Source organism: Pristiophorus japonicus, chromosome 4, assembly GCF_044704955.1.
Source record: "Pristiophorus japonicus isolate sPriJap1 chromosome 4, sPriJap1.hap1, whole genome shotgun sequence".
NCBI classification, from domain to species: Eukaryota; Metazoa; Chordata; class Chondrichthyes; family Pristiophoridae; genus Pristiophorus; species Pristiophorus japonicus.
The window spans coordinates 44,727,672-45,016,029 of NC_091980.1; the positions used below are offsets into that span (position 1 = coordinate 44,727,672).

At 44.8% G+C, this 288,358-nt stretch overlaps 1 protein-coding gene across 4 annotated transcripts; it reads right to left on the bottom strand.

Annotated features, from left to right (window-relative positions):
• Positions 1-51,452: 51,452 nt before the first annotated feature.
• On the bottom strand, positions 51,453-213,358 carry LOC139262042 (gamma-aminobutyric acid receptor subunit gamma-2-like). Of its 4 annotated transcripts, none has more exons than XM_070877203.1 (10): positions 213,185-213,358; positions 212,717-212,934; positions 208,401-208,549; positions 208,203-208,270; positions 187,173-187,393; positions 183,446-183,528; positions 179,095-179,232; positions 88,977-89,129; positions 76,156-76,361; positions 51,453-53,156 (listed from the first exon to the last, which is right to left on the bottom strand). In XM_070877203.1, the coding sequence occupies exons 2-10, from the start codon at positions 212,833-212,835 to the stop codon at positions 52,881-52,883; spliced, it is 1,413 nt and encodes a 470-aa protein (XP_070733304.1). In that variant the 5' UTR covers positions 212,836-212,934; positions 213,185-213,358; the 3' UTR covers positions 51,453-52,880. The 4 variants fall into 4 exon arrangements, with proteins under 4 accessions (XP_070733304.1, XP_070733303.1, XP_070733305.1 ...); XM_070877202.1 differs by having other exon boundaries at positions 212,717-212,937; XM_070877204.1 differs by lacking the exon at positions 213,185-213,358 and having other exon boundaries at positions 212,717-212,948.
• Positions 213,359-288,358: the final 75,000 nt, after the last annotated feature.

The window sequence follows — 288,358 nt, forward strand, 5'->3', positions numbered from 1 at the left end:
TCAGGGATCATATCTGTTAAGCTGAGGCGGGTGTTCAATGGCCATTGAATCAGCTGTTGAGTTGACAGCATCAACTGTAGAGTAAAAACTCCCATCTTACGGAGATATCTTCCCTCAACCACAAGTGCTTCCTTACTGCATTACCACAACAGATTCACTATGCTGCAAGTCTTTACACATGTCTCCACTCAGTCTGACCTCGTTACGTCTCTCATCATTGACAGATCACTTCTGTCATCTCTATTTAACCTACCATCTATTCCATTTGCATGGGTGCCCTTTATACTCTCTCACCTTGGTCCTCAAAATTGTACCATGATCATCCTCAATACCAGCAGCACCAGGCACACCAGCAGCACCAAAAACAACATCAAACTTCTCCGCAATCATCTGATGCTGCACAGGACACAGGGCATCAGCACCTGACCACATTACTGCGTGGGAGGCCAGGAATGGCCTCACCATGGCCAAATTTACTTCACTTGATGTACACCCTGGCTGCCACATGATGTGCTAACACCACCTCATACCAACACCATAAAGCATCCCTACAATGCCCAAGCCATTCCACTCACACTCATCAGCATTGCGTGGGGTACCATTATGTCTCATCATTCACTGCAACTCACGATGCCACTTCTAAATGTGCACGCAAATCTGTCCAAACACACACACAGTGTTGAAAATAAAGGCTTCAATGTTTGACACCACATTAACAAAAACTTTACATGAACGTTACATAAAACACCTAAGACGCCTACCCTTCTGTGTTGTTAGTTGGTATGATAGCACTAGGATGAGGGTGAGTGTGAGGGGTGGCTAATGAGATGGGGATGTGATAATGTAAATAGAGAGGATTGGATGTAAGTGAAGGTAAGTTGGTGTGGGTAAGGATGTGCAGTAGTTGGGTAGGGAAGGCAGAGTGATGGGGATGTGATGAGAGGTGCTGCAGGATGAGGTTGAATGTGACTTCGTACTAACATTTCATGATCTACTGAGGTCATTGAAATGTTTGTGCCACAGCACCCAGGTTCTCCTGACCACATCCCTGCTTGTGCCCTCCTGTGCAATGTGCAACCAGGCTGTGTTGACTTCCTGGGGAGGTCTCTTCCACCCATGGGAAGGGAATGGGACCTCCCTGCATGCTGTGATTCCCTCGATAAGCATATGGTGGGTGTCCTGGGAGAGCCTGAGTACAGCCCTGCAGCTCTGTGCAGTGATTGTCAGCATTTAAAGCACCTCAATGCTGTGGAACACTGACAGCATAAATATCAAAATAAATATGCGCTTGGTCCCTTGAACGAAACTGGCTGACGACATGTCAGCAAATTATGTCAACAGACCCGCTTTCTCTAATTAGCCGGGAATCGTGCTGGGCAGGCTTAACAAGCCCAGTTAACGTAAATTCATTTCAGATAGCGGGTTGGGACCCACAACCGACATCGCCCACCATGGACCCGCCAAGGTCAGCAAAATTGCAGCCCCCTTCTTTTATTTTATGGTTTCTAGACCCTGCTCATTATAATTATTTTGCTGTCCTTTATGTGGCTTTCTGTAAAATATTAGGCTTCCTTCATGACTAGATCTCTGACCATATTGGTAACTTTACTTGCTTGTTTAATTTTTGTTCCTCCAATATGAGTTTCCACTTATTTGAGGTTGAGTGTTTAATTTTCCACCTTCCATTTCAAGGGAAGGCTTTGTCCTGATTTCACTCACCTTTATTTAGGGTTCAAGTTTTTCCTTTCTTACTCCAACTGACTCCATAGGTCCATCTCTTCTATTCTCTTTGGAGAATGCAGAGGGTAAATGTCATTCTAATTATTTTGTTTTCTTTTCCAATGAGTTCACCGTGACTTTCAAATCCCAGCATTCTAATTGGTAATTTTCTACCTTTGTCCTGGCTTCCTTTTCTTTTTCTTTTAACCCTCATTGCATCCCTGTTCTAGTTTATATTACCATACAGGTCTCAGTTTCCTTTAGACAGTTTTTCATTTTCAAACCTTAAAGATTAGGGCGGGAATCCTGGTTCTATCCTTTATTTTGTCACCATTACTTCAACCAGTGAGTATCATTATCATAGGGGAGCAACCTTCGCTCTGATCATATTTGTACACGGAATTTAAAGCATCTCCTTCAGCTACTGTTATTGATGGCTGAGGTGCCAATTCAGTCAAATCAGTTAGATTATTTCTTTTAAAAGTCACACAATGCCTGAAATGCTAAACAACAGTTCCTCATCCTGGAAATTGTGGAGAACCAATGGTTTAATGAGAGTGAGGAACTTAATGTAGTTAATGTTAGTACAGAAAAGGTACTGGAGAAATTAATGGGATTAAAAGCTGACATCCCCTGGATCGGAAGGCCTAGGGTTCTAAAAGAGGTGGCTGCAGCGATAATGGATGCATTAGGTTTGATCTTCCAGAAGTCCCTTGATTCTAGAACAGTCCCCATGGATTGGAAGGTAGAAAATGTAACCCTGCTGTTCAAGAAAGGAGAGAGAGTGAAAAAGGGGAACTACAGGCCAGTTAGCCCAACATTAATCATTGGGGAAAATGCTAGAATCTATTAATAAGGATGTGGTAACAGGGTACTTAGAAAATCACAATATTATAAGGCAATGTCAAGACGGATTTATGAAAGGAAATCGTGTTTGACAAATCTATTGGAGTTTTTTGAGGGTGTAACTAGCAGACTAGATAAGGTGAAACCAGTGGATGTAGTACATTTGGATTTTCAGAAGGCATTCAATAAGGTGCCACAAGATTATGGCTCATGGGATTGGGGGTAATATATTAGCATGGATTGAGGATTGGTTAATGGACAGACAACAGAGAGTAGGAATAAACAGATCATTTTCGGGATGGCGGGCTGTAACTAGTGGAGTGCTGCAAGGATCAGTGCTTGGGCCTCAGCTGTTCACAATCTTTATCAATGATTAGGGACCGAGTGTAATATATCCAAGTTTTCTGATGATACAAAGCAAGGTGGGAAACTAAGTTGTGAGGGGGACACGAAGAGATTGCAAAGGGACCTAGACTGGTTTAGTTATTGTGCAAGAAGATGGCAGACTGAGTATAATGTGGAAAAGTGTGAAATTATCCACTTTGGTAGGAAGAATGGAAAAGCAGATTTTTTTTAAAGATGAGGAACTAGTAAATGTTGGTATTCAAAGAGATTTGTATGTCCTTGTACATGAATCACAGAAAATTAGCATGCAGGTACAGGAAGGCAAATGGTATGTTAACCTTTATTGCAAGGGAGGTTGGAGTATAAGAGTAAGAAAGTCTTGCTGTAATTATATAGGGCTTTGATGAGACCGTACCTGGAGTACTGTGTACAGTTTTGGTCTCCTTACTTAAGGAAGGATATACTTGCCTTAGAGGGGATGCAACGAAGGTTCACTAGTTGATTCCTGGGATGAGAGGCTGTTATATGAGGAGAGATCAAGTAGAAAGGGAATATATCTTCAGGAGTTTAGAAGAATGAGAGGTGATCTCATTGAAAGATAAAATTCTTAGAATGCTTGACAGGACAGATGCTTAGAGGCTGTTTCCCCAGGCTGCTGTGTCTAGAACTAGGGGTCATAGTCTCAGGATAAAAGGTCGACCATTTAGGACTGAGATGAGGAGAGATTTCTTCACTCAGAGTGTTGTGAATTTTTGGAATATTCTACACCAGAAGGCTGTGGAAGCTCAGTCTATTAAAATATTCAAGACTTAAATTGATATGATGTAAAGTTGTCGGGGGCACTGCGCGGTGGATCAGCGATTTTTCAAGGTGAATTTGGGTCAGAATGTTCTGGAGGTGCAGAAGAGTGGTGGTGCGCGCTTTGATGACGCGCTAGCGGCAGTCGGCAGCAGCGGGGCAGAAGTGGAGACAGGCTGAAAATTCCCCGAGATGAATTTGGGTCGGGGTGGCCCATCGACTGCAATGTGGCGGCCACTCGATTCCATCGCATGGCCGCCACAAAACAACGTTAATGTTCCTTACTTGGAACCTGAATTTTGGCTCCCTATTCTTTTCAAAGTGAGAGTGAAGTAATTTGCGGCCCCTACGGGCACGTACGCGGTGCGCATGCACCTGTGGGGGCTGCACAAGTTCCGGGTTTAGGAAAGCAATAAAACCTGGAACTTGAGATCTCTGAAGAAGGTAGGGGACAGAAAATAGCACAGGGGTGGGCGTCGCACTGCCAAAGGGCCATGAAAAGATCGACACCAGAAAATACCTGGAGGGGAAAACGGTGTGTGTATTGGAGTGGGGCAGTGAGAAGCAGTTGTGTTCCAATACAGCTACAACACTGGAATCTACCCAAGTGGAAAATTGCCCAGGTATGTGCTGCCCACGAAAAGCAAGTTAAATCCAATTGGGCCAACTACCGCCCCATCAACCTACTCTCAATCACCGTCAAAGTGACGGAAGATGTTGCAACAGTGCTATCAAGCATCACTTACTCACCAAAACCTGTGAACCGATGGCCAGTTTAGGTTTCGCCAAGACCACTCAGCTCCAGACCTCATTACAGCCTTGGTCAAAACATGATCAAAAGGGCTGAAATCCAGGAGTGAAGTGAGAATGATTACCCTTGACATCAAGGCAGCAGTTGACTGAGTGTGGCATGAAGGAGCCCTAGTAAAATTGAAGTAAATGGGGATCAGGGGGAAAACTCTTCACTGGCTGGAGTCATATCTAGCACAAAGGAAGATGGTTCTGGTTGTTGGAGGCCAATCATCTCAGCCCCAGGACATTGCTGCGGGAGTTCCTCAGGTCAGTGTCCTCGGCCCAACCATCTTTAGCTGCTTCATCAGTGATCTTCTGTCCATCATAAGGTCAGAAGTGGGGATCTTCGCTGATGATTGTACTGTGTTAAGTTCCATTCGCAATTCCGCAGATAAGGAAGCAGGCCGAACCCACATGCAGCAAGCCCTGGACAACATTCAGGCTTTGGCTGATAAGTGACAAGTAACATTTGTGCCACACAAGTGCAAGGCACTGACCATGTCCAACAAGAGAGAGTCTAACCACCTCCCCTTAACATTCAATGGCATTACCTTTGTTGAATCCTCCACCATCAACATCCTGAGGTCACCATTGACCAGAAACTTAACTGGACCAGCCACATAAATACTGTGGCTAAAAGATCAGGTCAGAGGCTCAGTATTCTGCAGTGAGTGACTCACTTTCTGACTCCCCAAAACATTTCGACCACCTACACATCACAAGTCAGGAGTGTGATGGAATAATCCCTACTTACCTGGATGGATCCAGCTCCAACAACATTCAACAAGCTTGACAGCTTCCAAGACAAAGCAGTCCACTTGATTAGCACCCCGTCCACCATCTTAAACATTCACTCCCTCCACCACCAGCGCAAAGTTGCTGCAGTGTGTACCATCTGCAAGATGCACTGCAGCAAAACTCACTAAGGGCTTGTTCGACAGCATTCTATACCTGCGATTCTACCACCTAGAAGGACAATGGCAGCAGAGCCATGAAAACACCAGCACCTCCAAATTCCCCTCCAAGTCACATAACATCCTGACTTGGAAATATATCACCGTTCCTTTATCATTACTGGGTCAAAATCCTTGAACTTCCGACCGAACAGCACTGTGTGAGTACCTTCACCACACAGACTGCAGCGGTTCAAGAAGGCAGCTCACCACCACCTTCTCAAGAGCAATTAGGGATGGGCAATAAATGCTGGCCCTGCCAGCAACGCCCACATCCCATGAATGAATAAAAAAACATTTCATAGAGTCATGGAGTTTTACAGCACGGAAGGAAGCCATTTCAGCCCATCATGTCCATGTCGGTCGACAAAGAGCTATCCAACCTAATCCTACTTTCCAGCTCTTGGTCCATAGCCTTGTAGGTTACGGTACTTTAAGTGCACATCCAAGTATGTTTTGAATGTGGTGAGGGTTTCTGCCTCTACTACCCTTTCAGGCAGTGAGTTCCAGACACCCACCACCCTCTGGGTGAAAAAAATTCCACCCTACTCCCCTCTAAACCTCCTAACAATGACTTTAAATCTATTCCCCCTGGTTGTTGACCCCTCTGCTTAGGGAAATAGGTCCTTCCTATCCTCTCATTTTATACACATAATAAGGTCTCCCCTCAGCCTCCTCTGTTCCAAAGAAAACAAACTCAGCTCATCCAAACTTTCACCATAGCTAAAATTCTCCAGTCCAGGCAACATCCTTGTAAATTTCCTCTGTACCCTCTACCCTCTGTAGTGCAATCACATCTTTCCTGTAATGGGGCAACCAGAATTGCAAGCAGTACTCTAGTGGCCTATATAGTTCAAGCATAGCCTCCCTGCTCTCGTATTCTCATCATATTAGGCAGTCCCTCGAAACCAGGATGACTTGCTTCCACGCCAAATAGGGATGAGTTCACAGGTATTTCAATGAAGGACCTAATATTCCAGGTCCCGAACTACATCTTAAATTGTGGAAGATGCCTGTGCATGGATTTTTTTAATGTGTGGTGACCGTTGCACCCCAGCCACCACACAGGCTTGACAGAGCTAGGTCTTGGCAAGGATTAACTAAGACAACTGGAGACCAGCTCTGCTGCAGACCTAATGCGCACCCATATCACAGTGTGGGCTGGCCCGTGCTGCCCCTGGGCCCTCGCCTCTTCTGGGCCCGGATCTCGGCTAATAAAGGCAAGTATTCTATATGCCTTCTTAACCACTTTATCTACCTGGTCTGCTACCTTCAGGGATCTGTGGACATGTACTCCAAGGTCCGTTTGTCCCTCTACACTTCTCAGTGTCCTACCATTTAATGTGTATTCTCTTGCCTTGCTAGCCCTCCCTAAATGCATTACCTCACACTTCTCCAAATGTAATTCCATTTGCCACTGTTCTGCCCACTTGACCAGTTCGTTGATATCTTCCTGCGGTATACAGCTTTCTTCTTCATTATCAACTACACAGCCAATTTTAGTATCAACTGCAAACTTTTTAATCATACCTCCTACATTCAAGTCTAAATCATTGGTATATACCAGAAAAAGCACGGGACCTAGTACTGAGCCCTGCGGAACCCCACTGGAAACAGCCTTCCAGTCATAAAAACACCCATCAATCATTACCCTTTATTCCTGCCTCTGAGCCGATTTTGGATCCAACTTGCCACTTTGCCCTGGATCCCATGGGCATGATCAGTCTGCCATTAAAAAAAAGGTTCCTGCTTAAAGGGGCATTGCAGCACTGGAGGAAGGAGGAAATCTGGGAACGAGAATGACAACCAGATCAAAGAAAGAAGCAGGAAAACATCAAAGGTTTGGACCTATATACCTTTGTAATGGAGATAAAGAGCAGGAGGGACGAAATGTTTGGGGTCCAAGAATGTTGTGCACACTTTGTGCCTGTAGCAGTGAGTGTCACCTCCTTGAACCCCACAACTCATTTGCAGGAAGAAGTTTAATGACATCATCAGAGCCCCCTTCCTTGCAGTCTCTTTGTGTGGCATTCCTTCATTGTGCCAGAGGAGTCAGAGATGATAGTGGGAAAAGAGGCTCTATAGAAGTCTAAAGCATGCAAACTCAGATTCCTGAAGTCTTGCTCTAAAATGGATGAGCATTATATTCAGATACAGGTACTAAGGACCATCTTAGATGATCAGAGACAGATGGCAGGAGTCACGGTGAGGGTGTAATGCCATCCTCAGTGCCAATATCCGAGAAAGATTTCACATAATGCAGTGCTGCTTGAAATGGGTGGTGGCACCATGAATATCTGCATCCATCCTCATGACAGCGAGGGCTCCAGACCAATCAGTGCATACATAGTGAATGCTTTGATCATTGACTTTCAGGCCTTAGAGGATTATTTGAGTACAATAGTGGAAATCAGCTTCCAAGAACAGTAATTTACTTGTACTTCTTTCAATTTAGTATACTATATTCGCTGTTCACGATGTTATCTCCTCTACATTGGGAAGACCAAACGCAGATTGGGTGACCGCTTTGCAGAACACCTTCATTCTGTCCGGAAGCGTGACCCAAGCTTCCAGTCGCCTATCACTTTAATTCTCTCCCACTCCCACTCTGACCTCTCCGCCCTCGGCCTCCTACACTGTTCCAATGAGGCTCAATGCAAGCTCGAGGAACAGCACCTCATCTTTTGTTTAGGCACTTTACAGCCTTCTGGTCAATTTTGCTGCCCGCATAAACAGCGACCTGCCTCTGGGACGACGACTGCCACCCGCAGCTCACTGGTAATAAGAAAATTAAGACCAATTTGGCACAGCCCTGCATGGCCTCATTAGGTAGATGCAGAGTGCGTTGCACCGGGATTGTGCCTGAATCAAGCGCATTCAATTTCTAGCCCAATGTTTCAAACACTACTGTAGCTTACTGGCTGCCTTCACTTTTCTCTTATATTGCCTTGTTCCTAATCTCCTTTCCTTTCTATCTTTATTTTAACAACTGTTTCCTAATATAACCTATTCTAGTTTTTGTACACTGTTTTTCTTAAATTACTTATCGCATTTCTCATGCCATCTGGGCTCCAACAGTCTTTTTGGAGGCGGTTTGGAGGAAGATTGGAAACTTTGGCCTTTATTTTTCTTTAAAAACAGCTCCAAAGTCTGTTTTTTCAGCTGTTCATGTGCCATAACTCCCAGACTGGCACACATCTTAGGCATAATCAGGTGAATCTTTAGTTTTAAACTGCCAAACAGACACCGCAATATATCATTGGCATTGGTAGTGTGAAGTTACTTATTCAAAGTGCAAGAAAGGTTGCTATCGGGCAAAAATTTTAATTTTATATATTCTATGCTGGCAATTACAAATCACACAGATGTAACATAGTTCTATATTACTTAGAATAATGGGTAGCCTGGATTGATTAGAAGTCAGTCATGCAATGGTATTATCGTAATAGAAAATTTTGAATTAAATGATTTGTCACCGGCAGTCCCATCAGTTCCACATTAAATTGGGAGTAATAATTGTCATGTATGTAACCTTTATGTAACAACACTGCAATACTGTATATACGTAAAAAATGCACACCTTGACTACAGGGGGTGAACTTGTGGGAGACACTCCTCACCTGGTCATCCAGGTATATAAAGGGAGTTCCCACGCAGAGTTATCACTGCTTGGTCCTGTGAATAAAGGTTCAGGTCATGGAGTGACCTTGTCCATAGAATGTGCCTCGTGTGGATCTGTGGTATTGTGTAAGGACTTAACATTGGCGACGAGAAACGGGAATCAATGACCCATGAGAATGGCCATCGGCAGCACAGATGAACAGTACTGTGTTGGTGAGGACTGGGACGATTTCATTGAGAGGCTCCAGCAGAGTTTTGTCACGAAGGACTGGCTGGGAGACACAGCGGCCAACAAGTGAAGGGCTCATCTGCTGACCAGCTGTGGACCTAAGACTTACGCGCTCATGAAAGACCTGCTAGCACCCGAGAAGCCGGCGGAGAAAACCTTTGAAGAGCTCAGCAAACTAATCGGTGAGCACCTCAAACCGGCGAGCAGCACACACATGGCCCGACACAGATTCTATACCCACCGACGTCGGGAAGGACAGAGCACACCGGATTTCGTTGCGGACCTCCGGCGCTTGGCCATCCTCTGTAAGTTCACAGATGCCTGCAGGGGGGAGATGCTAAGGGATTTCTTTATTGAGGGCATCGGTCATGCTGGGATTTTCAGAAAGCTAATTGAGACCAAGGACTTGACCTTGGAAGCGGCGGCGTTGATGGCTCAGACTTTTATGGCGGGGGAGGAGGAAACCTAGATAATATACGCGCGCAATTCTGCCTCCAATGTGGCGATGGATCAGGGAATCAATATCATAAATAAGACACACAACCCTGCAGGCAGGCAAGGGCAGTTCGACACACCCAAGGCAGCAATAGACCTAAGAGTAAGTTTCCAACAGAGGCAATGGCAGGCTGAACGGACATTTAAGCCCCCCCAGTAGACAATGCAGCCCGGGATGGGGCCATTGACAGCCACTAACAGAGCGCTCAAGAGCAGTCAAAGGGACAATCAGCGAGGAATGCCTTGTAACAGCTCTTTTGTTCACAACAATGGGAATCTCAGTTCATGCTGGAGGTGTGGGGGCAGACATGCTGTCAGGACTTGCAGGTTTCAACAGTTCGCCTGCAGAAATTGTAACCTCAGTGGCCATTTAGCCAGAATATGCAGAAAGCCTGTAACCAGGCTAATATACGAGGCGGATGAACCAGATGAAGGGTCTGCGAGGCAGGATGACGCTTGGGGCAAATCAATGGACGCTGAGTTCAGCGGGTTCATGTGGCAAACATTCACAGCTCATATACCAAAACGCCACCCATGATAATGAAAGTCCTATTAAACGGCATCCCTGTACGCATGGAGCTGGACACGGGGGCCAGCCAGTCACTCATGAGTGTTCAACAATTCGAAAAGCTGTGGCCACTCAAAACCAGCAGACCCAAACTAGAACGCATTGAGACACAATTACAGATGTACACCAAAGGAATCATTCCAGTGCTAGGCAGTGCAGTGTTGGTGGTCACACACAATGGAACGGTGAACCGGCTGCCGCTCTGGATTGTCCCGGGCAATGGTCCCACACTGTTGGGAAGGAGCTGGTTAGCTGAGGTGAACTGGAAATGGGGGGATGTGCACGCCATGTCATCTGTGGAGCAAAGTTCATGCTCACAGTCTTACAGCAATTTGAGTCATGATTTCAACCTGGCATCAGGACGTTCAAAGGTACCAAAGTAATGATACACATCACCCCGGACACCAGACCAGTGCACCACAAAGCCAGAGCTGTGCCGTATGTGATGCGGGAAAAAATTTAAAGCGAGTTGGATCGGTTGCTGAGAGAGGGCAGCATCTCGCCCATTGAATTCAGCGACTGGGCGAGCCCCATCGTTCCCGTCCTAAAAGCGGATGGCCCGGTCAGGATCTGTGGCGACTACAAGGCCACTATCAACCGGGTGTCCCGACAAGACCAATACCTGCTCCCGACAGCGGAGGACCTTTTTGCCACACTGGCAGGCGGCAAGCTGTTCACCAAGTTGGACCTCACTTCAGCCTACATGACCCAAGAACTGGCCGACGAATCTAAACTACTGACCACCATCACCACGCACAAGGGACTGTTTGTTTGCAACAGGTGTCCATTTGGCATTCGATCAGCGGCCGCGATTTTTCAAGGAAACATGGAAAGCCTGCTCAAATCCATTCCCAGAACAATCATATTTTAGGGCGACATCCTCATCACCGGTCATGACACCGAGGAACACCTCCACAACCTGGAGGAGGTGCTATGCTGACTGGACCGGGTAGGCCTGCGACTCAAGAAGTCTAAATGTGTGTTTTTGGCTCCTGAGGTTGAGTTCCTGGGCAGGAGGATTGCTGCAGATGGGATTCAGCCTACCGAATCCAAAACGGAGACAATTCGACGAGCACCCAGGCCCTGCAACACATCAGAGTTGCGTTCATTTCTGGGACTCTTGAACTATTTCAGGAACTTTCTGCCGAACTTAAGCACATTATTGGAGCCGCTACACGTACTCCTGCATAAGAGTTGCAAATGGTTTTGGGGGGACTGTCAGGAACGGGCTTTCAATCGGGCGCAGAACCTACTTTGTTCAAATAAGTTGTTGACCCTGTACAACCCCCGTAAGTTCTGACGTGTGGTGCATCGTCCTATGGGGCTGGGTGCGTGTTGCAGCAGGGTAATTCTGAGGGTTAACCACAACCTGTGGCTTATGCCTTCAGGTCACTCTCTCAAGCTGAACGGGGATATGGGATGGTTGAGAAGGAAGCACTCGCATATGCCTATGGAGTGAAAAAGATGCATCAGTACCTTTTTGGCAGGAGGTTCGAATTAGAAACGGACCACAAGCCGTTAACATCCCTGTTGTCAGACAGCAAGGCTGTCAATGCCAATGCATCAGCTCGCATACAGCGATCGGCTCTCACGCTGGCTGCGTATGACTGCACCATCCGGCACCGGCCAGGCACTGAAAATTGCGCTCACGCGCTCAGCAGGCTTCCACTGGCCACCACTGAGGGGGCAGCGGAGCAAAGCGCTGAGATGGTCATGGCTGTCGATGCCTTTGACAGCGCAGGCTCCTCCATCATAGCCTGCTAGATCAAAATCTGGACCAACAGAAATCCCCTCCTATGCTTGATTAAGAAATGTGTCCTGACTGGGGATTGGGCGCCCACACATGGAGCATGTCCTGAGGAGGTCAAACCGTTTCACAGACGGATGGATGAGCTCTCCATCCAAGCCAACTGCCTACTATGGGACAGCCGGGTAGTCATGCCCCAGAGGGGCAGGAAAGCATTCATCAGGGAACTCCACAGCGAGCACCCAGGCATCGTGCTGATGAAGGCCATTGCCCGGTCACAAGTGTGGTGGCCGGGAATTGATTCAGACCTGGAACACTGTGTTCACAGGTGCATGACATGCGCCCAGCTAGGTAATGTCCCCAGGGAGGCCCTGCTCAGCCCGTGGCCCTGGCCCACCAGGCCATGGTCACGTATTCATGGAGACTACGCGGGCCCGTTCATGGGAAAAATGTTTCTTATTGTGGTTGATGCGTACTCGAAATGGATCGAGTGCATCATTTTAAATTTGTGCACGACAGGCTAATGGGACTCAAGATAGACAAGTCCCCTGGTCCTGATGAAATGCATCCCAGGGTATTAAAAGAGATGGCGGAAGTTACAGCAGATGTATTCGTTATAATCTCCCAAAATTCCCTGGACTCTGGGGAGGTACCAGCGGATTGGAAAGCAGCTAATGTAACACCTCTATTTAAAAAAGGAGGCAGACAAAAGTCAGGTAACTATAGGCTGGTTAGTTTAACATCTGTGGGGAAAATGCTTGAAGCTATCATTAAGGAAGAAATAGCGAGACATCTAGATAGGAATAATGCAATCATGCACACGCAACATGGATTTATGAAGGGGAAATCATGTTTAACTAATTTACTGGAATTCTTTGAGGATATAACGAGCATAGAGGTGGATAGAGGTGTACCGGTGGATGTGGTGTATTTAGATTTCCAAAAGGCATTCGATAAGGTGCCACACAAAAGGTTACTGCAGAAGATAAAGGTACGCGGAGTCAGAGGAAATGTATTAGCATGGATAGAGAATTGGCTGGCTAACAGAAAGCAGAGAGTCGGATTAAATGGATCCTTTTCGGGTTGGAAATCGGTGGTAAGTGGTGTGCCATAGGGATCGGTGCTGGGACCACATCTGTTTACAATATGCATAGATGACCTGGAAGAGGGGACAGAATGTAGTGTAACAAAATTTGCAGATGACACAAAGATTAGTGGGAAAGCGGGTTGTGTAGAGGACACAGAGAGGCTGCAAAGAGATTTGGATAGATTAAGCGAATATGCTAAGGTTTGGCAGATGGAATACAATGTCGGAAAATGTGAGGTCATCCACCTTTGAAAAAAAACCGTAAAAGGCAATATTATTTGAATGGGGAGAAATTACAACATGCTGCGGTGCAGAGAGACCTGGGGGTCCTTGTGCATGAAACTCTTTTAGATCCAAAAAGTTAGTTTGCAGGTGCAGCAGGTAATCAGGAAGGCGAATGCAATGTTGGCCTTCATTGCGAGAGGGATGGATACAAAAGCAGGGAGGTCCTGCTGCAACTGTACAGGGTATTGGTGAGGCCGCACCTGGAGTACTGCGTGCAGTTTTGGTCACCTTACTTAAGGAAGGATATACTAGCTTTAGAAAGGGTACAGAGATGATTCACTAGGCTGATTCCGGAAATGAGGGGGTTACTTTATGATGATAGATTGAGTAGACTGGATCTTTACTCGTTGAAGGATGAGGGGTGATCTTACAGAAACATTTAAAATAATGAAAGGGATAGACAAGATAGAGGCAGAGAGGTTGTTTCCACTGGTCGGGGAGACAAGAAATAGGGGGCACAGCCTCAAAATACGGGGGAGCCAATTTAAAACCAAGCTGAGAAAGAATTTCTTCTCCCAGAGGGTTGTGAATCTGTGGAATTCTCTGCCCAAGGAAGCAGTTGAGGCTAGCTCATTGAATGTATTCAAATCAGAGATAGATAGATTTTTAACCAATAAGGGAATTAAGGGTTATGGGGAGCGGGCGGGTAAGTGGAGCTGAGTCCACGGCCAGATCAGCCATGATCTTGTTGAATGGCGGAGCAGGCTCGAGGGGCTAGATGGCCTACTCCTGTTCCTAATTCTTATGTTCTTCTGTTCTTATCCACCACTGTGGAGAGTCTGCGCGCAGTCTTTGCGACCCACGGCTTGCCGGACATACTTGTTAGCGATAATGGCCCATGTTTCACAAGCTACGAATTCCGAGAGTTCATGTCGTGTAATGGCATTAACTGTGTCAGGACAGCACCGTTCAAGCCGGCCTCCAATGGCCAGACGGAACGTGCGGCCCAAATCATAAAACAAGGCATTCCCCAGATTCAAGGACCCTCCCTTCAATGCCGCCTATCACACCTCCTGCTGGCCTAAAGGTCCCGACCGCACTCGCTCACGGGGGTCCCGCCCGCGGAGCTGCACATGAAACAAACACTCTAAACTCGGCTGTCCCTCATTTATCCAGTCCTGTCCGACATTGTTGAGGGCAAGCACCAGTCCCAAAATGAGTACCATGACCGAAATTTAAGAGGGAGATGTATAGAAATCGATGACCCCATATTTGTTCTCAATCACGCTTTGGGGCCCAAATGGCTCGAGGGTATTGTCATCGACAAAGAGGGGAATAGGGTCATAGTGGTTAAACTTAACAATGGGCAGATATGCCGCAAGCATCTGGACCAAGTAAAAAAAAGGTTCAGCATGGACATTGAGGAACCTGAGGAAGATCATGGGATATCCATGATGGAATCATCATTGGGGGTAGTGTGCTGACGTGGATTGAGAACTGGTTGGCAGACAGGAAGCAAAGAGTAGGAGTAAATGGGTACTTTTCAGAATGGCAGGCAGTGACTAGTGGGGTACTGCAAGATTCTGAGTTGGGGCCCCAGCTGTTTACATTGTACATTAATGATTTGGACGAGGGGATTAAATGTAGTATCTGCAAATTTGCGGATGACACTAAGTTGGGTGGAAGTGTGAGCTGTGAGGAGGATGCTATGAGGCTGCAGAGTGACTTGGATAGGTTAGGTGAGTGGGCAAATGCATGGCGGATGAATTATAATGTCGATTAAATGTGAGGTTATCCACTTTAGTGGTAAAAACAGAGAGACAGACTATTATCTGAATGATGACAGATTAGGAAAATGGGAGATGCAACGAGACCTGGACCTGGGTGTCATGGTACATCAGTCATTGAAGGTTGGCATTCAGGTACAGCAGGCGGTTAAGAAAGCAAATGGCATGTTGGCCTTCATAGCGAGGGGATTTGAGTACAGGGGCAGGGAAGTGTTGCTCCAGTTGTACATGGCGAGAAAGCAGGAATGGGGTACTGAAGTTGCATGTTCAGACATGAACTCATTGAATGGTGGTGCAGGCTCGATGGGGCCGAATGACCTACTCCTGTACCTATTTTCTATGTTTCTATGGGCCCAAGTTTCCACATGATTTGCACCTGATTTTTAGGAGCAACTGGTGGAGAATGGACTATCTTAGAAATCGCAATTCTCCACATTTTTTTTTCTGCAGTTCTAGTCAGGTAGAACAGTTCTACTTTGGAACAGAATTTTTTCTTCAAAAGGGGGCATGTCCGGCCACTGACGCCTGATTTGAAAGTTTCCACAGTGAAAACGTACTCCAAACTAAAGTCGAATGGAGCAAGTGAAGATTTTTGTAGAAGTGAAAAAACCTGTTCTACACATTAAAAAATCAGGCGCAGGTTACAAATTAGGCGTCCAGAACGAGGTGGGGGGGGAAGGGAAGTCATTAAATTCTATAATAAATCCTTATTTATACTTATACAAATACTATACAAATAAATCCGACCGGAATAAACATTTATAAGCAAAGAAAAGATTAAATAAACCATCTTCCTACCTGTGTGAAAGTGCTTCAGGCAGGCCTTTCGGGACCGAAGGCTGAACGGGCCGGCCCGAGACTTCGGGCAGGGCCCGTCCCCAGCACCAGATTTACGGGTAGGTGGCGTTGGGTCGGGTCGGGTCGGGTCGGGTCGGGGAAGTTCGGTTCGGTTCGGTTCGGGGGGGGGAGGAAGAGAGAGGGCGGGGAGGGAGAGAGAGGGGGGTGGAGGGAGGGAGAGGGGAGGGAGGGAGGGAGAGGGGAAGGAGGGAGGGAGGGAGAGGGGAGGGAGGGAGGTCAGGTCGGATCCAGTCCGGGAGCAGGAGTCGGGTCGGGTCGGGTCGGGTCGGGGGTCGGGTCGGGTGGGGTCGGGGGGCGGGAGCGCGGGTCGGGTCGGGTCCAGTCGGGGGGGCGGGGAGCGGGAACAGGAGTGCGGGTCGGGTCGGGTCGGGTCCAGTCGGGGGGGCGGGGAGCGGGAACAGGAGCGCGGGTCGGGTCGGGTCCAGTCGGGGGGGCGGGGAACGGGAACAGGAGCGCGGGTCGGGTCAGGTCCAGTCGGGGGGGGGGCGGAGCGGGAACAGGAGCTCGGGTCGGGTCGGGTCCAGTCAGGGAGGCGGGTAGCGGGAACAGGAGCGCGGGTCGGGTCAGGTCCAGTCGGGGGGGCGGGGAGCGGGAACAGGAGCGCGGGTCGGGTCGGGTCCAGTCGGGGGGGGGGGCGGAGTGGGAACAGGAGTGCAGGTCGGGTCGGGTCGGGTCCAGTCAGGGAGGCGGGTAGCGGGAACAGGAGCGCGGGTCGGGTCGGGTCCAGTCGGGGGGTCGGGGAGCGGGAACAGGAGCGCGGGTCGGGTCCAGTCGGGGAGGTGGGGAGCGGGAACAGGAGCGCGGGTCGGGTCGGGTCCAGTCGGGGGGAGGGGGGGGCAGGAGCGGGTGTCGGGTCTGGTCCGGAGGCGGGGTGGGTGCGGGGAGTGGGTGTCGGGTCTGGTCGGGGGGGGGGGTGGGGGAAGCAGGAGCTGGCCGTGGGAGGTGCAGGCTTATTCACGCAGCCCCAGTGAGGCCGTGAGGCCAAGGCTAGGGGCTGCGTGCTTCGTGCCCCTCCCACACAGCTACTGCACTTGCGCGCCCACTGTAGCGCGCATGTGCAGAGGTCCCGGCACTGTTTTCAGCACAGGGACCTGGCTCCGCCCCCCTACAGCTCGTGCTGCGCCGCGCCAAGGGCCAGAGGACCTGCAGGGAGGTGGAGAATACGGAGGATTTTTTTAGGCGCACTTTGTGGCGCGACAAACGGGCGTCCAGGTCGGGACTGCGCCGTTCTAGGCACGTGTGGAAACTTGGGCTCTATGTTTCTATGTAATTTTTGGACTAGATTTTTTTTATTTTATTGAAGTAGTGGCTTGCAGCAATACATGTTAAAAGCTTGTTAAGTATGCAGGGACTTCTGCTGGATGCTTGCAAGGCCTCTGATGGTAAAGGAAGGCTTCTGAGAAGACAGAAAATGCTGCAAATACTCAATAGGTCAGGCAACATCCGTAGGGCAAGAAACAGAGTTCACATGACATGTCAAGATGTTGTCTGACCTGCTGAGTATTTCCAGAATTTCATGCTTTTATTTCGGCTTTACAAGATCTGCTCAAAGAGGAAAGAGGAAGATGCTGAAGAGAAAGAAGCAGAAGAGGAGGAAGCAGAAGCATGTAACCCAGAGAACCCTTTTCTGGCTGAGATATCCATGATGGAATCATCCACCTGCACTACCAGTGACCACAACCCCAATTCCCCTTTCAACATTTGCCCACATCTTCCCTCCGTTACTGACCACCATAATGTCCTCTTGGTCACAATGTCGAAATAAAAGCCACCACAAAGCAAATTTTCGAATCCAACTTTATACACCTATCCATCCAAGATGTCATCAAGCAATCAACTCAGCTCCCTTATGCATTCCCTTAGTGAATGTCTTGCGTGTGCCTTTGGAAATTCTGCTGTTGTTGCGCAGTGCTACCCCAATGGCTGCAGCATTACTGGTGGAAGGCTACTGACATTCAGTCGGGGATACTGCAGATGGCCTTGCAGGACGACCTCGAAGAGCTGGTGGCTGGGAATGTCAAATAGAGTAATGGGCTCCTCCTCCTATTCTCCCTCCTCCTCCACCCCTCCCTCCACCTCCTCCCCCTCACCCCACTCCCACTAGCTGGGCAGTCTGCATTTCTTGGGTGTGTGAAATGAGGAAAGCAAAAGGGTGGAGTTGTGATGAGGGGAGGGCGGGAAAGCAAGAGGCATATGTGAGATGGAGGCTAACATATGAGGATACCAGCATCTTGTATCCTTTCAGTCCCATTACTAGCTAAGGGCCCAGCTATGCCCTTGCCAAGAATGGCCTGCACCGTCTCCTCTAAGGGGGTGAGGTGAAGGTAGGAATGGGAAGTGTGCCTCATGATTGGTACAGACTGTTGGTAGGTGAGTGACGGGGATGATTGCGGCGGGGGGATGGGTGGGAGTCATGCATTGAGAAGTGTGTGAGGCTAATGATGCAATAGGTAGGAGATGGATTTTGAAGATGTATTCACTGACCTTGACCGCTGGTTTGTGGTCAAGAAGCTTCTTTGGACATTGGAGCCAAAGGTTGGGGGTGACACTGCTGGCTGAAAACTGCATATTTTTACATCAGTTTTATTTTTATCATTTCAGAAGGCATTGCCCTTTTAATCAAACAATAGTGTTTTCCCTTTTTAAGGTCCCATAATGCGTTGCAAAATCACAGCCTCGCTTTTATAGACTGCGAAGCTGCAATGCTGCTTGTGGACGCCACATAGGCAATTTTCTTTAGGTAGCTGCTCTGATTTAATTTGAAACATGGAACACAACTATGCACATGTACAAGGGTATGGTAGTATAGTGGGTTTGCTAAGGGATTAGGAATCCAGAGACCTTGAAAAATGATCTGGAGATATGAGTTCAAATCCGACCACTGCAGCTGAGGAATTTAAATTAAAAGCTAGTGTCAGTATCTGGTAGCTCCATGATGACAGATTGTTGTAAAAACCCATCTGGTTCACTAATGTCTTTTAGGGAAGGAAATCTGCCGTCCTTACCCAGTCTGCCCTCTCTGTGACTTCAGATCCACAACAATGTGGTTGATTCTTTACTGCCCTCTGAAATGGCAGTTCACAACCACGTTCAAAAAGCGATGGACAATAAATGGTGGCCTTCTCAATAAAGCCCACATCCTGTGTATTGTGTTCCTAACACAGATGAGACTGCACACAGGGAGGTTAAAGTGCATGCTTTACAGATACACAACATCACTCCCCCGCAAAGTCAAAGTGAAAACTATTTACAAGGTGAGGTGGTCTAAGCCTTTCTTTCCCTGCTGGACCGCCTCGGTACAAATGTCTGTTCTGGTGTGTTGGCTGTGCCCTCACTGGGCTGCCGTGTTGTTGGCCCTGCAGGGCTGCTCGGTGAGCCTAGCCTCGCTGGGCTGTTGGTCGTGATGGGTTCAATTTCCTGGTCCGGGGTGGTGTCATGGATCCTTTGGGTGTGTGTTGTAGGCTCGAAAAGGGTGGTGTCTGCTGTGGGTTGTTCAGGGCAGTCTGTGAACTGCAGCTTCATTTGCTCCAGGTGCTTTCTGCAAATCTGTCCATTGTCTACTTTGATGACAAACACCCTACTCCCTTTTTTAGCTATCACCATGCCCACGATCCACATGGGACCATGTCCATAGTTTGGCGAATACACAGGGTCATTCAGATCAATTTCCCGTGACACAATGGCGCGACCATTGTTTACATTTTGTTGCTGCTGCCTGCTCTCCACCTGATCATGCAGGTTGGGGTGAACCAGCGAGAGTGTGGTTTTAAGTGTCCTTTTCATGACTAGCTCAGCCGGGGGCAACCCTGTGAGCCAGTGGGGTCTCGTCTGGTAGCTGAGCAGTACTCGGGACAGGCGGGTTTGGAGTGAGCCTTCTGTGACTTGGTTGAGGCTCTGTGAGATTATTTGTACTGCCCGCTCTGCCTGCCCATTGGAGGCTGGTTTAAACGGGGCCGAGGTGACATGTCTGATCCCATTGCGAGTCATGAATTCTTTAAATTCGACACTGGTGAAACATGGCCCGTTGTCACTGACCGGTATGTCAGGCAGGCCATGGGTGGCAAACATGGCCCTCAGGCTTTCAATGGTGGCGGTGGTGGTGCTTCCCGACATTATATCACATTCAATCCATTTTGAAAAAGCATCCACCACCACCAGGAACATTTCACGGAGAAATGGGCCCGCATAGTCAACATGGATCCTCGACCATGGTCTGGAGGGCCAGGACCACAAACTTAGTGATGCCTCTCTGGGCGCGTTGCTCAACTGAGCACACACGCTGCATTGCTGTACACAGGACTCTAAGTCAGAGTCACTACCGGGCCACCACACTTGAGATCTGGCTCTCACTTTCATCATTACTATACCCGGGTGCATGCTGTGGAGATAGAAACATAGAAACATAGAAAATAGGTGCAGGAATAGGCCATTCGGATCTTCGAGCCTGTACCGCCTTTCAATGAGTTCATGGCTGAACATGCAACTTCCGTACCCCATTCCTGCTTTCTCGCCATGCCCCTTGATCCCCCGAGTAGTGAGGACGACATCTAACTCCTTTTTGAATATATTTAGTGAATTGGCCTCAACAACTTTCTGTGGTAGAGAGTTCCACAGGTTCACCACTCTCTGGGTAAAGAAGTTTCTCCTCATCTTGATCCTAAATGGCTTACCCCTTATCCTTAGACTGTGACCCCTGGTTCTGGACTTCCCCAACATTGGGAACATTCTTCCTGCATCTAACCTGTCTAAACCCGTCAGAATTTTAAATGTTTCTATGAGATCCCCTCTCATTCTTCTGAACTCCAGTGAATACAAGCCCAGTTGATCCAGTCTTTCTTGATATGTCAGTCCCGCCATCCCTGGAATCAGTCTGGTGAACCTTCGCTGCACTCCCTCAATAGCAAGAATATCCTTCCTCAAGTTAGGAGACCAAAACTGTACACAATACTCCAGGTGTGGCCTCACCAAGACCTTGTACAACTGTAGTAACACCTCCCTGCCCCTCTACTCAAATCCCCTCGCTATGAAGGCCAACATGCCATTTGCTTTCTTAACCGCCTGCTGTACCTGCATGCCAACCTTCAATGACTGATGTACCATGATACCCAGGTCTCGTTGCACCTCCCCTTTTCCTAATCTGTCACCATTCAGATAATAGTCTGTCTCTCTGTTTTTACAACCAAAGTGGATAACCTCACATTTATCCACATTATACTTCATCTACCATGCATTTGCACACTCATCTAACCTATCCAAGTCAATCTGCAGACAATAGCATCTTCCTCGCAGCTCACACTGCCACCCAACTTAGTGTCATCCGCAAATTTGGAGATACTACATTTAATCCCCTAATCTAAATCATTAATGTACAATGTAAAACAGCTGGGGCCCCAGCACAGAACATAGCGGGACCCCACAAGTCACTGCCTGCCATTCTGAAAAGTCCCCATTTACTCCTACTCTTTGCTTCCTGTCTGACAACCAGTTCTCAATCCACGTCAGCACACTACCCCCAATCCCATGTGCTTTAACTTTGCACATTAATCTCTTGTGTGGGACCTTGTCGAAAGCCTTCTGAAAGTCCAAATATACCACATCAACTGGTACTCCTTTGTCCACTTTATTGGAAACATCCTCAAAAAATTCCAGAAGATTTGTCAAGCATGATCTCCCTTTCACAAATCCATGCTGACTTGGACCTATCATGTCACCATTTTCCAAATGCGCTGCTATGACATCCTTAATAATTGATTCCATCATTTTACCCACTACCGATGTCAGGCTGACCGGTCTATAATTCCCTGTTTTCTCTCTCCCTCCTTTTTTAAAAAGTGGGGTTACATTGGCTACCCTTCACTCCATAGGAACTGATCCAGAGTCTATGGAATGTTAGAAAATGACTGTCAATGCATCCGCTATTTCCAAGGCCACCTCCTTAAGTACTCTGGGTTACAGACCATCAGGCCCTGAGAATTTATCGGCCTTCAATCCCATCAATTTTCCCAACACAATTTCCCAACTAATAAGGATTTCCCTCAGTTCCTCCTTCTTACTAGACCCTCTGACCCCTTTTATATCCGGAAGGTTGTTTGTTTCCTCCTTTGTGAATACCGAACCAAAGTACTTGTTCAATTGGTCTGCCATTTCTTTGTTCCCAGTTATGACTTCCCCTGATTCTGACTGCAGGGGACGTATGTTTGTCTTTACTAACCTTTTTCTCTTTACATATCTATAGAAGCTTTTGCAGTCCATTTTAATGTTCCCTGCAAGCTTACTCTCGTACTCTATTTTCCCTGCCCTAATCAAACCCTTTGTCCTCCTCTGCTGAGTTCTAAATATCTCCCAGTCCTCAGATACGCTGCTATTTCTGGCCAATTTGTAATCCACTTCCTTGCCTTTAATACGATCCCTGGTTTCCCTTGATAGCCATAGTTCAGCCACCTTCCCTTTTATATTTTTACGCCAGACAGGGATGTACAATTGTTGTAGTTCATCCATGCGGTCTCTAAATGTCTGCCATTCCCCATCCACAGTCAACCCCTGAAGTATTATTCGCCAATCTATCCTAGCCAATTCACGCCTCATACCTTCAAAGTTCTTTAAGTTCTGGACCATGGTCTCTGAATTAACTGTTTCATTCTCCATCCTAATGTAGAATTCCACCACATTATGGTCACTCTTTCCCAAGGGGCCTCGCACAGCGAGATTGCTAATTAATCCTCTCTCATTACACAACACCCAGTCAATGATGGTCTCAACCCCCTCGTTGGTTCCTCGACATATTGGTCTAGAAAACCATCCCTTATGCACTCCATGAAATCCTCCTCCACCGTCTTGCTTCCAGTTTGGTTAGCCCAATCTATATGCATAATAAAGTCACCCATGATAACTGCTGCACCTTTATTGCATGCACCCCTAATTTCCTGTTTGATGCCCTGCCCAACATCACTACTACTGTTTGGAGGTCTGTACACAACTCCCACTAGCATTTTCTGCCCTTTGGTATTCCGTAGCTCCACCCATACCGATTCCACAGCATCCAAGATAATGTCTTTCCATACAATTGCATTAATTTCCTCTTTAACCAGCAATGCCACCCCGCCTCCTTTTCCTTTCTGTCTATCCTTCCTCAATGTTGAATACCCTTGGGTGTTGAGTTCCCAGCCTTGGTCACCCTGGAGCCATGTCTCCGTGATGCCAACCACATCTTATCTGTTAACTGCTCTCTGCACAGTTAATTTGACCAGCTTATTCCGAATACTCTTCGCATTGAGGCACAGAGCCTTCAGGCTTGACTTTTTAACACATTTTGACCCTTTAGAATTTTGCTGCGAAGTGGCCCTTCTTGGTTTTTGCCTTGGGTTTCTCTGCCCTCCACTTTTACTCATCTTCTTTCTGTCTTTTGCTTCTGTCTCCATTTTGTTTCCCTCTGTCTCCCCGCGTTGTTTCCCATTCCCCTGCCATATTAGTTTAACTCCTCCCCAACAGCACTAGCAAACACTCCTCCTCGGACATTGGTTCCGGTCCTGCCTCGGTGCACACCATCCGGTTTGTACTGGTCCCACCCCCCCCCCAGAACCAGTTCCAATGCCCCAGATCCGAGATGAACGTCTCCCTGCCCTTTTTGGGTAGCACTACACAGTTACGCCACAACAGGCAGTCTGCCTGAATGGACAGCTCGTCCTTTCACTGCTGGAACGGCTCGATTAGCTCTTGCATTTCAATGGGGATGCTGGCCCAGCTCCCATGCAGTACAGAGTTTTTTACTCAGGACAGCTGAGGATCTTGGCTGGTCCAAGTCCTAATCTGGCGGGCCGTGACAGGTGATTATCATTTTCAAAAACTTCCATGACCATCAACAAGCCTGCAGGCTGCGCCACAATCAAAAAGTTTGCAGACTGCGCCATTTCCACTCCCGTGGTGGGCCATGGTAGCCAACTGAGAGCATCCGCACAGTTCTCGGTGCCTGGCCTGTGGCGGATGGTATAGTTATGCGCTGATAGCGTGAGTGCCCACCTTTGTATGCAGGCTGAGGCATTAGTATTTATCCCCTTGTTTTCAGCAAACAGGGATTTGAGGGGCTTGTGATCGGTTTCCAGCTCAAATTTGAGACTAAACAGGTACTGATGCATTTTCTTTACCCCGAACACACATGCTAATGCCTTTTTCTCAATCATACTGTAGGCCATCTCAGTTTTAGACAAGCTCCTGGAGGCATAGGCGGCAGGTTGCAACTTCCCCGCAACGTTAGCTTGTTGTAATACACACCCGACTCCGTATGCTAGCACAAGTCTTTTACATGGGTTATAAATACAAGCAGCTTGTTGGAGCATAAAATGTTTCTGGCTTTCTCAAAAGCAATTACTTGTTTTTTTTCCCCATACCCAGTTCTCACCTTTACGCAATAACACATGTAGGGGCTCTAAGAGGGTGCTTAACCCCGGTAGGAAGTTACCAAAATAGTAGAGGAGTCCCAGGAATGACCGCAGCTCGGTGACGTTCTGTGGCCTGGGCGCGTTCCTGATAGCCTCTGTCTTGGCATCTGTGGGCCGAATGCTGTCCGCCGTGATCTTTCTCCCCATAAACTCCACTTCTGTTGCCATGAAGATGCATTTCGACCTCTTCAGCCGCAGCCCTACGTGATCCAGTCACTGGAGGACCTCCTCCAGGTTTTGTATGTGCTCAACGGTGTCCCGACCCGTAACCAATATATCGTCCTGAAAAACCACCGTGTGTGGTACCGACTTGAGTAGGCTCTCCATGTATCTCTGGAAGATCGCTGCAGTCGACCGAATTCCAAAAGGGGCATCTGTTGCAGATGAACAGTCCCTTGTGCGTGTTGATGCAGGTGAGCCCCTTCAAAGACTCCTCCAGCTCCTGTGTCATGTAGGCCGAAGTCAGGTCGAGCTTGGTGAATGTCTTGCCTCCTGCCAGCATCGCAAATAGGTTGTCTGCCTTAGATAGCGGGTATTGGTCCTGTAGCGAGAAACGATTAATGGTTACTTTATAATCGCCGCAAATCCTGACCGTGCCATCACTTTTGAGCACTGGAACAATCGGGCTGGTCCAGTCGCTTAATTCCACTGGGGAGATGATGCCCTCGCGTTGCAGTTTGTCCAGCTCGATTTCGACTCTCTCCCTCATCATGTGAGGTACCGCTTGCACCTTGTGGTGAATGGGTCGTGCCTCTGGGACCAAATGAATCTGCACCTTCGCCCCGGAAAAGTTTGCAATGCCTGGCTCAAAAAGGGAAGAAAATTTGTTAAGAACCTGGGTACATGAGGCCTCATCGACATGTGATAGAGTTCGGATGTCATCCCAGTTCCAGCGGATTTTGCCCAGCCAGCTCCTTCCAAGCAGTGTGGGGCCATTGCCTGGGATAATCCAGAGCAGCAGTTCATGCACCGTGCCCTCGTAGGTGACCTTGACCGTGGCGCTGCCCAGGACAGCGATAAGCTCTTTGGTGTACGTTCTCAGTTTCGTGTGGATGGGGCTCATGGCTGGTCTAAGTGCCTTGTTGCACCACAGTCTCTCAAACATCTTTTTACTCAAGATGGATTGGCTAGCGCCAGTGTCCAGTTCCATGGCTACAAGTAAGCCATTCAATTTTACATTTAGCATTATAGGTGGACATTTCATCGAAAATGTGTGCATCCCGTGTACTTCAGCATTTGCCTCCTCTCTCTGAGGCTTGAAATTGCTTTGATCCACTATGGACAGATCTTCCTCTGCCATGTGGTGGTTCGCAGGTTTTGCAGAGCTTGCAGCTTGTCTGCAAGCTCGTTGGAGGTGCCCCAATGTTCCACAGCTCTTGCAAACGTACCCTTTGAAGCAGCATGTATAGGCTGAATGGAAGCCTCCACAACGCCAATAAGGTGTGAATTGCCTTGCATTCATCTTTTGTTGTGGACTCTGAGTCATCTGGGTCACCTGAGGCCTGCTGGCAGTTGCAGACTCGTGGTTTCTGCCCTGTACATTTCTGCTCGTAAACACCGTTCCAGTTAATTTATGACCATTGCTAGCACTTGTGTGCTAAGAGATTTGTTTGGTGTTATCACTGGTGGACATAAACGCCTGTGCTATCGCAATGGCCTTGTTGAGGGTCGGTGTCTCTACAGTCAAAAGTTTTCGTAGGTATGTCTCGTGGTCAATGCCCAGTACAAAAAGGTCTCTGAGCATCTGCTCCAGGTAGCCATCAAACTCACATTGTCCTGCAAGTCACCTTAGCTCGCCGATGTAGCTCGCCACTTCCTGACCTTCAGATCGCTGGCACGTGTAGAACCGATATCTCGCCATCAGCACGTTCTCCCTTGGGTTAAGATGCTCCCGAACCAGTGTACACAGTTCCTTATACAACTTATTTGTGGGTTTCACCGGAGCCAGAAGATTCTTCATGAGATTGTAGGTTGGTGCCCCGCAGACTGTGAGGAGGACCGCTCTCCTTTTTGCAGCGCTTCCTTCTCCGTCCAGCTCGTTGGCTACAAAGTACTGGTCTAGCCGTTCGACATAGGCTTCCCAGTCCTCAACCTCCGAGAACTTCTCCAGGATGCCCACCATTTGCTGCATCTTTGTATTGGATTCGTATTCTCATCGCCAGTTATTGTGTTCCTAACAGATACACAACACTGTGAAAGAATAAAAACAAATGTAAGTGCAGGTGTGCTATGTATCGTGCATTACTTTGCTTCATGTGCTAATGGTGTTCTGAGTATCAGAGGAAATCAAAGGGCCAATTTGAGCTGTATAATCTGGCTGAGGCAAGTGAGGAACTATTGCTCAATAATATCATAAATCTTAAGAGTAATACTTGGGTATTTTATAAGTATTATCTGAACAATGAATACAGTGAGTGAATGTTTTGAGGAGGTAACAAGGAGGGTCGATGAGGGTAGTTCATTTGATGTAGTGCATATGGATTTTAGCATGGCATTTGATAAGATCCCACAAGGCAGACTGGTCACAAAAGTAAATGCCCAAGGGATCCAGGACAAAGTAGCAAGTTGGATCCAAAATTGGCTTAGAGGTAAAAAGAAAAGAGTAATGATTGATGGGAATTTTTGTGATTGGAGGGCTATTTCCAGTGGGGTTCTGCAGGGTTTAGCACTAGGTCCCTTGCTATTTGTTGTATTTATCAATGATTTAGACTTGAATGTCATCATAGGCAGTCCCTTGGAATCAAGAAAGACTTGCTTCCACTCTTCACATGAGTTCTCAGGTGGCTGTACAGTTCAATATGAGAACCACAGTCTCTGTCACAGGTGGGGCAGATAGTCGTTGAGGGGAGGGGTGGGTGGGACTGTTTTGCTGCACGCTCTTTCTGCTGCCTGCGCTTGATTTCTGCACGCTCTTGCCGACGAGACTCAAGGTGCTCCGCACCCTCCCGGATGCGTTTCCTCCACTTAGAGCGGTCTTTGGCTCGGGTCTCCCAGGCATTAGTGGAGATGTTGCACTTTATCAGGGAGACTTTGAGGGTGTCATTGTAACATTTCCGCTGCCCACCTTTGGCTCATTTGCCGTGAAGGAGTTCCGAGTCGAGCACTTGATTTGGGAGTCTCGTACCTGGCATGCGAACTATGTGGCCTGCCCAGAGGAGCTGATCAAGTGAGATCAGTGCTTCGGTGCTGGGGATGTTGGCCTGCCCAAGGATGCTAAAGTTGGTGCATCTGTCCTCCCAAGGGATTTGTAGGATCTTGCAGAGACATCGTTGGTGGTATTTCTCCAGCGTCTTGAGGTGACTACTGAACATGGTCCACTTTTCTGAGCCATACAGGAGGGTGGAAATTATTACAGCCCTGTAGACCATGAGCTTGGTGGCAATCTTGAGGGCCTGGTCTTCAAACACTCTTTTCCTCAGGCAGCCGAAGATTGCACTGGCGCGCTGGAGGCAGTGTTGGATCTCGTCATCAATGCCTACTCTTGTTGATAGAAGGCTCCCCGAGATATGGGAAGTGGTCCACGTTGTCCAGGGCTGCGCCCTGGATCTTGATGACTGGGGGACAGTGCTGTGCGGTAAAGACAGGCTGGTGGAGGACCTTTGTCTTCCTGATGTTGAGCATAAGGCCCATGCTTTCATCTGCCTCAGTAAATACGTCAACTATGTCCTGGAGTTCAGCCTCTGTATGTGCGCAGACGCAGGTGTCATCCGCGTACTGTAGCTCGACGACAGAGGTTGGGTAAGTCTTGAACCTGGCTTGGAGACGGCGAAGGTTGAACAGGTTTCCACTGGTTCTGTAGTTTAGTTCCAGTCCAACGGGGAGCTTGTTGACTGTGAGGTGCTTTTATACTCCATCCCCTTTCCGATAAAGGCCAAGATTCCATTGGCCTTCCTGATCACTTACTGTACCTGCATATTATCCTTTTGTTTCATGCACAAGTACCCCCAGGTGCCGCTGCAGCACTTTGCAATCTTTCTACATTTAAAGAGATATTTCACAACTCTCAAGAAAAATATATCCCAGTAAGGAGGAAAAGGTGCAAGAGAAAAGAAAGCCATCCATGGCTAACTAAAGAAATAAAGGACAATGTCTGATTAAAAACAAGGGGAAACAAAGTGGGCCAAAACTAGTGGGAGGACAGAAGATTGGGAAGCTTTTAAAAGCCAGCAAAGAATGACTAAAAAAATGATTAAGAAAGGGAACTCGCACAAAATATAAAAACAGATAGTAAGAGTTTCTATAGGTATACAAAAAGAAAAAGAGTGGCTAAAGTAAATGTTGGTCTCTTCGAGGATCGAGACCGGGGAATTAGTAATGGGGAACATGGAGATGGCAGAAACTCTAAAGTATTTTGTATCAGTTTTTACGGTAGAGGACACTAACAATATTCCAACAATGGATAGTCAAGGAGCTATAGCGGGGGAGGAACTTAACACAATCACAATCACTAAGGACATGGTGCTCATTAAGATAATGGGACTAAAGGCAGATAAATCCCCTGGACCTGATGGCTTGCATCCTAGGGTCTTAAGAGAAGTAGCAGCAGGGATTGTAGATGCATTGGTTGTAATTTATCAAAATTCCCTGGATTCTGGGCAGGTCCCAGCAGATTGGAAAACTGCAAATGTAATGCCCCTATTTAAAAAAGGAGGCAGACAAAAAGCAGGAAACTATAGACTAGTTAGCCTAACATCTGGGAAAATTAAAGAAGCAGTAATAGGACATTTGGAAAAGCAAAATTTGGTCAGGCAAAGTCAACATGGATTTATGAAGGGGAAGTCATGTTTGACAAATTTGCTGGAATTCTTTGGCGATGTAACGAACAGGGTGGATAAAGGGGAACAAGTGGATGTGGTGTATTTAGACATCCAGAAGGCATTTGACAAGGTGCCACATAAAAGGTAATTGCACAAGATAAAAGTTCACGGGGTTGGGGGTAATATATTAGCATGGATAGAGGATTGGCTGACAAACAGAAAACACAGAGTCGGGATAAATGGTTCATTCTCTGGTTGGCAATCAATAACGAGTGGGGTGCCACAGGGATCAGTGCTGGGACCCCAACTATTTACAATCTATATTAACAACTTGGAAGAGGGAATTGAGTGTAACGTAGCCAAGTTTGTTGATGATACAAAGATGGGAGGAAGGGTAATGTGTGAGGAGGACATAAAAAGGCTGCAGGAGGACATAGACAGGCTAGGTGAGTGGGCAAAAATTTGACAGATGGAGAATAATGGTGGAAAATGTGAGTTCATGCACTTTGGCAGAAAAAAATCGAAGAGCAAGTTATTATTTAAATGGAGAAAGATTGCAAAGTGCTGCAGTATAGCAGGACCTGGGGCACTTTTGCATGAAACACAAAAGGATAATATGCAGATACAACAAGTGATCAGGAAGGCCGATGAAATCTTGGCTTTTATTGCAAAGGGGATGGAGTATAAAAGCAGGGAAGTCTTGTTACAGCTGTACAAGATATTGGTGAGGCCACACCTGGAATACTGCATGCAGTTTTGGTTTCCATATTTACGAAAGGATATACTTGCTGTGGAGGCAGTTCAGAGAAGGTTCACTAGGTTGATCCCAGAGATGAGTTTTGAGGAAAGGTTGAGTAGGTTGGGCCTCTACTCATTGGAATTCAGAAGAATGAGAGGTGATCTTATCGAAACGTATAAGATTATGAGGGGTCTTGTCAAGATGGATGCAGAGAGGATGTTTCCACTGGTGGGGGAGACTAGAACTAGAAGGCATGATCTTAAAATAAGGGGCCGCCCAATTAGAACTGAGATGAGGGAGAAATTTCTTCTCTCAGAGGGTTGTGAATCTGTGGAATTCGCTGCCTCAGAGAGCTGTGGAAGCTGGGACATTAAATAAATTTAAGACAGAAATAGACAGTTTTCTTAAACGATAAGGGGATAAGGGTTTATGGGGAGCGGGAAGGGAAGTGGAGCTGAATCCATGATTAGATCAGCCATGATCTCATTGAATGGCGGAGCGGGCTCAAGGGGCCTTTTGGCCTACTCCTGCTCCTATTTCTTATGTTCTTATGTAAATAATAACTTGCTCTTTGATTGGTGTGAGGTTTAAAGGGGATTTGAGGGGAATTTTTTCTCCCAGAGGGTGGTGGGGATCTGGAACTCACTGCCTGAAAGTTTGGTAGAGGCAGAAACCTTCACCACATTTAAAAATTACTTGGATATGCACTTGAAGTGCCGTAACCTATAAGGCTACGGATCAAGAGCTGGAAAGTGGGATTCGGCTGGATAGCTCTTTGTTGGCCGGCGCGGATACGATGGGCCAAAATGGCCACCTTCCTTGATGTAAATTTCTATGATTCTATGATTCTATGACAGCACTGGTATTATTACTATTAGGTTTCATTATAAACTGCTTTAATTTTATGTAGGATTTTATTCTGGTTTCATTTCATCTTTATATGGCATCAACTGTCACTACAGATGTTGATTATTGGTGTGGTGTATACCCCTAATGTGTGTTGAAATTCACAATGTAGCATCATCAGTTGCTATTATTTCCAATTGAAATTCAATCTGCTGCTGATCACCTCTATGTCCAGTTTTGATACATTGAGAATAATAGATACCATTCAGCAATAACAAGGCAGTAATCTCACTCAGAGGTTGCAATGATCCATTATATCACAGGAACATTATTGATCTCTAAGATAATATTGCAAACTTGAAATCATTCCTAAATATCCAATATAATTTATCATTTATATGCCAACTTTGTGGTGGCAGTCTTATTCCATATCCAGTCTGCTTTAAAACTCAGCTTGGCTCAGATGATAGCGCTATTTTGTTGGATTCAGAAGGTCCAATAATTAAGCAAATAATCTAAGCTGATACGTCAGTGCAGTACTGGGGGAGCACTACATTGTTGGAGGTACTGTTTTTCAGATGAAAAATGAAACTGAGGCCTTTTCTGTCTCAAAGGAAGGAAATGCTTCTGGTGTTTTGTCCAATATTCTTCCCTCATCACCAGAAATGTTGGATCATTCATCTCATTTGCAGTTTATCAAACTCCACTTTGAAAAGTTATTAATTCTTTGGAACATCTTGAGGAAGTGGTAAGCCACTATATAAATGCAAGTTCTTTCTCATCATTACTATTTTTTCTATTGCTGGACGTCTTAGCAGATGTCAACTATCAGGAAGTAATGGAGTAACACATTGGAGCAACAAAGCACAGTGCCACAGAATGGTAGGAGATGGGATGATTCCCCACTCCTGAAGTCTCTAAGCTCATAATCTGAGAGGGCGGGAGTTAACAAAAAACGGGCCTTTCTACTGAAGAAAATTGGGCATGTAGGAAGATGAATTGTCTAAGAACACTCTCTGATACTTCCTAGCAACCATTCAGAATAGCAGTGGTGGAAGACTAGGAATAGGTTAATCACATACCCTCTGAGTTACACATGCAGCTTGAAGTTGAGCTCTTTGAACAATAGTGTATAGATGCTTAGGGCCCGAAAATCAGTACCGCTGGAAAGCTGGTGAGGCCCCCACCTTTTTCTGGCCATTCGCGCCAAAATCTTTTTGTGGCTGGGCCACCCCATATTCAGCTCCAAAAGTGAACAAATGGGTTCCAGCGCTAATGAATCTTTCCAAAGTGGATTTTTATCACCACTGAGAAATTCAGCATGCAGGTAAGGGTTTCTAATGAGCCAGCTGAGGCCAGGGTTTGCAGCAAGGCCCTGTGGGTGGAAGGAGGTTGAAAGGAATAAGGAAGGAGTTTGGAAGGATGGCTAGTGTAAGAGGTGCAAGGAGAGCCAACAGTTTCACTGATATGGAGCTGGAGACATTGATGGATGGTGTGAAGGAGAGAAGAAGAATACTGTTTCCTGACATGGGGAGACCTGGCAGACCGCCAGTACATAATGCATGCAGGCAGATTGCAGGGGAGGTGTCAGGCACCTCCATATATGTGAGGACGCATCCTCCCAAGAGGGTGCTGGACAGTCTATACCCGGCCCTTCCAGGGTGGCGATGGGTTGACGCCTCCTAGCTCTGGGGTGACGGGGATCCTCCTCCTCCTTAGGTGGTACTGCTGGCTCAACCTCCAGAGGCTGTACCATCATGATGGCCAGGTTGTGCAGAGTGCAGCAGACCATGACGATTATGGAGACACATTGGAGAGAGTATTGCAAGGTGCCACCAGAGTGGTCCAGACATCGGAATCTCTGTTTAAGGATGCCTATACACTGCTCGATGATTCTCCTGCATGCCTCCCTGCTTCCGACCAGATGTATCAGGTGTTGCACTCCCAACACTCCTCCCATCCTCAGGGTGAACCCTGCCAAGCAGGTCTCTGCAGCCCATAGGCCACTAAAGAGTCAGACCTGAAAGTTGTGCAAAAGTATGTGTAAGCCTCTGAGCAGCACTCAGCAGGTTGAATGGAGCCAAAACAATTAATAAAACTATTAAAAGATAAATACAGTGGATGGTGTAATCTGAAATAAAAACACTAATAATTAATAAAACTATTTCTCGACCAAAGGGCCCCAATTGCGCCAACACTCCAGCGGTGTTGCGTTTGAGCACCGCATTGAAAATCTCGTGGGGCACCGCTGAGAAAAGTCTCACCTTTTTGCAGCTGAAAATCCCTGTCTTTGCCGCTTTTCAGTGGCCCGCCCGCTGCAAAGCTCAGCACTGGAAAGTTACCTTTACAGTGGTTTCACCCCGCCGTTTCCAGCGAAAGTGAGCACCGCTCAAATTCCCCCCAAGCTGACTATGGTTCGGGAAGGGAAAATCATCTGACCACGGCGGTTTTTTTGATCAGCCGCCCAAACCCCGCGGTTGCCGTCTCTGGACGGTGAATTTCGGCCCCTTAATGTGTTAATGTTTTCATATGAAATCCATTTTTCTGTTATTTTAAAAGACACATTTAACCAGTTTATTTGTTAATAGCAAAGAAATGTAATATGACCAATAAGCCTCATTCCATGCAATGGTGAGTATAACAAAGGCATAAAACATAGCATATGTCTGGAGGAGACCAGCAAGAGGGAAAAATAGAAAAATAGATAAAGAGCAAAAAACTTGTAAATATATAGGGGATGAAATTCCACAGTGCTGAAAAAAGGACGCGGGCACCGCAATGCGTGATATGCATGCGCTTGTTCAAGGAGTGCAGGCAGCACGTCATCTTTGTGCTGCCTGCTAATTATAACGATTGCTGCACTGAAAGTGCTGCTGACAGGATGTGTGCTAAGCAGGGGGCCAAAGTTTGCAATGTTTGAGCAAGGCGAGCTGCAGTTAAAGCTAGCCTGCACCTCTTAAAGGCAGTCTGCACCTCCAAACGGTAAGCTGTCTTCTGCTGATGAAAAATGGTAAAAGTGCTTCAGCACGAGCACAAATGGTTCAACAGGCCAGGAAAAGGGCACCCAGGGTCTCGGACCATGTGCAGGGTGTCAACACTGGAAGAGAGGTCCTCTACCCTCAGGATGGGCAGGAGGCCCTCCAGAAAATAGGATATGGGACCAGATCGCCGAGGCGGTCATTGTGCTTAACTGGCTCCAGTGCCCAAAGAAGTTTCATGATCTCACACCACTGGTTAAAGTATGTGAATGCATCTTCAAAAGCTGTCTCCTACCAACTGTACCATTAGCCTCACACACTGCTCAATGCCTGACCCTCGCCCCCACAATCACTCACCGACCAACGCTATCTACCAAACACAAGGCACACCTCACATTCCTATCTTCACCTCAACCCCTTGGAAGAGATGGTGCTGGTCTTTCTTGGCCAGTGGCAAGACTGAAAGGATACAAGATGCCTGCATCCTCATATGTTATCTTCCTTCTTACATTCCACTTCTCCCTCATCCCACAACATCTTCTGATTTACAAGCTGCACATGGTGTAAACATAGAAACATACAAACATAGAAAATTGGTGCAGAAGTAGGCCATTCGGCCCTTCGATCCTGCACCGCCATTCAATGAGATCATGGCTGATCATTCCCACAGTACCCCTTTCCTGCTTTCTCTCCAGACCCCTTGATCCCCTTAGCTGTAAAGGCCATATATAACTCCCTCTTGAATATATCCAATGAACTGGCATCAACAACTCTCTGCGGCAGGGAATTCCATAGGTTAACAACTCTGAGTGAAGACCTTTCTCCTCATCTCAGTCCTAAATGGCCTTCCCCTTATCCTACGACTGTGTCCCCTAGTTCTGGACTTCCCTAACATCGGGAACATTCTTCTCACACCTAACCTGTCCAGTCCCGTCAGAATCTTATACGTTTCTATGAGATCCCCTCTCATCCTTCTAAACTCCAGTGAATAAAGGCCCAGTTGATCCAGTCTCTCCTCATATGACAGTCCGGCCATCCCTGGAATCAGTCTGGTGAACCTTCGCTGCACTCCCTCAATAGCAAGAACGTCCTTCCTCAGATTAGGAGACCAAAACTAAACACAATATTCCAGGTGAGGCCTCACTAAGGCCCTGTACAACTGCTCCTATACTCAAATCCCCTAGCTATGAAGGCCAACATACCATTTGCCTTCTTCACTGCCTGCTGTACCTGCATGCCCACTTTCAGTGACGAATGAACCATGACACCCAGGTCTGGTTGCACATCCCCTTTTCCTAATCTGCCGCCATTTAGATAATATTCTGCCTTCGTGTTTTTGCCCCCAAAATGGATAACCTCACATTTATCCACATTATACTGTATCTGCCATGCATTTTCCCACTCACCTAACCTGTCCAAGTCACCCTGCAGCCTCTTAGCGTCCTCTTCACAGCTCACACCGCCACCCAGTTTAGTGTCATCCGCAAACTTGGAGATATTACACTCAATTCCTTCATCTAAATCATTAATGTATAGTGCAAAGAGCTGGGGTCCCAGCACTGAGCCTTGCGGCACTCCACTAGTCACTGCCTGCCATTCTGAAAAGGACCCGTTTATCCCGACTCTCTGCTTCCTGTCTGCCAACCAGTTCTCTATCCACGTCAGTACATTAACCCCAATACCATGCGCTTTGATTTTGCACACCAATCTCTTGTGCGGGACCCTGTCAAAAGTCTTTTGAAAGTCCAAATACACCACATTTACTGGTTCTCCCTTGTCCACTCTGCTAGTTACATCCTAAAAAAATTCCAGAAGATTCATCAAGCATGATTTCCCTTTCATAAATCCATGCTGACTTGGTCCGATCCTGTCACTGCTTTCCAAATGCGCTGCTATTTCATCCTTAATGATTGATTCCAATATTTTCCCCACTACTGATGTCAGGCTAACCGGTCTATAATTACCCGTTTTCTCTCTCCCTCCTTTTTTAAAAAGTGGTGTTATATTAGCTACCCTCCTGTCCATAGGAACTGATCCAGAGTCGATAGACTGTTGGAAAATGATCACCAATGCATCCACTATTTCTAGGGCCACTTCCTTAAGTACGGTGGGATGCAGACTATCAGGCCCCGGGTATTTATCGGCCTTCAATCCCATCAATTTCCCGAACACAATTTCCCGCTTAATAAGGATATCCTTCAGTTCCTCCTTCTCATGAGACCCACGGTCCCCTAGTACTTCCGGAAGGTTATTTGTGTCTTCCTTCGTGAAGACCGAACCAAAGTATTTGTTCAATTGGTCTGCCATTTCTTTGTTCCCCATTATAAATTCACCTGAATCCGACTGCAAGGGACCTACGTTTGTCTTCACTAATCTTTTTCTCTTCACATATTTATAGAAGCTTTTGCAGTCAGTTTTTATGTTCCCTGCAAGCTCCCCCTCTTAATTAAACCCTTAGACCTCCTCTGTTGAATTCTAAATTTCTCCCAGTCCTCAGGTTTGTTGCTTTTTCTAGCCAATTTATATGCCTCTTGCTTGGCTTTAACACTGTCATGTATTCAACCAGCAATTTAACCCATGTATAATCTGACCGAAGTTGTACACTGTGAGAACAATGACCACTAGGTGGTGAACTTGTGGGAGACACTCCTAACCTGGACCTTCAGATATAAAAGGGGAAGCTCCACCCACTTCCTGCACTTGAGTGCTAAGGAATAAAGGACAGGTCACAGACTGACCTTCTCTCAAGCATGGGCCTCATGTGCATTTATACTGCATAGTAAGGGCGTAATAATGGCGACAAGAAACTGGGATTTAAACCACGTGAGCATGGCCACTAGCAGAACAGACGAGAGGTACTGTGTTAAGGAATGGTTGGGACAGAGATTCAACATTGTTAAAGCAGCACACAGTTTTCCAGGCAGACAAGGGCATCGGGCATGCCCCAACATGTAGTCAAACCCAGAGGGGGAGTCGACAGAGACAATGGCAAGCTGAACAGCGATTCACGCCATTGCAAGGGACAATGCGGCCAGTAATGGGGCCATCAATACCTGTTAATGGTGCACTCAAGGACAATCACAGGGGCAGTCAGGGACGATTGACTGGCAAGGGACCTTTTGTTTCCAGCAGCAGCTCATGTTGGGGGTGTGGAGGCACACACTCAGCCGGAGTTTGCAGAGATGAGCAAAATACCTGCAGAAATTGCAGAAATGAACGCTGGGGGAAATCGCTGGAAGCTGAAGTTCAGCGAGTTCATGTGGAGCACATATACAGTTCATACACCCGGACGCCACCGATAATGATGAAAGTGCTTCTCAATGGCATCCCAGTATCAATGGAGCTAGACACAGGGGCCAGCCAGTCCCTGATGGGTATCAAACAGTTCGAAAAGTTGTGGGTGTCCAAGGCCAGGAGGCCAAAATTATCGGCGATTGACGCACAGCTACGGACATGCACAAAGGAGATCATTCCGGTGCTAGGCAGCGCCATGGTAGTCATGACCCACAAAGATTCGAAGAACAGGTTGCCACTCTGGGTTGTCCCGGGGGACCGTCCCGCACTACTGAGGAGGAGTTGGCTTGCTGTCATGAACTGGAAATGGGGCGATGTCAATGCAATTTCCTCTGTGGAGCGAGTATCATGCTCACAGATCCTAGACAAATTTGACTCATTATTTCAACCCGGCATTGGCACTTTCATGGGGGCCAAGGTAGTGATTCACATAAACCCGGACGCCAGGCCAGTACACCACAAGGCCAGGGCGGTGCCGTACGTGATGCGGGAAAAGATAGAAGGCGAATTGGACCGCCTGCTGAGGGAAGGCATCATCTCGCCAGTCGAATCCAGTGACTGGGCGAGCCCGATTGTGCCGGTGCTCAAGGCGGATGGGTTGGTCAGGATATGTGGTGATTACAAGGCCACCATCAATCAGGTGTCACGCCAAGACCAGTACCTGCTACCGAGAGCGGAGGACCTCTTTGCAACGCTATCCGGTGGCAAACTTTTTTCAAAATTGGACCTGACCTCAGCTTACATGACCCAGGAGCTGGCGAGTGAGTTGAAGAAGCTGACCACCATCACGACACACAAGGGGTTGTATGAGTACAACAGATGTCCGTTCGGGATTTGCTCGGCCGCCGCGATCTTCCAACGAAATATGGAAAGCCTCCTGAAGTCGATTCCAGGGACGGTGGTTTTTCAGGATGACTTCCTCATCACAGGTTACGATACTGAAGAACACTTCCACAACCTGGAGGACGTGCTACGCAGACTGGACCGGGTAGGGCTGCGACTGAAAAAGGCGAAGTGCATCTTCCTAGCTCCAGAGGTAGAATTCCTGGGGATGAGGGTAGCAGCAGACAGGATCAGCCCTACTGCGTCCAAGACGGAAGCGATCCAGAGAGCACCCAGTACCCATAACATGTCAGAGCTGCGTTCGTTCCTGGGGCTCCTGAACTATTTTGGTAACTTTCTTCCCAAATTGAGCACGCTGCTAGAGCCGCTACACGTGCTCCTACGCAAAGGTCGCGAATGGTTGTGGGGGGACAGCCAGGAAAGGGCTTTTAATAGAGCACGCAATTTGTTATCTTCCAACAATCTGTTAACGCTATATGACCCATGTAAGAAACTTGTGTTAACGTGCGATGCATCCTATGGTGTCGGGTGTGTTTTGCAGCATGTCAATGCCAAGGGTCAGTTACAGCCGGTAGCTTGTGCCTCCAGAAATCTGTCCCAGGCAGAAAGGGGCTACGGGATGGTAGAAAAGGTGGTGCTCACATGTCTATATGCGGTAAAGAAAATGCACCAGTACCTGTTTGGCAGGAAATATGAGCTGGAAACAGATCACAAACCCCTAACGTCCCTTTTGGCCGACAACAAGGCCATATATGCAAACGCATCGGCCCGCATACAGAGGTGGGCACTCACGTTAGCCGCCTATGACTACACAATTTGGCAAAGACCGGGCGCCGAAAACTGCGTCGATGCACTCAGTAGGCTCCCACTAGCCACCACTGAGGGGACTACCGAGCATGCTGCTGAGATGGTCATGGCTGTTGAAGCTTTCGGAAGCGAAGGCTCACCCGTGACAGCCCGTCAGATTAATGCCTGGACAAATAGAGACCCGCTATTGTCTCTAGTTAAGAAATGTGTCCTGAATGGGGACTGGGCAGCCACGGACAGGGCATGCCCTGAGAAATTTAAACCATTTCACAGACGCAGGGATGAACTCTCAATTCAGGCCGATTGCCTATTTGGGGAAATCGCGTAGTCATGCCCCAGATGGGCAGAGAGGTGTTCATCAGAGAACTCCACAAGGAGCACCCGGGCATTGTCATAATGAAGGCAATTGCCAGGTCACACGTTTGGTGGCCAGGGATAGACGCAGATCTGGAACTTTGTGTTTGCATGTGCAACACGTATGCCCAGCTGGGCAATGCGCCCAGGGAAGCCCCCCTTAGCCCCTGGCCATGGCCCGCCAAGCCTTGGTCACGCATCCATGTGGACTACGCAAATCCTTTCATGGGAAAAATGTTTTTGGTTGTAGTAGACGCCTACTCCAAATGGATCGAGTGTCACATTTTAAATTCAAACACATTCTCTGCCACGGTAGAAAGTCTACGTGCAATGTTCGCCGCCCACAGTCTACCGGACATCTTGGTCAGTGACAATGGCCCGTGCTTCACAAGCACTGAATTCCAGGACTTCATGGCAGGCAATGGAATTAACAATGTCAGAAGGGCACTGTTCAAGCCGGCCTCAAACGGCCAGGCAGAATGAGCAGTGCAGATAATCAAACAGGGAATGCTCGGAATCCAAGGGGGTTCCCTACAAAGCTGCTTATTATGCTTCCTGTTGGCCTACAGATCCCAACCACACTCGCTCACAGGGGTTCCACCCGCAGAGCTGCTAATGAAAAGGACGCTCAAAACCCGGTTATCCCTTATACACTCCTCCATGAAAGAAATTGTCAAGAGCAAGCGCCAGTCACAATATGAGTACCATGACAGGAATGCGAGGGCGCAATGTAGTGATGTAAATGACCCTGTTTTGTCCTCAACTACGCTGCAGGGCCCAAATGGCTCGCCGACACTGTGATTGCCAAAGAGGGAAATAGAATTCTGGTAGTTAAACTTACCAATGGACAAATCTGCCGCAAATATGTGGTTCAAACAAAAAGAAGGTTCAGCAACCCCATAGAAGAAGCAGAGGAAGAACACAATATAGAGTTCACTCCTCCACAGGTGACCAAACACAGGGACCAAAGGGAGGAGAGCCCAGTCACAGTGGACAGTCCGGACAGGCCTGAGGCACCGCAAACAGCAGACACTCAGGCCAGCGCCCAACAACCGGAGCCCCAACTCAGGCGCTCAACAAGAGAGCGTAAACCACCAGAGAGACTCAACCTGTGATCCCAATAAGACATTGGCGGGGGGAGGTGATGTCATGTATTCAACCAGCAATGTAACCCATGTATAATCTGACCTAAGTTGTACACTGTGAGAACAGTGACCACAAGGTGGTGAACTTGTGGGAGACACTCCCAACCTGGACCTTCAGATATAAAAGGGGAGGCTCCACCCACTTCCTGCACTTGAGTGCTAAGGAATAAAGGACAGGTCACAGACTGACCTTCTCTCAAGCATGGAATCGCAGGATAGCACAGATGAATATGTGGCTTGAGCAGTGGTGCAGCAGGGAGGGATTCAAATTCATGGGGCATTGGAACAGGTTCTGGGGGAGGTGGGACCAGTACAAACCGGATGGTCTGCACTTGGGCAGGAACGGAACCAATGTCCTAGGGGGAGTGTTTGCTAGTGCTGTTGGTGAGGAGTTAAACTAATATGGCAGGGGGATGGGAACCAATACAGGGAGACAGATGGAAACAAAAAGGAGACAAAAACAAAGGACAGAAAAGAGATGAGTAAAAGTGGAGGGCAGAAAAACCAAAGGCAAGAAACAAAAAGGGCCGCTGAATATAAAAGGGCTGCAGGAGGGGTAAAAACTAAAAATCATGGTTTAAAAACTAGGATGAAAACACTCTACCTAAATGCACGCAGCATTAGAAATAAAGTAAATGAGTTGACGGCACAAATCATTACAAATGGGTATGATTTGGTGGCCATTACAGAGACATGGTTGCAAGGTGGCCAGGACTGGGAATTAAATGTACAGGGGTATCTGACGATTCGGAAAGATAGGCAGGAAGGGAAGGGAGGTGGGGTAGCTCTGTTAATAAGGGATGATATCAGGGCAGTTGTGTGGGATGATATTGGCTCCAATGAACAAAATGTTGAATCATTGTGGGTGGAGATTAGAGATAGTAAGGGGAAAAAGTCACTGGTCAGCATAGTTTATAGGCCCCCAAATAATAACTTCATGGTGGGGAGGGCAATAATCAAGGGAATAATGGAGGCATGTGAAAAAGGAACGGCAGTAGTTATGGGGGATTTTAACCTACATATCGATTGGTCAAATCAAATCGCAGGGGGTAGCCTGGAGGAGGAATTCATAGAATGCATACGGGATTGTTTCTTAGAACACTATTTAACAGAGCCTACAAGGGAGCAAGCCATTTTGGATCTGGTCCTGTGTAACGAGACAGGAAAAATAAACAATCTCCTCGTAAAAGATCCTCTCGGAATGAGTGATCACAATATAGTTGAATTTGTAATACAGATTGAGGATGAGGAAGTTATTTCAGAAACGAAGGGGACGACAGTGGGATGAGGGCAGAGTTGGCTAAAGTAGACTGGAAACAAGGACTAAACGGTGGCACAATTGAGGAACAGTGGAGGAATTTTAAGGAGCTCTTTCATAATGCGCAACAAAAATATATTCCAGTGAAAAAGAAGGGCGGCAAGAGAAGAGATAACCAGCCGTGGATAACCAAGGAAATAAAGGAAAGTATCAAATCAAAGACCAATGTGTATAAGGTGGCCAAGGTTAGTGGGGAAACTAGAGGATTGGGAAGATTTTAAGCAACAGCAAAGAATGACTAAAAAAGCAATAAAGAAAGGGAAGATAGATTACGAAGGTAAACTTGCGCAAAACATAAAAACAGATAGTAAAAGCTTTTACAGATATATAAAACGGAAAAGAGTGACTAAAGTAAATGTTGGTCCCTTAGAAGATGAAAAGGGGGATTTAATAATGGGAAATGTGGAAATGGCTGAGACCTTAAACAATTATTTTGCTTCCGTCTTCACAGTGGAAGACAGAAAAACCATGCCAAAAATTGCTGGTCATAGGAATGTGGGAAGGGAGGACCTTGAGATGATCACTATCACTAGGGAGGTAGTGCTGGACAGACTAATGGGACTGAAGGTAGACAAGTCCCCTGGTCCTGATGAAATGCATCCCAGGGTATTAAAAGAGATGGCGGAAGTTATAGCAGATGCATTTGTTATAATCTACCAAAATTCTCTGGACTCTGGGGAGGTACCAGCGGATTGGAGAGCAGCTAATGTAACACCTCTGTTTAAAAAAGGGGGCAGGCAAAAGGCAGGTAACTATAGGCCGGTTAGTTTAACATCTGTAGTGGGGAAAATGCTTGAAACTATTATTAAGGAAGAAATAGCGGGACATCTGGATAGGAATAGTGCAATTAAGCAGACGCAGCATGGATTCATGAAAGGGAAATCATGTTTAACTAATTTACTGGAATTCTTTGAGGATATAACGAGCATGGTGGATAGAGGTGTACCGATGGATGTGGTGTATTTAGATTTCCAAAAGGCATTCGATAAGGTGCCACACAAAAGGTTACTGCAGAAGATAGAGGTATGCGGAGTCAGAGGAAATGTATTAGCATGGATAGAGAATTGGCTGGCGAACAGAAAGCAGAGAGTCGGGATAAATGGGTCCTTTTCCGGTTGGAAATCAGTGGTTAGTGGTGTGCCACAGGGATCAGTGCTGGGACCACAACTGTTTACAATATACATAGATGACCTAGAGGAGGGGACAGAGTGTAGTGCAACAAAATTTGCAGATGACACTAAGATTAGTGGGAAAGCGGGTTGTGTAGAGGACTCAGAGAGGCTGCAAGGAGATTTAGATAGGTTAAGCGAATGGGCTAAGGTTTGGCAGATGGAATACAATGTCGGAAAGTGTGAGGTCATCCACCTTGGGAAAAAAAACAGTAAAAGGGAATATTATTTGAATGGGGAGAAATTACAACATGCTGTGGTGCAGAGGGACCTGGGGGTCCTTGTGCATGAATCCCAAAAGGTTAGTTTGCACGTGCAGCAGGTAATCAGGAAGGCAAATGGAATGTTGGCCTTCATTGCGAAAGGGATGGAGTACAAAAGCAGGGAGGTGTTGCTGCAACTGTATAAGGTATTGGTAAGGCCGCACCTGGAGTACTGCGTGCAGTTTTGGTCACCTTACTTAAGGAAGGATATACTAGCTTTGGAAGGGGTACAGAGACGATTCACTAGGCTGATTCGAGAAATGAGGGGGTTACCTTATGATGATAGATTGAGTAGACTGGGTCTTTACTCCTTGGAGTTCAGAAGGATGAGGGGTGATCTTATAGAAACATTTAAAATCATGAAAGGGATAGACAAGATAGAGGCAGAGAGGTTGTTTCCATTGGTGGGGGAGACTAGAACTAGGGGGCACAGCCTCAAAATACGGAGGAGCCAATTTAAAACCGAGTTGAGAAAGAATTTCTTCTCCCAGAGGGTTGTGAATCTGTGGAATTCTCTGCCCAAGGAAGCAGTTGAGGCTGGCTCATTGAATGTTTTCAAGTCAAAGATAGATAGATTTTTAAGCAATAAGGGAATTAAGGGTTACGGGGAGAGGGCGGGTAAGTGGAGCTGAGTCCACAACCAGATCAGCCATGATCTTATTGAATGGCGGATCAGGCTCGAGGGGCTAGATGGCCTATTCCTGTTCCTAATTCTTATGTTCTTATGTTCTTATGGGCCTTGTGTGCATTTATACTGTATAGTAAGGACATATCAAACACTATCCTTAATTTCCCTTGTTCGCCATGGTTGAGCCACCTTCCCCATTTTATTTTTACTCCAGACAGGGATGTACAATTGCTGAAGTTCATCCATGTGATCTTAAATGTTTGCCATTGCTTATCCACATTCAATCCTTTAAGTATCCTTTGCCAGTCTATTCTAGCCAATTGATGTCTCATACCGTCGAAGTTATCTTTCCTTAAGTTCAGGACCCTAGTTTCCAAATTAACTGTGTCACTCTCCATCTTAATAAAGAATTCTACCATATTATGGTCACTCTTCCCCAAGGGGCCTCGCTCAACAAGATTGCTAATTAGTTCCTTCTCATTACACATCACCCAGTCTAGGATGGCCAGCTCACTAGCTGATTCCTCGACATATTGATCTAGAAAACCATCCCTAATACACTCTCGGAAATCCTCCTCCACTGCATTGCTACCAGTTTGGTTAGCCCATTCAATATGCATACACATCTTGCTTTACCCCCCTCTCCTACCCTTGTGCTTTCCTCATTTCAGACAGCCAAGAAATCCAGCCTGCCCAGCCATTGGGTCAACAAGATGAGAGAGAGAAGAATGAAGAAGAAGAAACACCATCACTCAAATTCACACCCTCAGCCACCAGCTCCTCAAGGTTGTCCTTCAAAGTCATCTGCAGTGTCCCACACTGAAAGTCAGCAGCTTTACAACATCCATGCTGATGCCACTGTGGTAACACTGCGTAATTCTGTCGGGACTGGACAGGTTCGATGCAGGAAGAATATTCCCGATGTTGGGGAAGTCCAGAATCAGGGAACACAGTCTACAGATAAGGGGTAAGCCATTTAGGACTCAGATGAGGAGAAACTTCTTCACTCAGAGAATTGTTAACCTGTGGAATTCTCTACCGCAGAGAGTTGTTGATGCCAGTTCATTGGATATATTCGAGATGGAGTTAGATATGGTCCTTATGGATAAAGGGATCAAGTGGTATGGAGAGAAAGCAGGAAAGGGGTACTGAGGTGAATGATCAGCCATGATCTTATTGAATGATGGTGCAGGCTCAAAGAGCCGAATGGCCTACTCCTGCACCTATTTTCTATGTTTCTATGTAAGAGCATTTGGATAGGCAAAGATTCACTAAGGAAAGCACAAGGGTAATTAGTTGATTTTTTAATGTAATATTGGATGCATATATGGATAAAGTTGGATTGAAAAGTTTGCCTTGTGGTGGATTTTATTTCAGCATTGTAGCCGAGGTTGCTGGGATGGTCAGTAACAGAGGGAAGGTAAGGGGTGGAAGAAATGTTGAAAGGGGAGTTAGGGTTGTGTTCACTGGTACCGCAGGCGGATGGTTTGATCCCAGATATCCCAGCCAGAAAGGGCTGTCTGCTTCCTCCTCTTCTGCTTCTTTCACTTCCTCCTCTTCTATCTGCGAGCTGCTTGTCCCCTTTGCTGCCTCTGCTCCATCTCTATATCATGCTACAACCTAAGGGAAACTGAAACTAAAACCCCCAAGATTGGGAGTGCGTGGTGTCTCAGAGGCCTTCCTTTAAAAGCCAAAGCTTTGCAAACGTCCAAGTACTGAACAGAATTGAGAATCCCACAAGGAAGAACAGATTTGCATTCATATAGCATCTTTTCTAACCTCAGGAATTTCCAAAGTGCCTCCCAGCACTGTTTTAATGGTGTAGGTTGATAGATAAATTTTTGTTAGCAGGAGTGTTCTCCCAAAATTTTTTTTGGGGAAACACTCCTGCTCTTCTTCAAATAGTGCGATGGAGCCTCAGTTCAACATCTCATCTGAAAGACGACACCTCCCAAAATGCAGCAATCCCTTAAGTAATGTATTGAAGAAATACACTGAGCAAAGCTTTGCTGCTGATATATCTTGCTATCTTTAAGATGGTTTTATAATCTTGGAGCTATAATTTCTCAGCAAAACAATATATTTTTTTAAATGGGCGCATCTGGCAGACCAGAACCAATGTAGCTAGTCACTTTTATTAGAAATATAGCCTCCTTAAGAAAAAAGGTTTTCAATTAAATTCAACAGCATTAGATGAATTAAGAATCAATATACCATATTTTATTTTTCTTAAAAAAACATAATTTGAAAAATTGATTAATATAGGGATTATAACATTTGACAACTTATCGTTCGTGGAAACTCATCTGTAAATATTGTTCTTTGTATTCTACTCGTATCACGGATATTATGGCACTCATCCAAATGACCATTGCCCCTGAAGAGCCATTTACATAATATATAGCGCTGTTCCAGCATTGGCAGCTGGAACCAAAAACACATTATACATTACTACAAAAATCCATTAGAATGCCTACCAGAATAACCAATGGGGGAATTCTCTAAATATGACAAGGTTGGCATTTTATTTAATCTTGTGCACTAATGGGCAATAGTTCACTGACAATAAATTGCATTGTTCCAGATAATAATATATAAGAAGATTTAAACTTGGTAGATTTAATGAAACGCATTATAGACTGCCAAGATTCTAATGGTACTTTTGAGTAATCTTGCTCAAGCTAGCTGACAGCTTGGAATGCTAGTTCTGGATAGCTCGCTCTATCACAATTTGTATTCTGGAAGACCACGTGCAAAGCATGCCTCACCTTTTTTGCATTCCAGTGCAATTGATAAGCTGTCGAACAATGCCACATGAAGGTGATGTTGATTAGTATCAACTCCAATATCGAGAGTGTTTTTATCCCCCAAGTTTTATTCCCATTTCTCACTTACTCTCCTAAAGGTATTGGCTTATGCTACGGCATCACCGATGGGCACCAGCAGATTGCCAATACCTAGACCAAGTGACAATATGCGAGCAAGTTGTTAAGTGTCATCAAATTGCTCACATGAGCAACGGAGAATCACAGCCAATCCCAAGCTATCTTCATTCAATGTTTGGACTTGCATGCTTTCCTATGCGGATAATTTGGATATCAATCAGAAATTATTCTACAGTCCAGCTCAGAAACACAGAAACCAACTGTCGTGCCCCACTCCCCCACTGACACTTCTGGTTTTGGATGGGATGGAGTGTATATGTTGTGATACGCAAGGTATCGCAATTGTGTGGGACAGGCTCGATGGTATGTCCCACACAGGTCTTTACCTGTCCATCATTGTTTGTATGTTTGTAAGCTAAGGATCACATTTAGTCATTTTCAAGTCTGCAGGGCTCAATATCACACTATGTAGTGCATTAACCAAACCAGTTACTGGGGATCTCTTTTAATATCTAGTAGAAGTATTGAGAAAAAAGTATATATAATTTTTTTCACGATGACATTGGGTCATAACTTGCAGACAGCAGCGAAGCGAGTGCGCTCGCCGCTGACCTCAAAGAAAGCTGTCCACAAAGATCTTGCGATCTCTGTGGCAAGAATTTTATCTTTGGCGTTGTGCAATTGATTGTAGCATTGTGTAATGGGAATCCCCAGTGTAGAGCTGCAGTGAAGTCATCAAGCTGTCTAAGCAGCCAATCACATTGAAGAATTCTCACACACGGCAAACCGGGAAATAAAATAGCACTGATTATCTGCAATTTTAAAGAATATTACAGAGTGAAATACAAATTGGGACATACCAATGAGGATAAGGTAGAAGCTGAAATATCATGAACAGACTTGAATTAAAGCAAAAATTGTAATTATTATCATAATGGAGAAATTTGACACTGCACAAATATAAAAATTAGTTTTTCAGGGCCAGAACAGTTGTTTAGCATTCAATACACTGTTAAAACCCCAGTTACACCTATTCCAACAAGGCTTAACATTTAACGGGGTATTTAACAGCGATATTAGTGTGGAAAAGCTTAGATTTTCATCACTTCCACTGATTTCACTAATTTCACGGATTGCCAGCTATTGGTGGGGAGTTGGGGGAGGAGTGGGGGGGCGGGTGGGTTCCATGGTGCAGCCTGTATCCGAGCAGTGAATGACTGACCACAACTTCAGGGTTTCTTGCATTTAGATGCACATGTGCTAAATGCTGAAGTTACGATCAGTTTCAGAGGGGCAATGATCGCAAAAGCTGACAGTTCACCATCATTAGCGAGCATAAAATCTAGACCATCATGTACAAGCCACGCATGATTTGCAGTATTTCTCCTCCCTTCGGCCTCCAGTATTGGCCTCATGCACTGGGATTCCCTTGCTAAACTGCTCCGCCTCTCAAACTCAATCTCCTCCTTTAAGGCACTCCTTAGAAACCACCTCTTTGACCAAGGTTTTTGTCACCTGCCCTAATATCTTCTTCTTTGGCTTGGTGTCCATTTTTTTGGATTACATCTCTAGTAAGTGCTTTAGAACATTTATTTACATAAATGTAAGTTGTTGTGTTGTCTTGTGTAAATAAAGAAATTATATTTCTTGAAGATAATTCTCTTCAAAATATGTGTTTCTATTGAGCACATGAAAGCAGACATGAAAGCAGTAAGCCTCTGTTGATCCAAGTCATGACAACCACAAATAGGTAGTGACCAAAGTGCTGTTGTTAATTGAAAAATTAATTCAGAAAGAGAGACTCCAGTCATTCCATTCGACTCTGGTAAGTTGCTTAATCACACAAAGCCAGGCAACTGCATAAATAATCTACCCCTACATATGAATTAATGTGAAAAGTTCAGAGTACGATCATAGAATGGTTACAAAATGGAAGAAAGCCATTCGGCCCGTCGAGCCCATGCCAGCTCTCTGCAAGAGCACCTCAGCTAGTCCCACTCTCCTGTCCATTCCCCATAGCCCTGCAAATTATTTTTCTTTCAGGTACTTATCTAACTCTCTTTTGAAAGCTGTGATTGAGTCTGCCTCCACCACCCTTTCAGGCAGTGCATTCCAGATCCTAACCACTCTCTGCGTAAATTTTTTTATCTTAGAAACATAGAAACATAGAAAATAGGTGCAGGAGCAGGCCATTCAGCCCTTCTAGCCTGCACCGCCAGTCAATGAGTTCATGGCTGAACATGAAACTTCAGTACCCCCTTCCTGCTTTCTCGCCATAACCCTTGATCCCCCGAGTAGTAAGGACTTCATCTAACTCCCTTTTGAATATATTTAGTGAATTGGCCTCAACTACTTTCTGTGGTAGAGAATTCCACAGGTTCACCACTCTCTGGGTGAAGAAGTTTCTCCTCATCTCGGTCCTAAATGGCTTACCCCTTATCCTCAGACTGTGACCCCTGGTTCTGGACTTCCCCAACATTGGGAACATTCTTCCTGCATCTAACCTGTCTAAACCCGTCAGAATTTTAAACATTTCTATGAGGTCCTATCTCATCCTGCTGAACTCCAGTGAATACAAGCCCAGTTGATCCAGTCTTTCTTGATAGGTCAGTCCCGCCATCCCGGGAATCAGTCTGGTGAATCTTCGCTGCACTCCCTCAATAGCAAGAATGTCCTTCCTCAAGTTAGGAGACCAAAACTGTACACAATACTCCAGGTGTGGCCTCACCAAGGCCCTGTACAACTGTAGCAACACCTCCCTGCCCCTGTATTCAAATCCCCTCGCTATGAAGGCCAACATGCCATTTGCTTTCTTAACCGCCTGCTGTACCTGCATGCTAACCTTCAATGACTGATGTACAATGACACCCAGGTCTCGTTGCACCTTCCCTTTTCCTAATCTGTCACCATTCAGATAATAGTCTGTCTCTCTGTTTTTACCACCAAAGTGGATAACCTCACATTTATCCACATTATACTTCATCTGCCATGCATTTGCCCACTCACCTAACCTATCCAAGTCACTCTGCAGCCTAATAGCATCCTCCTCGCAGCTCACACTGCCACCCAACTTAGTGTCATCCGCAAATTTGGAGATACTGCATTTAATCCCCTCGTCTAAATCATTAATGTACAATGTAAACAGCTGGGGCCCCAGCACAGAACCTTGCGGCACCCCACTAGTTGCCTTTGGTTATTTTGTCGCTCACCTTAAATCAGTGTCCTCTGGGTCTCAGCCCTTCTGCCAATGGGAACAGTTTCTCACTATCTACTCTGTCCAGAGTCCTCATGATTTTGAACACCCCCATCAAATCTCCTCTCAATCTTCTCTGTCCTAAGGAGAACAACTCCAGCTTTCCAGTCTATCCACGTAACTGAAGTCCCTCGGCTCTGGAATCATTGTCGTAAATCTTTTCTGCACCCTCTCTAAGGCCTTTACATCCTTCCTAAAGTGCGGTGTCCATAATTGGACACAATACTCCAATTGAGGCCGAACCAGTGCTTTAAACAGGTTCATCATAATTTCCACACTTTTATACTCTATGCCGCCATTCAACCGTTCACTACTACTCGCTGTTTCCTGTCACTTAGCCCATTTCGTAGCCATGCTGCCATTGTCCCTTTTATTCCACGGGCTTCAACTTTACTGGCAAGCCGATTATGTGGCACCTTTGTCAAACACTTTTTGGAAATCCATGTACACCACGTCAAGTGCATTGCCCTCATCAACTGCAACCCTCTCTGTTACCTCATCAACAAACTCAATCAAGTTTGTTAAACACAATTTGCCTTTAACTAATCAGTGCTGGCTTTTCTTAATTAATCCACAGTCCAAGGGCCTGTTAATTTTGTCCCTGATTATTGTTTCTAAAAGCTTTCCCACTACCGAGGTTAAACTAACTGGCCTGTAATAGCTGGGTTTATCTTTACAGCATTTTTCGAACAAGGGTGTAACATTTGTAATTCTCCAATCCTCTGGCACCACCCCCATTTCTAAGGAGGATCGGAAGATTATGGCCAGTACCTCTGCAATTTCTTCCTTCACTTCCCTCAGTGTCCAAGGATACATCCCATCCGATCCTGGTGACTTATCTACTTTAAGTACAGCCAGCCTTTCTAGTACCTCATCTTTATCAATTTTTATCTCCTCTATGGCCTCCTTCACTATGTCTCTGGCAGCATCTTCTTCCTTGGTGAAGACAGATGCAAAGTACTCATTTAATACTTCAGCCATACCCTCTGTCTCCATGCGTAGGTCTCCTTTTTGGTCCCTAATTGGCCCCACCCCTCCTCTTACTACCCGTTTACTATTTATTGCCTATAGAAGACTTTTGGATCACCTTTTATGTTACCTGCCATTCTATTCTCATACCATGTCTTTGCCTCTCTTATTTTTGTTTTCACTTCCCCTCTGAACTTTCTGTATTTAGCCTGATTCTCAGATTGCAAAAATTGTATTTTATGAGCCCTTTTATTGTAGGTTTCTTATGTAAAAGATTACCCCACATTTGCCCCTTTCTGCATTTGGAATTTTTCATTTCTCAGTAACAATCCCACAATTTGGGATCAATGCTGCCTTTGATGTTTAGATCATTGTGCCGTTCAAAAGTGTGGTGCGACTGTTGACCATTGAGTTCCCCAGATGCCTGGTATTAAGCCAGTAGTTAAGTTGAAGGTGATAAATGCCCATCTGTCTCAAAGCAAAATGATACAAACTTTTACTTAATTGCATAACCCTGACAAGCACATTGCCTTGGTATGTGTTAATATTAAAATATTAATGAGCTATAAACTGAATCACTGGTCAGCAATGAGTGTCTGTCATTGAAAGCATCCGCATTCCAGCACAATCAATGATATTCATGTTGCAGTGGATATGTATAAGTGAACAGTCTGTCACTACTGGATCAGTCTATTCCTGTATTTTATTAGTATCACCAAGTATGAGGCTGCTACAGCTGTTTAATTACAGATATTGTATAAAACTTTACATGAAACTGTCAAGATGTGCATCAATATCGTAATAGTGCAACATGCGAGTGTCATGTGTGCAAAGAATTTGGAAACCATGAGGTCAGATCTCAAGCAGTCTCAAAACAGGAAGTACATCTGTGATCCTTTCATTGGCACTATGGTACCAATACTGGTACATACAACACCTGTGCTTTGACAGATATTTGCAACTTTTGCTGAAACATATTACATTTCAACATGTGGCTGCTGTTGCCCACATAGCAAGGTTTTTCAATCTCAAGCGATGAATATGGGAAGATGGTAAATACAGACCAGGCACCTCCTCATGATGAAGAACAGTAAAGATCAGGTTACGTCCTCCATCCTAGGATTCTTTGACCAACTTTGTCTCCGAGCACCTAGTTACAGTACAGAACTGATAGTGGCCTGGGAGTTACCAGCCTGTCCTCTTGTCTGGCTAATGGTGTGTAGTACCCAGGAGGCACCAATGAGAGGGAAAGTTACATCATTATCACAAACTCATGATAATCAGCCTTCTTATCAACCTGCTCTTATTAGTGGTCCTTCTTATTAGGGTTACAGCCCCTCAACTGGCTAAAATCGCTAATTTTACTTAAAATGCGGACAGTCTCTATTGTAGCAGAAGGCTTTATAACGAGAGAAAAAAAAGCATTGGAAATATACACCCGATCTGTCAGCATCTGAAGATTTATTGCGATGTAGGGGTTTTGCTCCTTTCCTTTTTCAGTTCTGATGAAGGATAAACGCATCATTTCTCTAGAGACACTAATAGACATGCTGAGTATTTCAGCATTTTCTGTTTTAACTTTAAAACTTGCTTCACTGTATTTCACGCTTTTTTAGAATTTGATTTGGTTTTAAATAATATAGTTTACTAATAGTAGCTTCCCAAATCATAGCAAAGAATACACTAGGACAGTGGAAAAAAATCATAGATAGATGAGCTTGTTTAGGATTTTTTCATTTCTTTGTCCCCTACATCAGGAAAGCATAGTGCTGAGCAACGTTCCAAAGCTATAGGTATCCATTAACCTGACACCAGTGCAAATCTAACTCCAAAAGTGCTTTTCTGGCCACTTTTTGTGCCAAGAAAGCTGATAAGTAACTGAGTTTGGCTTGCCACACAATTCATTTATAATACAGTCCTCCAGAGACACAGAAAAAAATGTTTTTTTAAAAAAGTCTTCATAGCATTTTTGTTCCAGAAATATAAACATGCACTGAATTTTCAATCACCAATCTGTGTAAGACATACTTAAAAATTTACAACTTTTTCCCCCCCTTAACTGTTTTTACACATGGTCTTAATGAATGACCAGCAGGTAAGGCCTATGTTTCTGCCTGCTCTTCCTGTTTACAGATAAAGGTAGCCTACCCAGTAGACCAAGTTAAACAAACCAAAGGCTGTGGGGAAGAAGATACGGGCATACGAGTCAATTTTGGTGACACGAATGTGTAGCCTCCCCTGCCTCCACGCTCCCGTACGGCACTCATCGAAACAGCAGAAGAAACTGGTGCAGTCCTTGCCATCCAGACACTCATATCCATATTCTTCATCTCGCTCTTGCAGGTGAGAGGCATTATTCATCTGGACAGCAGCTGATCTAGGGCGGATATCAACAGTAGGCGCCTATAATCGTTTCAAGAGAAAAAAAACTTCAGTTAGCCATTGAGAGAAAGAAAATGTACAATCAAAAAAAGAATTGTGCATCTCGGTGCTCTTCTAAGGTAGAGAATGTCATTGCTAAAGAAGGTGGCACTTGGCATTCTTACATCATGTGTAGTTTAGGTTAGACATGGGATAAAACTTCCTCTATTGTACCCAGCAATGCATCCTGACCCCAGACTTTCAAGAAAACACCTCACTGCACCTTGTGTGTGATTTATGTCAAATTAATGCACAAATATGGGATACTTTGCAAAGCTAAGCTGTGTACACATATCCACTAGGAACCAGATTTCACTTTGTGCCCTTACAGACAGGATGTTCATCCTTCCGGTCTGGGCATACTGAGGGAATGGTGTATTATTGGAGGGATCAGGTGCTGTCTTTTCAATGATAAGCTCTCTGGACTAAATGCAATTGTTAAATATTGTTACTTGATAAACCTGTGATGATTACATCCCGTGATTAGACAGCAAATTTTTAGTTGTACAAACTCCTTCCAAATGCTTTCACTAGCCCCCCAACCCCCAAGCTGGCATACACATTCTTATGGCTATCTGTACGCAGCCCCTCTGCCATGTGGGTGTCTGAATTTTAAGTTTAAAAATTGTACTTTTTTCTTATACCACACTACTGTAAAAATAGTGCATACAGGAATGTAGTGCAATCATGCTAAGAGTCATACATGAACTTTGCAAATCAAAAGTTATACGTTTTTAACCATTTATATGAGGTTGGTAACTGCAATATTTTGAATCGTACATTCAAAATAGGACAGGATCAGAGGGCATTTTTGTTCATAGGCTGAAAATGGGCCTGAAAATTGTAAACCCAATTAATGTGAAATCATAGACCGAGTTTATTGCAGATTTGCTTGAACAATAAGTTAGATTAGAAAAAGAGATCAATTAGCTTTCAATGTTTGGCCTGTTAAAGATAAAAAATATTGCATTATGCAGAAAAAAAGTCACATGTATCATTTAGTCTATGGATACTCAGTTTAATAACCCTCACCTAGTAGTTGGTGAAGATGGCAGGTAGAGGTTTACGCAGCATTCTTGACATGTTTCCGCCTTCCACTCTCATAACCTACTTGAAATCTGGCTCGGGAAGGCTGTTTGTTCCAGAGAAGAAGGGGTCTAATTTAAATGGCGAAGTCATATCCTAATGATGTCATCGGGACTAGCATGCCATTTTAACGGCGTGCCGACTAATAGCCACACAATCTCGGACTTGCCAACTATATCAGGAGATGGAGGGTGTGGTGGTGGGGTTGGGGGGGGAGAGGGGGAGTATATATCATGCTAATAGTCCTCAAAGTCACCACAGCCATGGCATTTTAAGCAACTGGCTCCTTTCAGTCTGCAAAAGTGGACATCAGTTGCATCTCCCAGTCTGCAGTTCATAGCTGCATTAAGCAGGTGATCGATGCCCTCTTTGCCAGGGCCAAGCAGTTCATCACTTTCCTCACTGACTTCAACAGGAAAAAGCACTTGCTTTTGCAGCGGTACCTGGCTTTCCTTGTGTGCAGTGTGTGATTGACTGTACACTAAAGTCAATGGAAATGAAAATGTAGCAGTGTGTAAAATGGGCTGCCCATTCACTGTCACCTATTTTGCCGCACTTAATTAACCCCCGCCCCATATGTCCCAATGATTTTGGACCATAGGACTGTGCAATAATAATGTACAGTACAAGAACTATTCATCACAATGCATGTAACAGTGAGGAGGAAGTTGCTCCCACATTTATACCAGCCCTAAAGCATTTAATTTGTGTGTGTGTTAGTTTAGAGTAGGCAGATTTTGGTATAAGAGAGATGATTCTGCAATCCTGTGCACCTAGTGGGGAAGGAATGCTTGCAGGAGCGTAGGTTTGCAATAGGGTGGTAACATAGCCTTGATTCTCCCACCTAATCTACTTATGAACACAACTTCCTGCTGGCAGTGAATCACCTTGAATAAGCCTTATTAAGAATCTTAAATAACATGCAATTACTATTGAAATAAAATACATAAGCTCTGACCCTTTCCAAGTGGGTTTCAATGACACTTTGCAGTAATACTGGAATTTCATACAAATGTATTCATCATATTAGTTATATATAGATATACATTAGTCGTGTTTGACTAACTTAATTGAATTTTTCGAGGAGGTAACCAGGAGGGTCGATGAAGGCAAAGCGTATGATGTAGTGTATATGGATTGTAGCAAAGCTTTTGATAAGGTCCCAATTGGCACACTGGTCATAAAAGTAAAAGCCCATGGGATCCAGGGCAAAGTGGCGAGTTGGATCCAAAATTGGCTCAGAGGCAGGAAGCAAAGGGTAATGGTTGATGGGTGTTTTTGTGACTGGAAGGATGTTTACAGTGGGGTTCCGCAGGGCTCAGTGCTAGGTCCCTTGCTTTTTGTGATATACAGCAATGATCTGGACTTAAATATAGGGGGTATGATTAAGAAGTTTGTAGATGATACTAAAATAGGCTGTGTGGTTGATAATGAAGAAGAGAGCTGCGGACTGCAGGAAGATATCAATCAACTGGTCAGGTGGGCAGAACAGTGGCAAATGGAATTTAATCCAGAGAAGTGTGAGGTAATACATTTGGGGAGGGCTAACAAGTAAAGGAAATATACATTAAATGGTAGGAGACTGATAAGTGTAGAGGAACAAAGGGACCTTGGAGTGCATATCCACAGATCCCTGATAGATAAGATGGTGAAGAAGGCATATGAAATACTTGCCTTTATTAGCCGAGGCATAGAATACAAGAGCAGGGGGGTTATGCTTGAACTGTATAAAACACTGTTTATGCCACAGCTGTAGTACTGCGTGCAGTTCTAGTCACCGCATTACAGGAAGAATGTGATTGCACTGGAGAGGGTACAGAGGAGATTTACGAAGATGTTGCCGGGAGTGGAGAATCTAAGCTATGAGGACAGATTAGATAGGCTGGATTTGTTTTCATTGGAACAGTGGAGGCTAAGAGAAGACTACATTGAAGTGTATAAAATTATGAGGGGTCTAGATATAGTGGATAGAAAGGGCCTATTTCACTTAACAGAGGAGTCAACAATCAGGGGGCATAAATTTAAAGTAATTGGTGGAAGGTTTAGAGGGGATTTGAGGGGAAATTGCTTCATGCAGAGGGTTGTGCGGGTCTGGAACTCACTGCCTGAAAGGGTGGTAGAGGCAGAAACCCTCACTACATTTAAAAAGTACTTGGATGTGCACCTGACATACCATAACCTGTAGGGACCTAGAGCTGGAAAGTGGGAATAGGCTGGATAACCTCTTGTCAGCCGGCATGGACACAATGGGCTGAAATGGCCTCCTTCTGTGCTGTAAACTTCTATGATTCCATTCTATATCACACAACCCAAGTAAAAAGCATTTTCTATGCCAATAAATGTCCTTTCAGCAAAGTTTTTAACTATAAAAAGGATCACTTGTTTCAAACATTATTAATAATCAGATAAAAGCTGAAGATATCAGATTATTTCTATCTAAAGTTACAATTGAGTGCAATTAGTAATAGGAGATCAACTAAGATGATAAAAGATGATAATTTCCATTATCCATAGGAAGTGTAAGTGTTCAAGCTGTTTTGGGAGTGGTAGATTGATCTGACCTGATTGATAGTTGTGGTCAGAGATTCCGGCCAATCAGTTAGAAAAAGCAAATCCATTGCGGGGATAGACCAAGTGGAGAAATATTCAATAGAAAGAGAAGATCCAGAATGTTTATTTTCAGGAATGCTCATTACCCCAAGTCCACTCACTGAACTAAGATTAGTGGCCAGTATTTTACATATATTTCAAGACAATTTGCATTTAATTATTCTAAGTTGTTTCGGAGATTCTCCCAAGGATTAAGATCTGTACAAAAAGGATACTATTCTCTTTCTTTACTGTGGATTAAGAAGCTAGAAATAATTTCCTTTATTCGTTTCCCCTGCCTTATAACCACTTCCTTTGGCCATGAAGACCATTACTTTAATACAGTTTTACCAAGTATTATTCATTTTATATGCTTGTCCAAGAGCTGATGAGCAGGAGATAAGTGTTCTTAAAGCAAGCAGTCAAAGGTGATGTATTGTTTTTGTACCTTTATTACAGATAGAGTTCCTATCTGCTAAGGTGAAGGCACAACATAATACAGCACGAAGCCATTTAAAAGATGGCACTTGCATCTGCTTCCATGAGTCACCCCCTCAAACTGTCCAGGCCCAACAATTTCACAATAGCTTCTTCTTCCAAACATTTTTGCACTTTAATCTCCTAAACATTAATAGACAGGTTTCTATGACATCTCCTATCAGGTTTGAAAGGTGCTCGATGGGGTATTGACTCTCACTAGGTAAGACTGGAACCAAGCAAGGACAATCTCCCTGAACTGGACAATGGAGGAGAAGCTTTATCGGAGGATAGTGTTGGCAAATGTGTTGAAGACTGTAGTGAGGATAAGGAAGGATAAGTCACATGGTTCATATTGAGACAGTGATAAGATGCTCTACAAATTCATATTTTCTCCTTTTAGGAAACGGAAAGTTGCTGCCTGAACTAAAAACAACGGCCCTTCTAATCGTCACCTGCTAGAAATTAGCAAGAGTTTTTTGTCAATAAAATATGACTTTCAATCGGCCCTTTTTGAATTAGTGATGACTTCAATTTTTATAGCAGGTCAATAAGTTTATTTCCTGCTTGTTAAGCTGCTAAACTGTGGCAATCACACGTCTATTGTGTAAGGTTCTCTAAACTTCACAATGAGTAACTGTCCTAGGGCGACTTAGAGGAAATGTGTTCATACGTCCTTTGCTATTTGTGACCAATTCTTATGATCAAAGACCCTAACAGATAAAATCTGGCCACAGAATCCATTCAAAACACTAAACTTTCAAAATCTTAATATTCACTTCTGATTATTTGGCCTCTAGCTTTTTTGTTTGTTTGTCTAATCAGAATGTAAGAAGTAACTTCAACTTCCTGGGACGAATTTCAATAGAGCATTCAGGCAGTAAAGGTGGCCAAAATGGGGTCTTAAGCTGAACGGCGGTTTAGCTCGCATTTAGCGCAGGATACTGTTATGTATGTCGACCATGTATACTAACTGTATAGCCATATAAGGTGTGCCACCAGAGGGCACTGCGGTGGAAGACCTGAGGGTCACCTGTATAGGTGTGCAGGGCCCAATATAAAAGGCTGCCCAACATGCTTGTGCCTCATTCTGGAGTTACAATAAATAGGACTAAGATCACAACAGCTCAAGTACAATACTAGACCTCGTGGAGTCATTCATAAGAGTATTAAAGACATAACAACTGGCGACAAGATTACGAACTTTCACGCAAAACTGAGTAACGTTGGTGCATTAGAAAAGTTCTCAGAGGGTGGAGATTGGGAAGTTTTTATGGAGCGGCTCGACCAATATTTCATAGCAAACGACCTGGTAGGTGATGATCCGGCCACGCTGGCAGATAAGCGCAGAGCTATCCTGTTGACCAGTTGTGGGCCCGCAGTCTATGGCGTCGTCAGTGATTTGCTTGCACCAGAGAAAACAACGACCAAGTCATACGAGTAGCTGAAAGTGCTAATTCGGGACCAACTCAAACTGAAGAAGAGCATCCTCACGGCCAGGCATCGATTTTATACACACTGCCGCCCTGAGGGCCAGGAAATCGCGAAGTACGCTGCCGACCTCAGGAGGCTGGTAGGAACGTGTGAATTCGGCGCATCCCTCACCGATGTGTTGTGCGACATCTTTGTAATTGGCATTGGTCATGAGGCCCTTCTTCATAGGCTACTGTCTGCCGAAACCACGTCACTCTGTAGAAGGCCATCAGCATCAGCCAGGCATTCATGACCTCAAGCTGCAGCTCCACGCAGATGATGACTCACTCTCAGGACTCAAACCCAGCAAGTTTAAATAGAATGGCGCCTTTCACCGGCAGAACTGTTGAATGTGAATCTGCCCAGGGCAGAGCATACAGGCCCCTGAGTCCTTTAACTTGAGACCGCCGAGGAGTGAAAGTGTAAGTCGAGTAGCACCATGCTAGCGTTGCGGAGGTAATCACATGGCTCATCAGTGTCGGTTCTGAGACTATGTGTGCAAAGGCTGCAGCACAAAGAACTACCTCCAGTGAATGTGCAAAAGAGCTGTGACTCACCACGTGGAAGAGGAGTCACCAGATGGTTGTAAATCCAGCGCAGATTACGAGGAGATGGCTGGAGAGGCAGCTCAGTCCCAGGATGAAGTATATGGAGTATATATCAGCACCACAGATTGTCCTCCAGTGATAAAGGAAGTCGAGATAAATGGCATTCCAGTCTTCATGGAAGTGGACACGGGGGCGAGTCAGTCAGTAATGAGCCAGGAAGCCTTGAGAGACTATGAAACAATCAAGCTGAACGACCTAAGCTGGTTCCGGTTCAAGCAAAGCTGCGCATCTACATGAAGGAACTGCTATCAGTTGTTGGTAGTGCGGATGTAAGAGTATCCCATTATGGCGAGGTGCATAATTTACCATTATGGATTGTTTCAGGTGATGGACCAAAGTTAATTGGAAGAAGATGGATGGGGAAGATTCATTGGAACTGGGAAGACTTCATCCCTCCAGCGATCGATGTCCCCCATGCTCAGAGGCAGAGCTTCGGTTGGACCAGGCACCGGAGAGCAGATTCGCGCAGCCCCTGAGGCACAGACCGCTCATCACGACTGCGTGACGATGATCCGGCCGAGACGACCCGAACGCACCTTCCCGGTTTCAGTGGCAGGACTCCTGTGGAAAGAAGATCGTGCAGTCGACACCATGGATAGGGAAAAGATGGTGTCCAAACCACGAGATGCCGCGCTACTGGAGCAACGACATGTGGTTCCACGCAAGGAAGACGATTGGGGTAAAAGTAGTAAGGTCATTCTAAAGGAGGCCAGCAACCCGCCATTTTTGAATGAACTGCTTGAAATTGGTAACCAATGTAAAAGTCCAGCTGTAACGAGCAAAATGTTGTTGAGCGATGTCGGGTGCAAATTGCAATCAGCCAATGTAGCGGACGAACACCTAACAGTCGTATACAGATCAAGCGGGCTACCCAATGCTGTAGCCAGCATCCCCGGGACCAGAACGATGTATCATAAAGTGTCCCCACAGCTGACAGAAGTAGACAAGCTGCAGAGTAAACGAATCCCGGAGAGCAGAGGCACCGGTAGCGATACCCTGCCTCAGATTGGTTTAACATTGCAGGCACCCGATGGCATGAACCGCCACAGGTCAGAAACAGTGAACTGTGCCTATGCTTGCAGTCGGCTACTGTCGCCCACCACCCGGGTGGAAAAGGTGCAGCCCACAAACAGACTCGCCACCACGGCAATGCCCAAGAGCGAAGGGTCACCCGCAACGGCTCCTCCGAACGGGACCTGGACCAGCCAGGATCCCAAACTAGAGAGTGCTCACAACAGTGCTCGCAAGGAAAGCGAGTCAGCATTCCCCTGTGAACTGCTAGACAAGACGAGGCAGCCCCACCGTCGCTTAGACAAAACGCTCACATGCTCAGACCGCTTCCCAGGGAGCTGCAGCAACACTGTGCAAACGAAAAGGACAGGGAGGTCACAGACACATCAGCTGCCTTTGGGCCTGGACGACACTAGGAGTAACGGCAAGAGCCCTGAGCTCCGGCAACTCGAGCAAAATGAGCTCACCTCGCCTACAGACCCACTAGCATGGGGCGCTGTGCTACCACCAGACAACCCGGATCTCATCCGGCCGTGCTGGAACTAGACTGTCCTTGTGTACCTGTACTGATATACCTGTACTGATCATGTAAATGTACCACACAAAAAGAAACGCAACTGTACTAAGATGTAAATGTAAACCCATGTGATGAATTTGAATGCAACTTGCCAGTAACGGGCCATTAGCATGATCTCTGTGTGTGGGGGGTAGAATGGAGTAGACATGGACTCACAACCAGAAACCACTGGGACCTCCGCTAGCAACAAATCTCACTACCAACCCACCCAAACTAGAAGCAACCCTCCAATGGTCAACCAGGAAGAGCAAAGCCCAGGTCACCGTCAATGTATGAGTCAATTTGTATTAAAGACTTGGGGGGAAGTGATGTCATGGTATGTAGACCATGTGTACTAACTGTATAATCACATAAGGTGTGCCACCAGAGGGCACTGGGTTGGGAGACCTGAGGGTCACCTGCATAGGTGTACAGGGCCCAGTATAAAAGGCTGCCCACCATGCTTGTGCCTCACTCTGGAGTTACAATAAATGGGACAAAGGTCACAACAGCTCAAATACAATACTAGATCTCATGGAGTCATTCATAAGAGTTTTAAAGACATAACAGACACCATCTTGGTAAAGGAGTTGAAGCTTGTGCTATGAATGGTAGCCTGGAGGCTCGTTAAGGGCTAACTGCCACTTAAAATGCCTGCTAGCACTCAGTAAAGAGGCTGCCCGGCATTTTGGTGGCTATGGCTTGTCCTAACGACCTTTTCAAGTGGCACTTAAAAGAATACTCACAATTTCATGTACACTTGCTGCTGGAGCTGTGAAGAGGACCTCTGAAACAGATCGGGATACTTTCTGGGACACTTTGTTAAGACTTCACCAATACTCTAGCAACATTTATATCAGAAATTCTTTGAGGACTTCACCTAAAAAGAGTAAGTGCTGTTCTACTACACCTTATAGGCATCACCAGGAGAAAGGGAGTGCTGGGTCACGGGTATCTTGCTCGAGGTCTCGCTTAATCTGGATGAGGATTGCGGGGAGGACATGAGGCTAGGCAGAGCAGCACCAGCTGCTGCAGGAAATAGGGACAGGAGAGCCAGACGACAATTGAATCCCCCATGGGTACAGGACATCCTCTTCCTCTGGACCTCCTCCACCAAGACCTCCAGCGCCGTATCCGAGAACCTGTGTGCCCTCTCACTCAGTCCCTGAGCTATCCTGCAAAGTGCTGCTGTGTTCCAGCCAGAGCACTCCACACCATCAGTGGAAGTGGGTGCAAGGATCCCACCGACACTGCTTCACGGACATTGTGTTTAATCAGCACTTGAGTGCTAAACCTGCAGATGTCTGGTTTAGCATTTCCAGGCAAGTTCAATTTATGGTAATCAGCAATTAGGACCAAAATTGTATGCTAAATCCAGACTTTCAAACAGGCGTGTCTTATTCGCACAGCACTCATTTAGCATCTATTTTCACCCTTTGGCTAAAATAAGCCCCCATGTCTCTTGCTCACAAAAAAGATGGTATGATTTCAGTAAAAACTTAGGGGTAGATTTTTGATTGGCCACCAAGGCTTAAAAATGGCACTAAAGATCAGTCTCCTGTTACAGAAACTGGACAATTTCCTTTGTGGAGATGGAAATCAGCCAGTTTCGATAATAGGCTGCCGATTCACAATGCCAGTTTTATGCTCATGTGGCAATTTAAAAATCTACTCTATAGATTTTCTTCTTGATATAAATGGAATGAAAATCGGATGGATTATATAAAGGGTGAGTGATCTGTTCCATCAAATTACCGGGGTGAAGGCAAAAATCTACTTCATTATATTCTAAGAGATCGTCAATTGCTCCTTCCATAACCTTTAGAAGAGGTGCATCATAGAAATTTGTTAATGTGTCATGTCTTTCAAAATCCAAGGCCTTGGCATAATGGTACAAATAAAAGACTGAGATTGTGAACTTGATTGTTTCTGTGAAGTGAATGAATTAATTGATGTGATTAAATTATTGAAAGTACAAAGAGAGATTAACTACCTTTAAAAATTAGAAATGATGGAATGATAAAAGTCAGTCGGCCCACCGAGAAATATGAAATTAAAGAGGAAAAATCCTTTAAATGGCTGTTATTGGCTTATAGTGGCCTAGAAATCCCAGTTTCTCCTTCCCACAGGCATTCAACTGGATTCTGGAAAAAAGCGCACCCTACCTGAAGCTACTGCACCTACGAGATATCCCGATCCGGAGGCCACTCCTGACTGTGTGTTGCACATCGGGACGTATGCAAGCCTGGAGCTGCAGTCACATGGCTCTGGGCAGCCAATCAGGTATATAATATTCCCATTCATAGTAACAGGAGTTTCGTAAGTCCAAAACTCCTATTACTATGAATGAGAAACATCCCCAAACACCGAAACACTACATAAAACATTAAAAACACACGTCACATAAATACACTATACAAATTAAAGTTGATGAAAATGTTTTAGAAAAAAAAATATTTGGCTATTTTAAAAAAAAGTTTTGATTATGATTTAAAATAAAATGACCTGAGTGGGCAGGGTTTTTAACATAAATTTTTATTTTAAAATTGTATTTTAATATGTTTTTGATATGTTTTTAAACTCTTTCGCTGGTAAAAGTAGTCTATGCACCTGCTTTCACCAGGCGCATGAGTTTTAAGGACATTTGCAGTGCAAGAGATGGGCAAGTAGCCCAATCTCTGCCATGGGGATGTCCTCGCTTCCGATATGCGGGAGATCTGTCAAGCCAGAAACTTGACAGATCGCAAAAGCTGATTTTCAGCATGCACATTGCACGCTGAAAACCGGCTTTTCCGATGTCTTCCCGGGTCCGTAGAAACTCCGTACGGACCCGGGGAGGTTGCAATTTCTGGGCCCATAATTTTTTTTAAATTATTTAATTTAATAAATGGGAGCAAATATATCCCCGAGCCCTCTTCCCGACAGACTCTTTACAATTGTTTCATGATGGACCATCACTAATTTATTTAATTTGCTGACTGAGGCAAACAACAGTGATAGAATTTCCTAATTGACGAAATTCTGCCAATTCTCTGATTCCTGAAAGCAATAAATTGTAGGCTTTCGAACTAATATTCAACCCTAATCCACTGCATTCCACAAATGCCAATCTTATGGTTAGAATGGGACTGTCATAATATTACATAGGCATCTGAAACTTTATGATTATATTTATCACTATAATCTTGAATCTAATTCATAATAATTTTCCCCGCTTCTTTATAGAAGAGCTAATTGACTTATTACCCAGTTATAATATGAGTCTATTCCATATACTTTATGATTGCAGACATTGGATTGTATCTCTGATGCAAATAGCTTTATTCCTTAAAAAATATGATGAATGATCCTTCAAGTTTCACTGTTAATATGAAGTGAAATTACAATGGAAATGTTAGTCTGTTCTATCACATGCTTACCGAACAGGGTCACAAGAAATGATGCCTGCCACTTTGCCTGACTAATGACTACATTGGATTTCCAGTGGTCAAAATATTTGATATATTTAAATTCTTTCAGGCAAGTTCCTAGCCCATATGTGGGCTGATGCTAGAAGCTAGGAGCTCACCAGAGGATGGGTGGGTATTTTCAAATCAGCAGCCCTTTAAGAGACGCTGATGGATGCAAAAGGAAATGGACACTTAAATGTAAGTGGCTGCATATAGGGACAACAATTTTGTTAACTTTTAAAAGGCTGTCAATATTTGGAATATACATTCTGACCTTTCCAAAGGCTGGTTGTAGCAACAAGTAAAAAAAACCTGGCTAACAAAACTCAGTAGCTGGCTAACCATCCAAATTGATTTTGCCTGCCCAAATTCTACTGGCAGAAATCAACCTTAGAATTTCTTCATAATTTCACTATAGCTGTTAAAAAATAAAACATTCCAAAAATTGAAGTACACCATGCTCAACATAGAGAATATATTAGATTCATTTTTTTATTATTTTGCTGCTCCACTTTAGAACAATTTTCAAAGAATATTTTAATTTGAAATGAAATGTACTGAGACAGGCTTGAAAACTGTAGTCATTATGTCTTCCTATTTTACATAATTCTAATTATTTGATTAAAAATGATTCTCAAGCTCATTATTTTGTTCTTAGGCTAGTTTAATTGCTCATACCTACCAGCTAAAGGCAAAATGGAAACAATTGCAACATTATGTGAAAATTGCAGAATTAAGATGGCGTGGCACATCCTTATTAAACTATTATCGTTGCATTGATATGCATGTAGAGCTATTTCAATTAAAAAGCACATGATGGTTGCGATTTAAATGGGGAGTTGCCCCCATAAAATCCATCTGTTATTCATCCTTCACGGATCCTTTGCCTTAAAAGGCAGCCTATCTGAAGTTTAATTTTGTATACTTTTTATCCCATCTTTCCATTTCCAATATCCCTGTCCATTGAGTCATAAAGAATGAAAACCTAGCTATTAGTTATTAATGACATTGTTAAATCTGGATGTTGGTGCCAGTCCTGCTGCACAGCTGAACTGCAGGATGCATAAAAGGCTCAATGGTAGGTTAGAGGGCAAACCTAGCTGTCCTGTCTAAAGCTATTGCTATTGCAAGCTATTCCTATATGACAACAGTGACTACACGCCAAAAGTACTTCACTGGCTGGCTCATTATGAGTGCTGTTTTTGAGTATATAAATACAGCTATTTCAAAGTATTTACAGTACAGAAACAGAATTCAGCCCAACAGGTCCATGCCGGTGTTTATGCTCCACACGAGCCGAAATGGCACAGACATGGACACACAGAGATACTAGTATGTATAGTGTACATCTTTAACTGCTCGTTAATTTGTTTGGCCCTTCTCTTTCCACAGTGTTGAGAAACAGGACAAAATTTGTGCCAAAGACATATTTTCCTGTATCTAGTTTATATCTTCTTCAAAGTGCAACTTTTTTTTCCAGTTCACTGAGTGCACACTTTTAAAACTGTGTTGCACATTTAGGTACCCAGAAATGGCTAGTTTTAATTGAGAGTTAGCTATCGGACCAAATGACCTATCACTTTCATATAATGGGGATTACTTGACGTCAAGAGATAATGTACGAGTGGCAAGAATATGGAATGGTTGGTCTTAAGGAATATGGATGTATATTGTAGCACCGTTCTTATAATTTCCTTTCTGTGGATGAAAGCTTTTATATGATCTCAATAGTATTGGCCCAGAAATCCCAGCCTCCCCGGGTCCGTACGGAGTGTGTACGGACCCGGGAATGCATTGCAAAAGCCGGTTTTCAGCGCACAATGTACATGTGCTGAAAACCGGCTTTTCCGATCTGTCAAATTTCTGGCTTGATAGATCCTCCATATCTCGGGAGCAAGGACATTTGCAAGGGCAAGATTGTGATATTTACCCATATCTTGCCCAGCGGATGTCCTGAAAACTCTTGCACCTGATAAAAACAGGCGCATAGCCTACTTTTACAGGTGTAAGAGTTTTAAAACACACAAGAAATAATAAAATAAAATTTAAAAAACAAATTTTATTGTTAAAAACCCTCCCCACTATGGTAAGTTTATTTTAAATCATTGTTTAAAAAACTTTAAGAAATCGGGAAAAAAAATATATTTTTTAAATAAGACATAAATAACATTAATTTAAATTAATGTTAAATATGTGGATTTTTTTCTTTTTTTTAGTGTTTTGTGTGTTTGGGTGGTTTTCTCAATCATAATAATGGGAATTCAAACTTACGGTGTTCCCGTTATTATGAATAAGAAAATACTTTACCTGGATTGGCTGCCCAGAGCGATGTGACTGCAGCTCCAGCTCTGCAGATGTCCTGACGTGCACGCGCTCCTATCCGCAGTGAGTGGAGGCCTCAGGACCGGATTGCTAATGGGCGCAGTAAGTTCTGGTAAGTGCACATCTTTCTTCCTTTTTTTAGCTGATTGCCCGCGGAAAGCAGCCGTCCGGGATTTCTAGGCCAATAATTCAGAATTCTGAAACTAGAATTCCATTTTTATCTCAACCCAACTGGCGGGAACAGGTCAGATGAATCATAGAATCATAGAAATTTACAGCACAGAAGGAGGCCAATTTGGCCAATCGTGCCCGTGCCGGCCGACCATGAGCTATCCAGCCTAATCGCACTTTCCAGCTCTTGGTATGTAGCCCTGTAGGTTATGACACTTTAAGTGCACATTCAAATATTTTTTAAATGTGCCGAGGGTTTCTGCCTCTACCACCCTTTCAGGCAGTGAGTTCCAAACCCCCAGCATCTTCTGGGTGAAGAAATTTTGCCTCATATCTCCTCGAAACCACCCCGCAATTACTTCAAATTTATGTCCCCAGGTTGTTGACCCCTCTGGCAAGGGAAACAGGTCATAGAAACAAAGAAACATAGAAAATAGGTGCAGGAGTAGGCCATTCGAGCCTGCACCACCATTCAATAAGATCACGGCTGATCATTCCCTCAGTACCCCTTTCCTGCTTTCTCTCCATACCCCTTGATTACTTTAGCCGTAAGGGCCACAACTAACTCCCTCTTGAATATATCCAATGAACTGGCATCAATAACTCTCTGCGGTAGGGAATTCCACAGGTTAACAACTCTCTGAGTGAAGAAGTTTCTCCTCATCTCAGTCCTAAATAGCCTACCCCTTATTCTAAGACTGTGTCCCCTGGTTCTGGACTTCCTCATCATCGGGAACATTCTTCCCACAGCTAATCTGTCCAGTCCCATCTGAATCTTATACGTTGCTATGAGATCCCCTCTCATCCTTCTAAACTCCAGTGTATAAAGGCACAGTTGATCCAGTCTTTCCTCATATGTCAGTCCCGCCATCCTGGGAATCAGTCTGTTGAACCTTCGCTGCGTTCCCTCCATAGCAAGAACGTTCTTCCTCAGATTAGAAGACCAAAACTGAACACAATATTCCAGGTGAGGCCTCACCAAGGCCCTGTACAACTGCAGTAAGACCTGCCTGCTCCTATACTCAGATCTCCTAGCTATGAAGGCCAACATACCATTTGTCTTCTTCACCGCCTGCTGTATCTCCATGCCAACTTTCAATGACTGATGAACCATGACAGGGCCGTTTCATCTCCCCCTTTCCTAAAGTGCCGCCATTCAGAAAATATTCTGCCTTCATGTTTTTGCCCCCAAAGTGGATAACCTCACATTTATCCACATTATACTGCATCTGCCATGCATTGGCCCACTCACCTAACCTGTCCAAGTCACCCTGCAGCCTTTTAGTGTCCTCCTCACAGCTCACACCATCACTCAGTTTAGTGTCATCTGCAAACTTGGAGATATTACACTCAATTCCTTCATCTAAATCATTAATGTATATTGTAAATAGCTGGGGTACCAGCACTGAGCCCTGCGGCACTCCACTAGTCACTGCCTATCATTCTGAAAAGGACCCGTTTATCCAGACTCTCTGCTTCCTGCCTGCCAATCAGTTCTCTATCCATGTCATACATTACCCCCAATACCATGTGCTTTGATTTTGCACACCAATCTCTTGTGTGGGAGCTTGTCAAAAGCCTTTTGAAAGTCCAAATACACCACATCCACTGGTTCTCCTTTGTCCACTCTACTAGTTACATCCTGAAAAAATTCTAGAAGATTTGTCAAACATGATTTCTCTTTCATAAATCCATGCTGATTTGGACCGATCCTGTCACTGCTTTCCAAATGCGCTGCTATTTCATCTTTAATAATTGATTCCAACATTTTCCCCACTACTGATGTCAGGCTAACCGGTCTATAATTTTCTGTCTCCCTCCTTTTTTAAACAGTGGTGTTACATTAGCTACCCTCCAGTCCATAGGAACTGATCCAGAGTCGATAGACTGTTGGAAAATGATCATCAATGCATCCACTATTTCTATGGCCACTTCCTTAAGTACACTGGGATGCAGACTATCAGGCCCCGGAGAGTTATCGGCCTTCAATCCCATCAATTTCCCTAACACAATTTCCCCCTTTATAAGGATATCCTTCAGTTTCTCCTTCTCACTAGACCCTCGGTCCCCTAGTATTTCCGGAAGGTTATTTGTGTCTTCCTTCGTGAAAACAAAACCAAAGTATTTGATTAACTGGTCCGCCATTTCTTTGTTCCCCATTATAAATTCACTTGAATCTGATGGCAAGGGACCTACGTTTGTTTTCACTAATCTTTTTCTCTTCACCTATCTATAGAAGCTTTTGCAGTCAGTTTTTATGTTCTCAGCAAGCTTCCTCTCATACTCTATTTTCCCCCTCTTAATTAAACTCTTTGTCCTCCTCTGCTGTATTACAAAATTCACCCAGTCCTCAGGTTTCCAGCTTTTTCTGACCAATTTATATGCCTCTTCCTTGGATTTAACACTATCCTTAATTTCCCTTGTTAGCCACAGTTAAGCCACCTTTCCCATTTTATTTTTACTCCAGACAGGGATGTACAATTGTTGAAGTTCATCCAAGTGATCTTTAAATGTTTGCATTTGCCTATCCACCATCAACCCTTTAAGTATCACTCGCCAGTCTATTCTAGCCAATTCACGTCTCATTCCATCGAAGTTACCTTTCCCCAAGTTCAGGACCGTAATCTCTGAATTAACTGTGTCACTCTCCATCTTAATAAAGAATTCTACCATATTATGGTCACTCTTCCCCAAGGGGCCTCGCACAACAAGACTGTTAATTAGTCCTTTCTCATTACACATCACCCAGTCTAGGATGGCCAGCCCTCTAGTTGGTTCCTCGACATATTGGTCTAGAAAACCATCCCTAATACCTCCAGGAAATCCTCCTCCACCGCATTGCTACCAGTTTGGTTAGCCCAGTCAATATGTAGATTAAAGTCGCCCATGACAACTGCTGTACCAAATTGCACGCATCCCTAATTTCTTATTTGATGCTGTCCCCATCCTCATTACTACTGTTTGGTGGTCTGTACACAACTCCCACTAGCGTTTTCTGCCCTTTGGTATTCCGTAGCTCCACCCATACAGATTCCACATCATCCAAGCTAATGTCCTTCCTTACTATTGCATTAATTTCCTCTTTAACCAGCAACGCCATCCCACCTCCTTTTCCTTTCTGTCTATCCTTCCAAAATGTTGAATACCCCTAAATGTTGAGTTCCAGCCTTGGTCACCCTGGAGCTATGTCTCCATGATGCCAATTACATCATATCCGTTAACTACTATCTGTGCAGTTAATTCGTCCACCTTATTCTGAATACTCCTCGCATTGAGGCACAGAGCCTTCAGGCTTGACTTTTTAACACCCTTTGCCCCTTTAGGATTTTGCTGTAATGTGGTCCTTTTTGCTTTTTGCCTTGGGTTTCTCTGCCCTCCACTTTTACTTTTCTTCTTTCTATCTTTTGTTTCTGTCCCCATTCTACTTCCCTCTGTCTCCCTGCATAGGTTCCCATCCCCCTGCCATATTAGTTTAACCCCTCCCCAACAGCACTAGCAAACACTCTCCCGAGGACATTGGTTCCGGTCCTGCCCAGGTGCAGACTGTCCGGTTTGTACTGGTCCCACCTCCCCCAGAACCAGTTCCAATGTCCCAGGAATTTGAATCCCTCCCTTCTGCACCACTCCTCAAGCCACGAATTCATCTGAGCTATCCTGCGATTCCTACTCTAACTAGCATGTGGTACTGGTAGCAATCCTGAGATTACTACTTTTGAGGTCCTACTTTTTAATTCAGCTCCTAGCTCCCTAAATTCGTCTTGTCGGACCTCATCCCATTTTTTACCAATATCGTTGGTACCTATATGCACCACGACAACTGGCTGTATCCCCTCCCACTTCAAAATTTCCTGCACCCGCTCCAAGACATCCTTGACCCTTGCACCAGGAAGGCAACATACCATCCTGGAGTCTCGGTTGCGGCCGCAGAAACGTTTATCTATTCCCCTTACAATAGAATCCCCTATCACTATAGCTCTCCCACTCTTTTTCCTGCCCTCCTGTGCAGCAGAGCCACCCACGGTGTCATGGACTTGGCTGCCGCTGCTCTCCCCTGATGAGTCATCCCCCTCAACAGGACCCAAAGCGGTGTATCTGTTTCACAGGGTGATGACCGCAGGGGACCCCAGTACTACCTTCCTTCCACTGCTCTTCCTGTTGGTCACCCATCCCCTATCTGGCTGTGTAATCTTTACCTGCCGTAAGACCAACTCACTAAACGTGTTATTCAGCACGTTTAGTGAGTATCTCAGCATCGTGGATGTTCCAGAGTGAATGCGGTCTGTCAGGAGCTGCAGCCGGATACACTTCCCGCATATGTAGTCGTCCCTGACTTCCCACGTAGTACAGGAGGAGCATAACATGTGTCCAAGCTCTCCTGCCATGACTTAACCCTTAGATTAACTTAATTTGGCAATAATAATGCTAAAGGTTACTTACGGATAAAGAAAAGAAAAAGAAAACACGACTAACCAATCACCAGCCAATCACTTACCCCCTTGGCTGCGATGTCACCTTTTGATTTCTTTCTACTTCTTTTTTGCCTTCCTATCCATTCTATCCAGGCCCCTCATAATTTTATACACCTCAATCAGGTCTCCCCTCAGTCTCCTCTGTTCAAAAGAAAACAGACCCAGCATCTCCAATCTTTACTCATAGCCAATATTCTCCAATCCAAGCAACATTCTTGTAAATCTCCTCTGCACCCTTTCCAATCACATCTTTCCTGTAATGTGGTGACCAGAACTGTACACAGTACTCCAGCTGTGGAATAACCAGTTTTTTATACAGTTCAAGCATATCTTCCCTGCTCTTGTATTCCATGCCTCAACTAATAAAGGCAAGTATTTCATATGCCTTCTTAACCATTTTATCCACCTGGCCTGCTACTTTCAGGGGTATGTGGACATGCACTCCAAGGTCCCTTTGTTCCTCTACACTTTTCAGTGCCATACCATTTAATGTATATTCCCTTACCATGTTAGAACTCCGCAAATGCATTCACTCACACTTATCCAGTTGCTACTGCTCTGCCCACCTGACCAATTGATTGATTTCTTTGTGCAGTCCGCAGCTTTCTTCTTCATTATGTACCACACAGCCTATTTCAGTGCTATCTGCAAACTTCTTAATCATATCCCCAACATTCAAGTCCTGGTCATTGATATATAGCACAAAAGCAGAGGACCCAGGACTGAGCCCTGCAGAACCCCACTGGATACAGCCTTCCAGTTACAAAAACACCCATCAACCATTAGACTTTGCTTTCTGCCTCTGAGCCAACTTTGGATCCAACTTGCCACTTTGCCCTGGATCCCATGGACTATTACTTTCATGACCAGTCTGCCATGTGGGACCTTACCAAAAGTTTTGCTAAAATCCATATACACTACATCATACGCACTGCCCTTTCGAAAAATTCAATCAAGTTAGTCAGAAAAGTCCTTTCCTTAACAAATCCATGCGGATTATCTTTGATTCATCCATCTTTCCAAATGAAGATTTATCCTGTCCCTCAGGATTTTTTCCAATAATTTCTCCACCACTGAGATTAGGCTGACTGGCCTGTAATTACTCAGTCAATCCATTTCTCCTTTTTAAAACAATGGTACGACATTAGCAGTTCTCCAGTCATCTGGCACCTCACCTGTAGCCAGAGAGGGATGGAAAATAATGGTCAGAGCCTCTGCTATTTCTTCTTTTGCTTCTCTTAACAGCCTGGGATACATTTCATCTAGGTCTGGGGAGTTATCCACTTTCAAAGCTGCTAAGCCCCTTAATATTTCCACTCGCACTATGATTATCTTGTCTAATATTTCACACTCCTCCTCCCTCATTGCAAAGTTTGCATCGGCCCTCTCTTTTGTAAAAACAGATGCAAAGTATTCATTAAGAATCATACCCACATCTTCTGCCTCCATACACAGATTTCCTTTATGGTCTCTAATAGGCCCCATTCTTTCTCTAGTTATCCTCTTGCTCTTAATGTATTTATAAAACATCTTTGGGGTTTCCCTGATTTTACTTGCCAACATTCTTTTATGTTCTCTCTTTGCTTTCCTGATATCTTTTTTAATTGTGCCCCTGCACCTTTTATACTCCACCATTTCTGCAGTATTGAGTTCTCGGTATCTGTCATATCATTCCCTTTTTTTTATCTTAGCCTGTATGTCCCTTGACATCCAGGAGGCTGTAGATTTTTTTAGCCCCATCCATTTTTTCTTTAAGGGAACATACTTGCTCTGTACCCTCAGGATCTCCTCCTTGAATGCCTCCCACTGCTCTGACACTGATTTACCATCAAGTAACCGTTTCCAGTCCACTTTGGCCAAATCCCATCTCTGCTCAACAAAATTGACTTTACCCCAATTGAAAACATTTTTTCCTGGTCCACCTTTGTCCTTGTTCATAACTACCATAAATCTTACTGAATTCTGATCACTGGCACCAAAATGCTCTCCCACTGTTACCCCTTCCATCTGCCCCTCTTAATTCCCCAAAACCAAGTCCAAAACTGCCCCCTGCCTTGTTGGGCTTGTTATATACTGGCTAAAGTAGTTCTCCTGAATGCATTTTAAGAATTCCGCACCCTCTGTACTATTTACAATACTTTTTTCCCAGTTAATATTTGGGTAGTTGAAATCCCCCACTATTATAGCTCTATAGTTTTTGCACTTTGCAACAATTTGCCCACATATTTGTTCTTCTATCTCCCTTTGACTGTTTGGGTATCTATAATACACTCCTAGTAGTGTGATCGCCCCTTTTTTTTACTTCAATTCAACCCATATGGCCTAATTTAATGTCCTCTCTAACATATCATCCCTTCTCACAGCTATAATTGTTTCTTTAATTAATACTGCAATGCCCCCCTCCTTTTTTTTACTCCCCTCTCTATTCTGTCTGAAAACCCTGTAACCAGGAATGTTGAGCTGCCATACCTGCCCTTCTTTCAGCCATGTCTCAGTCATAGCAATAATATCGTACTCCCAAGTGTCAATCCGTGCTCTCAGCTCATCTGCCTTATTCCCTATACTCTTTGCATTGAAGTATATACCATTTAGTGTTGCCAAACTATCCTGTTGTCTATTTTCCAACCCTTGTTTCTTCTGTCTTCCAGATTAATTTTCTACTTTTCTATTGCTCAATTCCAGCTTTGCCTTTCTCCCCACTGAATCTATTCTCCGGTTCCCATCCCCCTGCCAAGCTAGTTTAAACCCTTCCCAACAGCACTAGAAAACCCTCCAGTGAGGTACTGGTCCCGGCTCTGTGGAGGTGCAACCTGTCCAGCTTGTACAGGTCCCACCTCTCCAGAAACAGTCCCAATGCCTCAGGAATCTAAAGCCCTCCTGCCTGCACCATCTCTCCAGCCACTCATTCATCTTCTCCAGCCTCCTATTTCTGTACTCACTATCACGTGACACCGGCAATAATCCGGAGATTACTACCTTTGCACTTGAAATCAGGGAAATCAACTTATCGCCCCGTTCCTGCCAGAAACTCACCAACCATAATTTTGACACTGCAGCGGAGTGAGGTTGGAAATGCATCTATTGGAAGGAGATGGTTGCCTCATGAATACATTCAAACAGGGGTTCAATCAGGTCATACAGACTCTGACATGATTTTAACTGGCGGATCAGAAGTCGTGTCCAGCATTCATAGTGCCAACCATTGAGTAAAACTTTGCGGCAGGGAGAGGATGAGAAAGTGGTAGAGAGAGGACTTTCAGTTGTGGTGATAGACACCAAACCACAAACACAGAGAGATGTGAAAAACACACGCAGGATTACAGAGAAGAACGAAGTCACATTTATGTAGCACATTCCATGTTCAGACATTACCAGATGGCTGTGCTTGGGTTTTTGAACATGTTGAACATGTGAACATGGGCAATACCAGTTTTGGTCAGTCTGTCCTGTTCTGTTATCTAGTAACTGTGCACAGTATAGGGACACATCAGAAGCAGAAAGAGGGGAAACTAATCAAATAGCCTCCAAATATATTGTCACCCTCCCACCCTCCTCAAAGGTGAAGGTGTGTTTTCCTTGTGATATTAACAACATCAACTCATCGGTGACTACTTTGACAGAAATAGACTATATCTCTGACAAAAAAAGACATACATTCAAACAATAAATATTGTTATAGAAATAAGCATACATTCTAAAATTAAATAAATACATTTATTTTTATTGTAAAAATAAACATGAAGTACCTTTGACGAAAACATCCGAAGAAGCTTTTTTTAAAAACAAAACAGAATAAAAATATTTAATGAAAGCTTAAAGGGACATATCACAAACATAATGCAAATTAAATCTTGAATTACAGTAGAAGGAAGTGCAGACCCAACTCAAAAGAATCAACAAGTAGTAAGAAACTTATTGTGGAACAGGCAACATCGATCCAACCAGAATAACCTGGTGCATTCATTGATGGGCTGCATTGTTGGCATTTGGAATTGAAGACTTGGTTTTGAAAAGGACAGTTCCATAAAATGCATCTGATTATTCATATTATGGATAAGTAATTTCCCTTATTTTTTATTTTTGGTTATAATAAATAAATAATTAATACAAATAAATAAAGCAACTGTTTCCTGTAAAAGTTGTTTAGAATGCATTAATAAAAAGTATGTTGGTATGATTTACACAGCATTATCTGGTTACAATGATCAGCCAACAGGTGCATCAGTTAAATCTCATGTCAAAGACTGTAACAGTGGTTAAGGTCGAACAGTAGGATTGGTAGATATACAATTATGAAGCAGAATGGAATGTGATGGCAGCACATTTGAACATTGCATGCTTCACATTTTGTCATGGTGACACAAAGTTAGATCACTAACATGCCTCAGAAAAGAGATGAACCATTCATTTAATCAAATGAGCAGATTTGGTCAAATGGACAGCATCTTCATTCTAAATGGAAAAAAAAAGGCTCCTGAAGCACAAAATGTGCCATATTTATGCTCAAAAGAAATACCCATCCCAAAAATATGGTATTTGAGATTGTAAATTGACATACTTGTGCACATCTACCTATTTTATTTAAATAGTCAAAAATAAAAAGGCCCTATTATAATCTTTGAAGGAATCAGTGCTACAGCAAAAAGCCATGACAAAGCTTTTGAAGAAATGCTTTCATACCAACACTTATAGTGTGAATATTCTTATCATGTTTATAAATTCAAACATCAATAATTGTGTCTAAGAATATTATTATGGTAAGGTACATACTCGATTCTTCTTCTTCTTGTCTTTGTCTTTACTGGGCTTTCTGTTACTGACAAAATAATGCAAGGTCCCATATTCAATCAGAGCAGCAAACACAAAGATAAAGCAGACAGACACAAAGAGGTCCATTGCGGTCACATAGGAAACCTTGGGAAGAGATTTGCGAGCGATCGTGCTCAGTGTGGTCATAGTCAGGACGGTTGTGATGCCTGTAACGAAAGTAAGACCGTAAACAAAGAAATGTGATCAAATTCCTTATTCATGACTTGTATTCATGAACTGTAACTCGCTCCAGAACAATAGATAATGAAAGGTTCCACGCATTTTCGCATTTTATCTTTGCCTTAACATTACATTGATTCTAAACAAATGACACTTTCATGAAGGAATTTTATGGAACTTAAATATACCTCTGCATTTTTTTTAGAAAGGCACATCATCGACCAAATCATTGACATTGTGTAAGAGAATGGTCCCTCCTAAAACTATATCACAAAATGATGTCCTCTAAGAGCCTTGGATGTTGGTCAGATGTGACATAAGTAATAACCAAAAAACAATTGTCTTACTTAAGATAAATGGGGAGAGAAATTGGGCTGTGTAGCACAGATGAAGGGTAAAGTGCAGATGAACTCATCGGAAACAAGCAGCAATGAGACAGTTTTGCACTTCCTTTGCAGGTCCGGATGGCGACGCTGCCGATCCTCATCCTGGTCCTCCTCCTGCATCTCCTCCTGTGCCTCATCCTCCTGCACCTCATCCTCCCCCTCCTCCTGTGCGCCATGCTCCTGCACCTCCTCCTCCTGGTCCTCCTCCTCAAGTGGTACTGGTGCCTCGTCCTCCAGTGGTTGTGCCGTCATGATTGCCACATTGTGAAGCATGCAGCAGATGACCACGAATAGGGAGATCCGCTCAGGCGAGTACTGCAACATTCCTCCTGAGCGATCCAGACAATGGAACCTCTGCTTAAGGATTCCGATACTCTGCTCAATTATGCACCTGGTGGCTGAATGAGAGTCATTGTAGGCTTGCTGCGCAGAAGTCCTGGGGTGGTGAAGGGGAGTCAACAGCCAAGTGCACAGTGGGTAGCCCTTCTCTCCAAGGAGCCAGCTGCAATCTTGGTTTGGCCCAGCAAACACACCGGGCACACCGGTGTGGTGCAGGATGAAAGCATCGTGTCTGCTGGCAGTATACCGGGCATCAACTGCCATGATCTTGTGGTGGTGGTCGCACACCAGCTGGACATTGAGGGAGTGGAATCCCTTGCGGTTTCTGAACATATCAGGATTGTTCTGCGGCGTCCTCAATGTGACGTGTGTGCAGTTTAGCGCCCTGAACCTGGGGAAACCCGCAATCCTCACAAATCCGGTCTGCCGCTCCAACTGCTTCTCCATGCTCATCGGGAAGGATATATAGTCCCTCCTCCTCATATAGAGAGCATCTGGTACCTGTCAGATGGAGCTATGTGCAGCGAACTGCGAAATGTTCAAGAGGTCTGCTGTTGCAGCTTGGAAAGATCCAGTTGGATAGAAATTAAGTGCTATAGTGACCTTGGATGAGACAGTTAGAGCTGTCCTCAACCTTGTTTGAGGCTGCAGGTCTGGCAGCAGGTGAGTGCACAGCTCCATCACAATGCCCTTGTGCAATCAAAGTCTCCAGAGACACTGGTCATCCATCAGGTCCATGTATGAGAACTGCTGTCTGTAGACCCTTTAATGATAGGGCTTTCTGCCCCCACATGGCATCTTCCTCTGACAGCTGCCTCATTGCCTTCTCCCTCCTGCTCTTGTTGGTCATCACCCTCTGCAGCCTGCTGCTGGCAAGCACCTGCCGCCTGTGCAAGCTGCCTCCTGTCCATCTCGCCCACTATGTGGTGCGTAGGGTCTGCGTACCTGACCCTCCTCCTGACGACAGGTCCTTCCTGGGCCACTTCTCTGGGTTCAGGTCTGTCACCATCTCCATGGTCTTCTGCATGTTCCTCAGCCATGTGTGCTGCATCCCTTGCCCGCTGCCTCTCCAGCCGTTGAAGATGGCGCCACCTTCTCATGTGTACCTCCCTGCCGCGCACAATGTGCAGGAGGCATTCCGCTGCCAGCACTGACCCCATTTAGTTCTCCTCCAGAAGCAGAGCCTCTAGAATGACGGCTCTCTGTTGTCCAGATTGAAGAGCCTAATCCACTATCACTCAATCCCGCTGTGAGTAAGGCAACTGGCAAAGTTTGGAAAAGTCCACAAAAATATCGGCCACAAGAATGCTACTACACGCAACACGCCTTTAAAGGCTTCTGTCGGTCTTGATCAAGCACTGTGTACCGACCCAAAAACCTGTCTTGGCACCAACAAGTGGCCAGAAGACTTTTGATGTGAAATGATGTTCCGGGTTGGGTCTATGGCGGCGCACGCTCTGATCACGTTGTAAACGACACATCTGCAGGGTGGAAGTGGGGTGAGCGGGGCGGATCTCCACATCACAGCAAAAGCCCATGAGGGCAATTCCGCACTCGCCGGCCATTTCACACCGCCCCCTGGCCGCCACTTTCAGATGACCAAAGGCCTTCTCGAAAGGAGCAATTTTGGCCTCATGGAGATTAAAATGAAACAGAAAAAGGAGGCTGATGACAAACGTAAGGTTGATAGTACAGTAGAGAACCAAAATGAATACAGAAAATAGAAGAGCTCTAAAAAGGAAATAAAAAGGGCAAAGAGAGAGTATGAGAATAGATTCGAGGCTAGCATAAAAGGGAACAAAAACACATATAGCAAAAGGCTAGTCAAAGGATGGGGCCAATTAGGACCAAAAAGGAGATATTTGTGTGGAGGCAGAGGGTATAGCTGAGGTAATAAATGAGCACTATGCATCTCTCTTCACTAGAGAAGTGGAGGCTGCCAATATAGCAGTAAAGGAGGAGGCAATAGCAATATTGAATAGGTTAAAAATAAATAAAGAGGAGGTACTTAAAAGGTTAGCAATACTCAAAGTTAAAAAGTCACCCGGTCTGGATGAGTTGTGTCAAAGGTTATTGAGGGAAGTAAGGCTGGAAATCACAGAGGCTCTGGCCACAATCTTGCAATCCTCCTTAGATATGGGAGTGGTGCCAGAGAACTGAAGAATTACAAATCTAACACCCCTGTTCAAAAAGGGGCAAGGGATAAACTTGGTAACTAAAGGCCAGTCAACCTAACATCATTGGTGGGAAAAACTTTAGAGACAATAATCCAGGGCAAAATTAATTGGCACTTGAAAAAGTATGAGCCAATAAATGAAAGGCAGCATGGAGTTTTAAAGGCAAATTGTGTTTGACCAACTTGGTTGAGTTTGTTTGATGAAGTAATAAGAACATAAGAACATAAGAAATAGGAGCAGGAGTAGGCCATATGGCCTCTTGAGCCTGCTCTGCCATTTAATACGATCATGGCTGATCTGATCATGGACTCAGGTCCACTTCCCTGCCCGCTCCTCATGGAGCGGGTTTGATACGGGTAGTTCAGTTGATGTGTATTTGGATTTTTAAAAGGCGTTTGACAAAGTACCATATAATAGACTTATAAGAAAAATTAAAGTCCTTGGGATTAAAGGGACAGTGGCAGTATGGTTACAAAATTGTCTGAGGGACAGAAAGCAGAGAGTCGTGGTTAATTTTTGCTTTTCAGACTGAAGAGAATAATGCAGAGGTGTTTCCCAGGGGTTAGTATTAAGGCCACTACTCTGTTTCATATATATTAATGACCTGGACTTGGGTATACAGTGCATAATTTAAAAGTTTGTAGATGATATGAAACTCCAAAATGTAGTAAATAATGAGGAGGATATAACAAACTTGAGGAGGGCATAGACAGATTAAATGGGCAGATTAAATTTAATGCCGAGAAGTATGAAGTGATACATTTTGTTTGGAAGAATAAGGAGATGTAATGTAATATAAATGGTATATTATAAAGACGGTGCAGAAACAGAGAGTCCTGGGGGATCTGTACACAAGTCTTTGAAGTTGGCAGAACAAGTTGAGAAGGTCATTAAAAAAGTATTTGGAATCCCTGGCTTTATTAATAGAGGCAAGGGGGCCGAAATTGGCCTCATCTGCACCTTCCGTGAGAAGTTCCGGGTGGGGGGGTGATAACGGTACACGCAAATCAGTGTTCGCCCGGGCGTTGTGTGGGCGCTACCAGGCACCGTCCCGCTCCTGCCGGTAGCGCCCCCTCGGATCTTTGCTGAGTGCACCACCTCGTTACCACCCCCGTCCGCCCACATATATTTGGCCTCTCCCCCTCAGGTACCACCTGGCACTGACAACAAGAGCTTCAGCTGTCGAGTTGCAGCTGGGAGGTGGCTGGATAAGTGTTATTTAAAGGCGTCATGTTGTCCAAAACTTTTCTGTCGGCCATTATAATTTCCAGTTTGCTCACTGATAGGCAGAGTGCCTGTTGTAAGGATTGTAGCGGGTTTCACCTCGAGGACTGTTCTGGATATTAAACATTGCTTTGTTTAATTAAGGGCAAATTTGATTCTTCAACATTTATCTCGTTTAGGGGACTGTGTTGGCACTCGACCTCCTGCTGTGACGTCACCATCACAGGTTTCTTAGGCAGAGACAAATGCGGGGACAACGGCAGAGAGAAAGAGAGGTAGCAATACAAAGAAATACACCAGGAGAAGGAGATCCAATACAAGGAGAAAAAGAGAGAGGGAGAAAGACAAAGAGGGAGAGAGGGAGAAAGGCACAGAGAGAAGGAGAAAGACAAGTAGAAAGGCAAAGAGAGAGAGAAGGAGAAAGATAGGTCCAAGGACAGCAAGATGTGGCTGGAGGGAGAAGGCGCAACAGGGCTGGCAACAGGAGACCTTACCTTCCCAGAATATTCCGGCAGCAGTTCTCCTACATCAATTTCACTGAGGAGCAGTATATTCGAAAACTGCACTTCAGCAAAGACATGGTCACAGAGCTCTGCCACCTCCTGCAACCAGACCTCGAGCCTCAGACCAAGGTGAGGACGGTTCTCTCAGTGGCAGTCAAGGTCACCATTGCCCTCAATTTCTACACCAATGGAACCTTCCAGTGTGCAAGAGGAGACATCTCCAACATCTCTCAGTTTGCCGTCCATTGCTCCATCAGCGAGGTCACAGATGGTCTCTACAGAAGGAGAAGGGACTATATTTCCTTCCCCATGACCAGAGAGAAGCAGCACGAGCCTGCATGTGGATTCATCAGGATAGCAGGCTTTCCCATGGCGCAGGGTGCTATTGACTGCATCCATGTTATTTTGAGGGCACCGCATCACAATCCTGAGATCTTCCATAACTGCAAAGTCTACCACTCACTGAATGTTCAGTTGGTGTGCGACCAAACACGTCGCATCCACACCATCAATCCTGGAAGCAGCCATGATGCCTTCATCCTGCGCCAGCTCTCTTCCAGCTGGCTGCTCGGAGACAAGAACTATCCGCTCTCCACCTGGCTCATGACTTCCCTCCGTTACCCCACCACTCCTACCCAGCTCTCATGCAATGAGAGCCATGGCGCCACCAGGAACATTATTGAGCAACCAGGCATAGCCACACCACTTCAGGAGGAGGAGAAGGACCACGAGTAGCACTAGGAGGAGCAAGAGGAGGAGCAACAGCAGGAGAACAAGGAGCAGCAGGAGCGGCATCCATGATGGAGGAGGCACCGACTCCATCGCGATCCTGCAAGAGAGGTCCACCACTGTCACTTCAAAGCTCGTTTCAACTGATTTCTATCCCACTTCCCGGTTCTTCTGACCGTCCCCATCACCACATCAATTTGCCTTTCCATACCGCAGCCCCAAAACTGAGAGACAACAGCAAACAATAAACAGTTCAATCAACATTTATAGAATAACAATAACATGTATAAATGTGTATTTATTCATCACCCTTGTGCATTTCCTCATATCCCCTCTTTTGTTGACCTATTCTAATACTCCTCCGCAGTGTGTCCCCTGTGGCTGCAGCATGGCTGGTGGAAGGCTGCTGTGTGTCAGGGCCTGAGACTACAGATGGCCTTGCAGGACACCATCGACCACCTCTGGGTCTGGAACGCTAGGCTGTAGAGTGCACCACCTCAGGCTAAGCGGCACCTGGTGCACTACTAATCTAACCTCTAAGTGACAGAATCTGAGATAGTGCCTGCGGGTGAGAGAAGCAGTGATGCAGTGCTTTGCTCCTCCTCCCCCTCTTCATCCTCATCCCCTTCTTCTTCTCCCTCGTGGCTCAGTGGGGGGTGGGGGTGGAGGGGGAGCAGGGGGGCTCAGGGACAGGCTGGTCTTCTGCTGCTCGGTTATCTAAAAGCATAAATGGCACAAGAGTCACGTTAAGATGAGGGCAGGGGGGCAGGAATGGAGCAAGGAAGTTTGAAGAGCTGGAAAGTGATAAAGCCATCTGGTTTAACGGGAAAGTGGGATGAGAAGAGGGGATAAAGATACCAATGTTACCCCCAGCGGGCTCGACGTCTCCGCTGGCCACGGCGCCCACCACCTGCGGGCCAATGAGCCACAGCACTCGTTCTTCCAAGTCAATCAGCTGCCAGTTCAGCTTCTCCTCCCGTCCGTTGCTGCTCCTTCTGTTATGTGCTATCTTTCCCTGCAAAAGAAAGGAACCTGTGTGAGTAAGAGTCCAGCTATGTATGTGGAAGATACGCCTGCTGTTGTTGAATAACTGTGAATGTAGGCAAGGCGCGAAATGGGGATGTGACTGTGAGTAGGTACAGATGCTAAGTGGTTGCCTGTTGGGTTAAGTGCTGGTTTGCAGAGTGTGCGCAGACAGAGGCTCAGAGGCTGGTATGTAAGAGTTGTGCAAATATATACTCATCTTGACCACCCGACTGAGGTCATTGAAATTCTTCTGGCACTGTGTTGGGCTCCAGCTCTCAGTGAAATTCAGCAATGAAGAAAATGACCAGGTGCCACCTGAAACAACATCCCTTTTAAGAACTGGAATGAGCAGGAGGCTGATTATTGCTGAATGAAATTCACATGAAATTGGGTACAGCTCTGGTAATAGTGGTGTAGCAGCACCCCGCTGAGGTCATTAGTGCCTCAGATATCACCTCCCTTCATTTCTGAGGCGAAAATACTCAATTTTCCACAATTTTTCAGCCCATCTCGCCGGACACTATCCTTCCAAACAGTTAAAAATTAGCGCGTTGCCAAATTTCACCCCCACAGTGTACAAAGCAAGGAAGTTATGCTGAATGTTTATCAAATACTGGTTAGGCCACGGGTGCAGTATTGTGTACAATTCTGGGCACCACACTTTAGAAAGGATGTCCAGACCTGAGAGAAGGTGCAGAAGAAGTTTGCCAGAATTATACCAGGGATAGGGGAGTTCAGTTAGGTGGAGAGACTGGAGAAGCTGGTGTTCTCCTTAGAACAGAGATGGTTAAGATGAGATTTGATAGAGGTGTTCAAAATCATGAACGGTTTTGATGACAGTAAATAAGGAGAACCTGGGACCGAAGTTGGACGGCTACCGTGGGGTTTGGGTGGCTGATTGAAAAAATTGATCAGCCGCCGCGGTCAGGTGAGCTTCCCTGTCCAAGTCATATTCAGCTCGGGGTCGGAGCGGAGGGGGGATTTGAGCGGTGGGCACTTCTGCCAGAAACGACGGGGTGAAGCCGCAGTAAAGGAAGGTTTTCAGTGGTGACCTCAGCAGTGTGCGGGCCACTGAAAAGAGGATAGAACAGCAAAATTCAGGCATAAAAAGGTAGGATTTTTCCCAGCAGTGCCCCCGCTAGCTTTTCCAGTCAGTGCACAAATGCGACACCAATTAGAGTTTTACTGCGATCTGGTCCGTTTGGTAGGGAAATAATTTTATTAATTATTAGTGTTTTTAGTTCAGATTCCAGCATGCGCAGTATTTAACTTTTGATATAGTTTTATTAATTGTTTTGGCACCATTCAACCTGCCGAGTGCTGCTCAGAGACTTGCACATTCTTTTGTACAACTTTCAGGTTTGACTCTTCAGTGGCGACTTGTGGGCTGCAGACATCTGCTTAGCAGGGTTCACCCTGAGGATGGGAGGAATGTTGGGAGGGCAACACTTGGTACACCTGATCAGAGTCAGGGCGGCACACAGGAGATGGCGCTCCATCAGCACCGTGCAGACAGGCATCGGGCAAGGGAGGCAGCAGCCATGTTTCATTCATTTTGCGTTCGACCAGTGTTCCCGCCGTCTTCACCGGCTTGAATCAGGATTGCGGTTGGCTGCTTGGTGACGAGGGATATCCCCTGTCCACTTGACCGCTCCCTCCACTGCGCAAACCCCAGGACAGCACCAGAGCATGCATACAATGAAGCTCATTGTGCCATCAGGTGCAGCACTGAGCAGTGCATAGGCATCCTTAAACAGAGGTTCCGGTGCCTTGCAGTACTCTCCTCAATGGGTCTCTATAATTGTCGTGGTCTGCTGCATGATACACAACCTGGCCATGATGAGGGGACAGCCGCTGAAGGTATCACCTGAGGAGGAGGAGGAGGAAGGAGGAAGGAGGAGGATCCCCGTCACCCCAGAGCTAGGAGGCGTCGACCCATCGCCACCCTGGAAGGGCCGGGTGCAGACTGCCCAGCACCCTCCTGGGAGGGTGCATCTTCACATATATGGAGGTACCTGACACCTCCCCTGTAATCTCCCTTCATGCATTATGTACTGCCTGTCTGCCAACGTCGCCCCATGTCAGGAAACAGTATTCTTCTTCTGTCCTCCACACCGTCCATCAGTGTCTCCAGCTCCATATCAGTGATCTGTTGAGGAGAGTGGCTCTCCTTGCACCTCTTACATCAGCCATCCTTCCAAGCTCCTTCCCCCCTTGGGGCCTTGCTGCAAACCCGGGTCTTTAAAAAGGCTAGGAAGCAGCTGGCTCATTAGAAACCCTTATCTGCATGCTGAATTTCTCAGTGGTCATAACATTCAAATTAAGACAGCCACATCGCTGAAAAATCCACTTTGGAAGGGTTCATTAGCGCTGGAACCCATTTTTTCACTTTTGGCACTGAATATGGAGTGGCCCAGCCATGAAAATATTTTAGCGTTAATGGCCCCAAAAAGGTGGGGCAGCACCAGCTTTCCAGTGGCACTGAATTTCGGGCCCACTGTTTTCAGTGGCAGAAGGATGGTACCAAAGGTACAGATTTAAGATGATAGGCAAAAGAACTAGAGGTGACATGAGGATTTAAAAAAAAAATGGAGCGAGTTGTTTTGATCTGGAATACACTGTCCGATCGAGTGGTGGAATCAGATTCAACAGTAATTTTCAAATGGGAATTGGATAAATACTTGAAGGGAAAAAATGTACAGGGCTCTGGGGACAGAGGTGGGGAGTGAGACTAATTGGACAGCTCTTTCAAAGAGCCAGCACAGGCACGATGGACTGAATGGCCTCCTTCTGTGCTGTATTATTCTATAATTCTATGAAATCTTTCCTTTTAATAAACTGTCCTCACTAATGTGAAATATTATTTTCAAACGTTTTGCATTAAGTGCTGTCTAAAGAAGATTAATTATATACCTATTGTACTGGATGTTTGCTCGTTTTTTTGGCAGTTAAATATATTACCCAATAACCAATTCTTCCCTGGCAATTGTTCACTTTTCAAATGAAGTGCCCATGCCCTCATTAGATCCTGCAACACTAAAACTAAAATATTTTACTACTTACTGCGGTCAATTCATAGTGCAAATGGATACATTTTAAGTCTCTGCTTGTAATGATGACTCAAGTGAGCTCTTTCAAAAAGACAGCTTTGACTTATATTTACTCCACTGTTTTAAGTGGCAAGAGATGAGCTTAAATGTCTGTCAAACATTTGCCAGCATAGGGAGATGTAACTACCCATTAGGACCTCACTTTAAAAGCTACAAATCTGTCTGGAATAGGTCCAAAAGGATAAAACTGAAATCAGATTGTATTAACTTGAGTCTGTACATCACATAAACTATATTTCCTTTTCAGCTCTTATATAAAGGATATATTCGGGTACTCCCATTCATGGTATTCTGGATCTGACATTCATGACATGAGCACAGCTGACCAACTACACATGGTAACAAAGTCCTGAGTGTGTTATGACATTCATTCTGTTCAGTGGATAAATATTAGATCCAGAGGGACTTTAATCATTCTCACTGCTTTCTAAAACACATTTATGTCCTGGAAGTTATGTTTTAAATTGTGGAGAGTTGTGTCTAGTGGAGGTCAGAAGTACTTCTCTGATGCCACACAGAATGGTGAGGCTGGGCTTAAATGTTGGGCTGGATTGATTAGTGGGGACTATCAGTCAGTTTTCAATAACCCCGTGGTTGCATAGAGGTATACAGTTTCAGCCTTGACTCAGTAGTAGCACTCTCGTTTCTGAGGCAGAAGGCATGGGTTCAAGTTCCACTCCCGAGACTTGAGCACATAATCTAGGATTAGGGAGCGCAGCATTGTCAGAGCTGCTGTCCTTCAGCTGTTAAGCCGAGGCCCCGTCTGCCCTCTCAGGTGGCCGTAAAAGATCCCATTGCACTATTCTAAGAAGATCAGAAGAGTTCTCCTGGTGTCCTGGTCAACCACTGCCTAAATTAGATTATCTGGTCATTTATTTTGTTGCTGTTTGTGGGACTTTGCTGGGTGAAATTTGTATAAAAAATCATGAATCTGCAGAAATTGCGAATTATAAAATAAATAATAATTCTATTAAAGAAGTAGCTATACCGACTCAGCAGATGATGATGCAGGAGAAATTCTAGCCACATCAGATATAACTATACAGAGGGCTAAGGTCGTTATGAGGTCAGGACACGAAAAGCAGATCTCCCAGCAGACATGACCAATCTGATAATGGAGGTAGCAAGAAGCCATTGGATAAGAAAATTGACTATAGAAGAACAACAAGACATTTAGAACAGAGATAAGGAAAAAGCTTGCCTCATGAGGATGGGAGGGGGCTGTCAGAGGTGCTCACTTTCCTGTAATTGGACCATGGAATGGGTAAAAATGACTGATACAAGGTATTCACTGGCCCACCAAAATAAGATATAAAAATGGGCAACTGAGAAAGGGAGAAACAGGCAGTTAAGGTGAAGAGCTTCCCCAGGGTGGAATACATGCTCTCTACAGCCTAACACCTTGGTCAAGCTCAACCTCTGCAGTGGATCAATGCTGGTCTAACACAACCACCAGCCTGGGAAACGACCAAACAGAAGAGACCGCTGCCGCAGGCTGTAGGGTTCCAATCTGAGCCCACTGTACTGCCTCAATGTCCGTCTGTTCGTTCTGTTCCGGGGCCGTAGATCATTCTCATAGGTCATGGTTTGTATGCCTACTATATCCATCTTAAACACGTGTTGTATCTGATTATGCTTCTAACTGCTGCTCTTTAGTAAAACGCCTAACAACTCCTAAGACCCTTTGGGTAATCTGTGTGTGACCTGTGATCCAAATCTCACAATTATCTGCTGTGTTTCCTACATTACAATAGTGAATAGATTCAGAAGTACTTAATTGGCTATAAAATGTTCTGGGATGTCCTGAGGATGGGAGAAAAGCATTATATAAATCCAAGTCTTTCCTTCTTTATATGGAAATAAAATAGTGTAGGCAAAAACCATAGCAAACAACCTCTTCAGCATAAGATAAGCAAACAATATATAATTACTCACAATTGAAATAATGCCTAGAATGATGATTTTTGACACGTTAATGTTCCAAGCATTTCATGTTGCTGAAGAATCATGTTTCAGCATGTGATTGATTAGATGTCACAGTTGATTGACAAGAATCAGAACAAATCAGGTAACTGTCACAAGTTAGACTGATGTGGTATGAAATCGGCCTACAGAATTTAATACTGAAAAATACACTTTGTGTTTTTTACAACAACAGATTGTCTTCAGAGGATTCAAATGGTGATCGACAGAGGTCGAATGCATTTTTGGAACTGTTCAGAACTGTCTGTCTAGCTATATTATTTTTATACATTATATGTACATTTTCAATGATGAATTCAGTAACAACTGGGACAGCTGATGGTCTCTACCAGCACTACACGGGCTATAAACAAAAAGAAACTGAATTTAGATTGCAATGTTAAATTGAAATCCTGGATTTCTTTTGATCAATTAGGGATTATGGAGACATTTGAGAGTTTTCTCTTCTGTGGTTAATCATCTACTCATAAAATTCAAATTGTACTAATTGATCAATGGAAAAAATGGGTTTGATTTACTGAAAGGTATTTTCACATGGAATTGTGCTCTGAAAAACACTCCATAAAGTCCACTGTAAATAGAATTAAAGAAAACAAATACTAAGAAATTACTTCAAGACTGTGAGGGAATCTCTGGGTTTCACCTTAAAATTCAGATGCCACTACTAACAAAATGATATGTTAAACTTTTGACTGAAATCTCAAATTATAGAGATTTAAACAGCCATTGCCATTGTCGGATCTCAGGGAGATGCACCAACTTAGGACTGAGTCACTCTAATTACAAACCGATTGCCCATTCCCCAACACATACCCACATCGACACAAACATACCTCCCCACCACACAAAAATATGCAGAGTTTCCATTACCATGTTAGCATATTGGACAAGGAAAGATGTGATAGACTTGACACCTATCATTGTACTTTTCGCAGTGACAACACAAAGGCTAATGTGACCAAACGAATGTGGGAAACAACAGCTGAGGTTAGGACATGATTTTATAAGAATTTTAACTTACCTTTTAAACATATAATTGTTTAAAAAAAATTATTCTAAGGACTAAAGATAGTTATTTTTATGTACATAAAGTTAATAGTTCTAGTGACATAAGCATTTCATTACCTAATGATGTTCTGGCTGGTACTGCATCCTTATTGATCCAAAATGATACCCAGGATAAAACAACAGTCAATGTGCAAGGGATGTAGGTCTGAATGGTGAAGTAGCCCATCCGTCTGCTGAGATCGAAGTACACTGACATTACAACATAATCTCCTGCAGAAAAATGAAAACATAAATTAATCCTCCACTCATGATAAAGCAACATTGGCCTGCATTTTGCGGTCAGTGGCAAATGAACGCTGCTCGCAGTCATTACGCTTACAGCTGTCCACATACTTTTTAGGGACTTTAGCGTGGCAACTTACATAGAAAATAGATGCAGGAGTTGGTCATTCGGCCCTTCGAGCCTGCACCAACATTCAATAAGATCATGGCTGATCATTCCCTCAGTACCCCTTTCCTGCTTTCTCTCCATACCCCTTGATCCCATTAGCCGTAAGGGCCATATCCCTCTTGAATATATCCAATGAACTGGCATCAACAACTCTCTGTGGCAGGGAATTCCACAGGTTAACAACTCTCTGAGTGAAGAAGTTTCTCCTCATCTCAGTCCTAAATGGCCTTCCCCTTATCCTAACACTGTGTCCCCTGATTCTGGACTTCCCCAGCATCGGGAACATTCTTCCCAATCTAACCTGTCCAGTTCCGTCAGAATCTTACATGTTTTTATGAGATCCCCTCTCATCCTTCTAAACTCCAGTGTATAAAGGCCTAGTTGATCCAGTCTCTCCTCATATGTCAGTCCAGCCATCCCTGGAATTAGTCTGGCGAACCTTCGCTGCACCCCCTCAATAGCAAGAATGTCTTTCGTCAGATTAGGAGACCAAAACTGAACACAATATTCCAGGTGAGGCCTCACCAAGGCCCTGTACAACTGCAGTAAGACCTCCCTGCTCCTATACTCAAATCCCCTAGCTACGAAGGCCAACATACCATTTGCCTTCTTCACCGCCTGCTGTATCTGCATGCCAACCTTCAATGACTGATGAACCATGACACCCAGGTCTCGTTGCACCTCCCCTTTTCCTAATCTCCCACCATTCAGATAATATTCTGCCTTCGTGTTTTTGCCCCCAAAATGGATAACCTCACATTTATCCACATTGCACTGCATCTGCCATGCATTTGCCCACTCACTTAACCTGTCCAAGTCACCCTGCAGCCTCTTAGCATCCCCCTCACAGCTCACACCACCACCCAGCTTCGTGTCATCTGCAAACTTGAAGATATTACACTCAATTCCTTCATCTAAATCATTAATGTATATTGTAAAGAGCTGGGGTCCCAGCACTGAGCCCTGTGGCACTCCACTAGTCACTGTCTGCCATTCTGAAAAGGACCCGTTTATCCCGACTCTCTGCTTCTTATCTGCCAATCAGTTCTCTATACACATCAGTACATTACCCTCAATACCATGTGCTTTGATTTTGCACACCAATCTCTTATGTGGGACCTTGTCAAAAGCCTTTTGAAAGTCCAAATCCACCACATCCACTGGTTCTCCCTTGTCCACTCTGCTAGTTACATCCTCAAAAAACTCCAGAAGATTCGTCAAGAATGCTTTCCCTTTCACAAATCCATGCTGACTTGGACCGATCCTTTCACTGCTTTCCAAATGCACTGCTATTTCATCCTTAATGATTGATTCCAACATTTTCCCCGCTACTGATGTCAGGCTAATCGGTCTATAATTACCCATTTTCTCTCTCCCTCCTTTTTTAAAAAGTGATGTTACATTAGCTACCCTAGGAACTGATCCAGAGTCGATAGACTGTTGGAAAATGATCACCAATACATCCACTATTTCTCGGGACACTTCCTTAAGTCCTCTGGGATGCAGACTATCAGGCCCCGGGGATTTATCAGCCTTCAATCCCATCAATTTCCCTAACACAATTTCCCGCCTAATAAGGATATCCTTCAGTTCCTCCTTCTCACTCGACCCTCGGTCCCTTAGTACATCCGGAAGATTATTTGTGTCTTCCTTCATGAAGGCAGAACCAAAGTGTTTGTTCAATTGGTCTGCCATTCCTTTGTTCCCCATTATAAATTCAGCTAAATCTGACTGCAAGGGACCTACGTTTGTCTTCACTAATCTTTTTCTCTTCACATATTTATAGAAGCTTTTGCAGTCAGTTTTTATGTTCCCGGCAAGCTTCCTCTCATACTCTATTTTCCCCCTCAACTAAACCCTTATTCGTCCTCTGCTGAATTCTAAATTTCTCCCAGTCCTCAGGTTTGCTGCTTTTTCTGGCCAATTTAGATGCCTCTTCCTTGGATTTAACACTATCCTTAATTACCTTGTTAGCCACGGTTGAGCCACCTTCCCCATTTTATTTTTATTCCAGACAGGGATGTACAATTGTTGAAGTTCATCCATGTGATCTTTAAATATTTGCCATTGCCTATCCACCCTTAACCTTTTAAGTATCATTCGCCCGTCTATTCTAGCCAATTCACATCTCATACCATCGAAGTTACCTTTCCCCAATTTAAAGGACCCTAGTCTCTGAATTAACTGTGTCACTCTCCATCTTAATAAGGAATTCTATTATATTATAATCACTCTTCCCCAAGGGGCCTCGCACAACAAGATTGTTAATTAGTCCTTTCTCATTACCTATCACCCTGTCTAGGATGGCCAGCTCTCTAGTTGGTTCCTCGACATATTAATTTAGAAAACCATCCCTAATACACTCCAGGAAATCCTCCTCCACCGCATTGCTACCAGTTTGGTTAGTTCAGTCAATATGTAGATTAAATTTGCCCGTGATAACTGCTGTACCTTTATTGCACGCATCCCTAATTTCTTGTTTCATGCTGTCCCCATCCTCATTACTACTGTTTGCTGGTATGTACACAATTCCCACTGGTGTTTACTGCACTTTGGTATTTCGTAGCTCCACCCATACAGATTCCACATCATCCAAGCTAATGTCCTTCCTTACTATTGCATTAATTTCCTCTTGAACCAGCAACGCCACCCCACCTCCTTTTCCTTTCTGTCTATTCTTCCGAAATGTTGAATACCCCTGGATGTTGAGTTCCCAGCCTTGGTCACCCTGGAGCCTTTTCAGTGCAGCGTCCTCTACTGGTGTTCTAGGACCTGTATAAGCAGAGCAAGCAACGGTGTGTCTCTTCAACCAATCAGATTGAAGAATCCTTACTGAGATATGCAGAATCTAAATCAGGACGTGTAGGTTAGAATATTTAATTCAATATAAAATCATCTGCAGAATGTGAAATAAAGAGTGGGGAAAAATGATAGGATTATGAGATAGAGATAAAAGAGACAGAAAGAAAAGGTTAATTTTTTAAAATTAAAAAAAAATCTCCAACAGTAATTAAAATCTGAAGAACTGAGAAGCTACACGTAAATTAAAACTTCAGTGCCATTGGTAATAATTAAAACTTATCACACCATTAAATATTCACTTACACCTGAATACACCAGCCTTACTTTGTTTGGCAAGTTTAGGCGGTACGTAGTGGGTAGACACACTCTTGTCAGTGTTGTCGACCAGGCCAACATCCCCAGCATTGAAGCACTGACCACACTCGACCAGCTCTGTTGTGGGGGTCACATCGTCCCCATGGCTGACACGAGACTCCCAAAGCAAGCGCTATATTCGGAACTCCTACACAGCAGGCAAGTACCAGGTGGGCAGAGGAAACGTTTCAAGGACACCCTCAAAGCCTCCTTGATAAAGTGCAATATCCCCACCGACAATTGGGAATCCCTGGCCCAAGACCGCCCTAAGTGGAGGAAGAGCGTCTGAGAGGGTACCGAGCACCTCGAACCTCGTCGCCGAGAGCATGCAGAGGACGAGCGCAGGCAGCAGAAGGAACATGTGGCAAACCAGACTCCCCACCCTCCCTTTCCTTCAACGACTGTTTGTCCAACATGTGACAAAGACTGTAATTCCCGTATTGGACTGTACAGTCACCTAAGAACTCATTTTTGGAATGGAAGCAAGTCTTCCTTGATTTCGAGGGACTGCCTATGATGATGACTGGGTAAGTAATGCAACTTCATGCACTTCATATATTTTAATGCCGAGTCTCTCGGTCAGGTACTTGGAGGAGAAGGGAAAATTGGACAGACGCTTTCTGATATCAGCATTTTACTGCGCGTAAGCGGACACTGTAAGTTGCTGTCTGATTCACTACATAATAACAGTGGACATTAATAGCCTCACCATCACTATTACTGCAAAATCAAGCCAATATGTACAACATGGATGTTCTAATCACAAATGATTATATGACACTGTTAAGATTTCTACTACCCAGTTTTATAAGGGGAAAGTTCCTGTCTATAGAGATAGAAAGGGAAGATTTGGAGACATTAAAAACATAAGAAATAGGAGCAGCAGTAGACCACTCCGCCCCTCAAGCCTACTCTGCCACTCAATAAGATAATGGCTGATCTTCTACGTCAACTCCACTTTCCTGTCCTATCCCCATATCCCTTGATTCATTCAAGGAAGGATTTCAAGATATACAATTATCCTTTTCAATCAAATGATTGACCACAGAAAAGTGGGAAAAAGTAAAAATAAAGAACATGCAAAATATAAACAAAATAATTAATAGTGTTTCTTATCTATCAGTGAAACTTTGAGACCGTAACAAGCGTTATTTTTCGATCTTTGCTGGATTTTCTCAGAGGCGATCCAAGTATAGTGCAGACTGTGCCGGTGATACAGGGTCTGACTGAGGATCACGTGTTCACTTGCTATATCTATGTTTCATAAATTGGATTCCATAGCTTAGTCAACAAATATTGGATCAGTCCCATTTTTCCTTTGTCACCAACATGTAAATGATTTAGTAATTAATTTAGGAACATGTTATCTTTAAAAGTGGTTTCTAAAACAGTTCACCTGCCTAATGTGACACTCTTACTCACCTAAACCGACATGGAACTAAAGTGATGAAGTGTACAAATTCAAAATGACATCGGTCGACAAAACTAATGTGATACAGGTCTGCAATACCAAGTAGTATAAGTCTACAAAACTAACATAATACAAGTATACAACACAAGCTTGCATCTCAGTCAGAAGGTTATGGATTCAAGTCCCATTCCAGAGACTAAAGCATAAAATCTAGGCTGAGTCTTCAGTGCGGCACAGTTGGAATTGACATCTTTTGAATAAGATGTTAAACCAAGGCCCTGTCTGCCCTCTCAGGTGGATGGAAAAGGTCCCATGGTACTATTTTGAAGAAGAGCAGGGGAGTTCTCCCTGGTGTCCTGGCCAACATTTATACCTCAATCAACTCAACGAAAATAGATTATCTGGTCAGTATCACATTGCTGTTTGTGGAACGTTGCTGTGTGCAAATTGGCAAATTGATTACACTTCAAAATTACTTCATTGGTTGTAAAGCGCTTCGGGACATCCTGAGGTCGTGAAAGGTGTTTTAGAAATGCAAGTTCTTTCTTTTATTTAACGTGACACAATCAACAAAACCAATGTGAGACATTGGAGTAGATTTTCAACTTGCTGCCCGGGGATAAAACCGATGCTGTGGATGGGAAATAGAAATTAAAATCAGGAGGTTTCTATAACAGGCGGCCGGTCGATCCGCAATGTCACTTTTACACCTGGGCGGCAAATTGAAAATCGACCCCATTATCTGCATCAGCAATATGCCACATGGTCTACAAAACCAAAATAACACACGTTGCACAAATCTAACTTGACTGAGTGCAGGACACCAGCATGATAAACAATGCACAACACAAATATGATGTGGTTTGTGAACTAACATGACAGTGCACAAAAACAGTTTTTAAAATGCTGAAGGTGCTGCTCTGATGGCTTAAATGCGTTTATCCAAGTAGTAGCTAGACTATACTAACCAGGCTGGATTATCAGTATGTGCCAAGTTAATTGGTCAGAAAGAGCTCTACAATTAGCATCAGCAACCTGATTTGAGGAGAAAAATTAGCCTTGCTGTTCATTCCTTATAACTAGCCAGTGACTCATGCTAGAATTGCATGTATATCAATGTTAGGTAAGGACAAGATCAGGCTTGGCTTTGAATTCCCATTTTCAGTCAAATAACCTGCTGACACTAACTATTAAGCCTCACACATGAGGTACAAGAATTTGACCAAAGCCCATGGAACCTTTATCTAGTGAGGAGTTAATGGTTTCCGGAGAGGAGGTGGGAGAAAAAAATTAGCAGAAAAAAATAAAAATAAACAGCATGAAATGGTGACAGGTATAAATAATTCAGATGTAAGTGCCTAAACATAGGACTCAAGTATAAAATTAACAATCTTACAAGCTTGAAACATAATGAGAGATTAGAAGACATTCTTTTTTTCAGCAGTGGAATAGGTTCCCTGTAAAAACAGTTAATGCTATTTTGAGAAATTGCTTCAAAAGAAGAGCTATAGAAGTATCTGGTTAGAAATAGACTGAAGGTTATGTGGACAAGTATAAACAAATATGATAAAGAACTCTAAGGGGCTGGATTTTCACGAGGTTTGCGACCATGTTTTCACCGCGATTTGACCCTCTGTGGCGAAAACCCGGTCGCAAAGCCCGGGCGGGATCCTCGGTTACCTGTTTGCGGCAGTGCTTCCAAGTAGCACCGGGGAGAGGTGCGCCGACGTGCAACGACTCGGATTGTGTTTGCATCCGAGTTTCGGCACTCTCCCGACCCGTACGCGCGCTCAGAATAGTGACAGGTCTAACCCGTCGGTGCAGGTAAGTTAAAGCTTTTATTTTAAAAAATTTTTTGCAGCGATTCGATAGATAAGGGTTTTGTAAATGTTTTTGAAATGTTTTTTGGAATTTTTTTGTTTTTGTTTCTCCCCTTCTCTCGCAGTGCTCCCAGTCCCGGACTAAAGTCGCCGAAACCCACGGTTTGCGCCGCGAATGCTTGTGCAACACCTCCTTTACCAATGCGCCCTGGCCCAGATGTAAAGGCCGAAGGTGTGGGCTAAAAACGGTAACGCAGCGAAAACGGTAAGCTTCACGTATCACTACTGTTTTTGCCGAAAAACCCTGAAAGCTGAAAATCTGGCTAGGACGAAGACAGTTCTTGTGCTACTGGTATGCTTCAATATGTGATCTGTGGCAATAAATCACATGGCAAAATAACAGAGGTGTAAGGATCAACATTCATGGAGCTCAATTTTGCACAACCCCTTTTTCCGGCGCACTTACCTTAAGTGTGCCGACTTTGCGCGTTGGAAACGGCGCCGGAAAAAAGTCGCCCCATCCTGGCCACTCTTCCGAGTCCCAGCCTGGCGTGCATTGTGAAGTGGGGGGCGGAGCAACAGGCCAGCGCTGAAAACAGTGCCGGCATCTGCGCGCATGCGCAGTGAAGTCTGCGCGCATGCTCCTGCCCTCCCAGCGTGTCCTGTGGGCTGTGAGCAGGACCCGATGATCGTAGCCCCTATCCCCGGCCGAAGGGATGCCCCGATCTTGCCGTACCCTATCCCCGACCGAGTGGCCTCCTGCACCGGCTGGCCGAGTTCCCGGGCCGAGGTAGGACTTCAGTTTTATTTTTTTATTCATTGATGGTTGTGCGTGAGAGTTTTGATTGGGGGGGGGGAGGAGAGGTTTTTTTTGGGGGGAAGAGTGTTTTGTGGGGGGAGAAAAAGTGTTTTTGGGGGGAGAAAGAGTGTTCTGTGGGGGAGAAACAGTGTTTTGGGCGGTGGGGGGGGGGAGGAATTTTAAAGAAAAACTTGATTCTGGCATAAAGGTAGGACTTTGTTATTTGTTATTGATTGATAGCTTATTACTTTTTGTGGTTTGTTTAGTGCTTTGTAAGTCTTAGTGCTTTAAATGTACTAACCAGTGCCGAATTCTTAACTGCCCGCAAGGATTTTCAGAGCTGGCCACATACGCTGACCTAAGTCGATTTGGAGTAAGTTTTAGCTGGCCAAAGTGGCATAAATGTGGCCAAAACTGGCGTAAGTGTCTGAGAACGCTCCCTTTTGAAAAAAAAACTGAACTAAAAAAAATCGGACCTTACTCTAGAGCAAATGTTTGGGGGAAAATCGCATTTTATAACTTACGCCAGAAAAAACACCTTATTCCAAAAAAATTGATGCAAGTCATGGCCAAAATTTGGCCCTAGATTTCAGTTTAATTACTTTTGGGGGACAGGAAGGAAGAATTTGAAATGCCCTTCTGCAAGAGATTAAATATGAAAAGGACATAGATAGGCTAAGTGAGTGGGAAAAAATTTGGCAATGGAGTATAATGTTGGAAAGTGCGAGGTCATGCACTTTGGCAGAAAAAAAATCAAAGAGCAAGTTATTATTTAAATGGAGAAAGATTTCAAAGTGCAGCAGTACAGCGGGACCTGGAGGTACTTGTGCATGAAACACCAAAGAATAGTATGCAGGTACAGCAAGTGATCAGGAAGGCCAATTAAATCTTGGCCTTTATTGCAAAGGGGATGGAGTATAAAAGCAGGGAAGTCTTGCTACAACTATACAGGGTATTGGTGAGGCCGCACCTGGAATACTGCATGCAGTTTTGGTTTCCATATTTACGAAAGGATATACTTGCTTTGGAGGCAGTTCAGAGAAGGTTCACTAGGCTGATTCCAGAGATGAGGCGGTTGACATATGAGGAAAGGTTGAGTAGGTTGGGCCTCTACTCATTAGAATTCAGAAGAATGAGAGGTGATCTTATCGAAACGTATAAGGTTATGAGGGGGATGCAGAGAGGATGTTTCCACTGATGGGGGAGACTAGAATTAGAGGGCACGATCTTAGAATAAGGTGCCACCCATTTAAAACTGAAATGAGGAGAAATACTTGTCTGAGGTTTATAAGTCTGTGGAATTCGCTGCCTCAGAGAGCAGTGGAAGCTGGGACATTGAATAAATTTAAGACAGAAATAAATGATAAGGATATAAGGGGTTATGGGGAGCGGACGGGGAAGTGGAGCTGAGTCCATGATCAGATCAGCCATGATCTTATTGAATGGCGGAGCAGGCTCGAGGGCAGTATGGCCTACTCCTGTTCCTATTTCTTATGTTCTTACGTTCTTATGAAAAACCAAAGTTAGAATGGATGGCAGGAGTAGGCTTGCTGGACCAAATGACCTTATAGTAGTGTTTTCTTATTTTCTTAAAGCCAACATGGCACACAGTACCAAATTAATATGGTGCAAAGTAAACCAGACACAGAGGGCTAGAAATTGGTGAACATTGCACACATTTTATAGGCGTAAAACAGGTGCTACGAGGGGCAATTTTAGGGTTCAAAGTCCCACATTTTCATCATCATCATATGCAGTCCCTCGAAATCGAGGAAGATTGTTTCCACTCTAAAAATGAGTTCTCAGGTGACTGTACGATCCAATGCGGGAATTACAGTCTCTGTCACAGGTGGCACAGACAGTTGTTGGAGGAAAGGGTGGGTGGGGAGTCTGGTTTGCTGCAGGCTCTTTCCGCTGCTTGCCCCTGTTTTCTGCATGCTCGCGGCGATGAGACTCGAGGTGCTCAGCACCCTCCCAGATGCTCTTTCTCCACTTGGGCGGTCTTTGGCCAGGGACTCCCAGGTGTTGGTGGGGATGTTGCACTTTATCAAGGAGGCTTTGAGGGTGTCCTTGAAACGTTTCCTCTGCCCACGTGGGGCTCACTTGCCGTGTAGGATTTCTGAGTAGAGCACTTGCTTTGGGAGTCTCGTGTCAGGCATGCGAACAATGTGGCCCGTCCAATGGAGCTGGTTGAGTGTGGTCAATGCTTCGATGCTGTAAGGATGTCTGAAAAACGTCTGATCCAATATTGGGTCAGGCCATTTTTCAGGCATCAGAGTCAGCCGCCTAAAACAGGCAGTAGATCCTCTGCATATGCTAATGAGGGCCCTAACTCTTGGCTTTGGATCCATCGGAGCAATTTGCTGCCCTGCGCGGAGCAGGCACTGGGCTTGCTCTGTTAAAGCTTTGTTGGCATGGATGCGGTGCAGTATATGGCTGCCACTAAAAACATAAGCCAAATTTGAAAAACACATGTTGATATGAAGCCAGGAGGAACAAGTGTGCTTCTTCCAGCTCCATAGTACTGCTGAAGGCCCTGTTTTCACCCCCCCCCTCCCCACCGCCCCCACTACTGTTTCCCCCTCTCAACACTTAGCTAAGATGAAATTTGATGCTGCAGGTGCATGAGCTGCAGTTTCCTCAGAATATTTAGATGAGGCCCAGTTTTGGGTAGGCCATGGGCCTACCAGATCGGATCTGCACCCGCACCTAAAACCAGACATCATCGACGTTCTACCCCATAGTACATGAAAACAATTTAACATAAAAAGAATGAGTGGCATAAAGGGTTAGCGTTGAGGGCCTTCAGGCAGGTTCAGTTCCTGGAACAGTCTGCACTAGAATCTCTATTCATTTGTACAATTTTAACCCCCAGGGAAAATAACAGCTCGGGTAATGCTTTTGCAATGTATTTGTGATTTCCTTGTGTTCGTTTTTTAAAATGTAGTTATCTTATTTTTTTCAAATCAAATTTCCAAAAATATTGCAGCAAAAATATTGGTTCTGTGATTATGTCATTGCATCGCCAATCATGATATTGCTCATACCTTTATTACAGGTTACTTTACTGGAACAAGATGCTTTTCCAAATTGCAGTAAGCTTAAGGCTACTTTGTCAACGTGGAATTTGAAATTGTACTCTGTTGTCTGTTAAACCTACGATGATTACATTGGAGTAAATAATGGTGTAATATCCCCCTCCTTCCATCTACTGAGAAATTCCTGTAAATATTCTCCCAAGTTCTGGAAGAAAATTTGCTTCCCTCAAGATCCCAATTTAATTGTTGTAACTTAATATTTAATTTAAATGAATATCCACACTGAAATGGTTTCAATTAAGTTTACTAAGGAAGAGAAGATTCAGCAATGATCTCCAACAGCAACCTTCTTCTGGTAGTGGTTCTAGGTGATTAACTGTTTGGGAACGAATCTAGATAATTAATGGATTGGGTATATACAGATTAACCAGTCCTTGGACGGCAATTTATCTAACATCTGGTACCCCACTGGGCACTTAAAGCAAATCTTTTGAGCAATTAATTAGATCATGATTATTAAGCCACAGAAATCTTCATCATCATTAGAAAACTCAATAATATAGAAAGATTTTGCAGCGAACACCTCAAAAGAGGAAAAGCATGTTGTCCAATAGTGTCAATATGTGGACTATTTTTCAGCCTAAATTTTCTGTTCGGGCAAACTTCCAAGTTGAAGAATGGTGACATTGGATTCAGTCTCACAGAATGGGAAATAGGCTGATCCTGCCATGATTTCCAGAGTTAAACTAATGATTAGAACAACAAACCCATTCCTGCCATCAGAAATGTCACCATTTGGGGGGTGGGGGGTGTTGGGGTGTGAGGCGGGCGGGTGAGCGGGGAGGAGTTGTTGCAAGAATTAGCATTTTGCTGCAAGATTTAAAGATCTGCAGCAGCTTAAAGGGAGCACAATACAAAAATTATGTTCCATACACAATAGAAAGTTTGTTTACTTGAACTAGCTGTAGCTTTCAACAATGGAACTGTGAGAAACATGTCAGCCATTTTCTGTAACCTTCATTTGAACTCTATTAAAGTACTTAAATTGCACACCAGAACTACCCCAAAGATGTTGGCCTTTACCTGGGAGGGTTCCTTCACTCAGAGCCTTACATGCAATATTTCTACTAAAAGCCTCAATGGAATCTAATTGCTTACTGCCTGAACCTGCTATCACCTCCCAGCATGGGCTGCATGCTGAAACTTTGGTCGTACTAAATTGCATGCTTCCTTTTTTAAGGACAAGACAGACCATAACACAAGAAAATTATGACAGTTGGCAATTGGCCAAATCTCTGTCCTTTCATCTCTTATAAGGAAGGAACTTTTCATATCCTGGGGATTGAGGAACGGAGTGAGTCAGAGATGGGGAAGCCAAAAAGCATGTGTCAGCTGCAGTTTTATCCTGTAGCTCTGCTTCTCTTTCTCCTCATTCTACTGTACCCTGTTTTATCTCTCAGTAAACTATATCATGAAACCTCATGTCACTCCTTCTACTGTAAGTGATATTCCAACTATTCCAACTGAACTTCCTTTTTCCTCCTCTAGATGTGTCCAAAGAAGAAGTGGATGAACAAGAGCCAGTTCTCTCAGTATGCGGCTAGGCCAGCACTTGACAGCACGAGCCATCATTCATTTTCTCCCTCACAAGCACCATCCCAAAGATAACCAGCCGGGGAAGAGAGTGAGCGGGGCAGGGGGCAGGGGTGGATGTACTGGGCGACACAGAGCATGAGTGAGCAGAAGTAGCTGCCTGTAGAACACGGAGAAGAAGATATTCCTCAGCTGAAGAGCCGAAGAATCCAGACCTCAAGGGGTTTCTTGGTGAGTCCAGAACAAGGGGGCATAATGTTAACATTAGAACAAAGCCATTTAGGAGAGCAATCAGGACGCATTTTTCACACAAAGTGTAGTGGATATCTAAAATTCTCTCCCTGAAAGAATGTGGAGGATAGGTAAATTTAAATTTTCACAGAAAAGATCAATTGATTTACTGTTCGGTAAGGGTGTCAGGGGATATGCAACAAAAGCGGATAAATTGTGTTGAGGTACAGATCAGCCATGATCGAATTGAATGGCAGATTAGACACAAGGGCCCTGCTCTTAGTTCTATGTTCCTAAGCATACAGAAAAGAGACATTTATGGTGGGAAGAGGAAAGCTATAGATAAGACTGTATCTGATATGTATGAAGGTCTCTGTCAGCCAGCATTGGTTGTCCTTTCCATCTTCTTCAGACAGCTGCTGCTCCTCTTGCTGATGACCTTGCTCAACTATATGTATTCAGAAAAGGGTATAATGAAACCACCAATGTGTTTTGTATTTTATAGTCCTGCTCTTATCCAATGCTTACCTTATTATTTAAAATGGACATTCAAGGCCAACAGTCTTCTTACCAGTTGAGATCACATCTCTAAAATTACATTAATACAAAAGCAAAATACTGCGGATGCTGGAATCTGAAATAGAAATTGCTGGAAATCTCAGCGGGTCAGGCAGCATCTGTGGAGAGAAACAGAGTTAACGTTTCAGGTCGGTGAACCTTCGTCAGAACTGGCAAAATTGAGTTTTTGCGAGTTCTGATGAAGGGACAGTGACCTGAAACGTTAACTCTGTTTCTCTTAACAGATGCTGCCTGACCCGTTGAGATTTGCAGCATTTTCTGTTTTAATCTAAAATATCATGATCCGTTTTTTTCTCTGTCATTCTGTTACAAGATTATGCGGATTGCTTTCACTTATGGCAGAAGATTGGGAGGATCCCGTGGAAATTCTACCTCTACATGAGTAAACAAATATACTGAAAAAAATGCATTAAAAAGAAAAGAAATATTCGCTGTTGCAAACACTTTGAAATTCACATTCATCAGTCAAGGGTCAAATCCCGAGGCCTCCTAAACTAGATCGAATTCTGCCAAACCAATTGTGGTACAAATCAAAAATGAAATTTAGTTGTAATAAATAATTTATTTCACATGATTCCCCAAATATCAGCAAAGAGAGAAAATTGTAAGAATCAATGAAATTTAGAACCCAAAGAAGATTTATTAATTTGCTATGATGAAGGAAATATACCATTTTTTAAATTGCTGTTGAATGAACATGATTAAATCTATCAGCGCATTTTCAAAATATCTATTACACTTCAGATATTCACAGCTGTGCCCTATCCTGACCTCACCTGAATCCCCATATGTATGGATGCCTTCCTACATGAGTCACTGGATAGTAATCAGTCCCAGGAACTCTGGCTCATTTTTGCTCTCCTTAATCCAGGAATAAGAAGGCCAATTGTAGCACTTCTGCCACAGCCCAAGCTGGGATCAGCTAACTCAGCACAGACTAGCGCTGTATCCGAAGATCTTTTGGTCTGTGGTGCCGAGTCCCACACCAGACAAGCTACTTACTCATTGTCATAATCATAGGGATAAGTAACTATTTCCTATAAACATATCAACAGCAAAATCACAATATAAAACAACATTGTTTTGCTCTCTATGTATTTCTGTTCTGCTCGAGGCAGGTCCTAACTCAAGTTTCACACATGAGATTCTTGAGTCACTTACTAGGGAAGAGGAGTTGAGATTTTTTTCCTGTTGCCTTCCTCAGTTTTTATCCTGAGTTCCTACTCTTTGATGGGTTGCTGTTGTGTATCTGTAAAGCATGCACTCCCATGTTCCGCCACCAGGGAGCGCATGCCCTGAAGTACCAAGGGATCCAGCATCCCTTGGGAGCACTGTATATAAGCTGTCACCTAAGGCCTGTTCCTCATTCTGGAGTGTCTTAATAAAGACTGAGGTCACTGTTACTTTAACCTCCCTGTGTGCAGTCTCATCTGTGATAGGAACACAATAACTGGCGACGAGTATACGAATCCAATGCAAAGATGCAGCAAACTGTGGGCATCCTGGAGAAGTTCTCAGAGGGTGAGGACTGGGAAGCCTATGTTGAACAGCTACACCAGTACTTTGTAGCCAACGAGCTGGACGGAGAAGGAAGCGCTGCAAAAAGGAGAGCGGTCCTCCTCACGGTCTGCGGGGCACCGACCTACAGCCTCATGAAGAATCTTCTGGCTCCGGTGAAACTCACAGATAAGTCATATGAGGAGCTGTGTACACTGGTTCAGGAGCATCTTAACCCGAGGGAGAGCGTGCTGATGGCGAGGTATCGGTTCTACACGTGCCAGTGATCTGAAGGTCAGGAAGTGGCGAGCTACGTCGCCGAGCTAAGGCGACTTGCAGGACAATGTGAGTTTGATGGCAACCTGGAGCAAATGCTCAGAGACTTTTTTATACTGGGCATTGGCCATGAGACCATCCTACGAAAACTTTTGACTGTAGAGACACCGACCCTCAACAAGGCCATTGCGATAGCACAGGCGTTTATGTCCACCCGTGATAAGACCAAACAAATCTCTCAGCACACAAGTGCTAGCAATGTTCATAAATTAACTGGAACTGTGTTTGCGAGCAGAAATGTACAGGGCAGAAACAATGAGTTTGCAACTGCCAGCAAGCCTCAGGTGATCCAGATGACTCAGAGTCCACAACAAAGGATGAATGTAAGGCAATTCACACCTTGTTGGCATTGTGGAGGCTTCCATTCAGCCTATTTATGCCACTTAAAAGGATATGTTTGCAAAAGCTGTGGAATAATGGGGTACCTCCAACGAGCTTGCAGATGAGCTGCAAGCTCTGCAAAACCTGCTAACCACCACGTGGCAGTGGAAGATCGGTCCATGGTGGATCAAAGCAATTTTGAGCCTCAGAGAAAGAAGACAGATGCTGAAGTACAAATGGTGCACACACTTTCAACAAAATGTCCACCTACAATGCTAAATGTAAAGTTGAATGACTTATCCATAGCCATGGAACTGGACACTGGCGCTAGCCAATCCATCATGAGAAAAAAGATGTTTGAGAGACTGTGGTGCAACAAGGCACTCAGAACAGCCCTGAGCCCCATCCACACGAAACTGAGAACGTACACCAAAGAGCTCATCACTATCCTGGGCAGCGCCATGGTCAAGATCACCTACGAGGGCATGGTGCACGAACTGCCACTCTGGATTGTCCCGGGCGATGGCCCCACAAGGCTTGGAAGGAGCTGGCTGGGCATAATCCGCTGGAACTGGGATGACATCCGAGCGCTATCGCATGTTAATGAGGCCTCATGTACCCAGGTTCTTAACAAATTTCTTTCACTTTTTGAGCCAGGCATTGGAAACTTTTCTGGAGCGAAGGTACGGATCCACTTGGCCCCAGAGGCACGATCCATTCACCACAAGGCTCAAGCGGTACCTCACATGATGAGGGAGAGAGTGGCAATCGAGCCAGACAGGCTGCAACGCGAGGGCATCATCTCCCCAGTGGAATTCAGCGAGTGGGCCAACCCGATTGTTCCAGTACTCAAAAGTGATGGCACGGTCAGGATTTGTGGCGATTATAAAGTAAATATTAATCGTTTCTCGCTTCAGGACCAATACCTGCTACCTAAGGCCGACGACCTATTTGCAACGCTGGCAGGAGGCAAGACGTTCACCAAGCTTAACCTAACTTAGGCCTACATGACGCAGGAGCTGGAGGAGTCTTCGAGGGGCCTCACCTGCATCAACACGCACAAGGGACTGTTCATCTACAACAGATGCCCGTTTGGAATTCGATCAGCTGCAGCGATCTTCCAGAGAAACATGGAGAGCCTACTCAAGTCGGTACCATGCACGGTGGTTTTTCAGGACGACATATTGGTCAAGGGTTGGGACACCATCGAGCACCTACCAAACCTGGAGGAGGTCCTCCAGCGACTGGATCGCGTAGGGCTGCGGCTGAAGAGGTCGAAATGCGTCTTCATGGCAACAAATGTTGAGTTTTTGGGGAGAAGGCATTCAGCCCACAGACGCCAAGACAGAGGCTATCAGGAATGCGCCCAGGCCACAAAACGTCACGGAGCTGCAGTTGTTCCTGGGACTCCTCAACTATTTTGGTAACATCCTACCGGGGTTAAGCACCCTCTTAGAACCTCTACATGTGTTATTGCGTAAAGGTGAGAACTGGGTATGGGGAAAAAAACAAGTAATTGCTTTTGAGAAAGCCAGAAACATTTTATGCTCCAACAAGCTGCTTGTATTGTATAACCTGTGTAAAATACTTGTGCTAGCATGTGATGCGTCGTCATATGGAGTCGGGTGTGTATTACAACAAGCTAACGTTGCGGGGAAGTTGCAACCTGTCGCCTATGCCTCCAGGAGCTTGTCTAAGGCTGAGAGGGCCTACAGCATGATTGAGAAAGAGGCATTAGCATGTGTTCTGGATAAAGAAAATGCATCAGTACCTGTTTGGCCTCAAATTTGAGCTGGAAACCGATCACAAGACCTTCATATCCCTGTTTGCTGAAAAGAAGGGGATAAATACTAATGCCTCAGCCCGCATACAAAGGTGGGCACTCGCGCTATCAGCATATAACTAAACCATCCGCCACAGGCCAAGCACTGAGAACTGTGCGGATACTCTCAGTCGGCTACCATTGCCCAGCACGGGATGGAAATGACGCAGCCTGCAAACTTGTTCTTGTTGATGATGGCGCAGCCCACAGATTTGTTGATGGTCGTGGAAGCATTTGAAAATGATAAATCACCTGTCACTGCCTGCCAGATTAGGACTTGGACCAGTCAAGATCCTCTGCTGTCCCTAGTAAAAAAACTGTGTACTGCATGGGACCTGGGCCAGCATCCCCATTGAAATGGAAGAGCTAATCAAGCCGTTCCAGCAGCAAAAGGACGAGCTGTTCATTCAGGCAGACTGCCTGTTGTGGGGCAACCGCATAGTGCTACCCAAAAAGGGCAGGGAGACGTTCATCTCGGATCTCCACAGCACACACCCGGGTATAATAATGATGAAAGCGATAGCCAGATCCCACGTGTGGTGGCCCGGTATCGACTCTGACTTAGAGTCCTGTGTACGGCAATGCCGCGTGTGTGCTCAGTTGAGCAACACGCCCAGAGAGGCACCACTAAATTGGTGGTCCTGGCCCTCCAGACCATGGTTGAGGATCCATGTCGACCATGCAGGCCCGTTTCTCGGCAAAATGTTCCTGGTGGTGGTGGATGCTTTTTCAAATGGATTGAATGTGAAATAATGTCGGGAAGCACTGCCACCACCACCATTGAACGCCTGAGTACCGTGTTTGCCATCCACGGCCTGCCTGACATACTGGTCAGTGACAACGAGGCATGTTTCACCAGTGCCGAATTTAAAGAATTCATGACCCGCAATGGGATCAAACATGTCACCTCGGCCCCGTTTAAACCAGCCTTCAATGGGCAGGCAGAGCAGGCAGTACAAACAATCAAACAGAGCCACAAACGAGTCACTCCAAACCCGCCTGTCCCGAGTACTGCTCAGCTACCGCACGAGACCTCACTCGCTCATAGGGGTGACCCCGGCTGAGCTACTCATGAAAAGGACACTTAAAACCAGACTCTCGCTGGTTCATCCCAACCTGCATGATCAGTGTCATGTATGTAACCAGCATACTACTGTAACCCTTATACAATTGTAACCCTTATGTAATCACTGTACATACTTACTAGAAATGCACACCTTGACCACAGGGGGTATACTTGTGGGAGACACTCCTTACCTGGAGATTCAGGTATATAAGGGGAGATCCCTCGCAGGGCCAGAAATCCTTGGTCCAGGTAATAAAGGTGAAGGTCACAGAGTGATTGTGTCTGCAGTACGTGCCTTGTGTGATTATGTTTAAGAGTTAAGGACTCAACACCTGGCGACGGGAAACGGGAATCACTGAACCCAGAGGATGGCCACCGATAGCTCAGAGGAATGTTACTGTGTGGGTGAAGACTGGGACGATTTTGTGGAGAGACTCCAGCAGACCTTTGTCACGAATGACTGGCTGGGAGAGGATGCGGCTGACAAGCGGAGGGCGCATCTACTAACAAGCTGCGGGACAAAAACGTCTGCGCTGATGAAGGACCTGCTCGCATCCACAAAACCGCCCGACAAGTCTTTCGAAGACCTCAGCCAGCTGATCAGCGAACATTTAAAACCGGCGAGCAACATACACGTGGCCTAGCATCGGTTCTACACATACCGACGTCGGGAAGGGCAAAACATCTCGGACTTCATGGCAGACTTGCGGCGCTTGGCCTGCCTCTGTAAGTTCTCAGATGCCTGCAGGGGGGAGATGTTAAGGGATTTTTTCATTGAGGGCATTAGCCATGCTGGGATCTTCAAGAAGCTCATAGAGATCAAGGACTTAACTCTAGAAGGGGAAGCATTGATAGCTCAAACTTTCATAGCCTGGGAAGAAGAGACCAAGCTAATTTGCGCGGGTAGTTCTGGGTCCAACATGGCAACGGACCAAGGAATTAACGTGATAAACGCGGCTCAAGATCTCGCAGTCAGGCAAAGACATTTTGAAACTGCAGCAGTCAGACTTTTGTAACTGCCCAAGCTGAAACCGACTCTAAGGTGGGCCCCCGACAGGGACAATGGAGAGGGGAGTGGCAATTCACACCATCAAGGGGAACATTAACACCCACCATCAGAGTGTTTAGAAACAACCAAGGGAACAATCAGAGAGAATTGCCTGCTGACAGCCCTTTTATGAACAACGATCTCAGCCAATGCTGGTGTTAAGTCCTGACTCTAATGTACTGACTTACGCGAGACACATGCTGAAGTCAAGGTCACTCAGGACCTGCACCTTTAATTCCAGCTCTCCAGTGCCGCACTTGCCTGAGACCTCCCTTTATATACCTCAGTGGGACAGGTATGGTGTGTCTCCTGCAAGTGCACCCCTGGGGGTAAGGTATGCTTATTGTTACAGGTCATATCCAGTTATAGTCATGTATAGCATGGTAAGATACAGTTATATACAGTGATGTCAGATACATGACATCACCCTCCCCCAAGGTCTTATTGCCTTTATAGATTCAGTCTCTCAGGTGGTCTACGCTCTCGCGTGGAGCGTCTTAGTTGTGGTTCAGTTGTTGCCTTGGTGCCTGTTTTTTGTTCGGTGTGATGGCTGGTATCTCGCCTGGGCTGTCTCTTTCGTTCGGTGTAATTGCTGGTATCTCGCCTGGGCTGTCTGTTGAGGCTGCCCTTTCCTCAGGTTGTTCCACCTGTCTGTCCACCAGGTGTGGTGTGAGTTCCACTTTGTAGCCTGCCTCTGGTTCTTCAGTGTTATCAGTGAATCTACTTTTTACTTGGTCCACATGCCTCCGGCAGGTTTGGCCAATGTCCATTTATACAACCAGTAGCCTGTTTCCCTCTTTGTCTGTTACTGTCCCTGCAAGCCATTTGTGACCCCGGCCATAGTTTAGCACAAACACTTTGTCCCCTATCTCATTCCACCTCCCCCTCGAATTTCGGTCATGGTACTCGGTTAGCTTTTGACGCTTAGCCTCAACAATTTGATGCATGTCTGGGAGGATTAACGAGAGCCTGGTCTTTAGGGTTTGTTTCATCAATAGTTGTGCGGGGGGAACCCCAGTCAACGAATGCGGACGAGATGCTAGCAGCAATTGCGACAGGCGGCTCTGCAGCATGGGACCTTGGATTCTGACCATGCCTTGTTTAATGATCGGCACTGCTCGCTCCACGTGGCCATTGGAGGCCAGCTTGAAAGGTGCCGTCTTAACGTGATTTATACCGTGGTCAACTATAAAATCGTGAAATTCTGCGCTGGTGAAGCACGGACCATTATCACTGACCAATATGTCAGGAATGCCGTGCGTTGCAAACATGGTTCTAAGGCTCTCCACAGTGGTGGAGGTGGTGCTCGAGTTTAAAATGGTGCACTCGATCCATTTTGAAAATGTATCAACGACTACGAGGAACATTTTGCCCATGAATGGGCCCGCATAGTCTACATGCACCCGCGACCACGGTTTGGTGGGCCAGGGCCAGGGGCTTAGGGGGGCCTCCCTGGGACTATTACTGAGTTGGGCACAAATGGTGCACCGACGGACGCAGAGCTCCAAGTCCACGTCAATGCCAGGCCACCAGACATGAGATCTGGCTATGGCCTTCATAAGGACGATCCCCGGGTGCTCGCGATGGAGCTCCCGGACAAATGCCTCCCTGCCTCGTAAGGGCATAACTACTCGGCTGCCCCACATCAGGCAGTCTGCCTGCATTGAGAGTTCATGCATGCGCCTATGGAAGGGTTTGACCTCCGCGGGGCAGGCATCGCGAGCCTCTGTCCAGTCACCGGTTAAAACGCATCTTTTAACTCGAGGTGACGTGGGGTCGCTGGTCGTCCAGGCTCTGATTTGGCGAGCCGTCATGGGCGAACCTGTGGATTCAAAGGCATTGATTGCCATGACCATCTCACAGTCCTGTTCGTCGGACCTTTCTGTGGTCGCCAGGGGTAGCCTGCTAAGCGCGTCGGCACAGTTGTCTGTGCCTGGTCTGTGCCTTATCGTGTAGTCGTAAGCCGCCAGCATGAGTGCCCACCGCTGAATGCGCACCGAGGCGTTGGCGTTGATTGCCTTGCACTCGGATAGTAGGGACGTGAGAGGTTTGTGGTCAGTTTCTAATGCAAACTTGGCCCTGAAAAGGTATTGGTGCATCTTTTTGACACCATACACGCACGTGAGCGCTTCCTTCTCAACCATACCATACCCGCGCTCCGCCCGCGAAAGTGACCTGGAGGCATAAGCAATGGGCTGCAATTTACCCGCATCATTGACGTGCTGTAAAACGCATCACATGTAAGGAATAACATTTTACCTGGGTCAAAAAAGGCAAAAACACTCTTGGAACAGAGAAGGTTGAGTGCCTTATTGACGGCGCGTTCTTGGGCGTCCCCCCAAAACCAATCGCACCCCTTTCTGAGTAGCACGTGGAGAGGCTCCAGCAGTGTGCTCAAGTTCTGCATAAAGTTCCCAAAGGAATTGAGTAGCCCGAGAAAGGCACGCAGTTCCGAGACATTCCGGGGCCTGGGTGCCAGGCGAATCACTTCGGTTTTGGATTCGGTTGGGCGGATTCCATCAGCGGCAATCCTTCTGCCCAAAAATTCAACCTCAGGCGCGAGAAACAGACACTTGGATTTCTTAACTCTTCGGCCTATCTGATCCAATCGACTTAGTACTTCATCAAGATTGCGGAGATGAGAGTCGGTGTCCCTGCCCGTGATGAGTATGTCATCCTGAAACACAACCGTCCCCGGGATGGACTTGAGCAGACTTTCCATGTTGCGCTGGAAATAGCAGCTGCCGACCTAATGCCGAATGGGCATCGATTGTACACAAAAAGGCCTCAATGTGTGTTGATGGTGGTGAGTAGCTTAGACTCTTCGGTCAGTTCTTGCATCATATACGCAGATGTGAGGTCAAGTTTCGAGAAAAAAATTTTCCTCCAGCCAACGTGGCAAATAGGTCCTCCGCTCTGGGCAGCGAGTATTGGTCCTGTAGGGAGACTGTTTATGGTAGACTTGTAATCCCCACAGATTCACACGGATCCATCAGGCTTCATGACAGGGACGATGGGGCTGAATTCCACTGGAGAAATTATGCCTTCCCGCAGAAGCAGGTCCAGTTCGTTTTCAATCTTTTCCCTCATCACATAAGGCACAGCTCTAGCCTTATAATGGACCAGTCTGGCATTCTGTGTGATGTAGATTCTAACTTTAGCCTCTTTGAAGGTGCCCACATCTGGCTGAAAGAGATGTTCAAAACGGCTTAGAACTGTTGAGCAGGAGGTCCGTTCCTCTGACGATATGGCGTGAACATCATCCTATTTCCAATTAAGTTCTGCTAGCCAGCTTCTCCCCAACAAGGCTGGGAGATTCCCGGGGACAATCCACAGGGAAAGTCGGTTCACCATCCCTTTTTGTGTGGCTGAGAGCATGGCGCTGCCAAGGACTGGGACGATTTCTTTAGTTTCGGTCCTTAGTTTGGTGTCGATCTTTGTGAGTTTTGGTCTGTTGCTTTTGTGCGGCCACAGCTGTTCAAATTGTTGAACGATCATGAGGGATTGACTGGCCCCCATGTCCAGTTCCGTGTTGACGGGTATCCCGTTGAGTAGAACCCTCATCATAATTGGAGGCGTCTTGGTGTAAGAACAGTGGACATGGATCGTGTTAACCCGCTGTACCTCGGCGTCCCGTGCACTGTTCCAACCGTCTTCTGGTCTGCTTTCCGACCCTTCCGATTCGTATACCAGCCAAGCTGCTGTTTTTCTGCACATGCGAGCCAGAGGCCCTGTGTAGTTGCAGTTTCTGCAAATGGCATGCTGAAATTGACACACCCTGGTTGAGTGCCTTCCCCCACATCTCCAATACAGACCGTTTCTATTGTTTCCGAAGGATGAGCTGCGTCTGGCTGATCTCCCTTGAGCTTCTCTCAATCTGATTCTCGCATTGTGGGTTGATGAGGTGTGATCGGCCGTTCATGTGTCCCTTGATTTTGATGGCTTCTGGCACCACTGTCTGCTGTTGAAGGCCTGCTCTCCTGCCTTTGTCTGTGTGGGGGTAGTGGTTTGTTTCACAATGTGAATCCCTTGTTCCGATGCCTCGTTGGTTGTCGTTCCCGAAGTATAGATCAGCCTCGTTTCTTCTTCGCCTGCCAAGAACGTCTGTGCGACCAGTGTTGCTGCCTCTAGAGTCGAGTTCTTAGTCTCTATAAGCTTTCAGAATATGCCTGCGTGGCCTATTCCTTCAATAAAAAAGTATCTCAGTACTTCTCTCCTTAGTTCATCGGGGAACTCACATGAACTAGCCAGCCTCCGAAGTTCCGCCACAAAGTCGGGTATGCTTTGGCCCACACAGCGTCTGTAGTTGTAGAACCTGTGTCTGGCCATGTGTAGGCTGCTCGCTGGCTTCAGGTGGTCTCTTACCAGTGTGCTCAACTCCTCAAATGACTTGCTTGCTGGTTTCTCGGGTGCCAGCAGGTCTTTCATTAAAGCATATGTTTTTGAGCCACAGCTGGTCAAGAGATGGGCTCTTCTCTTGTCTGCCTTATCGTCGCCCAGCCAGTCTTTGGTCACAAAGCTTTGCTGGAGCCTTTCTATAAAGTCATCCCAATTGTCTCCAGCATTGTATTTCTCATCTGAGCTGTTGGTAGCCATTCTGTGGATTCTGTGATCCCGTAACTCATCGCCACTGTTAAGTCCTGACTCTAATGTACCGACTTACACGAGACACATGCTGAAGTCAGGGTCACTCAGGACCTGCACCTTTAATTCCAGCTCTCCAGTGCTGCACTTGTCTGAGACCTCCCTTTATCTACCACAGTTGGACAGGTATGGAGTGTCTCCTGCAAGTGCACCCCTGGTGGTATGGTATGCTTATTGTTACAGGTCATATCCAGTTACAGTCATATAGAACATGGTAAGATACAGTTATATACAGTGATGTGAGATACATGACAGCTGGAGATGCGGGGGCAGACATTATGCGAAAAGCTGCAAATTTCAGCAGTTCGTCTGTAGGAATTGTAATGCCAGAGGACATTTGGCTAGGGTTTGCAAACAGCCAGTAGCGAGGCTAATCTATGAAACAGAGGAATCAGGCAAGGGGTTTGCAGTGCAGGAAAATGCCTGGGGTAAAGCCATGGATGCTGAAGTTCAGCGGGTTCATGTGGCTGACGTCCACAGCTCTTACACCAAAACACCACCCATGATGATGAAAGTTTTCTTGAATGGCATCCCGGTGTGCATGGAGCTGGACACGGGAGCTAGCCAGTCCCTCATGAGTGCACAACAGTTTGAGAAACTATGGCCACACAGAGCTAGCAAGCCCAAACTGGAACAAATTAATACACAGCTATGGACGTACACCCAAGAGATCATTCCAGTGCTCGGCAGTGCAAACGTGGTGGTAACACACAATGGGTCACAGAACCGGCTGCCATTCTGGATTGTTCCGGGAAATGGCCCCGCGCATTTGGGAAGGAGCTGGCTAGCTGAGATGAACTGGAAATGGGGCGATGTGCACGCCATTTCATCTGTGGAGCGAAACTCATGCTCACAGGCATTACAAAAATTCGGGTCACTGTTTCAACTCTGTTTCGGAACGCTCAAGGGCACAAAAGTAGTTATACGCATCACCCCGGACGCCAGACCAGTGCACCACAAAGCCAGAGCGGTGCCGTACATGATGCGTGAGAAAATAGAGAGTGAATGGGACAGGCTGCTCAGAGAGGGTATAATTTCGCCCGTTGACTTCAGTGACTAGTCAAGTCCCATTGTTCCTGTCCTTAAAGCAGACGGCTCGGTTAGGATCTGCGGTGACTGCAAAGCCACCATCAACCAGGTGCCCCTGCAGGACCAATACCCGCTCCTGAGGGCGGAGGACCTTTTTGGGACACATTTATTTATCATGGATAGGAGGGGGTCCCTGTTGGTCCAGAGTTTGATCTGGCGGGCTGTGATGGGGGAGCCTGCGGTGTCAAAGCCTCAACAGCCATGACCATCTCAGCGCTTTGCTCTGCCGCCCCCCTCGGTGGTAGCAAGGGGAAGCCTGCTGAGCGCGTCAGTGCAGTTTTCAGTGCCTGGCCAGTGCCGTATGGTGTAGTCATACGCAGCCAGCGTGAGGGCCCATCACTGTATGCAAGCTGACGCATTGGCATTGACCGCCTTGCTGTCGGACAACAGAGAAGGTAACGGCTTGTGGTCCGTTTCTAACTCGAACCGTCTGCCGAAAAGGTATTGGTGCATTTTTTTCACACCATAAACGCAAGCGAGTGCTTCCTTTTCGACCATGCCGTACCCACACTCTGCCTGGGAGAGCGACCTGGAGGCATAAGCCACCGGTTGGAGTTGTCCATTTCCATTACCCTGCTGCAACACACACCCAACCCCGTATGTTGATGCATCGCATGTTAAAACTAGTTTTTTACAGGGGTCATAGTTAACAGTTTGTTCGAAAAAAGCAGGTTCCGCACCCTGTTGAAAGCCCGTTCTTGACAGTCCCCCCAAAACCATTCGCAACCCTTACGCAGGAGCACGTGTAAAGGCTCCAACAATGTGCTTAAGTTCGACAGGAAGTTCCCAATATAGTTCAAAAGTCCCAGGAATGATTGCAACTCCGATGTGTTGCCGGGCTGGGGCGCACGACGGATCGCCTCCATTTTGAATTTGGTAGGTTGGATCCCGTCTGCGGCAACCCTCCTGCCCAAAAACCCGACCGCTGGGGCCAAAAACACACACTTGGCCTTCTTCAGCCGCAGGCCTACCCGGTCCAGTTGGCGTAGCACCTCCTCCAGGTTGTGGAGGTGTTCTTCGGTGTCTCGACCCATTATTAGGATGTCGTCCTGGAATACGATTGTGCCGGGAATGGATTTCAGCAAGCTTTCCATGTTTCTCTGAAAGATGGCGGCCGCCAAACGGATGCCAAAAGGACACCTGTTGTAGATGAATAAACCCTTGTGCGTCGTGATGGTGGTCAGCAGCTTGGATTCTTCAGCCAGTTCCTGAGTCATGTAGGCCGAAGTGAGGTCCAAGTCATAAAGCAAGGCATGCTCCGCATCCAAGGACCCTCTCTGCAGTACCGCCTATCATGCCTCCTGCTAGCCTTTAGATTCCGGCCGCACTCGCTCACGGGACCAGCGGAACTCCTCATGAAACGTACGCTCAAAACGCGGCTGTCCGTCATCCACCCAACCCTGGCAGACGTTGTTGAGGGCAAGCGCCAGTCCCAAACCGAGTGCCACGATCGTAACTCAAGGGAGAGGTGTATAGAAATGGATGATCCGGTATTTGTACTTAACCATGCATTGGGACCCAAGTGGCTGGAGGGCACCGTAATTGGTAAAGAGGGAAACAGGGTCATAGTGGTCAGACTCAATAATGGGCAGATATGCCACAAACACTTGGACCAAATAAAGAAAAGGTTCAGCATAGACACCGATGAACATGAAGAAGAGCATGAGATGTCAACCACACCACTGCCAGTAGACGAGCAACAAGGACAATCACCAGCATGCACAGTCCCTGCGGCCAGCCCGGACAGGCCGGAATCACCTCAGGTGACAGAAACACATGCCAAGGCTCAGCCACCAGAGCCTCAACTGCGGCGCTCCATGAGAGAGCGTCGACCACCTGATAGACTTAACCTTTTTAGTCAAAAAGACGTGAGGGGGAGGTGATGTCATGTATGTAACCAGCATACTACTGTAACCCTTATACAATTGTAACCCTCATGTAACCACTACATACTGTACATACTTACTAGAAATGTACACCTTGACCACAGGGGGTGTACTTATGGGAGACACTCCTTACCTGGTGATTCAGGTCTATAAGGGGAGGTCCCTCGCAGGGCCCGCACTCCTTAGTCCAGGTAAGAAAGGTGAAGGTCACAGAGTGACTGTCTGCAGTACGTGCCTCGTGTGATTATGTTTAAGAGTTAAGGACTCAACAATCAGGTAGAGAGCAGGCGGCAGCAACAAAATGTAAACGATGGCCACGCCACTGTGTCACGGGAAATTGATCTGAATGACCCTGTGTATGTGCTAAACTATGGACATGGTCCCAAATGGATCGCGGGCACAGTGATAGCTAAAGAAGGGAGTAGGGTGTTTGTAGTCAAACTAGACAATGGACAAAGTTGCAGAAAGCACCTGGACCAAACGAGGCTGCGGTTCACAGACTGCCCTGAACAACCCACAGTAGACGCTACCTTTTTCGAGCCCACAACACACACCCAGAGGATCAACGGCATCACCCCGGACCAGGAAATTCAACCCAATACGCCCAACAGCCCAGCAAGGCCAGGCTCACCCAGCAGCCCTGCAGGGCCAACAACAAGCCAGCCCAGCGAGGGCACAGCCAACACACCAGATCAGATATTTGTCCCGAGGCGGTCCACCAGGGAAAGAAAGGCTCCCGACCGCCTCACCTTGTAAATAGTTTTCACTTTGACTTTGCGGGGGGTTGTAATGTTGTGTATCTGTAAAGCATGCATTCCCATGTTCCGCCACCAGGGAGCGCATCCCGTGAAGTCCCAAGGAATCCCAGCATCCCTTGGGAGCACTGTATATAAGCCGGCTCCTGAGGCCTGTTCCTCACTCTGGAGTGTCTTAATAAAGACTGAGGTCACTGTTACTTTAACCTCCCTGTGTGCAGTCTCATCTGTGTTAGGAACACAATAGCAACCAAGGCTAGAGAATCCAACCTACCCTTTTTTGAATGCAAGGATCACCTGCAACTAACAGACACCAGTATGCCTGCAGGACGTCAATCCAATATTGAGAGTAGGTGCTCCAGTCTCCACTCACCAGGGCTGTCTGGAATGGGACCTAAACCCAACGCTCCTGACTCAGAGATGGGAATACCATCACTTAGCCAGTGTTCACTCCATACAGATGTGAGTACAACTCTGGATGTCAACCCAGCATTTAGAGACCGCAGTCTAGTCTTCACTCAATGGGCTCAAGTTTAGGGCTGAGTTGCTCCTATTATTTTGGAGCAACTAGTTTAGAATGGAGCATCTTAGAAATTGCAATTCTCGGCATTTAGTTTGCTCCAGTTCTAGTGCGCTAGAATGGTTTCATTTTAGAACAGATTTTTTTTTTCAAAAGGGGGTGTGTCCAGCCACTTACGCCAGGTTTACAGGTTTAGGCAGCGAAAACGTACTCCAAACTAACTTAGAATGGAGTAAGTGTAGATTTTTGTACGCTTAGAAAAATTTTGCCTGCACTTATAAATCAGGCGTAGGGAACAAGAGATGGGGGGGCGGGGAGGGAAGTTTACAAACATTAAACACTTAATTTCTACAAATAAAAAGCCATCATCAATAATAAATTATAAATAAATCAATAAATCAACCAATAAATCAATCAAAAAAAATTGATTAAATTTTTTTTTAAATCAATAAATAAAAAATTACATTTCTACTCACCTACTGCAACACCGAGAGCCTTCCAACAGCGTGCTGGTACGGGGCCTCCCCAGTGTCTCTCTCTCTGTCTCTGTCATTGTCTCTCTCTCTGTCTCTGTCAGTGTCTCACTGTGTTTCTGACAGCGAGGAGTGATGGGGAGAGAGGGGGAAGGGGGTGAAGGAGGAGGAGGTAGGGAGAGGCGGAGGGGAAGGGAGGAGAGAGGGCGGGAGAAAGGGGGAGAGAGAGGGGGGAGAGGAGGGGGGAGAGGAGGGGGAAGGGAGAGGGGAGACGAGGGGGGAAGGGAGGAGGGAGGGGATGGGGAGGGGAGGGAGGGGAGAGGATGGGGAGGAAGGAAGGGGGGAGATAAGGGGGAGGCAGTGGGAAGAGGAGGGGAGAGGAGTGGGGAGGGAGGGGGAGGAGAGGAGACGAAAGGGGGGAGAGTAGGGGGGAGGAGGGGGAAGGGCTGAACGGGAGGGGGGAGGCTGAACGGGAGGGAGGAGGGGGGAGGGGAGGCTAAACGGGATGGATTGGGAGGAGGCTGAATGGGATGGAGTGGGAGGAGGCTGAACGGGATGGAGAGGGGAGGTGGAGGCTGAACGGGAGGGAGGGAGGGGGAGGCTGAATGGACCCCACCGTCGATGAAGAAGCCGGGCCGCCGCCGACACCGGGCGGGGCCCAACGCCAGCGAGATGCCGGGCGGGCAGGCCCCGCCGACGACATGGATGGCGGCGGGGGGGGGGGGGGGGAGGAGGTGGGGGGGGGGAGGAGGTGGGCGGGAGGGGGGGGAGAGGAGGGGGGTGGAGGGGGAAGGGTTGAACAGGAAGGAGGAGGAGGGGAGGCTGAACGGGAGGGGGAGGGGCGTTTAACAGGAGGGAGGGAGGGTGGGGAGCTGAATGGGAGGGAGGCCCGAGTCCCGATCTTTGCCCGGGGAACCCATTCGGACAGGGCTAGGACCAGCGTGCTTCAGGCCTCTCACACGTAGCCTCAGGGGCGAGGAGCTACTGTACATGCACGCATACTCTAGTGCACATGTGCAGAGGTCCCAGCACTGTTTTCAGCGCCGGGACCTGACTCCGCCCCTGACCCCTTGTGCTGTGCCACGCCGAGCACGAAGACGTCCTGAGGAGCTCGCAGAATCACAAGGTAAGTTTTCGGCGCCCTTTTTATTCCAGAAAGTCAGCGCACCTTATGGAGATGCACCGTTTTTACAGAGGCCAAAACTTGGGCCCACTGGGTCTATCTGGAGAAGGGCTTAAATCCTTCTTCTTCTGACTCCGAGGCGGAATGCTACCACTAATCCAAAGGCTCACTCCCACCCTCCATGGAATGAAGAGGAAATGAAATACATTTGAAGAACCTTTTTTTAAAAATTGACAATCAATTATTGCTTAGATAAATGTTTACTTCAGAAAAGCTGCCTCCAGATGTATCACATCAACACATCATGCGAACTCAGTTTATTTCTGTGGTTCTTCAAGAGGTAAATATGTCCCAGGGCTCCTTTGATACAATCTTAATCATCCAAACTGACAAAAAAACAGATAAGGAAAAATATTCTACATTCAGACTTTACAAATTTTTGCTGCTCTCTCATATAAAGAACTGCTTTTTCACAAAATTGCTAATTGATATACTTTGTAAAGTTTCTTCAGCCCTCAACTAAATCATCTTTTCTTTGCAAGAATCTGATATTGGACCCAGACATTGGTATTTGGCACCCAGTCAAAACAGTTAAAGGGGATGTCTCACTGTCCATTTGAGTTTCTAACATGATAAATTATTTATTAATACAATGGTTTGTTGGTAAGAGGCAACCTTAGAGCAGCATATTTGCCAAGACTGTTTATCAATTACATAATTGCTATTCTAATAATTTCATGAATAGGGTGGGCCCTGGTCCCAGCCATAGATTTACACTTATTCCATAATTGTCTGTATTGTACTCAGAGTGTTGCCTCTGGAAGACTACAGAAACCACCATTTGCTTATATAAAGGCCAATTCGGCAACCTCAGATGAAATGAAATTGTTGTAAATCTGCACTGCTCAAGTAGGCAGCTGAGATCACCTGATGCAATGAGGTCCGTTCATGATTATCTTAAGAATATGTCCTCTGCAAGTTTTTCATGTACGCATGTGTAGTGAGTACTAAGATTTGTAAGAGGAGGAAAGAGCTGCTCCTTTGTTTTGGAGTTTATCTACCATGTGACCAATGAAAGATAGACAAGAGAACGTGGCCAGAAGGTCCCTCTTTCATTAATACACTTTCAATGTTTTGCTGGAAGAGGTCCAACAGAGGTGGGTAGCCATATTCAGAGCAGAGGAGAAGCCCCCTTTTATGCCATCATGTACAAGAATGACAAGAGGTAGCTTATCAAATCAATATTTTTCCACCTATTTTCATGGACCATGGAAGCAGATGAGAAATAAAGTTCTCTGATTTGAGGGGAGTTGTCAAGGTAACTCATGCTACAGTTTGCCACTTTAATTCAGTCTATGGCCATAGTGTGCAGGCCACAAGCACTGTGCTCCAAACATCTACACTTCTATATCCATAATGCTGCAGTAGAGATTTGTATCTGACAGTTAGGAATGCTTCTAATATCATACATAACTTTTGTGCATTGTAGCATTAAGTCACTTGTATGATTTGATTCTTGTGGTCCTCAGTTACTAGCACTTTAATGGAATGGAATCCTTTTCTATTATTATAAGCCATAAATTGTTGTTTGAAGTGCAGATGTATTTTATCACTTTTGGAAAACCTGTCACTTGGTATAAATGCTGGCCTCTTTCCATTGAGATAGTAAGTAAGTGCTTCTGCTGGCAAAGAAGGCTTCTGTCACTTGCTTAATACATCGGTGCACAGAAGTCGGATCAATCTGACAAATGTCACAAGTGATGGCTTGGAAGGATCCAGCAGTATAGAAAGAATGTTGTGATCACCTTCACAGTCACAGAGCTGTCCCTGTGATGGAACCTGTCTGGGGGTCATATTTGAAGAAATTCAACAACAGCAAGCCACGTGAAGCATAGACAATGAAGGCAGGTCTCTCCAGACAAAGACAGATTTAAATGCATTGTTTTTGGGTGACAAAGTCTCTCTTATTAATCAATTAGTAAAATTGCACCTGCCTTTCATCCCTCCATAGAAATTCCTCTTTCTCAAAATCTTGGACTGTCATAGGAATGCCGAAAAGGAAATCTCATGTTGCACAATTAGCTTGCTCTCCCTGATAACCAAGTCAGCCTGGTATTTAACCTAGACAGTGTGCTTTATTATGAAGCACAAGTGGGCCAATACTAAACCTGCCCAAACTGTGCAGTCTTTACTGAGATAGTGATTAAACAAGCTCACATTAAACCTAAATGAAGCAGTAAGTATTCTATACAGTCCCATACTGAGCCTTATGATGTTATACTGCGATAGGTTATTTTACAGGGCCCACCCAATAATTTACTAAGGATGGACAGTCCTTCACTTAGCCCATTCTAATGCTGAACAGTCTTGAACTAGCGCTTTCAAACAGAAAATGCTGGACTTGATGTTGAATCCCTTTTTATTTTTTTCTATCAAAAGGTCAGAAGTGGGAATGTTCGCTGATGACAGCACAGTGTTCAGTTTCATTTGCTATTCCTCAGATAATGAAACAATCCATGCCCAAATGCAACAAGACCTGGACAACATTCAGGCTTGGGCTGATAAGTGGCAAGTAACATTCGTGCCACACAAGTGACAGGCAATGACCTTCTCCAACAAAAGAAAGTTTAACCACCTCCTCTTGACATTCAATGGCATTACCATCATCAAATCCCTCACCATCAACATCCTGGGGATCACCATTAACCAGAAACTTAAATGGACCAGCCACATAAATACTGTGGCTACAAGAGCAGGTAAGTGGCTGCAACCTCTTTACTCCTCAAAGCCTTCTCACCATCTAAAGGCACAAGTCAGGAATGTGATGGAATACTCTCCACTTGCCTGGATGAGTTCAGCTCCGACAACACTCAAAAAGCTCGACACCATCCAGGACAAAGCAGCCTGCTTGATTGACAGCCATCACCACCTTAAACATTTACTACCTCCACCACCAATGTAGCGTGTCTGCTGATTGTACCATTGACAAGTTTCTCTGCAGCAACTCACCAAGGCTTCTTGACAGCACCTCCCAAATCCACAACTCGTACCACCTAGAAGGACAAGGGCTGCAGGCACACAGGAACACCATCAGTTCTAAGTCATGCACCATCCTCATTTGGAAATATATCGCTGTTGCTTCATTGTTGCTGGGTTAAAATCCTGGAACTTCTTACCCAACAGCACTGTGAGAGTACCGTCACCACATGGACTGCAGAAGTTCAATAACATAAGAACATAAGAAATAGGAGCAGGAGTAGGCTATTTGGCCCCTCGAGCCATTCAATAAGATCGTGACTGATCTGATCTCGGCCTCAACTTCACTTCCCTGCCCGCTCCCCATATCGCTTGACTCCCTTATCATTCAAAAATCTGTTTATCTCCACCTTAAATATATTCAATGACCCAGCCTCCACAGCTCTCTGGATTGGAGAATTCCAAAGGTTCACAATCCTCTGAGAGAAGAAATTCCTCTTCATTTCCGATTTAAATGGGCGACCCCTTATTTTGAAACTATGCCCCGAGTTCTAGATTCCCCCACGAGGGGAAATGTCCTCTCTGCATCTACCCTGTCAAGCCCCCTCAGAATCTTGTATGTTTCAATAAGATCACCTCTCATTCTTCGAAACTCCAATGAGTATAGATCTTACCTGTTCAACCTTCCTTCATAAGACAACCCCTTCATCTCAAGAATCAACCTCATGAACCTTGAACTGCCTCCAATGCAAATATATACCTCCTTAAATAAGATCAAAACTGCATGCAGTACTCTAGATGTGGCCTCACCAATACCGTGTACAGTTGTAGCAGGACTTCCCTACTTTTATACTCCATCCCCCTTTCAATAAAGGCCAACATTCCATTTGCCTTCCTGATTACTTGCTGTACCTGCATACTGGCACGCTACCACCTTCTCAAGGGCAATTAGTGATGGGCAATAAATGCTGGCCTTGCCAGCAATGGAGACAACCCATGAATGAACAAAAAAAACAGGTTTTGTCAAGCCATCCATGTTAAATCACTTGAAGAACATATATTTTTCGAACAAAGTAAGTAATAGCTTGGAACACTCAGCCAGTGAACTATCATCTGTGGAGAGGACAGATAAGTTAACTGTTGTGTATCTGTAAAGCGTGCACTCATATGTTCCGCCACCAGGGAGCGCATCCCCTGAAGTCCCAAGGGATCCCAGCATCCCTTGAGAGCACTGTATACAAGCCGGCCCCCAAGGCCTGTTCGTCACTCTGGAGTGTCTTAATAAAGACTGAGGTCACTGTTACTTTAACCTCCCTGTGTGCAGTCTCATCTGTGTTAGGAACACAATAACTGATGACGAGAGTACGAATCCAATGCAAAGATGCAACAAACTGTGGGCATCCTGGGAAAGTTCTCGGAGGGTGAGGACTGGGAAGCCTATGTCGAATGGCTAGACCAGTACTTTGTAGCCAACGAGCTGGACGGAGAAGGAAACGCTGCAAAAAGGAGTTTATGTCCACCAGTGATAACACCAAACAAATCTCTCAGCACACAAGTGCTAGCAATGCTCATAAATTAACTGGAACTGTGTTTGCGAGCAGAAATGTACAGGGCAGAAACCATGAGTCTGCAACTGCCAACAGGCCTCAGGTGATCCAGATGACTCAGAGTCCACAACAAAGGATGAATGCAAGGCAATTCACACCTTGTTGGCATTGTGGAGGCTTCCATTCAGCCTATTCATGCTGCTTCAAAGAATATGTTTGCAAGAGCTGTGGAACAATGGAGCACCTCCAACGAGCTTGCAGATGAGCTGCAAGCTCTGCAATACCTGCTAACCACCACGTGGCAGAGGAAGATTGGTCCATGGTGGATCAAAGCAATTTAGAGCCTCAGAGAGGGGAGGCAGATGCTGAAGTGCACGGGTGCACACATTTTCGACGAAATGTCCATCTATAATGCTAAGTGTAAAATTGAATGGCTTACCCATAGCCATGGAACTGGACATTGGCCCTAGCCAATCCATCATGAGTAAAAAGATGTTTGAGACACTGTGGTGCAACAAGGCACTCAGAACAGCCCTGAGTCCCATCCACACGAAACTGAGAACATACACCAAATAGCTTATCACTGTCCTGGGCAGCACCATGGTCAAGTTCACCTACGAAGGCACGGTGCAAAAACTGCCACTCTGGATTGTCCTGGGCAATGGACCCACACTGCTTGGAAGGAGCTAGCTGGGCAAAATCCGCTGGAACTGGGATGACATCCGAGCGCGATCATATGTCAATGAGGCCTCATGTACCCAGGTTCTGAACAAATTTCCTTCCCTTTTTGAGTCAGGCATTGGAAACTTTTCCGGGGCAAAGGTGCGGATCCACTTGGTCCCAGAGACATGACCCATTCACCACAAGGCGCGAGCGGTACCTCACATGATGAGGGAGAGAGTGGAAATCGAGCTGAACAGGCTGCAACACGAGGGCATCATCTCCCCAGTGGAATTCAGCGAGTGGGTCAGCCCGTTTGTTCCAGTACTCAAAAGTGATGGCAAGGTCAGGATTTGCGGCTATTATAAAGTAACTATTAATCGTTTCTCGCTACAGGACCAATACCTACTACCTAAGGCAGATGACCTATTTGCGATGCTGGCAGGAGGCAAGATGTTCACCAAGCTCGACCTGCCTTAGGTCTACATGACGCAGGAGCTGGAGGAGTCTTCGAACGGCCTCACCTGCATCAATACGCACAAGGGACTGTACATCTACAACAGATGCCAGTTTGGAATTCGGTCGGCTGCAGCGATCTTCCAGAGAAACACAGCGATCTTCCAGAGAAACATGGAGAGCCTACAGAAGTCGGTACCACTCACGGTGGTTTTTCAGGATGACATATTGGTCACGGGTCGGGACACCGTCGAGCACCTACAAAACCTGGAGGAGGTCTTCCAGCGAAGGGCTGCGGCTGAAGAGGTCGAAATGCGTCTTCATCGCAACAGAAGTGGAGTCTTTGGGGAGAAAGATCACGGCGGACAGCATTCGGCCCACAGACGCCACGACAGAGGCTATCAGGAACGCACCCAGGCCACAGAACGTCACCGAGCTGCGGTCTTTCCTGGGACTCCTCAACTATTTTGGTAACTTCCTACAGTGGTTAAGCACCCTCTTAAAGCCCCTACATGTGTTATTGCGTAAAGGTGAGAACTGGGTATGGGGAAAAAAAAACAAGTAATTGCTTTTAAGAACATTTTATGCTCCAACAAGCTGCTTGTATTGTATGACCTGTGTAAAAGACTTGTGCTAGCATGTGATGCGTCGTCGTACGGATTCGGGTGTGTATTACAACAAGCAAACATTGCGGGGAAGTTGCAACCTGTTGCCTATGCCTCCAGAAGCTTGTCTAAGGCCGAGAGGGCCGACACCATGATTGAGATAGAGGCATTAGCGTGTGTGTTTGGGGTAAAGAAAATGCATCAGTACCTGTTTAGCCTCAAATTTGAACTGGAAACCGATCACAAGCCCCTCATATCCCTGTTCGCTGAAAACAAGGGGATAAATACTAATACCTCAGCCCGCATACAAAGGTGGGCACTCGTGCTATCAGCATATAACTATACCATCCGCCACAGGCCAGGCACCGCGAACTGTGCGGATGCTCTCAGTCGGCTACCATTGCCCACCACTGGGGTGGGAATGGTGCACCCTGCAAACTTGTTGATGGTGGTGGAGCCGGCAGACTTGTTGATGGTCATGGAAGCGTTTGAAAATGATAAATCACCTGTCACGGCCCGCCAGATTAGGACTTGGACCAGCCAAGATCCTCTGCTGTCCCTAGTAAAAAACTGTGTACTGCACAGGAGCTGAGCCAGCATCCGTGTTGAAATGCAAGAGCTAATCAAGCCGTTCCAGTGGCGAAAGGATGAGCTGTCCATTCAGGCAGACTGCCTGTTGTGGGGTAACCATGTAGTGCTACCCAAAAAAGGCAGTGAGACGTTCATCTCAGATCTCCACAGCACACACCCGGGTATTGTAATGATGAAAGCGATAGCCAGATCCCACGTGTGGTGGCCCGTTATCGACTCTGACTTAGAGTCCTGTGTACGGCAATGCAGTGTATGTGCTCAGCTGAGCAGCGCGCCCAGAGAGGCACCACTAAGTTTGTGGTCCTGGTCCTCCAGACCATGGTCGAGGATCTAAGTCGACTATGCGGGCCCGTTTCTCGGTAAAATGTTCCTGGTGGTGGTGGATGCTTTTTCAAAATGGATTGAATGTGAAATAATGTCGGGAAGCACCATCACCGCCACCATTGAAAGCCTGAGGACCATGTTTGTCACCCACGACCTGCCTGACATACTGGCCAGTGACAACGGGCCATGTATCACCAGTGCCGAATTTAAAGAATTCATGACCCGCAATGGGATCAAATATGTCACCTCAGCCCCATTTAAACCAGCCTCCAATGGGTAGGCAGAGCGGGCAGTACAAACAATCAAACAGAGCCTCAAACGATTCACAGAAGGCTCACTCCAAACCCGCCTGTCCCGAGTACTGCTCAGCTACCGCACGAGACCTCACTTGCTCACAGGGATGCCTCCGGCTGAGCTACTCATGAAAAGGACACTTAAAATCAGACTCTCGCTGGTTCACCCTAACCTGCATGATCAGGTAGAGAGCAGGCGGCAGCAACAAAATGTAAACGATGGTCGCGCCACTGTGTTACGGGAAATTGATCTGAATGACCCTGTGTATGTGCTAAGCTATGGACATGGTCCCAAATGGATCGCGGGCACAGTGATAGCTAAAGAAGGGAGTAGGGTGTTTGTAGTCAAACTAGACAATGGACAAATTTGCAGAAAGCACCTGGACCAAACGAGGCTGCGGTTCACAGACTGCCCTGAACAACCCACGGCATACACCACCTTTTTCGAGCCCACAACACACACCCAAAGGATCAACGACACCACCCCGGACCAGGAAATCGAACCCATCACGCCCAACAGCCCAGCAAGGCCAGGCTCACCCAGCAGCCCTGCAGGGCCAACAACACGCCAGCCCAGTGAGGGCACAGCCAACACACCAAAACAGACATTTGTACCGAGGCGGTCACCAGGGAAAGAAAGGCTCCCGACTGCCTCACCTTGTAAAGAGTTTTCACTTTGGCTTGTGGGGCGGGGGATTGATGTTGTGTATCTGTAAAGCATGCACTCCCATGTTCCGCACCAGGGAGCTCATCCCTTGAAGTCCCAAGGGATCCCAGCATCCCTTGAGAGCACTGTTTATAAGCCCCTAAGGCCTGTTCCTCATTCTGGAGTGTCTTAATAAAGACTGATGTCACTGTTACTTTAACCTCCCTGTGTTAGGAACATAATATTAACGTTTCAGGTGCAGACCCTTTATTTAAACTGAGGAAGGATCTCTACCTAACACATTCATTCATCTGTTTTCCCAACAGATGCTGATTGATATATAGAGTGTTCCCAGCTATTGCTGCGTCTGTTTCAGATTTCCAGCATTTGTTGTAGTTTTGATTTTTGTTTAAATTTCTCCCTAACATTATCAGCACTGATATTTTGCAAATAGGGCAAGATAACTTACAATCAGCCAAGTTATCTCAACATGCAACTGGTCTGATGCAAGTTACCTATAGTTTTGAGACTCATGAAAGACAGATCCTGTTGCTGGAAAACATTAAAGGTAAGCATTCCAGTGATTCCTTCAGTTAAAAAGACCTTAATTAGGTCAGGATTTTTCACCTGATTTATTAAAGTAACTTGTTTAAAATTCCCCACTTCGTGAAAATTAACTGAACCACTTAATCATTCCTTCGTAACCTTCTCAATACCTTGCCAGTTGCCTGCATTCCCTTTGAAATGAGTTTTAGTTTGAGTTATGTCATGCAGATAAAACAATTCATTCTGAAATTCATTCCAGCATGAAGAAATTGCACCAAAGTGAATGTTACTGTTTCCTACTACATGCAAAAACTTAGTTGGAAATGTGTGAAGCACAAGAAACAGAAATTGTGATTTGTTTTGGCTAGCTGTCTATCATTCATTCATTTTTTAATCTGTCCACTTCTGAAAAAGCACAGTATCAGCTGCCAGTGCGGCAGCCCACAAAAGATAAACAGTAAAGCTGCACAGTTTCTTGAGCCAAAGAAAATAGTTGCAACCTGACAAGTTTGTCCAGAGCCACTTTCAAATAATGATCAATACGCAAGATATGGCTGCTAGTGTCAACACTAGAGCTCAGATCCTGCCGCGTTAAGTGACCCGATAAGAAATTATTCATTTCTTTGACTGTCACGCTACAACATCAAATGGGCAGAAAAACTACAAGGAATTAACCAAAATAAAAACTGAGGAACAGTTGAGAAGTAACACTGACAGGAAGTCAAAAGCTATTTTTCATTTGTGTGAGAATTATTGACAGTACAATCCTGAACTTTCTAAATTTGGAAAAATAGTAGGTTCTCCAGCCACCCATGCATTGAGTGAAGGAGGCTGGCCTGGCCAGATTTTCCAAGTTAGCTTTGGCCCCCTTGTTAGAATGGGATGACTGTGAATGGAAAAATATACAGAGGCAGTAAGGCCTCATATATTGAGTGGTTGCTAATAGAAAAACTGTGGATGAGCCAGCAGCTCATAAAGGGCTGCAGCTGGCACTTAAGGGTGAGGCACTTCAACTGGAATATGGAACTGCAGATATCATTGGAATTGTTGAGAAAATGGCTACGAGGCATAACCACGATATATTGGTTTATATGGATGGAATGCATGTCATCTTCATGCAGATTGAATGTGTACGTTTTTATTAGTGATTCACTGCTATACAGTGCTGAAATCGGTTCTTCACTGAAAATAATTGGCAATCAGAGGGCTTCAATTCACTCAGCCTGGCTGAACACCAGCTGCTTCTAATTAGATGGCCTCCTCCTTTTCCTAGGGATATTAAGGAGGCAAAATTGCATACCGCCCTGGTTGGTGGCGGTAACAGCTGCGAGGTGGGTCTTCCTGCGCCAGGTGCAGAAGTCCCATCCCAGCGCTAAATTGGGCCTCCACATCCCCCCGAGAGGAAGTGAAGTACCAAATTTGCGTCCTCCACTTCCTCTTGGGGATGTGACTGGGGCGCTAACCTCGGGAATTTTTCAGCGGGAACACAGGGCCCGCCCCTTCCATTAAAGGGGAGGGCATGTTGTGGACTCTGCATTGGGGAGAAGGGGACACCACTACACCACTGGGGAGCGGGGTGCCATGGCAGCAAGAGTGCCGGGCTGCAATCATCATAGGCAGTCCCTTGAAATGAGGATGACTTGCTTCCACGCCGAGAATGGATGAGTTCACAGGTGTTTCAATGAAGGATCTAATATTCTGGATCCCGAACTTCATCTTGAAGGGTGAAAGATGCCTGTGTGTGGATTTTTTTAACGTGTGGTGGCCGTTGCACCCCAGTAATCTCGCGGCGCGGACACCATGATTTGAAGAGGGCAAGGTTGCGACCGATAAGTTGGCCATTTAAAAAAATGTCCGCACCTCCCTTTTAATTTTAGCTCATGGAGCGCTACAGAATTTTCACTCCGGGGTGAAAACAGGTTGCTGCGCATGGTGATGACGTCATCATTGGCGGCAGAGCGGCCGGGAGCGCTAGTGGCAGGAGTGGGCGCTACCAGTTAGCACTGCCGTTAACTCCCGTGGAATTTCGTGGGAATCAGTAGTCGCGCCGTGCCCCGGGCGAGAAGTTGTTTGTGCCCCATTAGTGAACCCGGGATCGCCAACGGGTGGCGCAAATGACCTGAATTTTGCACCCTAAGTCTCTGGTCATTTTCTGCTACCCACATAATGATACCTTTTCAGTTTGCGCCTTGGCTGGACTTTACAGCAAGACCCTTTCTGACCATTTCAAACACATAGTGTTCGGAACACAGAAGCAGAAGTAGGCCATTCAGCCCCTCAAGCCTGTTCCGGTATTCAATTAGATCATGACTGACCTACAAATCAACTCCATTTATCTATCTTAATTCCATATCCCTTAATACCCTTGCTTCAGTGCGTCAAGACTATGCTCCACATCGGCGATGGTATGGATCTCAATATATCGCTGCTGTGTTGATGGGTACAAATTTCTGATTGGTGCCATGAGCTAGGACTGAAAAGGGTAGTGCTATTCTGCTAAAAGCATCAGCACCTGAGCACATTGCTGCCCGGGTCACCAGGGATGGCCTCACCATAGCCAGATTTATTTCACTTGACGCTGTACACCCTGACTGCCACATGATGCGCCAGGTTGGTACCACCCCACACCAATACCATAAAGCATCCCTACAATGTTGAAGCCATTTCTTTCACACTCAACAGCATTGCGGGAGATACGGTTATGTCTCACCATTCACTACAATTCGCTAAGCCACTTCCAAAGGTGCGAACAAATCTGTCCAAGTGTTGAAAATAAAGATTTTTATGTTTGACACCATATTAACAGAAACTTTACATAAACATTGCATAAAACACCCAAGTGCCTACCCTTGTGTGTTGTTAAATGTTATGAGGGTGATTGTGAGGGATGACTCGTGAGATGGGGATGTGATAATGCAGATAGAGAGGGATGGGTGGAGGTGCAAGGTATGTTGCTGTGTGCAGGAGTAGGTTAGGGAAGGCAGAGTAATGGGAATTGTTCAAATGATGAGTGGGGCAACACTATTGTGGAAACTGTCTACGAGGCTTGCCAAGTACAAAGCAGCTGAATAAATCTCAGTATGGATAGTCATTAACCCTGGATGCATCAGATGGATCATCACTCCTACCAGTCAGTTCTGCCAATAGTGGCATCAGCACCAAACACTTAAACAAACAGAGTCCTTGGAAATACAGTCCAATTCTCAGTAACATTCTCCTAAGAGTCTCCATACCCTATTGTATGGTGCAGCCTAAACCTTTTGCTGGGGGATATGGGGATAGAGCAGGAAAGTGGAGTTGCGTCGAAGATCAGTCATGCGTGCACTATTAGGCCTAAAGATTTTTGACCTCAGTTGGTCCACAGAAAAATAATTAATACTGATATGTCGGCCGCAATTTTGCTGACCTCGGCAGGTCCAAGGCGGGTGAAGTAGGTGGTGGGTCCTGGCCTTGCTGCTGTCTCCATCCCAACCTCGGCAATGAATTTCCCGATTGGGCTGGTTAAGCCCACCCAGTGCTTTTCCCGGACAATTAGATGAAGCGGGTCTGGTGACATCAATTGATAACACGTCATCAGCCGATTTCCTTAAAAGGGACAATTGCCAACTTTATTTTGATATTTGTGCTGTCAGCATTCTGCAGCATTGAGGTGCTAAAAACACTGCCAAGCACTGCACAGAGGTTCAGGCTGCACCCAGGCTCTCCCATGACTCCGTTTATATGGTTATGGAGTCACAGCACGCAGGGAGCTTCTCTTCCCTTCCCAGGGGTGGAAGAGATCTCCTCCGGATTAAAACCCAATACTGTGCAAACCTTAACCATTAACCCTTCACGTTTCTTTCGCATATTGTCACTGAACAATAACATGAAAAATGTAATTGCTGAATTATTTTCAGTCACTTCCAATGCGCTGATGGTATCTTTATTTGAAGGTCTCATTATCTCTCTAAAGCCTGGGCTTGGACTTAATATTTTTGCCCAGAGCTATGCCTCTCTGAGCTGAATTTGGGTTGTACAGTCTGAGCATGTGCAGTGTGTCTATTTTTCGAATGTGGTATCATAATGCTTTATTTAACTGTGGTGATACAATATATTTTTTTAGTTTCTGGTATTTTCTGTTCTGTAGCTTTGAAAAATAAGACGACGCATTTCAGGAGATTTATGAATAAAATTTATACTGTTTATTTTTTAAGTGAGGCCATTTGTATGTCTGTGTCTCTGGCTGTGATCTCGCCAACCGTGGCGGGTCTGTGGTGGGAGGAGAAGCCACTCCTGGCTCTAGCCTGCACTGTATGAAGAATCTTCTGTTGATGGGGCTTGTTGAGCCCACCCAGCGAGGTTCCTGGCCAATTGAAGGAAGCGGGTGTGATGACATCATTTGTTGACACGTCATCAGCCGGTTTCCTTAAAGGGACCATTGCCACATTGATTTCAACAGTTGTTCTGTAAGTGTTCTATCGCGTTGAGGTGCTGCAAACACTGACAATCACTGAACAAAGGCACACAGCTGCATCCAAGCTCTCCCATGACCACCTCCAGATGCTTATGGAGGAAGTCACAACACACAGGGAGGTTCTCTTCCCTTCCAATGGGCAGAAGAGACGTCCCCAAGACATCAGCGCAGCCTGGTTGTACATTGCAGAGGAGAGTACAAGAAGGGATCGTGTCAGGAGGACCTGGGTGTAGTGGCGCAAACATTTCAATGATCTCAGTAAATCATGGAACGTTCATACTCAACCTCATCCTGCTGTGCCACTCATCACATCCCCATCACTCTGCCTTCCCTACACTACTCCTGCACATCCTTACTCACACCAACTTACCTTACACCTCCACCCATCTCTCTCTGTCCCCATCTCACTAGCCACCCCTCACATTCACCCTCATCCTCATCTAATGCAATCATACCAACTAACAACACACAAGGTTATGGACTTCAGTGTTTTATGCAATGTTCATATAAAGTTTCTGTTAATATGGTGTCAAACATTGAAACCTTTAGTTTCAACACTTTGCGTTCTTGGACAGATTTGTGTGCATCTTTGGAAGTAGCTTAGTGTGTTGCAGTGAATGGTGAGACTTAATGGTACCCCCCACAATAGTTATGAGTGTGAAAAGAATGGCTTGGGCATTGCAGGGATGCTTTATGGTGTTAGTGTGGGTTGGTGCCAACCTGGTGCATCATGTGGCAGCCAGGGTGTACAGCGTCAAGTTAAGTAAATCTGGCCATGGTGAGGCCATCCCATGTGCCCCAGGCAGTAATGTGGTCAGGCGCTGATGCCTTCTGTCCTGTGCAGTATCAGGTGATTGCAGAGAAGGTTAGTGATGTTGTTGTTGGTGCTGCTAGTATGCCTGCTGCTGGTGGTGTTCGGGCTGACTGTGATGAAATACTGAGAACAAGGTGAGAGAGTATAAAGGACACCTATGCTGATAGAATAGATGGCAGGTGAAGTAGAGATGACAGAGACATTCTTTCAATGGTGAGAGAGGTAATGAGGTCAGTCTGGATGGAGACATGTGTAAAGACTAGCAGCATGGTGAATCTGTTGTGGAAATACAGTGAGGAAGAGTTTGTGGCTGTCGGAAGATATCTCTGTAAGGTGGGAGCTTTCACTGTACATTTGAATCTGTCAACACAACAGATGATTCATTGGCCATTGAACTCCCACCTCAGCTTGGCAGACGTGGTCGACGACCAGTGTGGACACTGTAGGTGAGCTGTCAAATGCAGAAGGTGAGCTGAAATTCATTCTTAAATGGGTCTAGCAAGCCACTAATTAACTGAATTAGGTCCATGGCTGTGAACCCACCACTGTATGTCGGGTGTGCTCTACGCTGACAGACCCGACCTTGGGGAAAGATGCATGGCGGCGGATTCACACCCGCTGGGGAAAGAAACCACATTCCCACCCAACTCGCCACTGATCGCGCCCGCTGACCCCTCTCAAAATTCAGCCCGTCTTATTTGTAAATCTATTGTCTTTAAATTCAATGAATTATTTACAGGGAGAGAAATTGGAGTTTCCTCCAAAGTACTTTTCTGTATCTCCTGCCTCTTTCTCTTTGCTGCATATGGGGCTAAAAAGGAGCAACCAAGAGAAGAAAATTGGATGTAAAAAAAAGGAGGTGCATGTTGTCATAAAGAACTTATCCACCAAAGAATCATGTGGGACAGCAAGACTATGGAAATGAACATAGATAGACCACAAATAAAAATCACTGTAGTTATCTTAATCTTATATAATATATACAGGAATGTTATAATCAGTAGTTATCTGCAATTCGTTAGACAATTAGTGACCTTTGGAGGAGTATTAATTTGAATCCAAATATATTCTGTTGAATTTATAATGGCAAACTATCTAAAGTATTTGAATGTTTGATCCTCCAAGACGTTTCAATGTAAAGATACGCATTTGTCAAAAATAATCAGACCCTATAGATATCAGGATTCCATATCTTAAGTGAATCGATCAAGAAAGCAATATCTGGTGGTCCAATATCTTGCGCCACACGGGAATTTTAACCCCAAGACACAATGTGTTGGGGTCGGGTTGGAGTACAAGAAGTTAAAAACTGAATTCCTATCCAAACCCACTTCCAACCCACCCACTTCTGGTTTTAATGGAGGCGGGACGGGGATCTCCCAGGAGGCAGTTCACACACTTAAATATTATAATAAGATTGTCATGTCTCATGGTGATCCACCATTTCAGATTTAACTGTGGGCGTGCTGGCCTTAACCTTGGCCTTTACCCTGGCCTCAAGAACCCGCCAGCTAAAGAGAGGCGTGGAGTGCTAGACCCTGAGTTAAGTGCCTTTCCACTTACTTGCTGGATCCAGCGTTCCTGCATCACCAGCCCCACCATAAACGGACTCTCCCCCCGAACCTTCTGATCTCCCCCTGACCTCCACACGAGGCCTCCGATTTCCCTCGAACTGCCCACCAAGGCCTCTGATCTCCCCCTCTGGTCCCCGTCACTTTCCCGGCCTTCCGACCTCACCTCTCTGGCCTGCGATAGTCTTCCTAGCCTCCTCTCCTTGGCCCCAATCCTCCAGCCCCGATCCTCCTCCCATCCCCGACCACACCCCCTCCCCAATCCTCCTCCGGCCCCTGATCACCCCTTGGATCCTCCTTTGGCCATGATCCTCCGGCCTGTGACAACCCCTCGAACTCCCTACCTCCATTCTGTGGCCTTGTGTCGCAGGCCTACCGGCCAGCCAGCCAGCCTCTCCATCTAGCTGGCTACGGGCAGATTGAAAATGCTAATCAAGCCCTGCCGATTCTGTTCTCTCAGATTTCCCGACCACTTTGCAGATAAAGCCCCTCCCCCACCCCACCTGCTCTCCCTACCCACTTCCAAATTAAAATTCCAGCCATGGATTCCACACCTGGTAAATTTAGAGATCTCAGCTATCATAAGGAGACTCCAAGTAGAGACTGGGCTCTTCCCTACTGGGCAAGATTGGAAATAGAGGAGGATAGCTCCCAATGTGTCTTCTGCACCTCTCATTGCGTAGCTTTACATCAACACTATCAGAGATCTGGGAGTTGCTTACATAACCTTTCTCCTTATGATGGTGCATGGGGAGATCATAAAAAGAGTGGAATAAACTAAAGCAAAAGTTAGAAAACAAGAGGCGGATGGTAAAATGAATTTTAATGCTCATCTTCCGATATTGAATTGTGACGTAAATCATTGGACCGTCTTTCTCCATTTTTCACCTTTCCCATGAGTAGTAATTGTTCAAACATTTAGCACCACAGACAGCTGCTCAGCTGGAGAGCAACCAAATCAACAACATTGGGGCAGAAATCCTGGCCACCCCAGATCCGTACGGAGTATGTACGGACCCGGGAAGGCATCACAAAAGCCTGTTTTTGGCACGCGATATACATGCACCGAAAACCATCTTTTCCGATCTGTCAGGCTCTGGCTTGACAGATCCTCCATATCCTCACAGCCAGGACATTTGCATGGGCAAGATTGCGGTACTTGCCCAGCAAATGTCCTGAAAACTCTTGCACCTGATAACAGCAGGCGCATGGTCTACTTTTACCAGCGTAAGAGTTTTAAAATATACAAAAACAGAAAAAAATAAAATTTTAAAAACACATTTTAATGTTAAAAACCCTGTCCACCAAGGTAAGTTTATTTTTAACCCTAATTACAAAACTTAAAAAAATCGGAAAAATATATATTTTTTCTAAGACATTTATTAACTTTAATATCAATTAATTTTAATTATGTGAGGTGTGTTTTTTATTATGATATTTAATGTTTTTTTTCTCATTAATAGCAATGAGAACTCATAGACACAGAGTTCTCATTGCTATTAATGTTAATACTTTACCTGATTGGTTGTGCAGTCACATGTGACTGCACCTTCTGTGTTGGAACCTCGAGGATATGAACACGCTCCACAGCGCAGGAAGAGAAGGCCTCACCACCGGAATCCTAGGCGCCTCCGAGACCACCAGGTAAATTCATAAAAATTCTCCGATCAGGGGTGTTCATTTAAAAGAAACCTCCGAACTGGAATTTCAGGGCCATATACACCAAATTAAAACAGCCTTTCACTGCGAACAATTGCTCACATTACTTCAATATTGTTAATGCCACATTTTACTTAAAACAGTTGATACAATGCAGTTGCTTCCAATGCTACCTTTATCATTGGACCCCATGCAAAGTTAAATTTCCTGCAAAAGCTTTCTTTCTCAGATGGCTGCAAGGGTTTTAAGTAAATTGAGTTTTGCCGTTGCAATCCAGTTTTTCCATAATCAGGAGATAGGATTTGCAATTTCACATAGTGAAAGAACAAAGGAGGAAAAGAATGTAGAGGGGTAGAGGAGTTTAGATTGAGATAATTCTCTTCCTAAATATTTCTGCCTCTCCATCACCTTGGCCACTTTTAAGACCGTTCTTGAAAGACCCATCGCTTTGACCCCTTTGGTCTCCCTTCCTAATATTTCCTTCTCTGTCTTACTGTCCATTTTTTGTTCGATTGTGCCTCTGTGAAACATCTTCTACATGATGTATAGTATATAAATGCAAGTTAATGTAGTTTACAGGGAATTTAATTATACACCCACACACACTATACTTGACATGGGGATGCTTGATGGAGGCACTATATAGAAAAATAAATCACCAGAGTCTCTAACTATAGTGGAGAATCTCGTTTCGGAAAGCAGTGCTAAATAATTTTCATACATGTTAAAGGGACCCATTTTTGTGCAGTTTTTTGTGATACACAGAGCTAAAAGAGACTGAGAACAAACAGAATGTTATAAGCTTTGGAGGTTTTCACAGTACTTCTGAAAACAAGCTGTGCTATTGGCATGTCGTAAAAACCTCCTCAACTAGTATTTACCCTTACAATCTCTTTTCACATATCCATTTGAGTTCTCACACTGTGTTCGCAGCTCCACACCAGATAAAGTGACGACTTATTTCTGGAGATTTCAAGAATGTGATTTAAGAATAACCATTCTTTACAGACCTGTTTTTTGATGTGTTGATCATTTCTATATTATTTATCCTTACTGGATGAAGATTTTTTAAAGCATTTTAAGATCCTGTAAAGTCTAGGGGGCCGAAATTCAGTAGTGCAAGAACGCTGGCGCATCCATGATTATTTTTCTGTACTTACCGCACGGATCCATGATGCGGTCGGAACAGCACTTTTCAGGACTTTGAAATTTTTTCAAAGTCCTACAGGAAATCTGTCATAGTGGGGAGGGACATAGACTGAAAGGCAGGCTGAGTGACTGAATATGGGTTTGACCGGGACTCCGCTGTTGTCAATCAGCGGTGGAGTAGTGGTGACATCACAGCGTGTGTGCGTCACCACGCTCTCTCCCCTCTATTAAAGTGGAGAGATTCTGTCATTTTAGATCTTCGGCCACTGGGAGGGTTTTGGCCGGGCTAGCGGCCTGGCACCCAAGAAGAGGTGCCAGGCTGTCATTGGAGGCCCGGCCAAACCCAAGGGCACTAATTTGCCGGCCAATCGGGAAGTCGGCCGGCAAAAATAAATACATGGCGGCCACGGCAGTGAGCCCTCCCCTTGAAGGGCCGCGGCGCTGCCGGGCTGCACTCAGTGCGGAGAAGGTGCACCGACACAAAGCTGTCGGGGGCACCGCGCGGCAGGTGATCGATTATTCGACTGGAGTTTTGGTGGGTCCATTTTTAATGTGACTGAAAGCGGCGGTGCGCATTCTGATGATGCACTTGCGGCGGTCATCAGAATTGGGCGGTATCGGGACCAGGCCGAAAAATCCCTGACTTCGATTTGGGTCGGGCGGCCAGTTGACCCTAAACGGCCAGTTGACCCCAAAGCGGTGGCCACAGGATTCTGCCGAATGGCTGCCGCAAACGGACAATAACGGGTCTCTCTGAGACCCTGAATTTTGGCCCCTAGATCTAAGCTAAATCTGACCCAAAGATTTGATATTTTAACTCATTATAATCATCAAGGAGCATGGCTACAATCCAACCCTGCTATACTTAGCGAATAAAAACACATATAGGCAATAGACAACATTACACCATAAGGGGAATAGATGCAGGCATTTTCAAGGATGCATCACTCTATCAATACTAGAAAACAGATACATTCGACAATCAAAGAGAACTAATGCATTCTGAACATAATAGCCATGTGGAAGTCACATGTTCTCCTTCTGTTTCTTTCCCATATTGTCACTGTATCTGGTTCACTTCCCTACCCACCCACCCAATCCCCATACAACAGCAAGTAATACCGATGTTTTGAGACAGTATGAAGTATGACATTGATGATATTGGATTGAACAGTCTGCTTGGGTATCCATCCAATGTGTCTGCCACAAAATTCTACCTCCCTGTGGATAGAGTACTCACATCCGATTGACACCATTTGGAGCCAGACTTGAATGTCACAAATTTCCTGCAGAGTTCTGCCAGACTCCCGTCATAATCCCAGTGGGAGTATGGTGGAAACCACTGGAAAGTGGCTGGGGTTTGGCTACAACAGATCCCTGCTAATTCCAGCATTTTCTGGTCAGCTTTGTAAATGGCAGAACTTCCAAATGGCTCAAGTCCGCTCACCCATCCCTTCTTTCCTTGCCGACCTACATTGGTTCCTGATCCCTCAGCACTTTCATTAAAAAAATGTCAACCTCCTGTTTAAATTCCTTCAAGACCTCACACTCCCCATCTCTGCAACCTTTTCCAGCACTGCAACAGCACTCTACCATTATCATCAAGCCAGGGGACCAGCCATGGTTTAACAAAGAGTGTAGCAGAACATGCTAGGAGCAGCACCAGCATATCTAAAAATAAGGTGCCAATCTGGGGAAGCTGCAACACAGAACTACATGCATTCTAAACAACAGAAGCAGCATGTTATAGATAGGTCTAAGCGATCCTACAATCAACGGGTCAGATCAAAACTCTGCAGTCCCTGCTACATCTAGTCGTGAATGGTGGTGAACCATTAAACAACTAACAGGAGGAGGCGGCTCCATGAATATCCCCATCTTCAATGATGGCGGAGCCCAGCACGTGAGTGCAAAAGACAAGGCTGAAATGTTTGCAACCATCTTCAGCCAGAAGTGCCGAGTGGATGATTCATATCAGCCTCCTCCTGAGGTCCACACCATCACAAAAGCAAGTCTTCAGCCAATTCAATTCATTCCACGTGATAGCAAGAAACGGCTGAGCGACTGGATAAAGCAAAGGCTATGGGCCCCGATATCATCCCAGCTGTCATGCTGAAGACTTGTGCTCCAGAACTAGCTGCACCTTTAGCCAAGCTGTTCCAGTACAGCTACAACACTGGCTTCTATCCAACAATGTGGAAAACTGCCCAGGTATGTCCTGTCCACAAAAAACAGGACAAATTCAATCCGTCCAGTTACCACCCCATCAGTCTACTCTCAATCATCAGCAAAGTGATGGAAGGTGTCATCGACAGTGCTATCAAACAGCACTTATTTACCAATAACCTGCTCACTGATGCCCAGTTTGGATTCCACCACGGCCACTCGGCTCCAGATCTCATTACAGCCTTGGTCCAAACATGGACAAAAGAGATGAGAGTGACTGTCCTTGACATCAAGGCAGCATTTGACTGAGTGTGGCATAAAGGAGCCCTATAAAATTGAAATCAATGGGAATCAGGGTGAAAATTCTCCACTGAGTGGAGTCATACCGAGCATAAAATGAAGATGATTGTGGTAGTTGGAGGTCAATCATCACAGCCCCAGGACATTGCTGCAGGAGTTCCTCAGGATAGTATCCTAGGCCCAACCATCTTCAGCTGCTTCATGAATGACCTTCCCTCCATCATAAGGTCAGAAGTGGGGGTGTTCACTGATGACTGCACAGTGTTCAGTGCCATTCGCAACTCCTCAGATAATGAAGGAGTCCATGCTCGCATGCAGCAAGACCTGGGCTGAAAAGTGGCAAGTAACATTCGGGCCACACAAGCAAGAATCTAAAAACCTCTGCTTGACATTCAACAGCATTATCATCGCTGAATCCTCCACCATCAACATCCTGGGGGTCACCATTCCCCAGAAACATAAATGAGCCAGCCATATAAATACTGTGGCAGAAAGGCGAGTTGGGTATTCTGCGGCGAGTGTCTCACCTCCTGACTCCCCAAAGCCTTTCCGCCATCTACAAGTCAAAAGTCAGGAGTGCGGCGGAATACTCTCCACTTGCCTGGATGAGTGCAGCTCCAACAACACGCAAGAAGCTCAATGCCATCCAGGACAAAGCAGCCCGCTTGGTTGGCACCCCATCCACCACCTTAAACTTTCACTCCCTCCACAACCGATGTATCGTGGCTGCAGTGTGTACTATCTACAATATGCACTGCAGCAACTCACCAAGGCTTCTTTGGCAGTAACTCAGCCTGCGACCTCTGCCACCTAGAATGACAAGGGCAGCAAGGGCATGGGAATACCATCACCTGCAAGTTCCCCTCCAAGTTACAAACCATCCTGACTTGGAAGTATATCGCTGTTCCTTCATCGTCACTGAGTCAAAATCCTGGTACTCCCTCCGCAACAGCACTGTGGGAGAACCTTCACCACGTGGGCTGCAATGGTTTAAGAACATAAGAACATAAGAACATAAGAAATAGGAGCAGGAGTAGGCCATTTGGCCCCTCGAGCCTGCTCCACAATTCCATAAGATCATGGCTGATCTGATTATGGACTCAGCTCCACTTCCCTGTCTGCTCCCCATAACCCTTTACTCTCTGTTACGGAGGGAGTACCAGGATTTTGACCCAGCGACAATGAAGGAACAGTGATATACTTCCAAGTCAGAATGGTTTGTAACTTGGATGGGAACTTGCAGGTGATGGTGTTCCCATGCTTTTATTGCTCAAAAATCTGTCTTTCTCCGTTTTAAATATATTCAATGACCCAGCCTTCACAGCTATCTGGGGCAGAGAATTCCATAGATTTACAGCCCTCTGAGAGAAGACATTCCTCTTCATCTCAGTTTTAAATGGGCAGCCCCTTATTCTAAGACTATGTCCCCTAGTTTTAGTTTCCCCTATCATTGGAAATATCCTCTCTGCATCCACCCTATCGAGCCCCCTCATTATCTTATAAGTGTCAATAAGATCACCTCTCATTCGTCCTTCCCATCCTATTTTACTATATATGTTCTTCCCAGGCTATTACTTATGCCCAATTCTAACAGAGAATAATCTAAGTGTTCTCCATTTATTAGAATGCTTTATTATTTCAGTAAAGTTGTTCATTTAAAAAATAACTTGGGTATCTGTCATTTTAAGAAGTCTCTGATCTGTAAGGTTAGAACATGTCTTAGCACTGCCCTACATTGGCGCCCGAACCCCCAGCACTTTAATTTAAACATTTTCAAATTTTCATCCTCGTGTTTAAATTTCTTCAAGACCGCACCGCTCCCTATCGCTGCAACCATCAGCACTACAACCCACATCAAGCTCTAAGTTTCTCTGACTCCAATCTCTTGTGCATTCCTTCTGCCTTTAACTGGAAATTATTAAATCAAAGTGCTGGGGGACCAGGAGACAAAGTACGTCAGTAGTATTGTACAAAGCATGCCTACCTGTTAGATGATACATTGTCTGCTTTCAACAGCAGAATAATTGGTATATGTGAATAGAAAAAGCCATATTGTGACAAAAGAACGAGCGCTGGAGAAGAGAAATGTTTGTAGTTTGATACGTTAGAATCTCGATTATCTGCCATTATGGAGGGACCTTCACCAGCAGGTTATGTAAACTGCTGGATAATTGAAATGCTCCACCTATGCTCCGCTAATCTGCTAGCAAGGTTCGCTGGCATTAGAACATCTGATCTAGCAGCTGATCTTCCAGCTCAAAGCACCCTAATGCATCTGCACCCATGACGCCAACTGCTCAATCAGTAAAAGTCTGATATATTGCTCCCCTGTCTTCAACCACAGGCCCCAAGTGCACATAAAGATGAGCATTATGGGAAGCATGCACTCACCTTTTGTGGCCTCCGTTGAAGTCAGTGATGCTGAGTTGACAATTTTAAAATCAGTAGAGATTCTGGGCCCGAAATTCAGTATCGCTGGAAAGCGGTGTTCCCCCCATCTTTTTGGGGCCATTAGCGCCAAAGTTTTTTTGTGGCTGGGCCACCCCATATTCAGCTCCAAAAGTGAACAAATGGGTTCTGGAGTTAATGAACCCTTCCAACGTGGGTTTTTCAGCAGTGTGACTGTCTTAATTTGAATGTTATCACCACTGAGAAATTCAGCATGTAGGTAATGGTTTCTAATGAGCCAGCTGCTACTTGGCCTTTTTAAAGGCCAGGGTTTGCAGCAAGGCTCTGAGGGTGGAAGGAGGTTGGAAGGATGGTTGGTGCAAGAAGTGCAAGGAGAGCCAACGGGTTCACTGATATGGAGCTAGAGAATCCAATGGACTGTGTGGAGGACAGAAGAAGAATACTGTTTCCTGATGTGGGGAGACCTGGCAGACAGGCAGTACATAATGCATGGAGGGAGATTCATCATCATCATAGGCAGTCCCTCGAAACAAGGATGACTTGTTTCCACGCCAAAAAAAGGATGAGTTCACAGGTGTTTCGAATGAAGAATCAGAACTGCATCCTCAAGGGTGGAAGATGCCTGTGCGTGGATTTTTTTAATGTGTGGTGGCCGTTGCACACCAGCCACCACACAGGCTTGACGGAGCTAGGTCTTGGTCCAGTGACAAGGATTACCCAAGACAACTGGAGACCTGCTCTGCTGCACAGACCTATTGCGCACACATATCGCAGTGTGGGCTGGCCCGTGCTGTCCCTGGGTCCCTGGCCCCGAACTCACGCCTCCCCTGGGCCCCGATCACATCCCTCCACAGTCTCTCACAGCTCTCCTTCGCCCCTCTCGCCGCTCCTGCTGTATCTGCCCATGCTCCAATCACCGACCTGTTTCATTGTGTTCAGTTAGTTTGAGGTGAATCCTCTGTAGAAAGTAACTATAAATAGAGTAAATGTGCAATCTCGTCAAAAGATGCACTCAGCAAAGTTAATTCGGTCAACACCAATGACTATGAAGTATACGGAGTATAGTTCTGCACTTTCGTTTTCAGCTCAGCTAAACATCCCACTTCAAATTCTCATTTAAATGGTTGTTGAAGGTAGAGCTAGCTGAAGGTTGATGGATGGGAAGAGGGGAGGGCTTCATCTATTGGTACTGACCACATCTGTCTTTGACACATCTTCCCAGGCACAATGTTTACACTGCTGTCGGTGTCCTTTTGTAGTTGTTTGTGTGGGTGCGCAGTGCCCTGTTTGAATGTTGTTTGGAGGGAGATTGCAAGGGATGTGTCAAGCACCTCCATATATGTGAGAACCCACCCTCCCATGAGGGGTGCTGGCCAGTCTGCACCCGGCCCTTCCAGGGTGGCGATGGTTCGACGCCTCCTAGCTCCTAGCCGGTGACGGGGATCCTTCTCCTCCCCCTCCTCCTCTTTCTCCTCCTCCTCAGGTGGTACTGCTGGCTCGACCTCCAGTGGCTGTCCCCTCATGATGACCAGGTTGTGCAGCATGCAGCAGACCTCGACGATTATGGAGACCCATTGAGGAGAGTACTGTAAGGTGCCACCAGAGCAATCCAGGCACCGGAATCTCTGCTTAAGGATGCCTATGCTCTGGTCCATGATGCAACTGGTGGCACAATAAGCGTCATTGTATGCATGCTCTGGCGCTGTCCTGGGGTTCTGCAGAGGAGTGAGCAGTCAAATGGACAGGGGATATCCCTTATTCCCCCCCCCAAGGTGCCAACCGCAATCCTGATTCGGGCCGGTGAAGATGGCGGGCACATTGGTCTGGCGCAGAATGAACGAATCATGGCTGCTGCCTACCTTGCCCACTGCCTGTCTGCACAGTGCTGATGGCGGCGCCTTCTCCTGCTTCTGACCAGGTGTACCAGGTGTCGCCCTCCCAACACTCCTCCCATCCTCGGCGTGAACCCTGCCAAGCAGGTCTCTGTAGCCCACAGGCCTCCACTAAAGAGTCAGATCTGAAAGTTGTACAAAAGTACAGGGGTATGTGCAAACCTCTGAGCAGCACTCAGCAGGTTACTGGAACCAAAACAATTAATAAATCTCTATGAAAAGATAAATACTACGCATGCTGGAAAATGAATTAAAAACACAAATAATTAATAAAACTATATCAAAAGATAAATACTGTGGATGCATGCTGGAAAATGAAATAAAAACAATAAGTAATAAAACTATTTACCGACCAAAGCACCCCGGCAGTGTCACGTTCTAGCACCGCATCTAAAACCTCGCGGGGGCACTGTCGGGAAAAGTCATACCTTTTCCTTGGTGAATTTCACTGTGGTAGTCCCTTTCCAGTGGCCTGCGCTGCTGAGCTCACCACTGGAAACCTTCCTTTACTGCGCCTTGTCTGGCGGAAATGAACACTGTTGAAATCCTCCCCGAGCTGAATATGACTCGGGGAGGTAAAAATACCCGACTGCAGCGGCCGATCGTTTTTTTCCGATCGACCGCCCAAACTCTGCGTTAACCGTCCCTTCGGGGACGGTGAATTTCGGGCCCCCTGTTTGCCTAAGCATACACTTGTGACAGTAATTGACACATCTTTTAAATGATTCTTTGCTAGCTGATCTTACATGCAGCAGGCATTCCATTCAGTAGCATGGAAGAACATTTAAATAGCGAGGCTCTCGATTTATTTTTAAGTCAGTAGCTCCACAGAAATTAACTCTGTGGAGCCTGTTGATAGAATTGCTGGAGGCAAGTGCATGCTGCTGTTAACATTAGGTGAGGGCCATGGTTCCAGTCAGGGGAAAATGACTAGCAAGCTTTCCCAGATCTGGCTGCTGGAGTTGCAGGCAACTATGAGGAGGGAGGGAATTTGGAAGAACAGGTGATGATGGATCAATCGCTCCAGTGTCAACTGATCTTGATAGCTGCAATGTCTGTAAGCTTGTAATGTTTGTAGCCTCACACTGTGGGTGTGGATGTATTGTGTCCTGTAAGTGCAGGGTTAATAATAAACAGAACTAAGCAGATTTCCGGAGACTTCCGAGAGAGCTGTCTGCCATGTTAGGAGCAGTGTGTGCTTGTGCTTTGTGAAGATATCACATTTGGCGACGGAAGATGGGATTTTTTGGATGATTTAAAGCTTAAATTTTGTTGGTGAAGGATTCAGCCAGCCAACAAAGAGACTTTGGACGTTTCTGTCTTTGGAAAAAGCTACAAAAATCCAAGGTAAAATACAGCACACGGTGTGAACAGCTAGAGATTAAAATGGCAGCACCCGCAGGTGTATTGGGATATTTGGGAAAATATAGACATGACCGGGAACGTTTTAAAGCGTATGTGGATCGGCTAGAAATGTATTTCACTGCAAATAACATAATCGAAGTTCCAGACAATGCAGTCCAGAACCGGGCTGTGTTGGAACATAAGAAAGCGATTTTCTTATCGGAGGCGGGTCCGACATTATACGAAACCCTTGTAAATCTGCTTGTGCCTGACGAGCCAAAGGACACAATGCTTAAAGAGATTTAAACGAAGCTGGAACAGCACTATAACCCCAAACCATTAGAAATTGCTAAAAGCTATTGTTTCGGGATTCGGAGTCAAAAGGCTGATGAAATATCAGTGATTACATCGTAGCATTAAAAAAACTATCGATACACTGTAATTTTGGAAACTTTCAAAACCGATCATTACGGGATTGTTTTGTTTGTGGAGTGAAAATGATGCAATCAGAAGGAAGTTATTGACGATGGATGACTTGACATTTGAGATTGCTTGTCAGACAGCGAGGTCGATGAGCATGGCCGAACAATATTTCCGAGAATTAAATAATGATTACGGTCGTCAGTCAACCGAGGTAAATCACCTGCAGGTTCAAAGTAAAAGACAGGCATGTCTTTGTGAAGATATCACATTTGGCGACGGAAGATGGGATTTTTTGGATGATTTAAAGCTTAAATTTTGTTGGTGAAGGATTCAGCCAGCCAACAGAGAGACTTTGGACGTTTCTGTCTTTGGAAAAAGCTACAAAAATCAGATACTGGAAATTCTACCAGAGCGTCGAAGTCGTGCTACAGGTGCCTGGGACAACACATTGCTCAAAGTTGTCCATATGTGAAGGCAGAGTGTTTCTTCTGCAGAAAGACTGGGCATCTTGTGAAGGCATGCAGACTGAAGGGTAAACCAGCTAACAAAGCTATGAGTCCAGCGTTCAAAGCTATGAGTAGAAATCCCAAGAGACTTCATAGCATGAAAGAACAACAACAGGACGAGGAGATGTTAGAGTTACACGTCATCAGGAGCACAAGGTTAACGGACAGCGATTCGGAAAGCATCAAAATCCACATAGATGTTGCGGGATTCAAGATACCAATGGAAATCGACACGGGTGCATCCGTGAGTGTATTACCGGAGTCACTATATCGCGACAAATTGCGTGATTTTCAACTGGAGAAATCCAAGATAGAGCTGCGAGGCTACTCGGGAGAGAAAATTCCTGTGGTAGGTCATATCACCGTACCGGTGAAATATAAAGATCAATTTCAGAACTTGCCTCTAATAGTAGTGAAAGGAGACAAGTCTGTCTTACTAGGAAGAAATTGGTTGAGCTCACTGAAGCTGGATTGGAGTAAGATATTTTGTGTGGAAGCGAGATTTTCATCGACGGATGAGGTTATCAAGAAGTATCCGAAGATGTTCTGCGAAACAGGCAGTCCGATCCAAGGCTTCAAGGCGAGTGTCAGGGTACAGAAGGATGCTAGATTGGTATACTACAAGCCATGTTCCGTACCATATGCACTCAAGGAGAAAGTTGAGCAAGAACTCAAAAGACTAGAGACTGAGAACATTATATGTGAGATAGATCGATGTAATTGGGCTACACACATTGTTGTTATGCCTAAGTCCGATGCTAAGGTAAGATTGTGTGGTGATTATAAGGTAACCGTAAACCAGGTTCGAGAGGGTAATGTCCCCAATACATTGCCGAATATAGAAGATTTGTTCACAACACTGACAGGTGGTCAGATCTTCTCAAAACTGGATCTTACGAATGTCTACTTACAACTTGAACTAGATGAGGAGTCCAAGTCATGTTTGACTATAAATACTCATCCAGGCCTATATCAATTTAATAGGCTACTGTTTGGAGTGTCTCCCGCGCCTGCCATATTCCAAGGAGTGATGAACCAGATTTTGCAAGGTATTGAAGGAGTAGTATGTTATTTGGATGACATACTAATTTCAGCACCAAATAGGCAAATTCATAATAACATATTGAATGAAGTCCTCAAACGGTTAGAGAAGCACAGAACACGAGTGTCTGCTCGTAAGTGTGAGTTATTTAAAAACTCAGTGGAGTACTTAGGGTACAGAGTAGACAAAGATGGTTACATCCAACCATGGAAAAATTGCATGCGATCAGAAATGCACCCACTCCCAGGAATGTCACTGAACTTCGTTCATTCTTGGGTCTTTTGAACTATTATGAGAAGTTCCTACCAAATTTGACTACAGTATTATATCCACTGAATGAACTTTTGAAAAAACAGGTCCATTGGAAGTGGTCAAAAGAATGCGATACAGTATTTAAGGAGTGTAAAATCAAATTGGTAGAGAGCACCATGTTAGTTCACTACGACATATCTAAGGAGATTAAGCTAGCATGTGATGCCTCTCCGTATGGAGTTGGGCCAGTAATCTCTCATGTATTAAGTAGTGGGGAGGAAAGACCAATTGCTTTGGCTTCACGCACTCTCAGTGCCAGTGAGAGTAATTATGCGCAAATTGAAAGGGAAGCTTTGGCATTAATTTTGGGGGTCAAGAAGTTTCACAAATACTTGTATGGTCATAAGTTTACCATCGTTATGGACCATAAGCCCCTAACAGCAATCCTCCATCCAAAGTCCACAGTTCCAACATTAGCTGCAGCCCGAATGCAGAGATGGGCTTTGATTTTGTCAGCATATTCATATGATATTGAATACAGACGATCAGCTGATCACAGTAATGCTGATGCAATGTCTAGATTGCCTTCCCCATCACAAGTTACACCCGATAGGGAAGAAGCGTTTTATTTTTCATACATTGATGAACTGCCGGTCACAGCTGAAGAGATTGATAGAGCAACCAAACATGACCCAGTGATATCAAAGGTGTATGAGTATTTTGCAAATGGATGACCAAACCAGGTAACAGACAAAGATACACTCCATTCTTCATTCGTAGGAATGAATTATCAGGAGATAAAGATTGTATCATGTGGGGTGCAAGAGTGGTTATACCAAATAAATTCAGGTCCAAATTATTCGGAGACCTCCATGACCAACACGTGGGAATGTGCTTGACCAAGAGTTTTTCACGCAGTTATTTATGGTGGGCAGATTTTGATAAAGATACAGAGTACATCGTGAGTTAGTGTACGACATGTCAATCGATAAGCAAGCAACCACCACCAGTACCATTACAGCCATGGAAATGGCCTCCCAGCGTATGGCAAAGGCTACATATTGATTTTGCTGAGTTAGAAGAACAACAATTGTTCATTGTGATTGATAACCATTCGAAGTGGATTGAGGTGTTTCCCATGTGGAAAATAACATTTTATGAAAATTATTTTCTTCATTGGCCTCCCTGAAGAGATTGTTTCGGATAATGGACCACAATTTCGTTCAGAAGAATTTGCACAATTCACGAGCAAAAATGGTGTGAAACATACCAAGGTTCCACCATACCATCCTTCTTCAAATAGTGCAGCAGAGCCCTCATAAAACAAATGTTAGATCCAAATCCAAGCAAACGACAGTTGTCATTGGATCACAAATTGGCTAATTTTTTAATTACATATCGAAATACTCCTCATACAACTACTGGTAGAACACCAGCAGAGTTGTTTCTCAAACGACAGCCACGAACCAGATTCTCGTTGTTAAAGCCAAATTTGGCACAGTCCGTAGAAGAGACACAATTAAGACAGAAAGAGAATCATGATAGAGTTAGAGTAAAAGAGAGAAGTGTGAAATTAAACCAGAAGGTGAGAGTGAAGAGCCACCATCATAAATGGTTAAAGTGGTTACCAGGAAAAGTGGTGAAGATATGTGGTCCTCGCACATATTTGGTAAAGATGTTTGATAATGGACAGTTTAGGTTTGTTCATATTGATCATATTTTACCTACAGACATGGAAGGAGTTGAAGGTGGGAATGATTCAATTATTTCTGACTCATCAGATAGTTTTGATACACCAGTAGCAAATCCTAAATCCAATGCACTGGAAACAAATCCAGGAGAGAATCAGAATGAAAGTCTGAGTCCGAGTCAGGAAAACAAAGAGCCTGAAGTTAGAGTGAGTTCAAATGAAAATCAAGGAAACTCCGTGAAGGAAAATGTTCCTCAGGATGAGCCTCGAATGAATGTGAAATCGACATCATGTTTGGAAGGTTCTATTCGAGAGTGAAGGTATCCTTTTCGAAACAGAAAACAAGTGGTAAAGTTAAATTTGTAAATATGGAAAAAAAAAGTTTATATCCTGTGTTATGTATAAACATGAAAGTTATGTATGATGTTTGTTATGATGGCTTCTTCATTAAGGAGGGAGAAGTGTAATGTCTGTAAGCTTGTAATGTTTGTAGCTCCACACTGTGGATGTGGACGTATTGTGTACTGCAAGTGCAGGGTTAATAATAAACAGAACTAGGCAGATTTCTGGAGACTTCCGAGAGAGCTGCCTGCCATGTTAGGAGCTGTGTGTGCTTGTGTTCTGTGAAGATACCACAACAGCAAGAGCTTAATGACGAAGGCAAGCAAAGAAGAATCTAAGTATCATCAGTCTTAACGTGCACTGGTCTTCCATTATCGACAGAAATCCTGGATAATAGGAGTACATACAACTGCAGTTGTACTATAATTAAAGCAGTGGGAACAATAGTAGCATGTGATCCCTGGCAGTCTGAAGACAGCATTAGCATTCAGTATTTACTGGTCCAGTGGCAGAATGTGTGCCTGATCTATGTGTGCCTACAATTGGGCATGGTGGGATATCCTGGATTCAGTGTGCAGACAAAGTAATGTATCCATGTTCCCTAATTAGGAGGGCTGAACACTACCTGCATTACTGAGACTAGGTTTTAGTTACTGCTTCAACAAATAATTTAAAATTAATAGAGACTCTGCCAGTTTAGAACTTCCAAACCTAAAATCAGAGAATGCCCAAGTGTTTGATACAAAGAGATAATATTTATCCATCAAAGGCCCAGATCAATTCAGAAGCAAATGGCAGACAGCTCCCATAAAAATGACCAACACCTTTTATATAAATTGTAGACACATCTAAAGTTCCCCGACAGATAGCCAACAGTTCTTATATAAATTGCAAACAATTTCAAAACAATACATACTAGGGGGATCAAGGGGTATGGCGAGAAAGCAGGAATGGGGTACTGAAGTTGCATGTTCAGCCATGAACTCATTGAATGGCAGTGCAGGCTCGAAGGGCCAAATGACCGACTCCTACACCTATTTTTCTAAGTAGCAAACAGTTTTCTGAGCAACAGCCAACAATTCCCATACATACAAATAATAGGCAGAATGCTCTTATACAAGTAGCATAAATGTATGGTTTACTTATATCAGTGATTTTTTTGTGCTGAAGAATTTTACTTACATTTAATTCATTTGAAGTGGGAAACCTTAACAGCTTATTAAATTAAACAACACAGTTGCCAGACTGGGCCTGTAGCACGTGATAGGAGAACTGACACGAGGGAAAAATCTACTTGACCTTGTCATCACCAATTTATCTGTTGCAGATGCAACTGTCCATGACAGTAATACTAGGAGTGACCACCGCACAGTCCTTGTGGAAACGAAGTCCTGTCTTCACACTGAGGACACCATCCATTGTGTTGCATGGCACTACCACCATGCCAAATAGGATGGATTCAGAACAGATCTAGCAACTCAAAACTGGGCATCCATGAGGCGCAATGGGCCATTAGCAGCAGCAGAATTGTATTCCACTGCAATCTGTAGCCTCATGGCCCGGCATATCCCTCACTCTAAAATTACCATAAAGCCAAGCACCAACCCTGGTTCAATTAGGAGTGTAGAAGAGTTGCCAACCTGGCGAAGTTACAGCACAGGACTACATGGATGCTAAACAGCATGCTATAAATGATAAGTAATCCCACAACCAATGGATCAGAACAAAGCTCTGCAGTCCTGCTACATCCTGTTGTGAATGTTGGTGGACAATTACACAACGAATTGGAGGTGGCTCCAAAGACATCCTCATCCTCAAAGATGGCAGAGCCCAGCACGTGAGCACAAAACACAAGACCAAAACATTTGCAACCAACTTCAACCAGAAGTGCCGAGTGGATGGTCCATCTCGGTCTTCTCCAGACATCCCCACCATCACAGATGCCAGCCATCAGCCAAATTAATCACTCCATGTGATACCAAGAAACAGCTGAGTACACAAGATAAACAAAGGCAATGGGTCCCAACAACATCCTGGCTATTGTGCTGAAGACGTGATCTAGAACTAGCCATACCTCTAGCCTAGCTGTTCCAGTACAGCTACAACAGTAGCATCTGCCCAACAAGGTGGAAAATTACCCAGTACAAAAAAAGTAGGACAAATCCAATACAGCCAATTACTGCCCCATCAGGCAACTTTCAATCATCAGCAAAGTGATGCAAGTTGTCATCGACGTGTTATCAAGCAGTACTTACTCACCAACAACCCAATAATCTGCTCACCAATGCTCAGTTTAGGTTCCACCAGGACTACTTGGCTCCAGACCAAATTACAGCCTTGCTCCAAACATGGACAAAAGAGCTGAATTCCAGAGTGAGGTGAGAATGACTGTCCTTGACATTAAGGCAGCGTTTGACTGAATATAGCACCAAGGAACCCTAGTAAAATTGGTCAATGTGGATCGGGGGAAAACTCGCCACTAGCTGGAGTCACACCTAGCACAAAGGGAAATAGTTGTGGTTGTTGAAGGCCAATCATCTCAAGCCCCAGGATATTGCTGCAGGAGTTCCTCAGGGCTGTGTCCTGGGTCCAACCATCTTCAGCTCCTTCAAACTTGGGCTTGGCTGATAAATGGCAAGTAACATTCATGTCACACAAGTGCCAGGCCATCACCAACTCCAACAAAGGAGAGTCTAACCACCATCCCTTGACATTCAATGGCATTACCATCGGCGAATTCCCCACCATCAACATCCTGGTGGTCACCATTGACCAGAAACTTAACTGGACCAGCGACACAAATACTGTGGCTACAAGAGCAGATCAGAGGCTGGATATTCTGGTGAGTGGCTCACCTCCTGATTACGTAAAGCCTTTCCGCCACTGACAAGGCACAATTCTTACACAGGAGTGTGATGGCATACGATAAGCCCACTGACTCCCACAGCTACCTGGACTACACTTCCTCCAACCCAGCATCCTGTAAGGACTCCATTCCATTCTCCCAGTTTCTCAGTCTCCGTCGCATCGGCTCGGACGACGTCATCTTTCACACTAGTGCCTCTGACATGTCTTCCTTTTTCTTCAACAGAGGATTCCCCTCCGCCATAGTTAACATGGCCCTCGACCGTGTCTGTTCTATTTCCCGCACCTCTGCTCTCATCCCTTCCCCTCCCTCTCAGAACCATGACAGAGTTCCCCTTGTCCTCACCTTTTACCCCACCAGCCTCCATGTTCAACGGATCATCCTCCACCATTTCCGCCACCTCTAGCGTGATCCCACCACCAATCACATCTTCCTCTCCCCTCCCCTCTCAGCATTCCAAAGGGATTGCTCCCTCCGTGATATCCTGGTCCATTCCGCAATCACCCCCAGCACCCCCTCCCCTTCGCACGCCACCTTTCTGTGCAAGCGCAGGAGATGCAACACCTGCCCTTTTACCTCCTCCCTTCCCACTGTCCAGGACCCCAAATATTCCTTCCAGGTGGAATAGCGATTTACTTGTGCTTCTTTCAATTTAGTATACTGTATTCGCTGCTCACGGTGTGGTCTCCTCTACATTGGGGAGATCAAGCGTAGATTGGGTGACCGCTTTGCAGAGCATCTCCGTTCAGTCCGCAAGTGTGACCCTGAGCTTCCAGATGCCTGTCACTTTAATTCTCCACTGCATTCCCACTCTGACCTCTCTGTCCTTGGTCTCCTATACTGTTCCAAGCTTGAGGAAAAACACCTCATCTTTTGTACAGCCTTCTGGACTCAACATCGAGTTCAAAACTTTCAGAGCGTAACCGCTGCCAATCTTTGGCTACCTCCGCCCATCCCCCACCCGCTACCCCCACAGCCTGTTTCATTTTTTCACATTGTCCCTAGTGGCAGTTGGCCATCATCCCACCATTCACACCCTATCTTGACTAATGTTTTTCTAACTCCTGGCATTTGAATTTGGGCCATCATCCCTTTTGTCTCTCCCATCTCTTGTCTTCCAACCTAACACAGACCTTCCCTTTTGTTCTTTCTTCCACTCCCCCTTTCAGTGCTTGTTAAGACTATGTTCTTTTTGAACACTCTCCAGTTCTGCCGAAGGGTCATTGACCCGAAACGTTAACTCTGCTTTCTCTCCATAGACTTGCTGAGATTTCCAGCATTTTCTGTTTTTATTCCAGATTCCAGCATCTGCAGTATTTTGCTTTTGTGTTTGTGTGATGGGATACTCTCCACTTGGCTGGATGAGTGCAGCTCCAACAACATCCAGGACCAAGCAGCCCACTTGATTGGCACCCCATCGACCACCTTAAAGATTCATTCCTCCACCATGACGTAACGTGGCTGCAGTTTGCACTATATACAAGATGCACTGCAGCAACTCGCCAAGGCTTCTTCACCAGCACTTCCCAGACCCGCAACCTCCACCATTTAGAAGGACAAGGGCAACAGGTGGATGGGAATGCCACCACCTCCAAGATCCCCTCCAATTTATACACCATCCTGACTTGGAAATATACCGCCACTCCTTCATTGTTGCTAGGTCAAAATCCTGGAACACCCTACTTCACCACATGGACTGCAGCGGTTCAAAAAGTTGGCTCACCACCACCTTCTCAAAGGCCATTAGGGATGGGCAATAAATGCTGGTCTTGCAGCCCACATCACGTAAATTAATAAATTAAACATTTTAACTCTGTACTTGCTCTTCCTTTACTACATTCCCTGCATTTTATTTCCTATTTCTTTCTTCTTCAGTCCTTTTGTGAACTTTTCTAAACTCTGATATTACTTTTATTCCCCCTTCCACCTAACCATGACACAAAGTCAAAACTATGAGATTATAATGACTGGAGCTTCAGTGTTTCCTGAAGTCCAACCTTTCTCTTGACTCAGACCAATCACCGAATTTAGATCCAGTTGGGACACTTCTCTGATGTCTTTCTCAAATTAACTCCTGCATCAGCTTAAAGAACTTATTTTTTTCTATTTGAAATATATGCAGCATTCCACTTAATTTCTAGGTAATTAAAAATCAATCATAATTAATAGCCTCTTTTTCTGATGCAATATCCTCATTAGTTTGAATAATTCTATATGAATTGGCTTTCACCCTGGTCAATAATAATTCCGACTGGTTAACATCTTTACCTTGATGTCACTGGCTTGCACCCAAATTAACTCAGTCCTTCACTTATCTGAAATTTAATCCCCTCTTTATTATAAAATTCTCTTATTAAAAATATTACAATTATTACAATCGGTTTTACTTGTTCATCCAAATGTTATAAACCCTGCTGTATAAAATGTGTATGTCCTCAGGCTTTAGTCATATCTCCACTAAACCATTTATATGTGCTTTCTCCTGCACCTAATTCCTTCCTCTGCCTTGTGTTGGTGTAAAAAGCCTTATGTTTATCAATATCACAATGATCCTTGCTGTCAGACACTTCTTTTTTGTAACTTGCTTCACCTCCCTCATCTGTTTCTTCATGGTTCTTATTATTATTTTTCTTCAGATATCTTTTTTCTTCCGTTTCCACTACGAATTTAAATTTCAGAGCCAATAATGTGGTCTGGTGCAGCATCTCATAGAACCCTGCTCTTGGCAGCATAGATGGCGGCCACAAGTGATCCCCTAAGTTGCCAAAGCATTAGTCTGGCATGCCTCCTCCGATCCTCTTCCTCGACAACCTACAAATACAAGGAGCTGCTCAGAGGGATACCCATAGCTACTATATAGAAAGTGCACAATAAGACATCCCTAGGGAAAATGGCGCAGATACCAGAAAGGATTGAGATTTAAGAAGCTGTCATTAAGTTAATTATTTGCAAAGCCGCTGAACAAGTTAATGGTAAACAAGTTAATGAGAAAAAGAACTGAACTAGATGAAGATAAACACAGCAGCTACTGGCAGCAAGTCAGTTCCTTTAAGATAAAGGACCCATCATATGGAAGGAGTTTCTGATGCAGCGCCCATTTCTTTGCAGGTGCTGGGTATCCACAGTGTTATGCTGGTGGTCCAAATACATTGATGTGGTCATCCCCTAATTGAAGTAAACCATGCCCATCATGTACTGAATGCATAGCTGATGCGGAGGCTGCCAGTCCCAGATAGTTCACAACAGTAACACAGGGCCCTAGTGCCTGATGAAGAGCAGCACTGTGATTGGTGAACATTGCCATATCAGCCCCACATTCCTAAAGATAGTCAATTTTCGCACCTTTTCTTGCCGCTTGCCCATCTCTTGCAAGCAGTTCACACCTTCACCAAATTCCATCCCAATTGTCGATACCTGTAGTTTGTTTGAGCAACCTTACCAACAATAATTGATGCCTATTTTCCAGCATCCCATAATTTCACACCCAAACACAATTCTTTCTAAATTTTCTCAGCTAACAGAACCATTAAAAAAGTTAACTACTCAGAAGTTTCACATCATGAATCCACACATTATGCTTTCTGATACTTATCATCTTTACATGAAATGTTTCACTAAGTAATGTCACCGGTTGAACAGATAATGCAAAGATCATGACCATCGAGTGAAACGATGCTAGGAAGTGTGATAAAATTAGAAACAACATAAATAAAGACAATTTTATGTATTGAGTCAATATTTTAAAGTTTAAAAATAATTTTATTGAAGGAATTCATTAAATTTTTAAAATTTGCATAACCCTGCAACTGTTAATTTATATTGCGGATTTAATTACTTTTAAAATTTTGCAGAAGTCGGCAACTATTCATTTACATTATGGATTTAATTAAGTTATAAAAAGTTAATAAACTCAAATTACCAAGATTATTGAAATGAGCCCTCTGAGTTCTGCTAATGAAGTAACTCATTTCAGCGGCACACAGTTATCTGCATTGCTGATGAGTTATCTGGTTTAATATTTGGACCAATTTGAGATTCCTAATTTTGGCTCAATGCTCTGCCGTAATTTGACCAGGTCACTTTAATGAATTAAGCAAATAAGCTACAATTATTCATCTCCTGAGTTTTAAAAACTGACCTGATTCTGCCCCAACTGGAGTACTGTGCCCAATTCTGGGCACCACACTTTCGGAAGGATGTGAAGGCCTTAGAGAGGGTGCAGAAAAAATTTACGAGAATGATTCCAGGAATGAGGGACTTCAATTACGTTGATAGACTGGAGAAGCTAGTGTTGTTCTCCTTGGAGCTGAGAAGATCGAGAGGAGATTTGATAGAGATGTTCAAAATCATGAGGGGTCTGGACAGAGTAGATAGAGAGAAACTGTCCCCATTTGCAGAAGTGTCAAGAACCAGAGGACACAGATTTAAGGTGATTAGCAAAAGAACCAAAGGCGATTTAAGAAAAAACTTTTTTACACAGCGAGTGGTTGGATTCTGGCATGCACTGCCTGAGAGGGTGGTTGAGGCACCACCAATCTTATCTTTCAAAAAGGAGTTGAATAAGTATCTGAAGGAAAAAAATTGCAGGGCTATGAGGAAAGGGCAGGGGAGTGGGACTAGCTGAGAGGCGACACGGGCTCAATAGGCTGAATGGCCTTCTTCCATGCTGTAACCATTCCATGATTCTATGACCTTTGAGTTGGTTTATAGTCAGTGACTGATTTAAAGTTACATGGATCCCAGTTCAATGCAACATGGGAGAATGGTCATTAAATAATAAGGAAATTTAAACCATAAGTGTGAATGAAAGAACAAAGTAACGGGAGAATACAGGGAAAAAGCATAAAGACAATTGGAGTACTGTCATACTCTGGTTGGATATGACAAGTGATGTTCCCAACTATATGTAGTGGGGCATCATTTTACAATGACTTTGATAAAGGAAGAAAGAGTTATCTGTCCAAGTTTTCAAGTGACCCTAAATTGGGAGGTACAGTAAGTAGTGCAGATGGGAGCAGGAAATTAAAGAAACCTAGGCAGATTAAGTGAGTGGGCAAAATTGTGACAAATGGAGTTCAATGTGAGAAAGTGTGAGATCATTTCCTTTCACCCAAGAAAGACAAATCAGAGTATATTCTTATTGGTGAGAAAGTAGGAACTGTGAAGGAACACAAAGATGTGTGTGCCATATACACAAATCATTAAATGCTAGTAGACAGGTACAAAATGTAATCAAAATGCAAATGGAATTTTGGTCTTTATCTCAAGTGTCTGGAATACAGAAGGGAGAAAGTGATGGCTTCAATTCCATAGAGCCTTGGTGAGACCTCATCTCAAGTACTATGTTCAGTTCTGGCCACCAAGCTCAGGAAGGATATATGGCAGAATGATATGGAGTTAAATTATGAGAATAGGTTTCATAATCTTTCCTTGTATTCTCTTGCGTATAGAAGATTGAGGGGTGATCAAATCAAGGGGATTAAAATGATATAAGGATTTGATATGAGTAGATAAAGAGAAACCATTTTCTCTGGGACAAGCCAGAACAAGGGAGCATAATCTTAAAGTTAGAGTCAGTCCATTCAGGAGTGAAATCAGGAACCACTTATTCACACAAAGGGTAGCAGAAATCTGGAACTCTCTCCCCAAAAAGGCTGTAGATGCTGCGTCAATTGAAACTTTCTAAACCAAGGTCGATCGATTTTGTTAGGTGAGGATATTAAGGGATATGGATCAAAGGCGATGAATGGGGTTGAGGTGCAGATCAGCTATAATCTAATTGAGCGTTGGAACAGGCTTGAGGGGCTGAACGGCCTATTCCTGTTCCTGTGTTCATATTACGAGTAGCACTATTCTTGGAATGTTAGAATTTGTTTTAGTGCCATAATATGAGCTCAAAACTTTAAGCAATGGCTAATTGAGGGAGCACAGATTTCTCTATTTTTACCAGTGATTTATCAGTTTACATCCCTTTATTTTGCTATTCGCCCCATAATCTTGTGATTTGCATTTAAGAATGACAATCGAAGAACTTTTGGCAAAACAATTAAACAAAACTGGCAGATGAATTACAGAAAATACTTTCATTATAGGAGCCTTTGTTATACATTCCAATCTCATTATAAGGCTGTCAGTAATAAAAGTAGCTCTGTTATGCACCCATCTTCAATTATATGTCTCCCAGTGATAACACCAAGTCTTTAATAATGCTTCCAGACCTTCCCAGGATACGGACACATTTCTATGCATCCTCATGCTTTCTTAAGGCGCTTCTGCTGCGGTGCACGTCTCATTATAAAACCAAAATAATTGGCTTCGAGGTACAATGCTATAATGAGCAGTGCAATTGAAATACTGCTGATCAGGCAATTATTACCAAAAGCACAATATTACCCTAAGGGAAAAGTAAAGATTTAGGAGAGGAGTAAAGTGTCAAAAAATGATATCTAATTTAGTCATTTTGGGGGGGATGGTTGTCTAAAGACCTGTCTCTAATGGCAGCACAATTGTGTGATGTCACAGCCAAAATGCACGCATCAATTGTGAAGATACATGTATCCAGAATTCAGTTTATTATGAAGCAATGAGCAAGCACACTGGAATCAGCATAATGGGTTTAATAAGTTCCCCCTATAATGAATGCGCTGAACTGGAGTAAAGCAAAGAGCACACACATTTGTACATTGCTAAACTAGGTTTAAAGTAAGCACCTTCTTGTCAATTGAGACAAACTGTTTTATGTCCACGTTTCCCACAGGGAAAATAAATCAAATGACATGGAGCAGTTTAAAATCCATTCTGCGTTTAAGTCGATTAATGGCTGAAACTAAAATCAAATCAAGAGATGTGGTCCATTCTCCACAAAGAGTGAGCATCAAAAATCCTTTTTGAAAAACAAAAATGAAACAGTCGCCAAAAAAAATCATTAACTTGCTGATCAAGGCAGTGAGAATGAAATGAAGTAACCTCGAAAGGGGTTTTGTAATTAATCCAGAGTGCTTCAGCTTCAACTTTGCATGTTAATTGAACTTGCTTACACCACAAGACTCAGAATGTCCCAAGTGCATTTTAAAAACAATTCAAATAAAATTAATAGAAATAAATAGTAAATATTTAATCTTCTGATTTTTAACCTTGATCTGTTTAGGGAAATCATTGTCACACTGAACTAAAAATTATTACAATAACAAAACAATTCATCTGTGAAGAGAAGCTTTGTTACTATAATAATAATGACTCCAGACATGCAAAAGTAATTATTTAAAATGTCACTTTTAAATAAAGATGGGGGCTGGATTTTCATCCCTAGTTGCGACACCAGCTCAACTTTTCGCTCCCGCCCAATCCGTAACGCTCCATAGAGTGCCCTGCTGGGACCACCTGTGAAAGCTGGCAGTCCGAGCTGTAGCAGCTGCAGTGAGGTAAATATGTTGACCTCAGGTAAGTGTGATTGTTTTTTTTTGCGATTTATGTTGTGGTGGCGTGAGTTATTTAATGAGAATGTTTTGGTGGTTTTTTTTCAGGGTTTTTTTTTCTCCCCAGACCTCTCAGAGTGCTCGAGGGCTGAATGTTTAGCTTGGGATTTTCTCTTGCTCAGTCGACCTAGCGCTCTAAGAGAGGTGTGCAAAGCCTCCCTTAGCGCTCCACCTCCACAGTCAAGACCCAGCTGCCGAATTTTGCTGTACGAGGCGCAAACTATTGCCGGGCACAAACTTTACCGCCCTGAAATGAGCAGAACCGAAAATCTAGCCCAAACAGTTTATTTCTGCTTTCCTAGTCTACTATTCCCCCTCTCTTCTATTTACATTATTTAACTTCATGGAATTATAGAATGTTGCAGCACAGAAACAGGCCATTCAGCCCATCATATCAGTACTGGTGTTTTTCTCCCATTGGGCCATTTAGCCTAATCCTACTTTCTTGTTAGCTCCTCATGGCCTTTAAATTTTACTTAATTCTCTTTACTTGCCTGAGTTTGGTCTCTGCCTACCTGATTGCACCATCAATTCTGGAGGTAGGAGAGATTCAAAAAATGGCCTTTCATTGGCTAAAATCGCATCAACATAGGATGGGTTGCTGATACGATGAATATACATCTAAACTAATAAACTCATGCACGCTGTGTTAATAGGCAATGATGGTATTGCTGGTAATATTTACAAGCCAATATTTGTCAGCAGAATAGAAAATGAAAATTCCAAATAATTTTCTATGCATACCTCAATGCATTCCTTCACAAACACTTAAATGGTGTAGCGGTAGGTTCATCCCCTTTGTTTCCTCCCCTCCCAGTTTATGCAGGTTACAGCCTATATAATGTACAACCTCCCTCTGCAAAATATCCTGCATGTTTAAGAGAATTAATTGCTTTACATTCCAGCGAATCCTTCATTAGAAGTAAGAAACTGCACTGTAAAATTCTTACTGAAACTGGACCTGATCGCTTAATAAGTAGATAGCAAATATAACAGACACCAGCTAGGGAGAATCAGAAAGACAAGAGAGTAGGTGAAACAGAAACTCTGATGGAATAATAATAACGGACGTAGCCTGCATTGCACCAGGAAGTGAGGATGACAGATTAATGACATAGCCCTCCCTATTTTAAACTCCTTGGCATTAGATATGTGCAACCTATTATTACTTAAATCCAATAAATTAAATAAAGCTAAATGTAGAAAAAATCATCCTTTTATTACCTATGCTGACAGTGTAAAATTGATGCAGTGAATGTGTTCAAATAATATACTGCATTGTATCATTTCATTTCTCATCGGCTCTCATTCAATTAATGATGATTATTCAAGGTGTAATGCAGCAGCTGCAATATTTTGTTACCCAATGTTTCTTAGTGGATTACTGGAATGAAGACCAATTGATAATATTGTTGTGTGTCTTAATGTTCTGCATAATGTTTGAATATGTGACCAAAATGATAAATAAACAGCTAAATATTGACAATGATATAATCCGATCGAAACTTTCTAGATTTGTGTTGTAGATAATTTACCTTGGTTATTTTCAACATTAGGATTACGTTCATTGCAATTAAGGAATCAAGTTCCATTAGCATTCTTCAAAGTATTTTCTGCTATCAATAGCTTCCAGATACACTGTGGTGAGTGGAACACCAAGAGGTAACAGTGGCAGTACTATCCATGAGAAACAAGTTATATTATCATAGAAGTCCACCAAAACACTGGTGGCAGCCCAAAAGAAGTGTAACTCATGAGGCTCAATACTGTATTGGCACGACACCAGATGATACATAAAGAAAGCTCACTAAAAGACTAGGGGGCTGAAAATACCCCTTTTTTTAAGAGCGTTAACAGGTCGGTAAGCTCAGTTGGGATGCAGGTGCCGACATTTGAGAAATTGGCCTCCTTTATTTTTGTGATGGTGCATGCTACTGCCCCGCCCGTGTTCCCGCCCCATCGGGCATGGACCGAGCCTGTACCAACCGGCGGCGACACTCTTTCCGCCCCGCGGGAAATTGCCTCGTGGGAGCGGATCGGCCAGCGATCGGTGACACCGACAGCTTTCCCTGGCGGGAAGCTGCTTGTGGCTGGGCATTGCATCTGTCCTTAAAGGGAAGGGCACATTGCCACCGCCACCATTTTATTTTAATAGTCGGCCGACTCCGAAGTCAGCCCAACAATGGGGGTCACGGGTTCAGCCGGGCCGCCAACAGGCAGCCCGGCACCTCCTCTTGGATATCAGGCCGCTGACCTGGCCAAAACACTTCCCTGGTGGCCCAATGGGCCCAACTAAACTTTGTGCAGAGCTTGCAGCGTCCTTCCCCTTTAACTGAAGGGGAGGGATGTTGTGATACATCAGCGCGACGCGACACATCCGAGGGGAAAGATCCAGTTGTCGTGGTCCACGTAGGTACCAATGACATAGGTAGGACTATGAAAGAGATTCTGCTGAGGGAGTATGAGCAGCTAGGGGCTAAATTAAAAAGCAGAACCACAAAGGTAATAATCTCTGGATTACTACCTGAGCCACGAACAAATTGGCATAGGGTCAATAAGAACATAAGAACATAAGAATTAGGAACAGGAGTAGGCCATCTAGCCCCTCGAGCCTGCTCCGCCATTCAATAAGATCATGGCTGATCTGGTCGTGGACTCAGCTCCACTTACCCGCCCTCTCCCCGTAACCCTTAATTCCCTTATTGGTTAAAAATCTATCTATCTTTGACTTGAAAACATTCAATAAGATCAGTGTGTTGAATACATGCCTCAAAGATTGGTGTGAGAGCAATGGGTTTCGATTCATGGGGAGCTGTCCAATTGGGACGGGCTTCACTTGAACCATGCTGGGACCAGGGTCCTGGTGAATTGAATAAATAGGGTTGTAGATAGGGCTTTAAACTAAATAGTAGGGGGAAAGGTTACAGTGAGGGGAAATTTTAAAAGTCAAAGCGAAAGGAGAAGCCAATAGTACAGGGTAGTGATAGGGGTAATGATAACCAGAGTGTGAACGAAAGGGACAGAGCGTACAAACATAAGAGTGCATCAGCAATTAGAGTTAGAGGAGGGGAAAATGGTGGTAAAAAGACAAAATTAAAGGCTCTTTATCTGAATGCATGCAGCATTCATAACAAGATAAGATGAGTTGACAGCACAAATATAAATAAATGGATATGATCTAATCGCCATTACAGAAACGTGGTTGCAAGGTGACCAAGGCTGGGAATTGAATATTCAGGGGTATTTGACATTTCGGAAAGATAGGCAGAAAGGAAAAGGAGGTGGGGTAGCTCTGTTAATAAAGGATGGCGATTAGTGCAGTAGTGAGAAATGATTTTGGCTCAGAAAATCAAGATGTAGAATCAGTTTGGGTGGAGATAAGAATTAGTAAGGGAAATAAGTCACTGTTGGGAGTAATCTACTGGTACTGCAATAATCATGGGCGATTTTAATCTTCATATAGATTGGACAAATCAAATTGGCAAAGGACGAAGACGAGTTCATAGAGTGTATTCGGGATGGTTTCTCAGACCAATACATTGTGGAATCAACCAGTGAGCAGGCTATTTTGGATCTGCTAATGTGTAATGATCTCATAGAAAAGGATTCTCTTGGGAAGAGTGATCATAGCATGTCAGAATTTCAAATTCAGTTTGAGGGTGAGAAACTTGGGAAGGTATGAAGAAAGAGTTGGCTAAAGTGGTCTGGGAAAATAGACTAAAGGGTAAGACAGTAGTTAAGCAGTGGCAGACATTTATGGAGATATTTCATAACTCTCAACAAAGATATATTCCAGTGCTAAAGAAAGACTCTACGAGAAGGATGAACCATCCGTGGCCATCTAAGGAAGTTAAGGTTGGTATCAAATTGAAAGAAAAGGCATACAATGTTGCAAAGATTAGTGGCAAGCCAGAGGATTGGGACATTTTTCGAAACCAGCAAAGGATGACTAAAAAAAAGAGGGAGAGAATAGATTATGAGAGTAAATTAGCAAGAAATATAAACACAGACAGTAAGAACTTCTACAGGTATATAGAAAGGAAGGGAGTTGCGAAAATAAACTTTGGTCCCTTAGAGGATGAGACTGGGGATTAATAATGGGGAAACAGGGAAATGGCAGAGACCTTGAACAAATATTTTGTATCGGCCTTCATGGTGGAAGACACTAAAAGCATCCCAACAATAATAGATAATCAAGGGGCTATAGGGAGGGAGAAACTTAAAACAATCACTTCCAATAGAGAAAAAGTAATCGGCAAACTAATGGGACTAAAGGCGGACAAGTCCCCTGGACCTGATGGCTTGCATCCTAGGGTCTTAAATGAACTGGTTGCAGAGATAATTGATGCATTTGTTGTAATCGACCAAAATTTCCTGGAATTTGGAGAGGTCCCAGCAGATTGGAAATCCACAAATCTAATGCCCCTATTCAAGAAAGGAGGGAGACAGAAAGCAGGAAACTATAGATCAGTTTGCCTAAGATCTGTCAATTTGAAAATGCTAGAATCCATTATTAAGGAAGATGTAACAGGACATTTAGAAAATCTTAATACAATCACCAACAATAACTTGTATTTATTTAGCGCCATTAACGTAGTGAAAGTCCCAAGGCGATTCACAAGAGTATTACACGATAAAAATTTGACACCGAGCCGCATTAGTAGAAATGAGCAGGTGGGCGGTATGCTTTAAGGAGTGTCTAGAAGGAGGAAAGAGAGGTAGAGAGGTTTAGTTAGATGATTCCAGAGCTTGGGGCCGAGGCAACAGAAGGCAGGGCCACAAATGGTTGAGCGATTACAATCAGGAGGGTAGAATTAGAGAAACGTAGACATCTCAGGGGATTGTGGGCTGGAGGAGATTACAGAGGTAGGGAGGGGCGAGGCCATGGAGGGATTTCAAAATAAGGATGAGAATTTTGAAATCGAGGCTGTTGCTCAACCAGAAGCCAAAGTAGTAGGTCAGCGAGCACAGGGGTGATGGGTGAGCAGGACTTGGCGCGAGTTAGGACACGGGCAGCTCTGTTTTGGATCAGCGCTAGTTTATTTAGGGTCGAATGTGGGAGGCCTGCCAGGAGTGCATTGGAATAATCAAGTCTAGAGGTAACAAAGACATGGATGAGGGTTTCAGCAGTGGGTGAGCTGAAGCAAGGGTGGAGACGGGCGATGTTACGGAAGTAGAAATAGGCCATCTTAGTTATGCCGCGAATATGTGGTTGAAAGCTAATTTCAGGATCAAATATAACACCAAGGTTGCTAACAGTCTGGTTCAGCCTCAGACAGGAGTTGGGGAGAGGGATGGAGTCAGTGTCTAAGGAACGGAGTTTGTGGCGGGGACTGAAAACAATGGCTTCGGTCTTCCGAATATTCAATTGGAGAAAATTTCTGCTCATCCAGAACTGGATGTCGGACAAGCAGTCTGACAATTTAGAGATCGTGGAAGGGTCGAGAGAAGTGGTCATGAGGTAGAGCGGTTTGTCATCAGCGTACATGTGGAAACTGATGCTGTGTTTCCAGATGATATCGGCAAGGGGCAACATGTAGATGAGAAATAGGAGGGGGCTAACGATAGATCCTTGGGGACACTAGAGGTAATGATGCGGGTGTGGGGAGAGAAGCCATTGCAGGTGATTCTCTGGCTAGTTTTAGATAGATAAGAATGGAACCAGGCGAGTGCAGTCCCACCCAGCTGGAGAGGCTTTGGAGAAGGATAGAGTGATCAACCATGTCAAAGGCTGCAGACAAGTCAAGAAGAACGAGGAGGGATAGTTTACCTTTGTCACAGTCACAAAGGATGTCATTTGTGACTTTGATGAGAACTGTTTCGGTACTGTAGCAGGCGCGGAAACCGGATTGGAGGGATTCAAACATGGTATTACGGGAAAGATGGGCACGGATTTGAGAGGTTATAACACATTCAAGGACTTTGGAGAGGAAAGGGAGATTGGAGATGGGGCGATAGTTTGCAAGGCCAGAGGGATCGAGGGTTGGATTTTTTGAGGAGAGGTATGACAGTGGCAGATTTGAGGAAGAGGGGGACAGTACCCAAGGAGAGCAAACCATTAACAATATCAGCTAACATGGGAGCCAGAAAAGGAAGTTGGTTGGCCAGCAGTTTGGTATGAATAGGGTCAAGGGAGCAGGAAGTGGGTCTCATGGACATGATGAGCTTGGAAAGGTCATGAGGGGAGATAGGAGAGAAACTGGAGAATGTTGTGAGGTCAGGGCTGGGGCAGGGGGCTTCCTTAGAGGACCAAGGGAACTGTGGACGGTGGGCTATGGAAGGAAGGGAAAAGGCAGAGGCAGCCAAATGGATGGTCTCAATCTTAGAGACAAAGAAGTCCATGAGCTCCTCACACTTTTTGTCGGAGGTGTGGGTGGAGACTGGAGAGAGGGGTTTAAAAAGGTGGTTCGCAGTGGAGAATAGAAGCCGGGGTTTAGCTTTAATTTCCAGAATGATTCTGGAATAGTGAGCGATTTTGGCAGACGAGAGTAGGACCCGATGTGGTCCAGCCAGATCTGGTGGTGAATGGCTAAACCAGTTGTCTGCCATATCCATTCAAGTCTACGTCCCTTGGACTTAAGGGAGCAAAGATCAGGGCTGTACCTGGGGGAATGGCCAGGGTGAGAGAAAGTAATTGTTTTAACAGGGACTCATCATCATCATAGGCAGTTCCTCGGAATCGAGGAAGACTTGCTTCCACTCCTGAAGTGAGTTTTTTGGTGGCTGAACAGTCCAATACGAGAGCTACAGACTCTGTCACAGGTGGGACAGATAGTCATTGAAAGAAAGGGTGGGTAGGACTGGTTTGCCGCATGCTCTTTCTGCTGCCTGCGCTTGATTTCTGCTTGCTCTCGGCGTTGAGAATCGAGGTGCTCAGCTCTTGGCTGCACTTCCTCCACTTAGGGCGGTCTTGGGCCAGGGACTCCCAGGTGTCAGTGGGGATGTCGCACTTTATCAGGGTGGCTTTGAGGGTGTCCTTGTAGCGTTTCCGCTGCCCATCTTTGGCTCATATGCCATGAAGGAGCTCCATGCAGAGCACTTGCTTTGGGAGTCTCGTGTCTGACATGTGAACTATGTGGCCTGCCCAGCGGAGCTGATCGAGTGTGGTCAGTGCTTCAATGCTGGGGATGTTAGCCTGGATGAGGATACTGATGTTAGTGCGCCTATCCCCCTAAAGGATTTGTAGGATCTTGCGGAGACATCGTTGGTGTTATTTCTCCAGCAACTTGATGGGGTACAACAGACATGATTTTTGCAGCGCGACAGTGACAGGAAAAATGCAGGGAACAGCGCCAGCCCTTATATATGGCCTTCTTCAGCCTTACAAAGGCCTTTGACACTGTCAACCGCAAATGTCTATGGAGCGTCCTCCTCCGTTTCGGATGCCCCCAAAAGTTCATCACCATCCTCCGCCTGCTCTACGACAACATGCAGGCCGTGATCCTTACCAACGGATCCATTACAGACCCAATCCACGTCCGGACCGGGGTCAAACAGGGCTGCGTCATCGCCCCAACCCTCTTCCCAATCTTTCTCGCTGCCATGCTCCACCTCACAGTCAACAAGCTCCCCGCTGGAATGGAATTAAACTACAGAACTAGTGGGAACCTGTTCAACCTGCACCATCTCCAGGCCAGGTTCAAGACCACCCCAACCTCTGTCATGAGCTACATTACGGAGACGATGCCTGTGTCTGTGCACATACTGAGGCCGAACTTCAGGACACAGCCGACGGATTTACTGAGGCGCAAAAAACCATGGGCTTTATGCTAAACATCAGTAAGTCAAAGGTCCTCCACCAGCCTGTCCTCACCACACAGCACTGCCCCCCAGTCATCAAGATCCATGGCGCGGCCCTGGACACCGTGGACCACTTCCCATATTTCGGGAGCCTCCTATCAACAGGGATTAGGGCATCAAAGGTGATGATGAGGGTGTGATTGAGCAGATCGGTAGCTGCAGAGATGTTGTAGTGAATGGAGGGCCAAAGGCTGGACAGTTGGGTGTTCATAAGTACAGTTGTCATCATCATAGGCATTCCCTCTTAATCGAGGAAGACATGCTTCACTCTAAAAGTGAGCTCTCACGTGACTGAACAGTTCAATACAGGAATTACAGTCTCTGTCACAGGTGGGGCAGACACCGATTGAAGGAAAGGGTGGGTGGGGAGTCTGGTTTGCCGCACACTCCTTCCGCTGCCTGCGCTTGATTTCTGCATGCTCTCGACGACGAGATTCGAGGTGCTCAACACCCTCCCGGATGCTCTTCCTCCAATTAGAGCGGTCTTGGGCCAGGGACTCCCAGGTGCCGGTGGTGATGTTGCACTTTATCAATGAGGCTTTGAGGGTGCCCTTGAACCGTTTCCTCTGCCCACCTGGGGCTCGCTTGCCGTGTAGGAATTCCAAGTAGAGTGCTTGCTTTGGGAGTCTCGTGTCATGCATGCGGATGATGTGGCTGTTGTAGGAGAGTTGGGAGAGAGTATTTCCAGGGTGGACACAGAAGAAGGTAGGATTGGGAGAGGTGGGGGAGGGGGGTTGGTGGGGGTGGAAGGGCAAGTGGGTGGAGAGTGCGACGAGGAAGTGGACAGAGATGGCCATATCTGCAACTGACACAATGGGAGTAGCGAGGCCCCGAGAGATGGCAAGGTCAAGGGGCTGGTGGTGAATATGGGTTGGGGAGTTTACATGGAGGGAGAGATTAAGGGAGGACAGGAAACTAGTGAACTCAGAGGAGAGAGTGCATGTTAAATTGAGAATGAGAAATGTTTCAGTGCAGAGTTAGAGGGAGGAAAGTGGTGAAGAAATATCAGTAATAACATTTTTATTGTACTTGGATGGACGGTGGAGAAAGAGAATTTTAAATGATGTGAGAGGGGTGGAACAGGGTGAGATGCTCAAAGGAGGAGAAAGTGCTGGAGGATTAGGGAGACAGACCAAGGTATGATTTGCTGATGAGAGCCACATTGCCACCATGGCAGTCTGAGAGGGGCAAGTGGCATAAGGTAGAACCAGGCGGGGAGGCGTCATTTAAGGGTAAGGCATCAGCGCCCCTCAACCAGGTTTCCATCAGGGCCATGATGTCGATGCCATCATCCACGATATGCTCACGGATGGGAAGGACCTTGTTTGCAAGTGAATGGATGTTCTGGAGGGAGATGCAGAGAGGGTCGATAATGGCTGCCCCACTGCCTGCATCCACGGGGTCAGCACTGGGGGGGGGGGGCTGGGGGGGTTGGGGGAAATGAGTTGGACGGGGAGGAGATTGGCAAGATTAGCCCCCAGTGGACATGCTGGGTGGGAAGATCAGCGAGATAGTAGGATGGGACAGTTGTGGTTGCTGCTCGTAAGGAAGCAGCGACGTGTGCCTCGATGGGCCCTTCGTAGGATGCCAAGAGAGGCACAGAGGGAAGCTGTAAACTTATCTAGGAGGGAGTCAAGTAGGAAGGTCAAAGAGTAATTAAGGATTGGGGCGGGCCGAGTATCTGAGAGAGGAGAGATGAAAGGAGGCATGACGACAGGAGAGAATGGTCAAGGAGGGATAAAGAGAAAAAGTAAAGAGGGGAAAAGTGGAAAAAGTATTGAATGGCTTGTGTCCGGAGCGGCAGCCAAAATGCATATGCGAATGGACAGGGGAAAAGCTCATGTTACATTGGCCTGTTTGAATGTAGTAGTTAATGGTATCCAATAGTAGGGAGACCAGGGTCAAAGTCAGAGGTCCCATGGAAGGACAAAGTTGACATGAACAGGATGGGTCAGCATGGAGCATCGACGAACCACTGTCCGAAGCAGGCAAATGAAATCCAGAAGCTATGTGAAGTGTACAGAGATTGAGGTCGCGGTGCAGAAAGATGATGAAAGCCACTTTGACACAAGTTTGTGGATCGCAGTAGATCACCGTAAATACTGCAGTCAGCGACCAGCAAAGTTGAAAACCTGTAGAGGAGTGAACAGGTAGCTGTTTGCAGGGGCAACAGAGCTGAAAAACCAGTAGAACGGGTTCAGTAGAGACATAGCCACAGTGAAAAGGAAGAGGACATTTTTGCAGCAGAGATGGGGAAGCAGCAGGTAGTCTTACGGTATAATTCAATGTAGTTCAGTGCAGAAACATAGCAGTGTAATCCAGTGTAGTTCAAAGCAGAAACGTAGTCTAGCGATGTCCATCGAAGTCCAAGAGATCAGAAACCAATTTGACAGAAGAATTCAGAGTGAAGACTTGAAGCGACTGAAGCAGAGCAAAGCCACAGCCGATGATTCAAACAGTGTAGTCGGTGAAGCAACAAAGTCCTGTTTGCGAGTGAAGGAAATCAAGTTTCTTCAGCCGATGCAAGTTCTGAAGCAAAGAACAAAGGCATGCCGGGGGATGGGCAGTGGGTCCTGCAGGCATTGAACTTGGAGCTTCTAGCTTTAAACGTGCAGATTGAACTTATAGTTTGGGCTGAAATGCCTTCACTATTAGAGGCAGGATAACATTAGGAGGGGAAGACAGTAGATTTGGGATCAAGCAGAGTCAACATGGTTTTATGAAAGGGAAATCATGTTTGACAAATTTGCTGGAGTTCTTTGAGGATGTAATGAGCAAGGTGGATAAAAATGAACCAATAGATGTAGTGCATTTGGATTACCAGAAGACATTCGATAAGGTGCCACATAAAAGGTTACTGCACGAGATAAAAGTTCACCATGTTGGGGGTAATATATTAGCATGGATAGAGGATTGGCTAACTGACAGAAAACAGAGAGTCAGGATAAATGAGTCATTTTCAGTTTGACAAACTGTAACTAGTGGGGTGCCACAGGGATCAGTGCTGGGGCCTCAACTATTTACAATCTATGTTAATGACTTGGATGAAGGAAGCAAGTGTAATTTAACCAAATTTGCTGATGATACAAAGATGGGTGGGAAAGCAAATTGTGAGGAGGACACAACAAATTTGAAAAGGCATATCGATAGGTTAAGTGAGTTGCAAACATTTGGCAGATGGAGTATAATGTGAGAAAATGTGAGGTTATCCACTTTGGTAAGAAGAATAAAAAAGCAAATTATAATTTAAATGGAGAGAAATTACAAAATGCTGCAGTACAGTGGGACCTGGGGGTCCTTGTACATGAATCACAAAAAGTCAGTATGAAAGTACAGCAAGTAATCAGGAAGGCAAATGGAATGTTGGCCTTTATTGCAAGGGGGATGGAGTATAAAAGCAGAGAAGTCCTGTTTCAACTGTACAGGGCATTGGTGAGACCACACCTGGAGTACTGCATACAGTTTTGGTCTCCTTATTTATAGGATGGATATACTTGCATTGGAGGCAGTTCAGAGAATGTTCACTAGATTGATTCCTGAGATGAAGGGGTTGTCTTATGAAGAAAGGTTGAGCAGGTTGGGCCTATACTCATTGGAGTTTAGAAGAATGAGAGATGATCTTATTGAAACATATAAGGTTATGAGGGGGCTTGACAGAGTAGATGCAGAGAGGATGTTTACTTTCGTGGGGGAATCTAGAACTCGGGAGCATAGTTTCAGAATAAGGGGTCGCCCATTTAAAACGGAGATGAGGAGGAATTTCTTCTCTCAGAGGGTCGTGAATCTGTGGAATTCTCTACCCCAGAGAGCTGTGGAGGGTGGGTCATTAAATATATTCAATGTGGAGATAGACAGATTTTTGAACTACAGGGGAGTCAAGTGTTCTGGGGAGCGGGCAGGAAAGTGGAGTTGAGGCCAAGATCAGATCAGAAATGATCTTATTGAATGGCAGAACAGACTCGAGGGACCAAATGGCCTACTCCTGCTCCTATTTCTTATGTTCTTATGTTCTTAAATAGTATGATGATGTCAGTTATACATTTTGATAAGACATAATTGAAACAACATTTATAGTTATAGAATATAGATGTCTACAAATATATATTAACAATCTATTTCTGTAAACTAGAAGTTCTATGTTCCTTAAACTGTCAATAATCACTTGCTGCTTAAAAACTTAAAGCCTTTCAGTTTTAATTGGCAGCCTCATGAAATGAACCTGTGAATATTGCAGTCTCACTGAAACAGCATCACCTTCTAAAAATAGGGATGTGACAGAAAACAGTAAGAATGAACTGGATATTGAATTGCAAGTGAAGTTGGCTGAGCCATGATGCCACCAGTCACCTAGCATGGCTCAGAGTGGGTACCTAGCGAAGCTATGGCATTGACTGCTATAAAATCCACTCGCATAAAAACAGTGCAAGAATGGTGGTGTAGTGGTATTAAGTTGCATAGAAATTAGGTAAACTCCTTGATTATTAGAAAGCTATATTTACACTGTGTCCAACACCAGTCAGAATCCCCCAGACAGATATTTGGGGTAATGAGGCATTTCTAAATTAAAGCTCAGGCATCCTAAGCCAAGGAATTCAACAATTAAAGCTATAAGCAATGTACTACAGGCAGAAACTGGAACAAATATACATGGCATGTGGTGAGGGTGGAATTTGCTGCAGACTAGAATTAAATAGTACAATTTCTGCCTGATTGTATTGGTATGACATACATGATTCAGACTTGAAGGGCTGAAAATTGAGTACCACCCATTTCCCTCAAGAAACTCTTTGGACTAAAAATTCGAGAGCTTAACGCCACCTGTTACAGGCAAAAGGTTGCATGAATAGGATGGCCACCGCTCCTTTGTCAGCTGGTGGCAGGTCCCGTGGCATCCTCCATTTTCCCAGGACTAGCAACGCTGCTGGTAACATCCATCACCCTGCAATGCCGACTGAAAGTCACCACGGTGAATTTGGACCTTTGAGCTGACTTCAGCGCTGGGTCCTAAGTTCGCCATGTAAACCAAGCATGCAGTAGACTGACACAGGTGCTGTCAGCACCTCTTTAAGGGACACATACATCTTTCAGGTAAGTTTGCATTTAAGCTTTTTGATTTTATGACTTGCTGCAATACATGCTAAAAGTTTTTTTTCAGTGTACAGGGAGCGCTGCTGGTTGCTTGCAAGGACTTGGATGGTACAGGAATGCCTCTGAGAAGATAGAAAATGCTGCAAATACTCAACAGGTCAGGTAACATCCGTGGAAAGAGAAACAGTTTTAAAGTTTCAGGTCAAGATGCTGCCAGACCTGCTGAGTATTTCCAACATTTTATGCTGTCATTTACAGCATCCGCTTGCAGACGGAAGAGGAAGACACAGAAGCGGAGGAACCGAAGAGGAGGAAGCAACCCAGACAATCCCTTTCTGGCCAGGATATCTGGGATGGTATCATCTACCTGCAGCACCAGTGACAACCCAAATTCACCTTTCAATATCAGTCCCACACCTTACCTTCCCTGTTAATGATCATCACAGTGTACTCTTTGCCACAATGCTAAAATAAAAGCCACCACAAAGCAAACTTTCCAATCCAACTTTATTCATCTATCCATCCAATATGACATCAAGAAATCAACTCATCACCCTTATGTATTCTCTTAGTGACATAAGAACATAAGAATTAGGAACAGGAGTAGGCCATCTAGCCCCTCGAGCCTGCTCCGCCATTCAACAAGACCATGGCTGATCTGGCCGTGGACTCGGCTCCACTTACCCGCCCGCTCCCCGTAACCCTTAATTCCCTTATTGGTTAAAAATCTATCGATCTGTGATTTGAATACATTCAATGAGCTAGCCTCAACAGCTTCCTTGGGCAGAGAATTCCACAGATTCACAACCCTCTGGGAGAAGAAATTCCTTCTCAACTTGTTTTTAAATTGGCTCCCCCGTATTTTAAGGCTGTGCCCCCTAGTTCTAGTCTCCCCGACCAGTGGAAACAACTTCTCTGCCTCTATCTTGTCTATCCCTTTTATTATTTTAAATGTTTCTATAAGATCTCCCCTCATCCTTCTGAACTCCAACGAGTAACGACCCAGTCTACTCAATCTATCATCATAAGGTAACCCCCTCATCTCCGGAATCAGCCTAGTGAATCGTCTCTGTACCCCCTCCAAGGTTAGTATACCCTTCCTTAAGTAAGGTGACCAAAACTGCACGCAGTACTCCAGGTGCGGCCTCACCAATACCCTATACAGTTGCAGCAGGACCTCCCTGCTTTTATACTCCATCCCTCTCGCAATGAAGGCCAACATTCCATTCACCTTCCTGATTACCTGCTGCACCTGCAAACTAACTTTTTGGAATTCATGCACAAGGACCCCCAGGTCCCTCTGCACCGCAGCATGTTGTAATTTCTCCCCATTCAAATAATATTCCCTTTTACTGTTTTTTTTTCCAAGGTGGATGACCTCACATTTTCCGACATTGTATTCCATCTGCCAAACCTTAGCCCATTCGCTTAACCTATCTAAATCTCTTTGCAGCCTCTCTGTGTCCTCTACACAACCCGCTTTCCCATTAATCTTTGTGTCATCTGCAAATTTTGTTACACTACACTCTGGCAGTGATGGCCTCAGTGATGTGGTCTCACTTTGTTCATTCTGGAGGGCCTCCTGGCCCTGTGGGTGTAGAGGACCTCTCCTGCAGTATTGACATAAGAACATAAGAAATAGGAGCAGGACTCGGCCATACGGGCCCTCGAGCTTGCTCCGCCATTTAATACAATCATGGCTGATCCGATCATGGACTCAGGTCCACTTCCCTGCCTGCTCCCGATAACCCCTTATTCCCTTATCGTTTAAGAAACTGTCTATTTCTTTCTTAAATTTATTCAATGATCCAGCTTCCACAGCTCTCTGAGGCAGCGAATTTCACAGATTCACAACCCTCTGAGAGAAGAAATTTCTCCTCATCTCCTTTAAATGGGCGGCCCCTTATTCTAAGATTATGCCCTCTAGTTTTAGTTTCCCCTATCAGTGGAAACATCCTCTCTGCATCCACCTTGTCAAGCACCCTCATAATCTTATTCATTTCGATAAAATCACCTTTAATTCTTCTGAATTCCAATGAGTAGAGGCCCAACCTACTCAACCTTTCCTCATAAATCAACCTTGTGAACCTTCTCTGAACTACCTCCAAAGCAAGTATATCCTTTCGTAAATATGGAAACCAAAACTGCACGCAGTATTCCAGATGCGGCCTCACCAATACCTTGTACAACTGTCGCAAGACTTCCATCCCCTTTGCAATAAACGCCAAGATTCCATTGGCCTTCCTGATCACTTGCTGTACCTGCATACTATCCTTTAGTGTTTCATGCACAAGTATCCCCAGGTCCCACTGTACTGCAGCATTTTGCAATCTTTCTCTATTTAAATAATAACTTGCTCTTTGATTTTTTTCTGCCAAAGTGTATGACCTCATACTTTCCAACATTATACTCCATCTGCCAAATTTGCAGATTTTTTGTGTTCCCCCTGCACAAAGCTAGAGTGCAGTGTGCAAAACCCTGGGGGCCCTTTCCCTGGCTTGCTGAGCTATTTGTGATATTGCTGAAGCACTTTTCCCAATTTTTCCCATTTTTTGAGGTTCAGAATGGAATTCAGCTTTAAGAGCTGAAGCCTCCCATTTCGGACTTCTTTTTAACATTAATTTTGTTTTAAAGACAATAAGAGCTGAAATCTATATTTTTTCATTTCATTTTTATTTTTATTAGTTCAGATTGCCCTTTTAATTTCCCACAATGCCTAGCAAACTCTATTGCCTCACTTCCAGATGCTGTTGGAAACTGGAATGTAGGTTCTGGACATGAACTTCAACTCCCATTCCTATGCTAATGCCACCAGGAAGGTATTACTCGTAAGTTCTGGACTAAAAATCTTTAGCCCCATCTTGTACTGCTTCGTCCATTTTCAACAGCTGTTAACCCGAGGCCATGGTGACACTGGAAAATCTTTTGTGGTCTCCACGTATTTTCAGCCCGTAACATTTTCCATTCAGCCCTGGCAACTGCAGCAGGTGCAAAACGCACGACACAGGTTCCTAAAGTGACCTATCAACATCGTGAAAAATCTAAGCTAATGTATCCAAAACTTTCATCGATGGGATGGAGGGTTACTGAATAACAATGAAACCCTTGGAAAAAAGGATGTTATGAAAGAAGGATGTTAACAAGCGAAGGAAGAGGACCTCCAAGGCAATCTCACAGATCATCCAGTTTCTATATGATGAGGTAGTCTGATTGGATGTAATAATAGTATCAATGCAAATGGATCTGGAGTGATTGTAATTTGCTTAGGCGAACAAATGATGGCCTCAAACCCAAATGTTGTGACCCTATCAATCAGCGGCAGTTTAATAAGAAATGGATTGTATTAAGGACAGACAACATTGTAATATGTTCTTCTGAGAGTGCGATCCAGGAGACAGTGGAACACAGGCAAGGAGAAATGCTTACGCTTTTAAGAGGAAAGGTTTGGAATAGAGTGATAGACTGCAACAGAAGCAAAAATAGTAAAGATAACATATAAATATGAGGGAGAGAGTGAGGAGCGGAGAGAATAGGGCAGAAGGGGAAAACAGTGTTGAGAAAAAAGATATGACGAGGAAAAATAAAGGTTTTTACATTTTTTTCAATTTATCCCTAAAATTGTTACTTAAAGGTTTAATTGTATAGTGTAGCTTTATTACGCTAATAGTATTTGAGTATAATATTGTTCGGATGTAGCACAGCATTACTGTGTACGTGTGGGAAACTAATGTAACATCACTTTTTTAAAAAGGAGGGAGAGAGAGAAAACGGGGAATTATAGACCGGTTAGCCTGACATCGATGGTGGGAAAAATGTTGGAATCAATTATTAAAGATGAAATAGCAGCGCATATGGAAAGCAGTGACAGGATCAGTCCAAGTCAGCATGGATTTATGAAAGGGAAATCATGCTTGACAAATCTTCTGGAATTTTTTGAGGATGTAACTAGTAGAGTGGACAAGGGAGAACCAGTGGATGTGGTGTATTTGGATTTCAAAAGGCTTTTGACTAGGTCCCACACAAGAGATTAGTGTGTAAAATTAAAGCATATGGTATTGGGGGTAATGTATTGACGTGGATAGAGAACTGGTTGGCAGACAGGAAGCAGAGCATCTGAATAAATCGTTCCTTTTCAGAATGGCAGCCAGTGACCAGGGTGCCACAGAGTTCAGTGCTGGGACCCCAGCTATTTACAATATACATCAATGATTTAGATGAAGGAATTGAATGTAATTATCTCCAAGTTTGCAGATGATACTAAGCTGGGTGGCGGTGTGAGCTGTGAGGAGGATGCTAAGAGACTGCAGGGTGAATTGGACAGGTTAGATGAGTGGGCAAATGCATGGCAGATGCAGTATATTGTGGATAAATGTGAGGATATCCACTTTGGTGACAAAAACAGGAAGACAGAATATTATCTGAATGGTGACAGATTAGGAAAAGGGGAGGTGCAACGAGACCTAGGTGTATGCTACATCAGTCATTGAAGTTTGGCATGCAGGTACAACAGGCGATGAAGAAGGCAAATGGCATGTTGGCCTTCATAGCTAGAGGATTTGAGTATAGGAGCAGGGAGATCTTACTGCAGTTGTACAATGCCTTGGTGAGGCCACACCTGGAATATCGTGTTCAATTTTGGTCTCCTAATCTGAGGAAGGATGCTCTTGCTATTGAGGGAGTACCAGATTGATTCCCGGGATAGCAGGACTGACATATGAGGAGAGACTGGATCAACTGGGCCTTTATACACTGGAGTTTAGAAGAAGATATGTTTCGATAAGATCACCTCTCATTCTTTTAAACTCCAATGAGTATAGGCACAACATATCTTCATAATTCAACCCCCTCATCTCCAGAATCAACCTAGTGAACCTTCTCTGTACAGCCTCCAATGCAAGTATATCCTTCCTTAAATACGGAGACCAAAATTGTATTCAGTACTCTCGGTGTGGCCTCACCAATACCCTATACAGTTGTAGCAGGTCTTCTCTGCTTTTATACTCTATTCCCCTTGCAATAAAGGCCAACATTCCATTTGCCTTCCTGATTACTTGCTGTACCTGCATACTAACTTTTTGTGGTTCATTGCCAAAGACCCCCAGGTCCCTGTGTACTGCAGCGCTTTGCAATTTTTCTCCATTTAAATTATAATTTGCTTTTCTATTTTTTCTGCCAAAGTGGATAACCTCACATTTTCCCACATTATACTCCATCTGCCAAATTTTTCCCCACTCACTTCGCCTGTCTATACCCCTTTGCAGATTTTTTGTGTCCTCCTCACAATTTGCTTTCCCACCTATCTTTGTATCATCAGCAAACTTAGCTACATTATACTCGGTTCCTTCATCCAAGTCATTTATATAGTTTGTAAATAGTTGAGGCCCCAGCACCGATTCCTGCGGCACCCCACTAGTTACTGTTTGCCAACCGGAAAATGACCCATTTATCCCAACTCTCTGTTTGCTGTTTGTTAGCCAATCCTCTATCCATACTAATGTATTACTCTCAACCCCGTGAACTTTTATCTTGTGCAGTAACCTTTTATGGGCACCTTGAATGCCTTCTCTAAATCGAAATACACCACATCCACTGGTTTCCCCTTATCCACCCTGCTTGTTACATCCTCAAGGAACTCCAGCAAATTTGTCAAACATGATTTCCCTTTCATAAAACCATGCTGACTCTGCTTGATTGAATTATGCTTTTCCAAATGTCCGCTACTGCTTCCTTAATAATGGATTCCAGCATTTTCCCAATGACAGATTTTAGGCCAACTGGTCTATAGTTTCCTGCTTTTTGTCTGACTCCTTTTTTAAATAGGGTCAAGTTAAATTCTAAAAATATATTTTCCAGTTCATTTATATTGTACAAAAAGAATGCATATTGGGAGCAGGCTGTCTGCAATGATTTGCCCAAGAAGAAATTCCAGCAATATCTCAATGCAAACTACATGTGCCTTGTAAAAATACTGGTGAAATCATAGTTTCAGACTCCACTATGTAGATTTGACACTCAGTTCCACAGATTGCAATTGTGGTTTGTGGGCATTTGTCAATGTTCACCTTAAGATCAAGTAAAATACAACTTGATTTCCATATAATTTTGAGCTTCTAGGAGATCACCCAAGCAAAGGATTCAAAATATGTAAGAGACTCATTAAATTATTATTCCTGAGCTTATGGATTTTGTGTTCAGTTTGTACTTGCATTAGTCTTATAATGTATTATTTTAATAGAACACTTCATGCTAAATGTATTGATACTTGTGACATCTGACATCAGAGTATGCCAATCATAACCCATGTAGCCTCAAAAGAGGTATATTAAATTATCTTAAGAGTGGCATCGTACATATATTTGCTAAAAGTGAGATATTACTTCCAGATGTTTCTATAGTGTTTGACCCAAAACACGAAACTGATCTTCAGCTGGCTTGCACATTCCCACCCATAACACACCTCAGCTCATTACTGCAAACATTTCCAGTTGTAAATATCAAGTTTTATCAGTAGCAGAGCAAAAATTCAGCAGGATAAAGCTTCCTGTTACAAATGTTCTGTTTAAACAAATACTTTTTCACAGTTCTCAAAAACTTTCCTTTACAGCCAGTGAGGGACTCAAACCTCAATAATATGACTCCTTGATGGGTAGAACTGTTTGCTAATTCACAGTAACATTTACTAAATGACTTACCCGAAGTAGTCCTGACAAGCTCTGTACTATTTCTCAATCCAATAAATGCAAACTGATATAGCCTCCAAGAGCGTGTGTCTCCAATCCGAACAGAACTGTCTCTCCACTGGTATATTATTTCATCTTTGGGATAGCCATCTAGAAATGAGATTCGAGAAAGTTCAGTTCATCATTTTTTTATTACTGTCATATTAAGACTGCTTTCTTATATGGAGTGTGAAATCTTGTATTCAGAAGGATATAAGAAATTCTGAAGGAAGAAAAGGCTATCAAATGTGCTCCATCCACAGACCAAATACATTACCCTATCATGAGCACTATCCCAACTATTCAATACCCTGAAGCAAAATTCAGACAATCAGAGAATAGCTTCAATTACAAGATGAAAATGTAATTATGGTTGAGGAATGCCATTCAGCCCACCGTGATTAATCCATTCAGAAAGACCCTGCCATCCTACCATTGTGACATCTCATTGTTTCCGTAAAAGACTTTGATGTTTTTGCCTCCACTTCTCTATCTCGAAGTTGATCATTCTTTGTGTGAAGAACTTCCTGATGTCAGTTTTAAATGTAACTTTTACTAATGTGAACCTGTGTGCTCTTGTCCTCTACTCTGACAATTTCATTTAATGCAAGATTGTGGATACACCTTTTCAATTCCCCTAACTCCTGTGTCTGCTTTTTTTAAGATCACCTCTGCTTTCCAGACTGAACAGTTTAATTTTCTTTAGTTTTGCATCGTAACTTAGATCTTTAAAATTAGGGACCGGCATAGTTGCTCATCTATGCTTTGCCTCGAGGGTTTGATTATTTCCTTTGTATCTTGGTGACTAGAACTGGTTGGACATGATGAGTCTTGAGTCACTTATTTTTCCTTCCTATGTGTAGTACACACAATGCACTTGTCTGCATTAAAGTTAGTTTAATTCTGCCATTCTTTGGGCACATACATATTTTGTCCATCTCATTCCGCAATTTCTAAGCTATCCCTCCGATTTTAGTATCAACTGAAATTTTGCTTGATCCAGATTACCGCCCATACGGTGAAACTGAAAATATACGCCAAGTCTTTCACACATGCCCTCATATGGACATCTCCAATCTTTTGGTAGCTGGACAAGTGGGTCAAGGTCAGATATTAATCACTAAGTTGCTTTATTTAACAGAGAGCAAGTGAAAGTGCAAAGTGACAGTTATAATCATAATGAATTTATTTCACTGAACTTAAAAGCCCTCCACTGGAATAAGAAGAAAAATAAACAACCATGTTACAGTGTCCCATGTTAGTAGGCTAACTAAAAGTCCTCGTCAGCCTTTTGTTTCTGACCAGCTATAAGCTTGAGAGAGTTTTCCCCTTTCTAGGCCAGATTCCCTTTCCAGACCTAACTGGACTGACTTGCAGAATACATGGGTTTATCCTCTGTAATGTATGCACCTGCGAGTATGTTCATAGGTTTGTAGAGCTGTTGGGTTTTAGTGCCCTCCCGCCCTGCCTTTTAGCCAGGGGGCACTTGTATAATTTGTGTTTCAGTGCCCTCAAAAAAAAAACAAGGGGGCACTTGTTTGAAAGTGTTTTGAATGTCCCCCAGATCAGGGGGCACTTGATTTAACATTTATTTTGTTCACAACAAAAGACTTGTAGAGCTGTTGGGTTTTAGTGCCCCCCTTCCCCCCCCCCCCCACCCTTTTAGCCAGGGGGCACTTGTATAATTTGTGTTTCAGTGCCCTCAAACCCCTCCCCCCAAAGAAAAAACAAGGGGACACTTGTTTGAAAGTGTTTGGAGTGTCCCCCAGATCAGGGGGCACTTGATTTAACGTTTATTTTATTCACAACAAAAGAGTTGTAGAGCTGTTGCATTGTGAGTGGCTTAGCGGATGAACTAGTAATGTGATTGTTAAACCTTTACTATTGAGAACTAATCAGTTTATTTACAATGTGTCGCTTTGAATTCTTAAGCAAAGAACCCATAAAGCAAATACATTACAATTCTCCTTTTTCTTTCTTCTGATCAGTTGTTCCCCTGACTTCTTCCCCATTCAGTGATTTTCCTGTTAGCATTTTAATAAACCCAACAACCTCCCCCTCCCCAAAATGTATTCTTGGCAGAAAAGGCTCAAATGAACAGATCATTGCAAAGTCAAAAAGTATAGATATTCACTAGGATACCTGAACTAATATGTTTTGTCTAAAGCACACTGGTTTAGATACTTCATCTGGAATCTAATCTATATTTCCTAATGCTAATGTTTTGTAATTTTAATTCCTTGAGGGTCAGATTTTACTTTATATTAGCATTTTACCAAGAATTCTGCCAAGATCCTCCTGTGTTAGATTGACTAAAACAAAGATCTATCTTTTTTACATAGAAAAGCAGTTGAATGTCCTCTCTCTTTGTTAACCCATGCCAGCTATTGATCACCCTGTGTGTAAACATTCTTCCTGGCATATGTCCTAAATTTGATTTCTCTACCCTGAACCTGGGTCCTCTTGCTTTTTGGCCTTAGCAGTATTGTTTCATTCTACATAAATGCTCATGAACCTTCAAAGCCAATCAAGCAAAACTTCAGAATATTTATCCATTCCAACTATACTATACAACCCTTGCTTGCTACCCTTCACAGATGACATTAACTTCTCCTCCCCTCCCGCACCCCCCTCACCCCCGCAAAGAATGTTAGCAATGAAGTGCAGTATATAATACCAGCCAATTGTCATCATACAGGCAGATAAATAGATATTCAGAAAGATCATTTTATTTTAAATTTATTCTTGAGATGTGGGTGTCACTGGCAAGGCCAGCATTTATTTCCCATTTCTAGTTGCCCTTGAGAAGGTGGTGATGGATCTTCTTCTTGATCCATTGCAGTCCATGCAGTGAAGGTGGTTCCACAGTGCTGTTAGTAGGGAATTCCAAAATTTTGACCCAGCGACAATGAAGGTAAGCGACATATGTCCAAGCCAGAATGGTGTGTTACTTGGAGGGGCACTTGGAGGTAATGGTGTTCCCATCAAGTAAGTAGATTACTTGATGATTCTACAACACCTCCCTTCACGCTGCATACCCTGGTGCAGGGCCCAGATGGCAAAAATTCCTGACTAAAGCATAACCTATTCCCAGCCAATAACTTTCCCACCCGACCTCCGTTTTTGCCCCAAAAACAGAAAAGCCTAAAATCCAGCCCATGATTCTGTGAGTATGACTATGTCAGGCTGTTGCTGGACTAGTCTGTGGGACAGCTCTCCCAATTTTGGCACAAGTCCCCAGATGTTAGCGAGGAGAACATTGCAGTTTGACTAGGCTGGATGTGCCGTTGCAATGTCCTAACCTAAGCCAGTGCCAAGGTCGATGCCAGATGGTCCATCCACGGTTTTATTCTTCTTATTGTTTTTTGTAGCAGTTTGTTACAATTGAGTGGCTTTCTAGGCCATTTCAGAGGGCAGTTAAGTGTCAACCACTATTGTGGTTCTGGAGTCACATATAGGCTAGACCAGGTAAGGTGAGATTTGAACTCATGTCTCTGGATCATTAGTCCAGGCCTCTGGATTACTAGTCCAGTAACATAACCATTATGCTACCATTCCCATTACTGTAAGTAGGGATTAGGTGGGGTCAGCAAGTCTATGATCAGAGGATAGGGGAAGCCCTGGCCATGGGGAGACCAAGGTATCATCCTGTCCCACAAGGAGCCCTTAATGTTTTTTGAAGGCCTGGATCCTTGCTGCTGTCAGCTTTGCTGGAACTGCGAGATCGTGTGGGCCCTGGTTTGCCTGCGCTTGAACTGGTGTGCACATGCCGATGATATCATCGAAACGAGACATTGCCATTTAAATTAGGGCCCTGCTCCTCTGGTGTGGGCAACCTTCCTGTGCCTGAAGACAGACAAGTCAAACTAGTAGGGGACGGGAACATGGCACTAATCTGCCCCTCCCTCTGCCAGCTTAACCCCGCCACCACACCACCTGCACCACTGCTGTCCGGCGTGGGCGGGTTAAAATCGGTCCTGATATGACAATTAGGAACATCATTAGATGAGCATGGGTATCACTGATACATTGGTTTAAAAAGGAGAATTTCAGTTTCCATTGCATTGAATTAATTAACATGAAAATGTTTACTGTTAGCTGCTGACAATTCCCACAGATTAGCACTTCATACTATATATGTTGCAATATGCACTTTACGAAGGTAATTGGTTAAACAAAATGTTTATATTAAACTTCTGAAGTACATCTTTTACAGCCTTCTTTGTGATAAAACATTCTTTCAAGAATTCTGCAATACTCTAACAGAGTACATTGCTGCTTTAAATATCTGCAGTTAAATTATATATCATAAACTAATACATACAGCTTGAGAATTCCAAAGGACAGGAGTGCTCATCCATTGGGAAATTATGCAGTTGAAGCTGGCATTCAGCATCAATTGTTAACCTAAAAATAATGAAACATCATTGTATGCATGGAAATAATTGAGAGGGCAATCTCATTATGAAAGAAATACTCTAACTGTAGCAGAAATATATTCACCTACGCAAGATATATATATATAAAAAAGAGAGTCAGATTTGAATCAAAGATATGGGCATATGTTACATATTTAAGACAGAGATAAAAAACGATATAGATATCTTGCGAAGCTTCACAAGGCACGAAAGAGATATTAAACCACACAATACAAAGTACTGTGTAGTGATATGCAAAACTCGAACTATGGGAATGTAGCACACAACTCATATTAAAGGCGAGTTTTATTTAGACAGGAAAGAACAACATAATTGAAATCTTATACTTCATGATATCTTCAGCAGTCAATCACAGCATAGGAATTGGTTCAGGTCATCAAAGATAAGTCAAGTATGCATAACTGATTTTATTTCTGAGATTTTACATTAGAGAAAATGAGACAGTTAGTGCCAGTTCATGAGATTGCTATTCAGATACTTTAACATGTTGCATGTCTAATGTATTGCTACAAATTCCTCAGAATTTCAATGCAACTGGTACGCATTTAGAACTTAGGGAGTGATAATTTAACATCGACTTACTGCCTGTAACATATTATGTTACACTCATTATCATTTGTTTAAAATCATTAGCATAAGTGAAGTGTTTTGTTGAGGTTTAGATTTGAAAAATTCAATCTAATTTCTAACCAAATTATCTAAACCTTCTGCAAAAATATAAGTAGCTGTTTATTAGAATTTGCAGTCATCCTGGTTAGGCAGTAAGTGAATATACTTACTGTCATCTAACTAACTAAAGTGCATTAAAGCCCACAGCTCTCAATATCACTCCATTATGGCTTAATTATTGAATGGTCTTTTTGATTAGCTAAATAAGAGAGACAGATATAATGGCCCAGAATTTGTTGCCAAAGTAACAGCGAGTTCAATAGCATTCACCTTTTTTAATGTGTAAATGATCCAGCAACTTGTGATTAGGAAGAAATATTTCATGAATTGCGACTTGCCACAAGTTGCTGGATGATTTGTGCCGCTCCACTGTTAGCCTCGTGGAACTGGCAGCTCACCCTCAAGCCCCATTATTTTTAAGAATTTGCTGGATTTGGAAAATTAAATTATCGCAGAAAATTAGGGCTCATATTTAAGAATGCAAATACCCTTTCAATGTTGTGATAATTGTTAATACAATACCAATCAACCTTTCTGACCCAGAAAGGGAACAATTTAAACTGCTGAGTCGCATTCCTGCAAGTAATAAATTCTTCTTAGAAATTTTGAACATTTCAAATTTTAGAGGGGGAAATTGCCCACTTCTTTGGTAACAGGGTGGTAAGGCCTTTCCGACTGGGGGCAGGCGAATGGTCCAGCCCATGCAGAATTGTCCCGTATTTCTGCCCCGTCTGGTGCTCTGACCCATTGTCGGACACTTACTGACCCCTTTCCACTCCGTGAGGGAAATTTCCCCACGGGAGCACGGCCGCCACCAGTCGGTGCCCCCGACAGCTTTGCTCGGTGGGAAACTGCCACTGGCTGGGCAGCGCGTCTGCCCTTAAAGGGGAGGGCACACCGCCGTGGCCGCCATTTCATTTTAATTGTCAGCTGACTCTGCTGTCGGCCTGACAATGGCAGCCACGGGTTCGGCTGCGCTGCCAACAGGCAGTCCGGCTCGCCCTCTTGGGTGCCGGGCTGCTGGCCCGGCCAAGGCCTTCCATGGTGGCCCAGTGGGCACCAAGGAGGCCTCACAAGGCCTCGCAACATCCCTCCCCTTTAAGTGAAGGGGAGGGATATTGCTAGGCGTCAGCGCGGCGACTCCCATTCCATCACCATGTGGGGGAACTGCAGACACACACAAATTGCTTGGTGTGATCATTAAGATGTTGTTTGGTGCTCAACCAACAGCCAATAACAAAGCGTGGTGTCCTTTGTCCTCGCACTTCAAGCAGCTTACATTTATTTGAAGCTGTAGGTCAAGGGAACACATTTAACTAATGATGCCCCACTCCAGTAAAATCTGGGCCAATGATTTTCTTGCATACTGGGGCAATCACCAGAGTGGTAGAAAGAGCACTGAATTTCCTTGGACTTCCAGCTGCGGTGCTACTATAACTTTGTTGGAATTGTGGCAGTACCCTGTTTATGCAGGTAAATAGGCTTTCTGCCACACTTACAATGAAGTTACAGCTGTGCTACAGCAGAAAGCCTGAGGAAATTCTTAGCCAACGTAATCAGACTTTTGATTTTTTTTATTTCTCAGTTAACATGGTCGTGATTAGGTTTTGCAAAGTCGAACTGTAAGGTTTATGAAAAATTGCTCTTTGTAGGTAGGATCTACCTTTGCATGGTAACTACCCAGTACCTCGCCCAAGTAACTAGTATTCATGTGCCAGACTTGATCGCAAGTGTCAGCCTTCACAGCCAAGCCTGGTCCTGCCCTCACTCGACATCCAAACATCTGCATGTTCACCTGGATAATGCTTAGGAGCAGGATCCCTGGCTGCTTTTTATTCTTTCTAACCCAGGAGCTCTGAGACTAATTGAAGTGCCTTTGTTGCCACCTTGACTATAATCAGCTCTGACTCATGACTCAATCTGCAACATTCTTGATCTGTATGAATGTGCCACTCACTGTAAAATCCTGCTGAGCCGAGCGACTGGCAGAAGATTTGTTTTTAAAAGAATGGCTGCGGAAAGAAATCTCAATTTCATAGGAAAAGTTCAAAACAAATAGTCTTGCATTGAATCAAAGCCTATTCTCTTCTCAATCAGATAATCACAACACAAATGATTAAATGAAGATTGACTGACATTAAAAATAAGCAAATAAAATAATTAACATTGGGGAGAGCAAGCGTAGATTGGGTGACGGCTTTGCTGAACACCTCCATTCAGTCCGTAAGTGTGACCCTGAGCTTCCAGTCGCCTGTCACTTTAATTCGCCACTCCACTGCCACTCTGATATCTCCATCCTTGGACTCCTGCACTGTTCCAATGAAGTTCAACGCAAGCTCGAGGAACAGCACCTCATCTTTCGTTTAGACACTTTACAGCCTTCTGGACTCGACATCAAGTTCAACAATTTCAGAGCATAACCTCTGGCCACCTTTGGCGCACTTTCCCTCCCCCCATCTTGTTTTATTAATTTTTTTTCTCTTTGCCTCTAATGGCAGCTGGTCATTACTCAGCCATTCACACCCTAAGGATTAACCTTTTTCTAACTTCTGTCATTACCATTTCAATTCGGCCCATCATCCCTTTTGTCTCTCTAATCTCTCCTGCCTTCCACCCTCTCACAGACCTTCCCTTCTGTTCTTTCTTCCCCTCCCCCTTTCAGTGCTTAAGAATATGTTCTTTTCAAACATTCAGCAGTTCTGACGAATGGTCATTGACCCGAAATGTTAACTTTATTTTTCTCTCCACAGATGTTGCCTGACCCATTGAGATTTTCAGCTTTCTCTGTTTTTATTTCAGATACCAGCATCTGCAGTATTTTGCTTTTGAAATAAAATAATTAAGTAGGTTCTATAGCTATTAAAAAGTGCGCTCAATTGGCCTGCGTCAGAGTTCATTTTTTCTTATACTTTAGCAAAATATTAACAAGTCAACTTAAACTACCTTAGTGTGTATAATATTCTTCCATCATTCCAAATCCTAAGCATTCGATTTGGAGTTGTTATCCAATGGGCATCAGCCTTCTTTGAATTTCTGAAGAATGTGTCCGGTATCCATATTTTACCCACCATGTTGCTGTTGAGCTTTAGGATGTTCATAGTGCTGTTAAACTTGAGACGTCTGTCATACCATGTTTGGGCAAAAAATATGTCAATGGTATATTCCTGTTGAATAGATCCAATAGATGAAGTAATCAATATTCATATTAATGAACAAAGCTTCAATATTGTACATGAAGCCTCTAAAACATTACTATCTTTCCCATGAAGTACTCAGTGTTAAAGTATGGAGTTAGCTCAATTGTCAAGTAAACAATACAGTTTGCCGAGTCCAACAGTAAATCTGTTCACCTAGCACATAGAACGAGGATGACCTGGTTCTACAGGATCAATAAAACATAATAGTTTATCTATATAAGTATACATGGTGCCATTATTCCCACTAAGCCGCTTTTATAGTGAGCTCCTTTTAAGTTAGATTCTGGGTGTTTGGGATTCTTGAGCTTGCTCCCAGCATTTATACTGTTAAATCCAGACACATAAATCAGCAGCAGACCGTTCTTCTTTTTTTAAATATTTGTTCCTGGGATGTGGTCGTTACTGGCAAGGCCAGCATTTATTGCCCATCCCTAATTGCCCTCGGCAAGGTGGTGGTGAGCTACCTTCTTGAACCGCTGCAATCCATGCAGTGAAGGTACTCTGGGAGTGCTGTTAGGGAGGGAGTTCCAGGATTTTAACCCAGCGATGGTGAAGGAACAGAGATATATTTCCAAGTCAGGATGGTGTGTGACTTGGGAGGGCAACTTGGAGGTGGTGATGTTCCAGTACACCTTCTGCCCTTGTCCTTCTAGGTGGTAGAGGATACGGGTTTGGGAGGTGCTGTCGATGAAACCTTGGCAAGTTGCTGCTGTATAGCATGGGCCATGAAGAGTAGCACAGCAATTGCAGAATTTATGGTTTCATATGGACAAAACAAGCTTGGAACTTAACTGTGAATGCGGTATATAAATATTGACTCCCAAATGATAAGTGGTGGAATACCTGCCTTCAATAATTTTAACAAAAAAGTAATTACACAAGAGGAGACATGTTCCATCACTTAATACTCCCTTCTATCTTTTACCATTAAACTCATGAAGATTTCACACCTCACCATTGGCACAGATTTCTCGCTTGCCGTCAATTGAAATGACAATTAGGGCATTTTCTATAACGTTGGCCGATTTGCAATGCTAATTTTTACACCTGGGTGACAAGTTCAAAATCGACTTCATAGTATTTCATCCCATGCTTAGTAGGATTTAAAGCCTGTAGTTTTTCGTATTGAAACATATCTACTTATCATGAAAAGAAAAATTACATATTCAGGTTTACATCCAAGTAAAGGTTAAAAATATACCTTAAATATATTAAACAAAACAAAGTTCCAGAACAGTATAATATTAGGTTAATACAATATGTGTATTAATATTTATAAGTAGTCCTGTTTTCACACTTATCTCACTCACATGTAATAATGTAATTTCTGAGTGAGATAAATGTGTTAAGAACACTTCTTCACTACTGTCATAAAATCTGTTACACTGAGGCACTAACGGAAGAAGTAGCTGCCCTATGGCCGACTTCACTGAACTGAAATGAAACAAGAAGATTTCTTGCCATATAACAGGCAGTGGGGGATTTGTCATAATATATTTTTCTTATGTCTTTATTTTGATTCATGGAGAAGTTCTTGATTCATGCTGAAAGAAATAGCTGAGAAGGCCATGTGAATTGAATCATTTCTGCACAAGATATTCCTCTAAAGAGAGTTGAGCATCCATTCATCAGGTATGATGGGGAGCATTGAACACCCATCACACTTGCAATAATCTTTATGAAAACGAATGTAAAATAATATGTTAACATCAGTTTTAATGATCGTCACATAAGGCAAATATACACAACAGGAAACAGAGCAATCACAAGTTATTTCAATGATGAGGATTCATTCTCTGCATTTGAGTATATATATATATATTTATTAGCGAGAGAGAGAGAGAGAGAGAGAGAGAGGAAGTTACATTTATCCAAGTGAGAAAATTGTGCTCAATTTTAAAATAATAAATAACAGGTGAATGGGTTTATTTATTTCTGAACATGAAATGTGCTGTAACAATCTGTGAAACTGAGAAGCTATCCTGCATGCGTATAAAGTCAAAAGCTTATTAAGGGTAAATAATATGCAAAATATATTAATAGAACAATTGTTAAATTTGTAAATAAGATCTTTCTTTAAATAAAAGGACCTGGGATCAATAGGAAGGTAATAGTTAGTTTAACGAGATCAATAATGTAATCAAGTTAATATATTGGACTCCTTGATAGCTGGAAACAAGAAAGTGATTATATATTGGCATGAACCTTTTCAACTACTGTTAAATCCAATCATCAGAATTTTAAAAGTCTGCTTATTAAATGCTTTTGCACTCTAAAAATTGATGTCTCAAGGGCAGAGATGATGCAGTATACTGGATCTTAAGTGCAATGAGTCAGAGTTTGAAGGAGACAGATTGTGACAACAATTGCTCACACAGTGAGTTTCCATCTCAACCATTCCATTAAGAGCAGGCATGAGTACAGGAGACCAGGTGCTTCCTCATAGAGAGTGATAGACACTCAGGAGGAGGTATTCCATGGCTATGCTTGCACAACTATTGGCTAGTTACGGAATGCCTTCTCATTCCATTGGCCAGCGATAATGCCTTGCATAGGACCCCAGAAAAGCAACAGAATAACAATAAATAGAAAGATAGAAACATGGAAACATAGAAAAATAGGTGCAGGAGTAGGCCATTCGGCCCTTCGAGCCTGCACCGCCATTCAATAAGATCATGACTGATCATTCCTCCAGTACCCCTTTCCTGCTTTCTATCCATACCCCTTGATTCCTTTAACCGGACGAGCCATATCTAACTCCCTCTTGAATATATCTAGTGAACTGGCATCAACAACTCTCTGTGGCAGGGAATTCCACAGGTTAATAACTCTCTGAGTGAAGAAATTTCTCCTCATCTCAGTCCTAAATGACCTACACCTTATCCTAAGACTATGTCCCCTGGTTCTGGACTTCCCCAACATTGGGAACATTCTTCCCGCATCTAACCTGTCCAGTCCCGTCAGAATCTTATATGTTTCTATGAGATCCCCTCTCATCCTTCTAAACTCCAGTGAATAAAGGCCCACTTGATCCAGTCTCTCCTCATATGACAGCCCAGCCATCCCTGGAATCAGTCTGGTGAACCTTCGCTGCACTCCCTCAATAGCAAGAACGTCCTTCCTCAGACTAGGAGGCCAAAACTGAACACAATATTCCAGATGAGGCCTCACTAAGGCCCTGTACAACTGCAGTAAGACCTCCCTGCTTCTATATTCAAATCCCCTAGCTATGAAGGTCAACATACCATTTCCCTTTTTCACCGCCTGCTGTACCTGCGTGCCCACTTTCAGTTACTGATGAACCATGACACCCAGGTCTCGTTGCACCTCCCCTTTTCCTAGTATGCCGCCATTCAGATAATATTCTGCCTTCCTATTTTTGCCCCAAAAATGGATAACCTCACATTTATCCACATTATATTGCATCTGCCATGCATTTGCTCACTCACCTCAACTGTCCAAGTCACCCTGCAGCCTCTTAGCGTCCTCCTCACAGCTCACACCGCCACCCATTATATTGCATCTGCAAACTTGGAAATATTACACTCTATTCCTTCATCCAAATCGTTAATGTATATTGTAAAGAGCTGGGGTCCCAGCACTGAGCCCTGCGGCACTCCGCTAGTCACTGCCTGCCATTCTGAAAAGGACCCAGTTATTCCGACTCTCTGCTTCCTGTCTGCCAACCAGTTCCCTATCCACGTCAGTATATTACCCCCAATACCATGTGCTTTGACTTTGCACACCAATCTCTTGTGTGATACCTTGTCAAAAGCCTTCTGAAAGTCCAAATACACCACATCCACTGGTTCGCCCTTGTCCACTCTGCTAGTTACATCCTCAAAAAATTCCAGAAGATTCGTCAAGCATGATTTCCCTTTCATAAATCCATGCTGACTTGATCCGATCCTGTCACCGCTTTCCAAATGCGCTGCTATTTCGTCCTTCATGATCGATTCCAATATTTTCCCCACTACTGATGTCAAGCTAACCGGTCTATAATTACCCGTTTTCTCTCTCCCTCCTTTTTTAAAAAGTGGTGTTACATTAGCTACCCTACAGTCCATGGGAACTGATCCAGAGTCGATAGACTGCTGAAAAATAATCACCAATGCATCCACTATTTCTAGGGCCACTTCCTTGAACACTCTGGGATGCAGACTATCAGGCCCCAGGGATTTATCAGCCTTCAATCCCATCAATTTCCCGAACACAATTTCCCACCTAATAAGGATATCCTTCAGTTCCTCTTTCTCACTAGACACACTGTCCCTTAGTGCCTTCGGAAGGTTATTTGTATCTTCCTTCGTGAAGACAGAACCGAAGTGTTGGTTCAATTGGTCTGCCATTTCTTTGTTCCCCATTATAATTTCACCTGAATCCAACTGCAACGGACCTATGTTTGTCTTTACTCATCTTTTTCTCTTCACATATTTATAGAAGCTTTTGCAGTCAGTTTTTATATTCCCTGCAAGCTTCCGCTCGTACTCTATTTTCCCCCTCTTAATTAAACCCTTAGTCCGCCTCGATTGAATTCTAAATTTCTCCCAGTCCTCAGGTTTGTTGCTTTTTCTGGCCAATTTATATGCTTCTTCCTTGGCCTTAACACTATCCTTAATTTTCCTTGTTAGCTACGGTTGAGCCACCTTCCTCGTTTTATTTTTACTCCAGACAGGGATGTACAATTGTTGAAGTTCATCCATGTGATCTTTAAATGTTTGCCATTGCTTATCCACCGTCAACCCTTTTAGTATCGTTTGCCAGTCTTTTCTAGCGAATTCATGTCTCATACCATCGAAGTTACCTTTCCTTAAGTTCAGGACCCTAGTTTCCGAATTAACTGTGTCACTCTCCATCTTAATAAGGAATTCTAGCATATTATGGTCACTTTTCCCCAAGGGGCCTCGCACAACAAGATTGCTAATTAGTCCCTTCTTATTACACAATACCCAGTCTAGAATGGCCAGCTCCCTGGTTGGTTCCTCGACATATTGGTCTCGAAAACCATCTCTAATATACTCAGGAAATCCTCCTCCACCGCATTGCTACCAGTTAGGTTAGCCCAATCAATGTGTAGATTAAAGTCGCCCATGATTACTGCTGCACCTTTATTGCACACATCCCTTATTTCTTGCTTGATGCCATCCCCAACCTCACTACTACTATTTGGTGGTCTATACACAACACCCACTCGTGTTTTCATCCCTTTGGTATTCCGCAGCTCCACCCATACCGATTCCACATCATCCAGGCTAATGACCTTCCTTACAATTGCATTGATTTCATCTTTAACCAGCAACGCCACCCCGCCTACTTTTCCTTTGTCTATCCTTCCTAAATGCTGAATACCCTTGGATGTTGAGTTCCCAGCCTTGGTCACCCTGGATGCCAATCACATCGTATCCGTTAACTGCTATCTGCACAGTTAATTCATCCAACTTATTCCGAATACTCCTCGCATTGAGGCACAGAGCCTTCAGGCTTGTTTTTTTAACAAACTTTGCCCCTTTAGAATTTTGCTGTAATGTGGCCCTTTTTGTTTTTTTCCTTGGGTTTCTCTGCCCTCCACTTTTACTATTCTCCTTTCTATCTTTTGCTTATACCTCCTTTTTATTTCCCTCTGTCTCCCTGCATAGGTTCCCATCCCCCTGCCATATTAGTTTAACTCCTCTCCAACAGCACTAGCAAACACTCCCCCTTGGATATTGGTTCCGGTCCTGCCCCGGGGGATGCAGACTGTCCAGTTTGTACTGGTCCCACCTCCCCCAGAACCAGTTCCAATGCCCCAGGAATTTGAATCGCTCCCTTCTGCATTACTCCTCAAGCCACATATTCATCTGAGCTATTCTGCGATTCCTACTCTGCCTAGCCCGTGGCACTGGTAGCAATCCTGAGATTACTACTTTTGAGGTTCTACTTTTTAATTTAGCTCCTAGCTCCCTAAATTCGCCTCGTAGGACCTCATCCCGTTTTTTACCTATGTCATTGGTACCTATATGCACCACGACAACTGGCTGTTCACCCTCCCTTTTCAGAGTGTCCTGCACCCGCTCCGAGACATCCTTGACCCTTGCACCAGGGAGGCAACATACCATCCTGGAGTCTTGGTTGTGGCCGCAGAAACGCCTATCTATTCCCCTTACAATTGAATCTCCTATCACTATCGCTCTCCCACTCTTTTTCCTGCCCTCCTGTGCAGCAGAACCAGCCACGGTGCCATGAACTTGGCTGCTGCTGTTCCCCCTTGATGAGTCATCCCCCTCAACAGTACTCAAAGCGGTGCATCTGTTGTGCAGGGGGATGACCGCAGGGGATCCTTGCACTACCTTCCTTGCACTGCTCTTTCTGTTGGTCTTCCATTCCCTATCTGACTGTGGACCCTTTACCTGCGGTAAGACCAACTCACTAAACGTGCTATTCACGTCATTCTCAGCATCGTGGATGCTCCAGAGTGAATCCATCTTCAGCTCCAATTCCGCAACGCAGTCCATCAAGAGCTGGAGGCGGATACACTTCCCACACATGTAGTCGTCAGGGACACCGGAGGCGCCCCTGATTTCCCACATCGTACAGGAGAAGCATAACACGTGTCCGAGCTCTCCTGCCATGACTTAACCCTTAGATACACTTAAATTGGCAACAACAATGCTGAAAGTTATTCACTGATATAGAAGAGAAAAAAGAAAAACTACTTACCAATCACCAGCCAATCACTTATCCCCTTGGCTGTGACGTCACCTTTCTATTTCTTTCTTCTTCTTTTTTGCCTTTTCCCTGTAGCTGCACAAGCTGGGCCTTTATAGGCCTCTCTCCGATCCCCGGACTCACGCCTCAGCGACCACAAACTCCTGCTGCCTCTCGCGGCCTTTATAGGCCTCTCTCCGATCCCCGGACTCACGCCTCAGTGACCACAAACTCCTGCTGCCTCTCGCGGCCTTTATAGGCCTCTCTCCGATCCCTGGACTCACGCCTCAGCGACCACAAACTCCCGCTGCCTCTCGCAGCCTTTATAGGCCTCTCTCCGATCCCCGGACTCACGCCTCAGCGACCACGAACTCCCGCTGCCTCTCGCGGCCTTTATAGGCCTCTGCCAATCCTCGGACTCACGCCTCAGTGACCACGAACTCCCGCTGCCTCTCGCGGCCTTTATAGGCCTCTGCCAATCCCCGGACTCACTCCTCAGTGATCACAGTTGAAAATTTTTAAATTAATGGCTCATTGGACAAATTTGCCACATGCTGTGATACTGAGCGATATGGATCAGAAAAGGACCCAGGTTCAATCCATGATCTGTGCCGAGACAGCTGGTATTAGTGGGCTGACCGCGTGACACAAACGTTAGTCTCTGTACTTTTTAGCTAGACCAGAGGGAGGAAATATCCCACTACTGATTGCTATGCAGGTGACTCATGTTGGAAGTGCATTTGTGTTATTTTCAAGTAAGGTTAAGAGCCGGAGGAGGCAGTCAAGCATTTTAAAAGGGATACAAGAGGCCCACAGATCAGTAAATCAGCTGCCTTGTTGGCCTCAGCATGGCCTACAAAAGGAGGTAAGTGAGGGACGGATTGGAGGGAGGAGGCTGCTACAAAGCCCTCTACCTCCATGGTGGCAGTATGCGGGGTGCACACTCGGGAAATTCTTACAGAGACCCACACCCCACTTGCACTACCATTTACAATCTGCAAGTAGGGAATTGTACAGAATTACTGCACAGAAACAGGCCATTCGATCCAAATTGTCTATGCCAGTGTGCCAGCTGGAATAAGAGGAAAGCCAGCTCAGATCATTGAAGCAGCTGCAGTCCTCACTGCCCAAACTTTCCTGCATTCTCCAACAGTATCCTGCCTGACTTTGTGCGGGATTGCCGAGTAAGTTACTGGCAGTGGATACAATATTAACAAGAAGTAAATTACATATGTGTGAGGCAGTGTTTTTAAAAAGACTGAATAAGTTTTGAATATGAGCTATTCCAATTTGAAAGATTGCAAAGGGTAGACCTATTATGCTGACATTTGCTTTTCCATGATATTCAAGGAATTTCATTGTCAGGTGAGGGCTGATTGAGTACTGCTCACAGAGAGTTTGAATGCTTAGAGAAAGCTATATATTCACCTTCCATGGCATTAAATATTTCTCTTAAATTGAAATTGGTGCATTTCCAAAATTGATTGAAAATGTGAATTTAACGCTTTGAAATCCTACAGTTTGCATTTCCCACTGCTGTTGGTGTGTGAACTCTTCTATTGCATTTGAGATGCAAATGTCATAGTGGCCAGAATTTTAGCAACGCTCCGAGGACTGGATGGGTGGCGGGTCAGCTGTTATATTTAAAATGATTGACAGTGGGTTGGGATCCTGCCGTCAACCTGCTACCACGCTAAATTCTCAGATGTCGGGTCGGTCAATGCTGAACAGACGCGACACGCAGCAGCAGGGAGGCAATTTAGGTGATTATGACCTTGTTAAGAGCCTATTAAAAAGAATTTTGAGCTGAACTTATCATTTTACCAGGTTATCCACAAGGTTCACGCTGCTCGGGGATCACGTCAGGCAAGGACGTCAGGAGTTGTGTGAGCATGAATTAATTTCTTTACTTGACAGCTGCAATTGTGCTATAAAAGCAGCTGTTCACTTTCCATGAATCAAAGCTCTTGCTTACTGCATTTGGAAGGCAGATTGAGCTCTATGCAGTTTGCAAGTGTTTGGAGCAAACTCTCTATCCAGTGTCACCTCATTGGAACAACCTCTCTCAACGTTGACAGATGGCTCCATCAGCTCAACTTCACCTGCTATCTATTGCATTAGCATCGGTGCCCTTGAAACTATCTCACCTTGGTCCTCAGAATCCCACCACGATCAGCCCCAGCACCAGCAGCACCAGGCACACCAGCAGCACCCAGAACACTGGCAGCACCAACACCACCAACCTTCCCAATAATCAACTGATGCTGCACAGGACACAGGGCATCAGCATCCAACCACATTGCTGCCCGGGACACATGGGGTGGCCTCACCATGGCCAGATTTACTTCACTTTGAGGCTGTACACCCTGGCTGACACACTATGCACCAGGCTGGCACTACCCCACACCAATACCATAAAAGTATCCCTACTATGCCCAAGCCATTTCTTTCATATTCATCACCATTGTGGGGGCTACCATTATATCTCACCATTCACTGCAATTTACTAAGCCACTTCCAAAGGTGCACACACATCTGTCCAAGAAAGCAGAGTATTGAAAATATAGGTTTCAATGTTTGACAGCACATTAACAGAAACTTTACATGAACATTGGCTAAAAGACCACCGATCCTTGTGTGTTGTTAGTTGGTATGATTCGACAAGGTTGAGGGTGAGTGTGAGGCATGGCTAGCGAGATGGGGATGTGATAATATAGATAGAGAGAGGGATGGATGGAGGTGCAAGGTAAGTTGGTGTGAGTAAGGATGTGCAGGAGTAGGGTAGGGAAGGCAGAGTGATAGGGATGTGATGAGTGGCACAGCAGGATGAGGTTGAATGTGGTTTTGTAGCAACCTTTCGTGATCCACTGAGATCATTTACGCCACTGCACCCAGATCTTCCTGACGACATCCCTGCTTGTGTCCTTCTGTGCAATGTGTAACTAGGCTGCTTTGATCTCCTGGGGAGGTCTCTTCTGCCCATTGGAAGGGAAGAAAACCTGCCTGTCTGTTTCGTCTCCCACCATAAGCATATGGAAGGAGTCATCGGAGAGTCTGGGTGCAGCTGTGCACCTCTGTGCAGTGCTTGTCAGTGTTTGCATTAGCTCAATGCTGTAGAACACTGACAGCACATCTGTCATAATGATTGCAGGCATGGTCCCTTTAAGTAATCCGGCTGATGACATCATCAGACCCACTTCCTTCAATTGGCTGGAAAATGCGCTGGGCGGGCTTAACAAGCCCAATATCAATGGAAAATCATTTTTACAGAACGGGCTGTAGCCAGCTGCGAGGTCGGAACCCGCCACCTACCCCAGCCTCACCCAACCCACAAAATCGCAGCCGGTTATGGGCAAATTATGGGCACCAGCCTAAAATTGACTGCATTCCACCCTGGAGTGTTCTTTTAGACCAAGAAATAACTTTAGTTAGTTTTAGGTTTGTTTCTGTTTAGACATATTTTAGCAATTCATAAGAAATTTATATCTATTTTATTCGCTTGAAAAAGTCAAAAATTTAGCTTTCTTGATTTCTGTTCTTGTTTTTTCAGGATTTTGTTTTCAAAATTTACGTTTCAAAAAAATTTTAATTATTGTTTCACTGAAACAACTCACAAAGCTACAAGTATTTTTGAGAGACAATAACCTGTAGCTTAAGTGACAATGAGGAATTTATTCATCCATTTTACTTTGCAATATCTGTTCCAAATATCTGTTTCTTTTGTCCTAGAAATAATGAAAAATGTTAATGCTGCTTCCTTATCTTGAATTTGAGTTGTACAGTTCTGGTCTTAAAAAAATTAGCTCTAGTTTTAATTTATTTGACAAAAATACAAACATTTTAGCTGATGATTATTTCACTCCTCATTTAACTGATGAAAACAACACTGCCTGACCTACTGAGCAGATCTTAACTTTGTGCGAACCAGTAAAATAGGGGATAGCAAGTTGGAAGAGATGTAAAACAGGCTGCCGACAAGTTGTCATCTGTTTTACACTATTGCACAAAGTCAAATCTATTCCATTGATTCATACAGCTGGACTGGAATAAGTGCTTCTAACATTATTACAACTAAGAGGTGTAAAATGTAAACAGCATAGGGAAGATTTCCTATGGTTCCTACATGACAGCAAAATCATAAACAGAGTGAAAAGAGTTTCTGTATTCACTACTTCGAGGAAAATCTAATCTATTTTTTCTTATAGAATGTACTTCTAACTTTGCTTACATGAAATATCAGAGGATGCCTTCCTGCTATTTTTACAATGCCACAGACAATATTACACCGAGACTAGAAATTACTGTTGGCAATATAGGCCGGCATTTTAAATGAGTTAGCACCTCCTCAAAATAACAGGCAGAGGAAAAGTCATATAAATGGAATAAGCTTTCATCCATTGATATCACCAAGAGTAATTCCTAGCCTTTTTGACTGGAAGCATCCGTTTCCATTGTCTTGCAATTATTAATGGGGCTGAAATTGCGGCCTCGCCGGGTCCATACGAAGTGCGCACATACCTGGTGAGGCCTCGCAAAAGCCGGTTCTTGGGGCGCATGCACCGAAAATCAAAAGATTTCTCTTGACAGATCCTCCGCATCCCCACAGGAAGGACATTCGCGCAGGTGAGATTGGGCTATTTGCCCATCTCTTGCCCAACAAATGTCCTTCAAACTTTTACGCCTAGTGAAAGCAGGCGCATAGCCTACTTTTACCAGCGTAAGAGTTTTAAAACATATAAAGATTTAATTTTAAAACACATTTTTATGTTAAAAACTCTGTCCATTAAGGTATGTTTATTTTAAACCATTTTAAAACACATTAAAAAAAAATTTTTGAATATTTTTTTCCTCTAAAACATTTAATTAGCTTTAATTTCAATTAATTTTAAATATGTGAGGTGTTTTATTTATTTATTATGTTGTGTTTCTTGTCTTAAGGGTTTATTCTTATTGATAATAATGGGAAGTCGGAGAACCGGAGTTCCCATTATTATCAATGAGAATACTGCAGAGTGATTGGTGGTCCAGGCCCACGTAACTCCAGCTCTTTCGTGTGTACGGAGAAGTCCTCTCCCCATACGTGCGCATCAAATGAAGGCCTTCGACCGCAATCGAAGGCGCCTCCAGGAATTTCAGGTCGGAGGCGTTCGTCCGAACGAAGCCCCCAACCGGAATTTTTGCCCCAATTTACAGCTCTGGGTTAAACTAGAAAGGATTACCACTTGCATGTTTGCAATAAATATGGGTGATGTTATTTTAACAGGAATTTGTATTTAATGGCATGAAAAGTAAATTGGAACACTGAAATATTAAAGTAGTGCCACTAATTTTAAATTCACTGCAGCTTCACTATAAATTTAGGATATATATATATACATATACACACATAAATAAAAACAAAGGGGATGAAATTGCCCACTGCTGGAAACAGGGCGTACGCACCCCATTTCTGTTGTTTTTACCGCCGCGGTGAATGAGGTAATCTCCTGAGCGAAATTCCGCTCTTTGGCTTTTTTTTTTCAGGCAGACCGGAAGTCACTCATAGTAGGGCTGGTAGTGCGGCGGTGAGCACATTAGAGGGGTGAAAGTTGGGGCGGAGTGTAGTGTCTTCCGCTGTCAGTCATCATGACGCTGTGTCACCACAGCTCTACCCTTCATTTAAAGGGGAGAGCATGCGCTATTTTAAAAGTTCGGTGCACTGGGCCAGCAAGAAGGGTTTTGGCTGGGCCAGTGGCCTGACACCTAAGAGGGTTGCCTGTTGGCGGTCCGGCCAAACGCAGGGGACATAATTGTCGGCCCGACATGGCAATCGGCCGGCAAAAGAAAAAACATGGCAGCAGCGGCAGTGCATCCTCCCCTTTAATGGAAGCCACACCGCCATTTCAGAAGGCCACAGCCTCGCTGCACCATCTCAAAAAAGCAAGATTGGACACCGCCTGCCAGGAGCAAGATTTTCTTGGCAGAATGTTGCCGTCGAGGTGGAACATCGGCGGTGCACACTGTGATGACACACTTAGGATAGCTCGGAAGCAGCAGAGTGATGGGGGATGGGGGGGTGGTGGTGGGTCACCGCCGGGATACCACAGGAGCAGAATTTTGATAATGGCAGCCATTACAGGAAAAGTCTGCGGCCATTGCACTCCACAGTATGGCCACCGATTTCCGATGATAACAGACCTTAAGGGAAGGGGCAATTTCGGCCCCAAATCTGAAAATTGAGCATTACCATCATGAAATTAAAAATAGGTTCCAGATATAAATAATACACAGGAAGTAGAAATGGGAAATTTGACAGGATATTTCTGTATGTGGTTACAAATCAACATCATCTGCTTTCAGTCCAAAGCATGATTTCACATTTGCATACACCTCCAAATTCAAAAGAAAATTCTGCAATGTAATAGCAATAAAGAGCTTTAACAGACACAATCTCATCAGCCTTTTAATATCAAACACATATGTCATAGGTATATACCCGGGTATTGTAATATGATGTTGTCATCATTTTTTTAAACCCAATTTATGTATCTTTTACATCTCATGTTGTGCTTAAAATTCTTTCCCTATTTGAGATTGCATTGTGCTAGTTTCTCTGTTTCATGAGAAGTTCATATCACACACCAACGTGGCTCATCAATGGTGCAAGCCTTCTGCTTTAATCTTACACTCTCCAAATATTAGCGTATTAATTCACTTGAAATAAATTGGTTAATACTTCTGTTTAAGGGACTGTGTACAAATGTATTAAGTGTTCATATGCTAATATTGAGAGTATAACTTCAAAGCTTTAAATCTGTGGAATACTTATCATCCCAAGACCATTAAACACCTAATTGCAATTTTTTTGTCCCCACTCATCATCTGTAGAAGAAAGCAAACCATTGTGCAGCTTGCTTCTCAATTGAATAACATCCACTTTTAACTAATTTTGCAAATAAAATCTATTCACATGGGAAAAATGTCCTGTCTGTTCAATAGAATATGAATGCTCTAGAGCTCACTTCCAATGGTTTGTTTATTTCCAGCTAAATACGACTATGGCAGCAACCAAAATTTAAAGTAACTGCAAGTTTCTCATAAATAGATATTAAATATCAAAACAGAATTATGATTAGAAAATTATCAAGTCTACAGCACAGAAACAGGCCATTTGGCCCAACTACTCTATGCAGGCGTTTATGCTCCACACGGCCTCCCCCAACCCTCCTTCTAACCTTATCAGCATACCCTTCTATTCCTTTCTCCCTCATATGCTTATCTAGCTTCCCCTTAAATGCATTCGCCTCAACTACCCCTTGTGTTAGCAAGTTTCATATTCTTACCACTCTTTGCATAAAGATCTGTTTCCAGAATTCCCTATTGGATTTATTAGTGGCTATCTTATATTTATGAACTCTAGTTTTGGTCTCCCCCACAAGTGGAAACATTTATTCAACTTCTACCCTATCACTATCTTAAAGATCTCTGCCAGGTCACCCTTCAGCCTTCACTTTTTTAGAGAAAAGAGCCCCATACAGACTAAATTCTGTACAACAATGTCATGATGTTGCATAGGATGTGAAATCATCAGAATGCACTCAATGTTTTACTCGCATGTTTAAAATCCGTAAAATGTTAGGCGGCAAAAGTCCCAATTAATTCAGTGTGGGTGTCATTTTAGGGTTTGAACAATTTAGCACACAGTAGAAAAATTTAATGTATCAGGGCTAGTCATTAATGCGATAAATATCTATAGTTGTGAGGTACATCATAGCCCACTCACGACTTCAAAGATTATCATGTCAGTTTGTGCGTATATTTATCACATTCCACAGCTGCCTGTGACACACCATCTATTTATACCATGAAATATCTGGTCCACCTCCCAATATAACATATTAAATCAAGCCTGCCTGGAATGTCAGTAACTGAATTACAGAATCATACTCATTTGCACAGTTCCATATGCTCCTGTATCTTCATATAACTAATGTTATTCTTATTTCCTGGTAATCTACAGCAGATTGGATTCTGGTAAACTGTGATAAAATAATAATCTTAATCCTTCAATGAAAAGGCCATCATATCAGAACATCTCAAAATGCTTTACACAATGAATTACTTTTTGAAGTAGTAACTGTCATGCAGGCAAATTTTCAGCAATATTGCATAAGTAACTTCCTACAAATAGCTATTAGATATTATAGTTTGAGTAGTATTTGTTGAGGAAGCAATATTGGCCAACCAGATCAACACCCTAGGGATGGACGATAAATGCTGGTCTTGCCAGCGATGCCCATAAATGCTGGTCTTGCCAGCGATGCCCACATGCCAGGAATGAATTTTTTTTAAACCCTGCTCATCTTCAAATAGGAACATAAGAACATGTGTAGGCCATTCAGCCCCTCGAGTCTGTTCTGCCATTCAACTAGATCATGATTGATTTGTATCTTAACTGTAATAGTGCCATAGGATCTTTAGCCTCCAGCTAAACTACCAGAACAAGCAGATGGGACATTATTTAAACATATTTTCTGAAGGGTAGAAGTATGGAATAGTTTGGCCATCAGTATTCCCCTTGATAAAAATAAAATAGCTAAGTAAAAGGTGATAAGGAAATAATTTAATTGAAGCATTCAGAGCACAAAACAAAAGTTCAAGTCGTTTGTCATCTGAATTTCTCTACTAGTTTATTTTTAAAAGCACTCCTGCCCATCATTCTCATTAATTAAAATGAACATCTGCAAATTGCTTAACTTAATTATCAGAAGTACATATGTGCGGGTAATTAAAGAGAGGTAGAGAGGCGGAGAGGTTTAGGGAGGGCATTCTAGAGCTTAGGGCCTTGGCAGTTGCAGGCACGGCCAACAATGGTGGAGCGATTGAAATCGAGGATGCTCAAGAGGCCAAAATTGGAGAAGTGCAGATATCTCGGAGGATTGTAGGGCTGGACGAGGTTACAGAGATAGGGAGGTGAGAGGCCATAGAGGGATTTGAAAACAAGGATGAGAATTTTTAAATCGAGTTAGGACACGGGCACATGGCCAGCAGAGGTTTGGATGACCTCAAGTTTAGAGAGGGCAGAACGTAGGAGACACACCAGAAATGTATTGGAATAGAGCTAATAAAGGCATGGACTAGGGTTTCAGCAGCAGATAAGCTGAGATGGAGCAGCATCACCGAGGTGGAAATAGGCAGTGTTAGTGATGGCATGGATATGTAGTCAGAAGCACATCTTGGGGTCAAATATTACACCAAGCTTGCGAGCAGTCTGGTTTAGACAGTTTCCAGGGAGTGCGATGGAGTAGCTTGGGAACGGAACTTTTTGGCAGAGGAAATTGGTTAAGAAATAGCTGAAAAAAGGAATGAGCAATTACCAAGATTTTCCAATGCAGCACTGGATAGCTTGGTGCAGGCAGTGGAGAGGACAGAAGACAGGAAGCCCTACAGGCATCTTCTTTGTGGACAAAGTAATTTCTTCCCAGAGTATGTGAATGCTAGGCACATTGCACCGAGGACGTGGCTGCAATACGGTAAAATAAAATCAATGCTCTAACTAGAGTTGTTAAGGTAAGAAAACTGCTCTCACACTTTCTGCTCATAGTTACAGCCTCATTATAACACTGACAGCACTCACAGGCCTACCCCTCCCCCACCCCTCACTACCTTTCACTTTCCTACAATCACTGCAGTACACCACTACACTACCTTCTCATTATACTCACACATTCATCACTATTGCAACCCTCACTTATCAGCAACTCGGATCTCACACAGAGACCATCAGCTATTCTACCATGATGGCCACATTCTGCAAACACCTCACAAGACTTTCACTCATACGCTCCCTTCTTTCTTGCAGGAGAAGATCGCACACAACACAAGGCAATAGGCTGGAGCCAGAGGAGGAGCCTGCCTGCAAACCATCTTTGCCCCCTTGAAGATAGCACGCTGGTCATTGTGGGAAGGGGCAGAGTGGAGGCCATTGTGATTGCCAATTCTGGAAGAGATGCCGTGCAGGATTTCTTCATATCTAATCTTCTTTGTCGCTTCTGACCTCCCTCACCCTCCACGCTGCAGATGCTTTCAACACCCAATTCTTTCTTTGCTCTTCCTCATACCACCTGCTAACTCTTGTCGCTCACTTTCTTCTCAGTTGCTTAGAATGTCAATATTCCTCAGCTCGAATAGGAAGAGAAGCTCAGCCTTCCAGAAGATGCACGGACACTTGTTCTGATTCTCACAAGCACCCAGCTCAGATACTGGCACTGTGGAGACTTTAGAGGCTAGATTAGAGGAGGTATCTGCATGTGATGACTCTGCAGGCACAAGTGCGCAGGAGCGAGGACAAGGGGATAGGACATCAGAGGTGCCAGCTCATGGGAAGGCAAGGTCACATACTAGTTCTTCTGCAGAGGACTCAAATGCAGACGTTGAGGGTTCAGGCTCCCAAAGAAAGCTGATGGGCATCTACCAGGAAATGCTTGGTGCACTGAGAAACCTGCTGGAAAGCTAGTGCACAAGTGGCGGAGCATGCAGTAATCCAACTCCAACTTTTCTCTGGGCTTTGCGCAGAACATGGAGACTATTCTGTCCAACATGGTCCGAATGATCAGATCCCTCAACACCACTATGGAACCCAGCATGAAGAAGCCTCATGGCAGCTCTGATAGCTTTCATGGCAAATTTGTTCAATAGTGGCTGCCATTGTGGCTTTGGGAGCCACTATTGAATGGGTCTTCCAGGGCATCACATTACTTCTGCATGCGCCATCCCAGCTGAGTGGCCTTGGAGAAGAACATGTGGTTCATGTTCAGGATGATACCATACCTGCTCCTTCACCAGACACTATGCCAGTGCCCGTTAGTGCCACACAGTCAGCCGGCCCAAACTGCTGCAAACCATGCCGAGATTGCTATCTGAAGCGGGGCCCTCTAGGCCGAGAGCTGCTCATGTTCTTACTCCAAGGCCATATGTGTCCTCAATGAAAGCTCAGCAGCCTTCCACCGCCCAAGCTGTAGCCACTGTGGAAACATTTCGTAGGAGCACGAGGATAGGAAAATGAGCATACAAGCCAGGTACTAAGGTGTTGGACAAGGGTAATTAGTGATTTTTTTTGTCAATGCTGACAGGATTTGATAAAGCTGGTGATCGTCCTTCTAGTGCAGCGACAGCAAGGCTCATAAGCCTTGGGTGAAGGAATGTAAATAGATGGTGGTTGTAAGGAATTGTACACGGTTGGTCAATGGGGAAATGGAAGGGCTGATTTAGGTGAAACACTTCTCAATGAGCTGGTCTCTGAGAGCTGGGGCAGGTTGGTATTATGTTGGTTGCTACCTCACCTCCTCCACCTCCACCTCCTCCTCGTCTTCCTCTTTCTGCTCCTCCTCCTACACTTGTTGCTGCCCAGGTATTGGTAAAGGTTGGTTCCTCATGATGGCGAAGTTATGCAGCAGACAAGGACAATTATGGATACCCACTCAGAAGTGTACTACAAAGCTCCTCCAGTATAATCTATGTAGTGGAAGTGTTGCTTGAGCCTGCCAATTGTTTGCTCAATAATATTCCTTGTGGTAGCATGGGTCTCATTTTAGGTCTGCTCTGCTGCTATGCGAGGGTTCCTGACAGTAGTCATGAGCCACGTCCAGAGGAGATATGCCTTGTTACACAATAACCAGCCTATAACTGGTAGCCTGGATGGAATAAAGGCAGTACAGAAGACTGGCACAGGATGAGAGAGTCATGATTGCTGCAGGGATAGTGGGCACAGACCTGATGGATGCGCTGCCTGTGGTCGCAAACCAGCTGTACATTGAATCCCTCTCAATTGATAAAGATGCTAGGCTGGTGATAGAGAATGATAAACCAGCAACTAATATGCAAGTACTGCATGATCCCTTTAACTAGTACTGGTGAGGGGTCTTCCTGCCAGATAGTGTCATGTTGTGCTGTGCAAGTTCAGCATGTGGCAAGTAAAGCGCTAGAGTGATTGAAAATCAAGAGTGGGTCCTGCAAGAAGCCTAATTTTTATAAATTATTCCTGCCTTTAAATGTTGCTGATGTGCGAGCCTGCCGCCAGCACAATCTCCTTTCCAAATATGGTGGGTACCACCCTTCCAGTCAGAAATGTGTGCGTGCTTCCTGCCTGCCATATTGAGGTCTGTTAGCGTCTGAAAAGCGGATGCTGCAATGCAAAATTTCTCGACCCATATCTCAAATATATCAGTAAGCTAGTCCCGGTGTGGTGTGCTGAAGTGCAAAGGAGAAAGAAATTGGAAAATAAAAAGTAAAACTTGATGTGCCACATGGGAAACACACAAATCAGCTTTCATGAGTATATAAGAACATAAAAAATAGTAACAGGAGTAGGCCACATGACCCCTCGAGCCTGCTCCGCCATTTAATAAGATTACAGCTGATCTGATCATGGACTCAGCCCCACTTCCATGCCTGCTCCCCATAACCCTTTATTCCCTGATCGCTCAAAAATCTGTCTATCTCCACCATAAATATATTCAATGACCCAGCTTCCACAGTTCTATAGGGCAGAGAATTCCATAGATTTACAACCCTCAGAGAAGAAATTCCTCCTCATCCCAGTTTTAAATGGGCGGCCCCTTATTCTGAGACAAAGCCCCCTAGTTTTACTTTCCCCTATGAGTGGAAATATCCTCTTTGCATCCACCTTGTCAAACCCCCTCATTATCTTATATGTTTAGATAAAATCATCTCTCATTCTTCAGAACTCCAATGATTATATGCCCAACCTACTCAACCTATCTTCATAAGCCAACACCCTCATCTCCAGAGTAATTTGAACATTCTAGGAATCTTGACTTAGTCATACGAGACAGGCCTTTCTGCACTGATGTCAAAAAGACAAATGACTAGAAATTGCGTAGTGCCCTGTTTGGGGTAATAACTTTTGCGGTAGCGCAAAAGTATCACCGGGTGCTATGCAAGGTAAGTCGAAGCGAACTTCCGGTTTAGTGCTCCAGGAAGGAGATGGAGGGCTAAATTAAGCACCACCACTTTCCTTAGAGCGCTAAAGCCGACAAGAGTGGCGGTAGCAGTACAGTGCTGCCCAATGTCCAGTGCAGCACTGGCAGGATCGGACGGAGGTGCCTTTCCTCCTTTAAAGGGAAGAACTATTGCTGCAGGCTCTGCATTACAACGATTTCCCTTGTCAACGACACCAGCCGCAATCTGCGGCAATCATCCCCAAGCTCTCTAACAGAATGCAGGGCTGATCAATCTCAGCAGAACAAAATGGGAATAAAATGATCTAACATCTCAAAACAAATTTTTAACTTACCCAAGTGGCATTACCTTTAATTACCGCTCCCCAACCAGCCGGCCTCCCTTACAACGCCTCCTGCAGCTGCTGACGTTGACGCCCGGCAATGCTGCAGGGGAGAGCAGAACCGAAGTTCACATCCGGGGCACTACTGGCGCGTTGCGCTGCTGGATGACATCGCGATCTCCGGGGCACAGGAGATCGTGGCGCTAAGGGTTACCGCCACCGCCAACCTCCACGGGAAGTATGCGGATGTCGGTACTCTCACAGTGCCCGGTCGCAGAGCCAGTAGCGCCCCATTATCACCCCCCCCACCCCCAGAGGCGTTAACAGGAGGTGCAAAGGAGGCCAATTTTTTTCCTAAAGTGTCCAGCATGCTCAGATGTAGAATGTGACATGTGGGGTGCATTATTATACTTGACACCAAGGATTTTCCAATGTTACAATACCAGGCCCATCCTCCCTCAAATTAAGTAAAGAACTCAATTCAAAAGGGTGTTCAGTTTTGGATGAAAGTCAGAGCACATAATCTCCATAAACTGTAGAATTTACATATACCACATCAGTACATTCTTACTTGAATTAGTAATAATATAACTTTAGATAATGTCTGAATTTTCTCAATTGACCAGTTTTAGCCAAGCTTACTGCTACCAGTATATATAGCTAGCGGGACACAAGCCTGTTCAAATATTTTGGTGGAGTCTGAACCAAAGAATGTTCAAGAATAACTGGTCCAAATCATTCAGAATTTCATACAATTTAAATTTCAAATCGCTTAACACAAAAGTTAAGATTGATATTCATATTACTTACCATATTGATAGCATTCACTGGACCAATGCTATTTATATACATGTCAGTATCAACTATTGTTGGCTTCACTGGAACAAAACATTGCAAGTTATCAGGATTGGATAGCTCATTCAGTGACATGCAAATACAACTTTGAAAAAAATCAAAGGTTAATTCAAAAATGAAAAAGTACATAAATTTTGCCTCAAGTACACCTACCTCCGATATCAGGCCTGAGTTTATTGTCATACCCTTCCAATAAATTGTTTAAAATAAGGGTAACATCACTTTCGTAAGTCCTTGGGGTCAGTACCCATGTTTTATTAAGTGTCAAATCTTCATAGTCTTCATCTTCATTTTTACCAGAACTTGGAAAATGAAAAGAAACAAAAATACAAAAAAGTCACCAATCACTAAAGGGACAAAACAGGAAATAAATATTTTGGGGGGAAAATTTACTGCCACAAGCCAGTTATGTCAGATTTCCTACTCACAATTTTCTCATTGCATCTGCTCTTTCACACAATATATTAATACTGCCATAACAGCGACAGCAAAAATAAAAGAGGATGTATGAGAATGCAAACAGCTGATGGTGAGAATGCACTTGAGAAGGAGGGATTACTTTATGACCAAGCTCATGGTCTACAGGGCTGTAGTAATACCCGCCCTCCTGTATGGCTCAGAAACATGGACCATGCACAGTAGACACCTCAGGTCGCTGAAGAAATACCACCAACAATGTCTCCACAAGATCCTACAAATCCCCTGGGAGGACAGACGCACCAACGTTAGCATCCTCGACCAGGCCAACATCCCCAGCATTGAAGCACTAACCAGATTTGATCAGCTCTGCTGGGCAGGCCACATAGTGTCAGACACGAGACTCCCAAAGCAAGCTCTCTACTCGGAACTCCTTCACAGCAAACGAGCCAAAGGTGGGCAGCGGAAATGTTACAGGACACCCTCAAAGCCTCCCTGATAAAGTGCAACATCACCACTAACACCTGGGAGTCCCTGGCCAATGACCGCCCTAAGTGGAGGAAGTACATCCGGGAGGGCGCTGAGCATCTCGAGTCTCGCTGAGAACATGCAGAAATCAAGCGCAGGCAGCGGAAAGAGCGTGCAGCAAACCAGTCCCACCCACCCCTTCACTGAACAACTATCTGTCCCACCTGTGACAGAGACTGTGGTTCTCATATTGGACTGTACAGCCACCTAAGAACTGATGTTAAGAGTGGAAGCAAGTCTTCCTCGATTCCGAGGGACTGCCCGTGATGATGACTTCATTTAATATGCAGATTGCAACAGGAAAATACACAAAATACACATTCTACATCTAAGCATGAAGATATATGACATGGGATGACTAATGAATATATAACATTAACTTTTATATGTGTGTTCCCATTTATTCTTAAGATAACTTGACTGCTGGTACTTATTTAATACTAACACATGAAAGTCCTTGTAAAATATTACTAACTACCGCTAATATATGAATTATATTTACTGTTCTTCAGGTAAATGAATAGTTATACTCTGGTGGGTATTTGAAGTAAAATAAAGGAAGAATTATTGTTCTAAGTCTCACATTTTATATAGCACCTTTCACGATCTCAAAATGTCCCAAACAGCTTTACAGCCAATTAAATATTTTTGAAGTGCAGCTGCTATTGTAATGTAGGAAACTTGACAGCCAATTTGCACACAGCAAGTTCCCACAAACGGCAATGTGATAATGACCAGATGATCTGTTTGTAATGTTGGTCAAGGGATAAATGTTGACCAGGACACCAGGGAGAATATCGCCGCTTTTCTTCGAAATAGTGCAATGGGATCTTTTTTCCGTCCACCTGAGGGAGGAGACAGGGCCTCGGTTTAACACCTTATCTGAAGTACGGTACCTCTGACAGTGCAGCGCTCTCTCAATACTGCACTAGGGTATCAGATTTTGTGCTCAAATATCTGGAGTGGGCTTTTGTAATAACCAAGCAAGGTATAGATTTATGACATGGGATGATCAATGAATAATAGGTATTGACATTTATGTGTGTGTTCCTGCTTATTCCTAAGATAACTTCACTACTTCAACTTATGTCATACTAACACATGAAAATGCTTGTAAAGGCGAAAGTGTTACCAACTGAGCCATGGCTGACATGGCATTATGTAAACAAAACCAATTGTTTAACTCAATTGTCAATACGTGCCAAAAATGGACTATAGCTCTGCATAATTTATAGGATGGTTGTGTCTTTATTGAAAGCACATCAATAAAGTTACAACTTTATTTCTGGTTTCAATATGGTCAGTACAAGCTTCAGTAATCAGAGTACTACATGCCTTATTAAAATAATTGTATACAAATTTAAAATATTACATCAAATGCTACTGGCTTAATTATCTGTTATATTTTGAGGGAAATTGGAGAATGGAACTGTTACGATCAATCTTCAGTACAGTATTAGTTCTGTAATTTTTCAAATCCTTCCACGGCCTCGCCCCTCCCTAATCTCCTCCAGCCCCACAACCCTCCGACATCTCTGTGCTCCTCCAGTTCTGGCCTCTTGAGCATCTCCAATTTCAATTGCGCCAACATTGGTAGCCGTGTCTTCAGCTGCCAAGGCCCTAAGCTCTAGAATTCCCTCCCTTAACCGCTCCACCATTCTACCTCTATCCTCCTTTAAGATGCTCCTTAAAACCTGCCTCTTTAACCAAGTATTTGGTCATCTGCCCTAATATGTGGCTTGTGTCAAATTGTGTTTTATAATGGGACGTTTCACTACACTAAAGGTGCTATATAAATGCAAGTTGTTGTTGTTGTAATAAAGGAGACAGCAGACCGTCACTGTTGAGTGTTATACAGTAAATGGATGAAAATAATTTATGTTTAATATTTACAGCAGATTAATATTTTCACATTTTGACTACTGCTCAGTGTGTAATCTTTTCCAATCTTCCCATGTGTTTTTATCCTTACCCCATTTAAAGAAACATACACAACTGTGTGTAGTGGGGGGTGGGGGAGGGAGGGGATTCAGATCAGGATTATCCTTCCGTGGGGGTCTAGTATCCATAGCCTTTGATTAAAAAGAAAAACACTTGCCTTCTCTGCTGAGCGAGATTTTTTTTAAATCTAATAAAATGAATCCATTATTTGGCATGGGGCCACAGATTACAATATGATTTCGCATGATTTAGAATGCAACGGTGGGATGTGGGGCAAACTTTTCTGCTTTCATCAGAGCTTGTACCTAGTCAACGAAGGTAGCATCAAAGTGTTTTATTCAAAGGTAATGCGTCCTTCCCTCCTATCCCAATATAACGGTCCCCGCAATGAATGAGATCTCAGCATCACTGGGTGAGACCTACTCATAGTCTGCTGAGTGGCCCAACTATAAAGGACAATTATGCGATAATAAAAATGATCCATCTGACAAATCTTATCTGGCGCTTGCCTTCTATTGTCTGTAACTCGAACATAGGCACATCTGTGCCGCGTTGCATAGCTTTGCGAATATCTTTTATTTTAATTGTTTGTGGCAGGCACACTTGACGTAAAGAATTACAGAACTAAGATACAACATTCGCCCATCTCTCCCCCTCAACAATAAACTTGGCAATCCCAAAACGTCACGGCGGGTTTCCAGGGATCATCAATACTGGCAGGGCCTGCATTTCATTTTCAAGCCATCTATTTTTTTGTTACACTTTGTGCTACTTTTCCGTCACATTTCGCCACATCTTGGCTGGTATACGTGCAAACTGGAATCGTCGACACTTTTACTCCATTCTCACAGATGCAATGCTACTGTCAAACAAAGCATCTACATGCCTGTATTGAGTGTGTGCGTGTGTCTGTGCGGGCACATATGTTTGAATGCAGTGTGACGAGGTGAGAGTATGTATGCCCCAGTACATATCTGCTGTTTAATTGTCAAAGGATGTGCATAAGCATGCACTGAATCTGCCTTTATTTGATAAACGATATTTATGTATGTGCAGGTATAGAGGGAAACCATGATCTACACAGGGACATGCACGGTCCAGGGAACATAGGCAAGAGAATGCTGCAATAGTAAAGCTTTAAACGGAAACCGAGGCGGCTGCGATCGAGCAGCACCGTCCTCCCAGGCAAGTGCCTCAATGTAAAACCTTTGGTTTAAGCAAATGAGAGGAGCCATGCAGATAAATCCTATGATCCCTTTTCCAACACGAAGCATAATGAACAATGCAAACCGAATTTTGCCCAAAGACTTGCATGATGTGCACTGCAGGATTAAAGGTCGGTTTATACACATATATAACATACAAAAATATAAAACGCCAAGTTTAAATTCAAACAGTCCTGGTGACCCGTAACAACAGAACTCTTTAACACCTGATTGGAAGCCAATGCATTCTCGTGTGGTGAGGAATGCTACCAATGCAGTACTCGCCGGTTACAGCGCGGGGGAGGCTTCCATTCTGGTTATATTTTCAAGATATGAACATACATGCAAAACAAAATAACATAATTTACAAATACTTACCAGGTTGGAAGACACGCGATCAGAAATGTCCAGAAGATTACCTTCCTAGAGAAAGAGACTTTAATTGATGCGATGGGACATTTCAGATGTATTTTGCGAGAAGCCATCTCTCGTTTCATCTGTGTCGTCGGCTCCGTTCTCTCACCGTGAATATTCAGAGAAACATAGCACAGAGCAGCTTGTATCGGATTCTTGGCGTGCAGCGGGCAATCGGCAGCCTGCTGAAGACAATTTAAACGTCAGATCAGACTGTCCCACCGTCTCCCAGGCAAACAATGACACAATTACAAAAGGAACAAGTACAGACATAAGTTGATTCCTTTTTCGAAAACTAACAATTTAATATCACGGTCATTGCAAATCAGTCTGGGAGTCACGGTAGAGATAGTAACCACCAGAAGCATCAATGCATGCTTTGTTTGCTGTGGTGTGGGAAATGATGTATCTTTATGACATGTGTATATTTACCTTATATTCCGTTTTTTTAGGATTGTCGCATTAGTCCAGATATTAAAGGAACCCTCCCTGTGAAACGAACAAAATCCACGACGCTTCTTGTGGTAAATATATCGTCACAATCCTCAGTCTGGTTCCAGACGCTGATGAATTGGGTGATTTTTTTTTAGCTTGGTATTATACGTAGCTGCTCCATCTGTAATGGACGCGTTTCCACGTGAAAGCAAAAGAGCGAGGTCGAGAGCGAGAGAGAGAGCAGTGCAGAGGGCGAAGTGTGTCATAGCAACCTCTTGTAATCCAAGTTTAAAAACAGACTCCGAGCCAAACCTTGACCAGACCATTCACTCCCATGCAAGAGGCGGGCAGGAAGGTGAATTTACGGTGCGGTGTTGCAATAACTCGGGTATTCCCAAACAAAATCCCGGCAATATTTGTGGCTGTTTTCATTGCTGTTGTGGTAAACGAATTCACACTTTAGTGGTCTGAACCATTTAATATTGACTGACTTCCGCCCCATGGTATTGGATAATTTCAAATCAAGTACTGTCACCTCTATGACAAGGCTGCATGTAATGTAATCCCCACTGACAGGCAAGGACAGAATGAACTGGTTTATTTGGAAGGGAAAGTCTCTGATTTTTTTCAAATACTGACTGTTTTCCAATAAATCTTTCAGTTATTACTGAGATTATCTTTTCTATTTAAGCAGATTTGCAGTCAACTGAAATATACACGGCATGGCTTTATAAAAGTTAAGTTGTTAAATTCACGAGTATAACTTGTTGTTATCGGCTGTCCCAGAGCACAAACTTCGCCTGGGATGGGTTTAGTTAATTCATTCTGTATAGCGATTCTTTTTAATTAACGATTCACGAATTCCGTGGTTGCTGCAAAAAGATTTGATACGTTAATCAGAAAACACGCTGATGCCACATTTAAGTTAATGGGGCCCTCAGCAATATCTGCTATCCCTTCACTATTGATATATTTAGTATCTCCTTCATGTGCAATTTTCTCTTCCATACTCTAGCACTAGCTTCAACAGAACAACAGATTGATTGTATGGACTGCAGTGGTTGCTGCATATACATATAGCTGCCGTGAACATGATGCATATACTGGATACTTGGCCGTGAATTACTAGCTAGAGATTGCTTGACACCTTCCAGTAAGATTGAAGAGTGTACCTGAAAGTGAAGTAGGGGGTGCAGATCATATCAGATATCTCACAAAAGCAAAATACTGCCAATGCTGGAAATCTGAAATATAAACAGAAAAGGCTAGAAATACTCAACAGGTTAGGCAGCATCTTTGGAGAGAGAAACAGAGTTATCTAAGAGATTACAAATGGAGCCGAACACTGTGCAATCATCAATGAACAGCCCCATTTCTGACCCTATATTGGAGCGAAGGTCATTGATGAAGTAACTAAAGATTGTTGGGCCTAGGATATTGCTCTGAGGAACTTACTATAAGATTGATGCGTGGGAGTCCAGGTGGTACAGCTCATAACTCTCCAGAATAAATGTACCAAATCTAATTTTATTTTTAAATTTAAAGAAGGTGCCGCATAGTCAGATTCTTTAGAGCTTTTGATTGTCAGCAAAGTGGAATGAAGAACTTTGGGCAAAAATACGTAATTTAGTAGTAAAATAGGGAGAACGTTTTCAAATGTAAATCTGAGGGACAGTGCAGATTACCATGTTGTAAAATGAGTAATTCTCACTGATTTTGATTTAATACCATAAGTATATTTGCTTTAAAGGCTACTGGAAGCTCAGAGAGGTACTTGCAGAGAACTGGTAATAGAAATAGAGGACATATGGAAATTGTGAATAGAGAGGGAGAATGTAACAGATTACAAGACTGGTTTCTAGAAACAGATTAAAACGATTTCAGGGTCAGGGATGTACAGTGCTGAGTCAGTTGCTCAGTAGGCCAATCATGTTGTGGTACCATGAGCAGAGGGAAGGCAACAAGCAGGTAAGAAGGCAGATGCTCCATGCCGAATCATCATTATCATAGGCAGTCCCTCAGAATCGAGGAAGACTTGCTTCCACTCTTAGCATGAGTTCTTAGGTGGCTGTACAGTACAATACGAGAACCACAGTCTCTGTCACAGGTGGGACAGATAGTCGTTGAGGGAAAGGGTGGGCAGGGAGCCTGGTTTGCAGCACGCTCCTTCCGCTGCCTGCGCTTGATTAGTGCATGCTCTCGGCGACGATACTTCCTCCACTTAGGGCGGTCTATGGCCAGGGACACCCAGGTGTCAATGGGGATGTCGCACTTTATCAGGGAAGCTTTAAGGGTGTCCTTGTAACTTTTCCTCTGCCCACCTTTGGCTTGTTTGCCGTGAAGGAGTTCCGAGTAGAGCGCTTGCTTTGGGAGTCTCGTGTCTGCCATGTGAACTATGTGGCCTGCCCAGCGGAGCTGATCAAGTGTGGTCAGTGCTTTAATGCTGGGGATGTTGGCCTGGACGAGGACGCTAATGTTTGTGCTTCTGTCCTCCCAGGGGATTTGCAGGATCTTGCGGAGACATCGCTGGTGGTATTTCTCCAGCGACTTGAGGTGTCTACTGTAATGGTCCATGTCTCTGAGCCATACAGGAGGGTGGGTATTACTACAGCCCTGTAGACCATGAGCTTGGTGACAGTTTTGAGGGACTGGTCTTCAAACACTTTTTTCCACAGGCGGCCGAAGGCTGCACGGGCGCACTGTTGGATCTCGTTGTCAATGCCTGCTCTTGTTGATAGGAGGCTCCCAAGATAGAGGAAGTGGTCCACGTTGTCCAGGGCCACGCCGTGGATCTTGATGTCTGCGGGGCAGTGCTGTGCAGCGAGGACAGGCTGGTGGAGGACCTTTGTCTTACTAATGTTTAGCGTAAGGCCCATGCTTTCATATGCCTCGGTATCCAGCAACTGACCTACTGACCCTGTAGTTTCACCTTGCAGCTGGTAGTCTGTGTTGATGCCAGAGGAGTGATGCAAGACACGTTAAATGACATAGATGCAATAAGATGGGGCACAAAGCAAGTTGTTGGTCTAAAAGAGTCTAGGGCATTATCCACAACATTAAGTGCTGCTGTGAGACACAAACCTGCACTGACCCTGAAAGTAGGGATTCTGGTACCATGTTTGCATCCAATCATGATGAATGATTGACCAGTGGGAAAGCGGGGTGTGTCGAGGACACAGAGAGGCAGCAAAGAGATTTAGATAGGTTAAGCGAATGGGCTAAGGTTTGGCAGATGGCATACAGTGTCGGAAAGTGTGAGGTCATCCACCTTGGAAAAAAAACAGTAAAATGGAATATTATTTGAATGGGGAGAAATTACAACATGCTGTGGTACAGAGGGACCTGGGGGTCCTTGTGCATGAATCCCAAAAAGTTAGTTTGCAGGTGCAGCAGGTAATCAGGAAGGCGAATGGAATGTTGGCCTTCATTGCGAGAGGGATGGAGTACAAAAGCAGGAAGGTCCTGCTGCAACTGTACAAGGTATTGGTGAGGCCACACCTGGAGTACTGCGTGCAGTTTTGGTCTCCTTTCTTAAGGAAGGATATACTAGCCTTGGAGGGGGTACAGAGACGATTCACTAGGCTGATTTCGGAGATGAGGGGATTACCTTATGATGATAGATTGAGTAGACTGGGTCTTTACTCGTTGGAGTTCAGAAGGATGAGGGGTGATCTTATGGAAACATTTAAAATAATGAAAGGGATAGACAAGATAGAGGAAGAGAGGTTGTTTCCGCTGGTCGGGGAGACTAGAACTAGGGGGCACAGCCTCAAAATACGGGAGAGCCAATTTAAAACCGAGTTGAGAGGGAATTTCTTCTCCCAGAGGGTTGTGAATCTGTGGAATTCTCTGCCCAAGGAAGCAGTTGAGGCTAGCTCATTGAATGTATTCAAATCACAGATAGATAGATTTTTAACCAATAAGGGAATTAAGGGTTATGAGGAGTGGGCGGGTAAGTGGAGCTGAGTCCAGATCAGCCATGATCTTTTTGAATGGCGGAGCAGGCTCGAGGGGCTAGATGGCCGACTTCTGTTCCTAATTCTTATGTTCTTATTATGACCAACAGAAGGCTTGTGTGATACGGAGAGAATTCTGACATTGGTGCTGTTATGTCTTGAATAAAGAGCCAGACTAGATACTGCAAGCTCAAAGTAAGGTGTGACCATAGTCCTTTTTTACAGATCGCAGAGTGCTTCTCCAGCCTGTGAGGCCTCCTTATATACAGGTGCTCCCAAGGGATTGTGGGATTCCTTCGGACTCCAGGGGATAAGCCCTCTGGTGGTTAGACATAGTATTGACAGGTTTACATGCATAACAACACTCCCCCCACTCCCCCCCCCCCCGCCCCACCCCCAAAGTCAATAGTGTAACTATTTACAATGTGAGTCGATCTGGGGCCTTCCGTTCCCTGGTTGATCGTCTCGGTGCAAATGCTGATTTTGGTGAGTCTGTTGGGCCCTCGTTGGGCTGCTGCGCAGCTGGCCTTGCTGGGCTGCTGGGGGTGGTGAGTCCTGCTGGGCTGCTGCGGATGATGGGTTCTGCTTCGTGGTCAACCGCTGGGTCAGCTTCCACTTGTGTATGTGTTGAAGGGTCGAAAAAGATAGAGTTTATTGTGGGTTGTTCTGCATAGTCTGTAAATCTGAGTTTGGTTTGGTCCAAGTGTTTCCTGCAGGTGAGTCCATTTGAGAGTTTGACCACAAACACCCTACTCCCTCCCCTCTTTGGCTAAAACAGTTCCAGGAAGCCACTTGGGACCTTATCCATAGTTTAACACAAATACAGGATCATTTATCTCAATTTCGCGTGACACATTTGCGCGATAATGATATGTATTCCACCTGCTCGCTATCTGTTCGTGTAGATCAGGGTGGACTAACGAGAGCCTTGTATTAAGTGTCCTTTTCATGAGCAGTTCAGCGAGAGGAACCTCAGTGAGCGAGTAGGGTCTTGTGGGGTAACTAAGCAGGACTCGGGATAAGCGAGTCTGCAATGAGACTTCACTTACCCTTTTCAAGCTCTGCTTGATTGTTTGAACTGCTCGTTCTGCCTGATGGTTGGACGCTGGTTTAAATGGAGCAGATGTGACATGTTTGATCCCATTGCAGCTCATGAACTCCTTGAACTCGGCACTGGTAAAGCATGACCCATTGTCACTCACAAGGACATCAGGCAGGCCGTGCATGGCAAACATGGCCCGTAGGCTTTCAATGGTGGCAGCGGACATGCTTGCCGACATTATCATACATTCAATACATTTGGAGGATGCATCTACAACCACTAAGAACATTTTTCCCAAGAATGGGCCTGCATAGTCGACATGGATCCTGGACCACGGTTTGGAGGGCCAGGACCATAAACTTGGCACCTGCCTTGGTGCATTGCTTAACTGTGAACATGTATTACATTTGTGCATGCAGGACTCTTAAGTCTGCATCAAGACCATGCCACCACACGTGGGATCTGGCTATCGCTTTCAGCATTACGATGCCTGGGTGGGTGCTGTGGAGATCACTAATGAAGGTGTCCCTGCCCTTTTTTGGCATCACTACCCGATTTCCCCATAGGAGGCAGTCTGCCTCTATCGACATTTCATCTCTGCGCCGCTGGTATGGCTTTATTTCTTCCTGCATCTCTAACGGGACACTAGACCAACTCCCATGGAGTACACAGTTTTTTACTAAGGACAGTAAGGGGTCCTGGCTCATCCAGGTTCTAATCTGTCAGGTGGTAACAGGTGATTGCTCACTCTCGAATGTTTCCATTTTCATAACTAAATCTGCGGGCTGCGCTATCTCTACCCCTGTGGTAGTCTACTGAGAGTATTGGCACAGTTTTCTGTGCCTGGCCTGTGGCGGATGGTGTAGTTGTATGCAGACAACGTGAGCGCCCATCTCTGGATGCGGGCCGATACATTCATGTTTATCCCCTTGCTTTCAGAAAAGAGGGATATAAGTGGCTTATGGTCAGTTTCCAATTCAAATTTGAGCCCGAACAGATATTGATGTATTTTTTTACCCCGTAAACACATGCTAACGCTTCTTTTTTGATCATACTGTAGGCCCTCTCAGCCTTAGACAGACTTCTGGATGCATAAGCAACCGGTTGCAATTTCCCAAATTCATTAGCTTGTTGCAATACACACCCGACCTCCTACGACGACGTATCACATGTTAGTACCAAACGTTTACATGGATCGTACAACACAAGCAATTTGTTTGAACATAACAGCTTTCTAGCTTTCTCAAAGGCATTTTCTTGGCTTTTACCCCATACCCATTCATCTCCTTTACGCAGTAAAGAGTGCAGGGGTTCTAACAATGTGCTAAGACCTGGTAAGAAGTTACCAAAATTGTTCAGGAGTCATAAAAACGACCGCAGTTCTGTCACGTTCTGTGGTCTCGGTGCATTCTTGATTGCCTCCGCCTTCGAATCAGTGGGTCTGATGCTGTCCGCCGCGATTCTTCTCCCCAGGAACTCCACTTCTGGCACTTTATTACAGATCTCAGATTGCCTCTCCAGCCTGTGAGGCCTTATATACAGGTGCTCCAGGAGATAAGCCCTCTGGTGGTTAGACATGGTATTTACAGGTTTACATACAAAGCAGGTGCATCATATCTGGTGTGGAGCTATCGGTATATAAAAATTAGGACTGCCTGTTTTCATGGTTTTGTGGGTCGTTCATGGTTTTGTAGGGCAATCAATGTAATCCCTGCCAAAGAATGGCTAGAACAGGATTGGAGGAGTTCAGCGCATTGGACCTACACAGTGAACTATGTGGAAGCGGCCAGAGTGCATTGACCTGACAGCGCCATAGAACTCACTGGGTCATTTTATTCTGAGAATACATCATTGGCTAATTAGTGATACTCAATAAAGCATGATACTGATTCAAAAGCGCACTTCTTCCAGTTAGCCTCATATGTCTTGCTTTAAAAAAAAGATTCAGGATTTGCATAATTGGCACATTAGCTGGGAGCTTAGTAAACATCTCCGGAGGATGGGAGGGGATGCAAAACTGCTTCAGCTGTGCAGCAGTTGTGCATCGAGAACCATCCTTTCACTGCTTTTAGCCACAATTGCTGAACAGAAGTATGTGAGCCTATTTGTTTTGAGGGATAACACAGGCACTGTCTTCCAGCCAGGCAAATCTGATAGCCCTTGCCCCACAGTGCATGAGACTGCAACAAAAATAAGATGCGGGAGGTGATAGGTGCAGAGGAGGTGAGTCATTCAGGCAGCATTGGAATTGGAAGTCCTTGCATTGCACTGCACGATACCATTAGTAAAGTGTTCAGCAGCCTCACAAGTAACCATTGTCCCTGGAACAAAAGTTACGTGATGGATTGAAATGTATCTAGTTTCAATTACAAGAATTCTTATATCATTGATTTTTATATGAACTTGAGCAAGGTCTAACTACTAACATTTAAAAAAATAAAAGTTATGGCAATTACATTCTGAGATATTCTTTGTCCTTGAGTTTTGATTAACCTTTCAGCAGAGGAAAATATGCAAACTGCTGTCCAGGATTTGACTTTAATTAATTCAAATCTTGTTTGGCTAGGCTTTAGTTGTTGAAATGGGTTACATTGTCAAGTTCCTGGCCTGTCGCTACAGGAAATAATTTGCAATAGAGTAGTTTTGATTAATTGTGAAGATATCTTTTTATCTTCCAGTTTGCTGTTCATTATGGTCGTGGTCCAAAGTTACTAAAAACAACTGGCAAGGCTTGGGTATGTTTATTCTTTTGAATCAGTTCAAATTCATGGTGAAAGTTAAGTGCTGGTGTAATGTTTTTGGGCCTATTAGAGAAATTAGTACATCATAGCGCTGCATACTACTTCTAGTTTATAAACAATACAACAACAACAGCAACTTGTATTTATATAGCGCCTTTAATGTAGTAAAACATTCCAAGGGTAAATTATCCATCCTGCAGAACACTATCCCATATATAATATATAATATATATATATATATATTTATTTATCACACATAAGGGCAAGTTCCTGTTCACAGGAAGCTGACTTTTGCAATGAGCACAAGTTAAAGAGAGTAGGCTGGATTGCAATAGACATTACAATGGGAAAGGATGCACAAATTGGGACAATTCCAATGCAATATTGCTACATTGTGACATCTGTCAGCTAGCCCCTGCTACCAATCCTCAGCATAACCCTCCTCAAGAGCCCTCAGTGAACCTTCAATGACACCTGACAGTCAATACCCTCTGACAGCCTACATGTTAAAATTAACAAAATTATTGCGGACTAAACTCATTTCAGTGTGGGTGCTGTCCTTGATGGCTGGCTGATGGTTCCTATGGGAGACTTTGCCACGATGGAGGTCCTGCTGAAGGCTCACATTGATGGGATTGGGTTTGGGGGGTGCTGTGGTTGGACGAGGACCACGATCTAAAATGCATGAAAATTCCCAGCTAGCATTGAATTTTCATTCCTTTTGCCAGATTGCACTGTGGCATTTATGATTTTTACTGCATCACTCATTAAGGTGCTTGAGAAGTGAATAGCCAGCAAAATGAAAGTTGTGACGAGTTGCCACTGTCTGTTGAACAGACTTCAAGAATTCATAAACCTTGAACCCTTAAAACCTTAAACTAGGCCAAAGAGTAAGACAAACATCAGTTCGACTTTTGAACAGGATTCTAGCCAAAATTCAGAAATCAGATACAAATTTGCCTTCGAGGAAAATTTTGGATCAGTGTCACCAGTTTCCTTTCTGAATGTGCTTCAATAAAATTATCCAGAGGACTTTCCACAGAGCACTGAAGACAGGAGTAAGTGGAAAGTAAATGAATGTCTACAGTATGAGGAGTATGAAGAAAAATACACTTTGTATCCCATGGGGTTCACGCACATATTGTGAAAATGTTCTGCTACTGAAAATCTGTCATGAGAACATCTTATGCAGTTTGAAGAAACCCTGAAATCAATATAGTTTTAGCTGTTATGCCATCAGCATGAGTGTAGTTTGAGAGTATCATGAGAAATAATTCACTTCAGTTTGAAAATGTTGCATCTGGAATCATTACGTGATGCTGAGCGTTATCACTTTCAGAACTTAATTTGGGTTATGGACACACTCAGCAGCTACATTCAGTTTTCAGGAACATTAAACAAACAGGGGCCAAAATTATACTAACTTTGCCCAAATCTAGATGGCAAAAGGGTTCAATTTGAAGGGCTATGTTCTGCACCCAAAGGGCACCTAAAATAAGTCTGATACCATATTGACTCAAGCGATATTCAGTCATCCTTTGCGGCCCCTAATGCCTGTTTAAGGAACCCTCCCCAAAATTGGTCTGAAACAAAGTAGAGCTTACGCGAGACATGCCATGCACCCCTCAGTTTTTAAGGTTCCTTCTGCGACCTAGTCAATGTCCTTAAAGGGGCCGCTGGAGGCCTCCAACAGAATGCAAAGTTGATTCTTCTTAACTTATCCTAATGTGGATCCAAGAGGAGCAACAGTGCTCCTCCTGGCTACACAGGAATACGACGGGCCACTGTTGGCCTGCATCCACCAACCTCTACTGTTCCAGTAGACAAAATTTGACAATGCCACTGACTTGAATGGGATTGGAACTATGATAATCACATTTTCAAGGTTTCTGCAAGGGAGTCAAGGGATATGGGGAGCGGGCAGGGGAGTGGAGTTGAGGCCAAGATTAGATCAGCCATAATCTTATTGACTGGCGGAGCAGGCTCGAGGGACCAAATGGCCTACTCCTGTTCCTATTTCTTATGTTCTTATGTTCCCGCCCACATGCTTCCCAAGACCTGATGGGTTTTAAAAATAAGAATTAAAAATATCAAGAAAGAGCATCTTACATGAATTATTTTGAACTTGCAAATTTAAACACATTCACCTGCATCATTATTTTCTAGCCTAAATGGCTGCAGCAATCAAACCAGTGTAGATCGAGGAAATTCGTCAATGCCACTGACTTGAATAGGGATGGAGCTATGATAATCACATTTTCAACGTTTCTGCAAGGATGTCGCAAAAGCCCCAGGAAATGATGGTGTGGTGTAAGTATATTGGCATAACTCACTTATGCCATAATTGGTCCCTGGCTACCTCCTATTTCACATTTACATTTTTCCTCTTGGCAACATAATATGAAAACACAGAGTCAATTTTCACATGTACGCTCTACCTCACTACCACTTCTCTCGACCCTGCCTCGATCTCTAAATTGTCAGACTGCTTGTCCGACATCCAGTTCTGGATGAGCAGAAATGTTCTCCAATTGCATATTGGGAAGACCGAAACCATTGTTTCCGGTCCCCGCCACAAACTCATCCATGCCTTTGTTACCTCTAGACTTGACTATTCCAATGCACTCCTAGCTGGCTAGCTGGCCTCCCACCTTCTACCCTATGTAAACTAGAGGTGATCCAAAACTCGGCTGCCCGTGCCCTAACTCGTGCCAAGTCCCGTTAAGCCATCACCTCTGTGCTCGCTGATCTACATTGGCTTCCTGTTAAAGAACACCTCGATTTCAAAATTCTCATCCTTGCTTTCAAATCCCTCCATGGTCTCGCCCCTCCCTATCTCTGTAATCTCCTCCAGCCCCACACCGTCCGAGATGTCTGCGTTCCTATAATTCTACCCTCTTGAGCATCCCTGTTTATAATCATTCAACCATTGGTGGCCATGCCTTCTGTTGCCTAGACCCTAAGCTCTGGAATTCCCTGCCTAAATCTCTCCGGCTCTCTACCTCTCCTCCTTCAAGACACTCCTTAAAACTTACCTCTTTGATCAAGCTTTTGGTCACCTGCCCTAATTTTTCCTTATGTGGCTCGGTTTCAAATTGTTTTTGTCTCATAATACTCCTGTGAAGCGCCTTGGGACGTTTCACTACATTAAAGATGCTATATAAATACAAGTTGGTGTTGTTATAATTTCCTGGGAGTTTTGCAATAGAAAGCAAATCCAGCAGCATATATGGCACAAGTCTCCAGGAAATTCTGTGCCATATGTCAGGAAAGACTTCGGGGTAGAAATTCACCTCTGCCCGAAACGGGGCACATCTTTAGTTTTTCGAATCCATGCGGCAGAGATGCCGTCGATATTCGGCACTGGGAAGGTTTTTTTTGGTCAGGGCGGATGAGGGGCGGAAGTGTCCTTGCAGAGGTTTGGCCGCCCCGATCACTCATCAACAACGTGCTAATGACATCATCTCCTGCGGGACAATTCTGCAAAAGGGATATTTCGCAACGGGCAGTTTCGGGAAGGAATCGATGCCAGTCGGTAAGGGGCCGGCGCGTGCAGGCCGCGGCGGGAAAACAGGCAATTTACAAAATGGCGGCCCCTTCGCAGACAGTCGACGGCCATTCCACGCCGCTGCTTTCGGGCAGCCAGAGGCCTTACCAGCTGGGCAATTTCCTCCCCTTTTTTCTTTAATTGTTTAGGAACTAATCTTTCTCCTGAGGTTTGGGAATATGTAGGATCTATGACAAAAATGCTGGGTCTTTCCAGGATTGGAGCAGGTCATCTTTCTTGTTTTTAAACTCTCTTTTAAAGTATATTTTCTCTCATTTCTTTTGAGTTACTGAGAAAATGGGAAGGAGGATATAGTCATATTTTCTTTTAATTTAGTACAATGCTTGGTGATATAGATGTTTCTTGTGAATATTTTCATTTTAGCTCGTGGTTAAATTTAATAAATGCAATTTTATACTTAAAATATAAGTGCTCTGCTGCACATCCACATTAAACAACGTTACAACACAAAAAATCTCTACAGCTTGGTGTGTAAAGGAACTTGCTCAAAGAACGTTAAGAGAGGGGCATTGTAACTCAATTGTATCAGTGCATAATTATAATAGTCTTCACTTTTTCTCAGCTGTATCTTTATGCATGACTCTTTATTGGCCTGCTACACCACCTCTCAACCATCTTCATTACTTCCTGTTCTATTGCAATTACATCAGGTTATTGGAACAAGTCAGGTTAAGTAAATTGCAAGATGCCCTAGTTGTGTATACATATATATGTAGGATCAGGATTAGCTTTAATCTCACATGATTAAAGTTTTTAAACTTTTTTTTTACTTATAAGTGGCTTATGGATTTGTACTGTAGCTAGAAATAATGAAGTGGGTAAAGTTGTTCAATCCCAGGGTTGAATGTGTCAGGGTACAATTTAGCTGACTGTGCTGTTTAGCTTCTGCTGAAAGCGCAGGACATGTGATTGATGCCTGTTGACTTCTTTTTGTCAATACAATGAGCCTCAAGATAATAACAGGAAGCAGGACAATGGGCCAAGATGATAACCAAGTTGGCATCTGACGTTTTGTAGGAACTACCTCCTTCTAGGGGTCTTATTCACAATAACTCTTATCAGGATATAATGAATCATCTCGAATAGCGTGCGTGATTAGAGACCAATAAAGATCTTGCACTTTCCTTCACACTTTGCAGAGTTAGGGTAGATGAAGTTTAAAGCTCTACCCAAGGAAAAAACAGGGTAATAGCATTTATTTCTCTGTATGTCAATTGTTCAGAGAGACATGGCGTGTGTCAAAGGCTTGATGAAACACAACAAAAGGATTCAGTTACAAACTATAAATTTGGTTGTCAAATTCAAACACTAAATTACCGAAGATATATGCAATTCCAGTAGCTTACTGCTATTGGCATAAATTCCTATATATATGATTTTCCACAATCATTCTTATTTCTCATCCTGGAATTTTACTTCAAGTCAGATATCTTCTTGAAATTATTCCTTTGGTTTCTCCAGATGCATGATCAGGCTGAAGCCTTTCATACTTGTTGAGCCATTTAAACTGCAGTTATCTTGCCATTTCAACATCTTGACTTGTAAATTAGGGTTAGCGCTATATGCAGGGTCCCTTCATTTGTACCAGGAATTGGACACAGCACAATTGAATTGGCTCACAATGCATGACTTATATTGGCTAAATGGCCAGTTCATTAATTAAGCAAAATTATTGAAAGTGTGATGACAAAAGTTGTGTGTTCCTTCAAGTGCATTAAAAAAAAGGTATTTTATCCTCCAGCACATATAAGTATGCAGCGTGGCTAATTTCCCATGATATAACGGTACCCTTCAGCCAGGTGTAGTAATTTTACTTTCATACTAGAGTTATCCTTATCCTGTTTCCTACATTACAACAGTAATTACACTTCAAAAGTATTTCATTAGTTGTAAAGCGCTTTGGGTGGTCTTGAGGTCAAAAAGCCGTTCTATAAATTCAAGTGTTTCTTTCTTTCTATATCTCATCTTTATATTTTGCAAATAAACTTGTGCTGTAAAGATTATTTTGAATGTCACACAGGATAGATATTTGGAATGTTGCAAAGCTGCTCGGTTTGTTATCAATTTACAAAATAAGATTCAAGTGCAATGCTCGTGCTGAAATTGAATCACATGCTCAGCAAAATGATTGATATTCTTTCCATACCTTATGTTGACATATGTTGACATTTTTAATGTTTAGATGATTTTTCATTTTGGATACGTAACTTTAAGATATTAATCTCATCTCCCTCTCCACCATTCCGCAGCTGTTAGCTCTGAGAATCCAACAACGCAATTAAAGTTTGTTCTAATATTGATGAGCTGTCAATAACAGCTTTATATATATATATATATATATATATAAATATAATATAGTACATGGGGCATGCATTTCATTGAAAACCCATTCTAAGTACCATTTACTCCTGTGTTAAAGGTGTCACTCTGTGTGATACACAATAGCTGCTATTTTTAAATAAGAATATATCAACCTTGCGATTGCTCAATCTGACTACCAGACTCCCACAAATCACTCAAAATGCTTTGACTTTTTCTATTTGATATCTGCATAATTGAAATGTCTAATGTCCAAAATAAGGATTTTGACAAAATTTTCAAAAGATGATAACATGTAAAATGTATTTGCTGAACTCTCTTCAGTCACTTCCAATGTGTTGATGGAGTTTTCATTTGAAGGCCTCATTCTCTCTCTAAAGCCTGGGCTTGGACTTAATATTTTTGCCCAGAGCTATGCCTCTGTGACTTGAATTTGGGTTGTACAGTCTGAGCATGTGCAGTATGTCTCAGTTTCTGATGTGGTATCAAAATGCTGCATTCAGCTGTGGCGATACAATATATTTCTTTGGCTTCTGGTATTTTCTGTTCAGTAGCTTTGAAAAACAAGACAACATATTTCAGAAGTTTATTGAATAACATTTATACTGGTTTTTATTTTTAAAGAGAGGCCATTTGTATGTCAGTATCTCTGGCTGTGATTTCGCCAACCATGGCGAGTCCGGGGTGGCCAGGGTCGGTGGTGGGAGGAGAAGCCGCTCCTGGCTGAAGAAACTTCCATTGATGGGGCTTGTTGAGCCGCCCTGGTTCCTGGCAAATTGAAGGAAGCGGGTATGATGACATCATTTGATGACGCATCATCAGCCGGTTTCCTTAAAGGGACCATGGCCACATTGATTTTGACAGTTGTTCTATCAGTGTTCTGCAGTGTTGAGGTACTGCAAACACTGACCAGCACTGCACAACGGTGCACGGCTGCAACCAGGATCTCTCATGACTCCCTCCAGATGTTTATGGAGACAGTCACAGCATGCAGGGAGGTTCTATTCCCTTACAATGGGCAGAAGAGATGTCTCCAGGACCCCAACGCAGTCTGGTTGCACATTGCACAAGAGGGCACAAGCAGGGATGGAGGACAGGAGGACCAGGCTGCAGTGGCACAAACCTTTCAATGATCTCAGTAGATCACAAAACGTTACTGCAAAGCCACACTCAACCTCATCCTGCTGTACCATTCATCACATCCTCATCACTTTTGCCTACCCTACTCCTGCACACCCTTACTCACACCAACTTATCTTGCATCTCCACCCATCCCTTTCTATCTATATTATCACATCCCCATCTCACTAGCCACATCACACATTTACCCTCATCCTTGTCCAATTATACTAACTACCAACACACAAGGGTAAGCACTTGCGTATTATCGCCAATGTTCATGTAGAGTTTCTGCTAATGTGTTGTCAAACATTGAAATCTTTATTTTGAACACTTTGCGTTCTTGGAAAGATTTGTGTGAACCTTTGGAAGTTGCTCAGTTAATTGTAGTGAATGGTGAGACATAAGGGTACACCCCACAATGGCGATGAGTGTGAAAGGAATGGCTTGGGCATTGCAGAGATGCTTTATTGTGTTGGTGTGGGTGGTGCCAACCTGGCACATCATGTGGCAGCCAGGGTTTACAGCATCAAGTGAAGTAAATGTGGCCATGTAGAGGCCATCCTTGGTATCCTGGGCAGCAAAGTGGTGGGGTACTGATGCCCTGTGTCCTGTGCAGCATCAGGTGATTGTGGAGAAGTTTGGTGCTGTTGGTGATGCTGGTGTGTTTAGTGATGTTGGAGCTGATCGTGTTGAGATTCTGAGGACCAAGGTGAGATTTTTTTCTAGGGCACCGATTTAGTTGACAACTGATGATGAGATGAAAAAGTGATCTGTAAATGGTGAGAGAGGTTGCTCCAAGGAGGTGACAGTGGGTAAGAGAGTTCACTATAAACACTTCCAAACTGCATACAGGTCAAAAGTGTCTTCCATATCCTGAAGGCTTCAGCTTCTGAGATTGGAAAGTGAACAGCTGAGAAATGGTAGCTTTTATACCACTTTTGCAGTTGTGAACTAATCACAGGAATGGAGAGTCATTGAGAACCCGACATGCTTGTGTCATGTGAAGCTCAAGCGACGAGAAGCTTGTTAAAAACTTGGTAAAATCCTTTGGAGCTGACAAAATGGCTTGTTAACTATCACAATTGCCTGACCCGCCACTTAGTGCTGCAGCAGGACCCGGCACTTTGGAAACTTACAAGGAGGCAGATTCAGTGCAGACATCTGCCCCGCTGTCAATCACGGCCATTTTGAAAGCGGACCCGTCTCCAAACCCACACTCACAGTGGCGGTAAGAATCCGGCCTCTGTGTGTGAGAAAATCAGGAACAATGACTTCTGATTACACACCTGCTGTTGCTTTTCTTTTGTGTTTTATAAACTTCAGAAATTACATTAAGCTGAGAGAGTGCGAGAAAGAGACTACATGTTAATGTTCATCCAATTTTAACTGTTAAGTCCTGACTCTAATGTACTGACTTACACGAGACACATGCTGAAGTTAAGGTCACTCAGGACCTGCACCTTTAATTCCAGCTCTCCAGTGCTGCACTTGCCGGAGACCTCCCTTTATATACCTCAGTGGGACAGGTATGGAGTGTCTCCTGCAAGTGCACCCTGGTGGTAAGGCATGCTTATTGTTGCAGGTCATCCAGTTACAGTCATGTATAGCACGGTAAGATACAGTTATATACAGTAATGTGAGATACATGACATCACCCTCCCCCAAGGTCTTATTGCCTTTATAGATTCAGTCTCTCAAGTGGTCTGCGCTCTCGCGTGGCGCGTCTTAGTGGTGGTTCAGTTGTTTGCCTTGGTGCCTGTTTTTCGTTCGGTATGATTGCTGGTATCTCGCCTGGGCTGTCTGTTTCGTTCGGTGTGATTGCTGGTATCTCGCCTGGGCTATCTGTTGAGACTGCCCTTTTCTCAGGTTGTTCCACCTGTCTGTCCACCAGGTGTGGTGTGAGTTCCACATTGTAGTCTGCCTCTGGTTCTTCAGTGTTATCAGTGAATCTACTTTTTACTTGGTCTACATGCCTCCGGCAGGTTTGGCCATTGTCCATTTGTACAACCAGTAGCCTGTTTCCCTCTTTGTCTGTTACTGTCCCTGCAAACCATTTGGGACCCCGGCCATAGTTTAGCACAAACACTTTCTCCCCAATCTCATTCCACCTCCCCCTCAAATTTCGGTTATGGTACTCAGTTAGCTTTTGACGCTTAGCCTCAACAATTTCATGCATGTCTGGGAGGATTAACGAAAGCCTTGTCTTCAAGGTCCGTTTCATCAATAGTTGCGTGGGGGGAACCCCAGTCAACGAATGCGGACGCGATCTGTATGCCAGCAGCAGTCGCGACAGGCGGCTCTGCAGCGTGGGACCTTGGATTCTGAGCATGCCTTGTTTAATGATCTGCACTGCTCACTCCGCCTGGCCATTGGAGGCCGACTTGAAAGGTGCCATCTTAACGTGATTTATACCGTGGTCAACTATAAAATTGTGAAATTCTGCACTGGTGAAACACGGACCATTATGACTGACCAATATGTCAGGAATGCAATGCATTGCAAACATGGTTCTAAGACTCTCCACAGTGGTGGAGGTGGTGCTCGAGTTTAAAATGGTGCACTCGATCCATTTTGAAAATGCATCAACAACTACGAGGAACATTTTGCCCATGAATGGGCCCGCATAATCTACATGCACCCACGACCATGGTTTGGTGGGCCAGGGCGAGGGGCTTAATGGGGCCTCCCTGTAGGCATTACTGAATTGGGCACAAATGGTGCACCGACGGACGCAGAGCTCCAAGTCCACGTCAATGCCAGGCCACCAGACATGAGACCTGGCTATGGCCTTCATAAGAACGATCCCCGGGTGCTCACGATAGAGCTCCCAGACAAACGCCTCCCTGCCTCGTAAGGGCATAACTACTCGGCTGCCCCACATCAGGCAGTTGGCCTGTAGTGAGAGTTCATGCATGCGCCTATGGAAGGGTTTGACCTCCTCGGGGCAGGCATTGCGAGCCTCTGCCCAGTCACCGGTTAAAACGCATCTTTTAACTAGAGATAACGTGGGGTCGCTGGTCGTCCAGGCTCTGATTAGGCGAGCCGTCATGGGCGAACCTGTGGATTCAAAGGCATTGATTGCCATGACCATCTCACAGTCCTGTTTGTCGGACCCTTCTGTGGTCGCCAGGGGTAGCCTGCTAAGTGCGTCGGCACAGTTGTCTGTGCCTGGTGTGTGCCTTATCGTGTAGTCGTAAACTGCCAGCATGAGTGCCCACTCCTGAATGCGCGCCGAGGCGTTGGCGTTGATTGCCTTGCACTCGGATAGTAGGGACGTGAGGGGTTTGTGGTCGGTTTCTAATGCGAACTTGGCCCCGAAAAGGTATTGGTGCATCTTTTTGACATCGTACACGCATGCAAGCGCCTCCTTCTCAACCATACCGTACCCGCGCTCCGCCAGCGAAAGTGACCTGGAAGCAAAAGCAACGGGCTGCAATTTACCTGCATCATTGACGTGCTGTAAAACGCACCCGACCCTGTACGCTGACGCATCACACGTAAGGACTAACTTTTTACCTGGGTCAAAAAAGGCTAAAACACTCTTGGAACATAGAAGGTTGCGTGCCTTATTGAAGGCGCCTTCTTGGGCGTCCCCCCAAACCCAATTGCACCCCTTTCTGAGTAGCACATTGGGAGATTCCAGCAGCGTGCTCAAGTTCTGCATAAAGTTCCCAAAGTAATTGAGCAGCCTGAGAAAGGCGCGCAGTTCCAAGACATTCCAGGGCCTGGGTGCCAGGCGAATCGCTTTGGTTTTGGTTTCGGTTGGGCGGATTTCATCAGCGGCAATTCTTCTGCCCAAAAATTCAACCTCAGGCGCGAGAAACAGACACATGGATTTCTTAACTCTTAGGCTGACCCGATCCAATCGACTTAGTACTTCCTCAAGATTGCGGAGATGAGAGTCGGTGTCCCTGCCCGTGATGAGTATGTCATCTTGAAACACAACCGTCCCCGGGATGGACTTGAGCAGACTCTCCATGTTGCGCTGGAATATAGCAGCTGCCGACCTGATGCCGAATGGGCATCGATTGTACACAAAAAGGCCTCGATGTGTGTTGATGGTGGTGAGTAGCTTAGACTCTTAGGTAATTTCTTGCGTCATATACGCAGATGTGAGGTCAAGTTTTGAGAAAAGTTTCCTCCAGCCAACATGGCAAATAGGTCCTCCGCTCTGGGCAGCGAGTTTTGATCCTGTAGGGAAAGTCTGTTTATGGTAGACTTGTAATCCCCACAGATTCGCACGAATCCATCAGGCTTCATGACGGGGACAATGGGGCTTGCCCAGTCGCTGAATTCCACGGGAGAAATTATGCCTTCCCGCAGAAGCTGGTCCAGTTCATTTTCAATCTTTTCCTCATCACATAGGGTACAGCTCTGGCCTTGTGATGGACCAGTCTGGCATTCTGTGTGATGTAGATTCTAACTTTAGCCCCTTTGAAGGTGCCCACACCTGGCTGAAAGAGATGTTCAAAATGGCTTAGAACTTTTGAGCAGGAGGTCAGTTCCTCTGACGACATGGCGTGAACATAATCCCATTTCCAATTAAATTCTGCTAGCCAGCTTCTTCCCAACAGGGTTGGGAGATCCCCGGGGACAATCCACAGGGAAAGTTGGTTCACCATCCCTTTGTGTGTGACTGAGAGCATGGCACTGCCAAGGACTAGGACGATTTCTTTAGAATAGGTCCTTAGTTTGGTGTCGATCTTTGTGAGTTTTGGTCTGTTGCTTTTGTGCGGCACAGCTGTTCAAATTGTTGAACGCTCATGAGGGATTGACTGGCCCCCGTGTCCAGTTCCATGTTGACGGGTATCACGTTGAGTAGAACCCTCATCATAATAGGAGGCGAATTGGTGTAAGAACAGTGGTCATTGATCATGTTAACCTGCTGTACCTCGGCGTCCCGTGCACTGTTCCAACCATCTTCTGGTCCGCTTTCCGACCCTTCCGATTCGTATACTAACTGAGCTGCTGTTTTTCTGCACATGCAAGCCAAATGTCCTGTGTAGTTGCAGTTTCTGCAAACGGCATGCTGAAATCAACACACCCTGGTTGAGTGCCTTCCCCCACATCTCCAACACAGATCTCCCATGAGCTTCTCTCAATCTGTTGTTGATTGCTCGCATTATGGGTTGATGAGGTGTGATCGGCTGTTCATGTGTCCCTTGATTTTGATGGCTTCTGGCACCACTGTCTGCTGTTGAAGGCCTGCTCTCTTGCCTTCGTGTGGGGGTAGCAGATTGTTTCACAGTGTGAACCCCTTGTTCCGATGCCTCGTTGGTTGTCGTACCCGAAGTATAGATCAGCCTCGTTTCTTCTTCACCTGCCAAGAACGTCTGTGCGACCAGTGCTGCTGCCTCTAGAGTCAAGTTCTTAGTCTTTATAAGCTTTTGGAATATGCGTGGTCTATTCCTTCAATAAAAAAGTCTCTCAGTACTTCTCTCCTTAGTTCATCGGGGAACTCACATGAACTAGCCAGCCTCCGAAGTTCCGCCACGAAGTCGGGTATGCTTTGGCCCACACAGCGTCTTTAGTTGTAGAACCTGTGTCTGGCCATGTGTAGGCTGCTCACTGGCTTCAGGTGGTCTCTCACTAGTGTGCTCAACTCCTCAAATGACTTGCTTGCTGGTTTCTCGGGTGCCAGCAGGTCTTTCATCAAAGCGTTATGTTTTCGAGCCACAGCTGGTCAAGAGATGGGCTCTTCTCTTGTCTGCCTTATCATCACCCAGCCAGTCTTTGTCACAAAGCTTTGCTGGAGCCGTTTTATAAAGTCATCCCAATTGTCTCCAGCATTGTATTTCTCATCTGAGCTGTTGGTAGCCATTCTGTGAATTCTGTGATCCCATAACACATCACCACTGTTAAGTCCTGACTCTAATGTACTGACTTACACGAGACACATGCTGAAGTCAAGGTCACTCAGGACCTGAACCTTTAATTCCAGCTCTCCAGTGCTGCACTTGCCTGAGACCTCCCTTTATATACCACAGTGGGACAGGTATGGAGTGTCTCCTGCAAGTGCACCCCTGGTGGTAAGGTATGTTTATTGTTACAGGTCATATCCAGTTAAAGTCATGTATAGCACGGTAAGATAGTTATATACAATAATGTGAGATGCATGACATTAACGATTTTTGAACCCAACCAATTATTCACCTCTTTTACTGACGAGTAGGAAATATATTTGCTAAATTATTATACCTGTAAGATCGGGGTCTTGATTTGTAACACCTATGAGGCAGAGAGAAAGGAACAGACAGATAGATAAAGGCAGACAAAATGCTTTTCACATTCTAATTTGATTTATTTAAAAAAAAACTAGTTGAATTTTGAAAGCAAATAAAGCCTCTTTGAAGGAAAGATGGAAGAGAAAGAGGAGGAAGATAGGGAGTAATGTAAGGAAAAAAATTGAGGACTGCTTGTGCCTTGCCACCGGCTCCGTGGGAATTGTGAGTACTGGATGGAGAATTAAGCATGAGCCATTGGGGGAGAAGGTGGCAAAGTTGCCTCTGAGAACCACATTTTCTCCACAACTCCCACCCCATTGTTGGCACTTTTCTCTGCCGTACAATGCCATGCCACACACAATCTCCCATCTGAAAGAAAAAAAGAAAAAGACAGAGAGAGAAGAGAACAGAGATGGAAGCAAAGAAATGAAGACATCAGAAACAGATAAGACAAAGAGGATATTCTCCAACTTACTATGTGCAACACCATGAGAAATTGATTACTATTTATGAAATGTTCTGATGATAGCTGGAGAACATGATCCCTGCAATGCTTTTTTTTCTAGTTTGATTACTTGTAATCCACATTCAACTGCTGATGATTCAATACTGGAGGAATTTATCTCTGGCTTCTTCATTTCAAGATCTTATGCCCTTTAAGAAAGGAAATCTGCCGTTCTTAACTGGTCTGGCCTATATCTGACTCCAGACCCACAGCAACGTGGTTGACTCTCAACTGCCCTCTGAAATGGCCTAACAAGCCACTTGCAAAAAAATCCACTCCGAGACACAATAAGAAGAATAAAACCAGACGGACCACCCGGCATCGACCTTGGCACCAGCTACAAACACGACAGCGGCACACCCAGCACAGTTGACCCTGCAAAGTCCTGCTCACCAACATCTGGGGATTTGTGTCAAAATTGGGAGAGTTGTCCCACAGACTGGTCAAACAACAGCCTGACATCGTCATACTCACAGATTCATACCTTTCTGCCAATGTTCCAAACTCCTCCATCACCATCCCTGGGTATGTCCTGTCCCAGCGGCAGGACAGATGCACCAGGGTTGGTGGCACAGTGATATACAGTCGGGAGGGAGTGGCCCTGGGAGTCCTCAATATCGACTCTGGAACCCAGGAAATCTCATGGCTACCACCCTTCCTCAGCTGATGAATCAGTGCTCCATGTTGAACACCACTTGGAAGAAGCACTGAGAGTAACAAGGGCACAGAATGTACTCTGAGGGGACTTCAATGTCCATCACCAAGAGTGACTCAGTAGCACCACTAATGATCAAGTTTGCCGAGTCCTGAAGGACATAGTTGCCAGACTAGGCCTGCGACAGATGGTGAGAGAATCAACAAGAGGGAAAACTCTACTTGACCTCATCCTCACCAATCTACCTATCGCAGATGTATCTGTCCATGACAGCTTTGGGAGCAATGACCACAGCACAGTCCTTGTGAAGACGAAGTCTCATCTTCACACTTAGGACACCCTCCATCGTGTTGCGTGGCACTACCACTGTGCTAAATGGGATAGCTTCAGAACCGATCTAGCAGTTCAAAACTGGGAATCCATGAAGCACTGTGGGCCATCAGCAGCAGCAGAATTGTATTCCACCACAATCTGTAACCTCATGGCTCGGCATATCCCTCACTCTACCATTACCATCAAGCCAGGGGACCAACCCTGGTTCAATGAGGAGTGTAGAAGAGCATGTCAGGACCAGAACCAGGTGTACCTAAAAATGAGGTGCCAACCTGGGGAAGCTGCAACGCAGGACTACATGCATGCTAAAAAGTGAAGCAGCGTGTTAGAGAGAAGGCTGCGCGATCCCACAATCAGCAGATCAGATGAAAGCTCTGCAGTTCTGTCACATCCAATCGGGAATGGTAGTGCATCATTAAACAATTATCGGGAGGAGGTGGCTCTCTGAATATCCCCATCCTCAATGATGGCGGAGCCCAGCACGTGAGTGCAAAGGACAAGGCTGAAATGTGCAACCATCTTCAGCCAGAAATGCCAAGTGGATGATCCATATCGGCCTCCTCCTGGGGTCCCCACCAACACAGAAGCCAGTCTTCGGCCAATTCGATTCACTCCACGTAATATCAAGAAATGGCTGAGCGCACTGGATGCAGAAAAGTCTATGGGTCCGACAACATCTCAGCTGTTGTGCTGAAGACTTGTGCTCCTGAACTAGCCATGCCTCTAGCCAAGCTGTTCCAGTACAGCTACAACATTGGCATCTATCCGCCAATGTGGAAAACTGCCCAGTTATGTCCTGTCCATAAAAAGCAGGACAAATCCAATCTGGCCAATTACCACCCCATCAGTCTACTCTCAATCATCAGCAAAATGATGGAAGGCGACATTGACAGTGCTATCAAGTGGCACTTACTCACCAATAACCTGCTCACCGATGCCCAGTTTGGGTTCTGCCAGGACCCCTCGGCTCCAGACCTCATTACATTACAGCCTTGGCCCAAACATGGACAAAAGAGCTGAAGTCCAGAGGTGAGATGAGAGTGACTGCCCTTGACATCATGCAGCATTTGACCGAGTGTAGCATCAAGGAGCCCTAGTAAAACTGAAGTCATTGGGAATCAGGAGGAAAACTCTTCTCCGACTGTGGTCTTGCCTCGCACAAAGGAAGATGGTTGTAGTTTTTGGGGGTTAATCATCACAGCCCTAGGATGTCGTAAAGAATATATCACAGCCACCATCTTCTCAAGGGCAATTAGAGATGGGCAATAAATGCTGGCCTTGCCAGCGACGCCCACATCCCATGAACGAATAAAAATAAAATTTGGACTGCACTGATCGGAAACATAGTTACACGCAAGCGCAGTTACATAACTCCCAGCAATTAAAATTTTTAAATGCTTTGATAGACAGTGCAGTGGAAAACTTTAAAATGTTTAAACTGGTGTCAGCCTTGGCTCAATAGCAGCATACTCACCTGAGTCACAAGGTTGTGGGTTAAGCGGCTTGAGCTCATATTTCAGTGCAACACTGAGGGAGTTATGTTCTGTCAAAGATGCCGTGTAATGAATGAGATTAAATAGAAGCCCTGTCTGCCCTCTCAGGTGGACATGTAAGATCCCATGTCACTATTTGAAGAAGACCAGGGGAGCTCTTCGGTGCCCTCTCAAACATTTATCCCTCAACCAACATCACTAAAACAGATTAGCAGGTCATTTATCTTGTTGTTGTTTGTGGGACCTCACTGTGTGCAAAAAGGCTGCTGCATTTTCCTGCATTACAACAGTGACTATACTACAAAAGTAATTCATTGGCTGTGAAGCACTTTGGGATAACCTGAGGTCATGAAAGACAATATACAAATGCAAGTTATTCCTTTCTTTATCAAGTTCAGGCTCCAAAGGACCCGTGGCACTTTTAAACCCAATTAATTCTATAATGGAGTAATAATCCATGCGGTTGCAAACAAAAGCAGTGTGAGAAAATCTCGCTCCAGGGAGTTTCAGATAGCTTTGCTATGGAATCAGATTTGCTCTCTTTCCAGATTTACACTCCAACTTTAGCATTGTTCTGCAGTGGAAATTGCTTCAAATTGACATTAAAATTGTAATGCATCATAAGACTTAGCAGCATTGACTCATATTTAATTTTTCCTTTACCCAGCACTGTGCAATTCTGAGATGACATGAAGCTTATTTTTATCGTATTGTATTGGATCTTGCACACAAAATAACTTCTCCAATGTTATTACTCTGCAAGGGCACTGAAGTGTCAGTTTCCACATGTATGCTGATGAAACCCAGCTCCACCTCACTACCACTTCCCTCGACCCCTCCCGGTCTCCAAATTGTCAGACTGCTTGTCCGACATCCAGTCATGGATGAGCAGAAATGTTCCGCAATTGAATATTGAGAAGACCAAAGCCGTTGTTTCCGGACCCTGCCACAAACTCTGTTCCCTAGCCACTGACTCCATCCCTCTCCGTAACTTCTGTCTGAGGCTGAACCACACTGTTCGCAAACAACGTGTCATATTTGACCCTGAAATGAGCTTTCGACCTCATATCCTCAGCATAACTAAGACCACCTATTTCCACCTCCGTAACATCGCTCGTCTCTGACCTTGACTCAGCTCATCCGCTGCTGAAGCCTTCATCCATGCATTTGTTACCTCTAGACTTCACTATTCCAACACACTCCTGGCTGGCCTCCCATATTCTACCCACCGTAAACTAGATGTGATCCAAAACTCATCTGCCCGTGTCCTAACTTGCACCAAGTCCTGCTCACCCATCACCCCCTGTGCTCACTGCCCCGTGTCCTAACTTGCACCAAGTCCTGCTCACCCATCACCCCCTGTGCTCACTGCCCCGTGTCCTAACTTGCACCAAGTCCTGCTCACCCATCACCCCCTGTGCTCACTGCCCCGTGTCCTAACTTGCACCAAGTCCTGCTCACCCATCACCCCCTGTGCTCACTGCCCCGTGTCCTAACTTGCACACAGTCCTGCTTACCCATCACCCCCTGTGCTCACTGCCCCGTGTCCTAACTTGAACCAAGTCCTGCTCACCCATCACCCCCTGTGCTCACTGCCCCATGTCCTAACTTGCACCAAGTCCTGCTCACCCGTCACCCCCTGTGCTCACTGCCCCGTGTCCTAACTTGCACCAAGTCCTGCTCACCCATCACCCCCTGTGCTCACTGCCCCGTGTCCTAACTTGCACCAAGTCCTGCTCACCCATCACCCCCTGTGCTCACTGCCCCGTGTCCTAACTTGCACCAAGTCTTGCTCACCCATCACCCCCTGTGCTCACTGCCCCGTGTCCTAACTTGCACCAAGTCCTGCTCACCCATCACCCCCTGTGCTCACTGCCCCGTGTCCTAATTTGCAGCAAGTCCTGCAAACCCATCACCCCCTGTGCTCACTGCCCCGTGTCTTAACTTGCACCAAGTCCTGCTCACCCATCACCCGCTGTGCTCACTGCCCCGTGTCCTAACTTGCACCAAGTCCTGCTCACCCATCACCCGCTGTGCTCACTGCCCCGTGTCCTAACTTGCACCAAGTTCTGCTCACCCATCACCCGCTGTGCTCACTGCTCCGTGTCCTAACTTGCACCAAGTCCTGCTCACCCATCAGCCCCTGTGCTCACTGCCCCGTGTCCTAAATTGCACCAAGTTCTGCTCACCCATCACCCCCTGTGCTCACTGCCCCGTGTCCTAACTTGCACCAAGTTCTGCTCACCCATCACCCCCTGTGCTCACTGCCCCGTGTCCTAACTTGCACCAAGTTCTGCTCACCCATCATCCCCTGTGCTCACTGCCCTCCTAACTTGCACCAAGTCCTGCTCACCCATCACCCCCTGTGCTCACTGACCCGTGTCCTAACTTGCACCAAGTCCTGCTCACCCATCACCCCCTGTGCTCACTGCCCCGTGTCCTAACTTGCACCAAGTCCTGCTCACCCATCACCCCCTGTGCTCACTGCCCCGTGTCCTAACTTGCACCAAGTCCTGCTCACCCATCACCCCCTGTGCTCACTGCCCCGTTTCCTAACTTGCACCAAGTCCTGCTCACCCATCACCCCCTGTGCTCACTGCCCCGTGTCCTAACTTGCACCAAGTCCTGCTTACCCATCACCCCCTGTGCTCACTGCCCCGTGTCCTAACTTGCACCAAGTCCTGCTTACCCATCACCCGCTGTGCTCACTGCCCCGTGTCCTAACTTGCACCAAGTCCTGCTCACCCGTCACCCGCTGTGCTCACTGCCCCGTGTCCTAACTTGCACCAAGTCCTGCTCACCCGTCACCCCCTGTGCTCACTGCCCCGTGTCCTTACTTGCACCAAGTCCTGCTCACCCATCACATCCTGTGCTCACTGACCCGTGTCCTAACTTGCACCAAGACCTGCTCACCCATCACCCCCTGTGCTCACTGCCCCGTGTCCTAACTTGCACCAAGTCCTGCTCACCCATCACCCCGTGTGCTCACTGCCCCGTGTCCTAACTTGCACCAAGTCCTGCTCACCCATCACGCCCTGTGCTCACTGCCCCGTGTCCTAACTTGCACCAAGTCCTGCTCACCCATCACCCCCTGTGCTCACTGCCCCGTGTCCTAACTTGCACCAAGTCCTGCTCACCCATCACCCCCTGTGCTCACTGCCCCGTCCTAACTTGCACCAAGTCCTGCTCACCCGTCACCCCCTGTGCTCACTGCCCCGTGTCCTAACTTGCCCCAAGTCCTGCTCACCCATCACCCCATGTGCTCACTGCCCCGTGTCCTAACTTGCACCAAGTCCTGCTCACACATCACCCCCTGTGCTCACTGCCCCGTGTCCTAACTTGCACCAAGTTCTGCTCACCCATCACCCCCTGTGCTCACTGCCCTCCTAACATACACCAAGTCCTGCGCACCCATCACCCCCTGTGCTCACTGCCCCGTGGCCTAATTTGCACCAAGTCTTGCTCACCCATCACCCCCTGTGCTCACTGCCCCGTGTCCTAACTTGCACCAAGTCCTGCTCACCCATCACCCCCTGTGCACACTGCCCCGTGTCCTAACTTGCACCAAGTCCTGCTCACCCATCACCCCCTGTGCTCACTGCCCCGTGTCTTAACTTGCACCAAGTCCTGCTCACCCATCACCCCCTGTGCTCACTGCCCCGTGTCCTAACTTGCACCAAGTCCTGCTCACCCATCACCCCCTGTGCTCACTGCTCCGTGTCTTAACTTGCACCAAGTCCTGCGCACCCATCACCCCCTGTGCTCACTGCCCCGTGTCCTAACTTGCACCAAGTCCTGCTCACCCATCACCCCCTGTGCTCACTGCCCCGTGTCCTAACTTGCACCAAGTCCTGCTCACCCATCACCCCCTGTGCTCACTGCCCCGTGTCCTAACTTGCACCAAGTCCTGCTCACCCATCACCCCCTGTGCTCACTGCCCCGTGTCCTAACTTGCACCAAGTCCTGCTCACCCATCACCCCCTGTGCTCACTGCCCCGTGTCCTAACTTGCACCAAGTTCTGCTCACCCATCACCCCCTGTGCTCACTGCCCTCCTAACTTGCACCAAGTCCTGCTCACCCATCACCCCCTGTGCTCACTGAACCGTGTCCTAACTTGCACCAAGTCCTGCTCACCCATCACCCCCTGTGCTCACTGCCCCGTGTCCTAACTTGCACCAAGTCCTGCTTACCCATCACCCCCTGTGCTCACTGCCCCGTGTCCTAACTTGCACTAAGTCCTGTTTTCCCGTCACCCCCTGTGCTCACTGCCCCGTGTCCTAACTTGCACCAAGTCCTGCTCACCCATCACCCCCTGTGCTCAGTGCTCCGTGTCCTAACTTGCACCAAGTCCTGCTCACCCATCACCCCCTGTGCTCACTGCCCCGTGTCCTAACTTGCACCAAGTTCTGCTCACCCATCACCCCCTGTGCTCACTGCCCTCCTAACTTGCACCAAGTCCTGCTCACCCATCACCCCCTGTGCTCACTGAACCGTGTCCTAACTTGCACCAAGTCCTGCTCACCCATCACCCCCTGTGCTCACTGCCCCGTGTCCTAACTTGCACCAAGTCCTGCTTACCCATCACCCCCTGTGCTCACTGCCCCGTGTCCTAACTTGCACTAAGTCCTGTTTTCCCGTCACCCCCTGTGCTCACTGCCCCGTGTCCTAACTTGCACCAAGTCCTGCTCACCCGTCACCCCCTGTGCTCACTGCCCCGTGTCCTAACTTGCACCAAGTCCTGCTCACCCATCACCCCCTGTGCTCAGTGCTCCGTGTCCTAACTTGCACCAAGTCCTGCTCACCCATCACCCCCTGTGCTCACTGCTCCGTGTCCTAACTTGCACCAAGTCCTGCTCACCCATCACCCCCTGTGCTCATTGCCCCGTGTCCTAACTTGCACCAAGTTCTGCTCACCCATCACCCGCTGTGCTCACTGCCCCGTGACCTAACTTGCACCAAGTCCTGCTTACCCATCACCCCCTGTGCTCACTGCCCCGTGTCCTAACTTGCACCAAGTCCTGCTCACCCGTCACCCCCTGTGCTCACTGCCCCGTGTCCTAACTTGCACCAAGTCCTGCTCACCCATCACCCCCTGTGCTCACTGCCCCGTGTCCTAACTTGCACCAATGTCCTGCTCACCCATCACCCCCTGTGCTCACTGCCCCGTGTCTTAACTTGCACCAAGTCCTGCTCACCCATCACCCCCTGTGCTCACTGCCCTGTGTCCTAACTTGCACCAAGTCCTGCTCACCCATCACCCCCTGTGCTCACTGCTCCGTGTCCTAACTTGCACCAAGTCCTGCGCACCCATCACCCCCTGTGCTCACTGCCCCGTGTCCTAACTTGCACCAAGTCCTGCTCACCCATCACCCCCTGTGCTCACTGCCCCGTGTCCTAACTTGCACCAAGTCCTGCTCACCCATCACCCCCTGTGCTCACTGCCCCGTGTCCTAACTTGCACCAAGTCCTGCTCACCCATCACCCCCTGTGCTCACTGCCCCGTGTCCTAACTTGCACCAAGTCCTGCTCACCCATCACCCCCTGTGCTCACTGCCCCGTGTCCTAACTTGCACCAAGTTCTGCTCACCCATCACCCCCTGTGCTCACTGCCCTCCTAACTTGCACCAAGTCCTGCTCACCCATCACCCCCTGTGCTCACTGACCCGTGTCCTAACTTGGATCAAGTCCTGCTCACCCATCACCCCCTGTGCTCACTGCCCCGTGTCCTAACTTGCACCAAGTCCTGCTTACCCATCACCCCCTGTGCTCACTGCCCCGTGTCCTAACTTGCACCAAGTCCTGTTCACCCGTCACCCCCTGTGCTCACTGCCCCGTGTCCTAACTTGCACCAAGTCCTGCTCACCCATCACCCCCTGTGCTCACTGCCCCGTGTCTTAACTTGCACCAAGTCCTGCTCACCCATCACCCCCTGTGCTCACTGCCCTGTGTACTAACTTGCACCAAGTCCTGCTCACCCATCACCCCCTGTGCTCACTGCTCCGTGTCCTAACTTGCACCAAGTCCTGCTCACCCATCACCCCCTCTGCTCACTGCCCCGTGTCCTAACTTGCACCAAGTCCTGCTCACCCATCACCCCCTGTGCTCACTGCCCCGTGTCCTAACTTGCACCAAGTCCTGCTCACCCATCACCCCCTGTGCTCACTGCCCCGTGTCCTAACTTGCACCAAGTGCTGCTCACCCATCATCCTCCGTGCTCACTGCCCCGTGTCCTAACTTGCACCAAGTTCTGCTCACCCGTCACCCCCTGTGCTCACTGCCCTCCTAACGCACCACGTCCTGCTCACCCATCACCCCCTGTGCTCACTGCCCCGTGTCCTAACTTGCACCAAGTCCTGCTCACCCATCACCCCCTGTACTCACTGCCCCGTGTCCTAACTCGCACCAAGTCCTGCTCACCCATCACCCGCTGTGCTCACTGCCCCGTGTCCTAACTTGCACCAAGTCCTGCTTACCCATCACCCCCTGTGCTCACTGCCCCCTGTCCTAACTTGCACCAAGTCCTGCTCACCCGTCACCCCCTGTGCTCACTGCCCCGTGTCCTAACTTGCACCAAGTCCTGCTCACTCATCACCCCCTGTGCTCACTGCCCCATGTCCTAACTTGCACCAAGTCCTGGTCACCCATCACCCCCTGTGCTCACTGCCCCGTGTCCTAACTTGCACCAAGTCCTGCTCACCCATCACCCCCTGTGCTCACTGCCCCGTGTCTTAACTTGCACCAAGTCCTGCTCACCCATCACCCCCTGTGCTCACTGCCCCGTGTCCTAACTTGCACCAAGTCCTGCTCACCCATCACCCCTAGACTCGCTGATCTCCATTGGCTCCGAGTTAATTCCTCGATTTCAAAATTCTCATCCTTGGTTTAAAATCCCTCCATGGCATCACCCCTCCCAATCTCTGTAATCTCCTCCAGTCACATAACCCCCCACGATGTCTGCACTCCTGTAATTCTACCCTCTTGAGCATCCCTGATTGTAATTGCTCAACCAGTGGTGGCTGTGCCTTCTGTTGCCTAGGCGCTAAGCTCTGGAATTCTCTGCCTAAACCTCTCTGCCTCTCTACCTCTCTTTCCTCCTTCAAGGCACTCCTTAAAACACACCTCTATGACCAAGCCTATGGTCACTTGCACTAATTTCTTCTTATGCAGCTCTGTGTCAATTTTTTTAAAAATCTCATCATACTCCTGTGAAGTGCCTTGGGACATTTCGCTCCGTTAAAGGCGCTATATAAATACAAGTTCTTGTTGGTGAAGTAATCTGCTTTACCACACAATCCTGATTATAAAAGAAAGCTGTCAATACATTTAAGAATGCTTCTTGGTTATTGTTTTTGATCAATCCATTTAAACTTCTCATCGATAGTAAAATGAAAGAAAGAACATGCATTAATATAGTGCCTTTCAAAACCTAAGGATGTCCTAAAGAGCTTTATAACCAATGAAGTACCTTTGAAGTTAGTCACTGTTGTAATGTAGGAAACGCCTCAGCCAATTTGCGCACAGCATGGTCCCACATACGGCAATGTAAAAATGACCAGATAATTTTTTTCGTGATGTTGATTGAGGGATAAATATTGGCCAGGACACTCCTACCCTTTTTCGAAATAGTACCATGGGATCTTTATGTCCCCCTGGGAGAATGGACAGGGCCTCAGTTTAACGTCTCATCCAAAAGGCAGCACCTCCAATAATGCAGCACTCCCTCAGTACTGCACTGGATTATCGGCCTAGATTTATGTGCTCAAATCTCTGCAGTGGGACTTGAACCCACAACCTTCTGACTCAGATATGAGAATGCTACAAACAGAGCCACAGCTGACAAAAGTAGCCTAAAGACTACCATTTCTGTTGAGAAGACATCATAGCATTCTTTTATAGTGACATCAGGAGTGAGGAAGTAAACAAAAGTGAAAACCCATGGGATTTAGGGCAAAGTGGCAAGTTGGATCCAAAATTGGCTCAGAGGTAGGAAGCAAACGGTAATGGTCGATGGGTATTTTTGTGACTGGAAGGCTGTTTCCAGTGGGGTTCTGCAGGGCTCAGTACTCGGTCCTTTGCTTTTTGTGGTATATACCAATGAGTTGGACTTGAATGTAGGGGGTATGATTAAGATGTTGCAGATGATACAAAAATTGGCTGTGTGGTTGATAATGAAGAAGAAAGCTGTAGACTGCAGGAAGATATCAATGTGCTGGTCAGGTGGGCATAACAGTGGCAAATGGAATTCAATCGGAGAAGTGTGAGGTAATGCATTTGGAGAGAACTCATCATCATCATAGGCAGTCCCTCGGAATTGAGGAAAACTTGCTTCCACTCTTAGAATGAATCCTGAGGTGGCTGAACAGTCCAATGCGAGAGCCACAGCCCCTGCCACAGGTGGGACAGACAGTCATTGAGGGTAAGAGAGGGTAGGACAGGTTTGTCGCATGTTCCTTCCGCAGCCTGCGCTTGTCTGCTGCATGCACTCGCCGACGAGTCTCGAGGCGCTTAGCACCCTCCCGGATCCACCTCCTCCACCCAGGGCGGTCTTCGGCCAGGGACTCCCAGGAGTCGGTGGGGATGCTGCAATTTACCAGGGAGGCTTTGAGGGTGTCCTTGTAACGTTTCCTCTGTCCACCTTTGACTTGTTTGCCACGAAAGAGTTCCGAGTAGAGCGCTTGTTTCGGGAGTCTCATGTCTGGCATGCGGACAACGTGGCCCGCCCAGCGGAGCTGATCAAGTGTTGTCAGTGCTTCAATGCTGGGGATGTTGGCCTGGTCGAGGACGCAAATGTTGGTGCATCTGTTCTGCCAGGGAATTTGTAGGATCTTGCGGAGACATTGTTGGTGGTATTTCTCTAGCGATTTGAGGTGTCTATTATACATGGTCCATGTCTCTGAGCCATACAGGAGGGCGGGTATTACTACAGCCCTGTAGACCATGAGCTTGGTGGTAAATTTGAGGGCCTCGTCTTCGAACACTCTTTTCCTCAGGCGGCCGAAGGCTGCGCTGGTGCACTGGAGGTGGTGTTGAATAACAAGGCAAGGTAATACACAATAAATGGTAGAACACTGAGATGTATAGAGGAACAGAGGGACCTTGGAGTGAATGTCCACAGATCCCTGAAGGTAGCAGGACAGGTAGATAAGGTGGTTAAGAAGGCATACAGGATAGTTGTCTTTATTCACCGAGGCATAAAATCAAGTGCAGGGACATTATGCTTGAACTGTGTAAAGCATTAGTTAGGCGACAGCTAGAGTACTGCGTGCAGTTCTGGTCACCGCATTACGGGCAAGATGTGATTGCACTAGAGAGGGTACAGAGGAGATTTCCGAGGATGTTGTCTGGACTGGAGAATTGTAGCTGTGAGGAAAGATTGGATAGGTTGGGGTTGTTTTACTTGGAACAGAGGAGGCTGAGGGGAGACCTGATTGAAGTGTTTAAAATTATGAGGGGCCTAGATAGAGTGGAAAGGAAGAACCTATTTCCCTTAGCAGAGGGGTCAATAACCAGTGGGCATAGATTTAAAGTAATTGGTAGGAGGTTTAAAAGGGATTTGAGGAGAAATGTTTTCACTCACAGGGTGGTGGGGGTCTGGAACTCACTGCCTGAAGGAGTGGTAGAGGCAGAAGCCTCATATGTACTTAAAGTGCCGTGACCTACAGGGCTACAGACCAAGAGCTAGAAAGTGGGATTCGGCTGGATAGGTTTTTTTTGTCGGCCGGCACAGAGAAGATAGGCTGAATGGCCTCCTTCTGTGCTGTTAATTTCTATGGGCTAGACATTCCTATGAGCCCCATAACGCCTGATTGCCCGCTCAGAAAAGCCGCTAATGTTTGGTGAGGAACGGTGGCGAAAATTTCCACTTTGATGTTTAAACTAATTAAAACTAATCGCCCGGCGAGAAAATGGGCATTGCACCTTTATTGTTGGCGGTTTTCTCGACGGTTAAGGCGAAACTAAGTAAAATGGGCAGTTTTTACCAGAATGGACGGTAAGTATATAAAATATAGTCCAAGGCTGCAGTTGGGTCTAGGGAGGGGCAAACTTTAAAAAAAATTTAAATTAAAAAAAAACGTAAAAAGAATTCCCAAGACACTTTTACACCTAATCGCCATTTTAAAATTAAAAAAAATAAAGATCCTTTAACTTACCTTTCTTTATAGAGTACTCACCTACCGTTCAGTTTAAGCAGCTTTTACAGGGCGGTTCCCTCGGCGATCTGGACAGGCTTCCGTTGAGGCCAATCTTATGCCCTAGTGATTTTTCTCAGCATTGCATGTCGCCGATTTGGTCCCAGCGAGCGTGTTCAGATGTGGGCGATACCATTAAAAAATTAAGGGGGAAACTTTCGCTGGGCGGAAAAACAGTTGTACTGCCAAGAAAATCGCCAAGAAACTGCCGAAAATGATAGGGAAGTCTAGCCCTATGATTCTATGATGAGGAGAGCTGGTCACAGAGTCCTCACAGTCAGGACGATTCTGGATGAAACTTTCAATCTCGGTGGGTGTGTAAAATTACCGGTATCTGATCGGCTACCCGTTATACTCTCTGCCCAATTTTCCTTTCTATTGACTTCAATGGCTGGTCCAATAATCCCAGTTTTACAACCCCACCAGAATTCTGCTGAAAAATTTTAAAACACAAATCACAGGAACAAGGACTGAATGAAGATTAGCAAATGTACAGTTAGCTTCCTTTAAAACATTTAAGACCATGTTATAATTTAAATTAAATACTTTCTTATTAATTGAATTGTTTCAATTTTTGGATCTTGAATGATGTACCATTTTGTACTTAGTATGTATGTTTTAGCCATTAGGCAGCCAAAGCCTTTATCTGTAAAATAAATGTGTTCCTAGTAAAAGAAAAATCTATTCCCATCAATGGCAAGCTGGTAGATAATTGATCTATCCTTCTTATTGAGTGTTTGAATAGGGTTATGTGATGAAATGTTTGCTTAAGTCAGTACATTTACCCACTATTGATTAGAGTGGCATGTTTTGAACTCGAAATGTTGATACAGTACAGATTTTTATACTCAAAAGGCATCTTATATTTTTTATTCTGTTTCCAACTATCTCAGTTTGTCTAGTGTAAATGTTATTGCAGTCATTCAATAAATATTGGTACATGACACCATCAGTGTGTTCTATTAGTTATCACAGTGTACTTGCTTTAAAAGCACATCTCCTGCCATGGAACTGTATAAATATTTTAATATGTTACCGGGAGTAGGTGTCTCAAAGTGCTTGACCTCAAAGCCTACTTATAAAACTTTGATTCCTTGTGGTTGTGGGGATTAGCTGGTTTCATTACTAAGTTACACACTGCATTTCAAGAAGAGGAACTTAAATAAGAGGATCCCACTTCTGATGAGGATTTGTATTTTTGATCACAATCAAATGATTTTAATCTTGAAAAAAAATGTTCATGCTTTGTCAAAAAATTAACCTTTGTATTCCAAGTGAGAAATGGTAATATTGGGAAACATAACAAATTTTGGACAACTAGTAACAGTATCAAACAATGATAAGTCAGATACAGCACAGGTTAGGGCTAGAGCTCACACTCTGGCATGTGTAGCCTAGGAAGGCTCTAGGTTCAATCCCTGGATTGTATTAACTTGTTAATTCCAACTTGGACATCGTAAAATTAGCCTCAGTTTTTGAATCAATATACAGTCATCCTCACTTTAAAAGTAAGAAGAGCTGGCTGAAGAAGTGAATGTGAGGCGTTTGGCTCCCAGGCCCTAGCTGCAATAACAAAAGAAGTTTAATGACCATACCAGGTTGGTCCAGGTAAGAATCCTAGTTCTCAGCTCAACTACTCTCTTCTCACACCTATTCCACCCGCAGCCCCACTATTCATAAAAACACCCCTCCCTCACATGTCTTTACTCTCCAACAATCACTGCACCACACTTCATTCCACCTCTTTTTGCTCCTACTCACACACTGTGCACCTCCTACTCTCAGCACTATTGGAATTCTCACTTCCCCATACCTTGCATATTGCAAACGACATCCATGTTCCTCATGGCCAAAGATTCCATTGGCCTTCCTGATCACTTGCTGTACCTGCATACTAACCTTTTGTGTTTCATGCACCAGGAGCCCCCAGGTCCCCCTGTACTGCAGCACTTTTCAATCTTTCGCCATTTAAATAATAACTTGCTCTTTGATTTTTTTTCTGCCAAAGTGCATAACCTCACACTTTCCAACATTGTACTTCATCTGCCAATTTTTTGCCCACTCACTTAGCCTACCTATGTCCTTTTGCAGGTTTTTTTGTGTCTTCCTCACACATTGCTTTTCCTCCCATCTTTGTATCATCAGCAAACTTGGCTATGTGACACTCGGTCCCTTCATCCAAGTCGTTAATCTAGATTGTAAATAGTTGGGGTCCCAGCACTGATCCCTGCGGCACCCCACTAGTTACTGATTGCCAATCCGAGAATGAACCATTTATCCCTACTCTCTGTTTTCTATTCGCTAGCCAATCCTCTATCCATGTTAATATATTACCCCCAACCCCGTGAACTTTTATCTTGTGCCTTTTACATGGCACCTTGTCAAATGCCTTCTGGAAGTCCAAATACACCACATCCCCTTTATTCACCCTGTTCATTACATCCTCAAAGAATTCAGCAAATTTGTCAAACATGACTTTCCCTGCTGACTCTGCCTGACTGAATTATGCTTTTCCAAATGTCCTGCTACTGCTTCTTTAATAATGGACTCCAACATTTTCCCAACCACAGATGTTAGGATAGTTTCCAGCTTTTTGTCTGCCTTCTTTTTAAAATAGGGGCATTACATTTGCAGTTTTTGAATCTGCTGGGTTCTCCCCAACATCCAGGAAATGTTGGAAAATTACAACCAAGGCATCCACTATCCCTACCGTTACTTCTCTTAAGACTCTAGGATGCAAGTCATCAGGTCCAGGGGATTTATCCGCCTTTAGTTCCATTATCTTACTGAGTACCACCTCCTTTGTGATTGTGATTGTGATTGTGTTAAGTTCCTCCCCCCCCCAATAGCCCCTTCACTATCCACTGTTGGGATATTTTTAGCGTCCTCTACCGTAAAAACTGATACAAGATATTTGTTCAGAGTTTCTGCCATCTCCATGTTCCCCATTACTAATTCCCCAGTCTCGTCCTCTAAGGGACCAACATTTACTTTAGCCACTCTTTTCCTTTTTATATACCTGTAGAAACTCCTGCTACCTGTTTTTATATTTTGTGATAGTTTACTTTTATAGTCTATCTTCCCTTTCTTAATCAATTTTTAATCATTCTTTGCTGGCTTTTAAAGGCTTCACAATGATCTGTCCTCCCTGTAGTTTTGGCCACTTTGTATGAAACATAGAAAATATGTGCAGGAGTAGGCCATTCGGCCCTTTGAGCCTGCACCGCCATTCAATGAGTTCATGGCTAAACATGCAACATGCCCTTGTTTTTAATTGGATACCATCCTTTATTTCTTTAATTAGCCACGGATGGCTATCTTTTCTTTTACACCCCTTCCTCCTCACTGCAATATATTTTCTTTGAGAGTTATGAAATATCTCCTTCAATGTATGCCACTGTTCATCAATCGTCCTACACTTTAATGTATTTTCCCAGTCCACATTAGCCAACTCTGCCCTCATACCTTTGTAGTCTCCTTTATTTAAGCTTAGTACACCGGTTTGAGATCCAACTTTCTCGCCCTTCATCTGAATTTGAAATTCAACCATGCTTTGATCACTCATTCCAAGGGGATCCTTTAATAGGAAGGGCAGCATCATTTGGTATTGGATACAATACTAATTCTTTGTGGCAAATGTTTATGGATTTATTCAAGGTGGGAATTACTGCAAGTTAGTTAAATCTCTTGCAGCTCACTGTAATCTTCATTTGCTGCACTTACTAAAATTGGCAAAATTTTCACCCACAATATGCAGCAGCCAGAATCACTTGCAGCAACATCAAGATTTGGAGTTTAACTGGGGTGTGGCAGGGGATCGGGGGGAGATAGTGGGGCAAGAAAGAGATGAAGGAGCCCAGAGCATCATTTTGGGGAGGAGAGAGGAGAAGCTGGAAGTTATACTTTGGGAGTGGGAGGGGAAAAGGGAAGGAATGGCACTTAGGAATGGAGAAAGAGGGAAACGCTAGAAGAGTTGCTGGAAGCAAGATGGTGACAGTAGCCAGGAATGAGGCTTTTGGGAGGACGGAAGGGAAGCTAGGAACATTATTTTGGGAGTTGAGAAGGAGGGACCAGTACTTCATAGCAAAAAGGAAGGAAAGTGCCAACAGTAACTGAAGGGGCAGGGGAACATTTCAGCATGCCTGCAAGAGTTGCTTCAGGTCACAGCTGAACATTACTGTCACATGAGCCAGCTGTGTACTGCATGATAACTGTAGATGATCCTGTAGCAGATGGCACAACATTGTATCAGTCTTACTGCTGACCCAGACCTAGGTAACACAGTTCTCCATGGCTATTGCCAAGTAGGTATGCCAGGGCCTACACAACTGGTTTGTGGCACCTTGGTGGATGTGGCCAATCAAGCTACACTGACTTTTGATCACCCTGATATGCCTTCTTTTAGGTAGTGCTGTTGCACACAAAATGAATTCCTATATACTTTCTATACTACTTCTGATTCAGTGTTTAGGGTGCTTCTCGGGAAATCGCTATAGCAAGCCATTCCATTTCTTCCAATCTGTAACTCCAGCACTTATATCCAAATGTTACTATCATCACATCCCATCAGAAGCCCAAAAGTCTAATTTATCTGAGTCACGTGTGAAACAACTTCAAATTATTATATTCCAATTCCAAAATGAAAGAGCCATCAATCCCTACATATAAGAGCATCAGTAAACTCAACAGATAGTGGCATTTGAAAGGATATTGTCAATTGCCGAGGAGCACATTCTTAAACATAACTGTCCTATTAGTTACACATCGATCCGGATTAAAAAATGTCACTGTAAAGTTGTGCACTAGGGGACGGGTAAGACAGAAAGTTAAACATCATCCTTTCACCTCTGGAATATGGGTTCATATCCAGCGCAGGCTGATCCTATGTGACATGCATTTGGACAGTCTCAGTCCTTGAGAGCATGGACCCACAGCACAAAACTGCCTTAATTTGGCAATCTCACTCAGAAAAGCTAGAGTATAGCTCATATAAGACATAGAACGTTTGTCATACTGGTGTAATAAATGGTGCTCTTTTGAAGTTTAAGCTCAGGCATATTCTTGGAGTCGAGTAGATGATGCTTTATTCTACAGCTAGTCATGCAAATCTGATCTGGGAGTGGCGAGTGTGAATGTTGCATTCTCTAACACTATCATCGCTTTAATGAGCACAAAAATTCTCGCACAAATAAATCGTAAAATTAAAGTTATGCCTCTGACTTGCCATTAGTTTCAACTTTGTTGAAATAAGTTGTGGAAGTCTGCTGCTCTTACAACTTTAATCTGAGACTGTCTTTATTGTATATTTATCATAATTAACACTCTTAAAGATGCTTGTTCCTACATAACACCATATTTAAAGGACAATGTAATCAACACACAGGTGACACAGCGGGCTTCCCATCAACCTGAAATTGCAAGTAATTTACTGTAAATGTTACCTTCCCACAACTAGCATTTAAAGAGGCGTTAGAAAGTGAATTTGTCATCATTTTCCCTTTGAACACGATAAGGAATAATGATTAGCTTTAAAGGAGCGATATGATGAAGGTCAATGAAGTTGTGGATTGGTGTGCAAAATGAGAAAGACAAGAATACATTTTGAAAATAAGGATAAAATTCAAATTGAATAATTAATGTACCAAATAGTGCTGATTATTTCCTGTGTATAAGGAAACATGATTTGTCCCATCTTACTTCATCACTGATGTCCTTTCTTGGACAAATCTCTCAACTCCTGTTTCTTTTATTCATTCATGGGATGTGGGTATTGCTGGCATGGCCAGCATTTATTGCCCATTCCTAATTGCCCTTGAGAAGGTGGTGGTGAGCTGCCTACTTAAACCGCTGTAGTCCATGTGGTGAAGGTACTCCCATAGTGCTGTGAGGGAGCGAGTTCCAGGATTTTGACCCAGCGACGATGAAGGAACAGTGATATATTTCTAAGTCAGGATGGTGTGTGACTTGGAGGGGAACTTGGCAAGTTGCTACAGTGCATCTTGCAGATGGTACACACTGCAGACACGGTGTGTCGGTGGTAGAGGGAGTGAAAGTTTAAGATGGTTGATAGAGTGCCAATCAAGTGGGCTGATTTGTTTTGGATGGTTTTGGGCTTCTTAAGTGTTGTTAGAGCTGTACTCATCCAGGCAAGTGGAGAGTACTGCATTATACTTCTGACCTAAGAACATGAGCAACATAAGAAAAAGGAGCAGGAGTAGGCCATTTGGCCCCTCGAGCATGCTCCGCCATTCAATAAGATCATGGCTGATCTGATCATTGACTCAGCTCCACTTCCCTGCCCGCTCCCCATAACCCTTTACTCCCTTATCGCTAAAAAATCTGTCTATCTCCGCCTTAAGTATATTCAATCACCTAGCCTCCACAGCTCTATGGGGCAGATAATTCCATAGATTTACAACCCTCTGAGAGAAGACATTTCTCCTCATCTCAGTTTTAAATGGTCGGCCCTTATTCTAAGACTATGTCCCCTAGTTTTAGTTTCCCCTATGAGTGGAAATATCCTCTCTGCATCCACCTTGTTGAGCCCCCTCATTATCTTATGTTTCAATAAGATCACCTCTCATTCTTCTGAACTCCAATGTGTATAGGCCCAATTTGGCCTACTCAACCTATCTTCATAAGTCAATTCCTCATATCTGGAATCAACCTAGTGAACCTTCTCTGAATGCAAGTATATCCTTCCTTAATTACCAAGACCAAAACTGTACGCAGTACTCCAGGTGTGGCCTCAGCAATACCCTGTACAATTGTAGCAGGACTTCTCTGCTTTTATACTCTATCCCCCTTGCAATAAAAGCCAACATTCCATTTGCCTTCCTGATTTCTTGCTGTACCTGCATACTACCTTTGTGTTTCATGCGCAAGGACCCCCAGGTATTTCTGTACTGCAGCACTTGGAATTTTTCTCCATTTAAATTATAATTTGCTTTTCTATTATCTCTGCCAAAGTGCATAACCTCACATTTTCCCACATTATACTCCATCTGCCAAATTTTTGCCCACTCACTTAGCCTGTCTATATCCCTTTGCAGATTTTTTGTGTCCTCCTCACAATTTGCTTTCCCACCCATCTTTGTATCATCAGAAAACTTGGCTACATTACACTTGATCCCTTCATCCAAGTCATTAATAGATTTTGCAAATAGTTGAGGACCCCGCACCGATCCCTGCGGCACCCCACTAGTCACTGTTTGCCATCTGGAAAATGACTCATTTATCCTGACTCTCTGTTTTTTGTCAGTTAGCCAATGCTCTATCCATGCTAATTTATTACCCCCAACCTCATGAACTTTTTACTGCTAGTATCTCTATTTCTCTTTATTTACTCTAACAGTATCAATGTAAATATAGCAAGACCCAGGGATCAAACAAAAAAAACCTTGCCACTATATTCCAGCTGACTGGAATACACTTGCTGTCACATAATTTCCTCATCTTCAATAAGCCAAAGAATGTAAACCTCATCATTTCAAAAGCATCGCTTGTATGCCTGTCTAACACCTTACTCATGCTTATCTTGCACACTCTGCTACTATGGTGCTGCCCAGCCTTTGGGTTTCAGGAGTCCATAGGCTGCATGAAAACCTGCCGAACAGACGTGTCCCTCTTTCACTTAACATCTCTGGCACCTTGCTTTAGCACAATCTTATGCACTGTTGTAGCCTGGCATTGAATAATCCACATAAGTCCTTTGGCCAAACTGCTATAACACTGCCAGCTCAGTCCCACAACAATTGGTGGTAATTACATGTGGGCATCGGCTTTTATCTTTTATTCTTCGCTTAGCAGAAACAACCACACTCAGCAAAAACTTCACACTGCCCCTAGCTAGGATGTGCATCATATAACACCCTACGTCCTATGCTTGAGCACGCAAGACATATAAGGTGTCCTGTACAAGGTGTGATGCCGAAACACCTGTGCCTTTACCTGTCCAATATAGGCACATCTGGAAAGGCGCAGAGATGAACAGAGAACAGAAAATCCTCACCACTGTACTCTGGCTTACATGAAATATATCACATGACACTTCATGGCAAAGAATGTACACTGTCACATTGTAGTTCACATGAAAGATGTAAGTAGAGCAAAATTTGAATACTGAAATAAACTTTAAGATATGTAAATACTCTAAATTATTTAGCCCTAGTTAAACTTTGCAAATGTTAAATTTGGATAATTCCTCAATAAAATGCTATCAGTGTGTAACATTTTAGTTCCCCATAGATTTTCAAACAGCTTTATTCAAATTTATGTAAATATTAAAGTAACATTATGAGAACATTAAAGCAAGCGTATCTTTCAGGAAGCTGCAGTCACTGTATGAAAGAATTACAGGGAGTTATTTCACAGCAATAAAAGGGACAATCTATAGAACTGGTTTCTGCTGCAAATAGTGATATTTCCAAGTTAGTGAAATATCAGCTACTTACTGAAGATTCTCATAGACTGCACAATGTGAAAAATATTTTAATACCATTATATGGTAGGTAGGGAATATTTTCTTGAATTGGATGCAGATATGAAACATAGTTCAATAGATTATACCATTATATTTAGAGGGGATTTGATGGGGGGCTTCTTTACGCAGAGGGTTGTGGGGATCTGAAACTCACTGCCTGGAAGAATGGTGGATGCAGAAACCCTTACCACTTTTACGAGATGGTTAGATGGGCACTTAAAGTGCCATAACCTGCAGGGTTATGGACCGAGAGCTGATAATTGGAATTAGACTGGATAACCTCTTGTTGGCCAGTGCAGATATGATGGTAAGTACTGCAGGGAATCGAATACGGCCAGGGTGAACTCCTGAACTAATTTTGATTGCCTGGATTGGTCGGATAAGAATTTTCCCAGTGTTTTTATCTGGTTTTTGCCTCTCCCAGGAGATCACATGGCTCCGGTTGGGGTGGAGTGTAGAATGTTTCAGTGTAAGGGGTATTGTAGTTGTGTGGGGCAGACTGGTTGGGCCGGGTGCTCTTTACCTTTCCGCCATTGTTTATTGTTCATAGGTTTATATGTAACCTTCAGGGCTGCTGACTGAGGGCAGTGCGGCACTTTGTTGGCCATCGTGGATACGATGGGCCGAAATGGCCTCCTTCCGTGCTGTAAATTTCTATGTTTCTATTTTTCTATATGCAATATAGATAGAGAATATTGCACTGTGTATTTTTATCCCTTCCTGACCTGAAGGCATTGAATCATGCTGGGGTGTAAATGTGAAGAAGTTCTCTACACTTATGTACACATTGGAGCCAATGCTATGGGCTCAATTTTGCCCAAAGCCATTTTTTGGCGTATTGCCAGAGTTACGCCCATTTTTCTAGGTCAGAAATACTCCAAAAATATTTGTGCCAAGTTTCCCTGCTGTATTTTTCAAATTTGGCACCGCGCAGCCTGTCCAATCACCTCGGGGAATGGAGCCTGCCGTCTGCACCGAAAAAAACAATGCCGCACTTTTTTTGAAGGATGTTTTTGATGTGATTTCTATGGACCCACATGCGCAGTACAGCTCCTGGTCTGCAATTGGCCATTTTAAAAGAGCCAGTTGTGTGTGAGAGAACATCGAGTGCTGTGTGAGAACTGTAATTATGTTTGGAAAAATCGGAGCTGCAATACAAGATGCAACGTGCTGCAAGGATCAAGAATTTCTTGCAGGATGAAGTGGAGGCACTAGTTACTGTGATTGAGGGCAGATGGCATGAGCTGGACACCAGAAGAGGTCACATAAAAGTTCCACCAAACGCTGTTTCAAGATGCCAATGGTCCTCTCTATAAAGCTGCGCATCGCAATGTGCGACATGTTGTATTTCCGGGCAGCTTCCGTCCAGGTTACGCGTAGGGGCGTCATGAGCCAGGTGGCGAGGCCGTACCCTTTTCTCCCAGTAGCGAGCTCTGCCCTTCTGGCTGCAGTTAAAACATGGCAGATATAGCGCTCTTTCATAGGATGAATGCATCACGGGTGCTCACAGGGTATCTTGAATTGACTGACATGATGCGATGCATGTCGTCACACACGAGCTGTACATTAATGGAGTGGAAGCCTTTTCCATTCCTGTACATCTCAGAATCCTCCAAGGGTGCTCGCAAGGCGATGTGGGTACAGTCAATGCAGCCCTGTACCTTTGGGAAGCCAGAGCTCTGTCACGCATTGCCTGGGCGGTCATGGGGAACTTTATGTAGTAATTCCTCTGGGCATATAGTGCAGTAGTCACCTGCTGAATGCAGACATGTGTTGCATGTTGAGAAATGGTGCACATATCCCCAGTTGTAGTTTGGAAGGATCCGGATGCATAGAATGAAAGTGCAGCTGTAACTTTCACTTCAACTGACAAAGCAGTCCTCCTGACGCTTCTAGGTTGCAGGTCTACTTTCACCAACTCACAGATCTTAGTTATAAATTCTTTGAGGAAATGCAGCCTTCTGACACGGTCTGCATCACTCAGGTGCATGTATGAATGCTTGTCTCGATATACCCAACGTGGGTAAGGCCTCCTGCCCAGCACCCTACGGGCTCTGAGGTACCTCATGCGATGACATTGAATCAATTGTTTCCTCTGCAGCACCATCATGCGGAAGGCTCACACAAGGTATGGCATTGTCAGTATTGCCCCCATGCTTAAATTTTACCTTTGCAAGAAGCTCAAAACAGCAGGAAGGCAGGACAGGTTCTTTGTTCTCTCCTCCCAAGGTTTGTATGGGCCACATCCAGGTCTGAGCAAGTGCAGTGATCGGGGAACCCCTCCCACTTTCCCAGCCCAACCCCGCAGGCTCATATGATGCCTAGTGCAGTCGTGATTTCTTCCTATCGTTTTCAACAGCACCTTCCCCCAACCCCCAGGGCTCATTTGATGCCGAGTGCAGTCTTATGATTTCTTCTAATCTCCACCTCCACCGCCACCCCCCCTCCCCCACCCCTCTCACACCCAGGCTTGTTTTGCAGCCAAGCCTCGAGCCTCTGTGTCCGGGCACGGGGCCGATTCTGCTGAACAATGCTCCGACCTTCCAGCCCTGTTTATAGATGTTCGGTGGGGGCGTGTGAGTTTAAAGAAATTGAAAACTTCAGAATTCCATCAAACTTCCATCTACTCCGTTGTAAGGTTAAACATTTAAATCTTTATTATGCATATTTAAAGTGTTGTTGATTCCCTCCAAAACTTTGATGAAAAACAATGGCATCTTTCTGTGCCAATTTTTCAATGTGCGCTGTTATCTCTTAACTCACCAGAAGGTTTTTCGGGAGTGGATAGATACACCGACCTAGGAGAAAGTTTTTGGGGGCAATCTTCAAAAAATGATAAAAACTGACGCAGACATGAGGTAATGCCCCCTATGACGTAAAAAAAAACAAACATTGAAAAATCATAACTAACTCAGTTACACTGGTGCAGATTCCTGGGAAACTTTAATTTAAAAACCTGCGAGCCAGTCCATCATGGGCAAAAAGACTTTCGAAAGGTTGTGGTGCAACAAGGCCTCAAAGGCCAGTCTTAACTCCAGTTCGCACGAAACTAAGAACTTACACAAAATAACTGATTCCTGTAATTGGCAGTGCAACCGTAAAGGTCTCCTACGATGGAGCGGTGCACAAGCTACCACTCTGGGTGGTACCGGGCGATGGTCCCACGCTGCTCAGCAGGAGCTGGCTGCGAAAGATATGCTGGAGTTGGGACGACATCCGAGCGCTATCGCCCGCTGACGACACTTCGTGTGCCCAGGTCTTAAAAAAATTTCCTTCGCTGATCGAACCAGGCATCGAGAAATTCCAAGGAGCAAAAGTGCAGATCTACCTAATTCCGGGGGCGCGACCCATCCATCACAAGGTGAGAGCAGTATCGTACATGATGAGAGAAAGGGTAGAGATCGAGCTAGACCAGCTGAAAACAGAGGGCATCATTTCCCCGATCAAGTTCAACAAGTGGGCCAGTCCTATCATCCCAGTCCTCAAGGGAGACGTCACCGTCAGAATCTGTGGCGATTACAAATTAACTATCAAACGTTTCTCCCTGCAGGACCAATAATCACTACCAAAGGCCGACGATCTCTTTGCAACGCTGGCGGGAGGAAAGACATTCACGAAGCTAGATGTGACTTCAGCCTACATGATGCAGGAACTGGAGGAATCATCGAAGACCCTCACCTGCACCAACATGGACAAAGGTCTTTTTATTTATAACAGATGCCTGTTTGGAATCTGATCGGTGGCGGCGATGTTCCAGGGAAACATGGAAAGCTTACTGAAGTCGGTCCCACACACCGTGGTCTTGCAGGACGACATCTTGGTGACAGATTAGAACACAGTCGAGCATCTTCAGAACCTGGAGGAGGTTCTTAGTCGACTCAACCGCGTGGTGCTCAGGTTAAAATGCTCAAAGTGCGTTTTCCTGGTGCCTGAAGTGGAGTTCCCGGGAAGGAGGATTGCGGCGGACGGCATCAGGCCCACCAACGCGAAGAGGGAGGCAATCGAGAACGCACCAAGGCCACAGAACGTAACGGAGCTGCGGTCATTTCTGGGACTTCTGAACTACTTTGGTAACTTCTTACCGGGTCTCAGCATATTGTTAGAACCACTGCACATCTTACAATAAAAAAGGGACAAATAGGTTTGGGGCAAAAGCCAAGAAAATGCCTTCATAAAAGCGAGAAAATTGTTATGCTCAAACAAATTGCTTGTGTTGTATGATCCATGTAAGCGTTTGGTATGAGCATGTTGGCAGTCTGTCATATCCAACAAAGACGTTGTTGTGCTACTCATCAATGGCATGTGTCTTCAAGTGGCTGTATAGGCCAATTCTGGATGCACATAGTCTCTTGCACATCAGACAAGGGAAGTTCGATGTGCCTGATGCTGACAGTACTGCCACCTGATGTCGTCTATCTCTAGTGTCCCGCAGGCATTGACATCGGCTTTCTTCGAAGGTCTGGCAGGCAGTCCTCGTGAGGGTTCACCACTGGATTTTATTAGCTGCTGTATTCTCGAGGTCCTTTGGTCGGATGCCACAGTACTGGAGGTTAGCCTTGATGCAATCTTTGTAGCGCTTGCGGGGGCGCCCCTGGTGTCTTCGGCCTTCACAGAGCTCGCCGTGAAGAAGCTGACGAGGGATCCTTGACTCATCCATGCGGATGACATGTCCAGCCCACCGGAACTGGGCTCGCATGATCATCACCTCAATGCTAGTTGATTGTGCTCTCTCCAGAACCTAAGTTTGACACCCGGTCTTGCCAGCGTATGTGGAGTATAGATCTATGACTGCGCATATGGAAAACTTCCAACTTTTTGATATGACGCCTGTAGGGTGTCCAGGTCTCACATCCATAAAGGAGAGATGAGAGAATGACTGCTCTAGACACCAGTTTAGTTGACAGTCAGATGTGGTGGTGACTCAACACCTTAGTGCACAAGCGACCAAGTGCCTGGCTGGCTTTACAGATCCTTGCATCAATCTCCTTGTCCAAGGATCCGTCACTTGATATGGTGCTGCCAAGGTACTTGAAGCTGCCCACTGACAAGAACTAGCATGTGATGCATCATCATATGGCATCGGGTGTGTATTGCAACAAGCTAATGATTTCAGGAAACTGCAACCAGTTGCTTATGCATCCAGGAGTCTGTCTAAGGCTGAGAAAGCCTACAGCATGATTGAGCAAGAAGCGCTAGCGTGTGTCTATGGGGTAAAGAAAATGCATCAATACCTGTTTGGGCTAAAATTTGAATTGGAAACTGACCACAAGCCACTTATATCCCTGTTCTCTGAGAGTAAAGGGATAAATACAAACGCATCGGCCCGCATCCAGAGATGGGCGCTCACATTATCCGCATACAACTACGCCATCCACCACACGCCAGGCACAGAAAACTGCACCGATTCTCTCAGTAGGCTGCCATTGCCAACCATGGGGGTGTAAATGGCGCAGCCTGCAGATCTAGCCATGGTTATGGAAGCATTTGAGAGTGAACAATCACCTGTCACTGCCCGGCAGATCAAAACCTGGAAAAGCCAGGACCCCTTATTATCTCTAGTCAAAAGCTGTGTGCTTCACGGGAGCTGGTCCAGTGTCCCAATGGAAATGCAGGAAGAGATAAAGCCGTACCAGCAGCGCCAAGATGAAATGTCTATACAGGCAGACTGCCTTCTGTGGGGCAATCGAGTAGTGGTCCCCAGGAAGGGCAGAGACACCTTCATCAATGACCTCCACAGTACCCATCCAGGCATCGTAATGATGAAAACGATAGCCAGATCACATGTGTGGTGGCCCGGTATCGATGCGGACTTAGATTCCTGCATTCACAGATGTAATACATGCTCGCAGTTAAGCAATATACCCAGGGAGGCGCCGCTAAGTTTATGGTCTTGGCCCTCCAAACCGTGGTCTAGGATACACGTCGACTATGTAGGCCCGTTCTTGGGTAAAATATTCCTTGTAGTTGCAGACGCGTACTCCAAGTGGATTGAATGTGATATAATGTCGGCTAGCACGTCCGCTGCCACAACTGAAAGCCTGCGGGCCATGTTTGCCACATACGGCCTACCCGATATCCTGGTGAGCGACAACGGGCCATGTTTTACCAGTACTGAGTTCAAAGAATTCATGACCCGTAACGGGATCAAACATGTCACATCTGCCCCGTTTAAACCAGCGTCCAATGGTCAGGCAGAGAGAGCAGTGCAAACCATCAAGCAAGGCTTGAAGAGGGTAACTGAAGGCTCACTGCAGACTCGCCTATCCCTTGTCCTGCTCAGCTACCGAACGAGACCCCAATCACTCACTGGGATCCCATCAGCTGAACTGCTCATGAAAAGAGCACTTAAGACAAGGCTCTCGTTAGTTCACCCTGATCTACATGAACAGGTAGGGAGCAGGCGGCTTCAACAAAGTACATACCATGATAGCGCAAATATGTCACGCGAGATTGAAATCAATGATCCTGTATTTGTATTAAATTATGGACAAGGTCTCAAGTGGCTTCCCGGCACTGTCATGGCCAAAGAGGGAAGCAGGGTGTTTCGGGTCAAACTTTCAAATGGACTCATTCACCGGAAACACTTGGACCAAATCAAACTCAGATTCACAGACTATCCTGAGCAATCCACCTTGGACCCTACCTTTTTTGATCCCCCAACATACACACCAGTGGCAACTGGCACCACGGTTGACCACAAAGCAGAACCCATCATCCACAGCAGCCCTGCAGGGCCCAACACACCAGGCAGCCCAGCAAGGCCAGCTGCACAGCAGCCCAGCGAGAGCCCAACAGATGACTCAACTTTAACACTTTAACTGACTTTACATTTATTTCATAAGATAACATTCCTAAATGTGTAAAGATGATGGGCAGGATTTTTGGTTAACATCTAGTTAGCGGCAAGAGGGGGGCATTAATGAGAGCGTAAGAGGTTACCGGCCAGGAGTGCAGCTTTTTGTACCCCAACTGAAGATTCATTATAGGCTCACCGGGGGCACAAACCATCAGCGCCTGGCTGCTGATGATCACTCTGATCATGATGTATTCCTGTGCAAAGCGCATGCTTGCGCCCCGGTCGGTAAATTAGTTGCGTGCGCCTCATTGAGCGCTCAGAAATAACAACCTCTGGAAAAACAGTCGATACAGGCTTACAGAGTCCTTAACTGATGGCTACATAAAGGGATGAGGAAGCGTTTCCCTTGGAGGTCACAGTCAGTGCAACGTTTACACAGAGCAAGGTACGTGAGCCTCCGAATTTGCAGCGGCAGACAGACATAATAGTACAGGTTGAAAACAAGTGATCTTGAAAACTTTAATTGGTGCATTATTATGCTGCGCCTTTAAGACTCGGCTTTCCCAGGATCTGATTCGGAGTTCTGCGCATGCGCAATGGGTCCACAAAATGTACTGACCAAACTTTCGTTATTGGCCCCAGCTCTGGTATGCAATGGATGATTTATTGTCCCTGTCAGCTCATCGTCTGATTCTGGCGAATTTCTGGGCAGGAGGCGCAAACGTTTTCAGGGTGCTAAAAGTACCGCTCTGCCTGGATTCACACCACAACTGAGGCGCAACTGAATTTCTCCCCCACATTCCCCTGATGAATTATCAGCCCAGGGACAGTGATGTGGAATTTGTAAAAAGTTGATTTAGAAATTATGTTATGTTATGCTTCCTTTTCCACCTCATTACTATGAACCAGAAAGAGTTTATTTTATTCCTTAACAATTTTGCTGCAAGAAGCACACTTAGCCCCATTCCTTTCCCTTTCTCTATAGTCTTAGGGGTCGAAATTCCATTTCTACCGCCACCCATTATCACGCGTGGGAGGCGGCTAACGGGCGACAAAGGTCTACCTCCAACAGTAAGCGGCATCCATGCGTACGCAAAAATTCAGTTGGCTCTTTAGGTGCCAAGAGCCAACTGAATTTGGCTGCGCCAGCTAACACCACTCACATAGTGACGTCATCCAGCATGCAACGCCTCCTTGGCGCCTCTATTGCAATATTTAGTTTGAACATCGGCCTTCCCGGCAGGCATTCTTAAAGCCTGGAAAAAGTGGTGTGTAAATAGCGGAACTTGGCGGAATCGGCCAGAGAGCAAGGTAAGTTATTTTCTTAATTCATTTTTTCATTTTTTCATTAATAGTAACAATGCAGAAGTTTGTGTGTGAACCTAAGAACATAAGAAATAGGAGCAGGAGTAGGCCACCTGGCCCCTCGAGCCTGCTCCGCCATTTAGTAAGATCATGGCTGATGTGATCATGGACTCAGGTCCACTTCCCTGCCCGCTCCCCATAACCCTTTACTCCCTTATCGCTCAAAAACCTCCATCTGAAATATATCTCCACCTGAAATATATCAATGACCCAGCCTCCACAGCTCTCTAGGCAGAGAATTCCATAGATTTACAACCCTCTGAGAGAAGAAATTTCTCCTCATCTCAGTTTTAAATGGGCGGCCCCTTAGTCTGAGACTATGGGCTAGAACCTCCACTTTTTTTGCATGCTTAACGCCCACTTAACGCCCATTTTATTGCTGAAATGACGTATAACGCCCATATATCGCCCAATTTGGCACAAAATGGAAACTTATCGGCGAGTGTTACTTTCCTCATGTGTTTAACGCCGATAAAAAATATCACCGCCTGCCCACTTTTTTGGGGCGGAATCAGCAGAATGGGCGAATTCAACACCTATAATATTGCCCAGCGTTACTTTCCGCACGGATTTAACGCCGAGATTCAATATTAACGCCTGCCTACTATTTTTTGTTGTAAAGAGCGTATTTACCCAAACTAGTGGCCGTGAGATCGCCCATCGTCAATTTCACCACCTCGCACACATATCACCCACAATATCGCTCGCCCAAAAAAACACCCACAAAAAGTAGAACTAACTGGAATGAACACCAGCGGTGTGGCTGGCATTTGTTAAATCCCACACTTATGTGAGGAGCTGATATCAGAAAGATTTGCTTGAAAGAGCGCTGATGTGAGTGACAACACTGACACACTGTTGTGTGTGTGCAGCTCAGACATCAATGGTGCCCATCACCTTGGTGCCAGTTAAAGTTTGCGTTGTTTGATGTTAAGTTGTATTTAACCCTTTCATGGTAAGGAATCAACAGTGTGTAACGTCCAGCTATCTGAGACAATATGCAACAAGGTTAAAGTTAAATAACAAAAATGTAATGCCAACATTGGTCTGAAATCATAAGTATCATAGCCAATAACACCCAACCCCCACTTTTTCTGACATTGACATAAATCACATGTTCAACATGTCCAGCAACACCGAATACAAAGGCAAAGCAGGAGCGTGATCCACAGCCCCCATACATTGAAACAAATTGCATACACCAGATGGAGATATAACACAGCCATCACCTGCGCACATACACCTCACTTTCCTTCCTTCTCCTTCTTCTCCCCTACTCTACCCCTTCCCCTCCTCGCTCCACGGCACCTGACCGAGGAGCTCCTCAGCATTGCCTCATTGCGGGGTATGAAGGCAGATGCGGTTGTTGGACGGGTACAGGAGCAGGGGGTGCCGAGGGGGTATCATTCTCTGATGCAGAAGCAGGATCTTGGTCCTTGCTCTCATCTGTCATTTGCAGTGGTGGTGTGGAACCTAGGGGTGGAGTGCCACACTCGAGGTCCACTGGGAGGCCTGTGCCAGCAGTGTTCCTGGCTATCGCATCCAGGGCCTCCGCCATGCGCAGAATGTACTCGGTCATGCTGCAGAGCTGTCGGGATGTGCCCCCCAATGCTTCAATGAGCTGGTCACCAATGTCTACAGTCTTCCTAGACAGCTGTACCATCTCTCCGCTCTCATGTTGCGCTCGAGGAACAGACCTGCTGGTGCTGTCCTAGGGACAAATGGGGGACCCTGTGGCGAGGTGCTTGGGGCCGGTACCTCCAGATTGGAGATGGGAATGACCGGAGGACCACTAGGTGGCCTTGGGATCGAATGGCTTCTGGAGCATGGCAATGCAGGTTCTTCGAAATCCATGCTCTCATCCATGGACAATAGACCCAGCGGATTGACGGGCGAGAATTGGAGCTCCTCAGCACCAGATGTAGTAGGATCATCCACCGACTCCTGCCCCGCGCTCCCATCTTCTGGCCTCTGTGGTCTTGTCTGGGGCCGCGCTGCTGGCTGAGCTACAAAACACATATGTGGTTATTAGAGGAGAAGGGGGTGCTAGGGTGACAAGGTGACTCCAGCACTACACACAACATATGCACGACAAAAGCACCACCGCTATCAAAATCATCACAGACATCATATTATCACATTTCATGACCATCAACACATAGTGCATTGCAATGATTTTCATTAGGCCAGCATTATTTCTATGACAATTTTAGAAATCACCTATCATATATGATTGTTCGGATATGAGTGGGTGTGGCATCTATAGACTTTACATGACTCAATGGTATAAGCTTTACTCATGTGGCATCACTTCAGGGTCTGCAGATGTGTCCGTGGCTGTCCGGGGGTGCTTCCCCACAAGTGCGAGCACATGCTCCCCCATGTCAGTGATGTCGCTGAGTACTGGTGGCCCCCCACCCGTTTGCCTCTGCACAGAGCTCATCATCGATAGCTTCTTCTGTAAAAGGTGACAGGACGACATGGCATGAGATCACTGATACAACACATAACCGACAGATGTAGTCATGATTATTATGATAATTATCATTCTTTACCTAAAGACGTACACCGAGACCGCAAGCTTTGAGTAAAACATTCCCAGGAAAAGTGCAAGACCTCGCATAAGAACATAAGAACATAAGAACATAATAACAGGAGTAGGCCATACGGTGCCTTGAGCCTGCTCTGCCGTTCAATAAGATCATGGCTGATCTGATCATGGACTCAGCTCCACTTCCCCACCCGCTCTCCATAACCACTTATTCCCTTATCGCTCAAGAAACTATCTATTTCTGTCTTAAATGTATTCAATGTTCCAGCTTCCACAGCTCCCCGAGGCAGCAAATTCCACAGATTTACAACCCTCTGAGAGAAGAAATTCTTCCTCATCTCAGTTTTAAATGGGCGGCCCCTTATTCTAAGATCGTGCCCTCTATCTCTCGTCTCATCAGTGGAAACATCCTCTCTGCATCCACCTTGTCAAGCCCCCTCATAATCTTATACGTTTCGATAAGATCACCTCTCATTCTTCTGAACTCCAATGAGTAGAGGCCCAACCTACTCAACCTTTCCTCATAAGTCAACCCCCTCATCCCCGGAATCAACCTGCTGATAGTCACTCATAATTGTTACATAGAAACATAGAAACATAGAAAATAGGTGCAGGAGTAGGCCATTCGGCCCTTCGAGCCTGCATCACCATTCAATAAGATCATGGCTGATCATCACCTCAGTACCCCTTCCCTGCTTTCTCTCCATACCCCTTGATCCCTTTAGCTGTAAGGGCCATAGCTAACTCCATCTTGAATATATCCAACGAACTGGCATCAACAACTCTCTGCGGCAGAGAATTCCGCAGGTTGACAATTCTCTGAGTGAAGAAGTTTCTCCTCACCTCGGTCCTAAATGGCTTAACACTTATCCTTAGTCTGTGTCCCCTGGGTCTGCACTTCCCCAACATCGGGAACATTCTTCCTGCATCTAACCTGTACAGTCCCATTAGTATTTTATATGTTTCTATGCGATCCCCTCTCATCCTTCTAAACTCCAGTGAATACAGGCCCAGTCGATCCAGTCTCACCTCATATATCAGTCCTGCCATCCCAGAAATCAGTCTGGTGAACGTTCGCTGCACTCCCTCAATAGCCAGAACATCCTTCTGATTATGAGACCAGAACTGAACACAATATTCCAGGTGAGGCCTCACCAAGGCCTTGTACAACTGCAGTAAGACCTCCCTGCTCCTATATTCAAATTGCCTAGCTATGAAGGCCAACATACCATTTGCCTTCTTCACCGCCTGCTGTACCTGCATGGCAACTTTCAACGACTGATGTATCGTGACAACCAGGTCTCGTTGCACCTTCCCTTTTCCTAATTTGCCGGCATTCAGATAATATTCTGCCTTCATGTTTTTGCCACCAAAGTGGATAACCTCACATTTATCCACATTATACTGCATCTGCCATGGATTTTCCCACTCACCTAACCTGTTCAAGTCACCCTGCAGCCTCTTAGCATCCTCCTCGCAGCTCACAACACCACCCAGCTTAGTCTCATCTGAAAACTTGGAGATATTACACTCAATTCCTTCGCCTAAATCATTAATGTATATTGTAAATAGCTGAGGTCCCAGCACTGAGCCCTGCGGCACCCCACTAGTCACTGCCTGCCATTCTAAGAAGGACCCGTTTATTCCGACTCTCTACTTCCTGTCTGCCAACCAGTTCTCTATCCACATCAATATATTACCCCCAATACCATGTGCTTTAATTTTGCACACCAATCTCTTGTGTGGGACCTTGTCAAAAGCCTTTTGAAAGTCCAAATATACCACATCCACTGGTTCTCCCTTGTCCACTCTACTAGTTACATCCTCAAACAATTCTAGAAGATTTATCAAGCATGATTTCCTTTCATAAATCCATGCTGGCTTGGACCGATCCTGCTTCCAAATGCGCTTTAATAATTGATTCCAACATTTTCCTCACTACCGATGTCAGGCTAACCGGTCTACAATTCCCCGCTTTCTCTCTCCCTCCTTTTTTAAACAGTGGTGTTACATTAGCTAACATCCAGTCCATAGGAACTGATCCAGATTCGATAGACTGTTGGAAAATGATCACCAATGCATCCACTATTTCTAGGGCCACTTCCTTAAGTACTCTGGGATGCAGACTATAAGGCCCTGGGGATTTATCGGCCTTCAATCCCATCAATTTCCCTAACACAATTTCATGACTAATAAGGATTTCCTTCAGTTCCTCCTTCTTGCTACATCCTCGGTTCCCCAGTATTTCTGGAAGGTTATTCGTGTCTTTCTTCGCGGTAACGCCCATTTCAAAAGTGGAGATTAGGTGGTTTGAGAATGGGCGAGAAGCCGATGATCTGAAAACCCTTTTTTACCCCCCACGGCGGAAATATCGTCATTTTTGGGTGATAACCACAAAAGTGGAGATTCTAGCCCTAAGTTCCCTAGTTTTAGTTTCCCCTATGAATGGAAACATCCTCTCTGCATCCACCTTGTCAAGCCCCCTCATAATCTTATACGTTTCGATAAGATCACCTCTCATTCTTCTGAATTCCAATGAGTAGATGCCCAACCTACTCAACCTTTCCTCATAAGTCAACCCCCTAATATCCAGAATCAACCTAGTGAACCTTCTCTGAACTGCCTCCAAAACAAGTATATCCTTTCGTAAATATGGAAACCAAAACTGCACGCAGTATTCCAGGTGTGGCCTCACCAATACCTTATATAGCTGTAGCAAGACTTCCCTGCTTTTATACTTCATCCCCTTTGCAGTAAAGACCAAGATTCCATTTGTCATGTATTCAACCAGCATTGTAACCCATGTATAATCTGACCTAAATTGTACACCGTGAGAACACTGACCACTAGATGGGAGGCACTCCTAACCTGGACCTTCAGGTATAAAAGGGAAAGCTCCACCCACCTTCATCACTTGAGTGCCAAGGAATAAAGGACAGGTCACAGACTGACCTTCTCTCAAGCATGGGCCTCGTGTGCATTTATACTGTATAGTAAGGACGTATCAATGGCGACAAGAAACTGGGATTTAAACCACACGAGCATGGCCACTAGCAGAACAGATGAGAGGTACTGTGTTAAGGAATGGTTGGGACAGAGATTCAACATTTTTAAAGCAGCACACAGTTCTCCAGGCAGACAAGGGCAGTCGGGCATACCCCAACATATAGTCGAACCCAGAGGGGAGTTCGACAGAGACAATGGCAAGCTAAACAGCGATTCACGCCATTGCAAGGGACAATGCGGCCAGTAATGGGACCATCAACACCTGTTAATGGTGCACTCAAGGACAATAACAGGGGCAGTCAGGGACGATCGACTGGCAAGGGACCTTTTGTTTCAAACCGCAACTCATGCTGGAGGCGTGGAGGCACACACTCAGCCGGAGTTTGCAGAGATGAGCAAAATACCTGCAGAAATTGCAGAAATGGACACTGGGGGAAATTGCTGGAAGCTGAAGTTCAGCGAGTTCATGTGGAGCACGTATACAGTTCATACACCAGGACGCCACCGATAATGATGAAAGTGCTCCTCAATGGCATCCCAGTATCAATGAAGTTAGACACGGGTGCCAGCCAATCCCTGATGAGTATCAAACAGTTCGAAAAGTTGTGGGCGTCCAAGGCCAGGAGGCCAAAATTATCGCCGATTGACGCACAGCTACGGACTTACACAAAGCAGATCATTCCGGTGCTAGGCAGCGCCACAGTAGTCGTGACCCATAAAGATTCGGAGAACAGGTTGCCACTCTGGATTGTCCCAGGGGACGGTCCCGCACTACTGGGGAGGAGTTGGCTTGCTGTCATGAACTGGAAATGGAGCGATGTCAATGCAATTTCCTCTGTGGAGCGAGTATCATGCTCACAGATCCTGGACAAATTTGACTCATTATTTCAACCCGGCATTGGCACTTTCATGGGGGCCAAGGTAGTGATTCACATAAACCCGGACGCCAGGCCAGTACACCACAAGGCCAGAGCGGTGCCGTACGTGATGCGGGAAAAGATAGAAGGCGAATTAGACCGCTTGCTGAGGGAAGGCATCATCTCGGCAGTCGAATTCAGTGACTGGGCGAGTCCGATTGTGCCGGTGCTCAAGGCGGATGGGTCAGTCAGGATATGTGGCGATTACAAGGCCACCATCAATCGGGTGTCACTCCAAGACCAGTACCCACTACCGAGAGTGGAGGACCTCTTTGCGATGCTATCCGGTGGCAAACTTTTTTCAAAATTGGACCTGACCTCAGCTTACATGACCCAGGAGCTGGCGAGTGAGTCGAAGAAGCTGAGCACCATCACGACACATAAAGATTCGGAGAACAGGTTGCCACTCTGGATTGTCCCAGGGGACGGTCCCGCACTACTGGGGAGGAGTTGGCTTGCTGTCATGAACTGGAAATGGGGCGATGTCAATGCTATTTCCCCTGTGGAGCGAGTATCATGCTCACAGATCCTGGACAAATTTGACTCATTATTTCAACCCGGCATTGGCACTTTCATGGGGGCCAAGGTAGTGATTCACATAAACCCGGACGCCAGGCCAGTACACCACAAGGCCAGAGCGGTGCTGTACGTGATGCGGGAAAAGATAGAAGGCGAATTAGACCGCTTGCTGAGGGAAGGCATCATCTCGGCAGTCGAATTCAGTGACTTGAGTACAACAGATGTCCGTTCGGGATTTGCTCAGCCGCCGCGATCTTCCAATGAAATATGGAAAGCCTCCTCAAGTCGATTCCAGGAACGGTGGATTTTCAAGACGACATCCTCATCACGGGTCGCGATACTGAAGAACACCTCCACAACCTGGAGGAGGTGCTGCGCAGACTGGACCGGGTCGGTCTGCGACTGAAAAAGGCGAAGTGCGTCTTCCTAGCTCCAGAGGTAGAATTCCTGGGGATGAGGGTAGCAGCTGACGGGATCAGCCCTACTGCGTCCAAGACGGAGCACCCAGACCCCGTAACACGACGGAGTTGCGTTTGTTCCTGGGGCTCCTGAACTATTTTGGTAACTTTCTTCTAAATTGAGCATGCTGCTAGAGCCGCTACACGTGCTCCTACGCAAAGGTCGCAAATGGGTCTGGGGGGACAGCCAAGAAAGGGCTTTTAATAGAGCACGCAATTTGTTATGTTCCAACAATCTGTTAACGCTATATGACCCATGTAAGAAACTTGTGTTAACGTGCGATGCGTCGTCCTATGGTGTCGGGTGTGTGTTGCAGCATGTCAATGCCAAGGGTCAGTTACATCCGGTAGCTTATGCCTCCAGAAGTCTGTCCCAGGCAGAAAGGGGCTACGGGATGGTAGAAAAGGAGGCGCTCGCATGTGTATATGCGGTAAAGAAAATGCACCAGTACCTGTTTGGCAGGAAATTTGAGCTCGAGACAGATCACAAACCCCTAACATCTCTTTTGTCCGACAACAAGGCCATAAATGCAAACGCATCGGCCCGCATACAGAGGTGGGCACTCACGTTAGCCACCTATGACTACACAATTCGGCACAGATCGGGCACCGAAAACTGCGCCGATGCACTCAGCAGGCTCCCACTAGCCACCACTGAGGGGGCTACCGAGCATGCTGCTGAGATGGTCATGGCTGTTGAAGCTTTCGGAAGCGAAGGCTCACCCGTGACAGCCCGTCAGATTAAAATCTGGACAAATAGAGACCCGCTATTGTCTCTAGTCAAGAAATGTATCCTGAATGGGGACTGGGCAGCCACGTACAGGGCATGCCCTGAGAAATTTAAACCATTTCACAGGCGCAAGGATGAACTCTCGATTCAGGCCAATTGCCTACTGTGGGGAAACCGTGTAGCCATGCCACAGATGGGCAGAGAGGTGTTCATCAGAGAACTCCACAATGGGCACCTGGGCATTGTCATGATGAAGGCAATTGCCAGGTCACACGTTTGGTGGCCAGGGATAGACGTAGATCTGGAACTTTGTGTTCGCAGGTGCAACACGTGTGCCCAGCTGGGCAATGCGCCCAGGGAAGCCCCCCTTAGCCCCTGGCCATGGCCCGCCAAGCCTTGGTCACGCATCCATGTGGACTACGCAGGTCCTTTCATGGGGAAAATGTTTTTGGTTGTAGTAGACGCCTACTCCAAATGGATTGAGTGTGACATTTTAAATTCAAGCACATCCTCTGCCACGGTAGAAAGTCTACGGGCAATGTTCGCCGCCTACGGTCTACCGGACATCTTGGTCAGCTACAATGACCCGTGCTTCAAAAGCACTGAATTCCAGGACTTCATGGCAGGCAATGGAATTAACCATGTCAGAACAGCACCGTTCAAGCCGGCCTCAAACGGCCAGGCAGAACGAGCAGCGCAGATAATCAAACAGGGGATGCTCAGAATCCAAGGGGGTTCCCTACAAACCCGCTTATCACGCCTCCTGTTGGCCTATAGATCCCAACCGCACTCGCTCACAGGGGTTCCACCTGCAGAGCTACTAATGAAAAGGACGCTCAAAACCCGGTTATCCCTTATACACCCCACCATGAAAGAAATTGTCGAGAGCAGGCGCCAGTCACAATATGACTACCATGACAGGAATGCGAGGGCGCGATGTATTGATGTAAATAATCCTGTTTTTGTCCTCAACTACGCTGCAGGGCCCAAATGGCTCGCAGGCACTGTGGTTGCCAAAGAGGGAAATAGGATTCTGGTAGTTAAACTTACCAATGGACAAATCTGCCGCAAACATGTGGATCAAACAAAAAGGAGGTTCAGCAATCCCATAGAAGAAGCAGAGGAAGAACACGATATAGAGTTCACTCCACCACAGGTGACCGAACACCAGAACCAAAGGGAGGAGAGCCCAGTCACTGCGGGCAGTCCGGACAGGCCTGAGGTACCGCAAACAGCAGACACTCAGGCCAGCGCCCAACAACCAGAGCCCCAACTCAGGTGCTCTGCAAGGGTGCGTAAATCACCAGAGATACTCAACCTGTGATCCCAATAAGACTTTGGGGGGAGAGGTGATGTCATGTATTCAACCAGCATTGTAATCCATGTATAAACTGACCTAAGTTGTACATCGTGAGAACACTGACCACTAGGTGGGAGACACTCCTAACCTGGACCTTCAGGTATAAAAGGGGAAGCTCCACCCACCTTCATCACTTGAGTGCCAAGGAATAAAGGACAGGTCACAGACTGACCTTCTCTCAAGCATGGGCCTCGTGTGCATTTATACTGTATAGTAAGGACGTATCACCATTGGCCTTCCTGATCACTTGCTGTATCTGCATACTATCCTTTTGTGTTTCATGCACAAGTACTCCAGGTCCCACTGTACTGAAGCACTTTGCAATCTTTCTCCATTTAAATAATAACTTGCTCTTTGATTTTTTTTTTGCCAAAGTGCATGTCCTCACACTTTCCAACATCATACTCTATCTGCCAATTTTTTGTCCACTTACTTAGCCTATTTATGTCCGTTTACAGATTTTTTGTGTCCTCCTCACACATTGCTTTTCCTCCCATCTTTGTATCGTCAACAAACTTGGCTACATTACACTCAGTCTCTTCTTCCAAGTCATTAATATAGATTGTAAATAGTTGGGGACCCAGCACTGATCCCTGCGGCACCCCACTAGTTACTGATTGCCAACCAGAGAATGGACCATTTATCTCGACTCTCTGTTTTCTGTTAGTTAGCCAATCCTCTATCCATGCTAATATATTACCCCTTTTGCAGTACTCTTTTATCTTGTGCAGTACCCTTTTACGTGGCACCTTGTCAAATGCCTTCTGGAAGTCCAAATACACCACATCCACTGGTTCCCTTTTATTCACCCTGCTCGTTACATCCTCAAAGAATTCCAGCAAATTTGTCAAACATGATTTCCCCTTCATAAATCCATGCTGACTCTGCCTGACTGAATTTTGCTAATCCAAATGTCCTGCTACTGCTTCTTTAATAATGGACTCCAACATTTTCCCAACCACAAATGTTAGGCTAACTGATCTATCGATTCCTCCTTTATGTCTGCCTCCTTTTTAAATAGGGGCATTACATTTGCAGTTTTCCAATCTGCTGGGACCTCCCCAGGATCCAGGGAATTTTGGTAAGTTACAACCAATACATCCACAATCCCTGCCGTTACTTTTCTTAAAAACCTAGGATGCAAGCAATTAGGTCCAGTGGATTTATCTGCCTTTACTTCCATTATCTTACTGAGTACCACCTCCTTAGTGATTGTGATTGTGCTAAGTTCCTAACCCCCTGTACCCCTTGACTATCCACTGTTAGAATATTGTTAGTGTCCTCTACCATAAAGACTGATACAAAATATTTGTTCAGAGTTTCTGCCATCTCCATGTTCCCCATTACTAATTCCCCGATCTCGTCCTCTAAGGGACCAACATTTACTTTAGCCACTCTTTTCCTTTTTGTATACCTATAGAAACTCTTGCTATCTGTTTTTATATTTCATGCTAGTTTACTTTCATAGTCTATCTTCCCTTTCTTAATCATTTTTTTAGTCATTCTTTGCTAGCTTTTAAAAGCTTCCCAATCTTCTGTCCTCCCATTAGTTTGGGCCATTTTGTATGCCCTTGTTTTTAATTGGATACCGTCCTGTATTTATTTAGTTGGCTATCTTTTCTCTTACACCTTTTCCTCCTCACTGGAATATACTTTTCTTGAGAGTTGTGAAATATCTCCTTAAGTGTACACCACTGGTCATCAACCGTCCTACACTTTAATCTATTTTCCCAGTCCAATTTACCCAATTCTGCCCTCATACCTTCATAGTCTCCTTTATTTAAGCTTAGTACGCTGGTTAGAGATCCAACTTTCTCACCCTCCATCTGAATTTGAAATTCAATCATGCTCTGATCACTCATTCCAAGGGGACTCTTTACTAGAAGATTGTTTATTAATCCTGTCTCATTACACAGGACCAGATCTAAGATAGCTTGCCCCCCTGGTTGGTTCCATTACATACTGCTCAAGGAACCCGTCCCTTATGCACTCTATGAACTCTTCCTCAAGGCTACCCTGACCAATTTGATTTTTCCAATCAATATGGAGGTTAAAATCACCCATGATTATTGCTGTTCCCTTTTCACAAGCCCCCACTATTTCCTGGTTTATGGTCCGACCAACAGAGTCTTATATGTTTCGATAAAATCACCTCTCATTCTTCTGAACTCCAATGTGCATAGGCCCTAACTACTCAATCTATCTTCATAAATCAATCCCCTCATCTCCGGAATCAACCTAGTGAACCTTCTCTGAACAGCCTCCAATATCCTTCCTTAAGTACGGAGACCAAAACTGTACGCAGTACTCCACGTGTGGCCTCACCAATACCATGTGGGTTGGAGAAGTTTGAGTTTTTTTTTCATTCTTCCCTTTTCTTCCTGTTTTCCAGCTAGCATGGTGGCAGCCTCCCGATGCAAAATTCAGTAGGCCTCCTGAGTTCCCACCTGAGGGTGAGTGTGCAACACCACGTTTTAGCGCTACCTGCTCTTCGTTGCACGTAAAAACTGAATTTGGCAGTTGGAGTCTGCACCTAATGCCTGGCAGTAAAATCAGCACTCAGGCACTGACACCGCCTCAAAATCGGCAGTAGCAAATTTCGACTCCTAAATTTTTTTCTTCAAATATTTATTGACTTCCTCTTTAACAGCTTTTATGGATTCTGCTTCCATTACTATTTTTGGTAAGATGTTCCTTCTCCGAAATGTTAGAACATTTCCTTTGTTCTTTTGGTAATGATCTTAAATTTCTGCCCACCAGTTATTGACTGAGCAACCAATAGTGACCCCTGGTTACTTCATCAAAACTCCTTGTAATTCTAAACACCTGTCTCAGATTTAATCAAGCCAATTGGTTCTATCATAAATTACAATTTTATTTGTGTACATTCCTTCTGCTTTTTATCTTCTAATTTTTTTAATTTTTTGAGGAACTTTATCAAACACTTCTTGAAGGATAAACTATTATATTGGCACCATCTACCAACTGAATTATACTCTCAAAAAGTTGTAATAAATCTGATCTGACTTTTAAAAATCTGTGTTAGTTTGGATTTATTGCTCAGTGCTCTGAGAGAATTGTTTCCTTTAAATAGAATCCAATATTTTTCCCGCAACAGATGTCAAGCTCACAGAATTATTTATAGAATACTTTTTCTGACCTTTTGAATTTGGTGATTGCCAAGACAGTCGGAATGCTATCGTACATAAAATAGATGTATATAATCTGCTTGTACCTCTATTTTATATAATACATTTGTGAGGTCATATGTGGAGCATAGGTTTCAGTAACTGCATTTAAAGAGATGGAGAAGTAAGTGAAATATTTCAAAAAGGAGCAGCAAAGCTGGGTCCGGAGATTGAGGCAAGATGCGATCCTAAGGGAGCACAATCTGGTCTTATTGGACAGTCTATAGTTGTTATGGTACCACCTGATCAATCAGAAGCACTGAGCATCAGTGCCAGGTATATGTCTAAAATCACTGAGGTTAGCTTCTGAGTGACATTGAGAGAAAGGAGCAGCCTCCATGTCAGTCAGAGAACAGCAGTTATTTTTTTTAACTGAAGTATTGATTTAACTGGAGTACTTTTTACTTGCTCACCAATTGAAAAAGCATTGTAACACTGTGAAGCAAAGCATTGTCATCCCACTCCTTGGCTCACTGTGGGACTGTTTAGCTAAAGTATTGCAGTTCAAAATCATGAGAAAATCTGTACAAAACTCTTAAGTTAGTGAGCTTATTTTAACAACACTATATAACACAGAAGAATATAGCACATCAGGGGGTTCAGTTGATTTCTCACTTCATGAAAATATATTTAATAGATGAGGCTTTGATTTTGCAATTTAATACTGAACTGCAATGTGCAAAGTAAACTAATAAATGATTTTATGGTTCATAAATGTTGGCAACATACTGAACAGAATAGATCCACGAACATCCAATTTGGTAAAGAAACTAAGACATAATGAACAACAGTGATTATATCTGTTCTAAATCTGACGAAGCTAGGTGAAATCTGTAAGGTTACAGGTTTGTTAATTTATACAGCAGATCTGTGCTAAGAAGGATAATTAGTGTTTGCTATTATGGAATCATCTCATTAATATGTGTGGTTTAGCTGAACAGTTCATGGATCTTATCATGAGTCATGTTTTCCTGCGTGAAGAAATTATTGAAACTGTATAGGAGATATTACATTCAGATTGCTATATATTGCGGATCAGAATACAATGTTTTTATTTAATTAATTTTTTATAAGATTCAAATTACATTCCATTCAAAGTTCATATTGGATACTATAAAGCATAGACTATAAGGGTCATGCCTTTTGTGATATATTCACAGAACACAGGAACACACAGTTTCTAACATGGCAGGCAGCTCTGTCGGAAGCCTCTGGAACATGCCCGGTTCTGTTTATTATTAACTCTGTAGTTGCAGTACACAATACGTCCACTGTCTGGAACTTCGATTATGTTATTTGCAGTGAAATACATTTCTAGCCGATCCACATACACTTTAAAACGTTCCCGATCATGTCTATATTCACCCAAATGTCCCATTACACCTGCGTGTGCTGCCATTTTAATTTCTAGCTGTTCACACAGTGTGATTTATTTTACCTCGGATTTTGTAGCTTTTTCCAAAGACCAAAGCTGGCTGAATCCTTCACCAACAAAATTTCAGCTTTAAATCATCCGAAAAATCCCATCCTCGTCGCCAAATGTGATATATTCACAGAGCACTTGCCTGGTTCTGGTTATTATTAACTCTGTTGCAGTACACAATATGTCCACATCCACAGTATGGAGCTACAAACATTACAAGCTGTTGCCTGCTAGGAAATATTCAATGAACAACTACACTTTATAGCTTCTGAATGGATGTGATGCAGGGCCAAAATGAACAGTTAGCCAGTATTATGATTTACCAATCTTACTTCAACAGCACCTCCCAGCCCCAAGGAAAAAAGCAGGCAATGACATGGAGCACCATCACCACATGACAACAGCCATTCAAGAACCTGGCCCATCACTGTCTTTTCACAGCAACTAGGGATGGGCAATAACTGTAGCCTTGGCAATCCTGACCAAATAAATATATATTTTAATTTAGAGTTTTTGATGTCTTCCCTTTCATTGATGAAATGTAGTGATGCTTATGGAATCACTAACAAACAAACTCTTCAAGATGATTCCAACACAGAAAACTGTCACATGACCCTTTTATTGTATTCACATCAGTAGTTGCATTATCACAGTAGTCCAATAGGTGGAGCAGTTGTCTGCTAATGGGATCTCTATTACACTTCTCCTTCCTTAATGAAAAATTAATCGTAACAAATAATCATCATACATAACTTGCATGGTATATACAAATAAAGATATGGACTTATTTTGCCATATTTACAAATCAAACTTAATCACTGGTTTTTTGTTTTGAAGAGTATACCTTCGCTCTTGATACCTGATTTAGCCAGACATTTGTTATGTAATCATACACCTTTGACATAACTGGCTCATGTGTGGTTGCTCTACCAATCTCTTCAGCTGTGACTGGCAGCTCATCAATGTATGAAAATAGAACACATCTTCCCTATTGAAATGGGGATGACAACCTGAACATAGCATCAGCATTACTATGATGAGCTAATCATCTGTACTCAATATTATACATATATGTTGACAAAATCAAAGCCTATTAGGCTACAGCTAAGGTTGGAACTGGGGACTTTGGATGGAGGATTGCTGTCAGGGTCTTTTGGTCAGTAATGATGGTAAACTTACGACCATACAATTATTTGTGAAACCGCTTGACCCCAAAAATCAATGCCAAAGCTTCCTTTTCGATCTTCACATAATTATGCTCACTGGCACTGAGAGTGCATGAAGCAAAAGCAATTGGTCTCTCCTCCCCACTAACAAGTACATGAGAGATCACTGCCCCAACTCCATAAGGAGAGGCATCACATGCTAACTTGATCTCCTTAGAAACATCATACTGAACTAACATGGTACTCTCTACCAACTTGCTTTTAAACTCCTTGAATGCTGCGTCACATTCTTCTGACCACTTCCAATAGACCTGTTTTTTCAACAGCTCATTCAGTGGATGTAACACTGCAGCCAAATTTGGTAGAAACTTCACCATAATAATTCAAAAGACCCCAAAATGATCTAAGTTCAGTGACATTCTTGAGAGTGTGTGAATTTCAGATTGCACCAGCTTTTTCTTGGTTGGATGTAAACCATCTATGTCTACTCTATGCCCTAAGTATTCCACTGAATTTTGAAATAACTCACACTTGCGAGCAGTCACTCGTGCACTATGCTTCTCTAACTGTTTGATCACTTCATTCAATACATTATTATGAATTTGACTGTTTGGTGCTGAAATGAGTATGTCATCTAAATAACATACTACCCCTTCAATGCCTTGCAAAATCTGGTTTCATCACCCCTTAGAATATGGCGGGGGTGGAAGACACTCCAAATGGTAGCCTATTAAATTTATATAGGCCTAGATGAGTATTTATAGTCAAACATGACATGGACTCCTCATCTAATTCAAGTTGTAAGTAGGCATTTGTCAGATCTAACTTCGAGAAGATCTGGCAACCTGTCAGTGTTGTGAACAAATCCTCTACATTTGGCAATGTATTGGGGAGATTACCCTCTGGAACCTGGTTTACGGTTACTTTATAATCATCGCACAACCGTAACTTACCATCGGACTTAGGTACAACAACAATGGGTGTAGCCCAATTACTTAGATCTACCTTAGAGATAATGGGCTCAAATTTCCCTAACATGTTTTTCTGGTGCCTTCACTCGAGCTGCAGCGCTTTTGTCCACCTCCAAGCGCACCGAAAAAAGAGCTCCTCAGTTTCTTCTCCATCATGGCGCATCGTGGCCCAATGGATTGGGGGTGGAGCAGGGTCCAAGCACTGAAAACAGTGCCGGGACCTCTGCACATGTGTGCTAGAGTCTGTGTGCATGTGCAGTAGCTCCTGGCAGGCCGTTTCTGCAAACGCGTGCTGCAGACTGTGTGGGAGGGGCCCGAAGCACACCGTCCCTAGCCCTGGCCAAATGGGCTCCCTCATCGGCGGCCAGAGTGTGCTCTGTAGGCTGTGTCATCTGATTGTTTTCTTCCCTTCAGGTCAAAAGATAATTTGATTCCTTTCAGCCTTGGATTAGGGGATTTACAGATTCGAAACACTTTAAGAAAATCAAGATGGAGCTTTGGCCTGGGAGGTACCCCAGGTGATGGTTCCTTAATCCACCAGTGGCAACCCCTCTGACCTGATTGTAAAACTCTTGAAGAGTTTCTGCCGGTCTGGGTTTGTAACTCTCGACCAGATGAATCGGGGATTCATGCGGGTGTTTGATGCCATGCTGGACATCAGTCTAGATGTGCTTCTCAAGAGGGTATTTCCACCTCCCCCCTCCTCTCACCCCCTCCTACTCTCTCTCCCCCCACTCCTCTCCTCTCCCCCCATCCTCTCTTCCCCCCTCTCCTCTCTTAACCTCCCCCCTCATCCCATCCTCTCCCCCCGCCCCCAGCCCTGGCCGAATGGGCTCCCTCATCGGCGGCTCGCTGCGTACCCTAAGGTAGGACTTCTATTTTTTATTTGTTATTTACTGATTGATTTTGGTGCTTTAGGTGCAGGGTTCCTTCTATTTTTTTATTTGTTATTTATTGATTGCTTATTACTTTGGTCTTGGTGCTTTAGGTGCAGGGTTCCTTCTATTTTGTTTGTTAATTAATTGCTTATTACTTTTTGTGCTTTGTTTGGTGCTTGGTGTTGCTTTAAATTGTAGTTACTTGCACCAATTCCTTAACTATAAGTAAGGTCTTTCTGTGCGGACAAAAGTGGACACATATGCTGCCCTAATTTAGTTTAGTACATTTATTTCTGGCCACATTGGCATAAATGGTGTAAGTGGCTGGGAACGCCCCCTTTTGAAAAAAAACTGACCTAACAAAAAAACCTAACTCGCTTACACTGGCGCAAATTAAATGGCCATATTTGCAACTTTTAAGATACACCAGAAAAATCAAGTTACACCAAAAAAAAACAGTGCAACTCATGGGGAAATTTGGGCCCAATGTTCTTAGTTTCTACTCTTTTGAGTTCTTGCTCAATTTTCGCCTTGAGTGCAAATGGTATGTGTGTATGGCTTGCAGTAAACTGGACTTGCATCCATCTACAATCTGACACTTGTCTTGAAGCCTTGGATCGGACTGCCTGTTTCACAGAACACCTTCGGGTACTGCTTGATGACGTCATCTTTCGATGCAAATTTCGTTTCTACACAAAAAATTCTCATTCCAATCCAGCTTCAGTGATCCCAACCAATCTCTACCTATCAAGGCAGGCTTGTCTCCTGCCACTACTATGAGAGGCAAACTCTGTGAAATTGATCATTGTATTTCACCAGTAAGGTGATACATCCTACCTCAGGGATTTGCTCTCTTTAGTAGCCTCGCAGCTCTATGTTTGATTTCTCCAGTGGAAAATCACGCAACTTGTTGAGATATAGCGATTCCGGTACTACGCTCACGGATGCACAAGTCTCGATTTCTATGGGTATCCTGGTTCCTGTAACGTCTACTTGCATGATAATACATCGCGAATCGTTGTTAGATAACCTCATGCTCCTGATGAGGTGCATCACCAGAACCTCCTTGTCCTGTTGCTTCTCTTCAAAGATATGCAGTGTCTGGCGATTTATACTTCTAGCATTGAACATCGGTTTACTCTTCAGTTGGCACGCCTTTGCAAGATGACCAGTTTTCTTGCAGTAGAAACACTCTGCCTTCACACATGGACAGTTTTGAGCGAGGTGTAGTCCCAGACAAGATAGCAGACTTTAATGTACTGTTACCGTGGCTAGTTGCTGAGGCCTTGGGACCCAACTGCCTTTTACTTTTAACCTGCAGGCAATTCACCTCGGTTGTCTGATGACTGGAAATGGCGCAAAATTCTCAGGAGTATTGGTCGGCCATATCCATCAACATAGCTGTCTGACAAGCTAAATCAAAAGTCACGTTAAAGGTTGTCAATAACTTCCTTCTGATTGCTTCATTTTTCATCCTATAAATAAAGCGGTCACGCAATGCTCGGTAATGAAAGTTTACGAAATGACAGTGAATGGATAGCGTTTTTAAAGCTACAATGTATTCACTGATACCCCCATTAACTTGTTGATCTTGTGTTCCAAAACGATAACTTTCAGCAATTTCCTGGGGCTCAGAGGACTGTAGTGCTGTTCTAACTTTGTTAGAGTCTCCGTCAGTGGCGTGTCCTTTGGCTTGTGGGAACAAGCATATTTTTCAGGATTTCATACAACACGGGATCTGCTTCAGTCAAGAAAATAGCCTATTTCCTTTCTGAAACCACCTGGTTATGGTTTTCATCATTGGGGACTTCGACGATACTATTCGTGGTGAAAAACATGTCTAGCCACTCCACATATGCTCCAAAAGTCTCTCGGCCGTGATGGAACTTGCCCAAGCATCCTATTATTCCCATAGGCATGGCCATCTGGACTTCAGTTCAGCTAATTTTGCTTGTAATTTACCTAGGATTTTTAGCTGTTCTGCAAAACAACAAACCTCTCAAAATCTCTCCAATGGTTGGCTGGATCATCCACTAAACAAATATCAGCTAGGGAATCCAGAAATCCTATCCTCGTGGCCAATGTGATATATTCTTTCGACTTCACTAACAAACACACTCTACAAGCTGGCTCCAACAATGAAAACTCTCATCATGTGACTTTGTCACATGACCCTTTTATTGTATTTACATCAGTAGTTGCATGACCACAGTTGTCCACTAGGTTGAGCAGTAGTCCACAAGGGAGAGCTCTATTACAATTGAATTGCTGTATAAATTGTTAAATGAACTGTATACACAGGGACTGTCCAAATGGAACCCAGATGGTCTTTTGTGGTCCTATACATTCCTATGTACAAAGATTTGTACATAATATAGGATCCTGATTTAAGCAGAATATTGATAAAAGCATAAGTTGCTGACTTCTGAAGTGATTTTTGTGAGAGCAGATTGGGATCCTAACAGTTTTTATTCTCTCTCAGGGATGGGGAGAAAATAAATGTAGTTTTAAGCAGCGAGCCAAGTCAAGATCTCTGCATCTTGTGAAGCCACTTGAATGTGCTTGACAATTGTACTGATTGTCACAAGCTGAACCATAAGAATGTTTTATCTGAACTATTGAGAAATATCCTCAGTCAAGAGAATAGTCATCAGGTAGTATTCAAATACCACAGATAGATTCAAAGTGCAGTGTAAGAAAAAGAAAATAGTAACTCTTGATTGATTCGACAAATGCCTATAAATTCTGCTATAATCAAATATAATTCTGTCCAATGCCACAAGGTACTTACAATTTTTGCTCAATGATATATGGTAAAGCATTTATTGTATGCCATTTTAGTAGGTTAGCTGCTTGGATGAAATCTATTAATATTTGTTCCATTAAGATATCCCATGAGGCTATTTGACATATGTACTCAAGATTCTTGTGAACTGGTTTGCTTCATTTCATTAATACAAAAATGGTTATCTGAGGAAAGGAAAAAATGGCTTGGAGTATATATGATACTGGACTACCATCTGTATGTCATATGTAATTATGATATCTGTACAGCAAGAGGGAAATTGTACTGGAGATACATGCCATTTATATTATTGTTGTAACCATCCAAAATGCAAGGCAAATGAATAGTGCAGTACCTCCAGTGTAAGTTGGCTATTGTATCACATTAGATATGCACCTTGCCTAGCTTGTAGCATGCACGTGTACAGAAGTCAATACAGATTTAGAGAAGCAATAAAATGCTGATGTGATTGAATTATAAGCTTTAACTGAATATGTAACTGAACATATATAGGAATTCACAATGAAACACACACAATTTGTGGGAACTACTGATCAAAGCTGTAAATAATACAGTTCCAGTAAGAGAAAACATTTCTTGAATTTAATGTATGCTTTAATCACAGCATTTTAACACAAGTAGAATATGCTCAATTGTGTTTTTTTTCCCCCTGCAATGTTCTCCTATTTTTGCCAGTCATCCTCTGGTAGTTTGCCTAATCAGCCTTAATTTCCCACTATTTAAGAAAGAAGGAAGAGAAAAAATGGGGAACTGTAGACCAGCTAGATTGCCAACAATAGAAGGCAGAATGTTAGAATTTATTATTAGGGACGTGGGCCGCCATTTTGCCTCCTGAGGCGGGCAAATTCTATAGCAGGCTCCCAACCCACTGTCGGTTCCATCCCGCTCTGTAAAAGTGATTTTACGTTAATTGGGCTTGTTAAGCCTGCCCAGCGAGTTTCCCGGCCAAGTAAAATGGAGCAGGTCTGATGACGTCACCTGGTTTCCTTAAAGGGACCATGCGCAATTTTTTTTGACAGTTGTGCTGTCAATGTTCTACAGCACTGAGCTGCTGCAAACACTGACTAGCACTGCACAGAGGTGCGGGACTGTACCCAGGTTCTCCCTCCATATGCTTATGGAGGGAGTCACAGCATGCAGGGAGGTTCTCTTCCCTTTCCATAGGCAGAAGAAACCTCCCCAAGAGACTAATGCAGCCTGGTTGCACATTGCACAGGATGGCACAAGCAGGGATGTCATCAGGAGGACCTTGCAGTGGCGCAAACCTTTCAATGATCTCAATAGATCACGAAACATTACTGCAAAGCCACACTCAACCACATCCTGCTGTGCCGCTCATCACATCCCCATAACTCTGCTTTCCCTATTCTACTCCTGCACATCCTTACTCACACCAACTGACCTTGCACCTCCACTCATCCCTCTCTCTCTACATTACCAATTCCCCATCTCACTAGCCACCCCTCACACTCACCCTCATCCTAGTCCAATCATACCAACTAACAACACACAGGGTAGGCACTTGGGTGTTTTTGCCAATGTTCATGTAAAGTTTCTGTTAATGCGCTGTCAAACATTGAAATCTTTTTTAGAACACTTTGCCTTCTTGTACAGACTTGTGTGCACCTTTGGAAGTTGTTTAGTGAGTTGCAGTGAATGGTGAGAAATAAGTGTACCCCCCGTAATGCTGTGAGTGTGAAAGGAATGGCTTGGGCATTGTAGGAATGCTTTATGGTGTTGGTGTGGGTTGGTGCCAATCTGTCGCATCATGTGGCAACCAGGGATGCCAGTATCAAGGGAAGTAAATCTGGCCATGGTGAGGCCATCCCATGTGTCCTGGGAAGCAATGTGGTCGGGTGCTGATGCCCTGTGTCCTGTGCAGCATCAATTGATTGCGAAGAAGATAGGTATTTTTGTTGGTGCTGCTGGTGTGCCCATTGCTGCTGGTGTTGGGGCTGATCTTGGAGATTCTAAGGACCAAGGTGGGGTAGCTTCAAAGGCACTGATGCTAATATAATAGATGACAGATGAAGTACAGAAGACAGAAGTGATCTGTTGATGGTGAGAGAGGTTGAGGTGACTCTCGATAGAGAGATTGCTTCAAAGGCTTGCAATCTGCATAAAGTTCAAGATGCTTTCCAAATGCCGTAAGCACGAGGTTCCTATCTTGGAAACTGAACAGCTGTGAGGCGGAACGTTTATAGCACACTTTTAGCTATCAGATAAAGAAATTAATTCATGTTGACACAACTCCCGATGTTCTTACTTGACATGATCCCTGACCTGGAAAAATGGTAAGTTAACCTCAAATTGTGTTTAATTGTCTTTTAACAAGGTCACAATGACCTCCCCGGCCATTGCATGTCGGGTCTGTTCAGCATTGTCAGACACGATATTTGGTAAAGTAACATGGAGTTGGGTTGGCAGTGGGTTCCCTACCCATTCTCAATCATTTCAAATTTGACGACTGACCCACCTCCGATCCCGTCCTCTGAGAGCCGGCAAAATTCTGGCCGAGTTACCAGGGCACTTAGAAAATTGTAATATGATTAGACAAAATCAATATGGTTTTATGAAAGGGAAATTGTGTTTGATAAATGTGTTAGAATTTTTTGAGGATGTAACTAGTAGGATGGATAAGGGAGAACCAGTGGATGTAGCATATTTGGATTTTCAAAAAGCATTCAATAAAGTGCCACACAAGAGGTTATTACACAAAATTAGGACTCATGAGATTGGGGGTAATATATTGGCAAGGATTGAGGATTCGTTAATGGACAGAAAATAGAGAGTGGGAATAAACGGGATTTTTTCGGGTTGGCAAGCTATAACAAGCAGTGCTTGGGTATCAGCTATTTATAATCTATATTAATGACTTAGATGAAGGGACTGAGTGTAACGTATCCAAATTTGCTGATGATACAAAGTTAGGTAGAAAAGTAAGCGGTGAGGAAGACACAAAGGGATATAGACAGGTTGACTGATTGGGCAAGAAAACGGCAAATGGAATACAATGTGGGGAGGTGTGAAGTTATCCACTTTGGTAGGAAAAAAAACGCAGAATATTTTTTGAATGGCGAGAGACTGAGAAACGTTTGATTCAGAGGGAACTGGGTGTCCTTGTATATGAATCACAGAAAGTTAACATACAGGTACAGCAAGCAATTAGGAAAGCAAATGGTAAGTTAGCTTTTGTTACAAAGGGATTAGAATATAAGTATAAAGAAGTCTTACTGCAATTATACAGGGCATTAGTGAGGCCACATCTGTGTATAGTTCTGGTCTCCTTACCTAAGGAAAGACATACTTGCCTTAGAAGGATTGCAGCGAAAGTTCACTAGATTGATTCCTGGGACGAAGGGATTGCCGTATGAGGAGAAATTGAGGAGACGAGGCCTATATTCCCTAGAATTTAGAAGAATGTGACATGATCTAATTGAAACATATAACATTCTTAAGGGACTTGGCAGGGTTAATGCTGAGAGGATGTTTCCCCTGGCTGGGGAATCTAGAACACAGGATCACGGTCTCAAAATAAAGAGTCGGCCATTTAGAACTGAGATGAGGAGAAATTTCTTCACTCAAAGGATTGTGAATCGATGGAATTCCCTACCCCAGAAAGCTGTGGATGCTCAGTTGAGTATATTCATGACACAGGTCGATAAATTTTTGGGAACAAAGAGAATTAAGGGATATGGGAATAGTGTGGGAAAGTGGAGTTGAGATAAAAGATCAGCCATGATCTTGTTGAATGGTAGAGCAGGCTCGAAGGGCCAAATGACCTACTCCTGCTCCTATTTCTTATGTTATGTTCTTATTCACCAATAGGCTTTACATTTTGAAAGGCTATTTAACTGCAACAGGGTTGGGGGAAGGGGAAATAAAGATAAAAGAGAATCTCAGCCAAGCCCAATCCTTTCTTCATCCAATGTCCGCTTATGGATTTCCAACAGGTCTCCTTGAATAACAATCACGAGTAGAAAAATTTCCTGATTATTTGCTGTCTTAACCCAGTGGCACTGATTTGATTAGCGGTTCCTGCTGAGATCCATTAACTCAGTACAGACCATCGGTTGATATGATTACTCACAAAATAAGCTTATTGAGCCATCAATTTAGGATAACTGCTTTTTACCCAGTACTGTGTCCCTTGCTTTTTGTGATATATTTCAACGATTTAGATTTGAATATAGGGAATATGATTAAGAGTTTGCAGACAACACTAAAATTGGATGTGTGGTTGATAATAAGGAGAAAAGTCATGGGCTGCAGGAGGATAGCAATCTACTGGTCAGGTGGGCAGAGCAGTGGGAAATAGAATTTAATTCAGAGAAGTGTGGGGTGATGCACTTTGGGAGGGCTAATAAGGAAATGGTATGCACATTAAGCAGTAGGCCAGTTAATAG

Coding starts and splice junctions, on each gene's coding strand:
- LOC139262042 (XM_070877203.1), bottom strand. CDS start 212,835: ATGAAACGAGAGATGGCTTCTCGCAAAATACATCTGAAATGTCCCATC. Junction 89,130..179,094: donor GCTTGTCAGGACTACTTCGG/GTAAGTCATTTA, acceptor ATTTTTCTGCAG/GAGATTATGTTGTAATGTCA. Junction 76,362..88,976: donor ACCAGCCAGAACATCATTAG/GTAATGAAATGC, acceptor CTTTCGTTACAG/GCATCACAACCGTCCTGACT.